Source organism: Lytechinus variegatus, chromosome 17 (genome assembly GCF_018143015.1).
Source record: "Lytechinus variegatus isolate NC3 chromosome 17, Lvar_3.0, whole genome shotgun sequence".
In the NCBI taxonomy this organism is placed as follows: domain Eukaryota; kingdom Metazoa; phylum Echinodermata; class Echinoidea; order Temnopleuroida; family Toxopneustidae; genus Lytechinus; species Lytechinus variegatus.
The window spans coordinates 4,633,440-4,919,580 of NC_054756.1; the positions used below are offsets into that span (position 1 = coordinate 4,633,440).

Genomic DNA, 286,141 nt, shown 5'->3' on the forward strand with positions numbered 1-286,141 from the left:
GAAGAAAAAGATTTAAGTCAACTGCCTAATCGTATGTAAGGTAAGGGGTCACAATTTGATGGAAAAATGAAATCCCAAGAGCACAACCTGGGGACCGTTTCATTGAAGTTGTCAGTACTGACAAGTTGTCTTTCTCCGACAGTTACCATAGTAACAGTCAGAGCCAGTACCTTTCGACTAATCAAAACCAAAGATTTCACTGAAATTGTCCGCACTTACAATTTAGTCAGTGCTGACAACTTTCATGAAACACCCACCAGGAAAGGATGGTAGCATCCAGCCATCAATACAATGGTAAGGGGAGTAACACCCCACATCTAAAGGGACCCTTTAAAGGACGTTCCACTGTAAAGTGAAATCTATGTCATTTTCACCAAATTTTTCATTAAATACTTTGCTTTTTTCAGTCGAACAGCACTAGCAGTTCTTAAAAATAGTGTGAAAGCTAACAAAAAATCACCCTGTAAATGTAAAATTTCAATAATAAACTTGAGAAGTAAAGTGAATGCTGCACTTTAGTTAAAACCCATGCCATTTTCACCAAAATTTGCAAAGTTGTTATGAAGGTACCAACCAACATGTTTTATAGCGCATATCACTGCCAAATGTGACATACCTAAGAGGTGCACCAAAAAATAGGGGTTTGTGCGCTTGTTTTCATTCTATCAGCACTTTTATTAGAGCAAATGGGCTTTTTAATATACCAAAAGCGCCAAATGCTTTGTATCTATGTGAGAAAAAAAATATTTATCTAGAAATGCTACAGTTCTCACAAAACAATTCTGCTCATTATGCAGACCAGTTATTGAGTATGGTATTCCAACATGGCTCCCCCATCAGAAAAAAACATATCAGAGTCATTGAAAGTGTACAAATTTTGTTTCCCGTACGAAGTACCATTTTTGTACAGCCTCATGCAGTATCAAAATTGTCTTCCCATGCCTTGGATTTTGTTTTTAAATTTCTTTCTACATTTAATGTCACACTCTTGTGTGGATCTTAATTATTTGGTTTTCTAATAATTTGCAGTACGTATTTCAATCGACTTAAATTCTCTATTACACCTTCATACAATTAATTACCATTCCCCATTTCATGTAAAGCTCTTTACTTAGTTCATGTCAGACCATTTCTTTGAACGCGTGTGTGATTCATGATTATTTGATTTTCTAATGCTTTGCCATATATTCCCATTCTTTATATTGCTGAATTTTTCTGTTACACAAAAATTTAAATACTTTCTTTAATGGTAGCTAAAATTCAGTTGATATCTAAGAAGCTGTTTCCTTGAATATACTTTGGGCATGAATCTTGATTTTTTTATAATTTGTTTAATACTCACTTCGCTGTTTTTGTTTTGTTAAACCCTCACATAATCGTGACAAATGTCATGTACATGTACAATTATTAATTTAATTCTCTTAAAGTTCAACCAAATGACCACCATCACTAATTGCTAATTTGATCCAATCGGCATTCTTTCTTTAAGTATTAAATTGATAACCTTTTTTTTTGTTTCTCTCTTCATATTACAATGAATAGAAGTATCGTAATTACCATGTTTAAATTTATTGCTTCTTGAAAAATAAATAAATTCAAACTCCGGGCCATATTCATCATACTTTGCAGCACTGCAGAACAAAGTATTTTGAAATTGTAGAGGTATTTTAAAAATGGTCCATGGAATAATTCCAGCTTTAGCTTCATAAAATAACACATCGAATCTGCAGTTAGAGTGCAGATAATGAGTGTTGCGCATAAACATAGCGATGTAGCGTCCTTAAGAGGACCTGTACTTTACTCTGCAGTGCTCAAATTAATTGATTTTAATCAGTAAAAGCAAAATATGATACATTTTGCATTGGATTTGTACATGAGTTCATGTTTTTGAGCAATTATGGGTCTGTATGCACTAACGAAATGTTGCATAATTTTGGAACTACGTACCTGGGATCACAATTTTGGTCCCTAAAGTTGCAAGAGACTAAAAAGCAAAAGCAGTGGAATAAACACAAAATTAATTGGAGCTCAACATAAGTGCTACTATTTTTAAGGGATTACCATGCCTGCATGGTCACCTTTCATGAAATTGCAGCTTGCATGTCATGTCTCCGATAATGCTCACTACAATATAGGCTTGATATTGAGAGTAAGGTATCCAGTAGTATCACCTTTCAAAATTTAACCTCAGTGTTGATACTGTACATGACCGAGGTTTCCATTTCATCTTCTCAAGGAAAACCAAAACTTCATTCCAGATTTTCATTAACAAGGGAAAATTTGATTTCAGTCAATGTCATGTTATTACTATTAACAAGAGAATCATAGTCTTTTATCACATGAATCTTCTTCTAGTTTTTAGAGATTGAATGTAAACATTGAAAATTTGATTGGTCCCCTCAAGTTTATTGAATGATGAGATAATCATTCTAAAACTTGTTTTGAATAGGGATATCCTTTTTCATGTCAAATATAGAAGATAATTGATGGCATGTACTGTATAGGCTGATCAAACCACTGAGGTTAAACCCTTTAACATTGTGGGATGAAACTTTGTCACATCTTGTTCTGTTGTCTATCAAATAAATGATAATAATCACAGTGACCATGAAAACAAAGGTGACTTTCTTGTAATAATGTGGACAGGAAAAAAGATATATTTCTTAAATCTCTTTACGAGGATAGAAATAATGAATAGCATTTGTGTGACAGACATAATTCTAGCCCTTACTCATTGACAATGACAAAAATGGTGGCATGTTTCTATAACACAGTGGCAAAAATAAGGAATTAAGGAATTAATAAATTCTCCATAAACATTTGTTGCTCACATGGGGAAAAGAAAAACAAACAAACAACACTATGAAATGAAATCCATTATCCACTCGATCCAACCTCCACCAACCACCTCCTCTGGTGCTTCCTCCACTTCGACTGCCTCCTCTAGATCTCCTTCCTCTGCTCCTACCTCTCCTTCCTCCTCCTCCTCTCCTACCTCCTCCAACGCTTCCTGACCTATCTCAATCACAGGCGCCGCCCACCACTCTTCGTCTAGATAAATCTCCTCAACCCCAACTTCCTCCTCTGCCCCCATTACCAAAACCACCTCTACCACCTCCTCCTCTGCCACCTGGCCCATCTCCTCCACCTCCTCCTCCGGGACCTCCCCAACACCTTCCTCCTCCTCCTCCTCCTCCGGCACCTGCCCCACACCTTCTTGCTCCTCATCCTCCTCCTCTTCCGGCTCCTGCCCCACACCTTCCTCCTCTTCCATCCTCCTCATCTCTGCCTCCACCGTCTCCAATCTCTCCACATAGATCTTATCTGGAAGAGAAAAGAATTTCAAGAGTTAGACATCATCATTAAAGCTTTTCTCTCACTATCCTTTTTTTATATGTTAAATTGCTCTAAATCCTTGAGTGGGACCTACATGTACATGACAAAATGTCACATACTGGAGGCTTTCACTCCAAAGTAAAAAGTGAGATTCTAAAATTAATTAGTCTGATCGAAATGTGATTTATGTATAACAAAATTGCTAGTACATGTAGAAATGGTTTTATCTATCCCACAAAGAGGCATATACATATAGAGCCAACAAAATTTAGAAAAAAATACACATTAAAAAAATGGAATTTATACAATAATGCAATTACTTGTAGAGATCTAAAACATCCCTCATCAAAATCTTAAAGTAACTTTCTTAACCCTATTTCGATGCCTAAGAAGACGGGGGGGGGGGGGGCTGCCCCCTTAAGATCTCAGCCATTGAAGGCGCGATTGCGACGAAAATTGGCACGCCCGTTACCTATGGCATTATCTACAAAATTATTATATCAAATTCTGCGAAAAATCTCATTGCTCATTAATTATGCTAATTTATGCGTAAAATCATAAGTTTGCTCTAATTAATAAAATAATGTCCCTAAAATGCTAATTTTTGTTTCGCATACTCATAAGCATCTGATCAAAATTATGTAAAAAAAATTCAACATCACATTCAGTTTCTCATGTATTCTATTGTTTTCTAAATTTCTTATATATTTCTTTGTTTTTTATTGTTTTTTCAATGGAAATTGTCGGGTACTTTATTTTGACCATAAAAAAGATAAAATTGATTGATTTTAAGCAGTAAAAGGAAAAATAATGATAAATTTATAATTTTTTGCTAAGAATCAGCATCACAAACATTGTTGAAATTGATAAATTTCAGAAAAAATACATAAAATTTAAATAGGGCTTGTGAGAATACACGTTGTTTCAACAGAATAATGCTAATAATGAATGTAGAACTCCCCCTTCAAAGAAACGAAAAAAAATTAACTTTGAGCGGCCGATCCGAGAAAAATTTTGGGGAAAAATTCTGTGCCCCCCTCCCATTAGCAATAGATCATGGATCCGTATTAAGTGGTTTTAGTTCTAAATAACTTCAATTCTTCAACATAAACAAAATAGCAACTTCAATGAGAAAACAGTTTAAAAACTTCTCGCAACTTTTTTTTTAAACAGAGCATGGGGGTGCAGATGCTGGGGTCAGGAAAAGGGCCATGCTTTTTTGTGATCCAGTGTTTTTATTAATTCAGTGGTTTAAGTTAAAAATAACTTCAGTTTTTCAAAATGAACATGAAAATAGGAAATCATTCAATAAATGTGAAGGCAATGGCATTGACAACTCATAAAAAATATCTAAAAATTAAAGGAAACCAACACCCAAGAAGAGAAGTAATCTTATCGGAAAGAGTAAAATAAGAGGAACAATTTTAAAAAGTTTCATCAAAAATTGATTATGAAATAAGCAAGTTATGGGAGTTTGAAAACTCTTGTTGTACTTTGGATTTTCCTCATATCTTTCAAATTGCAGCTTGTCTCATTGTACTTTCTATGGGCATCCTCAAATTGGCAAACGTGCTTCAAAATGGCTGATTTTATGGACAACTCTCCATTTGTTTTGTACACAAATTTTTAGATTTTCCTCATTATCTTTCAAATTTCAGCTTGCATCCTTCTGAGCACAACACATGTCATGGGAAAATATACTCTACACCATATGTCAAGGTCATGAGGAGATAATGTGAAACATGTAAAATAAAGGGGAAAATCTGATGTGTACAAAACAAATGGAGAGTTGTCCAAAAAATCAGCCTTTTTGAAGCACGTTTGCCAATTTGAGGATCCACATAGTAAGTACAACAAGACTTTTTAATCGTCCATAACTTCATAACCGATTTTGATGAAACTTTTCTTAAATTATTCCTCTTATAATACACTTTCCATTAAGATTGCTTCTCTTCTTGGCTTTTGGTTTAGTATAAGTAGTTTTTTTCAAGCATTAGAATGATGATATATACTTAGGCTAAAAAGCACTTTTGAAATAGAAAACCAAATAAATGTATTAAAGTTCTAACCTGTTATATATTTTATCCTTTTCTCTGAAGCACCTTGAGCAAATACATTTAAGTTTCAAAAGCGAGCTATACAAATCTAATTCCTTATTATATTCTTATTCATACATGTAGGCGAATCCAGGAGGACCCAAATGCCCCCCCCCCCCACCATTGGCGGAGCAAAAAAAAGGAAAAAGGTGAAAGAGAGGGGGAAAAAGAAGGTTGAAGAGAGAAATGAGGAAAAAGACGAGTAAATGAAATAAGGAAAGGTCAATCATTATTCACACTAAACATCCAACTTCGGTGAATATTTCATGGTTCTAGGTAAACAGATGTAGTGACAGAGGTTAGAGTGAAAATAAACAGACCACAAAATCAAAGATGGCATCCAAAATGGCTGCTAAAGCCTAAAAATCCACAATCCAGGGAATAATTTTGCTGAATACAAATTTGAATAGCATTTTTGGTCATAAGAGACAAGTTCTCAAATAAGTAATGTACAGTCCTACATGTATGTAGAAATATGCTATACAAAGACTTTATGCGCACGTAGCAGTCTTTAAAAAATGTGGAACAAATTGCGATACCAGGAAAATTATTCCAGGCAATTCATCTATTACTTACATTAAAGTCTTTTATATTCTATTCATTGGTTTTAACGGTCAAGTACTACACTAGGACATGGATGGTCAGTGGTCAAGTTTGTCCAAAAATCCAAGATGGCTTCCAAAAATTGAATCTAAAATGGCTGCTTTAACTAGTTCATTTGATATCTGCCTGAGAAGGCCGAGATATATGATTTTTGTGTCTAAACAGTTCTCAGAACTTTATGTTTATTTTGTTTCTTTACATTTATTTTGTTTCTTTAAATGTTATTCTTTCTTCTTTTTCCTTCCTTGGCTCCTATCTTTCTTTCTTCCTTCCTTTGGCTTCTATCTTTCTTTCTTTCTTTCTTTCTTTCTTTACTGCATACGCAGCGTGACGATTCGATCAAACTCTGCGGCCCACCAATGCATGCAATCATTTTTATCTTTTTTACCCGGGGGGCCACTTACATTGACGAGTGGATACCATGCGCGACCAATAAAACACGTAAAAAGGATGTCTTTTTCGCGATAGGGCACGTTACGTACGTAACGTGATAAGGGTGTCAAAATCACAAAAATAATGAAAAAAGGGTATCTATTTCGCTAGGAAAATTACGTGTTTAGGGTCAAATTTGCGGGGATGATAAAACAAAATTAAATGTTTTATAAAGGATGTCCTTTTTGCCCCAACACTTCGTGTTTAGAGTCTGATTTGCGCGAAGTGTAGAAGGTGGTGTCGTACAAAACCAAATATTAAAGGTAAAGCCGACAGCCGAAGGACCCGTAACAATAAAACATTCCTGTACTTGTTTAGGGGTTCATTTCAGGGAATATTTGCCAAGAGTAACGTTTTGTTTCCAATACTTGTTAAGGGTAGGGTTTCACACGCCAATACTTGTTAAGGGGTGCATTTTCAGAATATGGAAATTACATGAATTGAGAGGTTTGCATATTTAATGAGCTTGATGCGGACCAAAACACCTCTTTTCATTAGGTCATTGCTGCTCTAATTGTCAGTGCATCGAATTTCATAAATTTGGTACCATTGTAAAGATGAAGAATCATTCTTTTACATGTAGGTTATGTGTTTGGATATATTCAAATATTTTGTAATATAGATTAAAAGCTTGATCTAAAATATGCTACGAAATAAATATTTTCACCTGACAAAAGCTGCTATTTTCACACTTTATTTTTGTTTGAGCCAAAATTATTTTTATATCATGATAAAGCTGAATATGTATGCTTTAAAATGATATAGGTTTCAAAATAAGAATTGGTTTAATCCGGTCAAGATCACACTTTTCATTTGCCAAGTACATAAAAAGATGTAAAGATGAAGAATCATTCTTTTACATGTAGGTTATGTGTTTGGATATATTCAAATATTTTGTAATATAGATTAAAAGCTTGATCTAAAATATGCTACGAAATAAATATTTTCACCTGACAAAAGCTGCTATTTTCACACTTTATTTTTGTTTGAGCCAAAATTATTTTTATATCATGATAAAGCTGAATATGTATGCTTTAAAATGATATAGGTTTCAAAATAAGAATTGGTTTAATCCGGTCAAGATCACACTTTTCATTTGCCAAGTACATAAAAAAGTTTGAAAACAAGAATACTGCACTCTGATTGGTCAAAGAGACCACACAATGGCAAATTCCAACGGTCCCAGTACCTGGGTTTGTGGGAAGGTCACACTTCCCATGTGGTAATCTACTCAAATACCCCGCACCTGTTGTTCTGTGAACCTTATCCAGCCAATCAGAACTCTGGATTTCATGCAAGTACAAAATTTCAGAAATCTGGTCTTGTACCTTGGTGGGAAAAGTGTGATCTTGACCCGATTAAAAGGTGCCGCATATCAAGAGTGGCATTGTGAGAAAGTACAGAAGCTCAGCTCTATGGTGATATAGATATCATTGAGGCTCAAAATAAAAAGTTTTGCACAATTTGCAAAAGAAAACAGAGGAAGAAAATTCAGTTTTGAGGCAAATTTTTAGGCCAGAAATTTACTTATTTAACAAAATATTGTATACAAAATAAATGACCAATATGAAAGAGTAACTTTTACTCTATCTGATGGAGCAATATTTCACTAAACTTGAAGTTAAAACAGGTAAATTCTTAGAGAAAGAAAATCTCACGAATCACAAGATTTTGCGAGGATTCAGCCACGAGATGATTTGGATGAATCTGGCCTTTTTGCTCATTAGCATAGGGACCTGTGGTCTGACTGTTCAGTTTCCAACAATTACAATTCCTAGACTCTAAGCAGGTCTCTTGATTGCTAAACCAAAATGAAACCTCTGTGAAATTACATGTTTCAAAGTGAAAACATGCAGTTAACTTCTGGTCGGTCAGTCTACTAACTATTGCTCTCCTATATGCCTATATTAGACTTTCCCGACATGCTGACGTCTATTACATAATACCCACAGGCATGCAGCCAAGTGAAAGACCTGAATCCCTTCTCTGTTCTGAGATTATAGCCTTGACTTCCCCATGTTTTGTCAATGAAAGTTCTCTTTAACAGACCATAGTACATACATGTGCATTGACTCAGAATGAAAAATATGATTACTACTTCCAGTTTCACTGAGCTGGGATAGAATGCTCATGTCCCATAAACATGCTATCTGCCCGTCAAACTGCTGGAACAGGCCAGACATATCCTAGACCAAAAGCTTCAGTCTCTGTTATATTGGCTGTTCTGCTGAACTCCGTTGGCTCCACTCACCAATTACAGAGACCGAAGATCTATCAATGGCCATATGTTTATGTATTATTCAGTAAACTAGCTGAAGTAAGTAAGTCACTGATTTTTTTCTTCCTTTTAAATTCATATTTTCCTGTTTTGGTGCATTTCAGGCCAAAACGGACTTTATTTTGGTACTTTAGTTACTTTTATAATATTTTACAAAATAAGAAAAAATTTATGAGCCCCGTGGGGGGGGGGGGATTTTGCATTGTTCACCCCTTAATGGAGGCTGCACAATCGCAAGTCGTCTCTATACGAGGAGAAATAGAAAAAAATCTAAATGTTGAAAACTCCTCGAAACAGACGGCTATCAGCTGTCTAACTTTAGGCCGTTTAGGCACATCCATGCCCGGGGGGGGGGGCACACTCAGTCAGCATACAACGTATAGAGGGTATGTGCTACGGCCACGGAGGGGACCCCATTTTTACACTCAAATTTCCATTCCAAGGCATAGCATTTTTGCCTAAATGAGAAAAACAAAGAAAGCCACTCCAAAGCATATCATTTTTTTCTTATCGTGAAAAAGGAAGAAAGAAATCCACTTCAAAGCTTTGCATATTTTCTGTTACGCCGTTCCGGTCGCACTGATCTGCTACAATGAGCCACAATTTTGGTGAAAAGCGGCCGCAGAGCAGTGCACTCAGCAGAGATGCCAAGTTCAAAGGCCTATGGGTGAGATTTTCTATAAATCTGAGTGAGATCACAGACATTGTCATTGAGTACAAAGTATATGGAGATAGGCTGTGATACTAGTAGTTGCGTGAGACAGAGATTTGAAGGGAGCAAGAGTCCATAATAATGCTTGAGAGTTGAGTCTCACGCATAATGCGTGAGACTTGGTAGCTCCGTTTTTTGTCTCGCCCGCGGCACACCCCCACCACTTTTATGGTCGAGTGCCCCCCCCCCCCCCCCCCGGGTATGCTCATTCCATAGATCTACACACTCACATGCAGGCGACCTGTTTTTTAAGGACCCCCATTTTCACAAACATTTGTAATTGTAGTTCTGTAGACCTAGCCCGTTTCGAGGACCCTCCTTTTTACAATTAACCCGCTCAAAGCCAAGGCCCCCGTTTTTTGTCTCGCCCAGGCCCATGGCACATCCCGACTACTTTTCTGGTCGAGAGGCGAGAGCCCCCCGGATCCATGCACTCCAATCCATACAACAAGCCAACTAATCATGCTAATCACACTGCACTGATCACAATTCGTAATCGTAGCACCATCTCTCTTCTCACGCACGAGGGTTAGGGCCTAGGGAGAAAATGAATTAACTGGCCTGACGTCAAAGTCAACGATTCCTCCATATCAAAGCTCGGTGGGTTGCTCAGCATGATTGCCACTTCAACACCATGCCATGGTTCAAACTTAAAGTGGGGGCAAGTTACAGACTGCAGACAAACGGCATGCGTGCAGCGCAGTCAACAGCATCATCACTGCTGCTGCTAGCACCATACATGTATCGGGGTTCGGGATCGGAGCAAGCAACCAAAGTTTCACTTAGAAGTGGTCACGTGTAATAACATAGTATAGTCTACACTTGCAGACCTACATTAGTTATCACCACAGTTCAAAAAGTTTTGAGCACATGTAGGTTTTCGAACGCCTGGTTCTGAAGCTTATTTCTGGCGCGCTAATGATTGGGTTACTTCGTTTTTTTTTCATTTAAACTTCTTTTAACTTTGAATTTCCCTTCATAAGTAAGAAAAGAAGACTTTTTGTCAACCTAAGCAAGAAGATTTGCATTATTTAATCATTCGGAAAATAAATACCTAAAATACCTAAATCCAATGGGTTATTGATTCCTTGACCAAGTTTAATTACATGCTTGACAGGACAAACAGGAAAGGATTCACGTCTTTCAATTGCAATGGTGTATTGAGTCAATTTTGAAGGAGCAAGATATGGCAGATCGGGTAAAATGTATTAAAAAGTTGTGAAGCTAGCAAGCAGAAATTTCATTTTTTTCATTAAAATGTCAAAAAAAAAATTGAAATCATATTAAGAAAATCTTATCATATGCAACTTTCTATGTTTTCTGTTATTTTTCTTTCCTCTTGTTTTTTTTGTCATGATTTTTATGGGGGGGCCGAGCCCACACCCATCAGTATGCCACCGTTCAAAAGGCACCATTACCTGCTTTGTAGCACACAATGAAAGGATTTGAAAAAAATACACGCTCTCCCATACTTCGGTTGAAAAAACAATTTGTTTTTGCTTGAAGAAGTAATATTCCAAAAGCTAAATGAGAACATAATAAACAACAACAAAACAAAAGCAAATAAATAGGTTTGAAATTGAATTTTGACCGCATAATTTGAAAATTATGGCAAAGATTATGAAAAGGTTGAGAGAAAGTCTGTTTATTGATACGAATTCCGATCATCATATTCATCATTTTATGCCATTTGCCTCCATTTTAACCCCAGACAAATTCCTTCCGTGTTCGCTCAAGCATGAACAAAACTATTTTTTAAATAACATTTGAAAGATAACTACTTCAAAGTACCTATTAACACCAAAATATAGACATCATTATTTGAAAACAAAAATTTTACAGACTTTTCAAATCTGTCTCGTTTTTTTTTTGATACGCACTGTATATTTCAAGCACTTTGTAGGAAAATTGTGAGGTTAATATTGATCGCACTTAAGAAAGAGCTAATATTTTTCATTACTATATAGTACCTTGAGTTTGAAAATATAGGACCGGGATATCCTTAGGACATGCATATGAAAATGACTATCCCTCTTGCTAAGCGTGACGTGAAACAAAAGGGACAAATTAATTTATTAAATGAATATCTGTTTCATTAATGCTAATGAGGATGCGAAATCTGATGACATTATGGCCTGAAAACTGGACATTCCAGGCACTTTTTTAATTATAAATAGGATGCATCAGCCATCAGTTTATGTATATTAATGCGAGCGCAAATTGCGAGCCAAAATATTCGATAAACTGTCATGAAAAGGGGATTTTAAGTAGTATGTTGTATAATCAATATCGAGACATAACTCGCCATTACCTTTTTTTCTATCTTAGTTTTTCTTCTTTTCTTTTTTTCTTTTTTTTTTTGCTTCGCCAATAGGGGGGCCCGGCCCCCTGGATCCGCCAATGGAAAAAAGGTATTAAAGGCATTGTACTTACAGTGTTGTGTGCACAAATCTTGCTCCACCGCCTTTCTCGAGCACCTATGTCCCTTTTTTGTTATCTCCGAGCATCTCAGTGCTCCCGTTACAATTCTCTGTCGAGACCGTACCATTCGCCTGATTCTATACAAGGAGAAAGTAAATAATGATGATAATGGTAAAGGTAATGGTTATGGTTTATTCAAAATTCATCCACAGTCAAAGGCTGAATTGCAGAATATTTTACAAAACAAGCACAAGAATATATGATAATCAATTGCATAATGACACAATGCATAAGAATATAAAATATTTAAAGGTCAAGTCCACCTCAGAAAAATGTTGATTTGAATTAATAGAGAAACATCAGACAAGCACCATGCTGAAAATTTCTTCAAAATTGGATGTAAAATAAGAAAGTTATGACCTTTCAAAGTTTTGCTTATTTATCAAAATAGTTATATGAACGAGCAGGTTACATTAAAAATGAGAGAGTCGATGATGTCACTCACTCACTATTTCTTTTGTGTTTTTTTTTGTTTTGAATTATACAATATTTCAATTTTTACGAATTTGACGATTAGGACCTCCTTGCCTGAAGCACAAAATGTTAAAATAATGGTATTCCACGTCTTCAGGGAGGAATGAAACTGCATTTCACATGACAATGACAAGAAAATAAAAATATTTCATATTTCGTATGATGAAATACAAAGAAATAGTGAGTGATGTCATCAATTCCCTCATTTGAATACTGACCGAAATGTTCATATCACTGTTTTGGGAAATGAAGCGAAACTTTAAAATGTCTTAACTTTCTTATTTTACATCCGATTTTGATTAAATTTTCAGCGTTATGCTTGTTGAATTTTTCTCTTTTTATTAAAATCAAGTTTTTGTTGGGGTGGACTTGTCATTTAAATAAGCTTGTTTTGGAAAATGTAAATTACATCTTGTTGATATTAATTTACACTATATGACTATTACTATGTTTTTATATTATTACCTTTGTGTATTGTATATATTATGTATTTTGTAATTCTGATACTGATGTGAATGCATAAAATAAAATAAAATAAAAAAGTGAACATAAACAGTAAAAAATAACATTTTTTATTAAAAAATGCACAGAGAATTAACATCACTTCTATGGAAAAGGTAATGAAAACCAAAATGCAATATTGTTGGAATTATTGAGGCATAAAACAGACATGACCTAACGATTGTGCCCATCATTGTGCATCTGTTGAATGAACTGTCAAGTTCATTCAATAAGAAATGAAAAATAAAAATTCCGATCAGATCTCGTAATCATGAAAAAGACGTGTATCTAACCAAAGATGCTCCTTTTTTCAAAAGTTTTTTTTCAAAATGAAATGTGCCCTTATTCGAAATTAGATACTCTCTTTGAAGAACAACATACTACATTTCAGGTTAGACAATTACGTTTTCTGCTTGCGTTCATCCCAGTTATTATGTAGTAAGGTACTAACCCTTCTTCTGGTTACAAAAATGTTTATGTCCAGTTTTTCTGCAGGAATGCCACTATTTCAGGTCTCGCATCGTGCTCGCGTTATTTCTTTGGTTTGGATACACAGTTTTTCATGATTACGAGAACTGCTCAGAATTTTTTATTTTTTTTTATTGAAATGTCCACATTTTGAGCTTGCAAATAGCGCTCGCAACATTACGCACTGGATGCCCTTTTAACAGTATGGCCTGCATTAGCTCCATATTTGATCAAAAAGCGAGATTTAGAACTTCAGATTTGAAGGAAAAAAAATCCAAACCGCTTAAAAACCCTAAATAATCAGAAATCACTTTAAAAAGGATTGACTCAACTGAGATACTACAAAATACACAACGACATCACACTGATGATAATTTGACATGAGTGTCCCTTTCTCGCTCTGCCCCCCCCCCCAAGGAAAATACGTACCGCCCCGCACGTATCTTCCCAACCTCATAACATTTGAAATTGAAACGGTGCCCCCCCCCCGGGCCACGCTTGCCCTTAACGTTTTCCCGGCTTCGCTACAGATTATTTCAATTATTTTTATGCAAAAAAAAACCACAGAATTATGGCCTATGACTTTTACCTTGATATTTGCGTCCCGCCAGACGGGCCTACAGGCCTGTCAACCTTAAATATACATATAAGCGAGTGACTGTATTAAGTACCTTTTGAAAATTAAGAAAATTATCTTCGTCAGAAAATCCGACTATAATTCGAGCACCTCGTTTGCGCGGGGGGAGGGGGGCTTTCTTGCCGCATTGACCTTTCTTTAAAACATACATCGTATGATTTATTATTATACCATAAAAAGCGAGTGTTTATGGTGGTAGAAATGTTAGAAATTACACTTAATATCTATATGTTATTGGCCAAATATAGGGTGCTAGGGCCATGCCTGGGCAGCAGGGGGGCGAGCCCCCCCCCCCCCCGGGGGCGTCGATCCATTTTTCAGATTGGGGGGGCAAAATCATGAATCAATTTTCCAAAGGCGCTCGATCACACAAACACACACACACACATATATATATATATATATATATACATATATACATATCTCACCAGCAGATTAATGCGAGCGCGAAGCGCGAGCTGAAAATTTTGATATTTCGATCTGAAAAAAAATTGAGTTTAATGGACGTTTTTAATAAAGAACAAGATATATATATCCAACAAAAGATTATTGCAAATCGAAGTGGGAGTTCTTTTGAGGTTTAGAACTGAAAACGGGACCATATTCACCTATTTAATCATGGAAAGTATGGGTTTTTGTTACAAAAATGATGCGAGCGCGAAGCGCGAGCTGAAATTTTTTGATATTCCAATCTGAAAAGTGGACATTTTGAGCACGATTTTAGACAAAGAACGAGTTGTGTATCTCAATCTCGCTTGCTGATTTCTGTGTAACATTACAATCTTATTTTATTTTTAGCACATGCGGAATTATTGGGGGGGCAAAATGATATGTTTGCCCCCCAATATTTTCATTGGTGGGGCGATCGCCCCCCCCCCCTGCCCCCCATAATCGACGCCTCTGTTCTGCCCCCCCCCTCCCCCTATTGGCAGAGCAAAAAAAGACAGAAAGAAAGAAAAAAACGAATAAAAAGGGGAGGGAAAACAGACGAGGGAAAAGAAAGAAAAGGAGGAAGACGAGTGAATAAAATAAGATGAGGGGAAAACTTGGAAAATAGGAAGAATCTTTCATGTCACATATAAAATTTTCGCGGTCGCATTGCCTTTCAGGTGATTTTTATTTCTTGTTCAATATGGAGTTTAACTATCAAGTTTGGAAGTCAATATACAAAACATATTTTATCGCGGATCGAAATCCAGCTTCCATTATTTTGTGTGATATACACATTGATTTTTAAAAAGTGCTCTGTAAAAAATGTCGGCTTTATGGTCTGAATATTTACATATTCTGCTCGCGCTGCGCGCTTGCAAATTTGGATTTATCAGGTATCTATTATTTTATTCCATAAAGTTTTCAAAATACCCATTTTTGGGGTCTCATTGTTAAAACGTATCAGCTAGCGCTGCATGGTCGCATTTTGATTGGATAGTTATGTATGTCTCAATTGTGATTATAAAACAAACTACTTAAAATACTCCTTTCATGACAGTGTATAACTAAATTTGGCTCGCAATTTTCACCCGCATTAATGGTTAAAAATATATCAACAGGTGCATCCTATTACAGAAGTGCTAGAAATGTTCAGTTATCAGGTCATAACATCATCAGATTTCGCGCCCTCGTTGGGCATTAAGGAATAAGATATTAATTCAATAATAAAATTGTCCCTTTTGTTTCATCTCGTGCTTATAGCAAGAGGAATCGTAATTTAGTCATTATTTTCATATGACATGTGATCATAATGAAAATATCAGCTCTTTATTACGTGCGATCTATGTCCACCTCACCATTTTCCTACAAAGTGCTTAAAAAAGTATAGAGCTGAGAATGACTTTTTAGCTCTCGCTTCACGCTATCTTTGATCATGTTGATTTTCATGATAAAAGATGTATTTAGTATGCCTAGATTCTAGGTTTAAATATGAAACACGCGCGCGCATGTTTATTCAGATACTCAACTTGTTCTCTATTTATATCATTATCCAGTTTCAGATCACAATATAAAAAACGTTCTATTCGCGCTTTGTACTCGCCGCTTGTAGAAGTTCCACTATTACTCATTATTTTTATGATTTACAATACATGAATAGAGTGTACTGTTTTTTTAGATCTAAATCTCGATTTTTTTTCCGCTCGCGCTTTGCGCTCGCATTATTTGATTTTCAAAATATGTAACGTATTCATGGTTTAATGCATGCAGTCTTTAACAGGTACTTTTTTATCAAGTCTGCTCTAGCGTATAGCGGTCGTAGTAATTATTGAGCTGCATACACATCTTTTTTCAGAATAACAGACATTACCTAGAATGTTCAAATTTTAGGGGGAAAATACATAAGATTTCCAAAAAAATAGCTCGCTTTGCATTATACATATAAGGATTATGATATGATATATTTATGTTGATCTACAAGAATAAAGCGAAGAAGTGACTATTAGGACTACCCCTTCAAAGAAACCAAAAATCATCTTCGAGCGGCCGATCGGGGAAAACATGGCTGAACCCCCCCCCCCCCCCTATTGGCGAAGGCTGGATCCGCCCATGTATTTGGCCAAGGAATTCGATAATGAAAAAAAGTGAGTAGACGAAGTTTGATATATATAAGGACAACATGTACAATGAAATTCCTGTGTCCCTCCCCATTGTTTGCATTAATATCGTCATCGGTTTCACGTTCTCACTCGACTTAGCGTTCGCTACACTGTAAAAACTGCGGTGTTAAAAGTGACACCAATTGGTGTTAATAGAGGACCACACCCTGAGGTGTTAAAATTACACCATAGAGATTAAACATAACACCAGAGAGTGTAAATATAAGAACAAAAGGTGTTGTAATAACACCTATAGGTGTAAAACTAAAACAACACCAATTTAACACCGGTGTAAAATAACTGATGTGGTCCTCTATGTACACCGGTTAACACCACAGTTTTTGTTCTGTAGGGATTGTATACGTACGGTACGTCAGCAGATACTCTAGAATTGTACACTGTGACCACCAATGGAGTACAGATGGGGGGGGGACTAAGGGCGCTTGACCGGTTTTGCTTTTTTACGACCAAGGAAAGCGAAAAAAAGAAAAGAGAGAAGGGTGATATTTTTTCTGAATATTATGTCAGCTACAAATTCTATCACAATTTGTTTTTAGAATTAAAAAGACGAATTTTTTGCACGCTCGCAACATTTTATAAATTTTTGCTCATACGCACCCCATTGCCCTGGGAAGCGGGGGCGCTGGGGTGCTGGAGCACCCCTAAGATTTTCATTTGGGGTGCTGCGTGTATTATTAGGCAGCACCCCCTGGAATTCCGAAGGTCTGATGAAATTGATAAAAATAACCCAAATGACCTTCTTGTTTGTAGCGAAACCTTTTTTTTTCAAATTTCTCGGAACCAAAATTACCTCCATGGGGGGGGGGGGGGTTGCAAGTCTACATCAGCACCCCCACTAAAAAAGTCGTTCCCAGGGCCCTGACACGCCCTTTCATAATGTTGGCCCATTAAACCACTGGTGACCGTTCTCCGATCAGCAATTTAAAGATGGATTATCTTAATTCAAAGGGGTACTCTGGGTTGAAAATATCTACATATAGATAAATAGAATTAATAAAATTCACAGAGCAAAATGCTGAAAATTTCATAAAAATCTGATAATGAATAGCGAAGCTAAAAAATTTTAAAACTTCAGCATTATATTGTTAAAATGAGTATATGCACGTCATCATAAATATACATGTACATTAGACATGTTAGATGGGTGATGATGCCACATCCCGGGCCTATTTTCCTTTTCTTATGTTATTATATGAAATCATGATTGTTTCATTTTTCCACACGTGTGAATAATGCGTCTCTTCTGTAATGAAATAAGTTGCAGCAATGAATATAAATCCGTTGCCAATCCAATGGGGGATATGATATCATAAATTTGCTCATTGAATATTCAAGAAGACATGCCTAGCACTGTTTCACCGGAATTAATGCAAATCTTTAAAATATCATAACATAGTAATTCGTTGTCCAATTTTGTTTAAATCTTTTTTTTCATCCCGGAGCATCCATTTAAGGAATTAGAGCTAAGTAATACCTCAGTCACACTACTAAAAGTTGAATCGCTATCAGAATATCGTTTAAAAGTGAGATTATTTTGTCCACGCGCAAAATAAAAAAGATTTCCTAATCGCGACTAATCGATATTCGAATTTCACTTTTTCCTTGTGTGCAAACCCAACGCCCCTAATATCATGTTATATTTCCTCAATCAGGATTCATATTGAAAAGTATATCATGTATGTCAAATTCATTTCGAATGAGGGAATTGTGGATACTTACTCGGCATCATTATAGTTCTTTAAATGAGGACCACAGAGTGCGCTCTTGTGCTTGGTTCGAAGCCTGCACCTCGTACCTATAGGAAAGATATTTACAAAAGTAATTGCTGCTAACAACATGACGCAGTACAAATGAAGTGTGGTAAACTCAGACTTTTTTAAAAGTTTCTTCTCAAAGGTTTTCAAAATGACTTCTGCACAAATTGTTTTGAATGATGATTGGATGTCTATCTATTTCATCAGAAGGATGAAAATTTGTCGGGGGGGGGGGGGGCGCTTCCATTGACCATTGTTGACGAGTGGATGCCATACGTAACCAAAAAAAAAACACGTAAAAAGATCTCTTTTTTAAAATAAGGCGCGTTACGTAACGTAATGAGGGTGTCAAAAACTAAAATAATGAAAAGGGGTATAATTTCGCTAGGAAAACTACGTGCTTACATCGCATACTTTTCTGCCCCAACACTAAGTGTTAGGGAGAATGAAACCATTGGAACAAGATAGCTTGCTTGCGTGCAAACAGAAAAATCAATGAAACAGATCAACGAAAGTTTGAGAAAAATCGGACTAATAATGAGAAAGTTATGAGCATTTGAATATTGCGATCACTAATGCTATGGAGATAGCAAATTGGCAATGCGACAAAGATGTGTGATGTCACTTGTGAACAACTCTCCCATTACTTTAGTATATATTTCTCTTGAATTGCCTCTTTTATCACATCTATCCATAAATCATGTGTTCTTTCTACATGAGGGCATGTAATACATATTTTTTAAGAATACATCATGGATAAAGAGTTTGTATCATCATAAGAAAAAGCAAAAAGAGACATTTTGAGGGTATTTTATAGTCCACCAAAGGGAAAGTTGTTCAGTGACATCACATATCCTTGTCGCATTGCCAATGTGAGGATCTCCATAGCATTAGTGATTGCAATATTCAAATGCTCATAACTTTCTCACTATTTGTCCGATTTTTCTCAAACTTTCTTTATTCTTATTCTTTGATTTTTCTGTTTCTACGCAAGCATATTTGTTCCAAAGGTTTCATTCCCCTTTAAGGGTCCGATTTTAGGGAGGTGTGTTGGGTGGTACTAACATGGAAGCGGAGGGTACTGGGGGTGCTGCGTGTATTATTTTCCATAGGCAGCAATTCCTGGAACATCTTTTGTTGAAACCCTTTTGTTGACATGTCAAATTTCATGGCACCGAAACGACCTTCATTTTATAGTGAAACTTTGTTTTGCTTGTCAAATTTACATAGGCGGAGCAAGAGGGCCCCAGGGGCCCGGGACTCCCTATTAATTGGCGGAGCAGAAAAAAGGGGGAAGGCATTTAAAAAAAAAAAGAAGGGGAACGAGAGGAGAAAATATAACAGGATGAAGAAGAGTGAATAAAATGAGTTGAGGGGATGACTTGAAAAATAAAATGAAAAAAACCTTTCATGTCACTATTTATAGTTTTGCATTGCCTGTTTGATGAGACAAGCCTACATGAGATTCTTCATTAAGAGGCTGATATGTAGCTTAAAATGTCAAGTTTTGAAGTCAATACTGTATACAAAACAGGTTTCATGCTCCGACATCAAGCTTTCATTATTATGTGTGATTTATAAATTGATTTTCAAAAAGTGCTCTTTAAAATGTCCGTTTTATTGTCTCAGTAATTTTGTCTAACAAATTTTTTCAGCTCGCGCTATTAAATTTGTCAGGTACCTTTTCTCCTCGCAGGGGCGGATCCAGCTTTCGCCAATAGGGGGGGGGGGCGAAAATATTTTCATCAACATTTTTTCGATTGGCCGCTATAATTTAATTTTTTTGTTGGTTTTTCAGGGGGTAGTTCTAACTAAAGACTGAAGTTTTAAGTATATGTTAATTTTTATTGTTATAAACAAGATACTGTATCTCATGTGATCTTAATATATCATGCGAGCGCGAAGCGCGAGCTAAAATTCTTTCATATTTTATGTCTTAGAACTGAAGATTCTGAGCAGATTTTATAATCATGAACAAAGATAAGTATCCAACTAAACAACGCGAGCGCGAATCGCGAGCCGAAATTTTATTATAATACCGTGAAAAAGAAAAAAATTAGGACCATTGTTAGTGATTAATGAAGAGGATACAAGTATTACCGATTAAATAATGAGAGTGCGAAGCGCGAGCTGAAAATTTTTGATATTCCGACCTGAAAACTGGACAGTCTATAAGCGAGTTTTTATTTAAATGAAGAACAAGCTGTGTGTCTCAAACAATTAAATGCGAACGTGAAGCACGAGCTTAATTTGTTGATATACTGACATGCTAAAGGAGCATTTGTCAAATTTTGGAAAGAATTTCCAAAGAGGATAGGTATCTCACAAATTCGAGCGCGCAGCGCGAGCAGAAAATTTTGATAGAACAATTTGTGTAAATCAAACAAAATAATGAAAACTTGATGTGCGAGCTAAAATATTGTGTGCAAATTGATTTCAGAATTGGATATATGAAGTGTCATTTAATCCTTTTGAATGGGATTCATTACACAGGCAATGCGAGCGCGAAGCGCGAGCGAAATTTTTTTATATAAATTCTATTTTCGAATTCTCCCCCTCACCTTTCTCTTGTTTCCTTTCGGGGTCGGGCCGGTCGCTACGAGGCTGTAAATTACACATCATAGGTATAATACCTCTTTTTTACTTTTCTTTCTGTTTTTCGTAGTTTCTATCAAGATAAAGAGTACACTTTTTTCTGCAGGTTGTCAAAAAATAGGGGGGCCGGAGCCGACTCGGCCCCCTCCTGGATCCGCGCATGCCTCACGTATTCAATGAAGTTCTCAAAATATCTCTTGATTTTCAGGTTTGATTTTCAAATCCTATCAGCCAGCGCTGTGCGATCGCATTTTGATTAGTGCAATGCATACCTCAATAATTTCCTCTATAATAATAAGCAATTCTAAAACAAACTACTTAAAATCCGCTTTTCATGACATCGCGATTTTCGCTCTTATTAATTTGCTAAAAATATTATTAACCCATGCATCCTATTCATAATTACAAGAGTGCACGAAATATCCAGTTTTCATGAATTAATATCAACAAATTTCGAGTGGTCATTAGGCTTATTAGATTAATAAATACATAAATAACATTTTCATGAGTTTGTAATAATCAAATTTTTTTAACATTATGTGCTTAGGAAGAGGAATGGGAGAAAGTCATTCATTTTCATGATGACAAATGGGTCCTTGGAAAAAAAAATCAGCTTGTGCTTCGCGCTCACATCGTTTATTGATAGCGATCCATAATAGTCACTTCACGATTTTCCTATACACAGTGCTTAGATTAAAGGTTAAGTTCACCCTGACAAAAAGTTATTGTAAGAATAGCAGAAAAAATGTAAAAAAATATTGCTGAAGGTTTGAGAAAAATTCATGAAATAATTAAAAAGTTATTAGAATTCAATTATTTGATTTGTGACGTCATATGCGAGCAGCATTCATACATAGCGAATGGTAAAAAATTAAATAAATGTCATTTTCTCAGAAAATTGAAAATGGTTTTCACTGTACCTTTTGTATATCAATCGACAAATTTTTCAAACGCGATCATGAATAGAAAACAAAATTAAGTCATTAGGAACCATACAAAATACGAAATTCATGCATTTTATATTACATAACATATGGGGCAGCTGCTCGTCTATGACGTCACAAATCCAAAACTTTGAACTCTAATAACTTTCTTACTTTTGAACGGATTTTCCTGAAACCTTCACCAATATTTTTTTTACTAATTTTTCTGCTATTTTTACAACAAAGTTTCCTTCAGAGTGAACTTCCCTTTTAACCATTTTTAAGATAGGAATATCAAATATTTTCGGCTCGCACTTCGTGATCACATTATTGATGTTCATGACAAAAATATATTTAGAATGCACAGATACTACGTATAAATTTTAAACACACGCACGGATCATTATTAAGATACACTAGCTTGTTCTTTATTTAAAACATGCTGAAATTATTCAGTTTCAGACTAAAAATTTCTGTTTGCGCTTCACGCTCACATTCTTGATTTAGGATACCCAATTACACATTTTTAATGATTTACAAAACATGAATAGAGTGACTCGGTTTTAGATCTAGATCTCTTTTTTTTCCTGCTCACGCTTCGCGCTCGCATTGTTTAGTTATATGCCTATCATGCCCATGATTACAAAATATGCTTAGAATTTCCATTTTTTAGGCTGGAATGTCAACAATTTTCAGCTCGTGCTTCGCGCTCGTTTTATTTGATTATTGAATATGTATCGCTTCAAGGCTAATTACATACAGTTCTCAACAGGTCCCTTTTCGATCAGCTATATACGGATTTTTTCAGGATCACAAAAATTGCCCCAAAAGTTCGATTTTCAGGACAAAATATATGAAATCCCCCCCCCCAAAAAAAAAAAAATAGCTCCCACTTCGCACTCGCACTATTTAAATATGGCTTATGAAGTTACTATGTTTTATAAGAATACAGTGACTGTTATGAAGAAACAAAAAAAAATCATCTTTGAGTGGACGATCGGGGAAAGTAAGGGTGATTTTTTTTTTGCTCGTCCCCTCCCTTTATTGCGAAAGCTGGATCCGACCCTGAATTTAAGCCTACTTCAGCAAAAAATTGTTCCCAGGGCCCAAAACCCAATAAGTAAAGATAAAGCCGACGTTTTTGTTTCCAATAACTTGTCAATGGTAGGGTTTCACACGTTAATAGAACGAAAATACTTGTTTAGCTAGGGTGCATTTCGAAGCCCCATGGTCACGCTTGGTGATCACTCGTCAATGGAAGTGCCCACACACCACCCCCCCCCCGGGGGGTGGTGTGTGGGCTATACGGGACAGATTTGAAAAGTCTATACAATTATTGTTTCAAAATATGATCACTATATTTTGGTGTCAATAGGTGCTCTTAAGTCTTATCCTTCAAATGCCATTAAAATAATTTAATTTCGTTCATGCTTGAGCAAACACGGAATGTTTTTGTCTGGGGTTAATAAGGAGGCTTGTGCCAAAATGGCATAAAACGATAAATATGATGATCGGACTTCTTTCTAATCAGCAGACTTCCTCTTAAACTTTCCATTATCTATGCCATGCGGTCAAAATTATTTTCCAGATCTACTTATTTACTTGACTAGTTTTGTTGCTGTTCCTTTTTAATATGTTCTATTTTAGCTTTGAATATTCCTTTAGGCAAGAATATTTTTTAATCATTTCATTGTGTGCTACAATGGTTATGTTGCCTTTGAACAGTGGCACACTGATAGATGGGGCTCGTGGTGCTCCCCCATAAGAAAATCATAACCAAGAAAAAAGTGGAAAATAAATAACAGGAAAATAGAAAGTAAAATATGATATCATTTTCTGAATATTGTGTCAAAATCACAAATTTGATGTTTTAATAAAAAAGTGGATATTTTTGCTAGCTCGCTTCACAACTTTTTAATAAATTTTTCCCGATCTGCAATATCTTGCTCCTTCAAAATTTGACTCAATACACAAGTGCCATTGAAAGACAAGAGTTCTTTTCTGTTTGCCCTGTCAAGAACATAATTAAGCTTTATGAAGGATTCAATATCCCCTTGAAAATAGGATTCATGTCTTTTATAGGTACCATAACGTTATTCGTTTCACATAATAAAAGAATCTGAATAACTTCAAATTCTCCAGATTAATAATGCAAATCTTCTTGCTTGGATTGACAAAAAGTCTTGTTTTCTTCTTGAAGGAAAATCCAAAGGTAAAAGTTTAAATGACAAACAAAACAGTTCAGGTAAATAAATAAATTTGTATATGAAATTTGACAGCATAATTTGAAAATTATGGCAAAGAATATGAAAAAATAGGAGGAAGTCTGCTGATTAGCCAAAAGTCTAATCATCAAAATTCTCATTTCTGCCATTTGGGCGCAAGCCTCTTTTTTAATCCCGAAAAAAACGTCAAGTGTTCGCTCAATTAAGCATGAAGAAAATCTAATTCTTAAAATGGCATTTCAAAGATAAGACTTCAAAGCATTCACTAACATCAAAATACAGATATCATAATTTGAAACTATTTCTATATACTTTTCAAAACTGTCCCGTTTTTTAATACGCACTGTATAAGGGGGCGTCAGTGTACAACAAACTATACCATCCCATGCGATCAATCTTTCTTTGACGACACATTCCATTATTATTGTTGCATTACACATTATTTTGTCCCGATTTTGATAGGTTTACTGCGTTTTTGTCTCTTTACTTATTTTTTGTTCAATTCTAAGCAAATTAATGTTTTGTGTTTTGTGCTTTTTTTAATTGGGATCCCATGGAAGAACAGCGATATTTTGTGAATATCGCTGAAAATGGGATATCCTTCATATTTTCTTGATTGTCATGTATTTCATCTATGATCTTTATATAGAAATTAAAACAAATGTGACAAACCTTCATTAGTAACTTCCGTGCATCGTACACTCACGGTGTCATATTCTCTCTGAGGACGTTGTCTAATTGGAGCCATCTACATAAAAAAAAACAGATAAAGGAGAGCAATCTACGAATTATTTTTAAAGAAAAATTACATCTTTATAATTCATAACCATTGGGTGCCGTTCATTACTCTTTTTTAAAATATACGTTCTGGCCTGATCGAAAAGGGACTTGTTATAAGGACTGTTTGCAGTTAAGTATGAAGAAGAGACAATCAAATAGTGCAAGCGCGAAGAGCGAGCTGAAAATTTTTGACATTCCGACCTAAAAACTGGACACTCTATGCACTTTCTGTAATCATGAACAGGACAGGTATATAACTATACAATTGGTAGTTATTTTTTTAGATTTCAGACCTAAACACGGGAAACTCTATTCATGTTTTGTAAATCAGGAAAAGGATGGGTAATTGGGTATCTTCCTACAATTCAATTCAATTAACTCCAGTTATTTTTATTGTCATGTTCAATTCAAAAAATTGTCATCAGACCCTTGATTAAAAAAAGTGCATAGGAACAAAGCATAATCAATCACAAACTATAAATACAAATAATACATGTAAATATAGATATAATACAATATATATTCCTTAAATGTACACGCGAGAAAAATCTCTTTTACATTCTGATCCGAAACGTTTTAAATAAATGAAAAAAGCTCGGTATCTGAATAAACATGCTTATCTGAATACACTTGTCGATTTTTAGATAGAATCTGGGCATTCTTATTTTTTATCAAGAAAATCAATAATGCGAGCGCGAAGCTCGGGCTGAAAGTATTTGATATTCCGATCTGAAAAAGGACTGTAAGAATTTTTTTCATTACATTTTTTGTTATTTATCATATCTACCATATCATCACATAATTATATATATTTATATATTATAACCTACCATATGTAAGAAACTATAATATCAGGCATTTTATTTGTTTGATTTCATAGGTTTAGGTGCTTCAGCTTTTTGTTTTCAGTGAAGACTACTGCTACTATTATACTAATTCTACTACTACTACTACTACCACCACCACCATTACTACCACTACTACTAATACTTACAATAATGATAACAATACTGCTGTTATAACCATGAATTTTCTTATTCTTCATTCATATTCGTTATACTTCTTATTTGCATCTTATCATGACTGGGACTGATTGGTAAACGTAAGATTGTTGGAGGAAATACACACTGTAAAAACTGTGGTGTTAAAACTGACACCAATTGGTGTTAATAGAGGACCACACCCTGAGGTGTTAAAATAACACCCTACAGATTGAACATAACACCAAAGAGTGTAAATGTAACAACCATAGGTGTTGTTATAACACCTACAGGTGTAAAACTAACACCACCAATTTAACACCGATGTAAAACAACTGGTGTGGTTCTCTATGTACACCGGTTAACACCACAGTTTTTGCTGGGCACGCAGTTTTTCATAGGATTTAAGTAAACAATTCAACTTACTCTGTATTCAAACCGAAAGTTCGCAAACTGGTAAATCAGCATAATTATGAGTAGGTGTTTCAACTTTATTTTCCACTAAATACTCCCGTTTCTACTGCTACCATACTTCTACTTATAATAATGGTAATAAAACTGCTATTTTAACTATGAACTTTTTTATTCTTCGTTTGACTTTCTTTATACTTTTTATTTGTATTTTCTTTTCATGACTGTAAAATTTGTTGGAGAATATAAAAACTTATTTACAACATTCACGTAAATCAATTCAACTTACTCTGTGAATCAATGCCAAAGTTCTCGCAAAACAATCTCAATTCCTGAAATAAAACATAATTATAAAAAAATTACTGAAAGATCTGGTATCAAAATTTAACTTTAGTTGAGAGGATAGGTGGTAAATGCAAATTTATATAGTGACATGAAAGATTCCCCCCCCCCCCAAGTCTTCCCCTCATCTTATTTTATCCATTCGTCTTCCTCCTCTCCTTTTTTTGCACGCACTTTTCATAGGATTTAAGTAAACAATTCAACTTACTCTGTATTCAAACCGAAAGTTCGCAAACTGGTAAATCAAAATAATTATGAGTAGGTGTTTCAACTTTATTTTCCACTAAATACTCCCGTTTCTACTGCTACCATACTTCTACTTATAATAATGGTAATAAAACTGCTATTTTAACTATGAACTTTTTTATTCTTCGTTTGACTTTCTTTATACTTTTTATTTGTATTTTCTTTTCATGACTGTAAAATTTGTTGGAGAATATAAAAACTTATTTACAACATTCACGTAAATCAATTCAACTTACTCTGTGAATCAATGCCAAAGTTCTCGCAAAACAATCTCAATTCCTGAAATAAAACATAATTATAAAAAAATTACTGAAAGATCTGGTATCAAAATTTAACTTTAGTTGAGAGGATAGGTGGTAAATGCAAATTTATAAAGTGACATGAAAGATTCCCCCCCCCCAAGTCTTCCCCTCATCTTATTTTGTCCATTCGTCTTCCTCCTCTCCTTTTTTTGCACGCACTTTTCATAGGATTTAAGTAAACAATTCAGCTTACTCTGTATTCAAACCGAAAGTTCGCAAACTGGTAAATCAGCATAATTATGAGTAGGTGTTTCAACTTTATTTTCCACTAAATACTCCTGTTTCTACTGCTACCATACTTCTACTTATAATAATGGTAATAAAACTGCTATTTTGACTATGAACTTTTTTATTCTTCGTTTGACTTTCTTTATACTTTTTATTTGTATTTTCTTTTCATGACTGTAAAATTTGTTGGAGAATATAAAAACTTTTTAGCAATCAATTCAACTTACTCTGTGAATCAAAGCCAAAGTTCTCGCAAAACAATCTCAATTTCTGAAATAAAACATAATTATAAAAAAAATTACTGAAAGATCTGGAATCAAAATTTAACTTTAGTTGAGAGGATAGGTGGTAAATGCAAATTTATATAGTGACATGAAAGATTTTTTCCCCCAAGTCTTCCCCTCATCTTATTTTATCCATTCGTCTTCCTCCTCTTCTTTTTTTCCTCCTCTTTTTTTCTTTCTTTTCTTTTTTTCTTTTTTTTGCTCCGCCAATGGGGGGGGGGGCGGGCCCCTCGGCCCCCACCCTGATCCGCCTATGTGTTGAAAACAAAAAATACGATTTTCAAATATCATATGCAAGTATTGTTTCATTTTGGTAACTGAAAATGATCTTTTATCAACTTGTTCGTTATGTTCATGACCAACTACATGCTTCAATGGTTCGAATGCGTTTAATTAAACATTCACGCTTGAATGAACATGTGGAATGTGATTAGCTCCTTTTTTACGTTATTGGAAAAAATGCAATTTGTAACTATGGATATCTGTCACAAACCTACTTCCATAGTTCATTTTATTGGATTTTTATGAAAATTCCGATGTTTAATGTATCAGTGAGCACACAATATTCGAAAATTGTGCAAATGAGAGGAAAGTTCAAGGCCTTAGCCCCACTCAGTGCCGTATCGAATGGCAATTTGGTGTACAGGCTTTTTGGATACTGTTACTCTGACGTCATGTGCGAAGATTCATGAAATAACTGTTTCCAAAAGTAACAAAAGCCGTCCATGAAACAAACCCTCATTTCATATTTGTTAAAATTTTCACTTCCTCTCTCATAGACTTGTGTACATTATGTGTGCATATGTTTAAGAATAATTAACCCCTTATTCAATAGGTTGGAACTTTTTTTTCAAGTCTGTCTTTAGCAATGTCATTTGGCAATAATGTTTATTAACCTATGTTCAGAATTTTATGCAAAATTGAAATCGATTTGTTCATTTATGGATGAGTGAGCACGCATCCAAGTGGGAAAATTGGTATTTTCAATGTCACAGACTCATCTTTCCTTCCTGTTGTTTTTAACATCCATCATTTCTATCACCACACACTTTCCGAACTTTAAACATTTTCATGGTTGAGCGAGCACATTCGAAAACTTAGGAATGAATACAGCATAAATGTATTCTTTTCCTAACAATTTCTCATGATCAGTTTAATTTATGGACAAATCAGTGGTGGATCCAGAATTTTAATATGGGGGAGGGGCCTATAATCGGGGGAGACGCCAACATTTTCAAATTGTATCATGATCTAACAGAAACGTCACAATAAGGGGCCGCAGAACGGTTTTCTAAGTGGGGGGGGGGGGCTGACCATGCCAAAAAAAATCACAATCGTATACATCGTATTACATTTTTGTACATGCTTCTGGAATTTTTTTTTTTTTGGGGGGGGGGCTTCAGCCCCCCGCTTCTGCGGCCCTTGCAATACATTGTGCTCACTCAACCATGAACATACGATATCAAAATTGTGTGTGGAGTGGCTAAATGATGGATAGTAAATCAGCATAACACCATAAAATTCACATAAAAACAACTTTTGCCCAACTTTGTATTTGCACAGTCTAAAAAAACGACTCTTGTGACTTTCAAAAATTGTCATTTTCAATTCAATCTTTAATTTCTCATGCATGATTCACCCGATCGATCTCATGTTATACCAGAAGTTGCCTAATGAGTGTAGAAAACCACCTACGAAATATCATATCTCAAAATAATTCCGTTCAAAAGTTACAGCATTTGAATTAGGGGGCGGACTTACTCTTTTGTTGTGTTTATAATTGTAAAAGTATCTTGAAGGTACGTGGTCCAGACATTTTCCTGAGTTACCTATTTTTAGTTTGGGTATATCAAGATGCGCAGATCTTTGTAGGTTCTTATATAAGATTTTGAGAGCCAAATTTTTGGTATAGTTTGCCTCAATTTTGAATAATAAAAAATGACAGATCTTTTACTATTTTTAAATTTCAACATCTATGAAATTTCGGATACATCTTTAAAGCCTCCATCAACATTCAAAATGTCTTCCAAGTATATTATTCCGCTATTGTACCATTCCTTGAAAAATAGTGGTGATTTATTAAAACAATATAATGATTAAACCATAAAATATTTTCAACCTCATGTTCTTTCTTCCTTTGTTGATCAATTTCAATTTTATTTGCTTTATATGATAGCTCGAGGTGGTGATACAATATTTCAACACAGACTTTTGAAATTCATTAAATATGCTAATTTATATTTTCAAAACTTACAAAAATTACTGATTTATTTGTTGATTGATTTCTATTATTTTTTTCCATCTCAGAGCTACATGAGGTTCTCTAAGGTTCTTCACAGTTAAGAAATTTTGACTAGAAAGTTATTTATGCTTAATTTATATGAAATTTATTCATAGATCACAAAAAAATGCTTCTATGTTAGTTCTTCATCGATTTCAATTCTATATCCTCAATTTATGTCACCAATATAATTCACTACAGTGTCAACTGGGCTGAAATTAAAATTGTGTTAAAATCTGTTGCGAGATGCCGGATGAGCTCCACATCATTGATCCGCTAGTTATTAATTCAATCTTTAATTACTCATGCATGGCTCAACTGATCAATCTCGTTTTCCCCCATGACTTGCTTAATGAGTGTAAAAAACCACCTACGAAATATCATATCTCAAAATTATTTCGTTAAAAAGTTACAGCAATTTGATTTAGGGGGACTTACTTTTTTTTTGTTGTGTATACTTTTTTTATACGCAGCGCATTTCCGTATAGTTAGGCCAAGGGACGAATCCAGGAATTTCCCAAAGGGGGGGGCACATTTTCCCGAGGTATATTTGACAAGCAAAAAAAAGAATGTCACCTATAAATTAAGGTCATTTCGTCCACGAACAAAATTGATAAGCCAAGAAAAAAAAGAGGGGAAACACGTTGTTTTACAGAATATTTACATTATTCATATTACATATTTTGATTGTGCCTCTCAAAGGGATGGGCAAGGGCCGGGTGTTTTGTCATTTAATTTCGTTAAGAGCAATCAAATTAGCACAATGTGCATTATAATTTGCCTTTATGCGTTTTTTGCAGTGCTCATTGATTCCTTTTCTTTAATTTTTATTCTCTCTTTATCTTAATAAGAGTATTTTTTCTTAAGCTTTACTTTATTTTATTTTTACTTTTTGGGATATGAATTATTGACAATGCTCGGTTTTTCAATTAAAATGCTCAACCTAAGAATTTATTTATTGTTATTTAATCCATCAGCATATAAAATTAAAGAAAAACATAATGTACAATTCTTTTATATATTTGTGATTCATCTTACTTATATTCATCATAATTCAGTCGTGGGTCATGGGTAAAAAAGGGGTTACATAATGTAACTGTGGCTTGTTCAGAGAAGGGGCAGTTGAGGTTAGCACATGCAGATGTGACCCTATTTTCTTAATATGCTATAGACATGCCTGTGCAGAATGTGCATCGATTCCTTTCTTTCTTCGCTAAAATTTTGAATTAACCCATATACCTTTTTTCTTGAAAACGAATAAATGAAATAAAATAGTAGATCACAGCGTCAAAAATGATTTTTTCGGCACATTCTTAGATTTGTAAGAACTTGTATTATTCATTCATCTGCATTCTTAACTTGAATGTTCCCTTCCAAAAAGAAAAAAAAGGATTCCAATAACTAAAAGCTAGAAATGACGCTTCGATAATCACTGACTACTTTGAATGCTAACTGGCTAATTTTTTTAATTCACTGAAAAGAACACACAAACCTTCGACAAATATCCTGAATCTCATAAAAATAAAAATATTTTCACGGCAAATGCGATCTACGCTAATTTAAATGCCCAAAATACTGCTTCAAGAGAAAATCGCGTGAATTTCGCCGGGAAATCCTCAAGCAACGCAACGGTTTCACACACTTTTTTGTAGTAACGTGTCGGATGAAAACAGAATCAAGATTATATCAAAACGGAAGAAATATAGATAAAAACTACAAATCCTATCATATATTCATTGGATATACCACTGAACTGAAAGTATTAATTCAATTCGTATAACTATACGAAATTGAAATTGGATGAAACAATAAGTATAGATTAAAACATCGTCATTTCCCGCGTGAAGGCTTTGACGACTCAAGTATTACACACACATACACACACTCCCTTACATGCGTATAAAACAAGTTCAAAATGGCGCCATATGTATTCACTGATAAAAAACACTAAACTGAAAGTAACGATTCAGTTAGGGTAACTATACTAAATAGCCATTGGATGGAACAATAATTATAATGTTATATAGGCCTACATCGTCATGTATAGCGTGAAGGCTTTCACTATTCAATTAAAGGGGAATCCTACCCAAATAAAAACTTGCTTTTATAAGAAAAAGAAAAATCAGACAAGTCGATAGGTGAAAGTTTGATCAATCTTGGACAAACAACAAAAAAGTAATGAATTTTTAAATGTTGTAAATATTGGTAATCACTATACCCATGGAGACTTCAAATTGGCCGCATATGATATGTCATAGTAATGTAAGGCAAGGACTACTCTTCCATGAACTCCAATACATATTATGGCTAAAATGTCATTTTTCCAAAAAGTTTTATTTTGAATTGTATTTTTTCGTTCATGAGGACATAAAACAATATACTATACCTGGATTATATTTAGATTACTGCCCCAGGGGAATGGGTACTTAGGAGAAAACCACAAATCCCTGATAATAAAGTACATGGCCTATGGGAAAGTTGTCCTTGCCCCTTGTCATAATTTACTTACCCAGTTGCCAATTTGAAATCTACATTCTATTAGTGATCTCAATTTTAAAGCAGCTATAACTTTCTTATTGCTTGTCCGATTTCTTTCAAACTTTCGCCATTCTATTTAATTTATTTTTCGCCTTCCCAACACAACATTTTATGGCCAAGGCTGGATTCCCCTTTAACACACACACATACATCCACCGTCATACACACATGCATATAGAAGTTCAAAATGGCGCCACATGTATTCACTGATAAAAAAACACTAAACTGAAAGTAACGATTCAGTTAGGGGAACTATACTAAATAGCCATTGGATGAAACAATAATTATAAAGTTATATAGGCCTACATCGTCATGTCCAGCGTGAAGGCTTTTACTACTCAATTAACACACACATCCATCGTCATACACACATCCATATAGAAGAAGTTTTAAAATGGCGCCACATGTATTCACTGGTAAAAAACACTAAACTGAAAGTAACGATTCAGTTAGAGCCATTGGATGAAACAATAATTATAAAGTTATATAGGCCTACATCGTCATGTCCAGCGTAAGCCTTTCACTACACACACACACACACACACACACACACACACATCCACCGTCATACACACATGCATATAGAAGAAGTTTAAAATGGCGCCACATGTATTCACTGATAAAAAAAACACTAAACTGAAAGTAACGATTCAGTTACGGGAACTATACTAAATAGCCATTGGATGAAACAATAATTATAAAGTTATATAGGCCTACATCGTCATGTCCAGCGTGAAGGCTTTTACTACTCAATTAACACACACATCCATCGTCATACACACATCCATATAGAAGAAGTTTTAAAATGGCGCCACATGTATTCACTGATAAAAAACACTAAACTGAAAGTAACGATTCAGTTACGGGAACTATACTAAATAGCCATTGGATGAAACAATAATTATAAAGTTATATAGGCCTACATCGTCATGTCCAGCATGAAGGCTTTTACTACTCAATTAACACACACATCCACCGTCATACACACATGCATATAGAAGAAGTTTAAAATGGCGCCACATGTATTCACTGATAAAAAAAACACTAAACTGAAAGTAACGATTCAGTTAGGGGAACTATACTAAATAGCCATTGGATGAAACAATAATTATAAAGTTATATAGGCCTACATCGTCATGTCCAGCGTGAAGGCTTTTACTACTCAATTAACACACACATCCATCGTCATACACACATCCATATAGAAGAAGTTTTAAAATGGCGCCACATGTATTCACTGATAAAAAACACTAAACTGAAAGTAACGATTCAGTTAGGGGAACTATACTAAATAGCCATTGGATGAAACAATAATTATAAAGTTATATAGGCCTACATCGTCATGTCCAGCGTGAAGGCTTTTACTACTCAATTAACACACACATCCATCGTCATACACACATCCATATAGAAGAAGTTTAAAATGGCGCCACATGTATTCACTGATAAAAAAAACACTAAACTGAAAGTAACGATTCAGTTAGGGGAACTATACTAAATAGCCATTGGATGAAACAATAATTATAAAGTTATATAGGCCTACATCGTCATGTCCAGCGTGAAGGCTTTCACTATTCAATTAACACACACACACATCCACCGTCATACACACATGCATATAGAAGAAGTTTAAAATGGCGCCACATGTATTCACTGATAAAAAACACTAAACTGAAAGTAACGATTCAGTTAGGGGAACTATACTAAATAGCCATTGGATGAAACAATAATTATAAAGTTATATAGGCCTACATCGTCATGTCCAGCGTGAAGGCTTTCACTATTCAATTAACACACACACACATCCACCGTCATACACACATGTATATAGAAGAAGTTTAAAATGGCGCCACATGTATTCACTGAAAAAACACTAAACTGAAAGTAACGATTCAGTTAGGGGAACTATACTAAATAGCCATTGGATGAAACAATAAATATAAAAGTTATATAGGCCGACATCGTCATGTCCAGCGTGAAGGCTTTCACTACTCAATTAACACACACATGCATATAGGCCTAGAAGAAGTTTTAAAATGGCGCCACATTGTTGTGTCAAGAAGTAAAATCTAAGTTCGGTGTGACGGAAAGGGAATGATGAAATAAACTATGGACATAGGAATAGTTCAGGGCCTTGGAATTTATATCTAAATGATAGGCCTGCCTATAATATTATTATTTCTAATCTAACTACAAAATCAAAACAACGAAATCTAACTACGAAATAAATCAAGCGGCCACTTACCGATAAGGTGACATAAATGTGAAGTTTTTTGTTTAGTGAGTCGTATTTATACGAAATCGTGACCGGTCCCCCTACTATTGAACGTGACCACTAGACTTTAGAAATTCAATTGATTTAAGGGCAATCTTATTAAGTAGCTTAAACTCCTTTTATAACATTGCTTGTCCTCCTATATATCACGGGAAGACTGCTTTCCACCATTGTCCACTTTTGACGGTCTAGTCTTATCCAGATGTGTTTAAGACACCTTTGACACATTTCTTTTTAGAATACAGAAATTTCTATGATTACTGTTATTATTCATTAATGTCATTGTTGTTACTTATATGAATATACTAAGTAAAGATTGCAATGACATAAATTTATGACAGAATTTTGGAATTCCAATAAATATAATCATCATCGTGCAATTTTCTGAGTTGCCTATACCCTCTACTATCTATGTGAGATTGAACATTTACATTTTTTAAACAGGGTGACGTCGGTATATATTTAGTGGGGGTATCATTGGCGTGTCCGGGGGTAAAGGTAGAACAAGACAACTTAAAAGAACCTATTGAAAAAAAAATGTTTCAGGCCTACATAACCAAGACCTCTGGGGTCTCGATTCAAATCTGCTTCCTTCCTCCACCTTTCTCTTTTAAAAAAAAAATTTAAATCATTTTGCTACTAAATAAAAATGGGCGGGGGGATACCACCCCATGCACCCTAGCTGTAGTGCCATCCGTCTCTGCGCGGGAGTTTTCATTCTTTGCAGAATTGAATTGTCTTCCCATGATAGGAAAGAATAGCCAAAAGTCTTGTAAAGGCCTATTTACCACACTTTACAGTGAAGGCATTCCATATGGAGCGATGGCGGGACCGGAATTTTAAAATGGTAGGGCCGGTGGCAAGCAAATATGATTTCTTTGGGGCAGTGAACCACTTGTTTATATTTCGACCTAGTAACTGGATATTCTTAGCATTTTTGTAATAATGAAAACGATAAGTCTCTAACATAAGGAGTACGCGAAGCGCTGGCTGAAACTTTTTTGAAATTCCGACTCAAAAAGCATCGCAGTTTACGCTCATTTTTTATGCAAGAGATTATTATGTCACACATTTATTATTGTTATGCGTGAGCTGACCTCTTTTATTTAGACCTAAAGTGGGCATTTTATTTACATTTTGTAATGAAAAGGATGGGTATCATCCTAAATAAGTAATGCAAGCGCGAAGCGCGAGATGATAATTGTTGATACTCTGAGGTCATGGACATTCTGAGCATGTTTCGTATTCATGAACAGAAAAGGTTTCTAACTAACTTATTGATACGAGGGCGATGCGTGAGCTGAAAACTTTTATATTTCGACCAAATAAAATGGACAGCTTAAGCAAGTTTTAACAAAGTAGAAAGATCAGTATCTCAATGAAAAAAAAAATCATTTTTTCTATTACACTTAAAAACGAACTTTCTATCCACATTTTCTAATCAATAAAATGACGGGTACCTCCCTGCATACTATTTCGAAGCACACATTTATAATTTTTAATATTTTGACCTGTTTGTATTTATGAAAAGAATAGGTATCAATCTTAATAATTTAAGCGAGTTATTTTTTATGTTCCCATCTGATGAAAAACAAAATTAATGAGATTGCAAAGTTCGACTATTTAAAATACCGACCCCCTTCACTTAAAGGACTCTTTGTTGGAGAGGATACCTTTTAATAATCACTTACAGCGGGAATTATATTTGGCACTTTTTTGAAATAGAAACAGGATCATTTTTTCATTGGCAAAAAAGTGCACACCAAGTTACCAATATTACCTATAGCATTTCCATTTATAAGTATTTGAAAGCAGGATAAAAGAGCATTACACATTAATTGCGTTTCTCACAGGCACTAGCGTACCTAAAAGGGGGAAAGGGTGCAGACTGCCCCACTCCCAGTGGCGTAGCTAGGATTTTTTTCCTGGGGGGCACTGGGGGTCCTTGCTTTTTCAGGGGGCACCATTTTTTTCGGTGTGTGTGTTTGTATCACAAGGGCGGATCCGACTTTCGCCAATAGGGGACTGGGCCCAAAATCATTTTTACCTATAGTTTCCCCGATCACAAGCCTTATAAAAAGTGAGCGATTTTTTTTTTTACTTTCATGTAGTTTGTCCTGAAAATCTTATATTCTGGGCAATATGTTTTGTGTGATCCTGAACAAGATTCGTATGTAACTAGATGGTTACTGCGAACGCCAAGCGAATTTGTTTATTATCTGTTCTAGCATTTACGAAAAGGGACCTGTTAAGGACTGCTTACAGTTACCAACGGTATATATTTCATTAATGTGAGCGCGAAGCGCGAGCAAATTTGTTTGACGTTCCTACCTAAAAAATGTCATTCTAAGCACTTTTTGTATTAATAAATGGGATAGGTATGTAACTAAACAATTGATTCGAGCGCGAAGCGCGAGAGGAAGAAAACCGAGATTTTACACCTAAAAGCGGGACTGTCTATTCATCATTAATAATGCGATCGTGAAGCGTGAGCAGATAATTATTGATATTCTGATGTGAAACTGGATCATTTAAGTACATTTCAAATAAAGAACATGCAGGTTTTTGCGCATGTTTTAGATTTAGACCTATGGAATCTGTGCATTCTGAATACATTTGTTTAATGGAACATTATGGAATACACGTAGACAATAGGACCTTGGCAAATCAAAAAATGTGACCACGCAGCGCGAGCTTAAAAATGCATATATAAATAGGTACGCTAGTGTTCTCCTCACATTTTTTTTCATTCGTCTTCCTCCTCATATTTTCCTCTTCTTTCATGTCTTTTTCTTCTGTATTTCTTCTTCTATTACTTTTTTTTCTTTTCTTCTTTCTCCCTTCTTTCTTTTTTTTTTGTTTTTGCTCTGCCATTTTTCAAGGGGAGGGCACCTGGCGGTCACACCAAATCTCAGGGGGGCACGTGCCCCCCCCCTGACGAGTCACAAGCAAAAAAAGGAAGCGAGAAAAGGGGAAAGAGAAAAGAGAGGAAAGGGGAGGGGAACAGAAGAAAGAGTTTAAGAGAAAGAGGAAATAAACAAAAAATGGACTGCAGACTGATATGACTGAAAAAAAATGATAAACTGTCGGGCACACGGGGCTGTTCCAACTGATTCGTTTTTTTAGTTTCACCATCTTTGTCGGTAAATGACAATTAAACTGTAAACTTTTATCGGTAAATTGTGATTTAATGCGGCTTTTAGAGCTCTCCGTACCGATAGTAAGGCCGGGCTTACCAGGGACTGGAAAAGGGTAGAAAAATATCAAAATATCAGTGGGGGGCAAAATATAAATGCCACAACAACAATTTGTCCATGGTTCATGTTATCATGTTTAAAGTCAAATAAAACGACTTAAGCAATTTTATACTTAAAGCTGGTTGTCGACAGAGATTTTTTTATGTAATCCGGAATTTCGTTCCATATTTTGGGGCCAGTATGACGAACGTTGTGTTGGAAGATTATTTTTCTATGTTTGGGAATGAATATTTGATTATTTGAACGGGTATCAAAATGATGCATGTTGGAAACATCATGTAAATGAATGACGAAATTTTTGTGGAATTTGAGAATTTAAACACCTGTAGAGAAAATGACATTGTTCAAGTTTGTTGATGTCTTCTATTTTCAACAATGGGGGAATGAAACAAATTTGTGGTATTTGCTAGTGGTATCTTGTCGTCTGGAGAAATAATACGTACAGTTTTATTTTGAAGGGAACATATTTTTTTAAGATGGGTTTGATTTGTGTTAGCCCAGACTAAATTAGAAATATGGCAGGATTAAAGAGCAATACAATGTACGCAATACAGTTTTAGGAAAGTAAAAACGATATATTATTCCAATATTTTTTGCAACTTTGTTCTCAATTTCATTTATGTGATGTATCCATGTTAAATTACTATCAATTATAACGCCAAGAAACCTAGCATTTCCAACTCTGGGAATAATTTGGTTGATAAGCTTCACCACTATATAATTAAGATCAATACGCCTTGTGGAGTTACGGAATGTACTTGCATTTCTTATATATTTAATGGTAAGCTTGTTCGCACAAAATCATTTACAAACTTTTGTTAGTTCATTTTTAACCTGGGCCTAGGTTATTTATTGTTTTAAGTGCCCTTTCCAAAAGAGAAAGTTATCTTTTCCCCTTTGCCCCCAGCATATTTAGCATATTGAAATAAGGTACAAAGAGAATTCATCGACAGTACGTTTGTAATACTTTTGGAGTTTTTCCATGATCCATTTTCTGTTAAATGGCGTACTTTCACTATTCCTTTACCGTACCATTTTCTGAAATACAATAACCCGTTTTCATGTTTTACATTTGAATTATTCCTTATGGTTTCATTTTCGAATTGAGCAACTTCGAATATATCAAGATAGTAAAGTTCGGCCCATGAAGTGAGTATAAGTCTGTATACGGTAATGAATTTTTGTTTTACATAATATAATCATGTCTACTTGAGAACAGTTGAATTGAATGGGCAATGATATACCGCCTTATTTATGCAACCAAAACAAACAAATTTCCATGGTGGTTCATCACCTCTTACAATTTTGTTAACCAGGAAATTGTGAGTGATTTAAATCTGGAATTTATGTCAATTATGCCTATAAACCCCCAAATTGGGGTGAATTAATGATGTAAGCTCCGTTCACCTTTTCTCTTTTAAAATTCCATAAAAATAAATTATGAATAATTTTATTTAGTTCTTTGATATAATTCTGGGGCATGGTGTAACATGTACTTAAATATATCAATTGTGGTATTAGCAACATTTTGATGATAATTATTCTCCCATAGTACGTCAGAGGCTTCCAAAAAGGACATTAAAGCCCTTTAAATTCTTGCATAATATAACCCCAAAATATTTAATTACTTCATCAGACCATTCCAAGTTGCATATACCATTTGTTTCATTATAATTAATATTAAGTGGCATAACTTTGGTTTTGTCTGAATCAATTTTTAAGCCAGAATAATCCCCGAACTTAATAACATCTTGAATTTCCTGCCTGAACGAAAATTAACAAAAAAAAGCAGGGGCCGCGGAAGAGGGGGGGGGGGCACTTTGAAACCGTTCCGCGGCCCCTGAAGAGCGGTGTCATCTGCTAACTGTGAGGTTATCGTTTAAAAAATGGCTCTTTGTAGAAAGGAATGTTAATACCACTGACTTTGTTGTTTGACCTTATCTGTGACGCCATTATAGACCGGGGGTGGAGACTATTCAGCTGATTGGTATACACCATGGTTTGATGGTCCAATCATGTCGGCATGAGTGGTCAAGAAATGTGTTCATAGGCGGATCCAGGGGGGCCCGAGGGGACCGGGCCCTCCCTATTGGCGGAGCAAAAAAAAAGAAAAAAGGGGGAAACAAAAAAAGGAAAAGAAGGGACAAGAGAGGAGAAAAAAGCTGGAGAAACATAAGAGGAGGAAGACGATTGAATAAAATAAGATGAGGAGAAGACTTTGGAAATAATAAAAACAATCTTTCATGTCGGGATATAAAATTTTTGCTCGCGCTCTCTTTGCTTTTTAGGTGATTTACATATTTTGCTTAGTATGGAGCTTAATATATCAAATTTTGAAGACAATATATCAGCTCGGAAATTTAATATTTTTGTTTCATTTACAATTCAATTTTTAAAAAGTGCTTTGTAAAAATTTCTGTTTTATGGTCTGAATATCAACATTTTCTGTTTGAGCTGCGCTTGCAAAATTTGATTTGTCAGGTACCTATTATTTTCCTGTATTCCATAAAGTTATCAAAATATCCTTATTCAGGTCAGATTGTCAAAACAGCTTGCCGTTAACGGATCCTTTTGTTATCAGATCAAAACGTAAATAAAAAAAATTCTGCTCACGCTTTGCGCTCGCATTATCAATATAGGAAGATTTACAATTACTCTTCCTTTTCATGATTTTATACAAAATATGAAGAATGTCCCATTTTTAGGTTTAAATCTTGAATTTTTCAGTTTTCGCTTCGCTCGCATCAATTATTTAGTTATATACTTATCGTCTTCCATTCTTCAGGTAAAAAGTCAACAATTTCTGCACGCGCTTCGCGCTCGCAATTTTTAAATAAGGAATGTGATATTATATGAATATATATATAAATATATACATATATATATATATATATATATATATATATATATATATGTATTTCTTTCTTTCACTTATATATATATTTATATATATATATATATATATATATATATATATATATATATATATATAAATATATATATAAGTGACTATCAGGACTACGCCGGCCTTCAAAGAAACAAAAAATAATCTTCAAGCTGCTGATCGGGGAAAATATGGCTGAAAAAATTCAGCCCCTCTCCCTAGTGGCGAAGGCCGGCGCCCATATCAGATCTGCCAGTCCCACCCCCTCTACACTATTTCTATCTCTCATTCAAACTCTCACCCTCTCTTCATAATTGCTTTCACCATTTCTCCTTTTTCACTTTTATCCCGCTTTTGCTTTCTTTCCTCTTGTTTTCTCATTTCTTCCGCTCCTTTTTCTTTCTTTCTTTCTTTCTTTCTTTCCTTCCTTTATTTTTTTAAAGTTCTTTCTTTCCTTTTAAAACTGCACGGTGACCGTGCTTTCTGTGTGTGTGCCCCCAAGCTTTGGAACGATCTCCCAGTGATAATCCGTGATTCTCCTTCTGTAGACACCTTCAAGATCAGACTCAAAACATATCTATTCAATGGACTGTAGTTCGATTCACTAATTCCATGTCACCCATCTGTTTTCTTTGTTTATTATAATTTCTTGCAATGTAATTTAACGTTAATGTAATTTAATGTAATATTATGCAACGTAATGTGATATAATTCATTTATAATCCTTATACTTGTATTGCTTTAAGATATAAATGTTAAGCGCTTAGAAACTATTGTAATAAGCGCTATATAAATGTACATTATTATTATTGTTATCATTATTAGCAAATTATGCCTTCAAATGTCATTTCTATTTGTTATTTGAACTGTATTTTAATGTTAGTGTTCTTTTTAGCACCAGCTTAATTATGAGGATCGAGAGTCTTTTAACAGAATCTTGATACTTTTGGCAGGCATTAACTGGTGTTCTTTCCCTTTTTTTAGTGCTTTTTATTTGATATTTTATATTGGATGTTGTATGATGATTATTTTCAATGTAATGTAACTCTATTGTTAAGAGTATGTGTACCTGGAAATGAAATAAACCCGGAAATAAAATAAATAAATAAACAAAATCCCGAGGTGATTCCTCGAGTGACTCCTCATTACTCCCTCGTCTAGCTCAACCGGCCGTGCATATTCGTTTAGCAGGGCGATTTCGCTCGCTTCATATATTCTCGATATACAACAAGCCCTCTGATTGGTCAATACCAAGATTCTGGCGCGCCGTCTCCAAATATTGTGTGAACGGGTTCTGTGAATGTAAATTGCACTGTTTCCAAGTAAAGACTTTCTGGACAAGAAGAGTTCCTTCTCTGTAAATAATTATCAATATTTGGATCAAGAATTCTGTTCGAATATGTTCAACAACCAAGGAGGTAATTACAATGTCGGCCTTGATTCATAATTATCGTGAAATATATCATCTCTTCTCGTGATCGTGTCTGTCATGTGTGTGTGTGTGTATACGGTACTACCCAGGGAGCACCAGACCGCATAGCGGTCCGGCGCCCAGGAGCTTACCGTGTATTTAACCATACTCACGGACAAGGGTAGATTATGGTCAAAATATCTAGCAAGATAAATTCAGAGATGCCAAGTTAAAAAAAATGTTATGCGTGAGATTTTCATGACTCGACGTCTCTGTGCGCGTGCGGCCAGTATTTACACTCGTACGTTGCGAAAAGTCGAGCGCGCAACGCGCGCGCTCATGAGATATGGGCTTCAAAACCATGCGATGCACGCACGCAATTCATCGTATCACGTACTAGCTGTGCGCTGACTGCACTCTCGATTCGTCTCGCGTGCCGGGCTAGACGCGAAGGTGGTTGGCCAGTCGTATAATCTGGTGAATAATGCTATTTTTTCTCTTTTTTTTCTGTCGGGTCCCAAAGCGTGAGAAAAATGGGTGCCATGCGTGAGATCGTGAGACGGACCCTGAATGCGTGAGTCTCACGCACAATGCGTGAGACTTGGTAGCTCTGTAAATTGTGAAAACAGAAATTATGCACTAACATCGATTATATGGATGAAGGTCTAACGTCACGAGTGGTAGAATCCTGACGTCGAGGCACAGACTGAAACCTAAAAAACTGAAAAGTTCTCTCCCCAGTCTCGATCGGCCGTTTTTGTTGTGAATCATAACATTAACAAAATGGCTGATCGAGACTAGGGTAGAAGGAGAGAACTTTTCGTTTTTTTGAGGTTCCAGTCTGTGCATCGATGTCAGGATTCTACCACTCGTTAGTCCTTCATCCATATAATCGATGTTGGTGCATAATTTCTGTTTTCACAATTTATCTTGCTAGATATTTTGACCATAATCTACCCTTGTCCCGTGAGTATGGGTAAATACACGGTAAGCTCCCTGGGTTAGAGATATCATAACCTTGTTCACTGAAATTTGAATGAGTGAGTGTTACTGTTGTTAGGATTAACCAAGTACCCGCAATATGTGTGATTGTGAGTGCTGTAGTGTAGAGTAGCACTCAATTCAAGGAGTCATTCAAAGTGATCGTAATGATGCATTTTCCTGACTTTTTTGCGAAGGCAACATCACAGATTTATGAACGATTGGCCGAAAATGATTTTAAAATGACTTGAGGGGATATTGATTTAAACTCATCTTCATAATTTTTTAAGAGTGCTTTTTTGGGTAATGCAACGAGATCACGATTCCTCCGCAATTAACACGATGTTGTAAAGACTAAAGGACAATCATCATGAATGACGTCCAGGAGTAATGCGACATCTACATGTAAGCGTTCACGATGGCCCCTTACCACGAGGTTGTAGAGAAGAGGAGTATTATTTACGATAATTCTATTACGACATCGTAGTGATTCTGGAAGCATTCGTGAACCCTTCAAGGGCGCATTACTTGTAGAAATAGATGCACATCAATCTGAAGTTATTTCCGATAATTTTCCTCTTCTTTACGACATTGTAGTGATTCCATAAGGATTTGTTAACTATTCAAGCGGGCTTGCTGAAAAACACGCAATACTGTTTGAAGTTATTTACGATGATCTTCTCTACAACCTCGTAATCACTGTATTGTCAGAGAGAAGAGGACAATAATTATTAAAAGATTGAAAAAATTATTTAAAGATTAATTGAAAAAAAGATGGAGTGACAATAAACAGCGAATTAATTCATGTAGCTTCCATTTTGTAATTGTTAAAGAGTATAAAACTAATCCAGAAATGGAGATTTAAGTTGTAAGATATTCTATGATTATTAATTTTTGTAACTGAAGAATATCTTAATATGCCTTCTGAAGATGAAATTTTGATTTTTTCCCTCTGGTATTACATTCTTGCCTTTACTATACATGGACTAAAGGGGATTAGGAATACTTGGAAGAGAGAAAATGACTGCTTTTACTACATGTTTATCACTTGTAATCTGTTGATAAGCTGTACTTTTTCTTATATAAACTAATAATGTGTTTGCTGCGTTTTCATTTTTGTTTTCAAATTACTTTTATAAAAATCATGAATACCCAATCAAAACTAAGAAAAAAAGAACATAGAACTACAGTAGTCTAGGCCTAACTAATAATTTGCTTTTATTGTTTTGCCATGCCATCTTTTTTGTCTTAATTTACCTCAATTATTAAAATTAAAATGAAAGACATGGGTGTAACTTTAACTTATACTGAAAAATTAAAAATCTGCTGTTGCCGAGGAATTTTTACATTTTCTGACTTTGCTCAGTCCTTCTGCAATTCTGCTACACAGATGGAAGACTCCTCCATCTCCAGCAGCCAGGAGTCTCCTGGAGATTAATATCATATCACTGACATGCTTAAATCTCCATGGAGCCAAGGATGAGATGCCATTGCTCAACACACACGTACATGTATTTTGGCAACAATGATTTTGGCAACAAAACACTTATTTTCTTGGGGGATTTGAGACTGAGTCCAAACTTATGTAAATGGGCTACAATACTAATTGGACCCTTTTGGCGCTTAAGCCAAGGGCCATATTTTTGAACAATATTAAACATAAGAAAATGGAAAATATTAAAATAGAGGAGCGTTTACTCACAGTCTGTTATTGTAGCCATCTTGCTGTCTTTGTTATCATAGCCTAACTACACTACGCGTATCGAGGGCGACTATATCATGAGCAGTGCTAATTTAGAATAAAAAAATACTTGCATCGGCCGATAAATATCATGGGATTCATGGTATTTATCAGGCGATGCCAGTATTACCTCATGGCTGGTATTGGAACCCATGACCCTCTTTTCCATAGTCTGAAGACTAATCCCCCAAAAAGTTCCGCAGTTTGTAATTATTTTGTCTTTTTCTTTTTTGGGGTCAGGTTTTGATGGATATGGTAATGACCATGGTGGAATGGGTGGAGGTGGATTTAATTCCCCAGGAGGATTCAACTCACCAGGAGGATTTAACTCACCAGGAGTGGGAACGTCGCAGACTAAGGTAGGAATAATTATATAATATGACTGGCTTTGAGAGGAATATCAAATATGCAAAGAATATTGACCCGAGGTTTCAGATGAGGGTAACATGATTTTTTAATTGCAATGTATTTAATGTTCTCCAAAAGAATCAATATTTTTATTATCCAAATCAGACATCAAGAGCAAAAATCATGAAAATGGAGAAATTTCTTTGAAGAGTATGGTTCTTGTAACTTTTGTAAGACGGGCCCCAGGAATCTTAATGATTTTACCATGACATTGTGACTGTTATTTGATTTAATATTTGTTGATTTTATTAGTATTTCACATGTTTAAAGTGACATCACAAAAATTGAAATTTGTAAAGTTCTCTTATTCTTTAATGGATTTTAATATAACTTTTATCCAATGTTTTTCTTTGTTTTTTCTGTTTTTGTTAAATCAACTTATCTTCAGGGTGAAATTGGTCTTGAAGATGATAGATTTCTTTAGACTCATGAAGAGATCAGACTGTGTTACAGGGCATTGATTAATTCATATTCAAATTTTAAAATAAATAGCTATTCAACTGTTCAAGTTGTTGGAGTTTGGGATGGTGGTTACAGAGAGTAATGTTTACATGTCACTGCTACTTTATTTTGAAATTAACCTCTGTATTCTAGTATTCATTCACATTTTCTCTTTATCCCTTGATATTATCACAGGCAAAGAGAGCACAGAAGATAATACCTTGTAATATTGCACAGATCATGCAAGCAACGCAGAATGAAAATGACTTCAAAATTGGAGATGTCGAAATCCATCAGGTATTGACTGTTTGAAACAAGTACATTGATGACAAAGAGAATATTTAGCTCTGTAGATACCCATATGTGTAGTTGAAAAATGCATGTATTTAAAAACATGGGAGTAGCTAGCAGTTCATTTCTAGTGTATTGTTGTTCATTGTTCATTTCTAGTGCATTCCATGATATCAATAGGAGGTATGAATTCCCTTTCAAAAGGAATTGAAAGCTCTGTTTAATTAGGAGCCACCTCTTTTATGTTTTTAATGACTGAGTGCACTAAAAGACTCTGTGCGTTAAAATGCTGATATTTCGTACTGTATTGGAATGAAAAGTCAGCCTTTTCTGTTTTGTCAATTTGTCATACATGTTATGATTAGCATTTACAATCAAAAGATTATGTATACTGTTAACGGAGATGCTAACCCTTGGTAAAAGATATAATTGTTGCTCAGTTTGGTTGAACGTGAAGCATTCTAAATTTTTATGGAGGGAAGAAGAAAATATTTACATTTTTCTATATTGCTTTTTAAAGCCCAAATTATGTATTCTGGCCTGTTATGAAGAACATTTCCCTGCGATTTAATGTTGCTTTTTTCCGTGATGGTCGATTTTCATTTGTAAAATATATTTCAATGTTCAAACACTTGCCAGAAATTTTCTCTCAGGGAATAGATTTTCAGATATGGCATCACAATTTTTTTATGCCTTTTATGTGAAAATTACTTGATTTTCATGTGAATACTATAGCAGGGTGGTTTTTTTTCACACCTGCGAAGCAAAGTGAGACTATAGGCGCCGCTTTTCCGACGGCGACGGCGACGGCGGCGGCGACGGCGGCGGCGACGGCGGCGGCGGCGGCGGCGTCAACATCAAATCTTAACCTGAGGTTAAGTTTTTGAAATGACGCCATAACTTAGAAAGTATATGGACCTAGTTAATAAAACTTGGCCATAAGGTTAATCAAGTATTACTGAACATCCTATTAGAGTTTCATGTCACATGACCAAGGTCAAAGGTCATTTAGGGTCAATGAACTTAGACCATGTTGGAGGAATCAACATCGAAATCTTAACCTGAGGTTAAGTTTTTGAAATGTCATCATAACTTAGAAAATATATGGACCTAGTTCATGAAACTTGGACATAAGCTTAATCAAGTATCACTAAACATCCTGCATGAGTTTCACGTCACATGACCAAGGTCAAAGGTCATTTAGGGTCAATGAACTTTGGCCGAATTGGGGATATCTGTTGAATTCCCATCATAACTTTGAAAGTTTATGGATCTGATTCATGAAACTTGGACATAATAGTAATCATGCATCACTGAAAATTTTGTGCAAGTTTCAGGTCTCATGATTAAGGTCAAAGGTCATTTAGGGTCAATGAACTTTGGCCGAATCGGGGGTTTCTGTTGAATTACCATCATAACTTTGAAAGTTTATTTGTCTAGTTCATTAAACTTGGACATTAGAGTAATCAAGTATCACTGAACATCCTGTGCGCGTTTCAGGTCACATGACCAAGGTCAAAGGTCAATGAACTTTGGCCGAATAGGGTGTATCTGTTGAATTACCATCATAACTTTGAAAGTTTATGGATCTGATTCATGAAACTTGTACATAAGAGTAATCAAGTATCACTGAACATCCTGTTCGAGTTTCAGGTCACATGATCAAGGTCAAAGGTCATGTAAGGTCAATGAACTTTGGCCATGTTGGGTTTTTTTGTTGAATAACCATCATATCTCTGTAAGTTTATTGGTCTAGTTCATAAAAAGTGGACATAAGAGTAACCATGTATCACTGAACATCTTGTGCGAGTTAGAGTAGTGTTCAAAGTCAGCACTGCTGCTATATTGAACCGCGTGATGCAGGTGAGACGGCCAGAGGCATTCCACTTGTTTTAACAAGACAGCAAAACATTGTTACAAGTATTTGATTTTAAAGTAATAAATTTGAGAAACAAAATTATTACTCTTATGATTTATGTCATTTATTTATAGGTGTGCATTGTAGCAGTTATTAGGAAGGCAGAGATGTCCGCCACAAACATTGTATATGAAGTTGATGATATGTCAGGACCTATCATGGAGATCAGGCAGTGGATTGATTCAGACGTAAGTTGTATCTGGTTGTGTTTCAAATAGAGTACAGAGCAAATAAAGTCTGTTTAAATGCTGGTGAGTGCATACAGTATCTAATGCATTGCATTTTTACGTGATAGGCTGATGGGAATAAAATGATATAGAATCTGACAAAGCTGCATTTCAGTAGGGGTAGTTTGCATTGCGATAAATTAATATCTGCTTTGTGAATTGGCCCTCGGGGGCCATTTCATAGAGCTGATTGAGAGGTTAAGAGCAACTTTAAGAACGACTGGTGAACCCTTCTTGCGCGCTAAACCATTGCCAATGAACATATCGGTGTATACCATAAGAAATAGTCATCAGTTACCCTTAACTCTTTATATCAAACTGGGGGGGTCAATTTGACCCCCCCTTGTCAAATTTCATCACTACGTCGTCGCGCAAAGTTTTTTTATCGCACCGCTAATTGCGACGCCCGGGGATGCATTTCTGAAATTACACAACATTTTTTAAGTGCATGTCGGACCCGAAATTGCTCAAAAACGAGATTCCATGTGCAACGTCAATGCAAATTGTGTTTTTCAACCCAAAATCATAGATATATGATTATTTTTACTTTGGTTGGTTGAAATGGATTTATTTCATGTTATTTATGATCGCAGAAGGGTCCCCGACAAATTTCATTGGAAAAGGTTTGAAAAAACAAAGAAATACATAAGAATTAAAAAACAATAAAATACATAAGAAATTGATTATATTTTTGCATTTTTTTGTAGATATTTGTTAGAATGTAATGATTGATACTCCAACCAAAAATTTGCATTATACTAGCTATATAAATTGAGTTAAAGGCAAAAACATACACAAAAAACAAAATTTAGGGCAAATTTCATACGTTTATTTGCATAATTAATTAAAAATATAAAGAATTAGTTTTAAAAAAATTTACCATACAGTCTGGTAGTTTACATTCGGCTATAGGCGCGTGCAAATTTTCGCGGCGATCGCGTGATCAGCGGCCGAGATCTGGGGGGGGGGATCTAATTGGCATACTGGTCTGAAATAGCCCAGTGAAGATAGGGTTAAAGTCAATCTTAAATTTATACTAACAGCTTTATGAACCTCCCACCAGGGGCACGTTACATATATAATCGCACTTGACCATATAGTTGATATGTTTGGTTGACCAATTTAATCAAGTGTAAAATAAGCCCCATTTGGTGCTGCATTAGACAGTACCAATATTTAGCTTTCACAAATGACTTTTGATAACCATTCATTGACTCTCATTGATTGATTATTTGGTGTGTGAAGCGATTTAAACGACAATTATTAAGCATTTCTAATTCGTCTCTTCAATCTTAAAGATAAATTCCAGTTTGGTAACAATCTCAAAATGACTTTTGACAGCATCTGACATAATGACCACCCAAGTGTCTGTTTGTATGAATAAAAAATATGTGCCAAAAGATTCTGGAAGAAATTGTGTAATTGCTGAGAAATAAGCAAAATAAGCGCAGATTCGGTCACTACCGTCTGGTCTTTATTCCAGCAATATTAATACACCGTCTAATACACCGTCCCACGTGTGCCTATCTGTGTTGGCGATCTTCAGTGTGAACATTTTTCAGCATAGATTTCAAGATTTCACAAAGTTTAGTTTATGTAACTATACCAGATCTAGATCCTCGATCATATTGTGACAATTAAGCCTGGTTTTACAGACTTTCTCATGATATCAGTGTTAACTGCAACTACTGGCATTTCTCTTTAATCAGGAATCGAGTATGGATCAGCAACCCACAGTTTATGAAGAAAACACATACATCAAGGTGTCTGGTAATGTCAGGGCATTTGGTGGAAAACGAAGCATCGGTCCTTTCAGAATTGCACCCATCACAGATCTCAACCAAATCACGATGCACATGGCGGAGGTTGTACAAGCGCATATGTTGCTCAGCAAATTGGCAAACGCAGTGAGTATTATATGCCCTTGATTTGATAAAAATGAGATGAAAGTCTTGATTCATAAAATACCGCCGTCTTGTTGGTCCGATGCTATCCACAGCCAATAATTATTATTATATCCAACAGATAAGCTTTTACTTGATTCAATTGGCCCAATATATTCTCTGTTTTCCCGAATTTCCCCCCATTTTGGGTTTGTACAAACATTACTCTTTATAGTATCCACTCTTGTGTGTACTTTTAAGATAATAGTTTCATATGTTTGCAGAAAATTTCCTTTTCATTTGATAACATTTTTGAAGTCCCTTCACCATAAACAGGAGAAGGAACTTCTAATCATAGAAAAACATGTTAGAATATCATCTTGCCTTGATGAGATTTGAAACCAGGGGCCTTGTTCTCACGACCAGTGCTCTATTAACAGGGCCCTGGGATCAAATCCTGGTTGGGGCAAGGTAATTTTCTCACATTATTGTCTCACCTGCATAGCAGAGTGAGACTATAGGCGCCGCTTTTCCGACGGCGGCGGCAGTGGCGGCGGCGGCGTCAACATCAAATCTTAACCTGAGGTTAAGTTTTTGAAATGACATCATAACTTAGAAAGTATATGGACCTAGTTCATGAAACTTGGCCATAAGGTTAATCAAGTATTGCTGAACATCCTATTAGAGTTTCATGTCACATGACCAAGGTCAAAGGTCATTTAGGGTCAATGAACTTAGACCATGTTGGAGGAATCAACATCGAAATCTTAACCTGAGGTTAAGTTTTTGAAATGTCATCATAACTTAGAAAATATATGGACCTAGTTCATGAAACTTGGACATAAGGTTAATCAAGTATCACTGAACATCCTGCATGAGTTTCACGTCACATGACCAAGGTCAAAGGTCATTTAGGGTCATTGAACTTTGGCAGAATTGGGGATATCTGTTGAATTCCCATCATAACTTTGAAAGTTTATGGATCTGATTCATGAAACTTGGACATAATAGTAACCAAGCATCACTGAACATTTTGTGCAAGTTTCAGGTCTCATGATTAAGGTCAAAGGTCATTTAGGGTCAATGAACTTTGGCCGAATCGGGGGTATCTGTTGAATAACCATCATAACTTTGAAAGTTTATTGATCTAGTTCATTAAACTTGGACATTAAAGTAATCAAGTATCACTGAACATCCTGTGCGCGTTTCAGGTCACATGACCAAGGTCAAAGGTCAATGAACTTTGGCCGAATTGGGTTATCTGTTGAATTACCATCATAACTTTGAAAGTTTATGGATCTGATTCATGAAACTTGTACATAAGAGTAATCAAGTATCACTGAACATCCTGTGCGAGTTTCAGGTCACATGATCAGGGTCAAAGGTCATGTAAGGTCAATGAACTTTGGCCATGTTGGCTTTTTTGTTGAATAACCATCATATCTCTGTAAGTTTATTGGTCTAGTTCATAAAAAGTGGACATAAGAGTAACCATGTATCACTAAACATCTTGTGCGAGTTAGAGTAGTTTTCAAAGTCAGCACTGCTGCTATATTGAACTGCGTGATGCAGGTGAGACGGCCAGAGGCATTCCACTTGTTTTTGTATTATCAATCCTCCATTTAATGCTTTTAGTAAAAAAATCTATATATTGTCAATAATGCTATTAGTATTAATATTTTTTATCAATGTAGCAAAATGGAAACATCAGCGGGGGAAGCATGATGAACCAGAACCACTACAGAACACCGGTGAAAGGAGGGATGATGGGAGGGGATATGATGGGAGGAGGAATGATGGCACCTAATAATGGTCTCAATAATGTACAAACACAGGTATGTAGAGATGATTGTGGAGGTAGGTGGTGATGGTGATGATGATGAGGATGATGATGATGGTGATGATGGTGGTGGTGGTGGTGATGATGATGATGGTGGTGGTGGTGGTGATGATGATGATGGTGGTGGTGGTGGTGATGATGATGATTGTGGTGGTGGTGGTGGTGATGGTGGTGGTGGTGGTGATGATGATGATTGTGGTGGTGGTGGTGGTGATGGTGATGGTGGTGGTGATGATGGTGGTGGTGGTAGTGGTGATGATGATGATGGTGGTGGTGATGATGATGATGGTGGTGGTGGTGGTGATGATGATGATTGTGGTGGTGGTGGTGGTGGTGATGGTGGTGTTGATGTTGATGGTGGTGGCGGTGTTGGTGGTGGTGATGATTATGATTAGGATGATGATGATGATGGTGGTGGTGGTGATGGTGGTGGTGATGATGATGGTGGTGGTGGTGGTGTTGGTGTTGGTGGTGGTTGTGATGGTGATGGTGGTGGTGATGATGATGGTTGTGATGGTGATGGTGGTGGTGATGATGGTGGTGTTGCTGGTGGTGGTTTTGATGGTGATGGTGGTGGTGATGGTGAAGGTGGTGATGATGGCGATGAGTGTGATGATGTTGATGGTAGTGGTGGTCTTATGACAACTTTCTTGTTAAAGATGGAAATTGCGATTATATTAGGTACTTTTAAATGGAGATCATAAAATTGATAAATTAGTACACTATTCATGTAAATATCTGAAATGTCAATTTGATTGGAACCATGCTTACATACAGCGTTCATGTGTGTGTTTGCTTATATCCTTACAGATTCACCAGTTGATAACGAGTTGTCATGACGAAGAAGGGATCAGTATGGATTATCTTTCCACGCAGCTCAAAGGAATATCAAGAGATTCTATCAGGTAAAAACTTTGAAATAACTCGATATGATAATAATCACTGGATTTATATAGCTCTTTTCAAGAGCATACCAAGAGCAACTAGTATTACCCAGGCTCTAGCTTGGACCTTCAGCGAATGTGTGTAAATTTTACATTTCTCCTCCTTTTCATCAATTACCACAAGTACCACGCTATAGCACCATACTTTGGAGAAGAAAGAATTTACATTCTTTTGACAACTTAATACGAAAATGTCTTTAGAAGAATGAATGAATGTATGAATTACAATTTACACTATTTTCCCCTATTATTTCCAGGAAAGCTGTTGAATTTCTGAGCAGCGAGGGACACATCTATTCCACCATTGACGACGATCATTTCAAGTCAACAGAGAGCTGAACTCCTTCCTATTCCTGACCCCACCCCACACATTCCCCACCCCTTCCCCACCCTTTACTCACCCATCACCTACCCCTTCTAAACCCTTTCAACCCAAAATGGAGATGTAACACTGGAGGGTTGAAGCCACTGTACAGTAACGTGCGTATGACAAGCCATCTTTCCATCTGGATATCAAGAATTAAACTTTTTTGTATAGAGAAGTAGGATTGAGTATTAAAACGGCTTGCCATACAAAGTCGGTGTATGCTGGCTAGAACGTGCAGGGTTCTATAACACAAAGGCTATTAACTAATCGTACGCTTGATTTTTACGATAAATTGTACATTGTAGTCAATGCAATCAATCGTGAACAAGGTGTTCTATGATGATTGCTAATCTTTGTGTTACTGCCCCATAACCATTTACAAAGCTCTGCCATCAAGATATAGTTTGTTCTTCCTTCGTTGACTCCCAGGTTCTGTAATTCCTGTAGGCTTTGTACATGGAACACTTAGTTCCAGTAGGAAATGGGTTAACCTGACATCTAAATTCTGTAATTCCTATAGACTTTGTACATGGAACACCCGGGGCCGTTTCGTAAAGCTGTTCGTAAGTTAAGAGCGACCGTTGATCAATTCTTACGCGCTAAACCTTCGCGAAAGCATACACCATTGACCACAAGAAAGGATAACCAGTCGTTCTTAAAGTCGCTCTTAACTCCGAACAGCTTTATGAAACACCCACCTGGGTCCAGTGGGAAATGGGTTAACCTGATGATTTCTAAATTCCATAATTCCTATAGACTTTGTACCAGGATCACCTGGTTCCAATAGGCAATGGGTTATTCTGTTAAATACTCAGTTCTGTAAATGTAGTTCACTTTGGCTATGTACTGGAACCAACTGGTTCAAGTACAGTAATCAGTGGGTTAACCTGTTGACTAGTGATTTCTGTAGTACTCACAGACTTTGTTAATGGACCATGAGGGTTCAAGTAGGTAACAGAAGAATTGCAGCTTTTTAGAGAACTCAAGTTGAACTTTTTTCCCTCACAGATTATTATATCTGTGATTGTGGATATGTGTTCCAAGTATACAGAATCTCTGTTTTCAGAAAAAAAACCCCTAAAAATCTGTTCCTGTACATGTGCACTTTATCTAATCTTTTTATAGTCTTTGTTGAGAATATTGTTTTAAAATATTTGGGACTGCTGTTACATTTTTCTTTTTTTTTTGCGAATCTCATGGTACAAGTATTTCTTATCATTGTGAACATTGACAGAGATTATTGCAGAATGTTATATAATGATATTCATTATATAATGTCATGACTATTGTGCCGTGAATTTCATTATTATTTTTTTATTTATTCATATAATTTTTCTTAGAGGGCCAAGGTTTTTAACGGGCACCTTTCTATGTAATAACAAATACAATAAATTGAAAAGGGCACAAAAACTAAGGCCAATGAGAGGGGCTTTGAGAGCAGTCAATATATTTTTCTAAGCAATGGGTGGGGCTTCATAAAGGTATGAAAATCCGAATAACATTTTGTTCTTCCAATCATTACTTTTTATTTTTATTTCTATATAATGTGTGATTTAATCATCCAAAAGGTAGTTTTCATAGTTTTCATATGCTTTAAAGATGTTTTTAAAGATTTTCATTATTCTGTAATTTATGTCACCCCTTTCATCATAAAGAGCCCAACTATCTATGCTAAATGAGTCTCCAACTTTAATTTACCGATACATATGCCTTGTTTGAGGATTTCTTGTTGGTTACCGTCGCTGTACTGTATTAGACTGAGACATCACTTCGATATCCTCTGTGAGGGAGAAGACTACAATTTTTTAATCAAAATATGTCTTCCGATTCATGTATAAATGACCCTTTATGCTAGTTTGTTTTGTATCATCCATATTTAAAAAAAAAAATTCATATAAATCCTCAGTATTTCATAAGGTTAATTATCCACCTGTGGAACTAATGCTCACAATGCGTGTGTAGCATTTTGATTGAATGGAAATTTGGCATTGACTTGTAAAATAGTTTTGCCTTTATTTTACAATTATTGAGAACTTAGAAGTATAAGTTGCCTTTTTCTCCAAACAAGCACACAAATGTTTATAACAGCTTTAGATTTTGGATACTCCACAATTCAATATGGAATACGTCCTTGAAATGGACTCGACACTGACCAATTCTTGCTTGATTCCTGGTCATTAGGGGTCAGTGCTTGGTCAATATTATTCTCAAAAAAGGAAAGTACTCACATGATTTCAGCTTTACTTTGTAAATATATAAAAAAAGCTTACAAACCAATAAAGGTTCCATTCCAATAATGATATGGTCAATAAAGTTTGTACATACATGTATATCAAGTAAAATATGATTGAATGTTTTTTGTTTAATTTGTTTGTGTCAAAAATATATGTGGGGAGGGCACTAAGGGCCTCTCTGTCGCGGAGTGCAGGATCAGTTTGCGATGGAAGGAAAGGATGTTATCTAAAATTATGCGGTTGCATAGCTGAAATTCACTCAACGGGTGTTGCAAGAAAGTTATGTTGTAATTGATTGCAAATCAACTGCAAATTTGCACCCGATACTGATTGACTGCAACTAGCAATCAGTCGCTAACCTGTGTTGCTAGAAACGGTCTCGCAGTACAACACAAGTTTCTTTCGTCTGTCCATTAATCTGTATATTTTATTGTATGATTATGCTAGTTTTTGTGTGAAATTAGAACTTTGCTGTAAGTCCATCGCCAAGGCTCTTGAACTGCAAATTTTTGGTTAGAGATTTCATCATAAAACTGATCAAACACACATAAAAATTGATGCTTATTTCGTTTTTTAAGTATATTGTGTACTAGTATTTCATTAGGTCCTCTGAATTTTTTTCTTCTCTTATTCTTTTTCGATGGAAATTTTTGGCAATACTTTTCCAGTAATATGGATTTTATCAATTTTCTTATCAGTAAAATTAAGAATGATAGTTCTTAATTTCAGCTAGAAAAATCATTTTCAGTGGATTTATACACGAAATCACCGTACATACGCTTTACATAATGTTGCATAATCTTTTAACCATACAGGGAATTTGGTCTCAGTTGTGCAAGAGAAACGACCATGAAACGACAACCAGCAGACCTCTCAATTTACAGATCTTTAGGGGACAAATTTTGAGGATTAGGTTGGATCAGAGTTGAGAATATGTACCTATACAATTGAAGATGGGAGCAAATGTCACATTAGCAGATTGGGTGATTTCAAGTACGGTGTTGACCTTTTGGTGTTGGTGTTAGATCAATTTTTACACGATAATAAAGCCAAACTTAAAATGAAGATGGTCCTGAAAAGTTACTTACTAGTCATTTAGGTGTTAATAATGTGATCTGGATCAATTTTGTAAACTCTGAATAAGTTTTGAAGCCAGGGGAAGCAATCCAAATTTCAACACCAGCACCAAGGCCAACACTGGACTTGAAATCACCCACTGTCTATCACTATATACATCTACTCTACAATACACACACCAAAAAAATGTTCACATGATACAGGCATTGAATGGATTGATTTTTATTGCAATTACAGAAGGATCCTGAATTACTACCGGTATACAGATGTAGACATTTAGTAACAAACATTAGTTACTCTGTAATAATCCATTATTTACAAATTGAAATAACATGGAAGAGTGATACCATCCATCTACACTCAAGCCATAATTGGGATTACAAGTAAAAGAAGTGGAGCTCATTCAAAAGATTGGTTTAGAAGGGGGAGGGGGGGGTTCACAAACGTGTAAAGGGGAAGTTTACCATGAAGAAAAGTTTGTTGCAAAAAACAGAAAAAATAATAATATTGGTGAAGGAAATTCCATTAAAGATTAAGTCATTCGAATTTTAAGATTTGGATTTGTGATGTCATGAACAAGCAGCTGCCCCATGTTATGTAATATAAAATTGATAAATTACCATTTTTAAATGGTTCGTGAAGACTACCGGTAATTATTGTATTGTTTTTAGGAACAGGTGTGAAATTATTTTTCTATTGACATACTGAAGATAAAAAACATCAATTTCCTGAGAAAATGACATATACTACACAATATATAAGAAAGCTGCTCGCATATGACATCACAAATCAATCAAAATTCTAATAACTTTTTTATTCTTTGTAGGGTTTTCTCAAACCTTCATCAATATATTTTGATCATATTTTCTGCTATTAATTTTTGTCAGGGTGAACTGAAAATATCTTTAACTGTAACTAAAATTCACATCTGATTTTCAACGAACCTGTGGTATATGAAGTATCGTTGAATTTGCATGAGAGTCCCGTTAACAACAACAATGTATTGGTAAGATTGTTCATAGAATGTGTGCTTCTGCTTATTAATCAATGACAAGGTGTTGCATATAGTGTGTGCATTGGCACTCCAGCAAGACTGAAAGTCGTACTGAACACTTAGTGAAATATCCAAAGGTATTCAATTCCCAAACATGCAATATTACATACTATGACCAATCATGAGATGATGCAGATAACACAAATTATGCATTATAGCCAGGGCATTAGTGAGAATCATTAACACAAGGTACCTAACAGTAAACCTATCCCTTTAAATCTAAATAACTGCCTGCTCATACATGTATGTTTGTGCGTAAGCAATTATTTGATTACGTTCCATTTCATCATCTTACCATGATCCAATAACAAGGATCCACATCATTTCATAAAACAAATAATTCTCATAATTTTGTTATAGGACATTAGTATTATTACCCACAGTTGGTAATACTGAAACAGGCACAACATTTGCACAATCACTTCAGGAATATTAGAACTGTTATCCAGTTGGAGTCTGCATGCAGGATGCAGTGTACGGAAAGCATGCAATAGCAAAATCCTTCAGTCTCTAATTGACTACACAAGTGTGAGATATTCTTACTAATGCCCTCACTAATGTGCATTATTTGAGTACTATTGCCCTCTGAGCTCTGGACAAGTGAATTAGTATACATATTCTTCTGAAGAGAACTATATTAATAACATGCATCCATCATCAAAAATCTTTGAAGGCTTGGTATGATAGTGTATCCCCTGAGAAATTCTGATCATCATTGAAAAAATTTGAAATATACATGCAACAAAAAAGCTTTTTACCAAGATTTGACTGTGCGTACATAGCGGGGGCGTGCTTCATAAAGGGCTTCTGATTAAAGAAAGCTCCCCTCTATGCTACATGTAACTACCATTGTAACAGAGCAAAGAAACCAAACAAAATCAAGGTTTCCATGCTAGTCTACCATAATTATATGTCATGAAACGGGCCCACATGCTAATGATAGGTCTGCATATTTGTAAATCATATGTAAATTAAGTCACAATATACAAATCCAGCAAATCTATTTGATAAACCATACAACTGTAAAAGACAAGTTCACTGAATGCTTTTTCTGGAGAGCATTTCATAATTTTTCATTTATCCAACAAGTTATAAGATCTAACAACTTCCTTGAATTTGATTAGCCAGAAAGCACCGTTACTATGGCAACTGACACAGGACTTGCCAGAGAAAAACATCTGACAAGTCCTTTCCTGAAACGCTCCCCTGATATCACACATGTATATAATTCTGGCAACCTCAAGATGGGATGTTTCTATAACCCTGTTATCAATAAAGGCTATATATATATATATATACATATATATAAAATGCTTGCCATCAAGGCTGTATGTCAAATACTCCATTCTCATAAACATCTTAAAACTAGTTTTTACTGGACACTAGTTTAAGTAATGAGAATACTTGGAAGCGATCTTCAAAACTGGTTCAGAAAATCTCCATGCAATGTCGTTTTCAAAATTGCTTTGCCACGTTAAACTGGTTTTAGCCTAAGTGAGGCCACAACCATTTTTCAGGAAGCGATCTTCATACAGTTCTTTTTTGCAACAGTTGTATCAAATTACAAGTAAAATGTGTCAACATTTTCTTTCTTTTTGAGACAGTTTACCATGCCATACTAATAGTCTTTCAGAGTGTTTCATAACAATTTTTTCAGTTTAAAAAAAACATGGGCGTCGGCACAGAGGGTTATCTTCTCTTTTTTTTGGGGGGAGGGGAGGGCATCTATTTTCGCATCCCCCCCTGAAAAAGAGAGAGAGAAGATAATCCTCTGCGCTGACATCTATGCACAGAACAAGCTTACTTCGATATATATATCCGATGTATCTATGACTTCTTCAAGAAGTTTCAATCATAAAAGTTGTAAATGTCACAAGAATATCATTTTGTGAATCAAAAATATCTACCACCCTTCGAAGTATGATTACTGCAATTTCTTACACATTTTGTTCTTTTAGTTCAATCCAATAAACAACTTTTCCATTTTAACATACATATATAAGGCTGGACCCGCTCACCTCTAATTTGTTCATGCACTTATTTACAATGATTGCATATTGAATGTTAAAGAAGCAGATATTTTATTTCAAGTATATCTGGCACCTTAAAAATATCAATATATCAATTCAATATAAAGCATAAAGTAAATAGAAACATTTTAATCTTTTGATTCAAACTTGTATAACGATCCATTTTTTGTTCCTCTTTCTATGCCATACTGTATAATCTTGCTCATTTTTAATCATGAATACAGATGAAAATTACAACTACACATGGAGGATTGTCAAAAGTTTCATGTCCGACAATTTGACTATATGTATACTTCAGGGGCATATTACCAATCGTTGTGTCGGTGCAAGAATGCCCTTAACACCACACTTTTGCACATCACATGAGCACAAAAACACTCTTAGCAGCATGCATAAAGGCATTGCATTACTATGGGCATTCTTGCACCAACACAACAAAATGTAAAGTAATATTAAATTTTCTTGTATCCCACTTTGACATGAAAATCCCGAAGGTTGATTCCTGACATAGCAGTCAGCACTCCTTTGGCAAAGCATTAATCTCATAATTGCTATCAGAGTCTCATAAAATGAAGACACCTTTTGTGTCAACATTGCACTTACATACTTCCCAGGGAGTGGAGCTGCCACACACGGGTATCATCAGTGAATCTAAATGATGTTGAAAAGTTGTTTTCATCACAGTACGCCTGCTATAAATCCGAACTATACGAAACAAATCAATGCTAAAAACAATGTTTACATTTTTTAATCCATTACATGGATATGAAAAATAAACATGTAGAGATATTGAAAAAAAATACAATTTGTTTGCCATTTATTTGAGATATGAGTTCCTTTTAGAAAGATGTGATGTAGATATGATATACTGAGATGGATATGAATGATCATAGCATGTTTAACATGACATAACAGAAAATAAGTAAATTAATCTTACTTGGGTGGAATGATACACAATAGTGAATGTTAAAATGCAATAGGGTACATTAATAACAAAAATGAGTTAAAATTCACTGAATAAACAAAAGTAAATAATTTTTACACCACAAATCAATTTTCATCAAAATCTATTTCTAAGTCATTAGTCATGAATGATCCTTTCCACAAATTTACAGACATGTTTTCAAATTCCCTTATTCAGCTTATATGTAACAAAGTAACAAAGACGGTTTTCTGTATAAAAACAAACAACTATGGAAACATATTCTGAATGTGATTATTAGAAGGGATTTAAGAGCGATCTTAAGCCTATTTGGCTATCCGCAAATTAAGTTTCCACTTCTGAAAGACTCAATAATCTATGATCCACAAAGGGTCCTTTGGCATACAGTTATATCAGCTGAATAAATGTTAATAACAAGAGTGGTTTGTACAAGTAAAAGGGCAAGGGTCAAAAAGTGGTGGGATAAAGTAAAAGAGAAACAACTGGGCCAGTTTGATAGTGCTTGTCATTCACTAACAATTGCCACAATAGTATCACATCAGCCAATCAAAATATATATTTCATTGAAGTTATTTAATGATTTAAATCTGAAAACCTCTTTAAAATGGGCCTAGCATACTAATTCTAACAAGGACACCACTAACTGAGAAGAATTAAACATGTACAGATCTGATTGTACACAAACTATGTGTTTTCTATGGCCAAAAATACGATGGAAAGTATAAATTCCCACTATAAGAAGTGGTATTTACGTGCTAATAATAATAACATCCAATGGTAAAATATATCAGTTATTCCAGATAATAAACATAATTTTGAATACGTAGGACATTAATTGATGGTGTTTGGCAGAGATCATTAATGATAAGAGCAGCTATGCGGTGTATTAATAGTCATCATTGCTTTTTTCTTGTGGAATGTTGATCAGTCCAGAGAAGGGAGCTAGCTACATATAGTGACAGTGATCACAATGGGTACTGCTTCCAGCCGAGTACTAAAAATTATCTTTTGTACTATGCACACTTTTCTACATCATGATATCAGACCTGGAATAATTTTTGATCTTCTTTTACAAAATATATATTTTTCTATATTAAGAGAGAACGGCATGTATCAAGATGAAAGATGAGACAAAGAAGAAAGAAGATGTTGATAATATGAGAATACAAAACAGAAATTAGTCTGGGCCCAGCAACATAAGGTTTGCCATGAATTGCAAAAATGTAAGAACCACTCTGATTGGTCCCTGGTCAGTTGTTTGAACAAATTGCTCATGCAACAATGATCTTGATTGGTAATTGGCGTTTTGATGAAGCGATTGATTGCAAATCTCTTATGTTACGGATCCCAGAAAGATAAAAATGAACATTGCAAGACTTTGTTTCAGCCTTATTGAGTTGTGTAAGATTTAACCTAGAAGTTCTTGAGGACGGTTCTTGAAGAGGATGTCAACGACCGTAGAGTCTGCCATGGTTGAGACGTCCCCGAGGTCGTGGTCGTTGACGGCGATCTTACGAAGGATTCGTCGCATGATTTTACCTGAGCGTGTCTTGGGAAGGCCGGGAGCATTGTGCACTACTTCGGGAGCTGCAAAAGGACCTATCTTGGTTCGAACTGTGGATATAAGAATGAGATTTGAAATTACTAAAAACTTATTAGAAATTTATGGTTGGAGGTTAAAAAATCCCATTTTTTAATCTTTATGGTGGTCCATAAGACATACCCACCATCTGTGTTATCCAACTGCACCATTGATTCAGCCAATCCTGGTTTCGCAACTTCCTCTCCATAATATCACAAGTTTGGTTTCCTTGAAAGGTGAACAGTATTTCCTACTGAAACATGTATTACAGGAACCTCTTTATAAAGACTACCTTATCATACAGACCATTTTTCATGTCACCTTTGATCATGAGTGGTCATAAAAATACATGGGTGGTATTCTGGAACACTGTCATACCTTTTGTCATAAATTTTGTCATTTTTCTCAGAGATGTGACACCGCTATGATTGTCACAAATCGGTATTCTGAACGTTGTCTTTTCCCTGTCATATCCCTATAAGTTCCCGCCTATCTTATCGGAAGCAAACCATTCTAAATCATCATTAGTTCCTAGTGGGAGCACTTCTAGCCAATAGGAAGGCCCCTTGACAGGTAGGGCGTATCCCCAATACAGTTGTTGGCATCGCGCAACTACGCAAATATCGATGCGCTTAATTACAAAGAGAGACAGGGAGCTGTGAAGGATTTTAGAGAAGTAGAAAAAGAAGGAAAACAGAGAAAAAAGGAGGAATTTATATGTAGGGCCTAATTTTAGAATGAAAATAAAATAATGAAAATTGTCATGGATGATGAGTGAAACTAATACCACAATCTAATCTAAATAATATAATTATATGCTTGTTATTCAGTCGGCAGGGTATCAAGATATTTGGTTCTAAAATAGCAGTCATAAATTTTGTCATATCTTTTGCTTGTATAAAAGGATTACGCGCATTTGAAGCCATATTTTTGGTGCGCGCTAAAGAGAAGAGACAAAATTTATGACATCCACCAGAATACAGATTTTGTCATATCTCTGAGAAAAGATAAAATATGGAGAAAAGACAATGTTCAGAATACCGTCCCAGGTTCACAGATTCCCTCCGGAGAATAGTTGCATTAACGTCACTTGGGGCAGTCTAGTTCTCATCAGACTGTTTTTCAGGTGTGCATAACTGTTCACTACCTGGAGTTGAATTTTAAAAAATCAATCATACCCCCATATCGAAGCAGATCTTTATAGAACAATATATCTCACCTAGCTTTTTGAGTTCCAGTATAAGAGCATTATCAAATTCTGCACCCTGTCAGAGATAAAATGAAAAGAATAGGTAAATGATGGAAATGAATCTTCAATAAAAAAACACCCCCATATTTTACATTACAAAGCATTGCTGTTTATCATTTCCAAGACTCATTATTCTTTTTTTATTTCTATTTATTTGTGAAGGACATCTGATTTTTGCTCTAAGTCACTACATAACCATTCAAAGGGGATGCTATTCAGGGGGTGGGGGTCTAAATACTCTGTATTATTTTTTACTTACTATCCATATAAAAGCTAGAGAAATAATTATCCCGTCAATTTAAAGTGATTAGTGCTATTGGGAATGGTACATACAAATTTATACAGTAGACTCTGTATAACTCCACTCCTTGAGTGAAAAAGTTGTCTAATTCTAAGCACTTTCAGACCAGAATATGCAACTATGTGATATATTGATCTTTTTAGACAAATTTTTGCCAAGGTCAAACGTATTCCTGTGGTCCAAAGAGAGTGAGTTGGGCAGATTCCCCTATATTCTTATGGCTATTATCACTATAATCAATCTGTCTGAAACAGCGTTCTACTTCTAATACTTACTTCAACAAGAGTAACAAAGCAGTAGCAAGCCTCTCCTTTGGTTGGGTGTGGGTAAGCTACCGCGGCTGCTTCCGCTACTTTCGAATGCTCTATTATCGCAGATTCTATCTCAGCAGTACTTAATAAGTGTCCCGATACATTGAACATGTCATCTATACGACCGGTGATCCAGAAATATCCATCCTCATCTCGTTTGCAACCTGATGATGACAGAAGAATAACAAGTTATATTACATAGGTTATGTAGATTCGAATCAGTGATAGGTCAATACGCCATCACGTGACCATAGCTGCGAGGATCCCATTTGTTATATTCTAGGTTTTGACGTCACCTCAGGGAATATACTGCGTTATATTGTCAATTGCGGCGTTATATTCACTAAGGTGACGTCACTCGCTGCATACAAGTTGCGTAACAAGGTAATTTATTTGCTGTACATGCTAATGTTAACGCGTCGATTGCAACGTGCTTGATGTATTTTCAACAAAAAATCTATTATGACGTAGATGGATCAGAGCTGTAGCAAGAATTTTGGTAGGCAATATCTGTGTAATCCCACCCGTGGCAAGGAATGACTTTATACTTCAAATTCATGCATTTCATAATGCATGCATGGAAGTTGCACTCTTATTGTGACATCACACTGTCGTGTCAATCCAGAGAGATAAAGTTGACCACAGAGTTGACCATGCACCAATCACTGCGTTTTCTCTTTCAAAGTTATTTAAACCACATTTAAACCTATTACAGTTCGCATGGGATTGAATTTGTAAGAATACTAATTGATCCTTATTCTTCCCTATGCTTGAAATTCCTCATTTCATTATATTTCTCTAATTTTAAAATCATACTCACAATGCATGTTATACGCTTATAGAAAAAGTATAAAAGTTTGATAAAATCAAAGGCATCGCATGATAACGAACTTCGGTGGGACATGCACAGGGAAAAATTTTGCTTTACAAATTTGAAAAGCATTTTTGTCATAGGAGAAAGGCTCTCAACTAAGTAATGTACAGTCCTATGTAAAAATATGCTATACAAAAGACTTTATGCATAGCAGTCTTTAAAAAATGTGGAGCAAATTGCGATGCGATACTAGAAAAATTATTCCCTAATGCATGTCAATCACAAAATACATTTTAATGTTGAAATGTTACTATTTTTTTGTACTACAAATGAATTTCAAGAAAGATCATGTATTTGGGAATGAGTCTTACCATCGCCAGTCTTGTAGTAACCAGGGAACTGCCTGAAGTACGTCCTCTCATAGCGTTCATGATCACCATACACAGTACGCATAACGCCAGGCCAAGGTTGCTTGAATACCTAGAATAAAGGGAGTACCACAGGGAAACAATTATTGACCTTAATGTTTTAACCCACATGCATAATATCCATTATATAACATCCCATCCCAACCTATCTCTTACCTAGAAAGGAAAATATAAAGACAGAAATTTCACAGTAAGCTCATCATGACTGTTGGGAAGTATGATGGTACATGCAGTCACGATCACTACAGTCGCTATCTGAATCTGGCTATCTTTTAAATAAGGCGATGAGGAAATATTGTGCTTTAGTTCTGAGCATTGAAGAAGTGAGAGTGTATATCTTGTCCACTGAAATCTCAAGATTATTATACTGTTTATTTCCAAAATCTCAAATGATCTAACTACAGAGGAATATATATCTCTCTTATAAAACAAAATCGTCAATGACAATATTTAAAGGAAAAGTCCAGCCCAACAAAAAGTTGATTTTAATAAAAAAGAGAAAAATCCAATCAACATAACACTGAAAATTTCATCAAAATCGGATGTAAAATAAGAAAGTTATGACATGTTAAAGTTTCGTTTAATTTCACAAAACTGTTATATACACATTTAGGTCGGTATGCAAATGAGACTGATGATGTCATCTACTCACTATTTCTTTTGTATTTTATTATATGAAATATTCTTATTTTCTCCTCATTGTCAAGTGAAACAACGATTAATTCCACTCTGAACATGTAGAATTAGCATTGTTTAATACTATATGGTTCATTACATTTATCCTTATTGTCAAATCTGTAAAAAATGAAATATTGTATAATTCAAACAATAAAAAACCAAGAGGAATAGTGAGTGATGGACATCATCGACTGACTCATTTGCATGTCACTAAGTTATGCATAGCACTGTTCTGTGAAAAATAAGCAAAATTTTTAAATGCCATAACTTTTTTATTTTACATCCGATTTTGAGGAAATTTTCAGGGAAATGCTAGTTTGATATTTCTATATTTATTCAAATCCACACTTTTTCTGGGGTGGACTTGACCTTTAATATAAAATTTAATTTACTTACGAGGTATCCTTCACATACTCCTTCTAGCTCTTCACCCTGCTCATTCACTACAGCAGGGGCGATACCAAAGAATGGGAATGTCTGGTACCATGGAGACAATAAATAAAAAATTTGAACAATTTAAAACATGATTAGAGCAGACAAGTGCCATGTTTTCATTGAGATACTATCGCTTTAATACTAAATATTAAAAATCTGACCTGTATTCAACTGAAAGAGTGTGAATTGAAGCAGAATGTGTCACTTCATTGACTTGTTTTAATCACTACGATCTTGCAATCTCTAATACAGAAAAGAATACTCTTCTTACTGGGGAGCGTTTCATGAAAGGACTTGTCGGATGTTTTATCCGACAAGTTCTGTTTCATCCGACAGTTACCATAGTAACAGTACCTCTCAGCCAATCAGATTCAAGGAAAGTTGTCAGATCTGACAACTTGTTGGACAAAACTTGTTTGAAACGCTCCCCTGATGTCCACTTTCTCGCCTCTCCATTGCACTCCTCACCTCTTTCCCAGGACCTAACACATGGTGTACCATAAACCACATTTACCAACACTTGATTTAATTATCACTGGATCTAACTAGTCTAATGCCAAAATCGTCTTATTCACGTAAATTTATTTTTCAATTTATCAAATGAAAATTTGGTTCATTAACAGTTTATCTAAAAATATAGATTAAGTGGTGTCCAACCAAGGGGATACTGAGATAAAATATACCAGTGGCGGATCCAGGGGGGGGCACAACCGGCCCATACCCCCCTCCCCCTTTGAGAGGTACAATTAAAATTTGAAATGTAAAAATGCCATAAAACAGAGGTGTGCCCCCCCCCCTTTTTGGAAGTGAACATTTCCTCGGGGGCAAATGTGCTCCCCCCCCTTTCGAAAAATCCTGGATCCACCCCTGAAATATGAAACATACTGAAAATAAAGCAAAATGGTAAATGGGCTAAATGAAATAAAGACCAAAGGGTTGGTCAATAAACTGGTTGAAGAAAAACTAGACCATGTGAGAGACCAAACAGACAGTACACGTAGATAGAGTGGCTGTGGACCATAGGCATTTGACCAAAGAAATGTACTTACTGCTGAACCTGGTTTCATTGGGGTAGCTCCTGGGAGAGGGGTTAATGTGTGACCTCCCTAAAAATGCAAGTCAAAACAAGATAAATCATGGAATTAATGTAAAAGACAAACGCAAGAAATACAGAGCAATTTGATTGAGATCTTTACAAATGTTCCACTACGAAATATAAACATTGAATAATGGTCCTCATTTATTACCTCCATCATCGTCATAGACAAGATCAGAAAGATCACCGTTTTCACCAATATAGAGATGACTGTAGTTGTGATGATGACAATGATAATGACAGTGATAATGATGATGGAGATAAAGAAGGTGAGGATAATGATATTGATAATTATGATGATGACATTAAAATGATGATGGTGATAATGATGATGATGGTAATGATGACGATGATGATTGTGATGATGGTGACGATGATTATGATACTGATGATGGTGGTGACGATGGTGATGATACTGATGAAGATGATGAGGATGACAGTGATGTTGCTGCTGTTGATGACAATGAGTATGATCCACAGAACATGGATGGCAAAAAAAACCCTTCACAGGTGCTCATTCAAAATTTAGCTTTCAAATATTCAGTGGAAAAACTGAATTTTTAGCAAAGTTGTATAAGCATATTCTACCACCACCATCACAGGTACCACCATCAACAACACCATCATAAACATCATCACAGCCTTTACGCACCACCAACAATCACTATTATTATCACCACCACCATCAAAACCATTATTGCATCGAACATCACCACCAACACAACCATCAGTAATGAGCACTTTTAGAAATGCACGTCGACATAGTCAACTGGTACGAGATGACGTCATTTTTTAGCGTTCCATATGCCTCAGGTCCTCACACACGTCCACTATCAGAATCGAGAACCTCGCCACATCCATTTTGCGGTTCTCCTAAATCATAGTCGACGTGCACGTGAGTGACGTCATTTAACCGCTCAAGCTCAGCATGAAGTTCAAACTTTCCCTTTTAAAACACAGTTTTCAGTGACTTTTTCACAAAATTAATGTAAGTTGTACGATGCATTATGTTTATCATATTTGAAATTGCTTTCTGATCTCCAAAATTTATATCGATACATATCCTAACTCGCGTAAAAAGGAATCAAAGCAAGTGAAAGGGCAAGTGTGCACAAGTTGCACCTTCGCATCACCCGACCGGGTCGCCAGGCGATGGTACGCCCAGATCTTCCGGGTCGGGCAGCGTGTCATGACCCGCTGGTTATCGCGCTGTTTCAAGTGGACGTACGTACACGTACAAGTCGAGTGAAATCTAAAGTCATCCGATCTGTAGTGAACGAGGGCAGACGACGACGTTGACTCGAGCGATCAGAGGACTGCTACGACGTTCTCGTTCACTACTCCTAAAAGTCTCTAATATCACCACCATCACAGCAGCTACCACAACAACCATCAACACTACCACCATCCTTTCAATCAGCCATTTCCCTTCCTCACCGTTTCTGTCTGCCAGAATGTATCTGATATAGAGCACCTCCCGTCCCCTATGACGTTGTAATAGAAGAGCCAAGCCTCTGGATTAATGGGTTCGCCTACCGTTGCAAGGACACGTAGTGACTTACGACTGTACCTACACATGATCAAGAACCATTGGCAAAGATGCATCAGCATTGGGTGAATGGATGATAAAAGTTATTATATGACACCTTGATAGATCCTGGTCATTTGATTGTTTGTTTGATATCGATCATTCAGCCCATTATACAATGACGTCATCAACCATGCAATTTTGGATCCATTCATCATGCAATTTTGGATCCATACGATTTTGTCCATTGCACGCGCGCATGTTGTATGTATGCGACAATCAACAGACCGAGCATATTTTGCATCAAAATTCATAAATTTCATATGAAAAAGAATTTATTTTAGGTGTCATATAAACCAAATAATGAATGTTACTATCATTTTGTGCAATGGACAGAATACTTCATTCAGTGAAAGATGAAAGGAATGATCCATTCAACTCGGCTACACCTCGTTGAATGGATCATTTCATATTTCACCTCGTGAAGTATTCTGTCCATTGCACTCATAAACATTCATTATTGTATTCCATTATAACTTTGTCATCCAATGGTTACTACCATGATAACTATGCTCATAGTCAATCTAAATCGAGAACATCGCCATACCCTGGCAAAGTTACAACAGTAACTTTGATGCAAATGGGTCTGAAGTCACAATTACAGACATACCTGTCAATTCGGACAATCTTGAAATACATGTAGTAACGAGAATTAAATTATTCTGTTTCATAAAGAAAGTAAGCTCACACACTTTATACATCTAAATTCTGTGTTATTTTAGTAAATGCAATGTTTTTCCAAAATAAGGTACAGTACATTGGATTTTCACATTTTATTTAATTGATATACTAAACAGTGGCTTTGCAGGAAGTTATACTCTGAAGAAGTTGTCCAATAATTTTGGTTGAGAGAACTTGGGTTACACTTTTTAACAGGTGCCTCGCCATATTTCACAAGTGTTCGTATGAGCGTAGGTGCTGTGTATAGGACGGTCACGTTTTATTTATCTAGCATACTCTGCAGCAGCTTTTCAGCAAATTGTCTTCTGGAGGAGTTATCCTAAACTTCTACCCAATGGCAGTTTGTTTTTCATGGACAAGTCTTTATATTCTTATCTGAAAATTGAATGAGTGTTTGGGTTATACTTACTTTTTAACAGGTGCTTCGCCATATTTCATGAGAGTTCGTATGAGTGTAGGTGCTGTGTATAAGATTGTCACGTTGTATTTATCTACGATCTGCCAACACCGGGACTCATCCGGGTAAAGAGGTGCTCCTTCATACTACAATACAAGGTATTACAAAGATGATTGTGATGATGATAGCAATGACAGGGGTACACAGGTTTTATATGGTCAAAATTATTATCATTATTGGTATGGTGTCACCTGTGCGTCGGAGGCAAAAAGCGAAATGAATCACTATGACCCGCAGGTCTCTCCTCGCGATTTAAGTGATTAGGGGATGCAGGTGGACCACGACACCGGGATTCCCCCTACTCTTATATGAATAGTGCAGAGGGTTCTTTTTTTTTCTTTATTAAAAGAACAAGTGGAATGCCTCTGGCCGTCTCACCTGCATCACGCGGTTCAATATAGCAGCAGTGCTCACTTTGAATACTACTCTAACTCGCACAAGATGTTCAGTGATACATGGTTACTCTTATTTCCCTTTTTTATGAACTAGACCAATAAACTTACAGAGATATGATGGTTATTCAACAAAAAACCCCAACATGGCCAAAGTTCATTGACCTTACATGACCTTTGACCTTGATCATGTGACCTGAAACTCAAACAGGATGTTCAGTGATACTTGATTACTCTTATGTACAAGTTTCATGAATCAGATCCATAAACTTTCAAAGTTATGATGGTAATTCAACAGATTCGGCCAAAGTTCATTGACCTTTGACCTTGGTCATGTGACCTGAAACGCGCACAGGATGTTCAGTGATACTTGATTACTCTAATGTCCAAGTTTAATGAACTAGACCAATAAACTTTCAAAGTTATGATGGTAATTCAAATGACCTTTGACCTTAATCATGAGACCTGAAACTTGCACAAAATTTTCAGTGATGCTTGATTACTATTATGTCCAAGTTTCATGAATCAGATCCATAAACTTTCAAAGTTATGATGGGAATTCAACAGATATCCCCAATTCGGCCAAAGTTCATTGACCCTAAATGACCTTTGACCTTGGTCATGTGACGTGAAACTCAAGCAGGATGTTCAGTGATACTTGATCAACCTTATGTCCAAGTTTCATGAACTAGGTCCATATATTTTCTAAGTTATGATGACATTTCAAAAACTTAACCTCAGGTTAAGATTTCGATGATGATTCCTCCAACATGGTCTAAGTTCATTGACCCTAAATGACCTTTGACCTTGGTCATGTGACATGAAACTCTAATAGGATGTTCAGTAATACTTGATTAACCTTATGGCCAAGTTTTATCAACTAGGTCCATATACTTTCTAAGTTATGACATCATTTCAAAAACTTAACCTCAGGTTAAGATTTGATGTTGACGCCGCCGCCGCCGTCGGAAAAGCGGCGCCTATAGTCTCACTTTGCTTCGCAGGTGAGACAAAAACAGGTGCATACCTAGTTACCAAGAATGCATATAGCATTTCAATATATTTGAATACAGGATAAAAGAACACTGTTAATCAAATGCCTTGCTCACTGACATAGGTGCAGTGGCCTAGGATTGAAACCCAGACTTTTAAATGTCTACTAGTCAGGCACTTTAGACCAATCGGCCATGACACCTTCTCTGCAATGTGTTCTTGACGTGCAAAGGAGGTGACTCTCCTCTACCTGGGCCTCCATTTAATGTCCTATCCAAGGGATGGAGTGTTTTCCACTGTAACATAGTCTGCATCTATGGAACAGGGGAGGTACTTGTTTCCATACAACACAGGCTTCAGTCATCCACCTCGGGTGGTTTCAAACCCACCTTTTGTTTGACAGGCCAAGCCAACTCACCCCCTAAATATGGATCGAAAATAAGTCATCTGTATGAGTAGATCTCACAAGGGGTCACATAAACACACTTTTAATGTACCTAATGGCAAATTAGTTACAGCTTTTAAAGCAACAATAGCTAGTTCAAATGGTTCCCATTGAGAAAGAATATTGACATCCTACACACCATCACGCTGGTAGCTGCATTGGCCATGGGTCCGTAGCATACGTAGGAATGACCCGTTATCCAACCGATATCAGCAGTGCACCAATAGATGTCTTCCTTGTGGTGATCAAATGAATACTTGAAGGTTGTAGCAGCATAGAGTAGGTAGCCGATCTGGGTATGGACCACTCCTTTAGGGGTACCGGTGGAACCGCTGAAAGAAAGAATATATGGAGTTATTATGAGGATGATGTTTGTTGGTATGAACTTATCAACTTGATGTGGTGAGAATTGATGGTTGTGAAAGTGGATGATAATGAGGAGGATGACGATGTTGGTGGAGATGATAGTGATGATTATGTTGTTGACGATGATAACGACATTGTTGATGAAGATTAAGATAATGCTGATGATGAAGATTGAGTTAACAGTGATGATGATGATGATGACGATGAAGAAGACGACATTGACAGTGATGATGATGATGATGAGGATGATGATGACAATGATGACGATGATGAGGATGATGATGAAGAAGAAGACATTGACAGTGATGATGATGATGATGATGATGAAGAAGAATAAGACATTGACGGTGATGGAGATGATGAAGAAAATGATGTACAGCTCGAAATCGGGAACACTAAAGATCACCAACACGGATAGGGACATATGATACATTGTATTACTGCTTGGGAAAGACCCGTCATCCAGCATAACTGTCATGATTGTTTTGCTAGTTTTTCATCAATTTAGAATTCTCTTCCCAAACCACTTGGCATACATTTTTTCAACACAAGCAAACACTTGGAAGGTCATTTCATTGGATTCTGTTAGATCTCATTTTGCTATCGTTACAACAACTTAATTTACATTTGATGCAAGCTCACCTTGTGTATAACATGAACAGTGGTTCCTCTACCTCCAGCCAAACTGGTTCACATTTATCACTGGCTCCTTCCATCACATCATGCCACCATAAATCACGTCCTTCATGGTACTCAGTCTGTCGTATGAAACAAAGAAGGTTAAATATTAATAATAATATTCCGCATTTATATAACATTTAATACATCGAAACGACGTCTCTAAGCGATTTACAGATATATTATTACCCCGGTCATCGGATCCTTGCATGCCCGCTTACAATGTATGCACCTTCTCCACTCCCTGGGGAGCATTCCAACAAGAGTTCCAAGACTCAATTGCTAGGCATACTACATATAGGCTTTCACATCCTACTGGGTACCCATTTAACACCTGGGTCGAGAGTGGCAAAGTGTGGATTAACGCCTTGCCAAAGGACGCTAGGCCATGGTGGGATTCGAACACATGACCCTCTGATTACAAGGCGAGAGTCAGAACAGCTACACCACGGCGCTTCCACACATTAAATTAAAATAGCATTCTTTGGACAGAGTAATTTTCCTGTGCGGTATCACAGTATATTGCATGGTGTGTAAAAATGGTAAATATTTCACATAGGCTTATGTACAAAGTTTGCTGTGCAATATCATGCCCTATTGCATGATCAAATTAATAATGATCATTACACATAATTATATTAGCTGACTTTAAAGGATAATAGGAACATACAACTCATTGGGGCAAAGTTTGCATTCTTGTACGATTCATGTAATACTGGCCCTAAATCATGGAATAAGAAAGCCTGTTCCTCGGGTTGGGGGACCAATCGGTCAATGATTTGATACATAAAAGAAAACGGACAACGCTGTGAACACATCTAATACAGTAAAGTATGAAAACTAACCGTGAGTGAGTAGCATGGACGTTTAGCTACCGGTGATGACCTATCACCATTATTTGAAATATCAGCTGATCCTAGATGACGCACTACAAAGACTTTCTCTACGACAAAATCCCTGAAAAGGAAGTACAAATATTAGATGAATCTCAGACACTCTTATATACATGTACATCCAAATGCCATTTTGTAAAATTATTTATGACAACTTTATTCTCTATTGTACTGCTCTGTAAAAGAAACTTATTGGATTATCATTCTATCAAAGGAACATTACAATAACATTTTTTCCTCTTAATCTGAATTTCCAAGTACTTCCGAGATGATATCTATAATGATGTGCATGTAAACATTATTGTTTAGTACATATACCGGTCAGAAATGAGAAAAGATGATCATCAAAGTCCAATGGTTTTTATGGACAATGAGAAACTTTGTCAGGAATAATGTATGAGAAACAGAAAGTTAAATTTTCATAGAAAGATACATGATGATGATAATGATGTTTTATTTACAAAACAAAAACGATTCAAATTGCAAGCTATGTGCTAAAATGAGAAATATTTTTCAAAATAACTATAATTACATTTTATAGTGCCTTCTGGTTAAAGAGCATACTTACTGTTTCTTGCAGATTTTGACTGCATCATCTGATATCTGCTTCAGATTGACTAGTTTGGTTCCTCTGTATACACCATCTAACAATGATAATAATGATTATAATAATAATAATAATTATAACAATAATAACAATACTACTACTACTGATACTGCTACTACTGATACTACTACTACTACTACAACTACTACTGGGTCATTCCATGTCAAATCACCCCAAAAAAAAGAAAATTTTAACCCGACCATTTTTTATTTTGATAAAAATTGGTATACTGGTTTAGTGTGATCCTACAGTACCAAATTTCAAATTTTAGGTCAATCGGGTCAGGGGTTCGCGAGATATGGCCCGTCAAATTTTGAGATTTTCGGCAAAAATGGGTGTGGCCGCCTACATTTGAACGCTTGTATCTCATAAACCACTGGGCCAATCTTCACATAATGGGTATTGTTGGAAAGGGAATTGAATAAGGATTCTAAATCTGCAATCACTTTTAAGATTGGAACATGTTGAGGTGTTTTGACCTTTTGACCCAAGTTTTGACCTTGAAATTGACCTTGTGGATCACGTGACCTTGACATTATTTTTCATGAAATATAAGCCCCGACATGTTCTTTACAATATAAAAAAGTTTCAGAGACGCAATATTTTTTGTTAAGGAGCAATTAAGATTGAAAATATGCATACCACCAGATATTTATAGTGTACAGTATTAACGTGTACAATACACACTTGTACATCTTGAGCTCCTCACTTTTGATTTTGTGTACAAAGTCAATACAAAATGTGTTTTCAGCTAAAATTCATAAATGAGTGATTATTTTTGCTTCAATGGTCAACAGTCATTTAACTTGATGCTATTTATGACCAAAATAAAGTTGCCGACAAATTTTGTAAAATAAAAAAACAATAGAAATAAAAAGAACAAAAAACAAAGAAATACATAAGAAATTCAACTTAAACAATAAAATACATAAGAAATTGATTTTGGTACCGGAATTTTTTTCAAGTTCAATAGTTCGGAATGCTATAAGGAATATTTACATCAAAAATTACCATTCTACACTGTAGGATCTTTATTAAGTGAATTAGAGCAAAAAGTATAATTTCATGAATAAATTAGCATAATTAATTCATATAAAATAAAATATATGAATTTTTAGTGAATGCAAATGCATAGATTACGTAATTTTCTACCATCTTGTAAATTTTTGTTGCGATCCGTGGCCGAGATCTCAAGAGGGGGAGGGGGGGGGGGCATACCGGGACTGACAAGAATCAAATACCCCAGGACGAATACGGTTAAATTATTTATCTACATGTACTACATGTATGTGCTCACAGCAAATGGCCCAGAGTACCTTGGGATATATATCCAAGTAATGTTAATAGGCAAACAATCATGTTGACCATTCAGGCCTGTATCTTTCCAAGTACTGCTAACATTTAGGATGAATGGATGTAAAACAAAATAGGATGTGGCAAATGCATGTACAATGTAAGTTGACATGTACATGTATACAGTGCATATTGCATGTATTTTTATACACATTACATATGACATACATGTTTTAATATGGTTCATTATGAATTTCTGGTGGTATGCATATTTTCAATCTTAATTACTTCTTAACAAAAAATATTGCGTCTCTGAAATTTTAATATATTGTAAAGAACATGCTGGAGCTTACATTTCATGAAAAATGATTTCAAGGTCACGTGATCCACAAGGTCAATTTCAAGGTCAAAACTTGGGTCAAAAGGTCAAAGTATGTCAACATGTTCCAATCTTAAAAGTGATTGCAGATTTGGAATCCTTATTTAATTCCCTTTCCAACAATACCCATTTTGTGAAGATTGGCCCAGTGGTTTATGAGATACAAGCGTTCAAATGTAGGCGGCCACGCCCATTTTTGCCGAAAATCTCAAAATTCGACGGGCCGTATCTCGTGAACCCCTGACCCGATTGACCTAAAATTTGAAATTTGGTACTGTGGGATCACACTAAACAAGTATACCAATTTTTATCAAAATAAAAAATGGTCGGGTTAAACCCATTGGGTGATTTGACATGGAATGACCCTACTACTACTACTACTACTACTACTATTACTACTACTACTACTAATAATAATAATAATGACATCAATAATGATACAAAGTAAATTGACAAATGAAAAAATATTTCAGTTACTTACATGTAAAAAAAACCTGGGGAGCATTTCATGAAAGAGTTATTGGATGTTTTATCATACAAGTTCTGTTTTATCCGACAGCAACAATAGTAGCATTGCTTCTCAGCCAATCAAATTCAAGGAAAGTTGTCAGATCTGACAACTTGTCGGATGACGATTGTTGATGAAATGTTCCCCTGGACATCGAACCCAAATTTTGTCTCGTTTGTGGTTAATACATTTTGTAATAATCAAATTTACATTATCAGCAGACAATGATACAATGAACCGTCTCAAGTGCTTAGTAAATAATAGATATTTGAGCTTGTATAATAGGAATGATCTTCATTGCAATCAAGGTTACATATACTGACCCATATTCTAAACTTGGGTTTAATTTAAAACTCTGGGCTGTATTCTGAAAATTGTCTTTAGAGAAATGTTCTTGTATCTTTAGAGTTACAATTAAATCTGTATTCTGAAAATTCTTGTATCTTTTCTTGTAACTTTTGCTGGGCGCGTATGATGTCAGAGTTATAATGATGCGTAAGTAAAAAACGGCGCCTAAATATCTGTGCACAAGATAACATACCGAGATAAAAGGTATTCTGAAAATTCTCCGATCTTTGCATTTTGTTGACTTCCTTGCAAAAATACAAGAAAATTTACAAGAGGTAGGGTGCTATTGTAACTTAATGTTGCATGCAATATTTGACCATCAAAAATAATAATTTCTTGCTGCATCCCGCAAGAACATCATGTTTTACTGCATGAGACATTCCAAAGACATTACACAGACAGATTGCTAGACTTTTCAGCAATTAAAAATTGGTAATCAACGTGATGAATCTTTTCAAAGTAAATATTACTCTGAGATAGGCCATGTGTATTTTTAGCATACGGTAGCGCACATGCATAAGCGTCAGGGGCGCAAGGGAAATACACTTCATGTCAACAATGCGCTTTAATATAATAGTATTCAAAAGAGACAATTTTATTGGTTGGCCTAAGCATATACATGTAATAACTTTAATGAATGGTTGATGACAGAAAATTGGGCGTGTCAGAGATAAAATAGGGGACGTCCTTACAGAGATAAGACAATTTTCAGAATAACGATTTAAGACAATTTTAGCGAGCTGTTATCCTGCTGAGTTACAAGAAAAGTTAAGAAAATTTTCAGAATACTACCCCTGGTCTAAAGTTGTGATTTATCTGTAATGGAATTAAAGGGGAAGTTTACCCTGAACAAAAGTTTGTTGTAAAAAAAGCAGAAAAAAAATAATATTGGTGAAGGAAAATCCGTAAGAAAGTTATTTGCATTTTAAGTTTTGGATGTATAACATCAAAAACAGGCAGCTGCCCCATACGTTATGTAATATATATAGATTTTTAATGGTTTGCGATGTCTAATTTTAATTGTATTTTTCAGAACAAGTGTGAAATGATTTGTATTGATATGCTAAACGTACAGTAATAACTATTAAAATTTTTGAGAAAGTGACATTTCATTGATTTTTTTAAACCATAATATGTGTAGTAAAGCTGCTTGCATATGACGTCACAAATCAAATAATTAAAATTCTAAAAACTTTTCTATTCTTTGATGGATTTTTCTCAAACCTTCTGCAATTTTTTTAATTATTTTTTTCTGCTATTTTTGCAATCAACTTTTTGTCAGGGCGAACTTCCCCTTTAATAACCAATTGTGGCAGAAATCTCCAACAGAACAGTTTTGATATCAGTTTATCTGTTACTCAGATCATTTAGAACTTCTGGGATTAACAAATGAATAAGTTTACCTCACCATTATAGCATGATGTAGAGAACAGTGGACTTACAATTTTCACAAAATTTTGACTATTCTGACTTGCCATTATTTTAGCATGTTTCGATCATGGCCTATGTTAAACCACACATCAGAATACAGACCACTATGTCCACATGCGCTCATTTAGGACCACAAAAACCTGTTTAACTTTTTGATTTGGTTTTTTATTTGAAAGTACACCCGAGTTCTGTTGGTCCCTGACCACGGTCGATCTAGAATGATAAACCTGGATCGATACAGTTTGGAACTGATAGATATTATTGCATTAAATGGTGATGTGCCTTCTTCTCCTGCTCTAGCTCTCTGCCATGTTCTTTTTACATCAATTCATTCTTACCTTCTATCTTTCTTTCCCCTATTGCTTTCTACTTTTAGCTCTGGGTAAAGTTATTGTTCTCAATTTCATACACAATTTTCCATTATAGATTTATAACTGAATTTTCCATCTGTTTATGTTCAGGATTTCATCATAATATGGAAGGTTGACTAGTGAAGAAGAATAGTAGGAATGGAATAGCAATGGCAACAACGAAACACATGGGCCCTGTGTTACAAAGAGTCCCAATCAGCCAGCAACAACATCTAAAATGCAAAGTTGTTCAAAAGAATTTTCATATATGATGTGTATTCATACATTATCATTGTCTAGAAGATTCAGTTTGATTCTCTTTGTTTACAAGGGATATTGCGCAAATTTCTTGTAGAAAAAAATATAGTATGGTTGGATTTCCATAGAGTTGAGATTGATTGGATCAATTGTAACTCTTTGTAAGACGGGGCCCTGAACTTGAAAACTGACTGGAAAAACTCAACTGTACCTTCTTTGATTGAGTTTAATACTTAGAATTAAGACCTAAATTTACCATTGAGCCCAAATAGAAATCTTGTCTCACAACCAAGCTATAGGTCGGCTATGGTCTTCCTGGGGGTGAAAGGTCAAATTAGATCTAATTTATTTTTCAATCAGAACTACATTGACCTTTGATCCCCAAATATCAATATAGTATCAATTTCTCAAAAGGATTTTATAGTCTTACCTGCAGTGACAAGAACAGATGATTTAGCATCCAACATTCGACCAGCAAGAGAGTCCGATGAAAAACCTCCAAACTGTAAATTAAAAGATAAAGAGAATTTCAAGCACATCGTTCAATATCTCATTACCTCATACATGTATTGTCATCTTTTTCACTCTTTCATTACATGGGGATGAATCAAATTTTCTCAAGCCCTTTTAGGACAGCCGTGGTCAGATCTGAAGGGTTTTTGGAAAGTATTCCGCTCATCAATTCCATTTTATTAAACATCCTTGTTCAATGTTCTTGTTCTATTATGCTTCCTACTTCCTAGTACATGAACATACTGTATACATCAGCAGAGGTGATGCATGAGAGCGACGGGTGATATTGCCCTCTAGACAACCCAAGTCGGCGCTAAAATCCATCCAAAATTCATGCTGTGGGGCAACCATTCTTTCTAGAGTCACCCCAAGATCTTTCACAACCAATATTCATGTTTATTTATAAAATCATTATTCTAACTATGGCAGAATAACGATATTGGCCAATTACTGCATATTCTGCTTGTTACCTTTAAAAAGTAAAGAAATAGCCCCCTCCCCCTCCATTTCTATATCTCCCAATGTGGAAACAAAGATAGCCCCAGGAAAATTAAATCCTTTCCTACCCTGGTATTCATCATAACAATGTAGTTTTCTACATCCATATTTTGGTTGCTATGAATTCATGTACATGTATACATGCATATTTACCATTTCATAACGTTTTATTGCTAAAGTCATACATTTGTTTTTATCAGGACAGAAAATACACTGTAGATTAATCAATGGAATTGAACTGGATTAAAGCCAACAATGGCACAGGGGTATACATTTATAAAAAGAAAGTTGCCGATTTATCAATCAGTCTAATTTAAAGGATATTTAGAATATAGATCTACATGTACAATTATTACATCAAGGACACTAAAATGCAAAATGAAAATATTACTGCCATTCATATGCACACATAATCACCTTCATTCAAATGACTTACCACGATAGAATGCATTGCTCCAATACGAGCACAAGCCAACATGGCAACCACTAGCTCAAATATCATCGGCATGTAGATTGCTACACGATCTCCTTTCTTTACACCTGTGAAACAAGAACTTTTCGCATTAGAAAACAATATTACAAACAGAATGTAATAAGCATAAACATATACTGTGTGCTTTTTTACTCGACTTGAAAAAAAAAATACTTCACCCTTTCACACGGTAAAAAAAATCGTAATTTGAATGATTCTTCAAGTGAAAAATAAGGCTTATGACGAATATTTAGCATGTGTGTAACCAAATTACATGTAGAACATGATTAGAATCACGAACGCTAAATCAGTCAAGACTACAATAGCAATCATCGTTATAACATTGATGATTTAAGATTCATGTGTGATAAGGCCCACTATCACCTTCAATAAAGATGGAGTCATAACAAAGGGTCAATGAACTTTTGCTTTACCAATAATACCCTATGAATCCATTGAAAAAATTATCTCTCAGAGTGAAGAAAGAAAGGAATATTCTTCATTCTTTGACAGTTTCCAAATATTAAAATAATAATATAAAAAGAAAACACAGAAAATAGGGAGCATTTCATGAATTAAATATAAGATTTCAGCAACTTTTATGGAAAAATTTTGTTGTTGTAGTTGATTTTTGTACCCTTGCTGGTAAAAGCCTATATTTAGTTTTGGTAAATCCCCCAAAAGTGCATGTCACTAAATTCACTTTCATTACTACATCATAATGCATACATGTACGCCCAAAAAACATTTGTTGTGTGGAGCCTGGAGGATGAAACTAAAAATGTATTAGATAAATTTACCGATTCTACATCACAATCTAATTTGATCAGGTGTCCAAACAAAATATCTGTTTATTTCATAAAGACCCTCTCAATTATGGAATGGAATTGACAGGAAATTTCAGGATATGATTTCTTTGTGTAGTTTTTGATATCCAATCAATAAACATACCGGTATATAAAGGGGAGAAGTAAAACCAACTGAATGCACTTTCAGACGCAATGAAAGGTACATGTAGTTCTGTAGACATGAAAAAAAAATAAAATTGTCAGAGAATCAACTATCACAGCAAAAACTGTGGTTTTAACTGGTGTACATACATGTAGAGGACCACACCAGTTCTTTTACACTGGTGTTAAATTGGTGGTGTTAGTTTTACACCTACAGGTGTTATTACAACACCTTTGGTTTTTACATTTGCACTCTTTGGTGTTATATTCAATCTCTAGGGTGTAATTTTAACACCTCAGGGTGTGGTCCTCTATTTACACCAGTTGGTGTCAGTTTTAACACCACAAGAGATTTAATGGCCACTAGACTTTGGCAGGAATGGTATGTTGGACAGTACTTGAGTATTATTCACAGTGAGCCTTTACTGAAGCTTTAGACAGGTAGCTCACCATGTTGTTTGAGGACATTGGCAAACTTGCAGACATCTTTAAGGAGTTGACCATAGGTGATCTTTGAACTGTCATCGGGATCATTGCCTTCCCTGATAAACATAAAATATTCACAAAATAATATTTAATTCAACTTTCCGGTGTTGTTATGATAATTATTATCCAAATACCAGCAGAGTTACATGATCACTCATCTTGAACTTACATTGTTATCATCACCATCATCATCATAATAGTTGATGATGGTACATTAATGATGTAATGATGATGGTGATGTTCATGATGACAACACTGATTACGATTAATGGTAATATGATAAGATTGTGATGATGATGGTGTTAAATGATTGTGATGGAGATGATCAATGGTGATAATGATGATTATGATGATGTTAATGACAATTTCAGATGGATGTATTATGATGTAGATGAACAAAGGTAATGATCATGATGATTAGGATGATAACATGGCCATAAACAGCCATGGGGGGCGGGGCAGTCTCCCCCCCCCACCATAAATTTTGAAAACCTACATTTCTAATGAAAATTTTCACACATTCACTAAAACTGCACAAAATCCTTTAAGTTCACTTTAGCGTCCCCATGACCAGCTCCGTCGCTTTGCTCCCTCACTTTCAAGTCTTCAAAATTTTTTGAGTGTACGGCCATGGATGATGGTGATTTGGATGATGATGATGGTGGTAAGGATGATGGTGATGATGGTGATGATGATGATGATGGTGGTGATGATGATGATGGTGGTGGTGGTGGTGATGAAGATGATGATAATGATGATGATGATGGTGGTGATGATGATGATGATGATGGAGATGATGATGATGGTGATGATGGGGATGATGATGATGGGGATGATGATGGTGGTGGTGGTGATGATGATGTTGATCCTGTAAATCCAGCAATTCACATTCACAGGGACAAGTCCAAATTCACATTTCAGATCTTAATCTACATGTAAGTACTGCAAATTTCTCTACTCTTCCTATTCTGGTATTGACAAACAATATAAAATCATACATTGTCAACTTCCAAATGGAGAATGATAACTTGTTAACTATAAATATAAAACAAATCATCTCAGTCAATATTTGATAACTATATATACATGTACATCTCTTTTGAAGTGCAAGAGACTATCATTCACACAACGTGCTGAATACGGCATAATGACATTTTCAGTATCACAATACAAATACTGATGACTGATTATGAAAAGATTAAAAGAATGTCCTAAATTATCTGATGTCAGCACTTAGTGCTGTTCATTAGCATATATTTGTACAATGCCTACAGTTACTATATTATATGCATGGACCATACTACAGAGCTCCACGTTGTATGCAAGCAAAAAGGAGCTAATATTTAGTAGCTATAAAGTTAAAGAGAAATACCAGTAGTTGCAGTAAACACTGATTTCATGAGAAAGTCTGTAAAACCAGGCTTAATTGTCAGTATTATCATCGAGAATCTAGATCTGGTAAAGTTACATTAACTCATCTTTGTGAAAACTTGAAATCAACGCTGAAAAATGTTCACACTGAAGATCACCAACACAAATAGGCACACGTGGGACAGCGTATTATTATTGCTGGAATAAAGACCCGACGGAAGTGACCGAATCCGCGCTTATTTTGCTTATTTCTCAGCAATTACACAGTTTCTTCCAGAATCCTTTGGCACATATTTTTTATTCATACAAACAGACACTTGGGTGGTCATTACATTCGATTCTGTAAAAAGTCATTTTGAGATCGTTACCAATACTGGAATTTATCTTTAAACATTTGTACCACGGGGCTACATACATGTATGTGTCATCCAAAATGTACACCACCTTCGCATAATTACATGAATTGTGTATGTTATTGGAACGGTAAACATTCCAAGTTGACATATTTAATCCAAGTCCTACATGTAGTAGTAGTAGTAGTATTAATTTCCGTATTAAAAGCACAATTATATACAATAAAATACGGTGGATAGCCCACATTCAGCGTGACTGGCACAGTGACGCTGGTCTTCCATGTACATGTAGAGTTACCTGTTTTGAAATAGGCCTATATATGTCTAATTTTTTTTTTGGGGGGGGGTTATAGTAAATTTTGACTTGAAAACTACAAATGCATACAAGCATGTATGAGAATTTAACTTGCACACTTCCTGTGGAGTAATTTCAGGCATTTTTTTCCAATCCTATGAAACTACTGTAGGGTAAAGGATATACCGGGGGAGGGGCACTCACATTGATGAGTGGATACCATCCGCGACCAAAAAAACACGTAAAAAGGATGTATTTTTCAAGTAGGTAACGAGATAAGGGTGTGAAAAACACAAAAATAAAGGTACCTATTTTGCTAGGAAAGCTACGTGTTTAGGTCAAATTTTCGGGGATGATAAAAGAAAATAAAAATGTTTTATATAGGATGTCCTTTTTGCCCCAACACTACGTGATTAGAGTCCGATTTGCGCAATGACGAGGTGTTGAAGGTGGGACCATACTAAACCAAATGGTGTCTAAAACCGAAGACCGACGGACCAGCCGTGAAATAACAATAAAACATTGCTGTACTTGTTTAGGGGTTCATTTCAGGGAATACTTGCCAAGAGTATCGTTTTGTTTCCAATACTTGTTAAGGGATTCATTTTCAGAATATGGAAAACATGTGTCTAGAGTGCTTTTCGAGACCCCATGGTCGCACATGGTATCCACTCGTCAATGGAAGTGACCCCCCCCCCCCCCCCCGAGGATATATTGTCCTGATTTTTTTTAAATACAAATTTCTCAAGCTTTTTTTTTACATAGTACAAAACAAATAAAAGCAATATTCTTATTCATGAAATGGTGCCAAATTTTGGTCAATTCAATCTTGTATGATACATGTACATGAATCTGTGTTTAGTATCCCACCTGAGAAAAGAGTGTATGAATAAGGCTGGAGACAGAGAAAAAGGAAAGGTGCTATATAAAGAAAAAAAACGTCTGGGATGGGTGGCTGAGGGGGGGGGGGTGGTCTGCAGAAAATTTTGCAATTTCAGACTGATATTTATATAATGCATTTTATAATAACATTCTGAGTCCTAATAATTAGTTACTCCTGGATTAACTGGATTTTTTTGGGGGGGAGACTTATTCTTGAATTTCTGAAAATCGTCCACTATCCCCATCACAGACATTAGTTCTGGAAAGTGAGCAGCATTCAGATGGTCAAATTAAAAAAAAATACATCAGCTGATTTTCACACGTGTTTCAACATTCTCTTCTCTTCAAATTTATAAAGAAACATGATTAACTTCCCCTTTAAATGTCATCAATATCAAGACCTTTGTTTAAAGGTCAAGTCCACCCCAGAAAATTGTTGATTTGAATTGATAGAGAAAAATGAAACAAACATACGCTGCAAAATTAATCGAAATCCGATGTAAAATAAGACAGTTATGACCTCTTTAAGTTTCGCTTATTTTTCAAAAAACAGTTCAATGTGCAACTCAGCGATATGCAAATGAGAGAGTCAATGATGTCCATCACTCACTATTTCTTTTGTTTTTTATTGTTTGAATAACACAACATTTCAATTTTTACAGATTTGACAATAAGAACCAACTTACATGTAACTTAACCACAAACTGTTAAAATAATGGTAATTGCACATGTTCAGGGAAAAATAAAACTTTGTTTCACTTGACAAGTACATGTATGTAGGAGAAGATCATATTTCATGTAATAAAATACACTAGATTTTAATTCGTCATGCGGACGAATTAGGTGGTCTGTCTTTATTCTCGCCATCATGATTACTATTACCATGTTCATGCATATCAATATGATCTTCATGATGACAACGGAATGCTCATTATTGATGGAATACTTGCGAAAGTCGGGAGATGATAAAGCACTGTGAAAAGGGTCTCTTAGATGTATGACAAAACATGTGATATGAAAAAAAGTAATTAAAATCTTTTTTATCTTGCTAAATTTTAACTTTTATACCATTAAATTATCATAAAGGATCATGTACGAGGTGGTAAAAAGAAAAAAATGGAAAAAAAAAATCTTCTTTACCCCAGGGGGGCGTTTCATGAAAGGACTTGTCGGACGTTTCATCCGACAAGTCCCATTTTATCCGACAGTTACCATAGAAACAGTACACTGTACCTCTCAGCCAATCAACATCAGAGAAAGATGTCAGATCTGACAACTTGTCGGATGAAAATGTTGATGAAACACTCCCCGGGACTTGAACCTGCGCCCTTTAGAAAGCAAGTCAAATGCGTTATCCATTGAGCCACGATATTCCCCATAGAGAATACACATAAGCAATTTTGAGAATTACAAGTCCAATTTTGCAAGTGAAAAACGGGCATGATCCCGCATCTGATCAAAAAATGGAGGGCACACTTTCGAAAGCTTAGGATCTCAGCTACAACATATTAAAAGCTCAGGGAAAACTGACAAGAAACAATGGAGATATGGCTCACGAAATAGAGGAATGTCGAATCTAGTTTTGACAAAAAGTCATTTCCCATAGACATTACACAGAAAATAAGGAAATATGACATGCCTCTTTTCATCGCTGTTTTACGCAATGATGCATTACTCAAAACGAAAATTCATGAAACTATTAAAGGAGAAATAGTACATTCTACTACATATCAAAATCTGGGCAAAAAACGATCTATATCCGAGAAGTTACAACCAAATTTGCATAAATTTGATGACGTCATTTTTGAAAAATGAAATTTTTAGTTTAGGCGCCATTTTGATGACGTCATGATATAATTTAGGGACATTGATGACATGAAATCAAATATACAACTCATACTCTATCGATATTTGGAAAAAAATTGGGGGTCAATGGACTATTTAAAGAGCTACAGTGAATTTTCAATAGGCATGTTTTTGCCCATATATACAGTGAGAGCTCACGCGCACACGTACTGCAAACTTTAACGGGTGTTAATTTCGTTATTAATGGTCGTAGAAGGTTGATCAAGGTATCAAATTGTTCAGAATTTTATTATCAATGCAATGATGTAAAAAAAACGGTGTTTCTGCTTTGCGTTATTAGGAGTTACGGGTGGAAACGCGCGTGCATACGTGCGCGCAAATTTTTGAAATGCTCAAAATGACCTGAAACGTACCCAAAAAATTTTATAGGCTATTTGGAGAATTTTTTTACCTTTTATTTTTTTTACCATACGCGCGCGTCATGACCTTTACATGACCTTTGATGACATTGACAGTTGACCCTTGACGTGAAGTTAATGTCATGTAAATATTGTTAATTTTTGATAATTGATAATGAAGATATGATCAAATGAAGAATTTTACAAAATGGCGCGTAGATGACGTCATCATGACCATATCATCTTGAAAAGTTTAGTATGCCGTCTCTATGATAGACTCTATATATGCCGAAAAAATCAGTACAATTGATTGAGCCAATTCCGAGAAAAGTTGGCGACAAACATACATGTAGGTGCGAAAAATAAATAATAAAGAAATAAATAAAGAAAATTTTGACGAAATTAAGAGGTGATCTGTCATAGACAGACCACCTAAAAAGAAATAGTGAGTGGGTGACAGCATCAGTCTGCCAATTTGCACACCAACCAGGATGTACATGTACAAACATGTACATTAACTGTTTTGTGAAATTAAGCAAAACTTTAAAATGTCATAACTTTCTTATTTTACATCCGATTTTGATGAAATTTTCAGTGTTTTGCTTGTTGGATTTTTCTCCTCTTTTCAAATCAAAGTTTGTTGGGGTGGACTTGTCCTTTAAGATCCATATATCCCTAGATTTCATAATGCTGTTGACTATGTCGGTAAAAAGACATACATGTACAATAACGGATAAGGTTTAAAGTTGATTATGTCTTTATACTGTGCACTTCATGTACATACATGTACACAGTGCAATGTTGGTCTGTGTAACATGATTTTCTAATGAGGACCTCACAAAACAGCAACGCTATGGTGGGGGATCAGACTCTGGAAAATCAATTTTTATTTTAGCCTCATAGAAAATTGATTTTACAGCTTTAATACAGAGCTGTCAAGCTGTTAGACAACTTGCTTCATTACACGTACTCTATAGCTAATAATATAGCTTACCAGGTACATGTAAAAGTAAGAGAGTAGTTACAGCAATTATTTTATATTATCATACATACACATCTAGATCTCTGGAACATTAATGTCAAATTATCTTTGTAAAATTGTGACTAATCTTTATAGCTAAAAATGATAATTCTGATGATCACTAAACACAGAAAACCATGTGGGACACAGGTACATGTACAGTGTGTATATACTCGCTTAAAAAAATACTTGACATTTGATATAGAATTCCCTGCTTATTCTGCTCATTTCTCAGCTTTTACACATTTTCTTACACAGCTGTTTGGAGTTTGGCGCATACAAACACTTTTGTGGTGATTCAATTGGATTCTGTTTGAACGAATTTTGAGATCGTTACCACAACTGGTATTTATCATTAAATGCATTAAAATTGATTTGACTTTTAAAAGGTTCCACTTGTCACCTTTGTCTGTGATAATGAAGCCCAGAAAAAAAATTGCACCCGAAAATAATCATTTACTGAGCATTCAAATAAGTTAATAAAAGTGGCTGCACAACACCAAATTAATTTCATCCCATACACCAGCATCCATGTTTAAAACATGTAAACATCAATTTCTTCATATTAGAATTTTAAGTAAAAAAATCATTGTTTTCCTAAGCAAACAGACAAATTCCTCACTTTATTCTAGCACAAAACAATTTAAAGGGAAGTGTTTGATTATTCATTTATGACATTTTACATGTATTGCTCATATACTATTAATTAATGGTAAAAATGTGGCAATGATGATATAATGTTGCCAATTTAAGACTCAAAGCTGTTCAAACAAAAATCCACAGACCGGTACATGTAATTTTTATTAGCACTGATGGCAAGGATTAGTAAGGATTTCCTTGACCGGACTAGTAGTAGGATTAATGTAGTCATGGCATTGTCATAATGACTAACTTCTACTGAAGCTGCTTGCAAGGCAAAGAAAAAAAATCACACAGGAGCTTTGGGTGAATTTGCCCCCGAGTGAATAATGTTCAAATGTGGAAAATGATATTAAAAAAGCTCTGAAAACTCTGTTTATTGCAGTGTTAACGCTTATGAAACATATCATACACTGTAAGTAGTAAGTTAGGAAAAGTAGCCCCCACAAAAAAAGAAACAAAACAAAACAAAACAAACACAAAAAACAACATTTTCTTTTTTAAGTCCCCTTCCATCATATCTCAGAAAAATAACAGCATGCTATAAGGATATCCCTTATCTTGACATTTCCATTCATCTGGAACAACTTCTGCTGCTCTGCATTCCCCAAATCCCCTTGCTCTACAGTGTATCTGATCTCCCCCCCCATCAAGATGAAATGTACATATTGCAGGAACAGAAAATTTCATGAAGGTCCCACAGACATGTATATGGGGTCGAACGGAAAAACTTTATGGAATTGCCCATATGCATAGTAATGATTGTACGACATCAGCCCGCCCCCCCCCCTCCAAGGTTGGAGGGACCGCATGCATGTTCCTAAAATATCCGGTAAAGGGGTACTTGTTCGCGGGACAAGTCTTGCCCGCGAATTGTAAAAAAGGGGGTGTATTTGACTTATCACCCGGAGATTTCTAGGGGGTGTTTTTTTTCCTCTCTCTCTTAATTTTATGACTACTGAGAAATTTAAAAAGGGGATTATAAAATATCTTGAATATTATAGAAAAACTGAACAAATCCCAGGATCAAATTCCTGGAATTCCTGCCAGTTTTGAAAGCATGTCCTCCATCATGACATCAGAGTTAACCTCTATGGTAACGACAGCTTACCCGAGATAAGGGGGGAGCTCTAGGTTGTTTGTCCCCGATGTTCATCCTGAGATGGGGGGGGGGTTAGAATGAGACGTACTTTAGGTGGTTTCAGACCGCCTCGAAGTTCGCCAGTTCCAGGTATTCTCTGATCGGGAAATTTACCCCGATCAGAAAATACCAGGTATTTTGGTAATGTGAAAGCAAACTACGCGTAATCTCCCCGAAAGAAAATACCCGCTAAATAGTAGGTACTTGGCGAAATTACGAGAACTTTCGTGGGGATTTTTCCAAGGTCGCAGGTATTTTGGCGATGTGAAAGCAAATTACGGGAACTTTTACCCCAGCGTGTCGTTGGGCGCGGCGGCGTGGGTGGCTGCTGGGCTAGAGATTTTGAATCTCCCGCCTTGCCTGCTTATCAGACCACACTGCGCATGCTCGTAACTTCGGGAACTTATCCCGAAGGATGTGTTTCGGGGCGGTGTGAATGCAGGAATAATTAACGGGTATTTTTTAGCCTTAAAAAGTTCTCGTAATTTAACGGGGATTCTTGTGATCGAGGCGGTTTGAAACCGCCTATTGATTCATTGAGAAGTGTTCTGGATTTAGGAGGGTCTCCAAAGTAGGAAAATCCCACCAAACGGGGGGTTCAGAAATTTTGGAAGACATGAGATGGGGGTGCTTTCAAAGGGAGCGAACAAGCATAGGCAAATAACACTCATTTTTAAGATGCATCTTCCCACCAGCCCAATCTTCCATTAAAAAATTATTACGTTCACACATTAGCACTTCCTCAACAGCAAAAATATACCAGGACTTGTTGGTGTTAAAATTTTATAACATCCTGGTAACTTGTTCCTCCTGGTAGATGACATTTACTTAAAATGGAAACCAACTATGTTACTGTTCACTGCTTTTGTCTGGTATGATAAATAATGAGTGATTAAGTGAATGATTAATTGAATGAATGAATGAATAAATACATAAAGAAATAGACAAATAAAGTAAATAAGTGGCATTAATGGCAGTAGACTTTAAGGGGAAGAAAAGGGTGGGTTGGGAAAACTTCCAAAACATTGTACACAAAAATTTTGAATAAAAATAAGAATCCAATTTTATGATAGGTTTGGATACGACCTGTACTTTATCTCACCCTCTCTCCTTTCCTACAATGTACATGTACTTCCTTCCCTTTCTTTGTTTTTGAACATGCGTGCATCAGAGTGCTATTCTCGTAATAATAAAAAAAATCAGTGGAAAGTCACCAAATAAACATAGATCTAGACTTGTACATTTGGCTCTATACACAAAATCAAGTTTAACTTTGTTTTAGATTGTTCTTAGAGTCTGGCAATGCCAATTTAATTACGCTACATATTAGTGAATACATGTAGGTCACAAATTCAGGAAAATCCAGGAGGAAACTCGTGAAGCCATTATCACAAAGCCTTCAATAGGATAAAAACATGACAACAACAACAACCTTAGAAGGGTATAAAACCCTTGTGATCGAAGAATGGTTGCCTGCCTAACGTTAGACCTGTAATTTGTAGGTGTATTGTTGACCGTTGAGGCTCCATAACTTAAAGGAGTTTGAAACCATTGGAACAAGATAGCTTGTGTGAAAACAGAAAAATCAAAGAAACAGATCAACAAAAGTTTGAGAAAAATCAGACAATAAATGAGAAAGTTATGAGCATTTAAATATTGTAATCACTAATGCTATGGAGATCCTCCCATTGGCAATGCAACAAGGATGTGTGATGTCACTGATGAACAACTCTCCCCATTACTTTAGTATAAATTTCACTTGAATTGCCTCTTTTATCACATCTATCCAGAGATCATGTGTTCTTTCTACATAATACATATTTTTTAAAAATACATCATGGATAAAGAGTTTGTATCATCATATGAAAAAGCAAACAGAGACATTTTGAGGGTATTTTATAGTCCACCAAAAGGAAAGTTGTTCATCAGTGACATCCCACATCCTTGTCGCATTGCCAATGGGAGGATCTCCATAGCATTAGTAGGGACAGTGATTTTCCGCGATCGCGGAAAACGGACGGAATTCACGGAATCGGCTGTTTGAAACGGAAAGTGGCTTTTCAAACGCAAAATCCCGGAAAACATGTTTTTTCTCAAAATGCACAAAAAAGCAACAGAAATTCATCCCAAATCCTCAACAAAATACAAATATCAACTGAAAAAACACGATCTCACTTTGCAACAACAATCATGACAATCAACACATCGTAACTACACTCGAGCCTCTCCATCACTCGATCGTATCCAAATTAGTTTACACTTACGTCCGCATAGAAGGCAGAATCCGGCCGTGTGTTGCTGCCCTCTACGTTCGGTCATAATATAATGATCACGGTGATTCATCAAATCTAAAATGGCGGATATTCGGAAGTCGTCGACTGCACAAAACGATGTCCGAAAAGTCCCCAAATCAGCGATAAAATCCCATTTAACAATAAAATAATGCTAATAATATGAAAGGTGAGAATATATTCATGTTGATTATGTTTCCCTAAATATTTTGTGAGCTCGAACCTCTTCGATTAATATGGATTTTACAGCGATGTTAGTACATTGGTAGATGCAAATTTTGAGCAGCGCTAGCATTTTGACATCGCTACTCATTGCGTATTGGTTTTCTATATGTAAACGGAATTATCAATTTTTCTTGTATACAAAGTCTATGGGGAAACGGAATTTCCGTTTTCAGATATGCTGAAACAGAATTTGAAATTTTCTGAAACGGAAAAGGCAATTTTTAGAAATGGAAAATCACTGTCCCTACATTAGTGATTGCAATATTCAAATGCTCATAACTTTCTCATTTATTGTCCGATTTTTCTCAAACTTTCTTTATTCTTAGATTTTTCTTTTTCTACACAAGCCTATTTGTTCCAAAGGTTTCATTCCCCTTTAAGTCCATGTAAATGTAACCCAGGGGGCTCCCGGCCGCGTAGCGGTCGGGAGCCCAGGATCGTACGTGCAATTTGGCATACTCACCTGACAAGCGTGAAGTATGGTCAAAATAATTCTCTGAATAAATAGTTAAAACAGAAATCAAGCACTTACCACGATTATATGGATGATGGTCTAACGAGTGGCAGTTTTTCTGACATCTGGGCACAGACTGGAACCTCAAAAAACGAAAAGTTCTCTCCTTCTACCCCCGTCTCGATCGGCCATTTTGTTACAATTCATAACAAAAATGGCCGATCGAGACGGGGGTAGGAGAGAACTTTTCGTTTTTTGAGGTTCCAGTCTGTGCCCAGATGTCAGAAAAACTGCCACTCGTTAGACCATCATCCATATAATCGTGGTAAGTGCTTGATTTCTGTTTTAACTATTTATTCGGAGAATTATTTTGACCATACTTCACGCTTGTCAGGTGAGTATGCCAAATTGCACGTACGATCCTGGGCTCCCGACCGCTACGCGGCCGGGAGCCCCCTGGGTTAATGTACATGTAGACCAACAATACAGTTCGAGTAGACCTATGTTTCACGAGAAGGGGTATTTTATGCCACTTTTTGCTATCTTTCATATCTTACCAATAGAACGCAATGCGATCACCAAGGCCATTCTCCACATGTCGATCAAGAACATTGTAGCAGACATTAGTAGTTGCACCCTGGAACCACTTGATGTACACCGGCCCGTTGTTCACGTTGAAATTATACTCCAAAAGCTTGCCTTCGGTCGGCGGAGTTTTGAAGTAAAATTGCTCAGCTATCTTACTCCAAAACACCTCAGGTTCATTTATGGATTGGTTATAGAGTTTCTTGTACTCTTCGATCGACTTCACGTGTGCATTTTTCTGCAGTTCTTGGTTTGGATAGTAAAGCCTCGTCGCTTGGTCCCCGCTAGCATCCGCCATGATTGCATCGAAGTGTATGAATGGACTGAATTTTGCTCGAGCGATCGAGAGCTGGCATGGCTCGGCGCGGCGGCTAGCTTGGCCCTTGCAGCTCGGGAGCTTGACGCGGCGTGGCTTGTATTGGCAGAACCGGGTTGGCCGCGTCATCGAACGATCGGCTCATGCCAGTGGCGAGGAAAAGGGGGACAAAGGTGGGCGTGGTCGCTCTTCAAGAGTTAAACTCTTGAATGTTAATAGGGTTTGATATCAACCGGTTGGAAAACAAGATCATCTCAAATGGAATCAGAGCCATGTTGGGCGTTGTGGCTCTTCTTTTCTCTATTTTTTTTGTTACCGCTAAAGTGGAGTGGGTAGATTTAAATGCAAAAGTTTCTGAAACAAATGGATCAGGCAGGTGCATGCGGTGGAAGATTGCTAATTTGTTTTCAAAAATGCCCGAGATCATGTCTGAGTCCGACCGATAAAAAAATGGTCAATATATCAACAAAAATCATGGCAGATTCTATAATGGTTGGTTTTGACAATTTTTGTCGGTTGGACACAAAATTATTTATCCATCAACACATTAATTATTTTGACATTGTTTTAAGAGTACCGACATACACTGAGAATCTCTCTAATTTTCAAATAGTGAAAAAGTGAAAATTTTGTTCTGATTCGCCAATGCAATTTACCGTTTATTCTCATTTCGAACATAGACGGTGCAAATGAATATAAAATCGTAAAAAATGTACTGTCACACTACATTACTGGATTGCTTTCATTGTTACATGTTTTTCTTAATAGAAGGTGCGACAATAGAAATGATATGATGATAAATAATAATAGGACTATAATGAACCACTGAAATAAGTTTGCCACTGACCCATGATGATCCAGCCAACGTAAAGAGGAGGTCATCAGGACCCTGGGAAAGATTTTTTTGAAAACTGTAAAAGCAAAAAAAAAAAGGGGGGGGGGGTCACCACACTATAAGTCATATTATTGGTCTCGAGAAATTGTAAAAAAGGGGGAAAATTATCAGTACAAAGTCATATTGGTCCCTACAAATTTGAAAATGACAAAAAAAGGGGGGTACATTATACCAAATGAAGGTCGCTCTGGGTATATTTATCCATATTTTTTCATTGCTTCCAGAGTTTCAGGGGTGCTGTTTCACTGGAAAATAATACATGCATCACCCCAAGCAGGTGCGGCGGACGTATTTTCGTAAGGGGGTGGGGGCAAAGCAAAAAAAGCACTTATGGATCGAAATGGACACTTTGATGCAAAAAACGGATATTTTCACCATGAGATTATTATCTGCGTTAAGAAGTTTTATGTTTTGTATTGATTCCAGCAAAGCCTTTTTGAAGTGACTTCTTATTGATGAAATGAATTTAGGTTTTGTTTTTTCCACGAGCGAGCGGTTTGGAAATAAATCTGAAGCTGTGAAGCTCGCTTTTGGTCAATTATCGCGCAATAAGCTCTTAAAAGTGCATCCTTGCGAGTTGTTGCGAGCGCGAATCGTATGCTTAAACTTTTTGACATTTTTATGCACTGAAAATTAATCATTCCGAACAGTTCTTGTTATCATGACAAAGATGTGTATCTAACTATATAGAGAATTCGCGCGGGCTGAATTTTTTTTATAACGTCGCCAGAAAAAAAACCTGATACTAGGAATGCATTATAGTGATTAATGAAGATGATTTTTATGTCTCACCAATCAAATGATGTGAGCGCGAAGCACTAGCTGTAAATTTGTGACATTCCCTATCTGAAAACTGGAAAAGCACTTTTTGTAACCAATAGGCATGAGTATACCTTACTGATGATTGATGCGATCGAGAAGTGCGAGCTGAAAATTTGTGACGTTCCAACCTACAAACTGGACATAAAGCACTTTTGCAACCAAGAACAGAATAAAACAATAGTTAATGCGAGCGTGAAGCGCGAGCCAAACAAATTTTCTAAGCTAAAATTCATTGTTTTACTTCAAAGAAATGGCAGAGATCATTAAGAAAAGGGTATACTCTTCATATTGAAAAAATAGAACTTTTTCCTTTTGGGAATTTTTGGGGCAAATGCCTCCCTGCCCTCGCCGCCCCTGTCCCAAGGGAAATCTTGGGGTGCTTCAGCACCCCCATTCCCATGGCCGTGGAGGAGACAGAATGTGAGGCTAATTAAGTTTTTGTTCAAAAGCATTATTTCGTTATACATTCTTACACAAATTCCAAAATACGGCGGGGTGCTGCCTATGGAGAATATACAAATAGCATCCACTTGTTCACTGCAACCATCCTGCCTGTGCGGAATCTAGGACTGTATGCCAATGCTGTACATAGCACACACTTTAAAAAATCACTAAAATATCACTTTTGGGACCAAAATTATACTAATTGCCATAAATTTGCAATTTATTTTGCATTGGTAAAATGGGAATAATTTATGATTCACCAGAGCGTTCAAAAACTTGATTTTTTGGGCACATTTTTGAGTACGCCCTCTATTCGTGGAAAGTAATATAGCAAGAAAATTTTCATATTTCAATCTCTATTTTTAATTAAGAAAAATAATTTAAAGAATCAAATCTAAATAAGAGCCAAGTCATATGATGAATAGCTGTATTGCCCAGGACCAAAATCCAGTTGAAACCAATTAGAGCAAAACCAATTGAAACCAGTTGGCCAACTGGTTTCAATAGGGAAATTGGAACAACTGGTTCCAATTGAAAACCAGTTGCCAACTGGTTCCAGTTAAAACCAATTGGGCAACTGGAACCAGTTGGCTATTGGTTTCAATTGGTTTTCAATTGGTTCCAGTTGTTCCAATTTCCCTATTAAAACCAGTTGAATCCAATTGGTTTCAATTGGTTCCAGTTGAAACCAATTGGAGGCAACTGGTTTTCAACTGGAACCAGTTGAAACCAATTGGTTTCCAACTGGATCCAATTGGAACTTCCAGTTGGAATGAACTTAATTAGTTACAAATTAATTAGCATTTGCACTAACTATTGCTCATGCCAACACAGAAGCAGTGTTATTTGTCTATTAATACCAATGTAAAGGGCATTGATAAAATACAGACTTTCATAGGTATATATTCATATTGGAGTTCTTCAAATATATGTATTATTATTTGATGTAATTTGGTAACAGTTAGTGGTGTACTAATTATCTTTGAATCTGTTTTAATTATAATCTATAATATTTATGAACATGGTTTTCACTGCTAAGTATTGGAAACACTTATCTGAAAAAAGTGTGGAACTTCAAATTGAAAAAAATTAAATAGATACATTGTAAATTGTGATGAATCTCATAAAACATTAATCTGTGCACACTGGCAGAAAATATGCAAATTAACTGGTTTCAATTGGATCCAGTTGGGTAACTGGAAAATTTCCAATTGGAAACCAATTGGAAATCATTTCCAGTTACCCAACTGGATCCAGTTAGGATTTCCAGTTACCCAACTGGTTCCAATTAGAATTCAGTTACCCATTTTTCCAGTTAGAAGTCATCTCCAGTTACCCAACTGGTTCCAGTTAGAAATCATTTCCAGTTGGAAGTCATTTCCAGTTACCCAACTGGTTCCAGTTAGGATTTCCAGTTACCCAACTGGTTCCAGTTAGAAATCATTTCCAGTTAGAAGTCATCTCCAGTTACCCAACTGGTTCCAGTTAGAAATCATTTCCAGTTGGAAGTCATTTCCAGTTACCCAACTGGTTCCAGTTAGGATTTCCAGTTACCCAACTGGTTCCAGTTAGAAATCATTTCCAGTTGGAAGTCATTTCCAGTTACCCAACTGGTTCCAGTTAGGATTTCCAGTTGCCCAACTGGTTCCAGTTAGGATTTCCAGTTACCTATACTGGTTCCAGTTAGAAATCATTTCCAGTTGGAAGTCATTTCCAGTTACCCAACTGGTTCCAGTTAGGATTTCCAGTTGCCCAACTGGTTCCAGTTAGGATTTCCAGTTACCCAACTGGTTCCAGTTAGAAATCATTTCCAGTTGGAAGTCATATCCATTTACCCAACTGGTTCCAGTTAGGATTTCCAGTTGCCCAACTGGTTCCAGTTAGGATTTCCAGTTGCCCAACTGGTTTCAATTGGTTTCAACTGGAAATTGTTAAATTCCAGTTAAAACCAATTGAAACCAGTTGAAACCAATTGAAACCAGTTGGAAATCCAACTGGTTTCAATTGGATTTTGGTCCTGGGTGGAAACTGACAGTGTAAAGAAATCAAGCATTTGTCCCATAGAAAAAGAGAAAATAAGCCAAAATTGCCACCCTTATTTTGCCACACATGGAGATGTAACTGAGAACAAGGTTATGACATAACCTTAATATTGTTCATTGCATGAGCACCCTGATTCCCAGGACTAACTCCCTTTCATTTTTTTTCTGTTGCGGTTCCCAATGCATCCTTCTCTTTCACCATTCTCTTCGACCCTGGCCCTAGTGTTATGTAGTACGAATATAACTTCCTGTTATCCTTTCAGTCATTCACCCTCACTTGTTTACAAACTCCCCCAATGTCATCTTAGAATCCCAAAACAACCAATATCATTTAACTGCTGAGCCTTGACCATAAAAAGACCAACCCTCAGTGACGTCAGCTAACTTCATGGAAGAAGTATGACTCACACTCCAGCCCCAGTCACTTGCACAGAGCATCACCACACCCCTTGATACCAGAGAAAGTTTGATAGACAGTGAGCTGTAGACCAATCAGATCAAGTTTAGATCACTCCCACCTTTAATAGTTACACCCCAAAACCAATGATATAAATAAGACTTCTTGATTATTAGAATAGAGAACACCAACGATAGAATACTAGACCCACACTCATCCAGATAGACTGACTGACTTCAAGACTTAGACGTCCATCGAATATTTTTAACTTCACTCCGAATCACAATATGATACTTGTGAATTGTCAACTGCAACTGATGATTAAATACCTAGTGATTTGAACAGTACAACTTTCTCCAAAGTTTCTTCATTACGCTTCCCTAATTACTGATCCCAACACGACATGGTGGAGAACCCGGTTCTCTAATTGAGAAACGCTTAATTTTCATCATGGATATGTGCTTCGAGAAAAGACTGAGAATTGCTCTCATAAAAAGACAGTTAAGATATCATTCATCCTACGAGTGTTAGCACCAGCATGATCCAATGTTAGAACCTGAGCTACATCGGATGACAAAAAAAAATCAACGACTACAATTACCACACTACAGAAACACACAGACGGAAGACAAAGACGGATGAACAGACGGATGAACAGACGGAAGATACAGACGGAAGAGCAGACGGACGATACAGACGGAGGAACAATAGGACAAGGACATCGATGACAACACAGATGACAATGAATCTAACTGGAAACATGACAAGATGCCATCGTCAACGCCACGACGCCGACCACTACGACCAACTCCATGCTACGACAACAACATAAATCCTGAACTATAGAATGAATGACTTTGACTCTTCCCCCGAATATATCAAACACCGGACATTACTTTAATTGTGCTAAGACTACATTTTAATCATTCTTTTGAGTTATCTTCTTCATCTCTGATCGGTAAGTGAAACCATTTTCTTTATTGTTCCACTGGCAAATGAGAGAGTGCGAGAGGCTATATTTAGTATCCATTATAATGTGTATAATTGTATTTTCATTGTACACAGTTACATTAATTTGTTATGATAACATCATCTTTATCCTTTGATTTGACATTGGAAATAGCAATATTTGACAAACACTGACTCTAACCAGTCTCATTTAAAATTGACCACGATGAAAATTAAACCACCTTTAAAACTTAAGACGAAGTCATTGACATTGACAATTCCAAATACTGAGCTAGATAAGGATTAACTAAGTTTATGTAACATGTGATATTTCATTATTTCTCAAACAACATTTGGATGTGATGTGATCAAGGAAGATGATATTATGAAGCAAGAATATTTTATATTTCAATCAAAATCATGATGATGTTGTATTTGGTTAACATTAACATGTAAAGCAAAGCATTTTCCAGTGATGAATGATACTGGACTACACATAGGCCTAATGTGTCAAGAAATACAATTTTATTTTGGTTTTTATTATTTTCTTTTAGTATTTCGCCGCTTTGTGTATAGCATGAAACTTGTCAAGTTTGAATGTACTTGAAAATGACCATTAAGACATTATCAGAGCAAGTTAGGAGTGAAACTCATATAGAAGATTTGGTGCGTAATCCTATGACATAAATATACTTCGGAATTTGAAGTGAAAATAGAAGCACATTTCCCTATGATGAGGACGCCCACCGCTCACAAATTGATCGATTTATATAATATTGTTGTGGAGTGTATAGAAACTACTTTGGTAACATCACTATTTTCTGGAATCTTACAAGTGTGAATATGCCCTTATTCTCAACACAAGGCAAGCTGTACCCCAATCCACCTGTTCTATTACACTATCCAGACTAGTTGACAGGTACAATGACATTAATGACATAAATGACCATTACAGAGAATTGCCCTATGACCTTTAAATTCCATCGAGACCACTAAAGTTTACTGTGACCTACTGACCAACTTTTCAGACAGATTTTTCAGACAATTGTATTTGATGTAAATAGTAATTTCTTAATGTTTAATGTTGTATGTGATTGAATAATATTGTTGACAATGTGTTTACTCAAGTTTAGAACAGTAGGCCTATATATTTTATTGAACAAATATTTATCATCGCAAGGTTGATTACCAAGATAAGTTTGAATATATACTTGTCATATTGATGATATCTATCAAGTTTGAAAGTACATGTACGTGTTTATTTTGTTCTTTTATAACATGAATAAGGAAAGATATTCTCCAACAGGATAGGAGTGATAGTAATAATTGAATTCTATGTTGATTGCTTCATTTGAAGTACATATTGGCCTTCCTAACATAGAGAAACTGTCATTTCTAGAGCGCACCTGTTAACTTTCCGCTAATTATCATGTTGATCAGATGCTAAGATTTATATAGCATACAATTTTTTTCTTGTTATTACTGTTTTCGCTTGAACGAATGTAGTATTGTAGTTAGAGTGAAATTGATCTTTATTCTTCATTAGATTGAAGGAGTTTGTACTATGTAATTAATGAATATTGATTTAATAATAATTGCTGATTGTTTCAAAGTGCATTTATAAGTCTGCACGAGTTAATGTGTAGGCCTATAGTATCATCATTGGTTGATCAGTTGATTTACTTGTGTGTTACTTTATTTCAATATTATTTAGTGAATGTATTCGATGTGTTAGTTATATCTTTAGTTTAAGTTGAAATTAGTTAAGATGTAGAATAAGTTTAATCCTCTTAGTATAAATAGTATGTGTGAGAGAGAGAGAGTGAAAGTACAGTGGACAATCGAGATACACTATTCTGGTTTCACTCACTTTTCAAAATATCCTTTGTAATCTATTTGTATACATTTCGTTTCCCAAATGAGGAGAGGAGCCTCATTTTCCAAAGAAAGGGGATGTTATGTAGTACGAATATAACTTCCTGTTATCCTTTCAGTCATTCACCCTCACTTGTTTACAAACTCCCCCAATGTCATCTTAGAATCCCAAAACAACCAATATCATTTAACTGCTGAGCCTTGACCATAAAAAGACCAACCCTCAGTGACGTCAGCTAACTTCATGGAAGAAGTATGACTCACACTCCAGCCCCAGTCACTTGCACAGAGCATCACCACACCCCTTGATACCAGAGAAAGTTTGATAGACAGTGAGCTGTAGACCAATCAGATCAAGTTTAGATCACTCCCACCTTTAATAGTTACACCCCAAAACCAATGATATAAATAAGACTTCTTGATTATTAGAATAGAGAACACCAACGATAGAATACTAGACCCACACTCATCCAGATAGACTGACTGACTTCAAGACTTAGACGTCCATCGAATATTTTTAACTTCACTCCGAATCACAATCTGATACTTGTGAATTGTCAACTGCAACTGATGATTAAATACCTAGTGATTTGAACAGTACAACTTTCTACAAAGTTTCTTCATTATGCTTCCCTAATTACCGATCCCAACACGTCACTAGCCCCCCTTTCCAAGGCTCTCTTCCCCTCCTTCCTAATATTTTCCCTTCCCCCTCTTTCTCTTTTCCCCCTTTTAAAAATTCCCTTTAACCTTTCTTTCCTCCCATTTTCCCTCCTTTCACTTCCCTCTCCCTTCATTTTTCTTTATCTCTTCCCTTCCCTCAGTCCCTTAATGTCCTCTCTAGCTCCCCCTCCCCCTTCTTTTTTTTTGAAGATTTCAAGGGAGGGGGGCATATAGGCCGTACGTGTACTCGATCAGAGATTTGCCACGTACATACCGTTACTTTTTGCTTATTAGCTCAGCTGAGAGTGCAACTCATAATACGTAGATCCTGACAACGATTATCTAAGATGGGGTACTGGCTTGCTTAACAAAAAATTGACAAGCCCACCCCCACACAAAAATAGTTTTCACTTCCAAAACAATGCAGATGATTAAAAAAAAATCATACATGTAAGGCCCCCAAAATAACCCCCCCCCAAAAAAAATAAGCAAAGAAACAAAATAATAGCAAAGTCCTTCATTCCAGATAAAAAAAAATACTGGCAAGCAGGAAAAAAAATATAAAGCTGAAATTATTATTTTTTTTTGTCAAACCATGCACTCCCCTAATATAATGCTACCCGGGTATGCGAATATCCCACATGTATTAATTTGGTAAACAAAGCCGAATGATTTAAATGATAGATTACCAACCAAAAAATTGGGGAGGGTGCTTCAGCCCTCCTCTCTCCACCTTCCCTCCGGTCCCCTCCGCACCCGCTTCCCATGCCGGTTTCCATGCCACACGATGTTGGAAACCCCTTATATATCATCGAAAATTGACAACGTCTGATCGTAGACTAGTCTAGATCCCGCGCATGTGTTGCGAAATTCTACCGGCTGGTATCATAATTTCGTGAAAGATTGCACTGATTCTCTAATTTAGCACTGATATTATTTTTCAAAATGGTAAAGTATGAATGTTTATTGTAACGTAGTATCGTATGTATGATTTGTTGAGAAAAATATTAAACTTAACTATGAATTAAAGGACTGTTAAAAAGTAGTAATAAAGCGCATGACACAGAAATAGATACGTGGGAACGCACGTCAATTAATGCATTGTGACTGAGCTTTGAATGGGAGATTTCTAGTTCGGTGTAATGATCCTGTGTATGTGTTTGTGTTGGTGTTGAGATGAGAGTGGAAAAAGGCCACCAAGCTGGGTTGAAAAAAACGATGGCATTATCGTGAAGGCAGTGTATACAGCCACACGCGTGTGTCTTTACCATCCAGCCACACGCGTGTGGTTATATCCAGAACACATATCTGTGGATACCGCCACACGCCGCCAGTAATATTACAGTAAAACACGTATGTCTGACCGTCTATATCACGATCAAAATAACCTCATTTCTTCATTAAATTCTTACATTCTAAACCCCTTTGATATCCTTAGATCGTTTCAATTTCATTCTCACCGTCTTCTCTCCTTGCTTTTCTTGTCTTGTTACAAACGGTCATCTGTTTAACAGCAAATTCTCTTTTTCTACTTGTGTCGATTCTGGCTTCCTTCGCGGTGGCAAGACCCATACAGCATTAGCGCAGCGCTAGTATATAGTAGACATACACAGTTTGGGTTTCGTACGTATATATGCGCACATAGCCTAGATTCAGTAGAGAATCGACACAAGTAGAAAAAGTGTGAAAATTTCCTATTTAACAGGCGGCCTTTTGTAACAAGACAAGAAAAGCAAGGAAAGAAGACGGTGAGAATGAAATTGAAACGATTTAAAGAAATCAAAGGGGTTTAGAATGTAAGAATTTAATGAAGAAATGAGGTTATTTTGATCGTGATATAGACGGTCAGACCTACATACCGCGGTACGTGTTTTACTTTTACTGTTATTACTGGCGGCGTGTGGCGGTATCCACAGATAGGTGTTCTGGATATAACCACACGCGTGTGGCTGGATGGTAAAGACACACGCGTGTGGCTGTATACACTGCCTTATATGAAATAGGTAACCACCATTCACTTCATACAGCAGTCAGCAGCGCTTTATTCAGTCGCACGCACGGTTCCCTATTTCCACCTCCATTTACTTTGTACACAAATGCGCGTACACAAATCTATGAGTGGTTTCCAAAACCACGATTTGGCCAAAACGATACCAGTTGCATTATCTAAAGCTCATATCATGAAGATTGATGTCGTGCGTCTGCGGGAATAGCCTGGGGCGTTTTGGGGAGTGAAAGTCATACTGTACGTATGTATGGTCACTCCCCACTAACGCACAACGAACAATTGTTTACAACGGATAGCGGAGCGTGAACGTAGCGGTCGTGTACTATTTTGCTTATTACATGACGTCATCCAGCCCCTGCCGAGAACCAATTTATGAATGAAAATATAGTAAGCATGCGCAGTGCAAGCCTTTTATTTCCCCACACAGAATTCCACCAAAACAAGTGTGCAATTCTCTATCACCTCGTACCAAAATCGACCTAGAATTTCACTTTCCCGTATTTTATATGAATTATGAAAGGTATTCTCGGAGGATCTATTTTCTCACCGATACTGCACAGGTAAGCAAATTTCGATTACTTCTTGCTTTTCCGTCAAAATCTTACGAATTAGCGTCTATATGCCATCGTGTTCGTTGGAATTTGTAGAGTCTATCGCAACGTGCACAAAGTCAATTGGCTTCCGGGTTTCGGAGCGTCGCTTGAATATGCATGAAATTGCAGAGTTTCGATAATTTTCGATCGATACCGGAGCGATCCGATCACGAACCAAAACTATTAACGGCGTACACAACGCGACCGGATATCGTTATCGCTATCGATACTTCCGCACGCAGTCCGAAGGAATTATTTTTGGGACCACGTGGTCATGACGTGATCTGCGCGATTGACCAATCAGCGGTCTTCGAATCGCTGTGCGGAGACGATCTATCCGTTGTACACAGTCTATGGACAATTGTTCGTTGTGTAACGCCTGGGACCCCTACCTATATTTCCCCACATACGAGTACAAAACCAGAAACTTTCGCCCCCGAGAATGCTACTTTCCCTCTAAAAGATCTAGCCCTAAAACGTACATGGGGTCCAACTTCATTTCCAACATTTCTGTGATATTGATTTCATTTTTAAAGAAGAATTCATTAAAAAACAAGAGATTTGTTATGAAAAGATGGGAAGAGCTTACGGCCGTGTTTACGTCGCCATCTTGATTTCTTTGTCTTCTGCTTGGCGACAGCATGCAAATCGCGCGATTTGCGTGCTGTCGCCAAGCGGAAGACAAAGAAATATCGATAGCGTTTCTCTTGTTGTCGATAATACCCGCTATTATGTAGGGACATGGTGATCTTCCGCGATTTCACAGAATTCAAGGAAATGGCCTATTAAAAGTGGCTTTTCCAAAGGAAAATAGTGGAAAACATATTTTTCCTCAAACTGCACAGGCCAGCAACAGAAATTACTCCAAAATCTCAACACAATATGAATACTTACAAGCCACAAAACATGATCTCACCCCCACTTCGCTATAATCATGACAATCCAATGATCGTGACTGCACTCAACTCTATTTTGATCGAATCGAAAACATCACAAGCGCAAGCTCAATTTTTAGTAAAGGACCAACTAACGTAACCGTAGAAGGCAGCACATGGCTGTGTGTTACTGCCCTCTACGTCCGAAGATGTACAGCATGATATCAAAATGGGGGATAGGGGAAAGACGTTGACTGCTCAGATATTCAAAAAGCCCCCAAATTATTGACAGAACTTCATCCAACCCTAAAATCATGCTAATAATGTGAAAGGTGGGGATGTATAATTTAAATGCTAAATATGTTTGTTTAAATATGTTATGTAATTGTTTACATCCGATGAACGTGGGTTATAAAGCATTCTTGGTACAGTGGCAGATACAAATGTTGACCATGCAAGTATTGTGTCATTGCTATTATGCATAAAAAAATGAATATTGATTATGTTTTTTGTCGATGGTTATCGTTATCGATAAGATATGTTAGCAATACATCGACAGAGAATTTTCTTAACGATAACAGCCCTTTTGGACATACTCTGAACTCTTTACTTTCTCTTTCTTCCAGAAACCCATTGCTCTCTTTGGACACGAGAGGTCCATCACACAGATCAAATACAACCGTGAAGGTGACCTTCTATTCTCCACCGCCAAAGACACCTCACCTAATATCTGGTACTCCATCAACGGCGAGAGGTTAGGAACGTTTAATGGTCATGCAGGAGCTGTATGGTGTATTGACGTTGACTGTATCCTTTTAATACTAAATACCAAGGCCACAACACCCATGATTGTGGATGTGTGTGTTTGGGTATAACTGAGATTTTTCAGATGAGGGCCCAGTCTTTACATAGAGTTGCAATTGATCTGATCAATCTCAAGTACCTGTATGTGGAAATCCATCAATGTCAATTTTTTTTCTTTAGGAAATTTACCCAATGCCCTTTGAAAACAAAGAGAAGCACACCAAATTTTTAAGAAAACAGTGAATGTATGAATAAACCTCATTTCTAGAAAATATTTTGAACAAACATTAATTTTAGATGTTGATGTTGCTGGCTTTCCATAGTTACGATTGATTGGATCAAGCGTAACTCTTTGTAAGTTGGGCTCTGATATGATTATGCCTATGATCGAATTTTAGCGTCACCATGTGAAAGACACATATACAGGGCTCGAACCTGGAACCTGTGTATGAATTGGTAACTACCACATGTTGCTTGTATTACAGGTGCATGCCACAATGCCCAGATGGTTGGCCTTGCATTGCGCCTCTCATTGGTCTTGGACATTGTTTGTGCTTTTTTAATTTCTACCAGTTACATGTGCCCTATAGTAAAGTTGAATTGCCATGGGAACATTATAAGAAATAAGGCTTACAAAAAGTACATTGTTAAAGGCATTGTTTAGATTTTATGGCTGATAAATGCAGAATTTAAGAATTTAATTTAATTTAAGAAACCCCTACAAACACTCATTACATCAATTGACAAGTACATGTAAGATAGGTGCCCATCTTGTGGTGAGATTTTGAAAACAAAAATTGTAAGAAAATACTGATCGATAAGAAAAATAAAACGAAAGGAAGATGCTTGCAGGTGATAGTCATGTTTATTGCTTTTTTTTCCAGTTTTAGGAGAGCTCAGAACCTCCTTTTTATGGCTACATGGAAAGAACCAGCCAAAAAAATAATTTGTTGGGGGCTACTTTAACAACTTGATACTGCCTCATAAACACTATCCATGTCTTTCATTTCCACCTTACTACATGTAATTTGAGCAAAAGATTTCATCTCTCGTGGTATTTATACACCTTAACTACCCATTTCACAAGGGGATTCACACAAAGCAATTACAGGAAGTGCAGACAACACTATGAGAATGTGGGACGTCAAAACTGGTAAGAAAGATTTATTATAACACCAAATCATCCCCCTCAATTTTTTTCATGTATCGTCCCAAAGCTTATCCATGGGAAAGATGGTGCCTACGTCTTTTTTGCTGAGGGAGTGATAGCTTGTCTTATCTGCTGGATCGTAAAGGACAAGTCCACCCCAACAAAAACTTGATTTGAATAGAGAAAAATTCAGCAAGCATAACACTGAAATTTTTTTATCAAAATCGGATGTAAAATAAGAAAGTTATGACATTTTAAAGAGATGGTGCTTGAGTGAACATAAAATACATAGGGATTCTAACCAATATGTTCTGTGCAATATGTCTGATCTATACTCATTAAAACGTGTACATTGTGCTAATATGTCACCATGACACTGCCCTTTTTTCCTCTGCACAGCATATCACATATCTTTTGAGGCCAGATTCATGATATGTGAATATGTAGTTTTGAATCCATTGTAGACATACATGCACAGGATGATACCGGTAATTGACACCTAAACAGTAGCATTATGAATACTGTGACAAATAATTTCTATAGTGCAGTATACACCAGTAAAGACATGTTTTGAACTCACCAACCCATTTTTGCTATAATGATAATAATAATAATAATAAAAATAATTTCAGATTTGTATAGTGCACAAATCTGTCAATGACACTCAAGGTGCACAATCAACTACTTATACAATTCAGAAAATGAAATTGATAAATACACAAAACTTGAACAAATTGACAGGAAAAAAATACACAATCAGTTAAAGTTGGTTGTCAAAATAAAGTAGGTCAGATCCCACAACAATTAATGAAATGCTTCCTTAATGAGGAAAGTTTTCAATTTGTTGTGGAATAGCTCTCTCGACTGGCAAGACTTCCGATGGGAGTGAATTCCATAAACGGGGACCGGCAACAGAAAAACATAATTTACAGTTTATATTTTATATCCTATGTAGGAATATCAGGACCTCTTCATTTGTTTTCCATAGCTCTGTATTATGTATGTGTAATGTGTGGATGAAAACAGGGTCTGAAAAATCTAACTTAAAGGTAAATGCTAGTTTTGGTAACGATATCAAAATGAGTTCGTACAGAATCCAATGAAATGACCACCAAAGTGTCTGTTTGTATAAATAAAACGCATGTGCCAAAGGATTCTGGAAGAAATTATGTAATTGCTGAGAAATCAGCAAATAATCACAGCCCAACGCTCTAAGCAATAATTATACATTGTCCCACGTGCGCTTATCTGTGTTGGGGATTTTCGGTGTGAACATTTTTCAGCGTAGATTTCAAGATTTCACAAAGTTCAGTTAATGTAACTGTACCAGATCTAGATCCTCGATGATATACTGACAATTAAGCCTTGTTAATACAGACTTTCTCATGAAGTCAGTGTTTACTGCAACTACTGGAATTTCTCTTTAAAGGTAAAAGACAGTAGTTGCAGTAAACAATTTCATGAGAAAGTCTTTTAAATGTCAAAATATTATCATACATCACGATTTGGTACATTAATGTAAACTTATTTTTGTAAAATCATGAAATCTTAGCTCAAAATCGATAATTCTAATGATCACCAACACAGAAAAGCATATTTGGGACAGTGTATTAATATTGCTTCGAAAAATACCTGACATTTGATGGAATTCTGTGCTTATTTTGCTCATTTCTCAGCATTACGCATTTTCTTTCAGAGCTATTTGGCATATAATTTTTAATTTACATACACCACTTTGGTGGTAATTTTATTAGCTGCTGTTCGAACTGATTTTTCAAATCATTGCCACAACTGGTATTTATCTTTAAGAGCATGCATGTCTTTTATTCGCCCCTTACAGGTAAATGTACAGTAGAGCTGGAATACAAGTCAGCTGTGAGGACGTGTGGGTTCAGTTACAGCAGTAATTACTTCTTCACTACCACAGATCGTACTATGGGTCAGACTAGTGATTTATGTGTGTATGATGAGAGAGATCCCGATCAAATAGGTAAACCTCGTGATGAATAGCTTCATGCAACCTGGGCCCATCTAACTTGTACAAAGAGTGTTGATTGATCTGGGCCCCGTCTTATTAAGAGTTGCTTGATCCGATGGATCGCAACTATGGACGGCCAGCAATGTCAACATATATTAGGCATGTTTGTTCAAAATATTTTCCAGCTACATGTATGATGTATATTCATGCATTCATCGTTGTCTTGAAAAGTCAGTGTGCTTCTCTTTGTTTACAAAGGACATTGTGCACAATTCCTGTAGGAAACATTATGACACTGATGGCTTTCCATAGAGTTACGAATGATTGGATCAATCGTAACTCTTTGTAAGACGGGGCCCTGATCAACCTCAAGTACAATAACTTTTTTCCTCATGACTTTTGTACATAGTTATTTGTAAACGAAGATAACCACGCTGAATTTTCAACAAAACTAAATTCATGAATGGACATCATGGCCCCCTCTTACAAAGATTTATGATTGATCCTATCAATCTTAACTGTGGAAATCCATGGTGTCATGATTTCTTCTATAGGAAATTTGCAAAATTTTCTTTGTAAACAAAGGAAGACCCACCAAATTTTCAAGAAATCAACGAATTTATGGATATACATTCATATTTAGAATTCTTTTTTAAAAAACAAGCATTTTATATGTTGACTTTGCTGGCTTTCCGTAGTGATTAAACGCACAAGCGAAATGTTCGTTGTATGCATATGCTTTTTAGCAATGGCTTAATCATCAAGGAAATGCTAGCAGTCAGTTAGCGATTGCTTGAACTTACTAGCAAAAGCATTTGCTCTCTCATTTTTATGCATACGGAATTGAGCAAAAGTCAAGCAAAAGACTAGAAAAAACACTTGCTACTTTGCATGCATCTGACCCATTGGCACTGATTACTATATATTTTATTGTATATGTGCCAATATTTTTTTGGCAATTCGTGAAAGCCATAAAAATATAAGCTTATACAGTAGCCCATTTTGGAGTAGTAATAGTGTGTGGTATGGTGCTCTATATCGTTATCTCTTTTGTTCATATTTACCCTTCAAAATATATATTTATGATAATAAATCATGTTTGGGAAATAGTGTTGAACCATGCCTTTCCAAGCTTTCAATATTAGATGTTTAATTAGTGTCATTGGATTTGACCTGAAAAAGGTCGACTGTGTTATAAAAAAATGAAATCATTACTGGGGCCCGTTTCATAAGGGACTTGCACTGTTGTAACTTTGCCATTATGGCAACTACCATGCATGGCAACAGGGCTCAGCTGCAGCCAATGAAAATCAAGGTTACCCTGGTGGTTGTCATGATGGCAAAGTTACAACAATTGTAACTTTTTATGAAACAGGATCCTTTAGGTTCATACCAGAAATGTTGTTTCATTACTAGTAACTTTTTTGATAAAAATAGTATGTTGGACTTATATCCAGCTGAATCCACTCTGTAGAGTGCTCAAGGTGATTTTCAAGAATTAAAAGGAATTGAAAAGAAATGTTTTGATGATTTTTTTCTATTTGATTAGAAAATAACAACCCATTCATGAGGATACCGATGGATACAGCCAAGATCACATCAGCAATATGGACCTTTCAAGATACTGCTATATTAACTGGTCATGAGAATGGGGAACTAACGCTTTGGGATATACAGGTATTTATGAGCTACTACGCATAGGGGGTGTTGCAAGAAAATATTCACAATCGATCGAAAATATTCTGTTGAAATTTTACAATTAATAGATCAGTCTTACTTAGCTGTAGCAAGTCATATTACAGTCCTTGTTTCAAGGAGCAGATAAGCAATCAATCACAAATTTACAATGAATTACAAGAAATATGATTGATTCAGGCACCGAAAATAGACTTGCAATTGATCGCAAGTTAGTCCTGGAAAACGGGGGTGGGGGTGGACGAAAATCAACTTGTAAATTACTTGTCTCTCTTTTTTTTTCTGACCAAAGTCACCTTAACTCAGTACCCCCTCTTTAAAAATCATTTTCAGGGCCCAGCTGTCATAAATGATTTGATGTAAAGTAATTATAAATGATTCCCCCATCTGACAGATTTGTGAGTTTAATTCATGCTTACAAATAGTGCCTTTAATAGAGCTAGCATGAAAGATGCACATACATGTGAAATATCAGTTGTGTTAAGGATCTCAGCATGAGTTCGAATAGAATCCAAAGAAATGTTTACCCATGTGTTTGTATGTATAAATAAAAATATTGTGCCAAATGACTCTGGAAGGAAGTGTGTCATTGCTGAAAAAAAATGAGCAAAATGCATATAAGCATGGATTTCCAGCAAATTTTACCAAGCAATTATCCCATGTGTGCTTTTCTGCATTAGTGAACATCAGAGTTATCGGGTCTAGCTAAGATTTCATGATTTCACACAGATAAGCTTACATTAATTTACCAGATCTAGATCTTTGATAATACGGTGACAAGTAACCTTGATTTTAAAGACTTTCTCATGAAATATTTATTTTCTGCAACTACTTACTTTTACCTCAAATTATTTCTGAGATATTGTTTGATTACAGTTCAACACCACCCAATAATTGACCTTATTGCAAACCCCATTTAACCCTAAAAAATAGAATGGGCTATTTCAACGCCTAAGTTTACTTACTTTAAAAGTTTACTCTAATTAACTAAATAATGCCCCTAACATGCTAACTTTTGGTTCACAGACTCTTTACAGGAGTCTCATCAAATGTATAGTACTCATAAAATATTTCAACTTAACATTTATTTTCTTATGTTATTTCTCATGTATTTCTTTGTTTTTTTTATTTTTTTTAATTGAAATTGTCTGGGACTTTGTTTTTACCATAAACCAGATGAAATTCAATTGATTTTAATCAGTAAAAGGAAAAATAATGATACATTCATGAATTTTGGCTAAAAAGACTATTTGCATCGGACACAAATTCACGTTTTTGAGGAATTTGGGGTCTGCATGCACTTATGAAATGTTGTGTAACTTTGGAACCGCGTGCCCTGTGGGTCATATGTTGCACAAGACTTGAAATTAAAGTCAGTGAGTGGCACAGTCAAAAAAGTTTGTGCAGCAGAATTATCGCAAAGGGGTGGGCTAATTCAGTCTTATTATGGTTAAATTACAAACCTCTTTGAATTAACACTACAGTTACCATGGGATCACACATGGAGTTCAATTGATTAATCTTTTTACTTGCCTGCACTTGATATTTGTCATATATTTAGAAATTTCCCTGATTTTCCAATGCTCATTTGCAACCTTTGCTATTGAGCATGCCAGAGGAAAAAAGTAATGGAACCACTCTCTGTACATGTACATAATGTATGATTGTGGCACTTGTATTATGAAATGTGCAAATTCTGCTCTCATGCTTTGAAGTTTTGTTACTGGACATGATGTGCCTATATTCTATATTGATGTTGATTTATGGAATGTATAGGTACATGTAAATGATGTGTCAAAGGCCTGTATATAAGACAAATTTCCTTATAGTGGAGGATATGACAAATGAGAATGACAGTAACAGAAACCAAATGCATAATATGTAAGGCTCAATCTGATCCTCATGCTTTAACAGAGATGCCAAGTAGTACTGATTTTCCGTATTTAGTACAGAAAATAGAGAAGAATACTGATGGTTTCATGCAAAATACTGATTTATTAAGTTTCAGTTTATGTGTTGTCCTATGGTATTCCTGTGAAAATACGAATTTCCTCACCAAAATACTGATTTTCAGCCTTGAAAATACTGAAATGTTCTTGTTCAGGTTGGCAGCTCTGTAATAAGGTCATATTTGGTGGGGGATACAGCTCAATTATCGCATTTGTGCGATTTGTCTTCATGCCATTAAATTAAAAGGGAGGAGGGAGGGAAATGATGAATTGACTAATCAATTGAAATATATATGCAAGATACCCTCAGAGTTCTCCCTTTTCTAATCCCCAGATGCGAGATTCCATAGGATCAACAATTGATATTCACCAGAAACAAATCAATGACATTCAGAAACACAGCAAGTACGACATGGTTATCACAGCATCTAAGGATTGCACATCTAAGGTGAGATAGATGTAGTTTTGTTTTGACTACCAGTATTTTCTTTGAGAGATTTGGGAGATTGTGCTTGAGTGAACATAAAATACATAGGGATTCTAACCAATATGTTCTGTGCAATATGTCTGTTCTATACTCATTAAAACGTGTACATAGTGCTAATATGTCACCATGACACTGCCTTTTTTTCCTCTGCACAGCATATCACATATCTTTTGTGGCCAGATTCATGATATGTGAATATGTAGTTCTGAATCCATTGTACACATACATGCACGAAATGATGCTGTATAGCTTCTGGATGGTTTGCCCATACAATTAACTGATATCATAAGTAGGCCTATTGATAAGTATCAATCACATTTTGTATAGTCCGTCACTCAAATTGTCTTATTTTGTAATAGAGCAATGTCCACTTGGACTTTAAAACAATAATTTTACTTATGTACTTTAGTAATCTGAAAATTTCCTTTTTTAAAAATATTTTTTGTTATGTCTTGTTTCTGTATTGATAAGATCTATTGAATTACCTGCTCTTGGAAATAAATATCTGACAATTTTGATGGTATTGTTCTCATGATATGTTTGTTGTTTGTCACAATTTGATCAACCAGTTTGTTGAGTAAACTGAACAGGCCTGATGTTATCCCGACTAAAATTGGAATTCCGATTTTTTAAAATATTTTTTTCCAGATTTGTTTTAAACGGGAAATCCTTTCCCAAGAACATTCTCATGCTGTTTTTTACTGCTTTTTTATAAATTCAAATGATAAGAATATAATGCAGACAAATCTTGTAACAACTCTTTCGATTTTTTTACTATTCAAGAGCTTGTAACCCCTACTGGGGCACCTCGGACTTCGGGGATGTCTTCACGACTCTTCACTATTTTTCTGATTTTTTTTCAGAGGGGAATGTCATGCCTGACTGAATGATTTGAAATAGAATCTTGCTCTCTATTTTTGATATTTTATTATAGTATTCATGCTAAATGAATAATTCATTATGTCTCATTTTTTTGTTGTTCCTTGTTCAGCTAATTGAGTTACCTGATCTCACCCTTCTGAAGACGTATAAGACAGAAAGACCTGTGAATTCAGCTGCTTTATCCCCTATTAAAGATCATGTAAGTATTATCATCGCATCTAAACCCAACCTATTCAGGAAAAAAAGTTTGGTGTTATCTTTTATTAATATGTTATCTTTTAACTTATATGAATGTGTTATCTCTTATTAATATATTATCTTATAACTTTAATATATGAATGTGTTATCTTATATTAATGTGTTATCTTTCATCAATGTGTTATCTTATATTAATGTGTTATCTCATAGTAATTTGTTACATGTATCTTATACTACTGTGTTATATTATAGTAATGTGTTATGTAATATTAAAGGTCAAGTCCACCTCAGAAAAATGTTGACTTGAATCAATAGAGAAAAATCAGACTAGCACAATGCTGAAAATTTCATCAAAATCGGATGTAAAATAAGAAAGTTATGGCATTTCAAAGTTTCACTTATTTTTTAACAAAATAGTTATATGAACGAGCCAGTTTCATCCAAATGAGAGAGTCGATGATGTCACTCACTCACTCACTATTTCTTTTGTTTTTTATTGTTTGAATTCTACAATATTTCAATTTTTATGAATTTGATGATAATTAGGACCTCCTTGCCTGAAGCAGAAAATGTTAAAATAATGGAATTCCACTTGTTCAGGGAGGAATGAAACTTCATTTCACATGACAATGACGAGAAAATCAAAATATTTCATATAACGAAATACAAAAGAAATAGTGAGTGAGTGATGTCATCAGTTCCCTCATTTGCATACCGATCGAGATATGCATATAAATGTTTTGTGAAATTAAGCGAAACTTTAAAATGTCATAACTTTCTTTTTTTACATCCGATTTTGATGAAATTTTCAGTGTTATACTTGTTTAATTTTTCTCTTTTTATTCAAATCAAGTTTTTGTTGGGTTGGACTTGTCCCTTAATGTGTTCTCTTTACATTGTGTTATCTAATATTAATGTGTTATCTTTACAATGTGTTATCTTATATCAATGTGTTATCTTATGTTAATGCGCTATCTAATATTAATGTGTTATCTCATAATAATGCATTATTGTGTTGTTTCTATGTCAGGTATTGGTAGGAGGCGGTCAGGAAGCCATGGACGTTACAACTACTTCAGGGAGGGTTGGTAAATTTGATGCTCGTTTCTACCATGCCATCTTTGAGGAGGAGTTTGGCAAGGTCAAAGGTCATTTTGGTCCAATCAACAGTGTAGCTTTTCATCCTGATGGAATGGGGTAAGTTGTTGGAATAGAGAATGTCATAAATGAAAGTCGGTCAGTCAATATTCTGACAGGATCTATGTTTCAAATTGTAAAATGTAATTGAGAAATTTTTAGTTTTGAGAATGACCTATGGCCTGTTTTGTAATAAATTGTGAAAATTTTACCTGGGCAATATGGAGTATTGTGTATTATGATTATTGCTTTTTATATGTGTGTGTTTACAAATATTAGGGGTTTTCTTCACTGTTTAATGTATTCTGAATGGAAAGCATACATCTTTGACCTCCCAACTATTCTGAAGTTTGAGAGAATAATCTGAATTCTATTCATTCTTGATTTCACAACACAATTTCTATAGGGATCGCTGTCCTTCTTTAGAGCAAAATCATTCCTGATTTTAGTTCAAATGCCTGTAAGGTTTGAATAGGTGCATAATTTATGTGTTGTGCAAGTAATTCAATCCAGTTCAAATTTATTTTCGCAGATTGAGACAACTACAAGCATCAAATGCAAACCAAATGCTTTCAAAAATAGCTACAATACATGAATACATAGGAGAATTGTAAATTGTGTAAAAGAATATTAAAATTATCTTAAAAAAATAGCCTTTTTATTTCCTCAGAATAATTTAAAATGTTCATCCAAATTGAAGTGTGCATTTAATCACAATTTAAAAACATGTTCAAAAATCAATTTGTTTCAACCTTCACCAGTGTCCTCTTAATTCCCCTCTCTCCTTCATAGTAGTTTTCTTATAATGTAATTTTTTTATTAATTGTTGCTATTTCCGATTTTTTTTGTTTCTCACCAACAGATTCAGCACCGGCGGAGAAGATGGCTACGTCAGAGTCCATTCATTTGACCCGAACTACTTTGAGTTTGAATTTGAATATTAGCCTTCCCTGTACATTTTATTTCATTGTATTTCCATGTATACATTCGTAATTCCGAAGCTTCGTTATTCCGAAGGTTCGGATATTCCGAAGGTTCGTTAATCTGAAAGCGAAATAAGGTTCGTTGTGCCGAAGGTTCAACAATCTGAAAAAAGAATGAGGTTCGTTGTTCTGAAGGTTCGTTAATCCGAAAACGAAATAAGGTTTGTTCCGTGGGTTCGTTTATCCGAAAACGAAATGAGGTTCGTTGTTCATTTCATTTTCAAACAAACGAACCTTCGGAATTACGAACTTCATTTTGTTTTCAGATTAACGAACCTTCGGAATTACGAACCTCATTTTGTTTTCGGACTAACAAACCTTCGGAATTATGACTCTCATTTCCTTTTCGGATTAACGAACCATCAGAATTACGCCACAAATGTTCGGATTATCGAACATCGAGGTATAGGCAATTTACGTGTTTCGGAATTACGAAGTGTAACCGTATTTCCATGTATGTACAGACTTTCCTTCCACTCATCATAATGAGTACAAACAGAAATCGCAGGATGAATTCTTAACCTGTTGGAGACTGGACACGCACATATATGGGCTGGAGTCTACTGCCCGTATTCTGAACACTGGTTTAAATCAAACCCTGGTTTAAAGTTGTTGTTTAACTGTTTAGAGCCAATTGGAGCACAATCCTTAACAGTACACATCCAATTTACTTGCTCATTCGACACTCAAATCATTAATAGTTATCTGGGAATGACGATTCCGAAGTATTTTTCTTTATTACGAAAGTGAAAGGAAACAAAATAGTAAACAACAAATATGCAATATAAACAAAATCTTTGAATTTTTGGCTCCCCATAATTTTAGCACAGACTTTGACCGTGGTCTAAGTTAAACCCGACTTCAGAATGTGGGTCTATGGAAACAAGTGTTATAGCAAACTCATTCAGTATCAAATGGGTTAAAGACATCACACATAAGGTGCTGTACCGAAAGTCGATGCTGCATCTCTTTTGCAGGAATGCTGCAAGCATCTTATCACTTAATAAGACCACACTAATCGTAGTCGAAACAATGGGAAGTGCCGAGAAAGCTGTTGCGAAAAGACGCATAGTTCCTTAACAGTGGAATTCAAAGGCACGATGTATCTTTCGCAGGGTTCCTCATCATTGTGGCTAGGATGAACGTGAGGGTCAGTGTTTAAAGGTCAAGTCCACCCCAGAAAATGTTTGATTTGAGTCGATAGAGAAAAATCCAACGAGCATAACGCTGAAAATTTTAATGTAATCGGATGTAAAATAAGAAAGTTATGTCATTTCAAAGTTTCGCTTATTTTCATAAAAAGTGTTATGCACAACCCAGTGATATGCAAATGATAGAGTTAGTGATGTCCCTCACTCACTATTTCTTTTGTGTTTGTTGTTAGAATTATACAATATTTCAATTTTTACAGATTTGACAAAAAGGACCAACTTGACTGAACCATAAACTGTTAGATAATAGTAATTCCACATGTTCAGGGAGCAATCAAATTTTGTTTCACATGACAATGAGGAGAAAATTAGATTTTTTCACTTTTCATATTATAAAATACAAAATAAATAGTGAGTGGGTGTATCATCAGTCTGCTCATTGGCATTTCGACCAGGATGTGCATATAACTGTTTTATGAAATCAAGTGAAAGTTTAAAATGTCATAACTGTTTTATTTTACATCCGATGTGGATGAAATTTTCAGTGTTATGCTTGTTTGATCTTTCTCTTTTTATTCAAATCAACTTCTTGTTAGGGTAGACTTGTCCTTTGAAAGACGCTTATAGGATCCCAGCAAGAAAGATGTGGCATTCTCTTTTGGTAGGGTGCCTTAGGGTAAAACTCCCTCATTGGGTATTTGTGCTCATTCCTGACTTCTTTTTCTCTCGCCTAAATCAAGCTTGTCCCTATAACCCATAGTTTTAAATCCACTTGGTTCACAAGCAGTTGGTATACTTCTCAGATTGTCTAATACCACATGTGGGCTAAACCCATTTGGTCTTAGTCTTATTACCATTTAGTCTAATCATCGTATGGACTAGCTGTCATTTTAGTCCGATGCCCAGATGAACTAATAGACTAGTTCGGAGTTGCCTCATGGGTGATTTGGTCAAATGGACCTTTCATTTCGTTCATTATGGTAGGCAGATTTCAATACAAGCTAATAGGCATATGTAAGCATGCCTAACATAGCAGGATGCAGAAATTGCATAGACCAGGTGACTAAAATAGCCACAATAAATTTGTTGCATTTCTGCTATGAATGCATTAGCATGTTGTTTTATCAATGTACTTGGCCAACTGTGAAATACCAGTCGCTAATGGATGCATTGTTGTTTTTTGTGGATCTAATGAAAAACCCAACTCAAAAGAATATATGAATAATAAAGACATCAACGTTGTTGCTGTATCTCTATTACATATTAAACCGCGATGTGACTCTAGTACAAATGACCTTCTTCTGAACATGCGCAGAATGGAACTCCGAACTGGCTTATTGTACTCTGCCTACTTCTTTGCTCTTTTTCAAATAATGACTTTGTTCATAAAAGTTTCCTCTAATCATTAGCACCATGTGGTTGGTTGTAGACCAAATTGGTATATAGGACAAAATGGTAAAATTGTCTAAGCTACAACGAGACAAAATTGTTGGAAGACAAACTGGTTTTGTTACAAGACAATACAGAATGTAGACCAAGTGGGTGTAGACCAAGTGGCAATTAATACATGTACATGTTTATTTCAAATTGGTCTAATGCCAATTCGTCCAATTGCCAACTCGTCTACTATTATTTGGTGTAATTGTCAATTCGTCAATTCACCTTTTTGTCTAATAACCAGTTGGTCCAATAGCCATTTAGTCCATATACCATTTGGTCCAATTAAACTTAAGTGTTAATTGTGCAAAATGAATGAAAATGAAATGGATATTAGACCAACTGGTTATGAGATGATTTATTAGTCTTTGGGCACTGTCACCATTGTAGTTACTGTTTGATAGCTACGGTTTGATATCAAATGTATCATAGTTCAAATTTTATGCAATCGGAAAGTCAAAGTGGCCATTACATTGTCACACCATATAAAGACAAGCATGAACTAAGTTCAATTTTGAGAAAAATGTGCATTTATTATTGGACCTCTTTATAAGTAGATTGTTGAAAGAATTCAAAGAAACATATACATGAAATGTACTTGTATGTAAATTGTGGTTTTACAAACCACCTCTGTGATATCAAACTTTTTCTTGAGCATGCCCAGTAATTCATATGAACATCGGGCAAGCGTTAAAGAGAAATACCAGTAGTTGCAGTAAACACTGATTTCATGAGAAAGTCTATAAAACTAGGCTTAATTGTCAGTATATCATCAAGGATCTAGATCTGGTACAGTTAAATAAACTGAACTTTGTGAAATCTTGAAATCTACGCTGAAAAATGTTCACACACTGAACATCACCAACACAGATAGGCACACGTGGGACAGTGTATTATTATTGCTGGAATAAAGACCCGACGGAAGTGACCGAATCCGCGCTTATTTTGCTTATTTCTCAACAATTACACAATTTCTTTCAGAATCCTTTGGCACATATTTTTTATTCATACAAACAGACACTTGGGTGGTCATTATATTAGATTCTGTAAAAAGTCATTTGAGATCGTTACCAAAACTAGAATTTATCTTTAATCCTTATGATTAACTGAAATTTTACTGACCAGAGTCTGATAATCTTCTTAGGAAATTAAGATAAGATTAGAAATTATATTTTCTATGAAGGCAAGCCATTTTGCAGTAACGGCCAAAGTCAATAGAGTCAAAAGTCAAGGAATTATGATGGACCAATTATATTGCCACTGCTGGTTTCTGAAACCGCTTTTGTGCATTCGTGGTTGATAGTGCAGATTATGTTTCAGCGATTTCTTGTTATCTTGTTTTATTTTCACAAAGAAGCATTCAAACTTTGGGATTAAAGTTATACAACAGCATTTTTTTTCACGAAAAACAAATATGGGCACCTGAATTGATTTATGATAACTGGTATTCTAAAAACATAACATTTTTGTCGCAGTCCATCTTCTTAAATTAATAAAGCCAGCATTAGGGGAGCTTTCCATGAAGTGTTTTGGCTGATATTTACAATGATAGATGTTATAAGCTACTGAATTTCTTTGCAACAGATTGACTGTGGGAAAATTAGTCATTGGAATTCACTGATAAAGCTCTCAATGAAAATGTTCCTCGGATTCCTTCCATTTTGTCAGATACAATTTAAGATCACTTTGTTTATCTTGTATTTTATTTAAAACATATGTCTGGTTAGTAAGTTATTTTGTACGTATGTCAGTCTCTGAGCTCTATTTTCAGTCTGTTCCCCATAATGTAATAAAGAAATTATACTGTAGTATATGTGAGAGTGTTTTCATGTGTTTTGTCAATTTGTTTTCAACCAATTTACTAGTCATGAGGTGGGAATAGGCTCTAGGTGAGGATTCTTGCTTACTTTTCTATTATGGAACTAAATAAAATGACTGTCAACGAGTACGGCTGCCATGGAGACTATCAGTGCGAGTTAACTTGCAACAGTGCGACCTCTAAAAATAATACGATAATGTTCATCCTTTGCTTGCAAAGATGAAAACTTCTTGTATCACAAATTTAGATGGAATTCTAATTTATATCATGTGATGTATGGAAGACAAGCAGCAGAATGGTTTTGAAAGGGGGGGGGGGGAGGAGTGGGGCTGAACATGCTAGAAAATCATGGTCAGATCATTCAGATGGTATTTTCATGTTTTTGGAAGAGCTGCTCGCATAATGATTATGATGTCACAATATTAAAAAAAGTTTAATAATAGATAAATCTTATTCTTTTTTTAGATTTTCATCAAACCTTCAATTTTACTGTGCTGCAAAATTTTGATATAGGGAAGTCTAAAATGTATTCATTTTGTTTTGTATTAAATCATTCCAATCCTTTTAATGGGGGAGGGGGGGGGGGGGTTGCGTGACTTGATCGACTAGATTTCAGAGCCTGCTGCCCCGATTCATATTAGGAATTGGAACTGCTGTAACTTTGCCATTATGGCAACCACCATGGAAACCTTGATTATGATTGGCTGCTGAGCCCTAGTTACCATGGTATTTGCCATAATTGGATTTGGGGTGGCACGTTAGGGTCAGACAGCTAGGGATCTTTAAGGAGGGGAAGGGAAGTAAAGAAATACAGATAGATAGGAGAGTGTGAGAAACAGGAAGAAAGTAAGAATTAAGGAGGGGGGAGAGAGAGAGACAATGGTTTTCAAAATGGGGGGGGGGCTGAGCCAAAAGTGGGGGGCTGACCATGCAAAAAATAAATCCTATGGTCATTTTTAAGCTTTTGTATACGGTTTTAGAAAAAAGAAATTATTTTCATGCGTTCTGGTAGGTGTGATTCTAATAATTCCCATTTTGGGATTTGGGACTATATTACGATTGTGCCAAAAAAGTGGGGGGATGAAGCCCCCCCCCGTTTTAGCTGCCCCTGAGAGAGAGAGAGGGGATCGGGATGATCTTGCTAGCGCTAGCTAGCTAACTAGCTAGAGAGAGGTCATGACGTAATACAAAAATTAGCAGTAACGGATTGTGCAATGGCCGCTCCGCCGAAACCATGGGAGAAAAGAGGCTCAATAAATCCTTCTTTAGGATACCCAGCCGACCAAGCAATGCTGTAAGTGGTTCTTTATTTTATATCACTTTTATAGTATTAATAACAAGGTCTATTTCATGGTTGTAATTGTTCAGAGATGGATTTATGTGGCACCGAAGTGAGTCCTCGCTGCAAAGCTCTGTGTAGTCCGATGCGTAGTGATTTATGTAAGTGGTGATCAAGGACACCTTGACTTGACTGAGCTGAGCTTAGTCAGACCAACAGCTTCGGTCTCTGTTTTGTTGGTTGTTCAGCTGAACTCCGTTGGCTTCACTCACCAAATACAGAGACCGAAGTTCTAGCGCGATCTGTACAGGCCCTGGGGACTCAATGGCCATATGTTTATGTACTTAAGATCAGATAAAACGGGGAAGTGAATTTGCGTGACAGCCGAGGTAAGTCACTGTTTTTGTTCCTTTTAACTTCATTTTTCTCCTTTTTGGGGCAATTAATGCCAAGAGGGAATATAAATTTGCATTTTGGTCGCGTTAATTTTCAAAATTTTTATTCATTAAAGACAAAAATTGAAGAGCCCCGATGGGGGGATTTTGCATTGCAAGTCCCCTAATGGTGGCTGCACGATAGCGAGCCGTCTGTGTACGAGGAGAAATAAAAAAATAGAAATATTAAAATGTTAAGAAACTCCTCGAAACAGACGGCTGCCAGCTGTCTAAGTCTGCATGACTCCGCCCATATAACGAGCTAACCCAGGACATTACGTGTAAAGTAATACGGTACTCACCTGACAAGCGTGAAATATGGTCAAAATAATTCTCTGAATAAATAGTTAAAACAGAAATAAAGCACCATGATTATATGGATGAAGGTCTAACGAGTGGCAGTTTCCTGACATCTGGGCACAAACTGGAACCTCAAAAAAATGAAAAGTTCTCTCCCTCTACCCCAGTCTCGATCGGCCATTTTGTTACGATTCATAACAAAAATGGCCGATCGAGACGGGGGTAGGAGAGAACTTTTTGTTTTTTTTGAGGTTCCAGTTTGTGCCCAGATGTCAGGAAACTGCCACTCGTTAGACCTTCATCCATATAATCGTGGTAAGTGCTTGATATCTGTTTTAACTATTCGGATAATTATTTTGACCATACTTCACGCTTGTCAGGTGAGTATGCTAAATTACACGTAAGGTCCTGGGCTCCCGCCCGCGTAGCAGGTGGGATGGAAGTTCCCTGGGTTAAAGGTATTCTTTAACTTTGTGAGCAGCCGATTTAAAAAATTCTCAAACCAGGATGAAACATGTGTACAAGTGCATGTATTAGAACTAATAAACCCTGAAAACAACCATTATTGAAAATGAAAAGCTAAAACTACAAGGCAAACCCCAATTTTGTAAATAGGCATCTTACAGACACCTAAATAGTACACATAAGTGTATGGGATGAAATTAAGATGGTGTTTCCGGTCACTTTATTTTTCAATTTTTGAAGCACTAAATAAACATTTTCGAACGCAAATTTTTCTGGGCTTCATTTTTGGAACATATCGCAGACACAGGTAACAAGTGTGACCTTCTAGCTCAGGTTTTTTAAAAGTCAAACCAATGTTAACCAATCACTTTAATAACGAGCATCGATTCATTGAGATTGACCCATTCCCGTACGTATTCTGAACTCGGGTTTAAAGTAAACCCAGGGTTTTTAAGTTGTGGTGTAGCTAAGGAGAGCCAGCTGGGGCACAAATCCCTAAGACGTTAAGACTACACTAGCCTGACTAGGCCTACTGACGTAGGTTTACTCTCAATGTAACCCAGGGAACTCCCGCCCGCGTAGCGGTCGGGAGCCCAGGACCTTACGTGTTGACCATACTCACCTGACTAGCGTGAGCCTGGTCAAAATAATTCTCCGAATAAATAGTTAAAACAGAAATCAAGCATTTACCACGATTATATGGATGAAGGTCTAACGAGTGGCAGTTTCCTGACATCTGGGCATAAACTGGAACCTTAAAAAATGAAAAGTTCTCTCTTTCTACCCCAGTCTCAATCGGCCATTTTGTTACGTGGGCGGGAGTTCCCTGGGTTACTCTCAATGAAGCCAGGACGTGTTCCTTCCCATTCATGTGCGTGTACTGCCAAAAAACCTGAAAGTCTGAAACCTTTTTCCCCCGAGATTTCTACTTTCCTTCTAAAAGATCTAGCCCTACATGGGATACCATTTCATTTCCAACATTTCTGCGCCATCGATTTTATTTCCTATTGTTCTTCACCAATGTTACAGATGCGTGCGTCGTGTAACAATAGGAAACAAGAAGGCGGCGTAAACATGGGGCAAGTCTCTTTGGTCTTTTCATAATATTTTTCTCATTTTTTGATGAATTCTTATTTAAAAATAAAATTGATGGCACAAAAAAGTCGGAAATGAAGTTGTATCCCATGTTCATGTACATGATTTAGGGCTAGATCTTTTAGAAGGAAAGTAGAAATCTCGGGGGGCGAAAGTTTCTGGTTTTTTGCGGTACACGCACATGAATGGGAAGGAACACCAGGCTTCATTGAGAGTAAGCCTACATCAGTAAATGATTTGTACTCTCAAGAAACCGCCTGGCTAAGTACACATCCAAATTGTTCATAATTATTGTCTGGGAATGATTACCGAAGTATTTCAAAGTATTTTTCCACATTAAAAGCAAAGCCTTAAATACCTCACTCGAGGGAAGTTCGTGCAGGCTCCACTCCTCTTCACTACTGCTACACACTCATTCTATTGACAAGGTTATGATATAACCTTGTTCTCTGTTACTCCTCCTTTTGTGGTGAAATAAGGTTGTCAATGTTTGGCTTATTTTCTCTTTTTGGTGACTCAAATGCCTGATTTTTGACACTGTCAAGTTCCATTACAGCTATATATAATATAATTTGGCTCTTAAGTAAATTTGATTCTTTATTTTATTTTTCCTTAATAAAAAAAAAAGATTGAAAAACTACAATTGTTGTGCCATATTTACTTTCCAACAATAGAGGGCATACACAAATATATGCCCCAAATTCAAGTTTTCGAGTGCCCTGGTGACTAATGAAAAATAAATTGAAACTGTATGGAAATTAGTATTTTTGGTCGCAAAAGTGATATTTTAATGATTTTTTAAATTGTGTGCTGTGTTCAGCATTGGCATACCATAGTCCTACCTGTAGATTCCCCACAGGCATGATGTAATTAACCCTTGGCCTGGGTGACCGCTACACTACTCTCCACCTACCCGAACTTTGGGATGGTGAACTCGATCTCAATCAGATATTCAGAGTGACAAAGTTGGGATGGAAGTGTTATTTATTGTAAAAATTATAGAATAAAATATAACGAGAAAGAAAAATAGCTTAATTTCTTACTCAATCCGTATTTCACTCCGTGTCCATTCTCCAGTTATCCTAAAAAATGGTGATTTTGGGCCAGTATTTGCATTTCCTCACATGTAATATTCACTGCCGATTTCAAAACATCACATGCGATTGGACAAACGACTGATCGCATGCGTTGTTTTGAAATCGACCGTGAATAATAAGTGTGAGGAAATTAAATCTGATATGGGAAACTTTTTCCGGTATTGGCTGTGTGCCTCAACTGGTAGACTTCAAGTACATGTGGGAAAAGAGTTATTTCCTTGACAACTGAACCTCTATTTTTGTTGCAATTCATTTTAAAATAGCCATCGTACATGTGAGTCAGAATAAAGGATACTGAAAGTATTATTAAGCATTAATACTCTCTTATGGCACTATTGACCTTTGAACAAAAATCTCTTTGTTTTTAGCAACCAGCATGTCAACCAAAGGTCAACCACAGGCTTACCAAATACCCAGAGGAACTACCACTCTTCAGCGTCTGTGCAGCGAACACCCCCACCGCTTCCCACCAGACCTAGCCAACAAAGCTCTCTCATGTCAGGGAGTATGGTGAATCGCTATGGATATGGAGGCTCATATGGAGGGATGGGGATGGGGTCCTATGGGGGAGGAATGTATGGAGGATATGGCGGGATGTATGGTGGATCTGTAGGAGGCATGTATGGTGGTATGGGGTATGGCCGAGGGATGGGCGCAGGTAACGAGCCATACAGTCGATTTGTTCAGCAAGCAGAAGAAAGCAGCAGACCTGCCTTCCAGTCGATAGAGAGCATCGTCCAAGCGTTTGCATCCGTCAGCATGATGCTCGAGTCTACCTTCCACACGGTATACAACAGCTTCAGAGCTGTCCTAGGTGTTGCTGAACACTTCTCCCGTCTGAAGATTCATCTTGCGAAGATCTTCTCCGCAATAGCCCTCTTCAGGTTCCTGCGGTACATCTACAGGAAGTTACTGGTTCTGTTAGGGTTAAGGACTCATGAGTTTGCAGAGGAAATTTGGTTGGAAGCAGAAAGCCAAGCAGCAGAAGGAGCAGTGTCATTGATGCCTTCCGGAGGGAAGCAGAAGAGAGCGCCCTCATGGCCCATCTTCATGTTTTTTGCTGTAGTTGTTGGAGGTCCTTACATCATCTGGAAACTACTGTCTTCAAGTGAAGAAGAACCAGATAGTAAGTCATTGCTTTGTCTATCTTCAAGTCTATCTTCAAATTCTTTTAATACCAAAAAGCTTTTGGGGTGTCAAATTTAATTTTAATGTTTTTTTAATTTAAAACCAAAACAAAATTTGACTAACATAACAATGTCCATGTTGATCATCTTCCCTTTGAAAAGCATGAGAGTGGATTTATTTTTGTTGGGGATACAAAGGATTCGGACTGGACATCACTTGATAAATCATCTAGTCATTAGAAAATGAGAGCAGAGTATGGTTGTATTATGTTACCTTGACCCCAATGATTCGACTTTGCTGTTTTGACTTTGGCCTTGATTTGACGTTCCTGATTTGATACAGGTTGTCCTGACTGGCTACAGGTGAAGAGGATCATGAAGTTGGAAGAGCAGAGTATGATTTTAATGATTTAATCTTGATGCTGTGACCTTGATGCTTTGACCTTGAGGATTTTAACCTTGATGATTTGACTTTCATGTTGTATTTGCTATAGGTTGTCCTGAATGGGCTGCAGGTGAAGAGGATCATGTAGTTGAAAGAGCAGAGTATTGTTCTTTGTGATTTGACCTTGATGCTGTGACCTTGACATTTTGACCTTGATGATTTGACTTTCATGTTGTATTTGCTATGTAGGTTGTCCTGAATGGGCTGCAGGTGAAGAGGATCATGTAGTTGAAAGAGCAGAGTATTGTTCTTTGTGATTTGACCTTGATGCTGTGACCTTGACATTTTGACCTTGATGATTTGACTTTCATGTTGTATTTGCTATAGGTTGTCCTGAATGGGCTGCAGGTGAAGAGGATCATGTAGTTGGAAGAGCAGAGTTTGATTTTGATGGTGATTCAGAGAAAGAGCTCTCATTTCACAGTGGCGATGTTCTCAATTTGGCACCTAAAGGTATGCTCTTTACTTTTTTCACCATTCACAAATCAAACCCCAATTGTCCGGGAAGGGGAGGGAGGCATTATGACCCACTCAACATTTCTTGTGGTAAACCTGTAGCATGAGTAAAGATCTTGTGCAACTTTTGAAACTCCCAGGTACGTGTACAGTATGCTATTTATATAAAATAGGGCAACTGTTTTAACCTGTGCAAGAATCTATGTACCTGGGACTATTAGGGTTAACCCAACCCAGCTGCTGTTTTGATGGAGGAGTGGGGACGGGGGTTCCATGAAGTTTGCATTTCCAACATGGCACACTTATTTATTTTTTAAACTCTACTTTACACGTAAACACCTTTGTAAGGAGCAATTATACCAAGTACAATGTAACTGTACAAACTAAAATGGAAAGCCATGCACTGACAATTTATTTCATATTGATTGTTGCCTTTTTGATGTACCCTCAGTTTTCGCCAATTTTATATTAACTCAATTATCAAGGAATAATTCTTTTGTTTCACTGTTTCACTTCGCAAATTGTTCCACATTTCACAAAAAGTCTTTTTTTTTTAATACAGATTTTTTCTTAATTTTTTTTATATAAGACTGTTCAGAATGTAGTTGAGGGCTTGTATTAACAAAAATGCTGATCAAATTTGGGAATCAATATCATTTCAGGACACAGCAAAGAAGTCATATGAACTTCTGCTATGAATTCAATTAATTTGCTTGCCAGAAATGTCAACAATATTAGAAAGCCTCATTGTTACTAGTGTACATTTGCAGGATAATCATATGGTGTATGGTTTCTTTGTCTACAATTACCCTTCTATTTGGCCAGTTTTCATAAATATTCATTTCATTTTAAAATTATACGAGGTTGCAATATCATTTCTACCATGAACCCCGATATGTTTTTCACCCCTAAAATTGCATCAGAATATAGAGTGCCATTGTGCACTCTGGTACTGTACGTGATAATCATATGCATACAGGTACATGTATGTACCCTCATGTTTGGCAACTTTTCATGAATATTCACTGTATTATACATTATAAATAATCAAAGCAATAAAATCTCTGCCAAAAACACCAGTATCAAAGCGGAGAGCGGAAAAATTGCACCATAATGTGGAGCCCTATTTTGCAAGTGTACGTTGGGTGAGTTCAAGTTCAGTGTTGACCTTTTGGTGTTGGGTCAATTTTTACACGATTATAACATGAAACATAAAATGAAGATGGTCCCAAAAAGTCACTCACTAGTTGTTGAGATGACAATCAGTTTTAAAAACTCTGAATAAGTTTTGGAGCTAGGTGAAACAATCGAAATTTCAACACTAACACCAACACCAAGGCCAACACCGAACTTGAAATCACCCGTTCGGCACAATAATCATGAAAGGGAGAGGGGATGTAAAATTGTAAATGTACTACATGTATGTTTGATTATCCTGCATGTTCAGTGTGATCATGTTGGCTTACATGTATGTATCAAAGGTCCAAGTACACTCAGATAAAATGGATTATCAGACCCTTATATATAATTTGTTTTCAGATTTTGTATAATGATAGTTGGGTTTTGTTTATTTCTTTCAGTAAGCTACATGTATAAACTATTGAGACCCAGCTTTGGAATATCTTGATTTTGTTTAGAGTTGCAAAAGAGCTGCAGGAGGGTGCATACATTTTATTATTACCTGCTGTATAAACCACAATCATCAATGGATAAAGGTCAAACATTAAAATGTTCACATACATGTACTACTTTTTTTTTAGCTTTAATTGTGATTAAAATATTTGTTTTGGATGACATTTCAAAACCATATTTCTTTGGAATAATATCTGTATTTTATTGCATTTCATTCTAGATTTTATATTGTCCTCTACATCAAACCATTTTTTTAATGGTTAAAAAAAAATTGCAGCATTCATAGAATCCTCTCTGCTTGGATTAAGGTCAGACAATTAAATGATGTTTGACCCAAAATAATTTCTGCAAATAATCGTTTAGTGATATGAAAAGTTACCATTTTTTAAGTATAGGAAGTTGTAATTGGTATTCATTTTGTTCTGTTTGTGACCAAGGAACGAAGAGGGCGTCAGCAATTTGCAGGGTAAATGTGACCCCCCCAAAAAAAGAGAGAACAAAATGGCTGTGCACGCGCATTGGGATAATAAATGTTTTGGCCCATGATTTCAAGCGAGAAATCTTGATTCATACTATTATTTTAATAACCCTACCTGGTCGATCAAGGTTTGGCAAGGATAGTATCATATTGATAAATTTTATGTAAATCTATATAAGGAAATATAGGCCTACTGTAGGCCTAAAGTGAATGAATTCATTATGTATTTTTTATTTTAGCAGTCCACTGGTCCTGACAGATTTGCACCTGTGACCGCCATCATCGGGCGAGCACCGATGGACTGCCCTGTGCAACTCAAGCTTAACCACATGTGAACATATTAATGAACATTGCAATCTGATATGTTGACGTAATGATTTTTTTATATCCAGATCAACAACCCAAGGTCCGTGGCTGGTTACTAGCCAGCAAAGGTGGTGAGAAGATCGGCCTTGTGCCTGCCAACTATGTCAAGATCTTGGGAAAACGCAGAGGTCGCAAGTACGCACCGACCACACAGGAAGGGAATCCTTTAAACTCTAGTCAGTCGATGCCTCACTTACCAGTAAACCAACCATCCATCTCAGCCTCAGGTTCACCGGGTAAAGCGATGACTGCAAGTAATCTTCAAAGCAGCCAAAGTTCTACCGACTTTGGACATGCCTTCACTGCCTCCTCAACCCCTGGTGACATGGAGAGTAGTTTCCTAGCAGGACAGAGCTCTAATGAGCTTGGGGAGGATTTTGTTTTCAGATCGGACAATGTGAACAATTCAAACTCTTCGTCTGCCGACCTTCAGCAAGATTTTGTCGGCTTTGATAAAACATTCTCTTCAGGTTCGGAGCGGAAAGAACCAGGAGCAGTAGAAAAACACTGACATATATTGATATAAGATGATTGAATATGAGAAAAATATCGACATTCATGAAATTATAGTGATGTTGCAGTTGTCATATTTCTATTGAGGAATTTGTTTAGGTCATTAACGTTAATACTCATCACTTGATGTGAACAACTTAGAAGACTAGAATCTATGTTGTCTGGCCCCATCAGTGTGCAGACACCTCTAACCAGAGTCAAGGAAATCATGTGCAGTGGATGGTCATACTACTTCTTGTTTCAGGAATTTTTTTTAACGTTCATATGGCCTCCTGCAGTGTTTAACTTCGTATAGTACCACTCATGTTTTTTTGTGAACAACCATGTGGAATCCATAATATAAGGCTTAATGATTGATCATGGACCTGATTGACATTATTCACGCACAATAATCAGTACATTCATTAGTAATAATATTCCACTTAGATTATATAACGCTTATGACATTGGAATGTCTGAAGGCACTTTACAGATACATTATTACCCCGGTCATCGGATCCTGGCAAGCCAGCATACGATGTATGCATCTTCTCCACACTGACTCCCTGGGGAGCATCCCGTCAAGGAGTTCCAAGGCTCAACGGCTAGGCATACTACATAGGCTTTTACATCCATTCCTACTGGGTACCCATTTACATGTAACACCTGGGTGGAGAGTAGCACATTGTAGAATGATGCCTTGCAAAAGGTTGCTGGTCCATGGTGGGATTCGAACACACGACCCTGTGATTACAAGGCGAGAGTCGGAACCGAATTTTAGAATCCAGCCCTATGGTTGGTCACTATAAGCTTTACATGTACGGTACGTTATGGGTTCCTGACCCATAAACATGTTATCAATAATTGATAAAAATGTTATTATACTCGCGCAACAAAACTCTTATTCAAGATTATGTTGAACCCATGAAAAGGTCTTCACCCTTCTTGGCCCTGTAATGACGGGGATGATTTATGATCGATTGCAGTGGTTATTGCATATGATAAATGCTCCACACTCTATCGCAAAGATTTGTGTTACCGGGCCCCTGGTGGAAGTGACCAACCATACCAAACACAGTGCTATTGATCATGGTTTATACACAAAATCTAAATATTTTTTGTAAACATACTTCTGACTAGAGGAGGTTTGAATCCTGATTTTATTGTTTACGTACATGTACATGTAAGATCTTTTCTTTGTACTGGACTATACATGTACACTGTAGTTTGCTCTTGTGTAATGTGTCTCAAGACACAATCTTTAATACTGGTTCAATGTTGAAAGTTGTTTATGTGTACAAAGTACTACAAAGGGAGCTCAGAATTATACAGAAGCCCCTTCTCATTAAAATGATAACTTCAGCATCAATGGTATAAACTTTAATGTCTGTATAGCAACCCCTTTTCTCATTTATACCTATTTTTTTTATATAAAGTATTAAAAGCAAAACTTGATATTGGATAAAATGGTTTTCCACACGTATAACAACATACATGTATGCCATGATAGCGTTTTATTTGTATCAAGTTACCATTTATTATTTTTAATCTTCTTTGCATGGATAAATTGAAAAGTATTTGGCAAAAAATGAAAAACAAGGATTTTACTCTTACTAGGCAGTGCTGCACCAGCCCGAGTTTACTCTATCTCAAGATTCAAGAAACGTCTCGAACAGCGCAAGAAGAGCATTTCGTGCTCGAGTGAGGCTTTGATGCATTATGGTCCAAACCCATGAATAAATAATCCGGAGTCGAATCTCGAGTGCGTTTGCACCTGCGAATTGGCGGAACAATTCGAAAATAGTGCGCTATTTTGCAAATAATTCTAAGACGACTTAGGATTGCAATCTCAAGATTAATCAGCGAACCATCACTGTGCTTGCGTCTCCATTAGAAATAATCTCAAGAATATTCAGATTTTTTCAAAACAGGAAAATTTGGTGGATCTGAAAGAGTGTGATTAGTTGAAAACTTGAGCTGATGCAGATGGCCCTTCTGAAAATGTCAGAGTTTTAGTTGATGATTGTGATATCTTATTCTGATAACAAGTTGCCTTTTTTCTTGGACTGTATTTAAGTAAATCTTTGTGGCAAGACATATGATATCTTTTAAGTATATTTTAATATTAAAAATCCTTTAAAGGAAAATGAAACCCCAAATCTAATGCCACATAATATCATTTATACAGACACGATAAACAAAATGAATCCACTGACAAATGAATACACCAATCCAAGTTAAGCTTCTTCGGGTTCAAAGTCTCTAAGCTCTGGGTGGTGTTCGCTATTTTCGTGGGGCTATTTCAAAATTGTTTCGTCAGCGACAAACTACATCTCTTAGTAGATATCTACATTTTAGATTCCATTTCACCAATAATAAATCAAATATACACTTAAAGAATGTTAAAGATAGGTTTAATATTATAGAACTTTTAAAATACTGGTACAATTTGATGGATTTTAATGAAATATTTTACTCCCTTATAATTCCCAATTTGGCAAATTAGCTATAGTGATTTATTATTGCTAGCTAATTTGCCAGTTTGGAAATGGCAGATATGGGTATTGAAATAAATTTATTATTAAAACTCATGATAGGAACTCTAATATAATATGAAACAATGAAACAAATTATTTATGAGTTTACATGTACATGTTTGATTTAGTATTGCTAAGATACATGTAGAATATATAATAGACAAATGTAGATATCTACTATTAGGAGATGTAGTTTGTTATTATGAACAAACCCCGCAAAAATGCGGACTTCTCTCCAGAGACTTCAAACCTGAAGAAGCCCAACTTAGAAGTGGTACTCCATACCGTGAAATTGGATTGTGTATATATTTGTGGATTCATTTTCCCATAAAGGATTTTAATTTTTCCTCAAAATATTAATTTGGATATCTAGACATTGAAATGAACCATGAAAACACCATAATTCTTTTTTTGCATCTCTTGTATGTTTATTGATACAACTTGTAGTACAATAACATTTATTTACATGATTTCATTCCTGGAATGCCTATACAGTAATGCAAGACAAGATAGAGTAAGAATTCAGACAACAGGGGTCTGTTTCACAAATACGGTAACTTTGCCATTACTGTATGGAAACCTTAATTGTGATTGGCTGCTGAGCCATGTTACATTTTTATGAAAACGGATAGAACCAAAATGATGCTGTGATAAATACCTCCTTTCTAGCAGTAATAGTTTTTTGAATACTTAAGAAAAAGCAAGCACTTATACAGATAGGAACACAATATGACGATACTTCTCAAAAATGCATTATATGCGCATCTTTGCAATTTACAGAAAACGTTTTATACAGTTTACACTTATCAAATATTATCTGGACTAATGGGATCTATAATCATTCGATGCTTTTATAAACTGATGTACATTTTGATTTATCCAGGAAGAAAGAGAAATAACAATTAGAAATAAATCTAATCATCTGGACTTACTGTTTGAAACGGAGAACAGTTTCACATCGCGATCCAGGATGCTTCTCCAGCTCGTATGAACTGGCGGGGAATCATTGTTGCCGCTTGGCGACGACGCACAATAGATCTTACTGTCTTGTATAGAGGTCATGTGATGTTTAATTATTCTACATGGTATGGAAATGAATTTGCTGTAGAACTACAATTAAGCTTGCACAAGTGGATTAGCCAATCAGGGGCCTGTAACACAAAGCTTAGCTATCATTTAAAATAAATTGATTGATTTATAACTACAATGTACAATCAAGCATAAAATCAAGTGTGCAATTAACTACTAACCTGTGTGTTACGGGACCCTGAAGTTGTGTAAATCCGTTTATTTTTCTTGACTAATTGTACTACCGAGAACTCCATCCAACTTGCATATGGTATTATTGGGTGAAATGCAAATTTTTAACCTCATTTTCTCTCTAATCTTCGAAGCTTCGAAGCTATCACTGAAATTCTACATTTAATCAAGAGAGGTTATTGCTAATTAATTTGAAATGTTATCAGTTCAAATCTTATTTTTGTTTTTAAAACTTGAAAATCATCTCAGAATTCATGTTCTTTGACTTTGGGGTTTTGAGGATTGTTTTAAATTCATCCTTGCGTAAGGAAATTTATTCTAGAAGATTTGTGGGGATTTTTTCTTTGAGTTGTCTTTGCTACTGTATAGATACAATGACTTTCTGTACATAAATTGATACTATAATTATACATATATGACAATAAATTATGAATTACAAATTATTAAAGTGTTCTTTCACTTTCATTCCCTTTTTCAACTTAAAGTGATTGGTTAACATTGGTTTGAGTTTAAAAAATCTGAGCTAGAAGGTCACACTTGTCACCTGTGTCTGTGATATGTTACAAAAATGAAGCCCAGAAAAAATTGCATTCGAAAATAATTATTTAGTGCTTCAAAAATTGAAATATAAAGTGACCGGAAACACCATCTTAATTTCATCCCATACACTTATGTGTACAAAAATTTTTAGGTGTCTATAAGACACCTATTTACAAAATCGGGGTTTGCCTTGTAGTTTTAGCTTTTCATTCTCAATAATGGTTGTTTTCAGGGTTTATTAGTTCTAATACATGCACTTGTACACATGTTTCATCTTGGTTTGAGATTTTTTTAAATTGGCTGCTCACAAAGTTAAACAATACCTTTAAGACTCCTTTTTAACGTTATTAACCATCACATTCATGCTCCTTGGCTAAACACATGTAATAAATGCACATAACAATGAAAATATCGTCTATGGGTACATGAAATTACATGCATTAATTACAGGCCATCTATTGATGAGTAGATACCAGGCGCGACCATGGGGTCTCGAAAAGCACCCTAAACACGTATTTTCCATATTCTGAAAATACACCTCTAAACAAGTATTGGCTTGTGAAACCCTACCCATAACAAGTACTGGAAACAAAACAATTCCCTAGGAAAGTATTCCCTGAATTGAACCCCTAAACAAGTACAGCGATATTTTTATATTTCATGGAGGTCGGTTTTACCTTTACCTACATCATTGGGTTAGTACGGCCCACCTCCCCAACTCGCGCAAATCATACTCTAAACACGTAACGTTGACTGTTGGGGCAAAAAGTAGATCCTTTATTAGTCTTTTTAAACCCTTGCAAATTTGATCATAAACATGTACCGTAGCTTTCCTAGCGAAATAGATACCCTTTTAAATTTATTCCAATTTTAGAGTTTTTTACACCCTTATTATTTTATGTACGTAACATGCCCTATTTTGAAAAAGGCGTCCTTTTTACTTGTTTGGTCACGCATGGTATCCACTCGTCAATGTAAAGTGCCCCCCCCCCCCCTGGGACCTGAATGGGGCAAAAAAAGAGACAAGATATTAACACATATTTTGTCTGCCTTACTGAGTAACTCAACACAAAATACATCACAATGGCCTAGCCACAGCTCACCTTTAAGACTGATAACCATGATATTCATACACCCATCTGCAGTATTTGTAATTTTCCTACTAAATTATCAATCCATGACTATGATATCCATATCCCCCTGCCGATCAAGCCCAAGTGCAATATTATGTACGTGTTAGTGTATCTGCATGGCACTGAGTGGTAACGATTCACGTCTTAATTACTTCTCAAGGATTACTTCATGAAAAACCTAAACCTCAGAAGTACCAACAGACAAACATGCATAAAAATTGTTCTTAATAAAAGCTTGAATCACACATATAAAGTTGAAGTTTATATTATACTGACTGGTGTTGAATTTTGGCAGATACCATACAGATTTCCCTTGAACCCAGTCAATATTATATTGCACTCTTCATTAAAAATTCAGTCATGTTCAGACAAAGCTCGGCAACATTTATTGTGTTAAACACGATGAGTGGCGACCAAAATTGTTTCACTAGCAAGAGCCTCTTTTTATTGAAATTCAAACTGCATTGAGTTATGCAAGCAAACTCATGACATCATTCAACATTGATCAAAATATAATACTAAAACCTTGCACATTTACAAGGGTCAAAGTGGTGCATTTTGTGGTGCACCCACTATACGACCCATCTGTGAACCAATTTTTCAACAAATACATATTTCACTAAATATGACAGTTCAATTATAATCATCTTATTTGAAGATCACAATGAATGTTAAGAATACTAGGACCTAAATTCTACTTTACTGCAAAGTCTTGTGGTAGAAATAAAGTCCATATTTATTGGCTCCCAATGTAGCCCATTTCAAAGATGACTAATTAAGCTATTAGTCTTTCAGGGTGCACGGCAAGAGAATTGTATTTTTATTTTGGTAGTCATACTACTATTCAGAACTTTTATTGCAAATATTTTAACAGTTTGGAATCTTCATATCAAAATGCTATTACGATATTTCCCCCTAAAACTGAATTGCCAATGGATCGTATTGTATATCCTTTATTTGATCGGTCACTTCCTATCTGGACAAAGATTGAGTGATTTTAATCAATACTAATCCTTCAGGTCATTTATCAATTGCTTGAGTGAATAATACCAACTTGGAGCAAGGATATGAGAAAGAATAAGCACAGAGCGTATATAGCATGGCCAATGTAAAACTAGACCTTAGAATACTGGCCGATGCCTCTGACAATCTCTATCCATCAAGCAGACTTCATACACAAGTTTTACTTTACACCAGGGACCAGCTATGGCATTTTAAGACAACTGACATTAAACCCATCCCCCTTATGCTTACTAACAAGACTTAGAAGGTTCTGTTTTTTGACGATGCTCTTTGACGACTCCAATTCATAAAGCGTGCAGAGATTGAAGATGAGAGACTCGTCTAAGAATTCGCTGCTATCTTTGTTCACCAGGTTCTCAAGAAGTGAGAGTGCCTCCTTTAGTTTGCCGAGGTACAGGCAGCATACCGAGACATTGTTAATGGCCTACAGAAGATAAATGGCAAGGAGAAGAGAAAGAATAACAAGTGTTAAAAACCTCCAAAAAACTCTGAAAAGCAGTTGCAAAATTGTCATTTTTTGACTGGTTGCCGCCAAATTACAGAAGAATAAGAAGAGAAGTAAAATCCAACTGTAAATGTTCAACTTCCAATGTAAAATTTGTAATTGAAGCCTGTTTATAGCTTTGGTAAAGGGCAAGTAATGTGAAGAACTAATACTCAAGTAACATAGAACACAACAATACTACAATTGTGCAGTAGTCATTGAATGCATTTTTTACCCATTAAAATTTAAATATTGCATTTTTCTGACCGTTACGATTTAAATTACAATATAGTGCCCTCTCTTGGTAATCTTTTATTTATTAAAATGCTATTTGTGCACTTAATTTACATACTCAGTAACTGGATATTAAATTGTTACCAATGAAGATCATATCCTGAAATTTTCAGCCCATTCCTTGTTTGAAAAGGTTTTTAATAAACAAGAAAAAAATATGCAGATATCCTATTTTGACTAGGCACTCGATTGTATTACATTCTGATGTAAAATCTGTGAATTTATCCAATAATAAAACACATTATCAGTTTATATCCCTCACACCACAACTTTTTTGGCACACTTATTAAAGGGGTGGTCCAGGCTGAAAGTATTTATAGCTTAGTGAATAGAGTAGAATTCACTGAGCAAAATGCTGAAAATTTCGTCAAAATCGGACAACAAATAGCAAAGTTATTGAATTTTAAAGTTTAGTAATATTTTGTAAAAACAGTCGTCATGAATATTCATTAGGTGGGCTGATGATGTCACATCTCCACTTGTTCTTTTGTATTTTATTATATGAAATTAGGTTTATTCAAATTTTTTCCTCCACGAACTAGAAAAATTGGATTGACAACTGATTTAGTGCATTAGATATTTATTGCTGCAACTTATTTCATTATAAGGGAGACATCGTTCACACAAGTATGAAATAATGAAAAAAATATGATTTTATGTAATAACATATTAAAGAAAACGGAAAGTGGAGATGTGACATCATCAGCTCGCCTAATGAATATTCATGAGGATTGTTTTCACAGAATATTGCTAAACTTTAAACTTCAATAACTTTATTATTTGTTATCCGATTTTGATTAAATTTTCAGCATTTTGGTCAGTTAAGTCTATACTGTGTATTAAGATATAAATATTTTCAGCCTGGACCAACCCTTTAATATAATCTAGTTAAGAAAATGGAATACCCTGGTAGTGACATGCACATTTGGAAGGATTACCCAAACTAAAGATAGGCTTTAAGAATGAGATTCTAAGTGTGAACAGAGGAGTCACATGTATCAGAGTGATTACAATCTCTCACTATGAAATATTGTACAACGCCTACTTAACTTGTTGTACGCGATCAAATGGGAGGCTGAATGTCACACATTCGTACCGTTGCACACAAGATGTACCATCCAAAATGTACCGTCCAAAATGTACCATTGCACGGCTTTAGGAGGTGACGTCACAATGCGATTTCATTGAATAAGGTAACAATGCGCGTACAGCCCGCTGGCTAAATGCGCAATGTTGTCCAAGATCATGTGCGCTTGTGGGATTTTGCTTTTTGCTTTCAATATTTTTGCTCCCTTTTCATAGATTACTGGAGGGAAAAACTTGTGTTTTTTCATATTTTCGCTAGATTCCGAGGCGTTGTACAACACAAATAGCGAATATTCTTATTCGTGCAATGGTGCGAGATTTTGCATTCGGTGAAAGAAACGCTCTATTCAACTCGGCTAACGCCTCATTGAATAGAGCATCTTTCTTTCACCTCATGCGAAATCTCGCACCATCGCACTCATGCCTGTTCGCTATTTGTATAATGTCTTGACCACCTAATTTGCATAAACAAAATGGCTGCCAAATTGCACCATTTAAAATCTTATTTATCTACAATATTCTTTTATAATACTCGCTTTCATCAACATGGATACTGCAAAATCCTGCATACATAACATGTACCTTTTGGGAAAATTTGTTATTTCTGTTTTCGGCTAATTAATTATGCAATGCATATTTTGCAATATTAGGCTATAATTTGATAATTACACCTAAAAAGTTTATAATTTTTGGTACAAATAGCATTTGTATAATCATGATAATTGTTTACCGATTTATTCATTTATTTGGCAACGATACATTTCCCCAAGTCAACCATCAAAGTGATAACTGAAAACCACAGCTTCTATGCAATTCTTGATAGGGCACTTTGAGAATTGAGAGAGGCATCCTCATCTCAGAAACAATGCCAGGGTTCCCAAGGATATTTGAAAACAGAATTCCATGACCTTTCCACGACTGAATTGCTGGTTTACATGAACACCCATTATAATAGCAGAGTATGCTCATAGAGTATGAGAGTTGCGAGACACAACAGACCAGAAAGCTCCCATAGCCAAGAGTTAAATGCAATTCAATGACTTTTCACAAATTTTCCAAATTCCTTGACTTTTCCCTGACTTTCCATGACCACAAATTTTTTCCAGGATTTTCCGTGACTGTGGGAACTGTGAATGCAGACTGACATGACAGGTGTGTGAGTTAAAGGAAACCAAAACCCAAGAAGAGAAGCAATCTTCATGGAGATAGTAAAATGAGAGGTACAAAAAAGAAAGTTTCATTAAAATTGGTTAAGTAATAAGCAAGCTATGGACATTTAAGTTAACAAGTCTCGCTGTACTTTCTATGGGATCCTCAAATTGCAAACGTGCTTCAAAAAGGCTGATTTTGTGGACAATTCTCCATTTGGTTTGTACACATATTTTCAGATTTCCCCCTTTATTTTACATATTTTACATCATCTCCTCCTGACCTTGACATATGTGGTGTGAATTTTTTTCCCATGACATATGTTATGCTCAGGAGGCAAGATGCAATTTGAAAGGAGGAAAATCTGAAAATTTGTGTACAAAACAAATAGTTGTCCACAAAATCAGCCATTTTGAAGCACGTCTGCCAATTTGAGGATCCCCAAAGAAAGTACATGTATAACAAGACTTATTAAATGTCCATAACTTGCTTATTTCACAACCGATTTCGATGAAACTTTATTTAAAATGTTCCTCTCATTCCACTCTTTCAAATAAGATTGCTTCTCTTCCTGGGTTTTGGGTTCCCTTTAATACAAATAATGAAAATGTATACTAAAAGCACCTTTCAAACAGTAGATACAAAGTGAATCGACCAACAAGCTAAGCAACGGTTAAAAATTCATGACTTTCCACCCATCGAGATTTTGCCCATTTCTACAGTCATGCCGTTGTACATTTGACATGTGGTTAGCTGCTTATTGCTCAAATACAGACATACATAGTGGCGGATCTGAGGGTGGGGGGAAGCACAGCCGGCCCGTGCCCCTCTTTTGACAGCCATAATCAAAATTTTGAATGTAAATATACAGTGTTTACCCAAGTGTGCCATTCCCCTTTGAAAGTGAGGACCCTTTATTTGCTTGCCAAATTGTCCGCAGACAAAATGACCCTCAATCTTAGATGAAAATGCTTTTTTTTCTGGATCCGTCCCTGCATACACAGTGACACTCAATATGGTACAGAAAAATATACCAAGTAAGAGATTACATAGACCAACGCTTGTGGCTCACGAGTTCTCTATTGTTTGGAAATCTTGTTAACAAAGTTCAATGGCCTTTTTCTAGTGCATTCTTTACTTTATTTTTGCATATTATTTCCTTTGCACGAGCTCATTCTAGTAAATAAAGAGGCTGTAATAGGAGGAAATTATAATTTATAAACAAATTTTCGCCATTACTCCTATGTGTAAATGGCAGATTCGAATCCCACTGGTTCTAATTTTTTTCTGACTTATGATTTTCGTTACAGGTCGAGCATGCGGTCGTAAACACGTAGGAGTCATGCCGAAAATTTGTTTACAAATTGAAGCTCATTCTAGTTTGTCTGTTATGTCTGTGTGCATTGCAACTGTGAGACCTGCTGCGTCTGCAATTCACTACATCACCAGTCCAGTTCACACATTACTTGTTTTATATTGAGCTAATTACTAGTACCTAGATAACCAATAGTAAGACTGCTACTCTGAAAATAGGATGTGCATTCGTGGGTCCAGCTGCGGATATTGAGCACAGCCCCACATGCAAACATATGTCCCTAGCATTAAAGGTCAAGTCCAGCTCAGAAAAATGTTGAGTTGAATCAATAGAGAAAAATCAGACAAGCACAATGCTGAAAATTTCATCAAAATCGGATGTAAAATAAGAAAGTTATGACATTTCAAACTTTCGCTTATTTTCAAAAAAATAGTTATATGAATGAGCCAGTTACATCCAAATGAGAGAGTCGATGATGTCACTCACTCACTATTTCTTTTGTTTTTTATTGTTTGAATTATACAATATTTCAATTTTTACGAATTTGACAATTAGGACCTCCTTGCCTGAAGCACAAAATGTTAAAATAATGGAATTCCACGTGTTTAGGGAGGAATGAAACTTCATTTTACATGGCAATGAAGAGAAAATCAAAATATTTCATATTTCATATAATAAAATACAAAAGAAATAGTGAGTGATGTCATCAACTCTCTCATTTTGATGCAACTGGCTCGTTCATATAACTATTTTGTTGAAAATAAGCGAAACTTTAAAATGCCATAACTTTCTTATTTTAGATCCGATTTTGCTGAAATTTTCAGTGTTGTGCTTGTTGAATTTTTCTCTTTTTATTCAAATCAAGTTTTTGTTGGGGTGGACTTGTCCTTTAATTAGTGGAAGGAGATTGTACAAACCATGAAGTTTGTAGGGTCTATCTTGAGTGCTTCATTGAAATGCTTGTAGCCGTCTGCATACTGATTCTGGGCTACTTTCAGAAAACCTCTGCAAGAAAGAACAAAACTTACATGTAAACTCTTTCATTCGTTCAGTCCAAAAGAAAAAAAAATCTGAAAACATGCTTATTCATTTAGTAATTCCATGAGACCAAGAGCAAATTTTAAAATCACTCACTCATTCATTTGAAAGCAAGCTCCTGAATATTTAACCGACTGCCGGCTTTTAAGGGAAGGGGATTTTGCATGTTATTAGCTGATCCCAGAGTTCACATTCAAATGAGAAGAACGAGCCAATACCTTCAATTGCCATGGGGAAATGAATCTTAATTGCTCACCACAGAATTGTGATAAGATCTGAAAACTATATAACTGTAATAAAATCAAATCAGTGGAACCAGCTACAGGTAACTACAACAAAAGATGTCTCCTTAAATGTAAGATAAAAAAACAAAAATCAAACATGAAATTAAAATAATAAAAAAATAAAGTCGATACAAGTACTTCATTATAACAACTGATATGTTTTACGGATAGAGGAAGTGGATTCATGTAACGGGACTACATGTATGCTGACCTGTTGATATGTATTCTAGCATTTTTGACCGAAGACCCAGCAGCGGTAATCTTCTTCTCAATCTCACTGTACACATCTTGGGCAGACTTTAAGTCTCCAAGCTACAGAAGGGGTAAGACAGAGAATAAGGTATTTTTAGCATAATAGCAATACTATAGCAACAGAGCCGAGACAGAATTGTTGATACAAATCATCATATGTATCATCATAAAATTTTATCACCATGGTCTTCCGAATCCTCATTATCAAAATCATTGTTAATATCATCATAATCATGATCATCACCACCATTATCATCACCATCATTACTATAATAAACATCACCATTACCACCGTCGTCATCATCATCATCATCATCACCATCTCCATCATCATCCTCCTCCTCCTCATCATCAACATCATCATCATAATTATCATCATCATCATCATCTTCATCAACATCATAATCATCATCATCTTCATCATCATCATAATCATCACACCATTTCCATCATAACCCTTATCACAAGCATCAAAACACTATCACCATTTCCATTACTCATTATCATCCCCCTCCTCATCATCATCATCATCACATCATCATCATCATCTCCATCATCATCATCATGATCATCATCAAATCATCATCATCACATTCATAAACACTATCACACCATTTCCATCATCACCCTTATCACAATCATCAATACACTATCACCATTTTTATAACTCATTATCATCCTCCTCATCATCAACATCAACATCATCTCCATCATCATCTCCATCATCATCATCATCATCAAATCATCATCATCATCTCCATCATCATCATCATCATCATCATCATCATCATCATCATCAAATCATCATCATCACATTAATAAACACTATCACACCATTTCCATCATCACCCTTATCACAAGCATCAATACACTATCACCAATTTCATTACTCATTATCATCCTCCTCCTTCTCATCAACATCATCATCATCATCATCATCATCATCATAGTCATCGTCATCATCATCATCATAGTCATCATCATCATCATCATCATCATCATCATCATCATCATCATCATCATCATCATCATCATCATCATCGCCATCATCATCATCATCATCATCATCATCATCATCATCGCCATCATCATCATCATCATCATCATCATCATCATTGCCATCATCATCATCATCATCATCATCATCATCATCATCATCATCATCATCATCATCATCATCATCATCATCATCATCATCGCCATCATCATCATCATCATCATCATCATCATCATCATCATCATCATCATCATCATCATTGCCATCATCATCATCAGCAGCATCACCAATTATGACAATCACCATCAGTACCTTTAGCCACATAAGGCCTCTTCTGCCCGCAGCACATCATCTTTAAAAATCGACATGTGAATATCATCCATTTTGTGTAATTATCAACATCGCTAACCCTTGCATTGTGTTGTTTAGAAATGTTTGCTAAGAATCTATTTTGCATGAATAAAAATTTAGAAAAGAAATGTAGATCAAGAGGTACATTGCCACTTGGTCTACACCCACTTTGTCCAAATTCAATTCGGTCTTATCCTACATGGTCTGATCTTATTACATCTACAACCACTTCATCTATTAAGCATTTGTTCTATTTGCCATATGGCCATTTCACAATTATTTCTTCTAATTTTCAGCAAGGCTACACTGTACATCCATTTTGTCCTCCATCTGTTCGGTCTAACACCATCTAATCTATATGATTACATGAACAGTTATATGGACTGAATTTTCATTTTGACAAAATCTTGAATAAACAAGAAGTGAAATTATAGAGCAATAGAGCATCTAGATCAGGGGTGAGTATTAGACCATGTAACGATTGGACCAAACTGCAATTAGACCATCTGCTAGTAGACCAAGTGGACACAAACCAACAAGATGTACATGTATAAGAATCACCTGAAGATAGACCCTGGCAATACCGCTCATGATGTTGATTTCATTCTCTGGTTCTTTCTTTACCAATGACTTAAACACATTCACTGCTTGCATGTACTCCTGGGGGAAAAATGAGAGAGTGAGAATATCAATCCATAAAGATTAAATCAACAAAGTATGTAAAGCCAATCCCTGTACACAGAAACATCCTGAAATAATTTGTCTCCCATTGAGCTTTATATGATAAAAAAAGATAAATCCATAATTTATTGTTCGAACTAGACATGAAAATGAAATACTCCGAAAATTTGCTTTTGCCCAATTGATCGTGGGCCCGGCAGCCGCTGTGCAGCGCCAGATCGACGAGGCTCTATCCCTTTATTCGTTGAACACCAAACCTTTTCAAATATGAAAAGGTTTTTGCTCTCAAAGTATAATTGCTTGAGTAGATCATAAATTATAGTAATATTTGGAATGGAAGGGATGGAAGCTGTTTGGAAAAACATCAATATTTCATGGAATTACTCTAAAGTAGAAGTAATCCCCATGGAAGACACAATGGATCAAATGTATTAAAACAACAGTTGATTGAAAGCCATTGCTTCAGTAAAAGAATAGGCAAGTATGCAAGGAATAAAAATGAATAAATGAAAATTTTTAAAAGAATAATTGACATAAGAGCAACATAGAACTGAAGTAACTGCTTAAAGATCTAGTATTTGCTTAAAGATATCAGGGTTTATTTATTTTTATTTATTTATTTATTTCACATATTTAAAAAGGGTGGCCCAATCAGTACAAACACTGGTTTTCGTTGGGGCCCTTTAATTACATAGTAGATACACATAATATATACAGATATAACAAAATTATAAATACGAACTTATGTATACTAAGAACTAACTCAAAATGTTACACGATTAAAGAATAAGGTACAAATTTAACAGTTAAAAGTTAGAAAGGTGATCGTAAACAAAGCAAATAACAATGCAGCTACAGATTACAATACTTATCTCTACACATTTGAACTACTCATGCATACACCCTCAATACATACCCACGGGTCACCTACAGCCAAAGACATTCGTACACACATTCCACCCCCACCCCCCCCCCACACACACACACTCACACATATTTGTATGCACTGTAAAAAATAAAATGCTAATTTAGCACAAACAGTGCTGTACAGCGACTGCACCACGAGTGCCGGTTTTCTAATTTAAACCAGAAAATGAGCACCCGCAGCACAGCCACTACACTTGCACTGCAAGCGCCAATCAGCACCCCATTCCACACAGTGTACACATACCCATACACACCCTCACCTCTTCACTTGAACACACAAATAAATTGTATACATTATAGCATAAATTATAGCTTAAAACATAATACAATTTAAAAAAAAAATTCCCTGATTTTTCCCTGATGAAGTTTAAATGTTCTCTGATAATTATTCAACCCCATTCCCAGTTTTGCATGTTTTCTATAAAAGGTGTTGAAGTGAATTACATGTATTTTCAGTATAAAAACAATGATGTAAAACTGATTACCACCATAACCAGTCATTCAATGGATGTTGTTTTGATATGCAACACAATATACCAGAGTCTGACTGACTACCAAGCTTTCGTCTCTTAGGCTGATCAAAATTCCCTGACTTTTCCCTCATTTGCGGCATTTTCCCTGATTTGAGATATTTTAAAATCTATTTCCCTGATTTTTCTGACTGGATAAAAGTAAAATAATTTTCCCTGATGGGCTGCCAACCATGGATATGCACAAAACTTGCATATTAAGTTAACCTGGGGCCCGTTGCAGAAAGAGATGCAATCAAACGCAAATCTAAAAATCATGTGCAACTTGATATTCAACCAATCAACAACGCGCATTTTGGACTTGCAATTGATTTTTTGACTTGCGTTTAAACGCAACTCTTTCTGCAACGGACCCCTGGACTTTAAATATCATGAAAAAAGGGAGAAATTTGAGAAAACCTATCCATTTGAATATCACAAAGACTTTGACTAACATGTTAAGTGACATGGTCTAAACCATAAAATGGTGACATTTATCCTAATCTTGGCTGAAATGCATGATGAGAAAAGTCAATCATTTTAGCTCACAGGAAAGTTTGCCAATACATGTAACTGGTACTAATGATTAGTTCAAATGACTGGTCATGGTTTTTAGATGAGGATAGTTTTATCAAAATAACAAAGATCCACATAAAAAAATAATATATTGCACATACATGTACCATTTTGCTCCAGCATTAGAATAATTCAACACTTGTTTATTGAAACATTCCAAATGCCCTTGGCTATACCTCGTGCATGTTAGAACTATTCCTTGTGCATTATATTCTTACCAATGCCCCCGACAATGTGCATTTTTGCATACTTTTTTACCAAAAAGGTAGTTTCTCATTAGTGATATGACTCAAGAAGAAAACCATACCTTCATACTGACTAGGCAGTTTCCTACTGAATGAAGCACTCGAATTTGTCTACTTTCCCACAAAATCAAAGATGCTGCAAATGAAAAAAAAGAAGAAAAAATAAAGACAATTATCACTTCATATCAAGTTGTATTTATCCAATGTCATATGCTAAAGGCATTATAAACTGTTTGCAACATTTTTGAAACCTAGTTGCTGTTTTATAGGGATCCATAAAGATGCCATCCTGACTGAAGATTATCAGAGTCAATGGCTTTAAAACATTCTTGTTAGAACAATTCTTTTTCGTTTCAGATTTCCTACCATCAAAAGAGTTTGAATTACAATATAACGGTGTGATTATCTGCAGTGGAATATGCGTTTGAAGTCATGTACATGTATATGCTTGATATTGACAAGTCTATGACGTAACACACAGGCCCGTAATCTGAAGTCACTTTAACTTAGACCACAGTGTAAGTACATGCTAAAATTATGGGAAGCAAAACGTCAAATTTTGCTAATACATTGTATGCTACTTCTGTTTACTACAGTACTCCTTTTCTTTACTATCTAATGGTGAAGGCAACAATCTTCTTCAGGCGCGGGTTCAAGATATCCAAATTCAATGCATTTCTCTGACCCAATTGTCTGGGGACAGAAGCGACTCTATTATATTTCTGCATGGGCTGGATACTTTCATTGTATGACGTGGGTCTGCGTCCGCCACTGATCTTATTTATATTTGCGAGAGAGGCAAGTCCACCCCAGGAAAAACTTGATTTGAATCAATAGAGAAAAATCAAACAAGAATAACGTTGAAAATTTCATCTAAATCAGATGTAAAATAAGACATTTCTAACTTTTGCTATTTTTCAAAAAAACAGCTACCAGTATATATTTACAACTCAGTGATATGCAAATGTGAGAGTTGGTGATGTCACTCACAATTGTTTTTTATTGCTTGAATTATACAATATTTTAATTTTTAAGACCCTCTTGGTTGAGCCACAAAATGTTGGTAGTTCCTAATGTTCAGGAAGAAATAAAACTTTGTTTCTTATGACAATGAAGAGAAAATTGAATTATTCCATATTTGATATATAACAAAATACAAAAGAAATAGTGAGTGGCCTACATCATCGGTTGCCTAATATGCATACATGTACCTACCAGGAAAATTTAAAATATAACTTCCTTATTTAACATCCGATTTTGATGAGACTTTCAGAGTTATGCTTGTTTTTTTTACCCCTTTTATTCCAATCAACTTTTTGTTGGAGTGGACTTGTCCTTTCAGAATATTCACAATAAATTCGCCTCGCGAAATTTTTCAACCACGCCGCTTGCTGACTTTTTATTTTCAGATCTTGCGCAACTTTTGAGACCAAATTTGTGATGCCTGAGTATGCGGTTATGAAATTACGCAACACTATGTAAGTGAATGTCAGACCCAAAACTGCTCAAAAACGTGAATTCATGTACAAATCAAAGGAAATTGTGTATTTAGACAAAATTCATAAATGTATTATTTAAGGTTACTAATTTTCTCTATCTTGAAATACATGTACATGTACAAATCTAATATAATGTAAAACAACGATACATCTTTGAGATTTCTCACTTGATATGAAATGACATTATGATACATGAAAATGGCGCTTAGTTTTTCGTAATTCAGATTTCAGGCATAATTCATGTTTATACCACTGTTTTCAATACCTTTAGAGGGACTGAAATCTTATCAAATTAATGAAAATTCAACTCAAAAGAGGTACATATGTTTTTGTACAAAAACTTATTTATATTGGGCGGTTATTGTACTCATGGAAAGGAAAAACTCTGAACATCATCTAACATTCATTAAGTAAACAGCGCCATCTTTTGGTCACATTGCTCATAATGTACATGTAATAGGTTTTTACCTTTTCTATTCTCTTCCGAGAGCTCTATAGATCGTCCATATTCTGACTTCCCATCTCTGAGATTCTGAAGAATCTATCAAAAACAAAACAATTTTATATAATGATATTAATCATCAAGCGATCACATGCAATGTGGGCGTTTCCAAGAGTAATGTTCTCTGTGTTACTGGGTATCAGACTTGAAGGCCTATTAAAATCATTCACTTATTCCTAAGAAATTTATCAAAATATTGATTTTAATATTCAAAGCTGGTTTGTGCCCCAATTGACAATTCCAGGGAATGATCTGTCAAAGTCTTTGTGAGGTTTGAAACATTTTTGGTAATTGTTCCAAAACGAGTAAATAATGAGTCGTCAGACTATTGGCGATTTTTGTCATCACGTTCGGCAGTGACTTATTTTTTCTTACAGCTCCAAAGGTAGTTTGAGTGAAGCTACTACATGTAGCGAAACTGAGTAAAAATTTAATAGCAGATCCAGGTCTATTATGGCAATATAAGAACCTACATGTATGTTATGACATTGCTGAAAATAGACTTATAGACATATGTAAGTTTCCTACATGATTTTCATTTGTTGTTATTTCTCATGACCTTTGAAATTAAGCGTAGTACCATCATAAAATAATAATCAAGAGCAAAGCAGGTCGGGGGGGGGGGGGGGGGGGCGCTTCGGTACCCCATTTTTTCCCAAACCATGTACAAAAATGTTAAACTTACCATACGATTGTAATTTTTTGCGTGGTCAGCACCCACTTTTGGCTCAGACCCCCCCATTTGAAAACCGTTCCGCTGCCCCTGCATTCAACCTCCCATTTGCTTGCATACAACAAGCTAAGTACATGTAATTAATGTAGGTGTTGTACCATATGAGTTTGAGATAAAGACAAAAATAATGAACTTGAAGATTTAAGAATCTTACCTTTTGACAAACAGATAAAATGGCAGAGAGTCTATCCAAACACAATTGGTGCTTGCCCACATGCATAGCCAACTCGGCATGGATCAAACGAAATGAAAAAGGCACCATAGAACCTGTGGAGAAGAGATATAGATAACACAAGATAACACAAAATCTTTGATTGCTTTGCAACTAATCGGAGTTCCATATAAAATGCTCATAATTTACATGTATGACTGACTTTTTAATAACGCATGAGTGGTGAAACTTTCTTGCCCCAACGGAGCCCTCTGTAGCTGACTATCACCCGAGATCATGTTCCAGTTGTGCATAGAGTCATTCGTAACCTACCAACAGATTTGTGAAACAGGCATCAGGAAAGCCTAAGGCTGTGTTTAAGCGACCTCAAGCCAGAACGATTTGAATCATGATTCAAAACACGGACATAAATCATAATACAACAAAATCAGCGTTAAGACGGCCTTCATTCTAATGCTGTTTCTCCCAGGATTCGGGCTGATCCAGTGCCCAATTTGACAGAGGAAGGTCAACTTTTTGCATGTGTATCAGCTCTCGAAAAATCAGTCTTTTGCTTCCAGAATTCAGTCTATTATACCTCATTTTCTTTACTTCTATTCATCTTGTCGGTTTATCAAAAATGGTGTTCGGAAGTGAACTTCAGCGTATTGACACTGACAAAAATAGAGATCATTGCCTGTCAAGATCATTACTAGAACTTGAAGTTAAAGACATGATAAAAAAAAAAGAAGTGGACGATGTGATGACCAACGCAGAACATGAAGTTACCTGCATGTGACAAGAAATGCATGCATACATGTAGCACATGCGCAAACACTGAGTACAGCCCGTGCCTTGAGCTTGGCAAGAGTCAAACGAGAAGTAGCCCAATGCAGTGACGTCATCGAATCATGATTCAGATCACATTGCGTTTATACACAACCTTTTTTGTTTGATTCTACAGATCCGTCTTTCCAAACGCCCCTTTTCTGTGTTTCATGTTTGAGATCTGAAAGGCGTTTATTTTCACTTTGACTATTAAAACACAATAATGATTTGAATCATGATTCTTGGGTGGCGCATAAACGCACCCTCAAAGAGCTTTGGAAAGCTACTTTTAAACAATGCTTGAAGGGTGCGACTAAAGGGGATAGCTAACTGGCTCAAAGACTTGTTTGTGAATAGTGGCTATCGGGGGGGGGGGGGGGTCACAAAGTCACACTTAAATTCCCAGCCTCTGACGGTATAAAGACATCACCGCATTGGTCAAATCATGCTACATGTAAAGAGGACAGGTGATCCTCAAGGCCCTGTCTGCAGAGGTTTGTTCTATTGTTACTGAAGGTGCTGAGCATGGTCACAACACCCTCAGTAACAATAGATAATCCTCTGTGGCTCGGTCCATGGCGCTACTGTGTATTTATCGATGTTAGAAATCATGTGTGCATGGCATTTGAGCGTGCCTTAACACTTCGTGAGTCTTAGTCCATCTACTAAGCAAGTTTGATTGAAAAGTGACTATCGGTTGCGGAGTTAGGAGTCATAAGAGTCTTGCATGTAAACTTAAACGTTGACTTGCATGTAAACTTTAACGTTGACCTGAAAATGACCTTTGACCTTACCATGTGACCTCCGACTGCAGCATAACATGCAGGTCCCCCAAGTCCATCTACTAAGCAAGTTTGATTGAAAAGTGACTTACGGTTGTGGAGTTATGTGTCATAAGGTTTGTGACGGACGACGACATTTGGATCCCTGAATGTGCACTTTTGATTGGTTACAATTCAGTTTGATTTGGGAATTTGCATTTGATTGCAACTATAAATGGGTGAGAAATATCTCATGTAGTTACAGAAATGTTATATCCCAACTTATTATTTTGTCTTATTATACTAAAAAAAATTGTTTACCAAAATCCTCAAGAACGTAACAAAATGATTTGCTACTGATTTACCTCATAATATCAATTATTGATGCATCATCATAATACAAGGGGAACATTTTTACACACTTGTATGAAACCATAGATTATGATTTCATTTAGTGAAATAAAAAGGGAAAGTGGAGATATGATATGATCAGCACACCTAAATAATGCACATGATAACATGCATTCATGACACTATCTCGCAAAATATTGCCAAAATTTAAAATTCAACGACTTTGTTGATCTGATTTCGATGGAATTTTCCAGTGTTACATTAATTACTTTATAGTATTTTTAAAGACTGGAGTACCCTTCAATGGGCCTCAATCAACGCTTTATGAAAGTCACCTTGTCTGCCAGGGTAGAGGTCTGGGTAGTAGCCATAGAATAGATCAGGCTTATCCATTGTACCAAACGCATCTAATTCTTGCTCTGCTGCGGTGAACTGCTGTAGCTTTATCAACACTGAAATCCTGGTAAACCATACCTATGGATGGGAGGAGAAAGAGAGAGGGCGGGGGGGGGGGTGGGGAGGGAGCGGGCGAAAGAAAAGGAAGGAGGGAGTAGAAGGGAGAAAAAAAAATGAGGAAGGAAGAGAGAGTAGAAAGAAAAGGAGAAAGAGAGGAGAGAGAGTAAAAAGGAGGGGAGGTGAGAGAGGGAGAAAGAAAAGGAGGGGGAGGGTGGGGGGGAGGGGGTCAGAGAGTGATAAAAGGAGAGACAGACAGGATTGGAGAAAAGGGGGAGGGGAAAGAGACAGAGAGTGAGGGGTCGGTACAAGATGTTAAAAGGACAATCATCTAATTGTCAACAGAATCGCATACATGTATAACCCTTTGCCAATCGGAATCGCCATTTTCACATTGAACAAATAAAAAAAAAACAAATTACTTGATTTCCAATTACAAAAACTGTGTAGTTTCATGGGGAAAAATATGTACGTATGTACAACATCCCTTACATTGAAGGCCCATTTTATTATACTTGTACATGTATGTACACCGTACAATGTGAATTTGTGAAAGTGAAACATTTTCAATTGAGAAATATTATCTGTGTTGGTGATTTTCAAGGGACTGGGGTTTGAATTCATTCAATTTTTCACAGCTTTTGGTTTATATATTGTGTCAGACCAATCTCTATCATGGAAATGATTACAGTCATTTTCTCATTTAATTTATATGATATCATTGGGACACAACATCATGGAACCCGGATATTGTATACTAAGAAAAAAGTATATTTGTAAGAATTTTGTTTCAGAAAAGAGTCCATCTGTTCATCTGGTGAAAAGGAGTTTGACATTTTAATATAATGAAACATTCATTTTTTTAATAAATATTCCCATGGCTGCAGTATACATGTAATTTTTTTCTATTTCCTCTCAATATTCACAAACTATCAAAATAGAAGAAAACTTTAACTAGCACATCAATGATGTGGAGCTCATCCGGCATGTCGCAACAAAATTTAACACAATTTTAATTTCGGCCCAGTTGACACTGTAGTGAATTATCTTGGTGACATAAATTGAGGATAAAGAATTTAAATTGATGAAGAAATGACATAGAAGCATTTTTTTGTGATCTACGAATTAATTTCATATGAAAGTATTAATAATTATCTAGTCAAAGTTTCTTAACTCTGCATAGAACGTTGGTGAACCTAATGTAGCTCTCAGATGGAACAAAAATAACCAAAGTCAATCAACAAATAAGTAATTTTTGTGAGTTTTAAAATATATGAATAAATTAGCATATTTAATGAGTTTCAAAAATTCTATGTTGAAATTTTGTGTCACCACCTCGAGCTATCATATAAAGCAAACAAAATTGAAATTGATCAACAAATGAAGAACAATTTTTGTGATTTATGAATAAATTTTGCATAAATTATGATAAATAATTTTCCAGACAAAATTTTCAAAAATTGTGTACAAGTTTGGTGAACCTCATGCAGCTCTACCAGATGGAAGAAAAAAAAAAAATCTGTCAAAAAATAAAGAAGAGGCGTTTTCTGTGATTTATGAATACATTTTGCATAAATTAGCATAATAATTTTCTCCTGAAAATGTCAAAATTCTGTGTATAAGTTTGGTGGGCCTCATGAAGTTCTACCAGATGGAAGAAAAAATATCAAAATCTGTCAACAAATGAAGAAGAGGCATTTTCTATGATTTCTTAATAAATTTTGCATAAATTAGCAGTAATTTTCTACTTAAAAAAATTTCAAAATTCTGTGTAGAAGTTTGGTGAACCTCATAAAAATCTACAAGATGGAAGAAAAAAGTAAAATTGGTCAACAATTAAAGAAGAAAAAGCATTTTACGTGAATTTTTAAAAACATGAATAAATTAATTTCGCGTAAAAAGGGAAAAAAATTGTTCAAGTCAAAATGTCTAAATTCTGTGTAGAAGATTGGTGAATCTCATGAAGCTCTACAGATGAAAGAAACAAAAAATCAAAATCGGTCAACAAATAAAGAAGAAAAAGCATTTTTTGTGAATTTTGAAAAATGCACATAAATTAGCATATTTAATGAATTTCGAAATTCTGTGTAGAAGTTTTGAATCCCCCACCTATTGCTATCATATAAAGCAAACAGAATTGTAATCGGACTTGAAATGGCTAAGTAGTAGCATTTTTATATTGTGGAGGGACAACAGACGTTATGGCACAAGCCCATCTTGCCCTTCAATTCAATTTAATTTCAATTCAAAAATGGTCTTTATTGATAATCAAACATGTTAACAATCATACATGAAAAAAACAGCAAAAGCTGGAAAAATCATGCTTACAAGTTGGTTTTGGCACATTATTACATAGTAAAATGCATTAAAAATGGTTATACATTTAAAATTTATACAATTTAAATAAGGCATAAAAGGCAACGAACATGATGAATGAGTGAATGTAATATGATAATGGCAGACTTGAAGGAGAGGAGACTGACACTTATTTAAATGACAAAAATAATTGTATAATGGGGTGGGAATGACCACTTGCATTGCCTTTAATAGTCTACACAGTACACACTCATCTTTTGTTGGCCGGATGAGCTAACAACAATGGACCTTTCATTTTTTATTGATTATATATACCAATTGACATAGACATTATATGGCTGCTATATAATTGACATATTCACATCTTTCTTTAATATTGTTTCCATGATGTTAAATTCTACTAAGGGGAATGAAACATCAGGAACAAGTAGGCTTATGTCGAAAGAGAAAAATCAAAGAAGAACAAAGAAAGTTTGAGAAAAATCTGACAAATAATGGAAAGTTATGAGCATTTGAACATTTCGATCACTAATGCTGTGGAGATCCTCCTATTGGCAATGCGACAAGGATGTGTGATGTCACATGTGAACAACTTTCCCTTTGATGGACTATAAAATACCCCCAAATGCCTGTTTTTGCTTTTTTTTAATATGATGATACAAACTCTTTATCCATGATGTATTCTTGAAAAATCTGTATTACATGCCCTCCTGTAGAAAGATTATATGCTCTACTGATAGATGTGAAAAAGAGGCAGTTTAAAGTGAAATCAAAGTAATGGAGAGAGTTGTTCACAAGTGACATCATCTTTCTCGCATTTCCAATGTGAGGATCTACATAGCATCAGTGATCAAAATATTCAATTGCTCATAACTTTCTCATCATTTGTCTGATTTTTCTCAAACTTTCGTTGATCTGTTTCTTTGATTTTTCTATTTTCACACAAGCTACATGTATCTTGTTCCAAAGACTTCAATCTCCTTAAAAGAAAACTTTAAAAAGTTTGTATTGTTTGTGTTATTAAGAGGAATTAGACAAAAAATAATATTTCTATTTTATATCAATGTACAGGGAATATTTTTGGGATATTACATTGCATTTTTTCTCCACAAAAATCTTCTTTGTAGCAAAATCCTTCATTTACATGAAAATATTAAGACAGTAAAGTATTCAATAGTTGAGAGCTTTTCCCTTATTACCAAATATAATGGTAAACCTATTGACTGGCACAATTATTCCCTGATACACATACCGTAGCTGATATGATAAAATTGTTCACGCCCATCTGTTGATTTTGTTCCCACGATGATGAAACAAACAAGTTTACCTTGAACTTGACAAACTCTCTTGATTATTGGAATTAATATCAAACCTCTTGATATTTCCATACATGTTCAAATTATGAGAGATTGTATTTTTGTAAACAAAAAAAATCCTTCTGTTCATCTTTGCCTATTTAGTGATATTTGTGTGAAGAGGAATTTTACAACAACGGATCTTTCATTTTTTGTCAATATACCCCTATTGACATAGACAATACATGACTGTTATATAATTGACATATTCACACATCTCTCACGATATCTTTTTACCGTGAGCTCGAAAAGTAACCCTTGACCTTTGTAATTAGATTTCCTCTCAATATTCACATAATGTCTAAATTAAAGTAAACTCTGAGAATTTTGTATGTTAGCATGAAGAGAAATTAGACAATAATGATATTTTCATTTTTATCAACATACAGTGCATAGAGGAAATAATTTTTTGACATTACGTCACTATTTGCTCCACAAAGAGTCTTTTGTGTAGCAAAATCCTACATAGGACTGAAGAGAATTTAGAAGTTGAAAGATTTTCTCTTATGATCAAATAAGTATGGTATTAATCTACTTTCGTAGGAAAAATTATTCCCTGATATACATAGCTGATATATGAGTAAATTGTTCACGCCCATCTTATGACATTATTCTCACAATGAGAATGAAACAATCCCGTTTGGAGCTCATAGAGTAACCCTGGATGACTGGATCATTGTGTCATTTTTTCCCATTCCTTCTCAATATCCACATAATGTCTATATTAAGGAAAACTTTGAAAATTTTGTATGTTTGTGTAAAGAGGAATTAAACAATGACATTCTAATTTTTGCCAATATACAGGGAATAATTTTCTTGGTATTACGTCACAATTTCCTCAAAAAGTCTTTGGTGTAGCAAAATCCTACATGTACATAGGAAAGTATAGAATTTAATAATTGAGAGTTTTTCTCTTATGACCAAATTTATTTATCTTAAATTTGATTGGTACAATTATTCCCTGATACACATACCGTAGCTGATATAATAAAATTGTTCACGCCCATCTTTTGATTTTGTTCCCACGATGATGAAACAAACAAGTTTACCTTGAACTTGACAAACTCTCTTGATTATTGGAATTAATATCAAACCTCTTGATATTTCCATACATGTTCAAATTATGAGAGATTGTATTTTTGTAAACAAAAAAAATCCTTCTGTTCATCTTTGCCTATTTAGTGATATTTTTATGAAGAGGAATTTTACAACAATGGATCTTTCATTTTTTGTCAATATACCGCTATTGACATAGACAATACATGACTGTTATATAATTGACATATTCACACATCTCTCACGATATCTTTTTACCTTGAGCTCGAAAAGTAACCCTTCATCTTTGTAATTAGATTTCCTCTCAATATTCACATAATGTCTAAATTAAAGTAAACTCTGAGAATTTTGTATGTTAGCATGAAGAGAAATTAGACAATAATGATATTTTCATTTTTATCAACATACAGTGTACAGGAAGTAATTTTTTGGTATTACGTCACTATTTGCTCTACAAAAGAGTCTTTTGTGTAGCAAAATCCTACATAGGACTGAAGAGAATTTAGAAGTTGAAAGATTTTCTCTTTATAACCGAATACGTATGGTATTAATCTACTTTCGTAAGAAAAATTATTCCCTGATATACATAGCTGATATATGATTAAATTGTTCATGCCCATCTTATGACATTATTCTCACAATGAGAATGAAACAATCACGTTTGGAGCTCAAAAAGCAACCCTGGATGTCTAGACCATTGCATTTTTTTTTATACTTTCCTCTCAATATTCATACAATGTCTTAAAAGTAAACTTTGAGAATTTTGTATGTTTGTGTGAAAAGGAATTAGGCAAGAATGATACGTGTTTTGCATTTTTATCAACATACATGTACAGTATAGTGGAAATAATTTTTTGGCATTACGTCATTATTTGCTCCACAAAAAAGTCTTTTGTGTAGCAAAATCCTACATAGGACTGAAGAGAATTTAGAAGAAAGATTTTTTCTTTATGACCAAATAAGTATGGTATTAATCTACTTTCGTAATAAAAATTATTCCCTGATATACATAGCTGATATATGATTAAATTGTTCACGCCCATCTTATGACATTATTCTCACAATGAGAATGAAACAATCACGTTTTAATACCTGGAGCTCAAAAAGTAACCTTGGATGACTGGATTATAGCGTCGTTTCTTGTTCCCATTCCTTCTTAATATTTACATAATGTCTACATTAAGGAAAACTTTGAAAATTTTGTATGTTTGTGTAAGAGGAATTAAACAATGACATTCTAATTTTTACCAATATACAGGGAATAATTTTCTTGGTATTACGTCACAATTTGCTCAAAAAGTCTTTGGTGTAGCAAAATCCTACATGTACATAGGAAAGTAGAGAATTTAATAATTGAGAGTTGTTCTCTTATGACCAAATTTGGTAATCTAAAATTTGATTGGTACAATTATTCCCTGATACACATACCGTGACTGATATGATAAAATTGTTCACGCCCATCTTTTGATTTTGTTCCCACGATGATGAAACAAACAAGTTTACCTTGAACTTGACAAACTCTCTTGATTATTGGAATTAATATCAAACCTCTTGATATTTCCATACATGTTCAAATTATGAGAGATTGTATTTTTGTAAACAAAAAAAATCCTTCTGTTCATCTTTGCCTATTTAGTGATATTTTTGTGAGGAGGAATTTTACAACAATGGATCTTTCATTTTTTTTGTCAATATACCCCTATTGACATAGACAATACATGACTGTATATAATTGACATATTCACACATCTCTCACGATATCTTTTTACCTTGAGCTCGAAAAGTAACCCTTCATCTTTGTAATTAGATTTCTTCTCAATATTCACATAATGTCTAAATTAAAGTAAACTCTGAGAATTTTGTATATTAGCATGAAGAGAAATTAATATGCAGTAATGATATTTTCATTTTTATCAACATACAGTATAGCGGAAATAATTTTTTGGCATTAAGTCACTGTTTGCTCCACAAAAAATCTTACATAGCAAAATCCTACATAGGACTGAAGAGAATTTAGATTTTGAAAGATTTTCTCTTATGATCAAATTAGTATGGTATTAATCTACTTGCGTAAGAAAAATTATTCCTTGATATACATGTACATAGCTGATATATGATTAAATTGTTCATGCCAATCTTATGACATTATTCTCACAATGAAAATGAAACAATCACGTTTGGAGCTCAAAAAGCAACCCTGGATGTCTAGACCATTGCATTTTTTTTTATACTTTCCTCTCAATATTCACATAATGTCTTAAAAGTAAACTTTGAGAATTTTGTATGTTTGTGTGAAAAGGAATTAGGCAAGAATGATACGTGTATTTGCATTTTTATCAACATACATGTACAGTATAGTGGAAATAATTTTTTGGCATTACGTCACTATTTGCTCTACAAGTTGCCATATTTATGTATTCTTATTTCAAAGGTATACTGCCTATGAGTTTTAATGATCTTTTTACTAAGAACAGTGCAATACACTCATATAGTACTAGGGCACAAGGGGATTTACGTTTACCTTTCTTCAAACTTAATTTCTCAAAAACTACCATTGCTTTCATTGGTTCTAGATGCTGGAATAACATTCCAGATGAACTTAAATTATGTCCGACTTTGTTAACATTCAAACGTAAATACAAGGCATATATACTGCGTGTAGATTTTTGATATACTTAGCATGTATATTTCATTTTCTTCGTAATCTTCTTCTTTTTAATGTCAATTCTCTATACTCATTTTTTCCCTATCTCTCTCCCTTTTCTTTCCAACCCCCCTCTCTCTAATTTCTGCCTGTCTGTCTGTCTCGCACTTTCTGTTTTTTATGATATGAATGTATCTTTTTACTCTTATTCTGGGATTGCCCTCGATAAGCGTCTTTGGCTTTTTGGCAATTCCTCCATATTCAGATTACTTTATGTTCTGCTTCTTTGGTTGTTTTTTGTATTTTTGTTGTTGTATTTTTGTCATTCTTAATTGATTCTTGTTTGTATTTTATCATGTTTTTTATATTGTACAATTTGAATATGGAAATAAATGAATTGAATTGAAAAAAAAGTCTTTTGTGTAGCAAAATCCTACATAGGACTGAAGAGAATTTAGAAGTTGAAAGATTTTCTCTTATGACCAAATTAGTAATGTATTAATCTACTTTCGTAAGAAAAATTATTCCCTGATATATGATCAAATTGTTCACGCCCATCTTATGACATTATTCTCACAATGAGAATGAAACAATCACGTTTTAATACCTGGAGCTCAAAAAGTAACCTTGGATGACTGGATCATTGTGTCGTTTCTTGTTCCATTCCTTGTCAATATCCACATAGTGTCTACATTAAGGAAAACTTTGTATGTTTGTGTAAAGAGGAATTCAAGTGACATTCTAGTTTTTATCAATATACAGGGAATAATTTTCTTGGTATTACGTCACAATTTGCTCAAAAAGTCTTTGGTGTAGCAAAATCCTACATGTACATAGAAAGTAGAGAATAAATAATTGAAAGTTTTTCTCTTAAATAACCATATTTGGTAATCTTAAATTTGATTGGTACAATTATTCCCTGATACACATACCGTAGCTGATATGATAAAATTGTTCACGCCCATCTTTTGATTTTGTTCCCACGATGATGAAACAAACAAGTTTACCTTGAACTTGATAAACTCTCTTGATTATTGGAATTAATATCAAACCTCTTGATATTTTCATACATGTTCAAATTATGAGAGATTGTATTTTTGTAAACAAAAAAAATCCTTCTGTTCATCTTTGCCTATTTAGTGTAATTTGTGTGAAGAGGAATTGTACAACAATGGATCTATAATTTTTTTGTCAATATACCGCTATTGACATAGACAATACATGACTGTTATATAATTGACATATTCACACATCTCTCACGATATCTTTTTACCGTGAGCTCGAAAAGTAACCCTTGACCTTTGTAATTAGATTTCCTCTCAATATTCACATAATGTCTAAATCAAAGTAAACTCTGAGAATTTTGTATGTTAGCATGAAGAGAAATTAGACAATGATACTTTCATTTTTATCAACATACAGTGTACAGGAAATAATTTTTTGGCATTACGTCACAATTTGCTCCACAAAAGAGTCTTTTGTGTAGCAAATTCCTACATAGGACTGAAGAGAATTTACAAGTTGAAAGATTTTCTCTTTATGACCAAATAAATATGGTATTAATCTACTTTCGTATTTTATTATTCCTTGATATACATAGCTGATATATGATTAAATTGTTCACGCCCATCTTATGACATTATTCTCACAATGAGAATGAAACAATCACGTCTTAATACCTGGAGCTCAAAAAGTAACCTTGGATGACTGGATTATAGCGTCGTTTCTTGTTCCCATTCCTTCTTAATATTTACATTTAATGTCTACATTAAGGAAAACTTTGAAAATTTTGTATGTTTGTGTAAGAGGAATTAAACAATGACATTCTAATTTTTACCAATATACAGGGAATAATTTTCTTGGTATTATGTCACGATTTGCTCAAAAAGTCTTTGGTGTAGCAAAATCCTACATGTACATAGGAAAGTAGAGAATTCAATAATTGAGAGTTGTTCTCTTATGACCAAATTTGGTAATCTAAAATTTGATTGGTACAATTATTCCCTGATACACATACCGTAGCTGATATGATAAAATTGTTCACGCCCATCTTTTGATTTTGTTCCCACGATGATGAAACAAACAAGTTTACCTTGAACTTGACAAACTCTCTTGATTATTGGAATTAATATCAAACCTCTTGATATTTTCATACATGTTCAAATTATGAGAGATTGTATTTTTGTAAACAAAAAAAATCCTTCTGTTCATCTTTGCCTATTTAGTGATATTTTTGTGAGGAGGAATTTTACAACAATGGATCTTTCATTTTTTTGTCAATATACCCCTATTGACATAGACAATACATGACTGTTATATAATTGACATATTCACACATCTCTCACAATATCTTTTTACCTTGAGCTTGAAAAGTAACCCTTCATCTTTGTAATTAGATTTCCTCTCAATATTCGCATAATGTCCGAATTAAAGTAAACTTTGAGAATTTTGTATGTTAGCATGAAGAGAAATTAATATGCAATAATGATATTTTCATTTTTATCAACATACAGTTGATGGAGGTGCCGTGGCCGAGTGGTCTAAGGCGACTGGCTATACAGTATAGCGGAAATAATTTTTTGGCATTACGTCACTATTTGCTCCACAAAAAATCTTATATAGTAAAATCCTACATAGGACTGACGAGAATTTAGAAGTTGAAAGATTTTCTCTTTATGACCAAATTAGTATGATATTAATCTACTTTCGTAGGAAAAATTATTCCCTGATATACATAGCTGATATATGATTAAATTGTTCATGCCTATCTTATGACATTATTCTCACAATGAGAATAAAACAATCACGTTTTAATACCTGGAGCTCAAAAAGTAACCTTGGATGACTGGATTATAGCGTCGTTTCTTGTTCCCATTCCTTCTTAATATTTACATAATGTCTACATTAAGGAAAACTTTGAAAATTTTGTATGTTTTATGTAAAGAGGAATTAAACAATGACATTCTAACTTTTACCAATATACAGGGAATAATTTTCTTGGTATTACGTCACAATTCCCTCAAAAAGTCTTCATGGTGTAGCAAAATCCTACATGTAATAGGAAAGTAGAGAATTTAATAATTGAGAGTTTTTCTCTTATGACCAAAATTAGTAATCTTAAATATGATTGGTACAATTATTCCCTGATACACAAACCGTGACTGATATGATAAAATTGTTCACGCCCATCTTTTGATTTCGTTCCCACGATGATGAAACAAACAAGTTTACCTTGAACTTGACAAACTCTCTTGATTATTGGAATTAATATCAAACCTCTTGATATTTTCATACATGTTCAAATTATGAGAGATTGTATTTTTGTAAACAAAAAAAATCCTTCTGTTCATCTTTGCCTATTTAGTGTAATTTGTGTGAAGAGGAATTGTACAACAATGGATCTATAATTTTTTTGTCAATATAGCGCTATCGACATAGACAATACATGACTGTTATATAATAGACATATTCACACATCTCTCACGATATCTTTTTACCGTGAGCTCGAAAAGTAACCCTTGACCTTTGTAATTAGATTTCCTCTCAATATTCACATAATGTCTAAATCAAAGTAAACTCTGAGAATTTTGTATGTTAGCATGAAGAGAAATTAGACAATGATACTTTCATTTTTATCAACATACAGTGTACAGGAAATAATTTTTTGGCATTACGTCACAATTTGCTCCACAAAAGAGTCTTTTGTGTAGCAAATTCCTACATAGGACTGAAGAGAATTTACAAGTTGAAAGATTTTCTCCTTATGACCAAATAAATATGGCATTAATCTACTTTCGTATTATTTTATATTCCTTGATATACATAGCTGATATATGATTAAATTGTTCACGCCCATCTTATGACATTATTCTCACAATGAGAATGAAACAATCACGTTTTAATACTTGGAGCTCAAAAAGTAACCTTGGATGACTGGATTATAGCGTCGTTTCTTGTTCCCATTCCTTCTTAATATTTACATAATGTCTACATTAAGGAAAACTTTGAAAATTTTGTATGTTTGTGTAAGAGGAATTAAACAATGACATTCTAATTTTTACCAATATACAGGGAATAATTTTCTTGGTATTATGTCACAATTTGCTCAAAAAGTCTTTGGTGTAGCAAAATCCTACATGTACATAGGAAAGTAGAGAATTTAATAATTGAGAGTTGTTCTCTTATGACCAAATTTGGTAATCTAAAATTTGATTGGTACAATTATTCCCTGATACACATACCGTAGCTGATATGATAAAATTGTTCACGCCCATCTTTTGATATTGTTCCCACGATGATGAAACAAACAAGTTTACCTTGAACTTAACAAACTCTCTTGATTATTGGAATTAATATCAAACCTCTTGATATTTTCATACATGTTCAAATTATGAAAGATTATATTTTCGTAAACAAAAAAAATTCTTCTGTTCATCTTTGCCTATTTAGTGATATTTTTGTGAGGAGGAATTTTACAACAATGGATCTTCCATTTTTTGTCAATATACCCCTATTGACATAGACAATACATGACTGTATATAATTGACATATTCACACATCTCTCACGATATCTTTTTACCGTGAGCTCGAAAAGTAACCCTTCATCTTTGTAATTAGATTTCCTCTCAATATTCACATAATGTCAAAATTAAAGTAAACTCTGAGAATTTTGTATGTTAGCATGAAGAGAAATTAGACAATTAATGATATTTTCATTTTTTAATCAACATACAGTGTACAAGAAATAATTTTTTGGCATTATGTCACAATTTGCTCCACAAAAGAGTCTTTTGTGTAGCAAATTCCTACATAGGACTGAAGAGAATTAAGAAGTTGAAAGATTTTCTCTTTATGACCAAATAAGTATGGTATTAATCTACTTTCGTAAGAAAAATTATTCCCTGACATCCATAGCTGATATATGATTAAATTGTTCACGCCCATCTTATGACATTATTCTCACAATGATGATTATGATTGTTTTATTCTCATTGTGAGAATAAAACAATCACGTTTTAATACCTGGAGCTCAAAAAGTAACCTTGGATGACTGGATTATAGCGTCGTTTCTTGTTCCCATTCCTTCTTAATATTTACATAATGTCTACATTAAGGAAAATTTTGTATGTTTGTGTAAGAGGAATTAAACAATGACATTCTAATTTTTACCAATATACAGGGAATAATTTTCTTGGTATTATGTCACAATTTGCTCAAAAAGTCTTTGGTGTAGCAAAATCCTACATGTACATAGGAAAGTAGAGAATTTAATAATTGAGAGTTGTTCTCTTATGACCAAATTTGGTAATCTAAAATTTGATTGGTACAATTATTCCCTGATACACATACCGTAGCTGATATGATAAAATTGTTCACGCCCATCTTTTGATTTTGTTCCCACGATGATGAAACAAACAAGTTTACCTTGAACTTGACAAACTCTCTTGATTATTGGAATTAATATCAAACCTCTTGATATTTTCATACATGTTCAAATTATGAGAGATTGTATTTTTGTAAACAAAAAAAATTCTTCTGTTCATCTTTGCCTATTTAGTGATATTTTTGTGAGGAGGAATTTTACAACAATGGATCTTCCATTTTTTTGTCAATATACCCCTATTGACATAGACAATACATGACTGTATATAATTGACATATTCACACATCTCTCACGATATCTTTTTACCGTGAGCTCGAAAAGTAACCCTTGACCTTTGTAATTAGATTTCCTCTCAATATTCACATAATGTCTAAATCAAAGTAAACTCTGAGAATTTTGTATGTTAGCATGAAGAGAAATTAGACAATGATACTTTCATTTTTATCAACATACAGTGTACAGGAAATAATTTTTTGGCATTACGTCACAATTTGCTCCACAAAAGAGTCTTTTGTGTAGCAAATTCCTACATAGGACTGAAGAGAATTTACAAGTTGAAAGATTTTCTCCTTATGACCAAATAAATATGGCATTAATCTACTTTCGTATTATTTTATATTCCTTGATATACATAGCTGATATATGATTAAATTGTTCACGCCCATCTTATGACATTATTCTCACAATGAGAATGAAACAATCACGTTTTAATACTTGGAGCTCAAAAAGTAACCTTGGATGACTGGATTATAGCGTCGTTTCTTGTTCCCATTCCTTCTTAATATTTACATAATGTCTACATTAAGGAAAACTTTGAAAATTTTGTATGTTTGTGTAAGAGGAATTAAACAATGACATTCTAATTTTTACCAATATACAGGGAATAATTTTCTTGGTATTATGTCACAATTTGCTCAAAAAGTCTTTGGTGTAGCAAAATCCTACATGTACATAGGAAAGTAGAGAATTTAATAATTGAGAGTTGTTCTCTTATGACCAAATTTGGTAATCTAAAATTTGATTGGTACAATTATTCCCTGATACACATACCGTAGCTGATATGATAAAATTGTTCACGCCCATCTTTTGATTTTGTTCCCACGATGATGAAACAAACAAGTTTACCTTGAACTTGACAAACTCTCTTGATTATTGGAATTAATATCAAACCTCTTGATATTTCCATACATGTTCAAATTATGAGAGATTGTATTTTTGTAAACAAAAAAAATTCTTCTGTTCATCTTTGCCTATTTAGTGATATTTTTGTGAGGAGGAATTTTACAATGGATCTGCCATTTTTTTGTCAATATACCCCTATTGACATAGACAATACATGACTGTATATAATTGACATATTCACACATCTCTCACGATATCCTTTTACCGTGAGCTCGAAAAGTAATCCTTCATCTTTGTAATTAGATTTCCTCTCAATATTCACATAATGTCAAAATTAAAGTAAACTCTGAGAATTTTGTATGTTAGCATGAAGAGAAATTAGACAATAATGATATTTTCATTTTTATCAACATACAGTGTACAAGAAATAATTTTTTGGCATTATGTCACAATTTGCTCCACAAAAGAGTCTTTTGTGTAGCAAATTCCTACATAGGACTGAAGAGAATTAAGAAGTTGAAAGATTTTCTCTTTATGACCAATAAGTATGGTATTAATCTACTTTCATAAGAAAAATTATTCCCTGACATCCATAGCTGATATATGATTAAATTGTTCACGCCCATCTTATGACATTATTCTCACAATGATGATTATGATTGTTTTATTCTCATTGTGAGAATAAAACAATCACGTTTTAATACCTGGAGCTCAAAAAGTAACCTTGGATGACTGGATTATAGCGTCGTTTCTTGTTCCCATTCCTTCTTAATATTTACATAATGTCTACATTAAGGAAAATTTTGTATGTTTGTGTAAGAGGAATTAAACAATGACATTCTAATTTTTACCAATATACAGGGAATAATTTTCTTGGTATTTTGTCACAATTTGCTCAAAAAGTCTTTGGTGTAGCAAAATCCTACATGTACATAGGAAAGTAGAGAATTTAATAATTGAGAGTTGTTCTCTTATGACCAAATTTGGTAATCTAAAATTTGATTGGTACAATTATTCCCTGATACACATACCGTAGCTGATATGATAAAATTGTTCACGCCCATCTTTTGATTTTGTTCCCACGATGATGAAACAAACAAGTTTACCTTGAACTTGACAAACTCTCTTGATTATTGGAATTAATATCAAACCTCTTGATATTTTCATACATGTTCAAATTATGAGAGATTGTATTTTTGTAAACAAAAAAAATTCTTCTGTTCATCTTTGCCTATTTAGTGATATTTTTGTGAGGAGGAATTTTACAACAATGGATCTTCCATTTTTTGTCAATATACCCCTATTGACATAGACAATACATGACTGTATATAATTGACATATTCACACATCTCTCACGATATCTTTTTACCGTGAGCTCGAAAAGTAACCCTTCATCTTTGTAATTAGATTTCCTCTCAATATTCACATAATGTCTAAATTAAAGTAAACTCTGAGAATTTTGTATGTTAGCATGAAGAGAAATTAGACAATAATGATATTTTCATTTTTATCAACATACAGTGTACAGGAAATAATTTTTTGGCATTATGTCACAATTTGCTCCACAAAAGAGTCTTTTGTGTAGCAAATTCCTACATAGGACTGAAGAGAATTAAGAAGTTGAAAGATTTTCTCTTTATGACCAAATAAGTATGGTATTAATCTACTTTCGTAAGAAAAATTATTCCCTGACATCCATAGCTGATATATGATTAAATTGTTCACGCCCATCTTATGACATTATTCTCACAATGATGATTATGATTGTTTTATTCTCATTGTGAGAATAAAACAATCACGTTTTAATACCTGGAGCTCAAAAAGTAACCTTGGATGACTGGATTATAGCGTCGTTTCTTGTTCCCATTCCTTCTTAATATTTACATAATGTCTACATTAAGGAAAATTTTGTATGTTTGTGTAAGAGGAATTAAACAATGACATTCTAATTTTTACCAATATACAGGGAATAATTTTCTTGGTATTATGTCACAATTTGCTCAAAAAGTCTTTGGTGTAGCAAAATCCTACATGTACATAGGAAAGTAGAGAATTTAATAATTGAGAGTTGTTCTCTTATGACCAAATTTGGTAATCTAAAATTTGATTGGTACAATTATTCCCTGATACACATACCGTAGCTGATATGATAAAATTGTTCACGCCCATCTTTTGATATTGTTCCCACGATGATGAAACAAACAAGTTTACCTTGAACTTAACAAACTCTCTTGATTATTGGAATTAATATCAAACCTCTTGATATTTTCATACATGTTCAAATTATGAAAGATTGTATTTTTGTAAACAAAAAAAATTCTTCTGTTCATCTTTGCCTATTTAGTGATATTTTTGTGAGGAGGAATTTTACAACAATGGATCTTCCATTTTTTTGTCAATATACCCCTATTGACATAGACAATACATGACTGTATATAATTGACATATTCACACATCTCTCACGATATCTTTTTACCGTGAGCTCGAAAAGTAACCCTTCATCTTTGTAATTAGATTTCCTCTCAATATTCACATAATGTCTAAATTAAAGTAAACTCTGAGAATTTTGTATGTTAGCATGAAGAGAAATTAGACAATAATGATATTTTCATTTTTATCAACATACAGTGTACAGGAAATAATTTTTTGGCATTATGTCACAATTTGCTCCACAAAAGAGTCTTTTGTGTAGCAAATTCCTACATAGGACTGAAGAGAATTAAGAAGTTGAAAGATTTTCTCTTTATGACCAATAAGTATGGTATTAATCTACTTTCGTAAGAAAAATTATTCCCTGACATCCATAGCTGATATATGATTAAATTGTTCACGCCCATCTTATGACATTATTCTCACAATGATGATTATGATTGTTTTATTCTCATTGTGAGAATAAAACAATCACGTTTTAATACCTGGAGCTCAAAAAGTAACCTTGGATGACTGGATTATAGCGTCGTTTCTTGTTCCCATTCCTTCTTAATATTTACATAATGTCTACATTAAGGAAAACTTTGAAAATTTTGTATGTTTGTGTAAGAGGAATTAAACAATGACATTCTAATTTTTACCAATATACAGGGAATAATTTTCTTGGTATTACGTCACAATTTGCTCAAAAAGTCTTTGGTGTAGCAAAATCCTACATGTACATAGGAAAGTAGAGAATTTAATAATTGAGAGTTGTTCTCTTATGACCAAATTTGGTAATCTAAAATTTGATTGGTACAATTATTCCCTGATACACATACCGTAGCTGATATGATAAAATTGTTCACGCCCATCTTTTGATTTTGTTCCCACGATGATGAAACAAACAAGTTTACCTTGAACTTGACAAACTCTCTTGATTATTGGAATTAATATCAAACCTCTTGATATTTTCATACATGTTCAAATTATGAGAGATTGTATTTTTGTAAACAAAAAAATCCTTCTGTTCATCTTTTCCCTATTTAGTGATATTTGTGCGAAGAGGAATTTTACAACAATGGAACTTTCATATTTTTGTCAATATACCCCTATCGACATAGACAATACATGACTGCTATATAATTGACATATTCACACTTTCTAAAGATATCGTTCCCACGATCATCTATGAGAAGCATTTCATCAACAATATGCCATCTGACAAGTTCTCAGATCTGCTTTACTTTCAATGGTTTTTGATTGGCTAGGAAACACAAGTTTCTGACTGTGACTGACACTGGTAACCAACTCATGATGAAAACCCTTTTTAGTGCTGATAACTTTCACAAGACCCCCCCCCTGATAATGAAATGTGTGAATTCAAACAATTTAATTTTTTTCAAATAATATATCAGGCTTTGAGATAGTATGGCAGGAATTATTTATCCAAGATTGGACTGGCAATTACTATAGTTACATTTATAATTCCCACTATGCTTTCTAAAGAAACGCCCGATATTTGTTTTATATTCCTCTGTATTGGACCTAGTTCTTGCTAATGTTTAACCAATATAGACCAAATTTAACGAAACTAGTCCTACTCTAGGCCTGTTGAGCTAATGCTACACAGTCCCTGGGTAGGCTACTACCCGACTGCACTTAATGAGAGGTCCGCTGCACTGCGTTGGTCATTGCTGCAGTTGTTGCACTCTATCAAACTGTAGATAAATACGCGCAGGTTAATTATATGCTCTAAAAATTAGTATGGGATCTTGACTCACCTTGTTAGGTACAATGTATGTTTATTCCAAATTCAAAGATCCTGTATGAATTACCGTCAGAATTATATTTTCTGCATCGTAGTCTAGACCCAATTCCACAGTTCTTTAAATTGATGGTACTGTAATTTGAGTGGGCCGCGCTGAGAGCTTTTATTTTACTTTATTAAGTTTTTGCCAATGATCAATTTTGGTCAAGTCAGGGAGCATGCACAAATCAAAGTTGAGAGAAAATATGAGCTTGCGCAGTTCTGCCCATCGAAGTATATCAAAAAATATACGGAGCTGTAAGAAAAACATACTGAGCTAATTGCAGCAATGTGTTTTCCTATTGAAATTTCACATGGTCACATGATCACAAATTGACCAATTATTCATCTAGAATACTCATGAATATTCATAAGAGGGATATAATTATATAATATTGACTGGCCTTGATATTGCCAGCAAAAGAACCATCTTGGTCCGAGTCTTTAGACGAGGGCAATATGGGTCCTTTAAGGGCAATATGTTTGATGTTCCCAGAAAGAAGAGCCAGTCAATATTTCTATCATCATCCAAATCAGATATCTAGAGCAAAAACAATGATAATTGGGATATTTCTTTTAAGATGAGAGTTCTATTGTGTCATGTTTATATCAGGGTCTAGGCTCTGCACTATACCATTATCACATACTTGGAAGTGCACTGATCCAGCGTTGTCTTTATTATGACATGTATTGCTGGTGCACGGACCATTATGAAGCGTATCTCTTCATACGCATCCTCAAAGGCCCGGATGTGACACCAGGGAAAATGCAAAGGTATATTTTGCGTTGTCTCTGCATGCAAAGTCAACGCGTGCATTGAGACCGAGGAAAATACAAAGAATATACCTATTTTTCCCCAAATTCATATTAAATGTAGGGCAATTTACGATTTTGTAAATGACTAGCTCAGATGTCTGATTCGGGTGATAATAGCTTTTTTGCACTTCTCTTCATCTTTCCATTTGATGTTGTCAGGGAGATGAATTTGATAACAAAGAAACTTAAAAACAATGTTGCCAATTGAATGATTTGTAAGTGGTTGACCTACAAGCCTGGGCGTGTCATGGTCCAGTGTTTCTGACTCTCGCCTTTCAAACAGAGGGCCGTGGGTTCGAATCCTAGCTGTGGCGTGTTTTCCTCCAGCAAGAAATCTATTGCACATAACACATGTTGTGATGTAGCGTTACCGCTCCTCGCCTACTGTCAAGTGTTCGAATCCCACCATGGCATAGTGTCATTAGGCAAGGCATTAATCCCCATTCTACAACGCCTACTTAGCTTGTTGTACGCGATCAAATGGGAGGCTGAATGTCACACATTCGTACCGTTGCACACAAGACGTACCATCCAAAATGTACCATTGCACGGCTTTAGGAGGTGACGTCACAATGCGATTTCATTGAATAAGGTAACAATGCGAGTACAGCCCGCTGGCTAAATGCGCAATGTTGTCCAAGATCATGTGCGCTTGTGTGGGATTTTGCTTTTCGCTTTCAATATTTTTGCTCCCTTTTCATAGATTACTGGAGGGAAAAACTCTTGTTTTTTCATATTTTCGCTAGATTCCGAGGCGTTGTACAACACAAATAGCGAATATTCTTATTCGTGCAATGGTGCGAGATTTCGCATTCGGTGAAAGAAAGAAATGCTCTATTCAACTCGGCTAACGCCTCGTTGAATAGAGCATCTTTCTTTCACCTCATGCGAAATCTCGCACCATCGCACTTATGCCTATTCGCTATTTGTACACTCATACCCACTCCCCATCCAGGAAATAAATGGGTACATGAAAGCCTTAACTATGAGTCTTTGAACTTTTGTTGGAATGGAGAAAGTTATAATGTACATTAAGTGTGGGCACGGAGAATCCGATGACCAGGGCAATAATAAAGCACTCAGAAATAAAGTCTGAAGCGCTATATTTATAATTATTATTACCATCATCATAATAATAATACCAACATGCTTGTATAGCGTATATCACTGCCAAATATGTCCCTATTAAAGCGCTTTATAATTGGATATTATTACCCTGGCTTTAGCCCCAAAGCCTTTTACAGTGCAGTGGCATTTTAAGGAATAAATTCCCACCAGGTACACATTTACCTCACCTGAGTGGAGTGCAGCACAATGTGGATAAATTTTTTGCCAAAATTACGCCATGGCTTGGATTAAAAGACCAATCCACTTGGCCACAACGCTCCACATATATAATTACCATTATCATTAAAACGATTATTAATATTATTATTAATCACACCTCACACTTGGGGATGATCTCACCTGCATTAGATGAGGGGTGTGTCTCGAAGGCATCCCAGCTTGACCTTTTCCCTGACCTCCAGAGGTTAATAGTAGACCTGTTAGTTCAACTGCAGCACGTAGACACCCTGCATCCTGGTCATAATCAAAACAGTGTCAACATTCTCCATTATATTCATAATGCATTTTTTTTATGTCATTGATTGGATCAATTGCAACTCTAAAATCTGTCCAAACTTTTACTGATTATTTTGTTAAATTCCACAATAATGATAAAATCATAATTTACAATTCATGCAAAAACTTGAATGATTGTTCTGAAGCCTACAGTATTCGGCTTGGCAAAAAGTTTCAAATAAATCACAGTGTATGTCAAATGACAGTGCATAATTATAGAGTTGCAAAATAAAATTATTTGTCCGAGGTTGGACTATTTCTATTTTTCTCGAGGGGTGAATCATCCGAGGGAAAAATATTCATTTTGCTAGAACCGAGGATGAATAATTCCCACTATATTTTCAAAATAAATGCCTAGTATATTTGTTTTATATCCTAAATCTAATATAAAGATAGAACAGATCTTGATAATCTAGTTTATGCACTTGCTGTTCATTTTCTTTTTAAAATCTGGAACAAAATATAGATAACGCAATGCACTGACTGACCTACATTTCCTGAAGCCATGTGCTCAGCGCAGCGCGAGTTTGTGCCTGCACCGTCCCTTCATGGGACATGTCTGGTAGAGTCACCTCGCTGACCGGTGCGCCCGAGAGAGTGCATGATCTATATCAATGATGGAATAGTGCACTATTCCATCCTTGACGTCACGGAATAGCAAATTTTCTTCAGTGGGCGTTTCATTTTCAACATCGCAAAATAGTGAGAATATGTTTGGTCACATGATGCTATTTAAACCTATCAGCATACAGGATTTAATTCATGAAGATATAACATGTTTAATAGTACACTTACAAAAGCAGCATTTGGTACATTACAAATATCATAATGGGCAACGAATAGACACCTTTCTGATTCCTTAGTCTTGCTTTTATCTCCAGTTGGCAAAACACAAAGGAATGTTTTAAGGCGACCGCACACCTTACGATTGGTCTGCGTCTATTTGTGGAATAAAACGTAGTAGAATTTGATGATAATATTAAGACTTGGATATCTTATTGTGTAATGTTCGAAATCATCGTACGAATACCTAGGTTCTAATCTGTGACTATGCTATCAGCCTTCTTAGAATAAAAGCAAATTTAATCTCTAGTCGTAATGACGTCATAGCAGTCGTATGATTGACTACGATTTGAAACTAATTTGTCCTTTACTCAAAAATAAAGGATTGCAATCTTTCAAAATTGTTATATTAGTATTCTTTCAATTAATTTTAACCTCAAATAAAATGGTATGTTCCACTCACATTTTCAGAAAATGAGCAAAATGCAATTTGTTCCAAAATTGGATCGCGAGTAGTCGTAAGGTGGGGGGTGGCCTTTTTAGACATTAATACTCACCAATAACCTCTTCAGACTATGTTCATCTGTGTAGAAGTGTTCAGGGTATAATACTCACCAATAACCTCTCAAGACTGTTCATCTGTGTAGAAGTGTTTAGGGTATAAGACTTAACTCTTAACCCTGAAAATGGGCCATTTTGACACCTAAGAAGAAGGGGGGGGGGGACTGATTCAGCCCTCTTAAAGATGTCCGACGTCAATTGCGCGATCACAATGAAAATTGACACATGTATTACCCATGGCATAATCTACAAACCTGTATTAAAAATCACATTCTGTGAAAAATTTCATTGCTAATTATGCTAATTTATGCGTAAAATCAAAAGTTTGCTCTGATTAACTAAATAATGCCCTTAGAATGCTAATTTTATATCTATAGACTCTTTACAGGATTCATATCAAAAGAACTTAAAAAAATCTATTTCACAATTATTTTCTTATCTATTGTTTTTCTTCAAAATTTCTTCTGCATTTCTGTATTTTTTTTTAGTTTTTGTTTTTACATGGAAATCGCCAGGGGCCTTATTCTGACCATAAACAAGATGAACTCAATGAGTTTAATCATGAAAAGGACAAATAATCAAACATGTACATTTATGAAATTTTGCTTAATACACAATTTGCATTTGATTTGTACACAAATTCACGCTTTTGAGCAAGTTAGGGTCTGAATTCACTTTCAAAGTGTTACATGATTTCAGAACCACGTACCCGGGGGTCACAAAAAGTGTGCAAGTCTTGACAGAAAAAAGTCAGAGAGCTGTGCAGCAAAAAAAATTAATTAAAATATCGGAAGGGGGGGGGTGGATGAATCAGCCTCCAAGTCTTTTTTGTGTTGGTCTACAGATATGTTAATTGTGTAGAAGTGTTCAGAATATAATACTCACCAATAACCTCTTTAGTCCATGTTCATCTCTCGTGACTTGATTCACAGTGAGCACGGATCTCTTTGATGATTCCTGTTCACCCATGTATCTCTGAACAAGCTCTTTGATTGGATCACCCTGTTCAAGCAAATTTTAAACTTAGTGTTAATATTTGGACAGTGTATCCAATATCTTACCTTTCGGGGGGGGGGGGGGGGGCACTCACGCTAGCGCTGTGCAGGTAATATGAATTTTAATTCAGATGAATTTTGAATATGAAAATACATTCCACTGAGTTTTTGATAAGTACGGTAATAAGGGGGAGCATTTCATGAATTATGTTATTAAAGTAAATATTTGCAATTGCTGCAATCTTCACATCTTATTGACTGAGAACGTTGGTCAGGGAGTATCACTGACAAAACTTTTCATGAAATGCTTCAGTTCTTACCTGTGGCTCTTCAACAATTATACCAGGCATGGTAAGCTGATCCCTGATCACGTATTCTGATCCTTGCTGAGCGATACTACGATTCTCCAAGATCCTTTGAGTGGCTTCTGATGGTATCCATGCATCGTGCCGACGATCGCTCTCACTGGTTCGGAGTGCTTCCACAAATGGATCATCATCTTCTTGGGATGCGGTGGACTGAAACGGCACGTGTGGCCTGACATGGTTGGGATTGACAAGACCAGAAGGAGCACTGAAGGATGAGACAAGGGGTGGAGGAACGCCAAGTGAATCTGTTGAGTCAGTGACAGTATCTTCTTGGGAAGTGTGTGATAGTGGTGGTGTAGTTGACAGATGTGATTCTGTAGTGCTGGATTCATAAGGAGATCCCACCTGAGCATCAGGAATGGTATTATCATCTTCGACACCAAAGCTTGTGCCAGCATCAATTGTGACCTGATCAGAAACAGTCTCTAAAGGTTTTCCTCCAGCAGCAGGAGCTGCTACATCCTTGACACCTTGGTCTGACATGGCTGCAGCACTGTGTGTACCTTCTTCAATCACCCTTGCCTCGGTCTCGGGACTCTCAAGGGAGATCGTCGTCGTCTCAAGTCTTCCCTTCACAGATTCTACTTCTCCATCCCCCATCAGGTCATTCTTTGATTCAAAGCTCTCATTCCCTTGATCAATGCTTTGATCATCTTTGTCCTCCTCTGACAAAAGGTTCGTTGAATCCATGCTCATTGTGTCCATATTACTCCCACTCCCCATCTTAGCATCTTCTTCAGTGAGCAGATTTGTGGAGTCAATGCTCACTGTCTCGCTGTTATTTCCAGCTATATCTACCATATTCGTTGGGACAACATCCGATAAGCCTAGAGGATCCTTCATAAACTCCCCACCTTCCGGTGACACCGGTGTCGCTCCAATGGATGAGGGTGGTGTTGAAAACAAGTCGTTCTCATCTCCGCGCGCACTGGCAAATGAATCAAAGAAGCTTCCAGAACTCTGAGTCAAGTCCTGGTCTTTAGCAAAGAAGCTTGCTACTGATGGCTGCGTGTCCTTTACAACTGGTTCCTGCAGACCAGGTTTGTTCTGACCCATCCCTTCCTCTTCATTTCCTCTTGTCTTATCATTAGATTGTTCCATATTGATTTGAGGTGTACCAGTAGGATGCTCCATGAAGGGACTCTCTACAGGAAAACTTGGTGAGGAGGGCTTGTTTGCTTCACTTTGAAAGAAAAGGCTTGCATCAAAGGGCTTGGGATCTGACAACAAATTAAAAAAAATATGTATGACTATTAAAACTTAGATTTTCAGAATCATTACCCTTTGCGCGCTAATGTTGGAATCTTCCACATTCATATAATTAAATTAAAAAATCGCAATAATCAGTTTTTTCCCCCCTACCTTCAAATTAGATAAGCTACATGTAATAAAAGGCAATAATTCTTGGATAACTAATAATTAGTACCAATGGTAAAATATGGAAATCTTGAATTAAAGAAAATAAAATGGAAACAATTGTTATCATTTTCTCCCAAAAATGTATCCAGCATGCAAAGACTTAAAAGGAAATTATGAAATACACTATCAACACAAAAAGCAGTAGATAGTAGTTCAAATTCCATATTCAACAAAGCACCCTGACAAAGACCTATATCAGACTGCTCAACATGTACATTTCTTTGATTAAAGTTTCTGACTATTATTATTAAATATCGAACAATATTTCACTTTTCTCAACTTCACTTTCCAAAATGTTTGATTGATCATCTAAGCGCCATGCTGAATTATTTCATGTTTTCACACACATGATTACTTCTTTGTTCAATTGCATTAAAATACAATTTTGCTCTGTTAAGTAACAACTTTTTCAGAATAGACAAGTACTGTACATGATTTCTGGAATGGGGTCTTAGCTGCTGAGCACCATGACACTCATTATCAATTTTTGTAGGATTTTTAATATCAATCATACTTCATACTAATTATGAATTGAAATTAATAACATTGCCCTTATTCAAAGAGCTCCTAGAATTATGTTTGTAAGTATTCTTTGCAGCACTTACATATATACATGAAGCAATCACATTTGAAAAAAATATCAATCTACATGTATAAATTCAAAATCAATTTCCTATACATTTTAAACTCGAAATTAGATGCATTATGTATATTTTTGCATTTTGACATTTTGCCTTACTTGACCTTTTTGGCGAAATTTCTTACACAATCTTTTTGAAGAGTTATCATTGTAAACAGAATCCAGATCTTTATTGAGTCATCATCAGTCTAACAGGCGTCCAGAAATAGGTGCAAAGCCTGGTAACAGTACATGTATGCCTGACTTTTCGGAAAAATGGTTTTGAAGTATTAAGGCCACCGCACACCTTACGACCCGACTGGTCACCGACTGGCTTGCGACTGATTGAGGGGAGATGTGACATCACAGCTCATGTCAGCTTGAGCGTCGCAGACCGGTCAGAGACAAGTCGCAAGGAAAAACGGAAGGATTTGACATGTCGAATCCTTGACTGGATCGCAAGCTCAATCCAACTTCCAGCCAATTAGACAGCAAGGTTGCACGAAGCGTACATGTATATGATAAACAACGCGCATACGCAGCGGTCAGCGCACTTTCTCAGTTGCTATGCCGAAAAGCAAAAGGCGCATGTGTGAGTCGCAGATTGGATCGCAAGGTGTGCGGTGTTGAGGCTTATGACTGCCTTGCGATTCATCTCCCCTCACTCTGTCACAAGCCAGTCGCAGACCAGACGGGTCGTAAGGTGTGCGGTGGCCTTAAGAGACCGTGAGCAGTACAGTCACAAGATTACGCGTGGATGAAATAATTGAAGGGGGTGGGTTACTATCCCCCTCCTCCACCAGCCATTCTAGGGTTAAATCGGTTCTCCTCCTGTTGTAATCTTTGAAGATTCTGCATTAAAGCAAAATCTGACTGTAAAGCATCTGAGCCATACCTGTTTTGGAAACATCATCGTCTTGTGCAGTTTTCTCAGTCCCAGCCATCTTATTATCCAAGTTTGCTCAATCATCAACTGTAGTCTAGCTGCATCTGCTCTATTTTAGGAAGAAATTAATGTTAAAGCAATGTCGGTTTAAGGTATCCTAGATTTGTAAAAGTTCAAGTCCACCCCAACAAAAAATTGATTTGAATAAAAAGAGAAAAATTCAACAAGCATAACACTGAAAATTTCATCAAAATCGGATGTAAAATAAGAAAGTTATGGCATTTTGAAGTTTCGCTTCATTTCACAAAACAGTTATATGCACATCTCGGTCCGTATGCAAATGAGGAACTGATGACATCACTCACTCACTATTTCTTTTGTATTTTATTATATGAAATATAAAATATTTTGATTTTCTCTTCATTGTCATGTGAAATTAGGTTTCATTCCTCCCTGAACACGTGGAATTCCATTATTTTAACATTTTGTGCTTCAGGCAAGGAGGTCCTAATCGTCAAATTCGTAAAAATTGAAATATTGTATCATTCAAACAATAAAAAACAAAAGAAATAGTGAGTGACATCATCGACTCTCTCATTTGGAGGTAACTGGCTCGTTCATTTGAAACTTTGAAATGTCATAACTTTCTTATTTTACATCCGATTTTGATGAAATTTTCAGCAATGTGCTTGTCTGGTTTTTCTCTATAGATTCAAATCAACATTTTTCTGAGGTGGACTTGACCTTTAAATAATTTTGATCTTTAAATTGTTCTTCAAAAAGGCATTGTAACATCGCTAATTGGATGTACGTGATCACGAAGCGGTTCAAGGGTCAGACCAATTGTATTTGCTTTTGTTGACAAACAGATCGAGGGATCTAAACGAGATTGGTATGGTAAGAAACCTGAAATTTTTTAAATTTTTATTAACCAATTTTTTAAACCTTCCTACACATTAGTCGTAGCTGTAGGAAGGTGTAAAAATAAATAAAATCACGACCATTTATGTGATTTTTATCGTAAAAGATGGATTTCCTAGGGCCATCTTTGTTTGGCAGTCTCTTATTATGATTATAGCCCAGGTATAATATATGGCCGGCGGTTCAAGGCTCCAAAGCTAAAGAAGTATTTTTCAAAATATTAAAAAATATCAGACATAGAGTCCTCACTTGAGGCTAACACCAAACCCCAGCCACGCACAGATGCAGTTATTCTAGATCTAAAAAAATTAGATCTAAAAAAATTAAAACAATAACATCTCCTTTTTTTAGGGTCACCAGCATGTGTCATCAGGAGTTAGCAAGGGATACCAACTCCTCGCCATAATGAAAACAACCTTCACAAGGAAAACCCTGCCTCTGCTCTTCAAAACCCTAATAAGACCCCACTTTGAATATAATTTGTTTAACAAATTTTCGGCATTACTCCTATTTGTTTAAGATCAGTATGCTCGATCTGTAATGAAAATCATAAGATCAGTATGCTCGATCTGTATGAAAATCATAAATCATAAGTCAGAAAAAAAAATTGGAACCAGTGGGATTCGAACCTGCCATCTACTGCTTTCCGGGCAGCGACTCAACCACCAGGCTATTCTGGTTCACGGCTAAGCCACGATGAACTGGAATTCAAATACCCTCGATCCTCTTCTTTCTGACTCATTACTATTCAAATGCCGTCCGTCGTGGACAATAGATAGTAAATTAAGAGGCTTTTATAGGAGGAAATTATAATTTGTTTAACAAATTTTCGGCATTACTCCTATTTGTTTAAGATCAGTATGCTCGATCTGTAATGAAAATCATAAGATCAGTATGCTCGATCTGTATGAAAATCATAAATCATAAGTCAGAAAAAATTGGAACCAGTGGGATTCGAACCTGCCATCTACTGCTTTCCGGGCAGCGACTCAACCACCAGGCTATTCTGGTTCACGGCTAAGCCACGATGAACTGGAATTCAAATACCCTCGATCCTCTTCTTTCTGACTCATTACTATTCAAATGCCGTCCGCCGTGGACAATAGATAGTAAATTAAGAGGCTTTTATAGGAGGAAATTATAATTTGTTTAACAAATTTTCGGCATTACTCCTATTTGTTTAAGATCAGTATGCTCGATCTGTAATGAAAATCATAAGATCAGTATGCTCGATCTGTATGAAAATCATAAGTCAGAAAAAATTGGAACCAGTGGGATTCGAACCTGCCATCTACTGCTTTCCGGGCAGCGACTCAACCACCAGGCTATTCTGGTTCACGGCTAAGCCACGATGAACTAGAATTCAAACTTTGAATATGGGAGTGTCAACTGGGAAAACAGATACAAAGAAGATGCAAGGAGGATCGAAAGGGTCCAAAGGGCATCCAAGCTGGTTAGGTAGCTGAAGAACGTCCCATATAAAGACAGACGTACAGAATTGAACTTGTGCTCCCTGCTGTACAGAAGGGGAAACAGATAGAGATATATACTTAATAATGCTAGAGGGCGTACTTCGTCAAATCGCTGTGATTACGCGGAGACCGGCCGCCATTACTCGATAGGTCTTCGCAGCCTGCCATGCGCGTACAGTACCTATGGGGCATGTACATGGATGAGCATAGAACCGGAACAAAATGATGACATATGAGAGCGAAAGCAAATTGAAAAGCAAAATTGTAAATTATATTGCACTAGATTAAAGTTCAAATGAACAAAAAAATCGAACAAAACTGAAGACAGGCATGCCTACATAGGCCCATCTATAGCACATACCCTACATTAGTATGCCAAAGATCAATAGGCTACATCCCCAATAATTTTTTACTTGGGTCATAACATTTCGATATAATGATATGACTTCTATTTTCTAATGATTTGGAAGTGATGAATTTTGAAAATAACATGTAGGCCTAGGCATATCGTTCTAGCTCCTCAAAGAAATTAAGTATGTTTTAATATAATTTGGTATTCAAGTACGTCAAAAATTTCATAGGGCCTATCACAGTGACTGATGCATCTGAGACGCGAAAAAATACGACTGTATTTTTTCAAGTATAATTTCCTAATTACTATGATGCTGATTGCTGATAATTTATTTCTTCACTTGATAATTGTTGTTTTATCTACACAATATATAGAAATCAAATATAGAAATTTAGAATAGGGCCGAACTCCCTTTGAACCCCGTTGGCTTAAACGTCGTTGTAACCAACATCACAATAACTCGTGAGTATCATAAAATTACTTTTTATTGATATTTAAAAATGATCTACGCATTGGTCCAGTTAATTGATGATTAAGATTTCCAATGTAGACAACCATCGATCATATTGATTACTAGTACTTTCTTACATGCGATAAATGTAGAAAAGTTCGTTGACAGCAAAATTTGCATATCAAATGCGCGCATTCAGTCGTACAATTTTGCAATGTACAGGAGGCCTAAATGGGGGGGTAGGATGTTTACAGTGTACTATTGACTTGCAAACATTTCCAAATTTCGGAGAGTAAACAAATTACAATGTGCAACATAAAACAATTCACTTTGATTTTCTGGAAAGTCGGACTTGATTCAACCCGGCTGAAATACTATGCTGATATAGCAAACCAGCTGAAATATTCTGTTGATATATAGCTGGTGTTTGTGATCCTATAATGATTCCAATGGACCAATATTATATGAACAAATCAAGGACAGAATACTAGTGTAGAGTGGCCGAATGTTCACAGATACACACCTCACAAAATCAGTCGTAAAACAAGCAAACTCAAATCATATCAAACAGCCAGAAGCACCAAACAAGAAGAACCTAAAATATAATTGAAGCTGAACTAAACTCAAAATAAAGATGTCGACTAAATGAAGTCAAGTGATGCTCTGATTTATTGGTCTGTAATCTAGACCTCACAAGGCATTGCCTTTACAAATTATACATTCAAATATATTAAAAATGTCACATGATAAATTCAACCAATAGAGAAACAGAGAATGGAAGAACCCAGAAAAGTGGAAGAACCAAGGGTGAAAGGTGAACCAATGAGGATGAGATAGGATGATATGAATGAAGAAGAATGCTATGAATGTAAATGAGAAAAGGACAATAGAAACATGTGGAGATGCATGGAGTTGGAATGGCAATGGAATGATGTGATGTAGAAACTAAGGAATGAGAGAAACAGGTGTGTGACAGTGGTATAGAAATGGGAGGTAAAGAAAAGTATGGAAAGCAAAGTGTGAAATAAATAATAAGATTAAATAAGGCAAAATTCAACCCTTACATAAGCTTCCTTCTTCACTAAAAATGTCCTCATTTTTATAAGTTTTCAATTCATACATTTTATTTAAAATATTGTCAAAAGTAAATTTTCTGAAAACTTTTGGATTTACAAAATGAGGATGAGTATTTTCTTTGATGAAGGAAACCTATATATTATTTTTGTAAGTATAAATATCTGCATTTTTTGTTGCATCTGTCAGTAGAACAGTTAAAACTTTTTATCAATGATGATTTACTAAAATCAGATTATCTAGAATCAAACATTGAACTCTGTGACTTTTATGGCTTCTTTTACAAATAAAAAACAATATTCTTATCAATTCGAAGCAAAAGAAAAACTAACAATGAAAGATGTTGTTCTTCTGCCAGTTGCAATATAAGTACATGAACATTCAAATCTGTTTGTCTTTCATGTCGATAAATATATACATGGCATCAAATTTGTTTAGTCACTTTTCAATATACATGTTGCTGACAGCGAGAAATGTAACACTTTAAAAATGGATTTTGATACAAATTTAAATTTGTGTCCATTTGAGCTGGCACATGAAAATACCAGAAATAATTTTTTTTTTGTCTTCTTTCGGTTGTTAAAATAAATTTTGTAACAAATTTGGAATTAAGTGCATTTCAGCACACACACAAAAAAAATTATTCCATGTAAATAAGGGAAAATATATGTACTTCTCTAAGTGCAAACAAACACTGTTTGACGAAAATAGATTGCTTTTGCAACAAATGTTTTCTGTTCTTTTCTGAATAAATTTCTTTTTCATCTTATTTTCAAGGTATAACAAAATTTAGTTCCTATTTCTATAAAAGATTTTCCGTTTTGATTTTCAGCAATGTAAACAGCATTGCTCTTAAACAGCAAATACCAAATACAGAAAAATTATAAATATTTTGAGCAAATTGTCCCTAATTAAAATTAGAATAAGGGACCGGGAGAAAACATGATTTCTTGTTTGCAAAAACAACCTTTACAATTTTTCCCTGATATGTCAATTTTTTTTGTATTGGACAAAACATCACATATTAAACGCTGATGGTAGCTTACTTACTTACTTACTTACTTCCAGGATACTGCCCAACTCCCCTAAAAGGGGTCAAACGGGCAGGGTTAGGGTGCGCTGATGGTTATTACGCGGAGGTGAGAGGCGATGCTTAGTATTAATTTTGGTTTAGGTACTTCTGGATTGTTACTTTGAATTTGTCTTTGTCGAGAATTGATTTGATTGAGTTTGGCAAGTTGTTCCAGTCAACAACAGAACGTGGTATAAAAGAAAACTTATAGCAGTTTTTGTTAGTTGCAATCGGAATAAAGCTATTTGTGGTTGAGGTATTACGCAGGTTCCTTTGGGCCGGGCGCAGGGTGGATCGCAGCAGCACGGCGAGCTGGCCCGACAATGCCTGCTGGAAGATTGACATTCGGTTTGCTTTCCGTCTCTGTTGAAGAGACTCTATTTTGAGTGTCTTCTTCATATCAGTTACACTACATTTTCTTTCATACTTTCCGGTGATGAAACGAACTGCCCTATTCTGGATTTGCTCTAATTTATTGATGAGTGTTTGAGTATGCGGATCCCATACTGATGAACAATAGTCAAGTATTGGTCTGACCATTGTCTTGTACGACATTTCCTTGACATGTGATGGACAAGAATGCAAGTTCCTTCTCAGGAAACCAAGTATTCTGTTTGCCTTGGAGCAGACTCTGTCTACATGAAAATTCCATGAAAGATCGTTACTTATATCTACACCCAGGTATTTATGGGTTTTGGTTTCTTCCAGTACGGTGTTATTCAAGGTGTAATTATACTTCAGGGGGGTTCTAGCATGAGAGATTCGCATGACATAGCATTTTTGAGCATTAAAGTCCATCTGCCATTTGTTCTGCCAAGATGTTAGTTTATCAAGGTCACTCTGTAACCTCTCGGAATCTTTTGGGCAGGTTACTGTTTTGTATAATATGCAATCATCTGCGAACAGACGACAGCGAGATTCTAAGCCTTCAGGGAGGTCGTTGATATAAAGCAGAAAGTCTAACGGGCCTGATACTGTACCCTGTGGCACACTAGAATCTACCCTGACCCATTCAGAATGTTCACCCTCTACTACTACACGTTGTTTACGTTTGGTGAGAAATTCTTCAATCCATTTGTGAGTCTTACCTACTAGCATTTCAACATGAAAGTTTTTCTTTAGATTTGGAAGAAATATTAATTTCCTTTGGGTTTTTTTTTAACTAAACTGGTTTTTTTTTGTAACAGTCCATTTTGGTTTGAATTACAAGATGCCATCAATCAAAATACATCTTGCATAATAATCTTCTTTTTTTTGGGGGGGGGGGGTGGGTTGTTCAAAAATAATCTGATCATAGAAAGTTTTTGTTTGAAGCAACTATTAAACTAACAATTTTTACTATAAAACATAATTCCTTTTAAATTTGGAATACTTGTACATCTATTTTCCATATTTCTTTTAGATATAAAAAAAAATCCAGTTAAAGCATACCTTTTGGAAAAGAATCTGGAAGGTTAAACATGTTAAAAAAATAGATACAGTATCAAATACTAGTACTTGAAAATGTGAAACCTTTCAGTCAAAACTTTTTCTTGTTTTAAATCGTTCACATCTTATTTTTATTTGCTATTGTTTAAAACCAGTATTATGTAAAATTGTTGGTTTTCCTGTTTTCACTTTGGATTTGTTTAGTCTGCCAAAAGTTACTAAAATAGTATTTTATCACACAAGAAAATAATTTGGACTATTTTCTTTCTTTTCACAAAAGAAAAATCATTCTGACTTTTGGTCTTAAAATGTGAGACTGAAAAGTTACTGTATTTTCTTACAAAGCATTGTCTTTTTCTTTTCTTCTGCCTAGTCTTCTGCCCATCGTTTGCTGTTAGATTGTTTGGTAGTTGACATCTGTGGACACGCATCAGATCTAGTAAGTGGTCCATGTAGGATGTTGTGACTGTCAGCTTGGGTTGGTATCAAGTCTGTAGGAGGAAGACGTACAGGTTTGGAGGCGAGCGCCAGGGTTGATGGTACCCTGACCTCCCTTCCAAGAAGAAGGATGATACTCTGCTTTGGAGATCTCAGAGAGAATGAAAGAATCAGAGTTAAAGGTACTCTGATCATTCATCCATGAAGGAGGGTGAATGCTAGAATGGGGAGAAAAATGTGGAGTCTTGAAGTTAGGGTGATTACTGTAGGTGTAAGGAGACTGGTGAAGGGTGAAGTTGGAGGCGTCATCTTCTGTAGGAGACCCAACGATGCTGAAGTCATCTTCCGAGGTAGACTTGAAATGGCTTGAGTCATCTACTGTGGAAGTCATGCAGACGTTCGAGTAGATATCTTTTGATTTAGACCTGGATTTCTTTTGGTATTTGGATGGTTTCTTCCCAGTCCTGGACTTTTTCTTGCTTGTTCCGTCTTTGAATTTCTTCCTTGGTAGGTAAGATGTTGGGTGTAATGACTTTGTTCGACAGTCTTTGAAGTCTTCCTGTGGTTCGTGTGATGCATGGCTCATCCGGGAAGAAGGCTGGTTACGACTGCTTGCGGATTGGTTGGGATGACAAAGATTGCAAGTCTTGCAAAAGTTCAAGATGTCTTGATGCATAAATGGCCAGAATAGCTCTGACTTTGCTTTCTCCAGGGTCTGGTTAATGTCAAGGTGCTCTGCTGAATGATGATCATGGAGAAGTGGTAACACCTCTGGAATGAGAGTCCTTGGGATGACCGCTTGGAAGATCCTGTTTACTTTCTTCCTGTCCATCTTGGTTCGATAGAGGATGTCATCTTTAATGCAGAAGCGAGGTAGTTGCCATAAGTAACGTCTGACTCGCGGGTGGTATTCACGAATCTCTTTTGGCGAAAATCTTAGTCCATCAGTTACAGTCTCTTTCAGTTTCCTTATTTCTCCGTCTTTCTTCTGATGTTCGAGAATCTTCAATTCAAGGCTGGTGAAGGACTTGGCCAAATGAGGACTTCGTTCATTGAGTGAGGAGGGTTTGACGTGAGTTGTTTTCTCCAGATTGGTTTGGGTACCTGCAGAGACTGATGAAGGAAGCATGGGTGTGATGACTGAAACAATTGCTGGAGGCTGAAAATTGGTAGATGTATGTTGCCCGAGTTGGTGTACTTGTCTGTCAGAGGGGGCATTCCTCTTGGCTTGGTGTCTTGGGGGGCTCGATGGACTGAGCTGAGGTTGTTGTGAGTGCTGGAGTCTCTCTACTTTTTCTTCTAGCTTCTCTAGACGAAGGAGGAATTGCTGGAGCACTTCACCTTCATTCCTTAAAGCAGCAACATGAGGCTCTTCATCTAGTGGCGATTGCGATGAAAGAGAGTGGTCTGGTTCGAGGAAGGTTGATTCACGCTTGGAATGCGCATCAAAATGTTTCTGGCTGGTAGAGTTGCTGGATATCTGGAAGTTGTTTGGGTTGCCTCTTCCAAAAATCGCAGATAGGATAGTCTTAGCTTCATGGAAGTCTTTCTGTCTTGATTCTGAAAAGCTCTCCCAAACTTGCAAGGCGGAGCCCGCTAGACATGAGGGAAGGAGGACGTGTATACGGCTAGGCGCATCAGGTGCCATCTCCACGGCGACTTCAAACCGTCTGACCCATTGTCAAAAATCTTGTCCCTCATCTCCTGTGAACACCTCTGGTAATTCAATGTCACACATGGTTAAACCTATGTCATCAAATAACATGACACTGCTGAAGAGGATACATGTAGGCAATTAAGACTAGAAAATCCCAGAGTATTTTCAGAGTGCTGTAGAGGGTTGAGCATATACACATGAAGGAGGATGTGACGTAGTTCTAACAGCTACAAACATTTCAAAAAGGACTTCAAAATTATGGTAGCACAGCTCATAAATGGAAGCAAGGCTGAAAATGACTGTTTCATCAAGCAGCAGTTTACAAAACCAACATGAAGAAGGGTGACTAGAGTAAAGGCTAACTATGATGAGAATAACAGGATTATACAGGCAAAAGGCTTACCACAGCTGGAACTAGCTGAATAGATTGAGTATTGAACTTGACGAAGGATGCTAGGGTGTAAAAATCTTGAAGAAAGGGCGTGGCAGGCTCAGAGTTTCCTGGGTAAGACAACAGGACCACCGCTGCTACCAGTTTGTAGAGTGGCCAAATGTTCACAGATACACCTCACAAAATCAGTCGTAAAACAAGCAAACTCAAATCATATCAAACAGCCAGAAGCACCAAATAAGAAGAACCTAAAATATAATTGAAGCTGAACTAAACTCAAAATAAAGATGTCGACTAAATGAAGTCAAGTGATGCTCTGATTTATTGGTCTGTAATGTAGACCCACGTACGTGAATCCCTCCAACTCAGTGTAAAAAGTGAGCGGAGCTAAATCGGATTTTCGCGCCTAGCAACCCCGTTAGCAACGCCTGTAAGCATCGTTCTGCTCACTCTCCATAATGTCTGCGATATTAAAATCCTAAAAACCAATAGAATCGTTAAAATTTAGTAAGGCTATGAATGTTTATCATTTACATTGACTATCGGTGTACAAACTCATACCGAATTTACCAGCAAGTGACGGTTATATTACGAATTATCAGCAATTTTAATGAGTGATACAAAGTGCCAAAATTTATGAGAATATAGTGTAAATTTTGTATAGCATTTCAAAATCCTTAATTTAAATATTTTCATAATTTTTCATTGCTTTAAAAAACATCTTATCACATTTAGTATAATTTTCCCGAACTGATAACGTTGATAGATTACTGTTTCTCGGCTTTATGAGGAAATGGCAGGCCTTCAAAATCAGGTTAATTTTTGTTATATTTCTAAAAGAAAATTGTTAGATTCGAACTACTATACCAACTGTTTGCCAGAAGGAGGGTTATCATCTCATAATGTTGTTTAAATGATACATTACAATATATTTTAGGAATGTAGTAATCCATGATAGATAACATTTTTTAGGATGAGTTTCGTAATGAAGAGAAAAATCAAGTTCATTCTTAGCACGCGAGCCGCAGAATGATAATTTTTAGTGCGCGCAGACATGGCTGATCCCCTGGTGTGTCGCGCGGGATTATCTAGTCCCATACTGGTGTCGGGTGGTATATTCCACGTACCTTGTCCCCTTGCAGTGACCACTGTAGAGTTATATAGTGCTTCATTTTGATACTCAATCTGTGAAATACCGATATCGAAAAAAATGCTCGGAATATACCTGACACATATTAATGATTTCATTTTCGAGAATTATTATTTCTTTCTTGCATGAATTACAAAACGTCAATCTTATAGGTCAAGAATCATGATAGAAATTGTCAAGATTTGGAAAATATCATGTTAAGTTTGCCCAATGTCATCAGTATCTCACTGTATGTTAAACAGAAAATATAGAACAACTGTATTTTTTGTAAATTCCACGGCCGCCTCACGAACTTAAAGAGATGGTATATACAGAAGAGGAAGGGCCGGGAGCCGGGTTGAGGTGTCTCAAGCGGATCGGGAGAAAAGGGAGGGGTTGGGGTCCTTTTCCCACTCTCTTTCAAATAACCTTATTTTCTAATATTAATTCCTGTTGTTCATCGTGGAATTTTACCTTTTATCATACATGTAATTATAAATTCTATACAATATGAGGATCCTACTATAAGTTTTCAAGCTGTCCTGTTCAAGATTACTGATTTTTTCTGCGGGTCCCATTAGCCCCTTTTTCATCAATCATCTTCTCGGTGTCTCTGCTACCAAGATTGACTAGGGAGTGGAGGGAGGGGGGGGGGCGGGCATAAGTTATCATCACTCACTTTCACCCCAGACAAGTGCCTGTTTGATATATTTTATTGCAAGGGCTTCTCTTTTCCTCCTATCTCCCTGTTCTCTCTTTCTTTGTGTTTGTGACATTTTATATCTCAAAGATCAGCTCTCCCAATCTAAATTTCAACCGTCTCATATTATTCCTTCCCTTCTGTTATGGTCAAGCTCTCCTCCAATAAAACTAACCTATTAATATTTGCCCCTCTTATTTCTACCGGCCTGCAATCTCATTTTGGTCCTTTTCAGTATCCCTCATCGACCCCTCCCCATTGCAACTCACCATGATTTTAAGTCATTATCACGAGAGCATGGATAGGAATATTGCAGATCTATAAAATTGCTATTACTTTGATTTTAAAATAATTTGAGTACCCCCCCCCGGCGGCCATGCACGTCGGTTTCATATGTCGCATGATGGTATAGGTGGCCGTGGAATTTACAAAATATACACTTGTTCTATATTTTCTGTTTAACATATACCTTGAGATACTGATGACATTGGGCAAACTTAACAAGATATTTCCCAAACCTTGATAATGTTGTAATTTTATACAGTCAATGTTACACATTCTTGACACTAGGCAGTTTGACTTTTTTGTAATTCAGGAAAGAAATAATTGACACGACCGAAAATGAAATAATTTATGTGTCAGGTATATTCCAAGCATTTTTAGATATCGGTAAACTATTAATTTCACAGATTGAGTATCAAAATTAAACACTAAAACTGCACAGTGGTCATCGCAAGGGGGAAAAAAGGGGAAAAATATACAACCCGACGCGGTATCGGACTGGAAAATCCGAACGGACAGCCAGGGCGATCAGCCCTGTCTGCACACGCTAAAATTTATTATTCTGCGGCTCGCGTGCTAAGAATGAACCTAATTTTTCTCTTCATTACGAAACTCATACTGAAAAATGTTATCCAACATGGATTGCTACACTTGTAAGTTAGGCCCGTTTCGGGTACACGTGTACACGCACGGTCAAGTCAGTGCACGTGTACTAAATTCCATCACCGTGTACACGGTAGCATCTACATAAAGCTTGCATGGGACTACAAAGTCAGTGAACAAGCTCACAGCCTCACATTAAATCTTAGTTCTCAGAGACTGCACATATTTTAATTACTAATATGTCAATATATTTCAATTAATCTAGAGTGAGCTCACTTCAAAAATCGCCGATTTTATCCACATTCATTCTGGAGACTCAAGTTTTTGTACCACGAAATGGCCCGAAAGCGCTGCTCAATCACACTCAGAGCCAATTTGAGAATCACCAATTGCGACAGCGATCATTGCTACAACTTACGTGTTATACGCTCGTACACTTGTGCTATAAGCCTACAAACAAACGCTCCTCAAATTGGCAACAAAATAATGAAAATCAATCGATAACTTCAGTTACACTTAATTCTGCAGCGATCTGTGCATGCATGTACAGTACAGTATACAAAATGCGCATCCAACGAGCGTCGGCGCTAGCTATAGGGCCCTGCACTGATTTTCTTTTGCATTCTTTATTAATTTAATGCGCTGCTAAGCTGAGTAAACTTTTAATTTGCGCCAATTTTTGTGGATTGATACTTCAAACTTCTAAGGTAAGCTTTAGAACCTTGACTTAGGTTATATAGACCCCCTTTTATGACATGTTGATGCGGGTCCATGTCGACATGAAAACATAACTCGCTCTCACCGTGTTTACAACGTGTACACGACCGAAAAACATGCCGTGTACACGTGCATCAAAAATGGACTTTCAAAACGGGCCTACTTGTAAGTTTTATTGAACATCATTTACACAACATTATGAGATGATAACCCTTCTTCGGGAGAACAATGGTATAGTAGCTCGAATCTAACAATTTTCTTTTAGAAATATAACAAAAATTAACCTGATTTCGAAAGCCTGACATTCCATTTTAAGCGATGGAGAAAATAGCCTACCAACGTTATCAGTTCGGGAAAATTATAGTTAAAGTAATAAGATGTTTTTTAAAACAATGAAAAATTGTGAAGATATTGAAAATAACGATTTTGAAATGCTATATGAAATTTACGCTATATTTTCATAAATTTTGGCATATTGTATCACTCATCAAAATTACTGGTAATTCGAAATCTTATCCACACTTGCTTGTAAATCTGATATAGGTTGATACACTGATAGTCAATGTAAATGATAAGTATTCATAGCCTTACTAAATTTTAACGATTCCATTAGTTTTTAGGATTTTAATATCGCATACATTTTGGAGAGTGAGCAAGACGGTGCTCACATGCGTCGCTAACAAGATTGCTAGGCGACCTACCTCGAGAGGGCTTTTATAATGGCGGGCTCCACTGAGTTGATACATAGCCTATAGGTGGTTCACGTACGTGGACCTCACAAGGCATTGCCTTTACAAATTATACATTCAAATATATTCAAAAATAATGTCACATGATAAATTCAACCAATAGATAAACAGAGAATGGAAGAACCCAGAAAAGTGGAAGAACCAAGAGTGAAAGGTGAACCAATGAGGACGAGATAGGATGGTATGAATGAAGAAGAATGTTATGAATGTAAATGAGAAAAGGACAATAGAAACATGTGGAGATGCATGGAGTTGGAATGGCAATGGAATGATGTGATGTAGAAACTAAGGAATGAGAGAAACAGGTGTGTGACAGTGGTATAGAAATGGGAGGTAAAGAAAAGTATGGAAAGCAAAGTGTGAAATAAATAATAAGATTAAATAAGGCAAAATTCAACCCTTACACTAGTAATATAAGGAGAGGAAGAAGGAAAAGGAGAAATATAGGGGAAGAAAAGGGGCGGTTCAGGAGGATATTATAATTCGTATTTTTACCACAATATTAATATTATTACTAGAACTGAGTGTATAAAACCAATTGATAACAATGTCAGACATGAAAGATATAGTTGCAAACTTAATAATCTTTATCATATAAAAGCGGTTGCAAAATTGTGAATACAAAACCATACCTATAATTGACAATAAAACTTACAAATACTTGGAATACGATTTTACAAATTCCGCTGTTGAGTGATCATCCTAATTTATAATCTCAGCTGTATATTCCTTTCTTGAAATTATTGTGTTAATTAACTGTGTCTGTGTCGATTGAATATTAACTTTATGGCAAAGATTTCCAAAACGTACACTAAACAGATAAATACGCATTTTGCATATTCAGTTTTATTTGTCATTTTAAAAGTATATACTGAATTTGATTTTCTAGTTTTCTTCTTTTGATTTCAATAGCTAGTCTATGGACCTGAGTTTGAATATTCAGGTTTGTTATTTCCATGGATGAACAAAATTATAATATCATTTTATGGGCGTGGAATGGTTTTGGAATTGGTGGGACAGTACATGTTCATTTTCACTTCAGGGAGGTGTCCGAATGCGCCCCCTCTATACTCTTTTTGATCAGTATTGTTAAAGTGAATTTGCTTGGGTGCTTATGTCACTTTAATTACACCATGCACCCCTTAAACAGCGAATTTGAAAAAAAAAATAGTAACTTAAAGTGAAGCAACTGTTAAAAAGCAAAAAGTTGGAACAGTAAAAAGTCATTCACAATATTTTAAATTTCATTTTCAGTGCCATATAGGCCGACAGGTTTTGGAATTTATTAGTTCCTATGGGAAAATTCATCACGTATATAGGCCTACACGTCGCACCAATAGCACAAGTTTCAACACTCATGCTTACCAAGTACAATAATGAAATGCCCTGCATCCAGTAATCAAAGATCGAAACCGCTAAGTTATATAAATCAGTGTACATTAAAAAATGATATATTTCAAAGAAAATTAAAGCAAGGTACATACAGGCCTACGTGGACATTACAAAACATATCCAATTTAAACAAATTGGTCAAGAGAACATGGAATCAAAGAACGTGAATGGAGGAAATGTGACTGAAAAGGACGATGCAGTTCAAGGTCGGGAAATCCACAGAAGATGGGCTACTTCACTGTCTTTTGAATTAATTTTCAATCTTTCCATTAATGTGTATATATTTTTATTTTTTCATATATAAATGGGTCATTCCATGGGGTTGGGGCAAAAATTGTGACATCAGGGTCAAAAAATAGAAATGTAATAAATGAAATGTTTTATTTCTTATATGTTTCATGGGACAATCCTTCAACTAAATCCACTTACAGGCATTTCATACCACCCTGCATATTGGAGTAAACTGAGAAATAAGATTTGACAAAATACCACCGTTACATGGACATCATTTATCATCCTTACTAAGACTATGCTCTCCCACTGTCAAAATAAAGGGGTTGATCTCCATTACTCTTGATAAATATTTTGCTAACAACATTGTTAGTCATTTTATTCCACACTTTTCAACATGGCATATATATTTTGAAAGATTTAGCATCAATAAATGGAACTTGATGCTCTGTGTGTATACCAGTGCCATGTTCTGTGTCGTTCTTTTTTCTCACCAGTCTAGAAAATTGAATTTATGATGGCATGTAGAACTAAATAGTTGAGAGAAGTCATGCCTCAACAGAATGGAATATTCTCTTTGGAAAAAATAAACTACTCTTTCTGGCATAACCTTCTATTTTTGGTGTTACCACCGTTACATGGACATCATGTCTCAGTAACAGAGGTATACTTAGAAGCAATGTTAAGTTAATGTCCATTAATGGCCATTACACACCAAATTCCACTTCATGCCTTAGAATATTTGCACAAGATCAATTGATTACACTAAAGAAAAACATTTTGCATGTCAAATTCTTTGCAAATAAAAGCAAATTAAATTAGAGTTTAAACAAGGAAAAATGTACAAAATTATTGACAAATTATATTTAAAATCATACTACGATAATCCTCAAGTTTCCACTTCCGTCTACCTCTGGAAACATTTACGTTTCTGCCTAAATGGAAAAAACAAAACAGTGCTATCTTATGATCTCCAATTCTTTTTACTTTAAAATAACTCCTTCAAGATATTACTTTCAAATGTACATACCACCGTTACATGGACATCATGTCTCAGTAACAGAGGTATACTTTGAAGCATTGCTAAGTTAAGGTCCATTAATGGCCATTAAACACCAAATTCCACTTCATGCCTTAGAATATTTGCACAAGATCAATTGATTATACTAAAAAACATTTTTCATGTCAAATTCTTTGCAAATAAAAGCAATTTAAATTAGAGTTTAAACAAGGAAAAATGTACAAAATTATTGATAAATTTATATTTAAAATAATACTAAGGTAATCCTCAAGGTTCCACTTCCGTCTATCTCTGGAAACAAATGTTTCTGTCTAAAGCGGAAAAAAAACAAGAGTGCTAGCTTATGATCTCCAAATCTTTATTACTTTAAAATATCTCCTTCACGGTATTACTTTCAAATGTACATACCTCCGTTACATGGACATCATGTCCTTGTAATGATCATATTGAATAGTATTACATGTACTTGCCATTCTTTTAGTATCAACACACTAATGCGAGTTAACTCATCTTACTCAAGTGTAGAAATACAACATCTACAGGCAAGCTTCTAAAATGCATCAATGAACAGGTAAAATGTTTTTTTTTTATTCATACATGTACACGATTATAATTTTGACCTGTGATACAATACTCGGGTGAAAAAGATGTAGGGAAAAGGTACTAGTTTAGTTCTTCTAAGCTACATGTATGGTTTTTCAAGACAAAACAACACAAAGTTGGCATGCAATTCATGGACAATGCATTAATACCTTACACATATAACTTGTTCAATTTGTTTACTCTACATGTAACTTATTTTACCTCAGTTACATGGTAATGTAGTTCTAAGTGACATTAATTAAAATATAATCATGTCTTCACTGGAATAAATGCATTGGATAAAACAGTAAGTTCCAGCATGCCAAAAGGACAATTGTAAAGTACTTAGTGGACAAATTGAATAAAAAACTTACACCTGTTGTTTGAACATAGAGTTGTGAACAAGAAAGTAAAATGTATTATTTCTACTAAGCTATTCTAATAAATGTTCAAGAATAACACTGCAAACTACAATCTTTTCCTTTGGTTAAAAACTCTATGGTAAACTTCTTACTGGCAAATGCAAAAAAAAGTATTACACTGTACACTAAACCTGACAATAAGAAATAACATGCAATATTTCTCTCTGCATTCAGGTTACAAGTTTATGAACTTCAAGATGATCGGTGACCCAATGACAACTGTGTGGAAGAGGACTCTGTCAATGTCACAAAATAGATAGAGGTAGAATTGTGCCTCGCCATCAGGCCAGGAGTACAGGTCACCAGATTGACACTTCATGTACTGAAGATATACATTTTTACCTTCGAAAGAGGCTACCTGTAGTTATTTGAGAAAAATAGTATTTGGAAGTTTGACTATTTTTTTACACAATTCAAATTATTACATTTTAATCAACAAAACTTGCTGGATTGTTTCCACGATATTTTATATTATTATATGAAATCATTTACTCATGTACATGTCTTGACATTTTCTCATTAAAGTAAGGGGGGTGGATTACTAGGGCAATGACAAGGAATCTGATCTGTTCTTGCAAAATACACCCTCACTTTGTATTTTTTTCATAGCAATTAGAATTCATCATTTCCTAGTTCATAAATTAAATATAAAGTTGTTTTATACAAGGTTTTTGTATTTGCTTTCTTGTGTTCTACTTTGTTTTCACAATACAATTACTTGCCCATTACCGGTACCTTTTCATGCTTCCCGCCATTAGACGTAATTATCTTTACTTTAATTTCGTTTCTCAATGGATGAATTTAATCTAATTTTATTCTGCATTATAATCAAGGGTGGTTATCTCGACAATTCCATTTAGTTTTGTATGACCATCCTATTTAATTTTCAACTATGAAGTTTAATTGTTCAAGCAATTACATAATATATTTATGTTTTATTGGAATTAAATGAATTAATGGAATTCAAATCTGCAATTTACCTTCTGATACAGCAAATAAACTCTTGTTAAACAAACTCGATTGTGTCACTTTTTCTTTTCTTCGCTTGTACATGTTTTTAAAATGTCGTTATATTGCAATAAAAAAAATCACATTGAAAACAATCACAAAGGCTTTTGCTTTCTGATAAAACAAATACCCACCCCCTCTCCTAACAATTGAATAAATATAAATTAAAATACGGTTGAAAAAAAATCCTTAACAACTGAATATATAGAAATAAAAAAATACAATTGAAAAAACGGAGAAAGAACTGAGGGAAAAAGAATGAGTGCTGAAAAGTATACCAACATTCAACAAGATGAAAAGTTTTGGGAAGGTTAAGCCTATAGCTAAGAATTACTAGTAATTGAATTATTCCCATGCTTCATCATACACAAAGCCCATCTACTATGTGTAGGGGGGGGTAGTAACAGAAAAATTATTTTGCCCCTCCCCCCTCCTTTCGGGCTGGGATCAGCTGACGAGCAAAAAAAAAAAAAAAAATCTTTAATACCCATATTACCTAGAATCAGTAGGAGCCAATTTAAACAAGGAGAAAATTTGTACCAAATTTGAGATGTCACCGTCATGATCATCAGTGAAAGAGCTGTTTCTGAGTATCCATTGGCCTATTGAATCAACATATTTTTGTGTAAAAAAAATCAACTAAATTACGATTGAATCATGTCAGCTACCATTCAAAACATGTTTGCACGGAATCACAGTAATAAAAGCATTATTTTCTTTGGAACCATTCAGCAAATCTGGAACAAACACGGCAATGTCTCAATCACATATTTCACTTACACGAGAAGCTACATGTGGGACCGAAGTGAAAGATGATGGAAAATTAGCGAGATTTTTCAAACTTAAAAACACTTTCTGCATGGTAATACAGTTCCATATTTTAAAGATATGGTTTAACTAGTTTCAAAATACGAGTATCGGGATAAATCTCCGTACTTACGTCGCTTTGAAAGGGAAAACATCGTGGATATCCAATCCACCGTTACACAGCTCACAGACATTGCAGGAATATTCCCAATTGCAATGCTTCAAAACACCCGCTATCATAGCTGTTCATGTGCATGGTGATTTCGGCTAACAACCCGTCCGTCTGATACAACGACGGTCTCTTCTCCGGTGTCTCCTTCTTACATACGCGATGAAATGTGATCCACCGTTACAAATTTGGCCCGGACATCGCCCAAAACATCGGCGACTCTCGATTAATTTAGATGACATTACCATAGGTTTTCAAAGCTAATCTTTTGATTAACAGTTGCTTACTTCCTGCCCTTTATTTCTGACACATAATTTTGGAAAAAATGATTTCTGATTTTTAGATATAAACCACATTACCGCCGTTACAGAAAAAATAAACGAGGACATCGCATGTAACGGTGGTATGCCGATTTGTAGGAATGATTTATGATATGAAGTCTCTTTTCATTTGCTATCCCATTACTGTTTTGTTATTAAACAAATGTTGCTTTATCAATTATGGCCATTTGAATTTGACTAAGTCTATCTTTTGATTAGATATCTTCAACTGAAAATGACCATTTTGGATGTCACACTTGGTACCCAAAAAAAGAGTCTGGACATCATCATTTAAAGTCTCACCATCAATAATACTTGCAGTTCAACATTTTTATTTCTGCATCAAGTAATTGCTTACATAACTGCCTTCCAACAAAACCACATTGCAACATCAAAACACCAAACACATTTTCAGGATAAAGCTAACAATTCATAAGGAACACAAAAAAGTGCTGTTGCCCCAACCCCGTGGAATGACCCAAATACACATTGTCATCTATCATTATCTAAAATAGGCCCCGGGAAATAGGCATATAAACAGAGAGGTAAACGCAAAAAATCATAATAGAGAATTTCATCCAGAGAAGTCAGGTATAAATGCCAAATTCACAGCCTAATCCACATGTAATCACACTAATAGTTAATTGAGATGCAATTTGTCATCAATATTTTCAATTGTAATGAGGTTGGATTCAAGAAAAAAGGCCGGAGATGGGATTCCTTTTTCAGCGTTACAACGTACGAGCTATGTGTACATCCGGGTACTTTTGCTAATCTAGACCTATCGAGCAATGGTCGACCCCGCTCCACGCGATCACAGACGTTAAGTGCGCGCGCCTAGATAATCTATACATCTCTATGGGGAAACATGATCTTCATGCACCAGCAGTAGAGGCAAACAGCCAATATGGGAGACTGTCTCCCATGAGAGAGATTATCTCCAATATCACACTTTTGTAAAGAATTTGGGTATCCAATTTCAGAGACAGTCTCCAGTTTGGGAGACCAATTTCCTTTGTTTGTATTTGCTGCAAAGGATTACCTTGGCGGCAAATAAAAATGTGCTAAGCACTAGCAGATTCCTCATGAAAATAACCCCTTTTCACCATCTACAGTGTAGAGCTGCCAACTTGGATTAAAAAATACTTGCATCTGCCGATAGATATCAGGAATCGCAAAAAATTTGTTTTAATCAATAAATATCATATGATATAAACCAAACAAATATTTTACGAATCGTGATATTAATCGGCAAATGCAAATGTTTTAAAAATCTTAGTTGCAGCTCTACACGCATGTGGTATCTAGTAAAAGAAAGAAAAATGGCGACGTAAACAGACGGGGTAAGTGAACGCTCTTGCTCTTAATTTTTTTCCATTTTACTACTATTTATTTAATGAAAATTAGGAAAGAGTTCCATATGCACCCCCCACTAACAATAACAAAAGATTGTTGAGACTTCCGGTTTGTTCACTTCAGATTTTTTTATCACTTTTTTACTGTTGCTTACCTTGCTTGGGACTCACCTCAATTTATCTGCAGTCAAGACCTTTCCCGCTATACTAGTGAGAAGCGCTGATATCGGAAAGGGTATTTTATTAAACGATTATCAGCCGATAGTTGACTAGTCTTGACTCACAGACCCTTTACTGACTAAATAAAGCGATGTCTATGGACATTTACACGCATTAGATCCTGGGGCCCGTTTCTCAACACCTGGACAAGTTAGTCATATCTTTATCCACAAACCACGGAGTTAGTTCCAATCTTACCAAACCTGTTTCACGAAAGGCTTCCTAACTAAAATACCTTGATATCGATACTATCGGTAAAAAGAGCAGACGAGACGTAGCCTTAGTCACAAAATAGCATAATTTTCAAAAAGAAAAATTATGACAAAATTGCAAATATTGTGATGAATTGGGAATTACATCTTTTAAAAATAATAGCACAGGTAAATTATGCATCATACATACTTAGACCATGAAGACTGGGGCATTCGATTGCTGAAAAATTGAATTATGAATAATATATTTCATGACTAAAAAAATTTCATGTGGACGTTGAGATGGGTACCCCCGGGATATCCAATTTTAATAGTTTACGAAAGTAAACCATAACGATTTTATTTGTAAAATTATGATAATCATACAATGTTTTACGATTCCAACCATCATCGAAATATAGTTTAACATTTTTTTAAAATAAATCTTTGATACCGATCTTACGATTTGACAAATTCTATGCATAAAGTAGAGATTAGAATTTATCCAAATGTCAATAGGGTCTGAAAACAACAAATACAAGTCCAGTTATGGATGGCCTGACGTGGTAGAATTTTTATCGATTAAATTATTTTACTATTTCAAAATGAATGGTTTTGTGGCGTTGTACCAACAGTTTTCATAGTTACTTTGTATTACAATGATTATTGAATGCATTATCCCACTTGTTTTGGGATTTAATTTCAACCTCTATGGTTGATTACGTAAGATTATAATTTTCTAATTTCTCGGCACTTTTGCATGTCATAGTCTATCCATGTGATGCCATACGTCATTAAGAAAGAAGTTATGACAGGATCGAAGGTGTCATAAATATTTAGTGAGGTTGTTGTACCCGATCTTGGTAAAGAGGGCTTCGTGAAACAGCGGACAAGTAGCTCACTATCTCCGATTTAGTCAAGAAGTTAGACTTATGACGGTGTTGAGAAACGGGCCCCTGCTCGAAATGTGACGGAATAAAGCCATATTTGGTATTTCCACTTCCCCATCATATATGTTCTATATTAGGGCTAGATATATTATTCTGAACCTTCTCCATGTTTTCATTTTCAATTTTAGTGGGGGGTGCATATGGAACTCATACCGAAAATTATCAAACTTGATAACAAATGGAGGTAAACATAAACTTGCCCATGTACATTACATTTGGTTTGAGCGAAAAACAAACATTAAATTGGTGATTTAGGTCTAGGTTCACCATGAGTAATCCTGGCCTCTACAGTCAGGCATATATAGCCAAGCCAGGCGTTAAGGGAGTAAGCCTACGTAAAGGTCAAGCCTATTGACTAGAGTGTTTACAATATGGATACATGACATCGGTCTGGTAAGAAATGTCAAATTTTTCTTATTTTAGGGGGGAAACTATCATACCTTTATACGCAGGTGTATAAAGCTATGCAAATTAATAAAATGTTGGTCTATGTATGGACCACTAGTTCTAATGTTAAATATGAAGGGAATTCCCATATGGACTACGATCTTCTCCATACTGGCATAGCCTGCCTTGTCTAGGCTCAGTTATCAAATGACAATATCAAAATCATAAAAATATGATCACCGAGTCCTCTAGGCTACACAGAGCTAGGTCTACATGTACCAAGTCTCAAGCATTATGTGTGAGACTCAAGCCCGGGGGGGCACTCAACCAAAAAAGTGGTGGGGGTGTGCCGCGGGAGAGACAAAAAACGGGGGCCTTGGAGCAGGCTTATTGTAAAAAGGAGGGTCCTCGGAACGGGCTTTGAAACTACAATTTTGTGAAACCGGGGGTCCTTGGAACGGATAGCCAGCGTGTTAGAACGTGCGTATGCATCCCTATGGAACGGGAATCCGTGAATGATGCTGCTAGGGCGGCCTCCGCCAGGTGCCCTCGCTCAGAGACAATGGTCGGACAGCGCTCTGCGGCCGCTTTTCACCAAAATTGCAGCAGATCAATGCGACCAGAACGGCGTAACGAAAAATATGCGAAGCTTCTTTTCTTTTTTCTAGATAAGAACAAAATACTATGCCTTGGAGCGGCTTTTTTTTTTCTCAATTAGACAAAAATGCTATGCCTTGGAACGGAAATTTGGGTGTAAAAATGGGGGTCCCCTCCTCGGCACATACCCACTATGCATTACCGAGTGCCCCCCCAGGACTCAAGCATTTTGAACTCATGTTCATCCCCTCAAATCTCTGTCTCACGCAACTATCACAGCCTATCCCCATATACATTGTAAACAATGTCTGTGATCTCACTCAGATTCACAGGAAATCTCACACATAGCTGGTCTTTGAACTTGGCATCTCTGGTATAGCCTAGGACTCTGTGTCATTTCGATAAACCTAGGCCTAGTTAGTTTGTCCTTGGCTTCATCGAGCAGGTGTTGAGGTACCGTAAGGCCACTAGTAGGCCTAGTAGTATTCAACCCGGCATCCATAATTCAAAGATTTTGACATATTCCCCAAAATGGTTAGAAATATGGAATCTATCTTAATTTCATACCTTTGTTATTTCCAGGGTAATCTGTTGTTAGTAATAGTATTTCCTTTATATCATTCTGTCGACTGTATGCGCTGAGGAACAAATTATGCGGCGATGGCCTTTAGCACTGAATGGCACTAGTATTCAACCTAGTGAGCAAATCTCAAAAGGTTTAGATTGCTAAATTAGATAAGTAAGTCATAGTAAGTCTCTTGCTTTGATTAATTTCGTTTGGTCGCATCTCAAATGGCCATATCCTACTATGGCATAGTCGGATGGGACAAGGGCAGATTGAGAGACAGGTCCATCTTTCATCGCTAGGTTGAATACTAATCAATGCCGACGGATAGAATACTAGTGCCAAAATCCGTCGCCGTATAATTCTATCACCCGAGCGGCCGCGCATAGTCGACTGCACTTGTTCACTGCTACCATCTGGCCTGTGGAGAATCTACAGGTAGGACTATTGTATGCCAATGCTGTATAGAGCACACACTTTAAAAAATCATTAAAATATCACTTTTGTGACCAAAATTACTCATTTCTACATAGTTTTAATTTATTTATCATTAGTAATGTGGGAATAATTTTTGTATTCACCAGAGCGCTCAAAAACTTGAATTTTGGGCATATTTTTGTGTACGCCCTCTATTGGTGGAAAGTAATATGGCAAGAAAATTTTCATTTTTTGATCTCTATTTTTAATTAAGAAAAAATGATATAAAGAATCAAATTTAAATAAGAGCCAAGCGGTATGAATTAACAAGTCTAATGGAAACTGTCAGTGTAAAAAAATCAAGCATTTGCCCCAAAGAAAAAGAGAAAATAAGCCAAACATTGCCACCTTTATTTTGTCACACATGGAGATATAACTGAGAACAAGGTTATATTATAACCTTGTTCATTGAATGAGTGGTCGACTGGTTGAAGAAAAAAATAATGGAAAAAGAATAACAAGCATTTGCTCTTGGAAATAAGACGGGTCTGATAATATTCATGACATGTAAATTCTATATCTCTAGATAGAGCCTAGGCTATATATTTTAGGAAAATCTCCAAACGGTACTCTTCGAAATGGCTTAAAAATAAAATGGGGTCTCAATAGACAATAGTCAATAGCACTCAAATAAAAGGGGAAAGATAAATTGTGCACTGACAGTACCCTGTAAGTGCACAATTTATCTTTCCCCTTTTATAGCACTATTGAGTAAGCCTGAGTCGAATCGATTTTAAAATCGGTGTTCGATCGATGTCATCGAACACCGGTGCAGATTTTGCAAAATCGGTGCATCGAAAAAAAAAAAACGTCGGCCGGCCGATTCATTTGGTTTATACAATCAATCATCAAAATATCAGTAATGTCTAATGTCCAACTTTACTACTACTTACTTGATTTCTATTGCCCCCAAAATGAAACCGAATAAGTGATTATGATGCTACGTATTCACCATTAATTTGAAGTTTATTTCGATCATAGTTCGAGTCTCACTCGTCTGCTCGTGCCGAGATAATTTATGCACGCACAATGAATTCATGAATGGAAGTCATGGCCATCGATCGTGCATGCGCAGTACTGTTCTTTAATCAAACCAGAAAATGGCCGTAAATTGACGCGATCAACGTAAAATAAATCTTGCTTTCATGAACAATATTAAAATCATGACCATAGAACATTATTTAATCGTAATATTTAACAATAATTTGCATATGATAATCATATGAATTTAGAGCTTGATGTGAAACGTTTGAATTTCGTTTCAATTTTCAATGGCGGACATCTCATGACGATCGACTTGACTTCTTGAGTCGAGCTAGTGCACTTGTCTAAAAAATAATCATCACGTCAGGATTGATTCTCGAACATTGTCTACATGCAAAAACTCTGTTCAAGGTCGTAATATCACCATATAATAACATTTTACATGACAAAACAGAAAAAATTGCGTTTGATATTTTTTTCCCATCAATTTGAAGCTAGTTTGTGCCCAACTTTGGGCTCTGATTTCATGAATGGGAAAATATGTCATACGTCATCAAACACGCATGCGCATTGTGCTTATTTTCTCGGAGCTTGGAGGAGACGTCCAGAGATGGAATAACAATAGAAATAATCCCAGTATTATTTCTTCCATATGAACATAACATACTTTGCTGACATCGTCAATATTCTTAGTATGACCATAAAATCTTGTTAAATCATAATAATTTAGATGAATTTAGGGCTCGATTCGAAACATTCGTATTTATTTTGATCGAATGCTCAATTGCGTCTAAAAAACTGGATTGTCATTATCAGGATTAATTCTCGAACAACTCATATTCCACAATCTTTCCTCACAATCGTTATATCAGCATTGAATAGCAATTCAAATGACCATCCAGAGAAAATTACATAAATTTATTTGGAGCTCATTATGGATCCAACTACACAATCTCAGGCAAGTTACAGCGCTCTCCGTTGATTGCACTTGTTTGCTGGCGCTGACGTCAAGCACGCCTGTCGTTTCGGGAGAGTGAGTGTACGGAGCTGCGGACGGGGCTGGTGAATGGACTGCGAATGGCTAGTCAACCGAAAATCATTCGGATCAACTCTGCGTGATTCATGTCTTTATTATTGTTTCATTTTAAACTTATATGTTTTCATCTGCAAATATCATTGTTGAAGATATTTTGGGAGAATTCTGCTTTGGTCCCCGGCCTTTTTTTGTGTGTTTTGTGATGGAAAATACAAACGAACTTTGCTCTGTCATCTGCTTGTGCAACGCTCACCCGGCCAACGCCAGCGCATACCGTCAGTGCGTATATGCAAAGCGCATCGCATCGACGCAAAAACAAGACTAAATTTTCCCCGCCTTCAATATTCGATGCATCGATGTTCGATCGAATTAGAGCTGTCGAACACCGGTTTTCAAAATAATCGATATGACTCAGGCTTACTATTGAGACCCCATTTTAAGCCATTTCGCACAACGAACAATTGTGTACAACGGATAGCGGAGCGTGAACGTAGCGGTCGTGTACAGTTTTGCTTATTACATGACGTCATCCAGCGCCCCTGCCGAGAACCAATTTATGAATGAAAATATAGTAAGCATGCGCAGTGCAAGCCTTTTATTTCCCCACACAGAATTCCACCAAAACAAGTGTGCAATTCTCTATCACCTCGTACCAAAATCGACCTAGAATTTCACTTTCCCGTATTTTATATGAATTATGAAAGGTATTCTCGGAGGATCTATTTTCTCACCGATACTGCACAGGTAAGCAAATTTCGATTACTTCTTGCTTTTCCGTCAAAATCTTACGAATTAGCGTCTATATGCCATCGTGTTCGTTGGAATTTGTAGAGTCTATCGCAACGTGCACAAAGTCAATTGGCTTCCGGGTTTCGGAGCGTCGCCTGAATATGCATAAAATTGCAGAGTTTCGATAATTTTCGATCGATACCGGAGCGATCCGATCACGAACCAAAACTATTTACGGCGTACACAACGTGACCGGATATCGTTATCGCTATCGATACTTCCGCACGCAGTCCGAAGGAATTATTTTTGGGACCACGTGGTCATGACGTGATCTGCGCGATTGACCAATCAGCGATTCGAAGATCGCTGTGCGGAGACGATCTATCCGTTGTACACAGTCTATGGACAATTGTTCGTTGTGTTTCGAGGAGTACCCTTGTCTGCCTAGTTACACGGACGACTCCATGGGATTGGGCTCCGGCCGGCCGGTGGCCCGGGAGCGAGCTCCCTGGGCCGGGTTACCGGTACCGTAGGTGCCGCGGAGTGAGGTACCGCCTACCGGTACCGTACTAATGTAGGCCTAGTATTAGTATTACCCCTTCAGTTCCATCCTTTTTGGGGAGTCATAAGTTACATGAGAGTGGATCTAACTGTTATCATATTTAATTTGACTTACCAGCTCGTTTACATGGGTAATTTCAGTCTTCTAACATTATTTTCTTACCGATTTAATTAGAATTTGGACCAAACCTCCCTGGTCTGCGTTGAGAGAGCGTTCATGATATGGCATGCTGCCCTCTATACCGTACCGTACCTACAGTAAATAAGGTTAGTAAAAAATTCTACCAAGAACTAAAACAACGGGATTGACTGATTATAAGTGCATTATTTTGCCGCAACTTATTTCATCTTCATGCATTTACACATGAAAAAGTGAATTTGTGACGATTTCATGTACACTGAAGATAAAGGAACAAGTGGGGATACGTGACATCAGCCCACGAACCTAATAATATGAAAATTCATGACGATGTGCGCATCAGTATACTGTTTTCACAAAACATTGATAAACTTTGAAATTCAATAACTTTGTTTAATATATTTTTTTCTCTTTAAAAAGCTTACATTTGATTCATTTATTGATTCCACTTTTAAAACAAATATCATAATATACGTAACAAATGTGGTCATAAACATAGTGTATCAATGATAAAATTAAGTATCTAACATAAGTTTTTTAAGCATAAGGTACACTACAAATGTAAAAAAAAGTGAGGAAACCTAAATAAAAAGCAGAGCTTGTAGAAAATTAGGCTCCCAATGGGGAAAAAATATAAGTTGTTACTTTGAGCGAACAAATGTGGAAACGGAATACATATTTATTACGTAGATTGTTTTACACAAATGATATCGAAAGGCATCAGGTTACCAGAAAATGATGAAATAGAAAAAAAAAAAAACGAATAGAAATAAAAAATAGCAAAATAAAAAGAAATTGGAAAACGACCAAAAAGACGGGGGGGGGGGGGGTCAAGGGATATAAAGAGAAAGAATAGACAAAATAAATTAATTGCAGTCATCAGTACGATCCAGCATTGTACCTCTCCAAGAGGTATAACTTAAGCTTGCGTTTGAAACAATTGAGAGATGGGCTTTCAACCAGTTCGTTATTAAGGCTGTTCCAGAATTTGGGTCCTGTTGTAGTAAAGGTGCTATTAGCAAAAACGGTTCGGGCTTGTGGGAGATGGTAATGATTAGCTTGTCTAGTTGAATGGGAATGTACAATGAAATTGCGTTGAAATAATGGCGCAAAGGCATCTGGTAAATTGTCATTCTTGAGTTCAAACATAAATATGCCAAGGTTGTACAAATATAAATCAGATATTTTTAAGATTTTGCAATTATAAAAAAGGTTGTTTGTATGGGCCCGAAATCCAGCGTTATTGATTATTCTTATAACACGCTTTTGGACAATGTTGATTTTATCCAAGAGGGTTTTGGAGCTATTACCCCATGTTAAAATACAGTAATTGAAGTAGGGCAAGATTAGAGCAGAATAAAGTATACGTAACACATGAAAGGGTACAAAGTGTTTCAGTTTGTTTATCACACCAGTGTTACGAGATAATATTTTACATAAGGAATCAATCTGTATCTGTACCCGCCACGTTAGCTTACTGTCGATGTATATACCTAAAAATTTGGTAGAGTCAACCTGAGAGATGTTTTTGTTATTTATAAGTATACTACCGGGTAAAGTGGAAACTGAGTTGCTGAATAGCATAAAATTAGTTTTATCAACGTTAAGGGACAATTTATTGGCCTGTATCCAATCAAAAACAGCTGTTAGTTCAGCATTAATGATATCTAAAAGAGTATTGGGGTTATGATGGGAGCAAAAAATATTGGAGTCATCAGCAAAAAGAATAAAAGATAACATCGAAGAGGAATTTTGTAAATCATTGATATATAAAATAAAAAGGAGCGGGCCTAATAACGAACCTTGTGGGACTCCACATCTAATGGTTTGAGAAGTTGATTCAACAACTTTAATATAAACATATTGTTGTCTATCGTAAAGATAGTCCCTGAACCACTCCAAGGCCTTTCCTCGAATTCCATAGTGAGACAACTTGTGTAGCAATATATCATGGTTAATGGTATCGAAGGCCTTGGAGAGGTCCAGAAAAATACCCGCAGTATGTAACTTGCTGTCAAAAGCTCTAGCAATTTTATTGATAAATAACAAGAGTGCATGTGTTGTTGAATGTTGTTTGCGGAAACCAAACTGAGAACCTGAAAGCACATTATTGCTATTTAAAAAATCAATGAGGCGAGAGTAAACAATTTTTTCTAGTATCTTGGAAAAGCTGGTTAAAAGAGATATAGGGCGATAATTTCCTATGTCATGTTTATTGCCTTTCTTAAAGATAGGTATGACCTTGGAAATCTTCATTTTCTTTGGAACCGAGCCAGTTGTTAAAGATAAATTAAATATATGTGTTAACGGACAGACTATTTGGCAAATGCCTTTTTAAATAAGGTCATTTGCCAAATCGTCATATCCGGGGCTTTTCTTAAGCTTCAAGTTGCTTACAATGTCGATAACCTCAGTTTCTTGAACAGGAAGGAAAAATAAACTATGAACAATTTTATTACGTAGGAAAGAATGAAAAGGGGTTTTGGGAGTAGGTATGTTCTCTGCAAGATTGGGTCCTATATATGTTAATAAAAAATGAATTGAATGCATTGGCAATGCTAGTCTGATCGTCAATGCATTTGACTTCAAACTGGATGTCGTTAATATCATGATTATCATTATTTGTTTTATTTAAAACCTTATTAATTATTTTCCACGTACCACCAATGTTAGATCTAAATAAGGAGAATTGATTCGAAAAGTATTGTTCTTTTGCCATACGTAGAGTAGAAGTTAACATATTCCTGTAAAGTTTGTATCTCATTTTGTTAGTTTCGCTAGGATTTGCTTTGTATTTATAGAATAATCTGTTTTTCTTATTTATAGACCTGAGTAAACCTTTGGAAATCCAGGGTGATCTGGGTATCTTCTTATAATTTCGACGATCAGAGCATTGAAGGGGTATGGTGGTATCAAGTGATTCAAAGAATATATCAATAAACTTATCAAAAGCTAGGTTGGAATCTTCGAGATTAAGTATCGGTTGGGTATTCCATACCAGCCAAAATATCCAGTTCTACATCAGTATGGAAAGTAAGGCACTGTCCATATCGGGAAAAGATAAAGTACCATGGTCAATATCATTTTTTCCCCTGATATGAAATAAATAAAATTTTACTTCGCTTAGCAGCAAAATGCTATTAATCCATGCAGTTTTGTCTGTACAAAAGAACCCATGTCCTCACAAATTAGAACACAAGTCAGTAGGCATGTGTATTATGACTTTTCAGGTAATATTTAGTAATAATTTGAATGCAGCCTATGATAAGTTGAGACCCCAATGAGAGGAAAAAAAATGGTCAACCATGGTGCTAAAGAGATCAGGTATTCCATACTAATAAGATACTGAATACATTTCATTTAAAGCATGCATGAAGTAATGTTGAAATATTGGAAAGATCAATTTTGTGCATACTGTATGTAGAATTACACAGTAAAAATGCTGTTTAAGATTTTATACAACGCCGTTTACCATACGAACCCCACGCCACCTGCCCAATCGTTCGAACAATCATGTTTTATTTATTGAAAATTAGATATTGGAAATTAAACTATGTTGCTTAAGATTTAAGCAGAGGATCTGCTCAAATCGCCTAAACAACCACTGCAAGGCCCATATAGTAAACAGCGCTGCACAATATATTTTTTACTGTGTAGTTATATTTTTATTAACAATGATAAAGTTAGTCATGTTAGTGTTGATTGGTAGTTACTAAATTACTAAAAATGCTAAATGCACAAACCAATACTTCCCACAGAAAGTTTGTTTGTGTATGTATGGTATTAAAAACAAACATTCTGTGAAAAAAATGCCAAAGCAAAGTTATAGCAACAACAACAGTGCTTTTCAAAAGTTGAAGAGAGCTGATATTCCATGTTAAAAAATATCCAGTCATACATTAGTATGGAAAGTATGCCACGATCCATGTCAATAAACAAGGTGTTAAGATCATATCTGTATCATACAAAATTTGTGGGATTAGATGTCAGCTTACATAAGATGACATTCCATGTGGTTTTGTCAGTATACATGAACCCACACTTGTCACAGCAGTTTGCAGCCTTTTAGACAAAATCATATGGAAAAAACAGTAAATATCAACTATAGTGACTTTCAAAAGTTATCAGCAGATTGGGTATTCCATACCAGCCAAAATATCCAGTTCTACATCAGTATGGAAAGTAAGGCACTGTCCATATCGGGAAAAGATAAAGTACCATGGTCAAGATCATTTTTTTCCCCTGATATGAAATTGATAAAATTTTACTTCGCTTAGCAGCAAAATGTTATTAATCCATGCAGTTTTGTCTGTACAAAAGAACCCATGTCCTCACAATTTAGAACACAAGTCAGTAGGCATGTGGATTATGACTTTTCAGGTAATATTTAGTAATAATTTGAATGCAGCCTATGATAAGTTGAGACCACAATGAGAGGAAAAAAAATGGTCAACCATGGTGCTAAAGAGATCAGGTATTCCATACTAATAAGATACTGAATACATTTCATTTAAAGCATGCATGAAGTAATGTTGAAATATTGAAAAGATCAATTTTGTGCATACTGTATATACACAGTAAAAATGCTGTTTAAGATTTTATACAACGCCGTTCACCACACGAACCCCACACCACCTGCCCAACCGTTCAAACAATCATGTTTAATTTATTGAAAATTAGATATTGGAAATTAAACTATGTAATATATCCTCCTACACACAAAAATTGATTTTAAAAAAGGCATTAACATTCCGAATTAAAACCTTTCTTTAAATATATATAGCTATAGGGAACTACACTTTATGTCATCATATCAAACTATATAAAACAACTTAAAATACAGCTGATATATCCCAGAAGGAAAAACCAGTTCCATTGTACCAGTTAGACCAGTATAATTTTAACTGGTAACTAACTCTGGAAATTGGAACATCGGTTTACTGGTCTAACTGGTCATACTGGTCCAGTTAAAAATTAAACTGGTCTTTAATTAAACTGGTCTGGCGGTTGTTACTGGTCTCACTGGTCTTCATACTAGTCTAATTGGTCCTCAAACTGGTCGAACTGGTCCTCGTACTGGTCTTACTGGATCAGGTTATTACATGCATTTGGTTTGTTATATACCATGGCCAGTGAAATGTGATGGAAAAGATGGTTAGTAAATTAATCTTTCTGCTGTTATTTTAAATGTGATGTATAAAATTACACATTTTCATTGTGAATTAGTTCACACAATTATTTTGAAGGTTTTCAAACAACAATGAGTGCTATTGCAAAGATATTTCATTATAAATCCTGATTTTCTTTAAAAAAACAGGAAATATGCAAATGAGGCATCATCAGAATTACTGGTATTACTGGTCTTGACCAGTTTAATTTCAAACATTGAATTACTTTAGACCAGTTGACTATATATCATGAGAGGAATGCATCTTGCTTTGATCTCAATCATAATTAGAGGAAATAATTATTTTAATGATAATATCAATAATTGATAATTATGATAATATTAATAATAATTACAATATCAATAACAATAACAGTAATAAGAATGATTACAAGAATGATCATAATAACAATAATTGTGATAATCATAAGAGCAATGATGATAACAAAGATAAATGATAACGATAATAACTTTCTCTGAATTGCAAGATTAATTTTTCATAATTTGTTAAATGATCTGACTTGAAAGCCATTATTTATTGGACCAGTAACCAGAATGTGCACAATGTTTGAACTGGTCTCCAGTTCATTTTTACTGGTCCAGTTAAAAATCAACTGGTCCAGTAAACATATACTGGAAACCAGTAAAAATCTACTGGAAACCATTTATTGGACCAGTAACACCAGTTTAATGAAAAACAATTTAACTGGTATTACTAATTGCTTTAACCATGTTAACTGGAATGCAATTGTTGGAACTGGTCTCAAGTTAATTTTTACTGGTCCAGTTAAAAATCAACTGGCCCAGTAAAAATATACTGGAAACCAGTAAAATTATACTGGAAACCAGGGATATTCTCAGCATTTTTGGTACCAATGATTAAGATGGGTAATATGCGAGCGCAAAGCGCGAGCATTTTGATATTTCCATCTGGAAAAAAAGACAGTTTAATGGACGCTTTTAATAAAGAACAAGATATATATATATCCAACAAAAGATTATTGCAAATCGAAGCGGGAGTTCTTTTGAGGTTTAGAACTGAAAACGGGACATTATATACACCGATTTAATCATGAAATGTATGGGGTTTTGGTAAAGAAATGATGCGAGCGCGAAGCGGGAGCTGGAAATTTGTATATTCCAATCAGAAAAGCAGACATTTTGAGCACGATTTTAAATCAAAATCGAGTTGATATCTCAATCTCGCTTGCTGATTTTAGTGTAGCATTACAATCTTATTTTAATTTTTAGTTGCACATGCAGAATTATTGGGAGGGGGCAAAACGATATGTTTGCCCCCCAATATTTTCATCGGTGGGGCGATCGCCCTCCTGCCCCCCAGGATCGACGTCTCTGTGTATACAACTTCTCTTAAATCTAACCCGACTGGCAATATTTTTCTTTTTTCTTAATGCAGGATGATAAAATGCAGATTCGGACCAATTAAGACTAGCACAAATTACAAACTGTGTGGCTTCTTGTGCGCCATCGGGTTTACCGTCATTCCTTAGACAATTTATCTTTCCACCATTTTACTCCCGTTTATTTTTCCACCCTTTTGAATTAATTAATTTATTCACCACTGGTAGGATGGAACACTCTATCAACAAACGTTGTTTTTCGCTGGGGTCCTATTATGTCATGTTTTAAAAATATCATATACATAAACATTTCATTCTTTTTCATCTTGAACCTCCACCCATCTGTTTAATAGTCCTGAAAAGGAATGTTTTTATTTGATAACAATATACACAAATTGCGAGAGAAACAAACTGATTGATGGCATACTATAATCATCACTATAATCATCATGATCAAACTTTCATTTTTTTTCATCATCATTTTAATTTTTTACCCTAAATTATTGGGGGGATGATAATACAGGCCATCCCCCACTTGAAATATTGGGGGGGGGGGATATATCCCCCCATCCCCCCATGATCGACACCCATGCTCCAGTGGGTGCTGTTGACTGGCAACAAAAAATGGCTGGGGTTGTACTTCCTGATTGTGTTGAGAAAGGAGTGGCTCAGATATCGTCAGAAGCAGATGATGAAGATAAAGACTTTTGTGTCTGGAAATAAGAACATTCTCCCATATGCACACTTTGTTTATTTTCAATATAAGTTTGAAATAATTTTTGTATTATGTGTACTTGTGAAGATGTTATTATTATTATTGATGCTATTGTTGTTGTTATGTATTTCATCCGCTTGTAAAAATATGAATACAGACTTTATTGATTTTTTACCCGTGAAAAGTCAGATAATACTACTTTTGTAAATCAGGAGTAAATATTTAAAGGAATCAAATTGCAGAATTTGAAAGTTAGATATTTGCGATAAAAGATCTTTAAAATACGCAATTTTTGCCTCACCTGCATAGCAGAGTGAGACTGTAGGCGCCGCTTTTCCGACGGTGGCGGCGTCAACATCAAATCTTAACCTAAGGTTAAGTTTGTACAACATCATAACTTAGAAAGTATATGGACCTAGTTCATGAAACTTGGCCATAAGGTTAATCAAGTATTACTGAACATCCTATTAGAGTTTCATGTCACATGACCAAGGTCAAAGATCATTTAGGGTCAATGAACTTAGACCATGTTGGGGGAATCAACATAAAAATCTTAACCTGAGGTTAAGTTTTTGAAATGTCATCATAACTTAGAAAATATATGGACCTATAGTTCATTAAACTTTGACATAAGGTTAATCAAGTATCACCAAACATCGTGCATGAGTTTCACGCCACATGACCAAGGTCAAAGGTCATTTAGGGTCAATGAACTTTGGCCGATTCGGGGGTATCTGTTGAATTACAATCAAAACTTTAAAAGTTTTTTGATCTGATTCATGAAACTTGGACATTGATAGTAATCAAGTATCACTGAACATCCTATGCAAGTTTCAGGTCACATGATCAAGGTCAAAGGTCATGTAGGGTCAATGAACTTTGGCCGAATTAGGGGTATTTGTTGAATTACCATCATAACTTTGAAAGTATATTGGTCTAGTTCATAAAACTTGGACATAAGAGTAATCAAGTATCACTGAACATCTTGTGCGAGTATAGTAGTTTTGAAAGTCAGCACTGCTGCTATGTTGAATCGCGTGATGCAGGTGAGACGGCCAGAGGCATTCCACTTGTTGGTTAAATTGATTATTACACATTATTACAAATTGATTTTCTTACTAATTAAAGAAATGAAATCAATTTCATTTGTGAGATAAATAACCCTTGTTGTAACAGAGAAGATAAAACAAGGGACATAAAATATAAAACATTACAAAATTAAAAAAGAAATATAATATTGAAAAATAGAAAAATCTTTGTGGAAAACTCAAAGTTTTCAACAGAGTTTTTCTATTTATTTTGTTTATTCTATTGTAAGTGGGGTCACCGCTTTTTAAGCTTTCCTACGACTTTGTTCAGCTTTGTGACACTTTGATAAGATATGTACACCCTCCCGCTTTATGCAATCCGTGACAGATCGCTTCAAAATTTTAAACAGTTTAAAAAAATTCGGCGCTCTTGTCGAATGTCCGGAATTGCTCAAAGCTTTCTCATGCTCTATTACGGTCTTTACGCTTTAATTAAGCTTTGTTACGCATTGCCGCCGCTTTGCACGCCGCTTGAAAGCACCAAAGCGCCGTTGGTGTGAACTCAGCTTAAATAAAAATGACGCAGAATTGATCGCCGATTTAAAGCTCAGCATTCACCGTTGTGTGAACTTATCATTAACATATCATTTGGTTTATTACGACCCCGGCCATTTTTCACAATTCGAGCAAATCGGTAGTATTGGGACAAAAAGAAAACTTCTGAAATATTTTAATTTTGTTTTATTATCCCCACAATTTTGACCCTAAACACGTTTAACATTCCCAGCGAAATATATACCCTTTTTTCATTATGTTTGTGTTCTTGACACCCTTATCACCTTACGTATACGTAACGTGCCCTATTTTGAAAAAGACATCCTTTTTACGTTTTTTTTTGGTCGCGCGTGGTATCCACTCGCCAATTGTAAGTGGCTCCCCCCTCCCCCGGACCTCGACCGGCTCATTTTGAAAATAAATCAGCATTTATGAAGACTATATACGTGCACCTGACGGATCTACAACTACAACTGGGTGTTGTGGCGTGCGCCTGTAATCCAAGCTGTGGGGAAGTTACAAGTTGATGCAGAGGTTCGAGTCCTGGTCACGCCTTTCGGATGGGACGTTAAAGGTCGGTCCCAGACGTAAATAATCATTTCTGATTGAAACACGTCTGACAAAACTCAACCACACACACACACATCGAATCCACCGACGGGACAACCGTAACCCTGTAATTCTAGTACGGGTGTGGGAGGGGGCTCTTCTTTCTTCGCCTGATTCTCTCTTTCATTCATATCAAATAAGTTTTTTTATCTTATCACTTCTTGATCACATATACAAATCTCTCTCGCTGTTAACGGGTCAATATAACCACAGAAAATATATCGTAGGCCACTGAGATATTGGAATTGTATAACTTATTAAAAAAATGCAGATTTTTTTTTCACAAATGGTGCTTGGTACACTAGCTGAGAATTCAAAGTAACTTGTTAAAACGTTAACCCTCTTGTATGTTTTTATTTTATATATCTCATAGATCGTCGATCAACAATCTTGTTGTTTTCGGGAAGTAATCCCCCTATTGTCTGTTGATATCTTATTCCTCAGTTATTTTTTTTGTTTCGCGTGTATTTATTTTTTTTTGATAGAAAAACAGGAATGACTATAAAAGAAATTAAAAAAATATAATGATACTAAATAAATTGTTACCCTACTTTCATACAGTGGGTGGCATAAATAGTCAATATCAATTTATCATGACATATTACTCATAAAAACAAGCAAAGGATTAAATGGAATCATAAAGATATACAACTACTCTATAATCTCTATGGATCAAAGTCATCATCTCCTTAACGGCAGTGCCGGAGATGACGGTCACGGAGCTTGCTTCTTTCTTACCAAATGACAAGAGAATGAATGTGACTTTAGTTAATCATAATGCTCTATAATATCTGGTACTTGTTCATCATATAAAAGATCTAATCTTAATAAAATCATGGTTACATTTGATTACAAAATGTCATCTCCGTCACGAAAGACGCGACGGAGATATGGCATATTTACTTTTTTCTATTGCTACTAGCACTGAAAATTAATTGTTAATACACTCTTAAAAATATTGGGTAAAAATGTTCCATGAGGGTAATTATGTATCCAACCAACATTGGGCATTTCTTTTAGGCATTGTTATTTATCCAATTTGATGGAAATTTTGCTCATTCTAAAGTAATTTCTGCTTATATTTTAACCTTACTGGACAATATGCTTCCCGCATTGGGTAAAATACTGCCCAAAATTGGTTGGATATATAATTACCCTCGTGCTGGTTAAAATTTTGCCCAATATTTTTTACAGTGTAAATTTGAATAAAACCTACCGGATCCCGTTCATTACGTATAAAAGGCGGCATGATTTTCCACTCAACGAAAGATTGTCCATTTCTGAAGAACTTTTTGTCACAAGTTGCAAGAGGAGGCACTTCTCGGAGAATCGCCCAGGCTTAAAATTTGTTCAAGGACGTTTCATGGTTAAAATGAAATCTATGTCACTTTCACCCAATTTTGCACAAAGACACTTTTGCACCTAAATAAATAAAATAATTTTTCATTTTTAGACACCGCGAGATCACAAAGTGGGAGTTTTAACCTATAATATACAGTCAAAATCCATCTAAAGATATAAAATTTGTATAAGAAGTTAAAGAAGCCGAAACCTGCACTTAAAACTCATGTCAGTTTCACCAAAATTTTGCAGGATTGTATAGAAGAATTACCAAAGAGATGTGAACATTAATTGGATATTGTGGGTTTATGTGCAGCTCTTTCAAGATATCAGCACTTGGGTGGAGCAAATTATAAAAAAAATACCTACACACGCAAAAAGAAAAACGCGTAAAAATCTAGAGTAAATTTGAATCAGGGACAACTCGGACCGCGTTGTCCCACCAGTTTCGTGATCCCCCCTAAATTTGTATTTCGGGGGGGGGGGGGCTTTATGGGCCTGGTCTCCCAGGGTATATAGCAGTGTTGTAGTGCCTTGATGCTCGGCCTTGGCCTTAAGGCGCCTTAAGGCCTATTTTTTCAAAGCCTTGGCCTTGAACATTCAAGCCTTGGCCTTGAGAGGGCCTTGGCCTTGGCCTTGAGGATTTTGAGCCTTGAAATTTCAAGGCATTTTCAAGGCATTTTCAAGGCTTTTTCAAGGCATTTTATATTTTGTACTTTCATTTGTTTTATAAAAGTAATTATAAATGTTTCAATTGTTCTGTATACCTAGTGACACTAAATACTACCAGTCAGTAGCAGCAGAAGCAGTAAGTGTACTTAGCAGTGCCATCAATTGCAATTATCATCAAATAATTATGTAACAAAGAGAAGTGATGAAAATTAATATTATTTATTGGTAATATGATGTAATCATGACTAATAAGGATAATGACAATATCAATAATAATGATAATAATTATGATTAGGATTATAGTCAGTGGCGTAACTACAGGGGGGCATGGGGGCACGTGCCCCTCCCCCCTTCCCCCATCAGCTGACTAAAAAAAGGAGGAAAAGAGGGAGAAACAAAGAGAAACGTAGTGGGAAAGAAGACATTAATGTTCATTATAATGTTATAATTATGTTATGTTACATTACATATAAATGAAACATAATTGGCTCAGGGCATACATGTCTTCATTGTTCCTGGTGCTCCCATTGTCTGTTTACCGAGATATATAATCCTGTTATACTAAAACCTCCCGTTTTCAAGTCAATATACACCAAACTACCAAATATATTTCCTCGCACTTCGAGTTATTATTTTACATGTACAAAAGTATGCTTCTTTTTCATGAATACTTTAAGTGATTGTCCCATTTTAAGGTCTTAATATAAAACATTTCCTGTCCGTGCATATGTCCGCAGTAGTGGATTGGTGAAAGATGTCTGCTCTCCATCAATTCCTAGAATGAGTCCTTAAAATGTCCCTTTTTTCTGTTTTCTGATCTGAATATCAAAAAATTTTCAGCTCGCGCTTCGCGCTCGCATCATTTGGTTAGTGAACTACTTAAGGTCTTCTTGAATTCCTACAAAAAACAAGCCTTAAAATGCCCCTCTTGAGGTCTGAATTTCCTAAATTTTCAGCTCGCGCTTGCGCTTGCAAGATTTGATTAGTGAGATGGGTATGTTAATCATGATTACAAGTGCTTTATGTCCATGTTTAGATGTAATTCTAACAAAATCAGCAAGCGTTTATTGGCACTCCCATTAAATAACTGTGGTGAGATGTGTATAATCTTAATAGATAAAAGATTCCTAAAATATAGTCCTTAAAATCTTCCTGTTTGGGGTCAATATTTACAAAAATTCATTAGTTCGCGATTCGCGCTCGCATTATTTAGCGAGACAGGTACGTATCATGATAACAAAAGATTGATTGTAATGTCCCTTTTCAGGTTTGAATATCAAAAATTTTAAGCTCGCTCTTCGCGCTCGCATTATTTGACTAGTGAGATACATGTCCGTTTATTGGCAGTGTCCTTATAAAAATATCTCTATTAGTTCAGTATACCTGGCAACTGGGCGCGCTTCGCGAGCTCACTAGGCAGTTCCAAGTTTTTGCTGGTGCCCCCCAATGCCATGACCCACGGTGCGCCACTGATTATAGTGATTTTATGACAGGAATAATTCTGACAGATCTGACTGCAATTTTGACAAAAATTGTCATACTTTAAAAATAGCTTACTCTTAAGAATGATAACAAGGTTGATTTCTATTCCATTAGGTTTTCCTTGTGTTATTTTCTTTGACCAACAAGAATGTTTTAAGTCTTAATGATATTCTAACCCTAACCCTATGGCATCAATGGCATGATGAGCCAAAAATTTTGAGGGGCCAAGCATGGCATACAGAGCAAAATTTTAGGTTTCAAAATCAACAACTTTTGGATTGTGCTTGCATAAATTATTGTTAAGTAAGGTTCGCATTCAATTTACACCCCAAAAATGCTTAGAATGTCTAGTTTTTAGGTCGGAATATTACAAATTTTTGAGCTCGCGCTTTGCTCTCGCATTATTTGATTGGTGAGTTATGTATCCTATTTATGAGTCACTAAATGCAGTCCAGAACAGCTTCCTTTTCTGGTCAGTAAAAATTTCAGCTTGTGTTTTGTGCTCGCGTTAATTTGTTTAGTAAGATGCACACCTTTTTCATGATTACAAAAACAGCTCGAAATATTTAAATTTCATTTCTTATTACATCTTATTACAACATCTCGCAAGGATGCCCTTTTAACAGTGATTAGCACCATAATTGACCCAAAATCGAGTTTTACAACTTCAAAATTGTTTTTTTTTCAAAACCACTTGCTCACTAGGCTTTCTATTAAAACCTAAATCAAAATATCTGTCTTATCAATTAGAAATCATTTAAAAAAGCTTTGCTGAACTGCACCGAAATTCTCATTTTGACTTGTATTGTAAGTGCATTTTTGGCTTTGACCTCCCCCCCAAAAAAAAATACATTCTGCCTCCCCTGTACCAGGTAGAGGAGAAAGACATATGTTGAGAATGGGCATGCCAGGATCAGATCACCTTGGTAATAATAATTATTGCAATGTGAATCGCCTAGAACAATAATTAAATGTTTTTATGTCTAAATCTACATGATCTATCATGAAATTATTTTCATTTTAAATGTACAAGGGTAAAAAAATTTGCTCGCTCACACCTTTTATACATTTGGTCCTGTGTGTCATGTATGCCGCCTAAGCATTGTTGTCTATTCTTTTTTTCCATATATTGTACAATTGAAATGCCTTGGCCTTGGCCTTGAGGTTTTCAGGCCTTGGCCTTGGCCTTGGGTTTCCATGCCTTGGCCTCAGCCTTGGTTATTGAAGCCTTGGCCTTGGGTATTAAAGCCTTGGCCTTGGCCTTGGAGGTTTGAGCCTTGACTACAACACTGGTATATAGGCGAAAAGGGGGCACCAAAAAGAGGAAGAGAAGAGAGGGAAAGAAAAAGGGAGAAAAAAGGGAAAAGAAAAAAAGAGGGAAAAAAAAGGACAAAAGAAGAAAAGGAAGGGGGGGGGGGCGAGTTGAAGTTCGACCTAGGGGCGCTGAATTATTGTTATACCTAGGGGCGACGAATTGATGTTCCAATTGTGGGCGCCGAATTGAAATTCTACATAGGGGAGCCAAATCTTGGGGGCAGCGAATATGTTTGACTAGTTTCGCCGAATTGAAATTCGATTTAAGCGGCGCAGAATTGATGTTCGACATAGGGGCGCAGAATTGATGTTCGACATGGGGGGCGCCGAATGATGTTCAACCTAGGGGGGGGGGGGCGCCGAATTTATGTTTTACCTAGGGGCGCCCAATTAATGTTCGACGCAGGGGGCGCCAAATTGTTGTCAACTTAGGGGCACCGAATTTATGTTCGACAGAGGGCAAGGAGCAATTTCATGTTTGTCCAGGGTCGCCAAATTCACGTTCAACCTCGGGAAGGGGCGCCAAATTCATATTCGACCTTTTGGGCTCAAATTTTCTACCGGGGGGGGGGGGGTAAATTTATGTTTCACATGGAGGGCGCCAAACTCTTGTTTACTCGCATAAAATGCTTATAGATATTAGCCCATCCTGTTAATGATTACAAAAAGTGCTTGGAAAGTCAAAATTTTAGGTCATAATATTAACAATTTTCATCTCGCTCTCCGCGCTCGCATCAATAAATTGTTTAGTAATGTGACGATCCTGTACATGGTAAGATAAAGTGCTTGGAATGTCCATCTTTGGATCGAAAGATAACAAATTTTCAGCGTGCACTTCGCGCTCGCAAAAATGTTTTGTTAGATACTCATCCTGTTCATGATTACTGAAAAAGCTTACTGGCTTGATTGTCAAAATTTTGAATCAGAATATAAACATTTTCAGCTCGCGCTTCTTGCTCGCATCAATATTGTTTAGCTAGATACGCATCCCGTTCATGGTCACAAAATGACAAGTTTTCGGGTCGAAATATCAAACATTTTGAGTTCGCGCTTCGTGTTCGCATCGATTAATCAGATACCCATCCTGCTCGTGATTAAAGAAAGTGCTTATCTAAAAAATGTTCAGCTCGCGATTCGCGCTCGCATCAATTGCTAAGTTAGATGACTATCTTATCCATGATAACAAAAAGTGCTTAGAATGTCTAAATTTTAGGTCAGAATATCATTTTATTTAGCTCGAGCCTCATCCAATTGTTTGAATATACCCATCCTGTTCATGATTACAAAATAATCTTAGAATGTCCAGTTTTGGGTCGAAATATCTAAAATGTTAACCGAAGTACTTATAGATTTTCAAAATTTGAGGTCAGGATATCAAAGATTTTCAGCATGCGTTTCGCGCTCGCATAAATATTGTTGGATATACGTATTCCCAGGGGCGGATCCAGGATTTTCCAAGGGGGGGGGGCACATTTTTCAGAGGAAAATTTGACAAGCAAAAAAAAAAGGATTTTCACTTTATTCATTTTCATTTCATTTATTGGTTTCTGCAACCATTTTCATTTTCATCAAACAAAATGCAATTATAATATACGTATAACTGACAAGCAAGACATTGAACATTACTATGTATCGATTGTTAGAAGGTTGCCACTATAAGCTAAGCTTGACTGCGTGGCAGCGAAAAAATACACAGGGGCGCCTGGTGATTTCGCCCTCGAAATCACCTAAAATCATGCAGCTGCTTTCGGGGGCGACATAAAATCTTAGTGCCGCCCCCGAAATTATTGCCGAGCGAGAACACCCCAGCGGCCCACTAGCGCCATATGCTCGAGCTCCGCTTACCATTTTAAAAATAATTAATCAAAAATCTGCACTCAGAATCATGAACAAGCCTTGGAAATAGCGAGGAGCACTGTTTCCAAGTCCGAAGTTGCGTCTTTTTTCCTGTACCACGTCTTTCCATACACATAATATGAAAAAAAAAATCAACGCAACGGTCGGGAAACGGTTGCATGTATATGGGTCCATTATGACTACCACCATGTGCAATTTCTAATGCACATTTTCGCCTATAGACATCACAATTTTGTGATAAAATATTTCGAATTACACAGGAAATAAATCCAAGTCTAGCAACCTCGCATAATTGGTGTGTTGTTTTTCGGCTTTGCTTTTCAAAACGGCCTAGTAACATCCAAAATAACTTGTCTTTTTTGTAATTTATAACTTTAAAAAAACAGTTCTTTTATTTTTTAGGGAATGAGGTAAATATCAGACAATAAATCAAACAAAGCTCCATCTATTTTAAAAGGCCGGCGGCAGGCTCACGCGCGAACTCATTGGCTAGCCAGTCTGATCTCTGGTTCTCTGCCAGAGCTCCGGGTGGAAAATTCGCTCAGTAAAGGCCTCAATGATGGCGATTTTCTGTTTCAGACAGAGTTTATATTTCGGGTATATTATTCAAAACTGCCAATAAAGTTTGATGATTTCTTCAATGTCATGTATATTTAAGTTATTAATGAGTTTATTCTCACCAAATTTAGATATCCAATAGAGAAATGCAATTTTCATGGAGATCTGCGTTTTCAAAGAACTAGGAAAAGTCAGGGTATGTGGGCCTTTTTTACATGTACATGGCCGAGTACAGGTTATTGTACTGGAATAGATGGAGTAGAAATGAGATATTGAATACATTCAAGTTCAACTCACAGTCACACCCACACAAACACACCCACATCCAAGATTCTAAGCATGAAAAAAAAACTTTAAAAAATCATACAATATTAAACAATAACTAATAATTCATCAATAAGTGAACAGGTATTCCTCATAAATACATAAACGTAGCATTCGAAAAGAGTCCCCGAAATGCAAAAAGTAGCCCCCGAAATTTTACAAAAAAAACTGAAAACGGAGCCCCGAAAAAATATTTGTTTCCCTGCTGTGTGGCAATCCCAGAAAACAATTATTCATCCAACATATCTTAAAGTAAGGGTGCAGGTGCATAATGACGGTCCTCACAATGTATATGTTTTATACAGATTCTTGTTTTGTTTCTTTTTTCTTGTTTTGGAAATTATTTGTTTCATTAGATAAAGAGAAATTCAAGGGAGCACACTTCTGTTTTAACGGCATTTTTACATTACAAATTTTAACTGCGCCCGGGGAGGGGGGGGGGGGGCAGGGGCCGGCTGTCCCCTGGATCCGCCAATGCGTATACCCATGATGTTCACGGTTGCAAAAAGTGCTTAAAATGTCACATCGGGAAACATATAGTAGATGTCATGACCCCCCCTATTTTTTTGCAGGAGTTTCTGCATTTTATTCAGAAATCAATAATAAATCAACATGTTCACATAATATTGGATGAATACAAATTAAATGTGACAATTTAAAAAATACATTGTAAATAATACAAACAAGACTGATAATTAAATCATACCTAAGCATGTGATATAGTTCGGTAAAATACAGGGGCCAGCTATATTTGCGGAAGCTGAATTCGCCCCTGGTAAAGAATTACAGGTTGCGCATTCGTAATTGTAGTAGGGACTACCACTCTGATGAGAAGTTAAACTAAATTGAAAACCCCATAGTGCTTACAATTCTATGCTTCCTGGTCGTACTTATCTTTTCAAAAAGTTGTGTTAAAATATATTAAATTTTTTTTTTTCATGAACACACTAACAAAAAGTGGCATTCCGTATTCGATTGCCCATTTTCACGTGATAATGAAATAAGATAATTCAACATGCATTTGAGGCAACTATGGTTGCCTGGCGGGGGGGGGGGGGTGTAATTTCACGGAAGGTGCACCAAAATTAGGTCGGGACCCCCGGGTACAAATCCTGCATTCGCGCCTGAATTTGTCTTTAATTTTACTTTATATAACAGTTTTCTAGGGATATGGTATGAATGTGTGATGGTAGTATTCTTCACTTTTTATAACTTTGTTTTCGTTGAAATATGATATAAAAAAGTGACCAAGGCGACTGAGGTATACAGTGTGTCTACCTCAAAATAGTTATATTTAATCCACATGTAGACTATTCCTCTCTTTCTCTTTATCCTTCTCCTCTCATTTTGTTTGAAAATTGTGTTTTCCATTTCTTATGTGGTCACTTCTGATGGCCATTGTTTTTTTATTGATGACAAAGAAATAAGCCTTGTTTTCTGAAGATTTTGTATTCAAAATGTCACCCCTCGAATCTCAGCCGCATTTCATATTTTATTTCAAAATTCAAACTGAATACCCAATGAAACCCATGCATAATTACGATAGGGAGGTGATAGAAGCAGCATAAGAGGGAAGAAAATCAATGATAATTATATACATGTAGAATGGGCAATATGGTTTCGGAAATCCCTTGCAATCACCCACTTAATTATATTGCATTTTTTTATGATGCAAAGATTAGGAAGGTGAAACTTTTGAAGGCAAAAACCCATGCACCCATTTGCTCCCCGTTTTATTTTTGTAAACTGGGACTTCCAGTGTTGTATATTTTGTGAAAACACATAAAAAACTTGAAATTTCTATCACTTTTTTAAAATACCAATGAATACCATACTTTATTATGCAAAATGCCAGTGCAACTTCTACTACGCATATGTTTTATCATAATCAATTCCCGTGTCTGAATGAAAGCAATGACGTAAAAAAAATCATTAAATTCAATAATCCTGTAACCTCGACATTAAGATAAATGTGTCAATCATCTACTAGTGTTGTAAACAAGTTTTATTCCCACCAACAAACAGGGTGGATCTAGAATTTCATAAATAGCAGGGGATTATCATGGGACGCTGGGAAATTTTACATATACATTTTTAAGGCGCTCTTTCTTGGAAAAATAATTATTAATGCCGTAAAATAAAAGAAATTAGGAATAATTCCCAATTTGTTACAGAGGCCTACCATTAATCGAGCCAAAACAAACAAAGATTTCAGGGGAGGCGGGGCGAAGCTGAAAGGGGCCGGGGGTGGGGCACAGGGAAAAGGGGCACATTTTCCATCGAAAAGGGCGCTATGATCTTAAAACAAAGAAAAACAACTTATTTACAGTGGTGTGATGAGCTCAAGATTTGTGGGGGCTAGATATGTCGTATCACATAAAATTTATAAGAAGCTGCGAGATAGTGGAGCGAGCGAGCAAAACTTTTGACATTTAAAAAAATAATATATTCCTTTTTCACTTTCCTTTTCGTTTCTTTTCTCTTTTTTTTCTTGGTCTTGATTATAATTAATATTTTTATTATTATTTTTTTTTTTTGGGGGGAACACGAGCCCCCAATCTGTACGCCACTGCTTATCTACCCCATTCATATGACTCATGAAACTTATCATAGTATTATTCTTACAAGTTTTTTTCCTTCATAAATAGTAACATCTAAAAATGAAAACATTGTTTTCTTATTTCAAAGGGGTACTCGTTAACACATGAAACCGGTCCTTCTTAGGTATGAAAGGGACACAGAACACGACATACGTTAGTAAGGAGCACCCTTCTTGGGTAGAAAGAATCCCTCGTGAGGGGTACTTTTCTTTGGTAAAAAGGGGCACTGATACGAGAAAAAGAGAGCAGGGGGGCACTTCCTCACACATAAAACGGGTCCTTCTCAAGTGAAAGGGGCACATAACACATTCGTGAGGGGCCTTTTTCTTGCATATAGAGGGAACTTTTTCAGTGCTTTATTTTTTTTATTGTTTTATTTTTTTATGGGGGGGGGCACTGTTCCTCCTCGGCCTCCAGGAAACAGTCACACGAAATTTATAGGCGATCTGCAATTCGACAGTCAAGACATACAAAAATAACAACAACAACAACAATAATAATAATGATAATAATAATGATAATTATGATAATAATAATTCATTTACCATGGGTAGCCACTCCAGTTCCGAAAACTAGTCTCACAGCGGGCCCCGCTATCATTACCCCAGCTTTAGCTCGGCTACCTAGGCACTCAAGCATTCGATGAATCACTCCCTGGGTTGAAAGTGCAACACGATGTGGGTAACTGGCTAGTGGAAGAAAAAGGCAATGGCTGGGAATCGAACCCACCCCTCTCAGATTGAAAAAAAAACCGAGTTAAAACCACAAGACCATGATGCCCCAACAATTACTCTTCGTATTTTTTGCTGCAAACTGTAAAAATGTCCTTATTTATTAACAATGTAAACCATTATTCCACAGCCTGCCCCCACTTTTAATGGGCGGCATGGACGTACTTTTACTGGCCTAGGGAGGAGGGGAAGGGGAGGGAATGACGACCAGAAGATAACGTAAAAAAGGTTTGTTTTTTTTCTCAAAAAGATATCAATTTACAGGATCAAAAACATGCGTCATTTATTATTATTATACTTTGTGTTTGTCATCTGTATTTAGTTCACCAATTGGACTCCAGTCATTTACAATCTTTTTAAAAAGCTTTCTACTGTCATTCTTTTCCCCCATTTATTTTTAAAGCAATGATCTTTATTGCTCTATGTATTTGATTTTTTTGTCGTATATGCATGAATGTTTGAGCTGTTTATATAATATATTAATACTTTATAAAAAATAATAAAGGATCGAATTGAAAAAAAATCCAATCATTCTCCTAAACTGAATATTGAATGGGTATCAAAGAGTATCATACGACTAGGGCATTTCTCTCTGCCTCTCCTAAAACAAACCCTTCTTCCCGGTATTCTTCCTTCATTTTGCCCCCCCCCCCTTCATAAGGGGCGGGCCAACGAACGTAGAGGGCCAGAGGACGTGGCACCGCCCCCACTGCAATATTGCCTTTGATAAATTATTGATTTTTCTTCCAGGGGAAAAGTAATAATACCAATCTGCCACACCTGATTTTCATCATTTAGATTGTTGGTTGTTGCATAGATCAGACGTACTCTTCTTTTCAAGATGACATCGTATTTGTGCATTATTTTGCTGTTCTCTTTCACCGTTAGTGTGATCGCTCAAGGCAAGTAATACGTCTTTTCATGTCTGTCAGCAGCTAGCCATGTATATCATGGATTTTCATTTCATATATTATTTATAAAAATAATGGTATTTTCGCTGAGTGAAATAGTATTATCAATCAAAATAAAGGAAATCAAAATTAAAAGGGCTGAAACGCAAAGGTCCTTGAATATTACAATTTACATTTATAACATAATAATGACTTAATCTTTTTAGCAATTCATACTTTATTCATACTGCCGACTTGACATGACATTTGGGAGTCAAACAGTACAAAATAGAATCCTTGTCTCCAAGTTTTGGTAAGATTAGTTGGGTATATTGAAACAGATCAGTCAGTGAAAAAATAACAAAATTTAAAAATTTTGTCTTCAAACTGATCTTGGCATTGGCAACGAAATCACTCGGCCGTTTAGGCATTACTGAAAATTTAATCTCATCCCCAACATTTGTAAAAAAGTAATTCTCACCGAGAAATTAACATTAGTTGAGTTATGAGTGGTATAGAAGGGGCAAGTACGGAATTAGTAAAAAGCTCAGAAGTTTTATTTTGGTAAATTTGAAATATAAGATTTCACAATATTTCAATATGACTCCTCGAAAATTTGATTACCGTTTTTACGCGGACTACATAGTGTTCATTCCACTGTTTATTTTATTCGGGTTTGTGATATTAAATGAAACCGCTCTTTCTCAGTATTTGCTCTTAAATATTTTTTTGTGTGTAACCCAAAATGAAAATGCTATAGAAAGATTAAAACATTTAAACTGTAAGGACACTTTCACCCATATACCGAAAATTGGCTTTCTGTTAGGTATATAATTTTCAGACGAGGTCAATTCCTCTCCATCAGTGAAATTCGGAAAAGTTCAAAAATAAATTCGCCTACAAGATTCAAAAAGTTTATTGTAAAATTAGCAGAAAAAGAAAAAAAAAACAGAGATTATAGAAAATCGATCAAAGAATAAAAAAAGTTACTAGAATTTTAATTATTTGCTTTGTGACGTCATATATCGTAAAGTAAAGAAAAATCAATGAAATTTCATTTTATCAGAAATTTGAAAACGGTTTTACAGTCCCTTTAATTAAACAATAGACAAGTCATTTCACAACCGTTCCTGAAAAACAAACATAAACAGCATGAATCATTAAAAATGAAATTTATGCAAGATACGGGGCAGCCGCTCGTTTATGACGTCAAAATCCAACAGTTAAAATTTTTTATATATTTCTTCATCTATAATTAAAATTTTCCTCAAATGTTCCCCATTATTTTTCATTAGGTATTATATCTTATTATCTATATCCAAGTTTGCTGGCAAAGATTCCTTAGATCAAAGTCCACAATGGTGGCGATGATGAAATTGATGTTTTAAACATTTTTGTGTACTTTTTTTTTTTTAGTGTACATTTTTTTTTAAAACTCGGTGGCCCCTTTTTATTAGCTCTGCTTTCTCCGGGGTCACCAAACCATCATGTTATTGTTATTCATATTTGTATGTATTTATGTAATTGTATGTGATGATGGTTTAATAAATAAATAGGCCTAAATAAAAAATAAACGCGATGGATAATTAGAGTAAACATCCCTTGTAAAAAAGGTACCATAGTTACCATAGTATAACCATGGTAATACCAAAGTAAATGGTACTTTTTTACAAGGGATAGAAGTGAACAATGCTCTGACATGAAGACTGGTGTGAAACTCTGAGTTCTGATCTGACGTAACGATTATTGAATAAACTACCAGCTTATATATATATATATATATATACATATATATATACATACAGTGCGTATAAAAAAAACGGGACAGATTTGAAAAGTCTATAAAATTTTCGTTTCAAATTATGATCTCTATATTTTGGTGTCAATACGTGCTTTGGAGTCTTATCTTTCAAATACCGTTAACATATTTTAGTTTCGTTCATGCTTGAGCGAACACGGAATGTTTTTGTCTGGGGTAAAAAAGGAGGCTTGCGCCAAAATGGCATAAAATGATAAATATGATGGTCGGACTTCTTGCTAATCAACAGACTTCCTCTTACCCTTTTCATTATCTTTGCCATAATTTTCGAATTATGCGGTCAAAATTCATTTCCAAATCTACTTATTTGCTTGAATAGTTCTGTTGTTCTTTCTTTTTAATATGTTCTCTTTTAGCTTTGAATATTCCTTCTTATTTAGGCAAGAAATTTTTTTTAAACCAAAGTATGGGAGAGCGTGTTTTTTTTTCAAATCCTTTCATTGTGTGCTTCAAAGGTTATGGTGCCTTTGAACCGTGGCATACTGAGGGTGGGGGCTCGGGGTGCTCCCCCCAAAAAAAATTATGACCAAGGAAAAAATAGTGGAAAGGAAAATAACAGAAAACATAGAAAGTGAAATATGATATCATTTTCTGAATACTATGTCAAAATCACAAGATTTGATATTTTAATAAAAAAGTGGAAATTTTTGCTTGCTCGCTTCACAACTTTTTAATACATTTTACCCGATCTGCCAAATCTTGCTCCTTCAAAATTGACTCAATACACCATTGCCATTTGAAAGACATGAATCCTTTCCTGTTTGTCCTGTCAAGCACATAATTAAACTTGGTGAAGGATTCGATAACCCCTTGAAAATAGGATTCATGTCTTTTATAGGTACCATAGCATAATTTGTTTCACCTAATAATTATTAAAGGTACCATTACATAATTTGTTTCACATAATAAAAGGATTTGAATAATTAAAAATTCTCCCAATAAATAATGCAAATCTTCTTACTTGGGTTGACAAAAAGTCTCTCCTTTTCTTACTTATGAAGGAAAATTCAAAGGTAAAAGAAGTTTCAATGAAAAACAATAGAATTCAGGTAAATAAATAAGTTTGTAAATGAAATTTGACAGCATAATTCGAAAATTATGGCAAAAATAATGAAAACATTAAGAGGGAGTCTGCTGATTAGGCAAGAGTCTATTCATCAAATTTCTCATTTCTGCCATTTTGGCGCAAGCCTCTTTTTGAACCCCCGACATAAACGTCCCGTGTTCACTCAAGCATGAACAAAATTTATTTTTTTAAATAGCATTTCAAAGATAAGATCTTAGAGCATCTATTAACATCAAAATATAGATATAATAATTTGAAACAAATTTTTCATAGACTTTTCAAAACTGTCCCGTTTTTTTTTTATACGCACTGTATATGATATACAGTGCGTATCAAAAATAAGTTTACACTTTGAAAAAGCCCTGTGAATAAAAAAAATACAACATGTGGGTAATTTTTTCACATATAATCTTGGGTTTGGGTCTCATCTATCTAATGAAAGTAAAAGTTTTGACATAATGTTACTCTTGAGTGAGCACTGTCCATTTTTGTAAAGCTCGCAGAAATCTGCGCAGAAATGCTCGTTTTCACGCTGTGTCAAGGAGAAAGGGCGAAATCAAACTTACCCTGCGAAACATTTCTCACACATTTCCCTTGAACTATTAGTCGATTGAAATAAAACGGATACATTCCAGCATTTTGTAACAATTTTGCCACCGAAATTGAAATTTTCAACACTTAGTAAGCACAACCTTTACCCTTTTGTGTGCTAGCTGGATCTGAGGTCATAACTGAATCTGAACAAAAGTTTATATCAGACATGTGGAGCGTTGTGGCCCAGTGGATTAGTCTCCGGACTTTGAAACAGAGGGTCGTGGGTTCGAATCCCAGCCATGGCGTAATTTCCTTCAGCAAGAAATTTATCCACATTGTGCTGCACTCGACCCAGGTGAGGTGAATGGGTACCCGGTAGGATTTTTCCTTGAACACTTTAGCGCCTATTAATATGGCGGCTCAGCTACAGCCGGGGTAATAATATGATACCAAGTATCAAAGCGCAGTTGAGTATATGCACATAGTAACTGCGCTATATAAATGGACATATTATTATTATTACATCTCCAGCATTTTTCACTAAGCATGCTAAGTTTGTGTCATTAAAGTGGGTTTACAGTTCATTTTTAATTTGATACTTGTTTCCTCCACACTCTTCCCAAGCTTGACAATGATTAATAAAATGAAAATGAAGCCTTAGGCATTTAATGTAAATCACACCTCAGTGTAAAGCAAATATCGTCAAGATGGCCTCGGTGTGTGCACGGGGAGTGGGGTGGTGCGCAATGAACTTTTCGAAGTGTTTTGGGCAAGGAAACAAGTTTAAAATGGTAAAAGATATCATCAAATCAATTTACTAGCTAAATTTACGTATTCGTCATGATTAAGGTCTACTTTTATTCGCATAACTATTTCCAAGTTCTGCGCAAATCATTTTTCACTAACTTTTCAAAAGTAAGTGGTGCTCACTCAAGCGGTAATATTTTTCGACAGTAATATCGTCATTTGCTTAAATGGATCTGTACCAATGTTAAAATGTGGAAAAAATCTTTAGGATATTACAAATATATAATTTTACAGGATTTTTTCTAAGTGTAAACTTTTTTTGATACGCACTGTATATATATATATGTGTGTGTGTGTGTATGTACATAAAATCTAATGTGTGTGCGTGTGTGTGTGAAATTATACATGTACAACAGCTTTACTCTTTTATTTAAATTTTTTGTGAAAGAAATGGATGAAGAGAACAATGGTAGGCAATGGTGTATATATATATATATATATATATATATATATATATATATATATATATATATATATATATATATAACAAATATGCTGAAGATAATGCTTTCAATGCCAATATAGTTTTTATTCTTTAATCGAATTTTCGACGGACCTCCGTCTTCTTCAGGAGTATATGTGTATATACATATAATAATATATATATACACATTGTATTTAAATATTTATCAAATATACACATATTTAAATATTGTTTCTATATAATAAAAATAATAATATATACAATGTATATATATATATATATATATATATATATATATATATATATATATATATATATATACATATAAACCAGAGTTGGATGAGGTCTGAATTGAAAAGCTGCAAAACGAGCAGAAATAGCAAGAAGGGTCAATACAGAACATGATTCTTTTGTCTGTGTCAATAGAGATGAAAATACATTCAAATCAAGCCCCTGCTTCATTTTGTATGTTTTGTTGTGGTTTTTGTAGTGATTGTTCTGTGAGATAACATGGTTTGAAATACCCATGCATGTTTGTTTGTTTGTGTTTGCTATTATGTAGAGGTGTGTTTGATTCTTTGTTAATGTTGATGTTAAGGTGCATGAAAACAAAAATAAACCACTGAAAAACTCACTCATCACCACGGAAAAAAGAACAGTGAATTTCAATATCGTGTCATTTTGCACCTTGCGCCACAAGGCACTGCACCTCCATGCGAACCATAATCACATATCATATAGGGTATCATTTTAAAGAAAATTAAATGATATATTTATTAATATCAATTACACATCGATATTGAACATTTAAGAAGTACCAGACATTACTCAGCCTCATTTTACAAAGCTTAATTGAGGCAATCTGGAATATTATACGCGTTTAACCTCCTCAGAGAAAAAAATAACTACATGGATGAATGTAATTTCTCTTCATCTTATGTAGGCTATAACAGAGATTATAAAAATTTAGATATAATTTCCTTGGAAGATTGAACAACAGAAAAACACATATTTTTCAGAATGTACAAATTCATGGAGTATGATATAACTCTGTTTTTTTCCAGCAATCCCTTGTCCGCTCGTAAAACGCTTACAACCGCTCCACCTAAGTTTGCGCAACGTTTCATCACCGCCCGGGCAAAGCTGGACAACCAGCGGTGGGTCAGCGTTAAAGATTTCTGCGTTGACCTAGCGGACCCAAGCGTCCACAAACTTACGTCGAGTGGTGCCAAACTTTGACTTGGCGTTGTTGGAACGGTGGTGAGCTCGCCGCTCGCAATATTTGGTGCAGCTCAATACCTTCGGAGCGATAGGAGCGACCATTGGCGGTGGCCGAGTGTATGCAGCGTTGCCTCAACGGGGGCCTTTTGTTAAAAGGTGTTGAACCGTAACAAACGGTGATGATTATTTTTCACCGCTCCAGCAATTTTTTTATTGCGGTGTGACTAGGCCTTAAGCATAACACATTAAAAAATACGAGACAATCCCAGACACGATCTTGTTGTTCCAAGGTGTCGGTCTGGATATTTCAAACATTGTTTTATTTTAGCTCCGAAACTGTGGAATAACTTGTCGGTCACCATACAGGAATCGCCATCTTTAAATCCAATTAAATTTAATCTTAAAAAAAACATCTCAGGTGGATTGAAAATTACGATTAACGCAAGCACTTGCTATATACTTTGTTCAAGTTATGTATTTGAATGTTTTAATACTGTAGAAATACTGAGCGCTCTACTTTTTCAATTTTGCAATTCGCTGTTCAGCTTTTTTGCATTTTTTTCTCATTCTGTTACTGAATTCTTGTGTATAGGGGCCCCATGGGATATCAATTGTTGTTGAATGGGCTACCCCTTATTAAACAATAAACAGTGAACATCAATTTATCGCTCCCTTGTTCGAACATAAATTCGGCGCCCCCGTTCAAACATCACTTTGGCACCTCTAGATTGAACATCGATTTGGCGCCCCTTGTTCGAACGTTAATTCGGCACCCTCTAGTTCGAACATCAATCTGGTGCCCCCTAGTTCAAACATCGATTCGGCGCCCCCTAGTTCAAACATAATTTCGGCGCCCTCTAGTTTAAACATCAATCTGGCGCCCCTACTTAAAACATCAATCCGGCGCCTTTCCCTAGTTCGAACATAATTTCGGCGGCCCCTAGTTTAAAAATGAATTGGCATCCCCCTAGTTCAAACATCGATTCGGCGCCCCCGTTTGAACATAAATTTGGCGCCCTCTAGTTCGAACATCAATTTGGCGCCACCTAGTTCAAACAGCAATTCGGCGCCCCTCCTTAATTCGAATATTATTCCGGCGCCCCGTTTACACTCAACGGAAATTTGAGTGTAAAAATGGAGGTCCCCTCCGCGGCACGTACCCACTATGCATATACGGAGTGCTCCCCCGGGAGATGGCACATCATTGTAAAGAGGAATAATGAAGATTTTCAATCATACCAGTTTCACCCTTTCTACCTCAATTATCAAGAAATATTTCCTCAAAATGAAGATGCAGAACCTTTTTGAAGGGTTTATATATAAACGCAACTTATTGTAGATTCCGTTTTTACACAACGTCCCTATCGCAGGAGGTGGTCAGAGGCGAATCAAGGGGAGAAATACGGCTACCGCCTATTGGCGACGCAAAAAAGGAGACAGAGTGGGGGGGGGGGGGGGGGGGAGAAAGATAAGAGCTAAGGACAGGTGCAGCGGTAAACCCGGATTTGAATTCTCATTAAAGATCCTTCTTCCAACTTTAATTTTTAACAGATTTTTACGGGCGATCGAAATCTTAGCCAATGAAAGTCAAAATTCCATGAGGTAAAACTTGACATTTCTATGTTTTCAAACGAGACCAGGCTGCCTATATTTTGTTAATACAATCCTCACGCAAGTGCTCGACTTGTGAAAAGTATAAATATATAAATGTTTATGATAAGTCAGGTTCAATATGTTCATTTTTTTTAGCTTTCGCTGGATTTTTTTTGAGAAATTGAAAACTATACACAACAAAAAAGTAAGTCCCCCCTTAATCAAATTGCTGTTACTTTTGAACCAAATTAGTTTTCGATGTGATATTTCATAGGTGGTTTTCTACACTCATGAAGCAACTCCTTGGGAAAAATGAGATTGATCGGTTGAGTCATGCATGAGTGATTAAAAATTGAATTAAAAATGACAATTTTTAGAAGTCGCAAGTTAGAGTCGTTTTTCAGTTTCTTTAAATACAAAGTTTGGCAAAAGTTGTTTTTAGGTGAACTTAATGGTGTTATGCTGCCATCATTCAACCACTTCATAGCAGATTTTGATATCTTATGTTCATGGTTGTGTGAGCCCAATGTATTGCAGGGACTGCTGAAGCGGGGGGGGGGGGGTGAACTTCAGCCCACCTCTTTTTTCCAAAAGCATGTACAAAAAAAGTAAAAAAAAGACCATACAATTTTGATTTTTTGCATGGTCAGCCCCCCCCCCCCTCACTTTTGGCTCATTCCACCCCACCCCCACTTTGAAAACCGTTCCGCGGCCCCTGAATTGTGACGTATCATCATAGGGGTTTATAGTAGTATCCTCTACAGCTTAGATCATGTTAAAATTTGAAAATGTAGGTGGCTCCCCCGATTATAGGCCCCTCCCCCATTTTGAAATTCTGGATCCACCACTGATTTGTCCATAAATTCAACTGATCCTGAGAAATTGTTTTCGAAAGTTTTCGAATGTGCTCGCTCACCCATGAATTTTTTTTTAGTTCGGAAAGTGTGTGGTGATAAAAATGATGGATGATAAAAACAACAGCAATTAAAGTCACATTTGAAGCCGAATTTGCCCCCAATATTCACTTTATTACCCTTTAAAATGCGTCTTTGGCATTGAAAATACAAATTTTCCCACTTTGATGCGTGCTCACTCATCCATAAATAAACAAATCGATTTCATTTTTGCACAGAATTTTGCCCATAGGTTGATAAACATTACTGCCAAACGACATTGCTAAAGACAGCCTTGAAAAAAGTTCCACCATATTGAATAAGGGGATACTTATTCTTAAACATATGCACCCATAATGTACACAAGTCTATGAGAGAGGAGGTCAAAATTTTAACAAATATGAAATGAGGGTTTGTTTCATGGACGGTTTTTGTTACTTCTGCCAACAGTTATTTCATGAAACTTCGCACATGGCTTCAGAGTAACACTATCCAAAAGGCGCGCACACCAGAATAACCATTCGATACGGCACAAAGTGGGGCCAAGGCCTTGAACTTTCTTCTCATTTGCATAATTTTCGAGTATTGTGTGCTCACTGATGCATTAAACATCGGGATTTTCAAAAAAATCAAATCAAATGAACTATGCAAGGAGGTTTGTGACAGATATCCATAGTTACAAATTGCATTTTTCCAAGAACGTAAAAAAGAGCTAATGACATTCCACATGTTCATTCAAGCGTTTATGTTTAATTAAACGCCTTTGAATCATTGAAACATGTTAATTGGTCATGAACACAACGAAAAAGTTGAGAAAATATCATTCTCAGTTACCAAAATAAAACAATACTTGCCTATTATATTTGAAAATCGTATTTTTTGTTTTTAATACATGTTCATTGAACCGTGAAACGATAAATACTGTTAAAGAAACTCTTCCCCAAAATAACTGTCATCCTATTCTATCATTTTTATTGATAGAAATGTGTAAAAAATCCGATTATAGCAAATTTGGACTAATGTTTATTGAACCGTGAAATTTAGCCAAAAAATTGTATCGTCTTTTAGAAAGTACCTTTTACAAGCCTTCTGACTACTTTTGATGATGAGAATGTGGAATTAGTTCCAATAAAATGGAATCAAAGTCATGATATTTGGCTTGTGACTTTTAAAAAGTGACATTTTTTCCTTCTGACGGTGCTCACTGAAGCATGAAGTAAAATACATTCATGATATTTACTCAGAGATTAGCTTATAAAATTACCTACACGCTCATGTAAAAATATACTAAAAACTCGTTCTGGTTCGGAAATTATTGATGTTTTTTAAGGGGGGACTTACTCTTTTTCTTTTGTGTATATATATATTTTTGGAAAGGTTATTGTATGAGCTATCAGAAAAACAATGCTTTCATTTGCAACGACCCCTATATGGCCAACATCTTGGATTGTATAACCTTTGATAATAATCTTTGCAACTAAACCACCATTTATGAGGACAAGGAATCTAGTAGTAAAAAAGTAATTAACCTTTGTTGAGAAAAAAAATATGATTTTAATTCAGTGGCGTAGCTAGGATTTTTTTCCCGGGGTCACTGGGGGTCCTCGCTTTTTCAGGGGGGGGGGGCACCGGCCATTTTTCCGGTGTGTGTGTATGTGTCACAAGGGCGGATCCGACTTTCGCCAATAGGGGACGGGGCCCGAAATTATCTTCACCTATATTTTCCCCGATCTGTCACTTCTTAATTTTATTCTTATAAAACAACATAAACATGAAATAATCTCATAAGCCTTATGAAAAGTGCGAGCGCGAAGCACGAGCGTTTTTTTTTTTACTTTCATGTATTTTTTCCTGAAAATTTAATTTTCTGGGCAATGTTATGTGTGATCCTGAACAAGATTCGTATGTAACTAGATGGTTACTGCGAACGCCAATATATTTTTTTTTGGCATTCCGACCGAAAAATTGGACATTCTAATTCTTGTATTAATAAATGGGATAAGTATGTAACTAAACAATTGATGCGAGCGCGAAGCGCGAGAGGAAGAAAATTGAGATTTTAGACCTAAAAGCGGGACACTCTATTCATATTTTGTAAATCATAAATAGGATATAATCAATTGGGTATCATTAATAATGCGATCGTGAAGCATGAGCAGACAATTATTGATATTTTGATGTGAAACTGGATAATTTAAGTACATTTTAAATAAAGAACATGCAGGGTATCGCGCATGTTTTAGATTTAGACCAAGAATCAATCTGGGCATTCTGAATACATTTGTTTAATGGAACATTATGAAATACACGTAGACAATATGAACTTGGCAAATCAAACAATATGACCACTCAGCGTGAGCTTAAAATGCTGATATGCAGACCATAAAACGGACATTTTACAGACCACTTAAAATTGTAAATGAAAAAAAATATGATAGCTCGATGTTTGAGCTAAAATATGTTTTGTATATTGACTTCAAAATTTGCTCCATATCAGCCTATTGAACAAGATATGAATCTCATCGAACAGGCAATTCTGGCGCGAAGCGCAAGCAAAAATTTTATATAGTAACAATGAAAGATTTGTTTTTTTAATTGCAAGTCTTCTTCCTCTTATTTTCCTCTTCTTTTTTTCTTCTTTCTTCTTCTTTTCCTTTTTTCTTTTCTTCTTTTTTTTTTGCTCTGCCAATTTTTTCTGGGGGGGGGGGGGCACACCAAATCTCGGGGGGGGGGGGCACGTGCCCCCAGCCCCCCCCGTAGCTACGCCACTGTTTTAATTGCATTTTCTGTTTTTTTTTAACCAATTACCAGACCTTGAACTTACATAAATGTCAAATTATGTGTTGCAAATGATGCCACTTTCAATAAGATTAATGTTAAACCAGAATGTCGTATACGATTAAGAGTGTTTCCCGTTCAAAATTATGATCAAGTTCAAAAGTCAGTTAAGGGTCAATGACCTATGACCATGTCGGGGTATTACATTTCAGCTAGATTACTATTTTTAATGTCATCTGAACTTCAAAAGTATATGGTTCTATTTATTCATTTATTTATTCATCTATTTATTTATCTATTTTTTATTTATTTCGTTTAGCCCAATCAGTAGTCTTGTACGGTTTTCCAGGGGGTCCTGTAAACAAATATTTACAATATAACAGAAAAGCAAATTACATAAGGAAAAATCAAACAGAACATGCAAAATAATCAGAAGTGAATACATGGAAAAAGATGATGGTACATGAGTATAATGTAGGGAAGTAACGTTTATTCATCAAGATTTCAACCAGCATTCCAATACAGGAAAAACACCTCCCTACATTTCAATTATTTAAATTCTGGTAAATCAATGTGATTACTACTAATTATGAATAGTATATACCAAAATTTACTTGTGGAAACGAACATATGCAAATCATCAATTATTTTCTGTAAAATTAACAGAGAAACTCATAATTATTTCATAATTGACAATCTTTAACATAAATTATGTTCGGCTTGCATAAAACTTTAAGTATCATGACCAAGGTAAAAAAATCATTTAGGATCAGTAAAATTTTACCACGTTGGGGGCATCAACATTAAAATCTTATAATGAAGGTTAAGTTTGTAAATTGTCATTATAGGTTTAGAATTGATAGAAGTAAACGGACATATATCATGAAACCTTAAAATAAGGATATTCAAGTGTCATTGACCAACAATTTCATTTGAATGAACATGAGCATTGACATACTCAATGTGTTTCGAAAATATTCACTATGTTCATCAAGAAAACAGACTACAATTTTATTAAAATCTGGACTAATTACTGAATTTGTGCCTTATTTTGGCACCGGTTAACAGCATATAATAACTCCTGCTTACTCAAGTGTAGACATATATCACAATGAAGACACAGTTCATAGGATAATTATACGCATTCATGAGTATTCTTCTTTAAAATCAAATGGACAATTTAAAATGTATATACGCTTGTATTGTCTCAGCAGGTGTATTGATAACATAATGTATGATCATAATAATTATATAATATTGACTGGCCTTGAGGGGAACATCAAATATATTGCCAGCAAATGAATCATATTGGCCCGAGTCTTTAGACGAGGGCAATATGGGTCATTTAAGGGCAATATATTTGATGTTCCCCGAAAGAAGAGCCAGTCAATATTTTTATTATCATCCAAATCAGATATCTAGAGCAAAAATCATGATAATGGGGATATTTCTTTTAAAAATAGAGTTCTATTGTGTCATGTTAATATCGGTCTAGGCTCTGCACTTAACCATTATGACGTACTTGCAAGCGCTCGGATTCAGCGTTGTCTTTATTATGACGTATATTGTTGGTGGGCGGATCCTTATGAAGCGTATCTCTTTATACGCATCCACAAATGCCCGGATGTGAGACCAGGGAAAATACAAAGGTATATTTTGCTTCGTCTCTGCATGCAAAGTAAATACGCGCATTGAGACCGAGGAAAATACAAACAATATACCTACCCTTCCCGATATTCAGAAAATGTAGGGCAATACGGTTTTGTAAATGACCAGCTCAGATGTCTGATACGGGTGATAATGACATATAACACTTATTACAATGTTTCTAAGCACTTTGACGGCTACGGCCTGGTCGGATGCTCGAGCATTCAGGGAAACAAGACCTTTGACCTTGACTGAGAAACTTGTTTTTCATTCCATATCATTTGCTATATCAAATAACAATATATAAAGTTTCAATTAATTTTATAGAATATTTTGAAATGATCAACAAAAAACAGATTCTTAACCAATTAAGCTAATTAATCTAAAATGACCTTTTACCTTGGCCCATGCATAACCCCACCCCAATAGTCATCTAAACATGCTTAATGTAATTTCCAATATTACAACCAAGTTTAACATAATTCGAAATTAAAATGTTAAAATCATCTTGAAGATTTTTAATATTTTATTTTATTTAAGCTCTTGTCAGTGGATATCAGCAATTATTAACTCATAAATGATCTTTGACATTTTCCTAGAGACCAGAAATGTTATTAATCAGTTTGCTGGTACTAAATAGCAATTATCGTAATAGGACTTAATATTCAATTTTATCTTGAAACTTAGACATCATTCGATGTTGATGTCACAAAGCGGTCATACACTGTTAGAACTGTGGTGTTAAAACTGACACCAATTGGTGTTAATAGAGGACCACACCCTGAGGTGTTAAAATAACACCCTAGAGATTGAACATAACACCAAAGAGTGTAATATAACAACCAAAGGTGTTGTAATAACACCTATAGGTGTAAAAAACTAACACCACCAATTTAACACCGGTGTAAAATAACTGGTGTGGTCCTCTATGTAACTAAACAGTTAACACCAGTTAACACCACAGTTCTTGCTGTGTAGTCCACTGACCTTAAATGACTTTTGACATTGATCATCTGACCTGAAACTCAGAACAGATGATAAGTGATACTTGATTGTAATCTTTCCAAGCTTAATAATGAAATAGGTTCAATACTTCAGAGTTTTTGCAAAAAACCTATCAATGGTTAAGTTTTAAATGTTAATACCACAGCATTGGTCAAAGCTCATTGACAATTTACCTTTAATCTTGATTATGTGATCTGAAACAAAACAAATTACTGATCAATGATACCCGATTACTAATATTTCCATTTTTTTTACACCTGGTTGGTGATTAAGTTGTGCTGATATTTAAAAAAAATTACCTTTGATAGGATTTTTCAATGTTGATACCACAACACGGATCAAAGTTCATGTGCCCTTAGTGACCTTTGACCTTGAGCCTGTTAACTGAAACTCATGCCAAATGACCAGTGATACCTGATTACCTAATGTCTAACCTTCATGAAATAGGTTCTATTACTTTTAAGTGTTTATGTTTAAGTCTCTAGGCGAGGGCCAAAGATCATTTGTGGGTCAATAAGCTGATGTCAAGTGACGAGAACCTAACCAACGTTTCACAAGATTTGAAATAATAAACAAGTTTCAGTAATTACATGAATGTTGTGGGTAGTGCATGGGCCAATGTCAAAGGTAATTTCAGAGCATATTGCTTGGTTGAGAATTGATATTTTGTTCATATTTAAAAACATACTTAATGAAATCAAATAAACTTAAGATAGTTTAATTGATATGGCAAAATGATATGAAATTAATAACAAGTTTTCAGCCAAGGTCAAAGGTCACATGAGGTGTACCAATTTAACATATCGTCGCACGCACCACGAACGGTCCTCTCTGCGCACTTCAATGCGAAAGTTAGTTTGGCAGAAAACGCATTTAAAGAAAAGTTTTTTTTAAACCAGCAATAAGTGCACCTACAAGGAGAGCAAATTATTTACCAGTGTTTTCGTTCGATAGTTCATATTCCAAAGTTTTATCCCGTATCTTTATATTTTCTTGAAGTTAATTATTTACGCTACAGTGGGCATCGTAACAGAGCGGACGGTCTGTGGTGAAATCGCGAGGCGCGATAGCGCACTCTATCTATTCCACGATTGACCACGAACCGTCCTCTCTGTTACGATGCCCACTGTAACATTGTACTTTCTGATAGCTCATACCATAACGTTTCAATAATTAACAGTCACGTACCTTGGTACGGCATGGGGGGGGCACCAGCAAAAAATTTGAATCACTTAGGTATAGAGACATTTAAGGATTGTGCAATTAAACATATACGTATCTCACTGAACAAATAATGCGAGCGCGATCTGAAAATGTTTGCTATTCAGACCTCAAAAGGGACAATATAAGCAAATCTTTGTAATCATAATACGTACCTGTCACGCTAAACAAACAATTTTTTTTTACATTGACCCCAAACAGTGACATTTTAAGGACTATTTTTAGGGATCCATTAAGACTATACATATCCCACCATAGTCATCTAATGCGAGTGCCAGGCCTTTGCGGATTTTGTTAGAATTACATTTGACACATGAAGCACTTTTTTTAGTTATTGTAATCATGATAAATAAACTCATCAAATATTATTAGGAAATTCAGACCTGAAGAGGGTTACTCCCCGTAGATACGCTACTGGTCTTCACTTTCTCTCAATAAATATCCAGCGAATGTTGAACATGATCACAGTGAAACAGACTATAATCGATATCTTCAGAGTCATTAAAACCAGATGACTAAAAATTATTTTCTTATACTACTACTACTACTACTACTACTACTACTACTACTACTACTACTACTACTACTACTACTACTACTACTACTACTACTATTAGTACTATTACTACTACTCAAACTACTACTACTACAAGTGACTCCAGTACCATCATGACTATACTGCTATAAAATGTTAACAGCAGTTGCTACATTTATATCATCAATCACAGGAATCACATGGAGAAGGAAGGATGGTCTACTCTATGGACTAGTGGATGCCCCTGATAAAAAAAATTTCGATGATGCGAAGGCTGATTGTCAAGGACTAGGTGGAAATCTGGCAAAAGTTGATTCGGAAGTGATCCAGGTATGTTGAAAGATTATGCACTATATTTCAAGGGCTGACCAAGTGTTTTTTATAAGAGAAGGGGGGGGGGGCAGAATATTGTAAAATTGTAATTGTAAATCACATGATTTTTTTAACGACATTGAATGTTAAAAAAATCCTATTGTGTTGCCTAATAGAAAAGGCAAATAAGAATGATTATCATTCCAAGGTTTGCCCTAAAAAAGTTATCTAAATCAATTTGTTATTGTTATATAGAAATTATAATAATCCAGTAGCAATTGGTGATGACTTCAATATTAAAGACGTGAGATAAAATTATTTTGGATAATTTTCAAAATAGGAACCAAAATTCAGTAAAAAAAATGCAAGAGTTCTTTAGTTCTTGGACACTTTCTTATATATGAAGAAAGGAAAATAAAGATAAAGACAATATACGTATAAACAACGGAATCCATGTATGAAGAGTCCCTTAGATTCGAAGAACTTACAGATAACATCCAATTCTGCTATTGTTCCCTACATAGCACCAGACCATGCTCAAGTTGATTTACATTTCCATGAAGTATTATAAAAAAAAATCCTTACAAAAATTAAAATAAACGATATATTGGACGTTTAATAATCGTCCCTTAAGCGATAATTTAAGAAGATGATAATTTTCTTTGTTGGAATTAAAGATAAGAGTACTTTGGGACTAAAAGAAAATGGAAATAAAGAAGTTTACAATTAAAATATCAAGGGAAAGGGTGGAGGAAAGAAAGGAAAAATCGAAAAAAATAGAAAGAAATAAAGGACTTAGAAAGGAATCTATTGTCGATTAATATTGGAGACCACAAACTTATTTTTGAAAGCATAAGAACTAAGAAACAACAGCTGAGCTTACTTTATGATCATTTTAATGAAAGTTTGAAAGTCCGGTCAAAGTAATCATGGTATGACTGCTGAAAAAAAAATACAACATTCATCAAACCGTTAACACAGTCTAATAGGAAAAACAATATAATACAACAAATAATTACCATTGGAAGCATCGCTACTAACGAAAAAGATATCATGGAAGGAATCAAATCGTCCTACAGGCAATAGGAAACTGATTCTAAAGAAGATGACACTTTTTTTCTCATAACAAGATTCACGATAGAAAAAAGTTTAGTTTGTCTTTTCAAACATGATGATCACAAAGAAATCTGCTTTCCACTGGTATAATGATAGTAATATATGAGACATGCATGAAAAAAAAACGAAACAAAGAAACATATGAAAACTAAGGTACGTACCAAAATTAATGGGTTTTATGTTTCTTCAATTTATTGGAAGGAAAAATAGCTGAACTAAAATGTTAAGAGATACTGAAAGGTATGAAGCTCAACAAATCGCACGATAATGATGGTTTAAGTGTAAAATTTCATCCGAAATTTTGGCCACTACTTCAGGGTGGTCTAGTACTTGCATCCTTTAATGGGGCCCTGCATTTGGGAAAATTGCCAGCCTCTCAAATACAAGCAGTTATTACTTAAAGACGGTAACGATCCAAAACTTAGCGAAATCTACAGACCGATTTCGTTATTAAACGTAGATTATGAAAACAATCTAAGGTACTTGAAAAGATAATTCAAGAAGTTTTACCTGGATATTGTATGCTATGATCAGCTGGGTTTTGTTAAAGAAAGAAACGTTGAAGAAGCAGATACGAATCATTGATGATATGATCTTTCATATTTCCTGCTATGGAGAACCGGTATTTTTTTTAGAAGCCATTGATTTCGAAAAAGCATTCGACTCTGTGTCACATCTGTTCTTACATAAGGTATTAAAACAATGCAATTTTGGACAAAGGTTTCCTAAATGGGTTAACCTTTTACTTTTATATTAAAATACGTAAATATGTGTTATTAATGGATTCACACCACCATTTTCAGTTTGGAAGAAAAATAAGGCAGGGAGATCCCTTTCTTCATATTTATTCGTTTGAAATTTAAGCTCACACGATTAGGAATAATTATAAGGTGAGAGGGATCAGATTTGGGAATACAGAAATAAAACAAGTTCTGTATGTAAATGATATAATGCTTTTTATTAAAGATTCACTGTCATTTCAGGGAATCGAACCCATTTTTGAAGCTTTTCATAGAATAGGCCTATAAGGATTTTATGACAAGACTGCCTTTAAGTCCAAAGTTATCAATTCATATATTACTTTTGGGAAGCAAGTAGATATTGTTAAGATATTAGGAATGTATTTTTGATAAACACGAATATCAAGGAAAAAGTGATCTACAAAGAAAATGCTGAGCAAGATTAAAACATTAAAACCTAGAGAACATAACACCAAAGAGGGTAAATGTAACAACAAAAGCTGTTGTAATAACACCTATAGGTGTAAAACTAATACCACCAATTTAACACCGGCGTAAATTACTTTTTGCTGTGTTCTACGTTCAATTACTGTGGTGGAAATGGGTGGAAGATCTCCATCACTTTCATATTTTGTTTTGCGATCTCTCCAACTAATATTTTGTACCCTCATTGAAAGTCGAGTATATGTGCCATTAGTCTATCTTATAATGACTTCTTGATTGTCCATGTTTCTATAAACCATACACAAGGATACCTTTACACATGCCATAAACAGGGAGCAAATTTTTTTTGACAGTGAAATCAAATGTAGCTTATTACATCCATTGCACACAAGAGCTTTCCTAGATTTCCAGTATAGGTACATGATCATGAGATTCGTTAAATATCATGTATTCGGTCTTTTCGGAATTCAAATAGAGGTCAAACTTTGCAGTTCCATCCTCTACGACGAGAAGTGTAGTTTTTATATAATATAATTAAAGATTTGTTTTGAAGGTTTGCTGATTAATATTGAAGTAAATGGGACAAACATGAAAACAGTACAATTATTATACATTATTAAAATTTTTTATTAAATCTTTTTTTTATCTTCAATGGCAGGGAAAGGGGGTACCTCCAAATATAAACAAATTTAAAGATAAATTAATTGAAAGTAGAAAAAAAGAGAACTAGCTTAAATTGGAAGGGGGAACTTTTTTTCTTAGAAACTTTTTTCGTAGGAAAATTTTAACAATTTGAATAATCAGCCTCCCTGCCCTTTACCCAGTAGCAGTCCTTTTTAATGCCGTGTTTATGCTTCCACTTTTCAGGCCAGAATCAGCGTTTCCAAACGTGATTAGTCCAAAACACGGTTACTTTCATTTATGCATTGTTCACACAGAGCCGAGTTGGATGTACGAGTTTGTGCGAGTTGATTTTTGGGGCTACTCGCGGTAACTCTTCATTCAACTCTTGATAACTCTCCGTTACTCGCAGCAACTCAGCAAAGCTCTTTACAACTCTTGGCAGCTCGACACAACTCGAGTGATGTCGCAGTAAGCTCGTTTAATTTTTTAAAAATTTCAAAATTTTGCCAAGCTCTCGCGAACTCTTGAAAGACTCGATCAAACTCGGAACAACTCAAAGTAGACTCGCTAAACTCGTGAGAAACTCTTCGTAAACTCTTTGTAACTCGTGAAAAATCGAAACAAAATTTACATAAATTACCATATATTTCCACAAACGAGTTCCCGCGATTCTACTACGACCAGCTACGAGTTCTGCACGAGCTTGCCGAGTCACTTGGGAGCTAACCACGAGGTTTACAAGAGTATAGCGAGTTGTGAAGAGTTTGAATATTTTTGGTTTCTATCAAGATGGTCCCTGAACATTTAGGGTCAGCGAACTTTGATAGTGTTGGGTGTATGTGACTAATTTTCATCATAACTTTAAAAGTTTGTGGATCTAGTTCATGAAACTTGGACATGAGATCAACAATATATCCCTCAATATCCTGTGCTCGTTTCAGGTCACATGACCAAGATCAGATGTCATTTAAAATCAAAGAACTTTGTCCGTGTTGGGGGTATTTGTCTAATTGGCATCATAACTTTAAAAGTTTATCGATCTAGTTCATGAAATATCTACACATAAGGTATTCAAGTATGAATGATTGTTTTGCACACGTCTTAAGTCCCATGATCATGGTCATTTGGGGTCAATGAATATAGTATTTTATTATGTCTTTTTTTTAATATTTATAAAAGTATATACATAACAACTCAACTATGTTGAATATCACGACACTGGTTTTAATTTCAGGTATATCGTTAATCATATAGCAAACGGCAGTTCATATTTTTATGTTACCTTTGATTGTATTGTTCTTTATAGAACTCTGAATTCAATTATTTACTTCAATAACGGCCTTGGTTTCAATTATAAATTGCTGCAAACTTAGTCACAGACTTATCAAGCTATAAAGTGTAAAAGTACGTGTTTTTATTCAAACGAATTGACCAATATAAAAGAGTAACATTTACTCTTTTTTCTATGGTACAAAAATAATCAATTTTACTTGATAATAAAGTGGTTTTAAAAAGTCTTTGAGAAAGAAAGTCTCACAATTCAGAAGTTTCTGCAGGGAGATGAATTTAGCTACGAGAGTATTTGGATCAATCTAGTCCAGGTCTATTTGCCCTAGAGCAAATAGACTATGCCTTGTTTTTTATACAATATCTTATGATGGTTTCTTGTCACTATTCGAGGGTGCTGATTACGAATCTGAATGATGCAACTCGTGTAACCTTTATCATTTTCCGCACATAGGCCTATGGCCGCCAAAATATGCAAATTACCCATGAAAATCATAAAATTGCCAGCACATGGGCTATAAAATCAATGTAATTGTGTTGCAGGAGTAAAATACTCATTGAAAAGTGATTTTTGACGAAAATTTTATTTTGTTTAATATTCAAAATGGCCGATACAAACCCTAACTGACTTATGTAACATGTTCTAGGGAAACTAATTTTCACAAGAATGAGCGGAACCATAAAATGCATATAACTGTGATGTATAAGTAAAATATTGTCTTAAACACGATTTATAACTAAATATATCGCATATGGGCAAAGGGCGGCCATTTGAATTTTGAAATATAAAATTTATCACCTAAATGATATATTTCATTAGAAATCATGTTTTCAGACAATAGTTTACTCATACAACACCATTTACCCAAGAAAAGAAAAATTTTATTTTTATTTGTCCCCATTCAATACTGTTGGGCCTGTAGCGGCAATTTTGAATTTCAAAATACAGTATTTATCACCATCCTAGCAGAAGAAATGACTTATCCTGTTAGAAATTGTTTTTAGATAATGTTTTACTCATAGATCACAATTATGTACATCTATGGTGCTTTCTCCTATGAAAATTGGTTTCCCAATTCGCATTGTACGTACATGTAATACAGTCGATGTCTATGGTGGCCATTTTGAAAGTCAAAATACAGTATTTTAACAAAAATATGAAATCTGAATGATATATTTGGTTCTATTATGTTTTTTTTTAGACCAGTATCCCATTTGTTTATCACTAATTCATGCATTTTAGTGCACTCTTGTCATTTTTGGGGGTCCTCATTTCCATTGTAGGCCTACATAATACTGTTAGGTCAAATGGCGGCTAGTTTTAATATCAAAATACAGCATTTATCCCATACATCATAAATGATATATCTCGTTAGTAATAATGATTTTCATACATAACCTCGTTCCCCGGGCCTCGTTCATAAATCATAACTACTCGCAGTAAGTGCTTATTTTTGTGAAAATTAGTTTTCGCCATTCATATTGTACATAATAAGAGTATACAGGGGTTTATGGTAGCCATTTTGAATGTCAATATTTTTTTTGTAAAAAAACCCCACAAATTTATTTAGAGAGTACTTTACTCCTGCCACACAATTACATGGATTTTTTTAGCCATTGTGAAGCAAATCTTCTGATTTTCACGGGTAATTTGCATATTTTGACGGCCACATTCGATTTTGCCAATTTGCCAAAAACATTGCTCAAGATTTACACGAGTGGCATCATTCAGATTCCTAATCAGCACCCTCAAATTGATTTGAAAAAACAGAGAAAATATTGTATATATGAAAAAAAAGGTTATGCCTCTTCTAGCCTAGACTAGAAAGTCCATCTGGTCATCCATCTCGAAAAAAGCAAAATGCACGAAAATGCCCACCTATCAAAGGCTGAATTACTCGTATGAAGATCTTAAAAGACTCTCAGTATACTCTCCCAAACTCGAGAAATGATCGCAATCACCCGAGCAGTACTCGGTACTACTCGTTGATAATTCTTCGTGACTCGTACTGCGCTCTGGTTAATCTTTAAAAACATTCCTGAAAATGTACCATTTTCCCCTCGAGTTTCCGCGAGTTGGAACTCACGGAAGCTTGCAGGAACTCGTATACCCAACTGTGTGAACAATGCATTAAACGCTGTTTCAAAACGCCGATCGTAAACTCACAAAAAGGTGCGTTTGTAAACGTCGTTTGACCAGAATCAGGCTTTCTGGGGAAGTATAAACAGAACCACGATCGTAAACGTGTTTAAATGACGTCATTTGGTACATGCTTCCGGTGAGATGAAAATCCGCGGGCAAATACAGTCGTATTGCTCCATGTTATCTCCACGTAACAACAACACTCGGAAAAAAACTTTCGAAAAAGGCGCGCCCAATTTGACCTCGCTTTCCTGTGAAGCCAGCTGGAGATCGATCGTGATTTCGCCTCTGAAAAGCCAGCATGAACAGCACTCCCAGAACCACGTTTACGATCGGCGTTTTGAATCGACGTTTGAAAACGCTGATTCTGTCCTCGCAATGGAAGCATAAACACACCCTATGTGAGGTTAGCGTTTTGACAGGGCCACGCAACTTGGCTCCATTCCTCGCCAAGCAGTGGCTGAGGCGAGATTAGTGGCATACGACGAGAATCTGCGACTTGAGCGCAAGAGTGAGCAAGTTAGTAGCGAGCAAGGAAATATAAGAAAGTGGAAGGCTTATACCCGTCCGCAATGTACTCACCGGTTTGTCGCCAATTCAATAGCCCTATAATCTTCGCTTGAGTGCACTGAGCGCCATCTTGCTAGTCCCTCAGTTTGTCGGATCATACGGTGCATGCACACAGCTCGGAATTCAGCGCAGAATCAACAGTCTCGAGCGAAGATTTTTTCTTTCATACATTTTTTAAAGTTAAAATATTTTATTTATCACTGAAAATTTCCAAATAAGATCCCTGACTTTGTTCATGTTGTTTGTTTTAAAGTATGAGCTAATTAGAAATTGAAGGCAACATGCATGCATCACTAAAAACAAAGGTAAACTAAAACTTTCTGCTCATTTTTGTAGGTGGAGCTTTGGTTTTGGAACATTGGACATTATCTGTTTATACTATTTACACAATTTTAACATGTTCATTACTATGTTTGGTCGTAATTATTTTAATTCGATTATGTGATTTATTTTCAATATATACAGTAATATTAATAAAAAACTAACAGTCGCTCGAGCACAGTGCAAGATACTGCCAATGAATATATCAAGCTAGTATTTCCGCTGAAAGAAATGATTTTTTAACACTGTTCGTCACCATGCCTATGCCTTTTCTGTTTCGTTTTTTTTTCAGTTCATTTATTTAAGTCTGATTTATAGTGTACATCCCTGAACAACTGATATTACAATTTTAAATAAATTATTTAAATTTTACTTGGGGTGGGCTAAAGTTGGCATGTACGTCTTATTGTGGACATAAGTGGCATCGATTCCTATGTTTTGGATGGGACAATTTTTTTTTAATTTAAATTTTTTGGCGCATGCACAAACTTTTTCTCGCGACGTCCGCCATAAAAATTGATTTTTTTTTGTATGATGATACTTTTCATATCCGCCCAAACATAAGTACATTTGCATAGCATATAGGGCTATCATAAATTGATAAAATGTGGGAATCACTTTTTTTGGGGGGTGGGGGTGGAAATCGATGTTTGCCTCCAATATTTTTAGGTGGGCATCACCCCCTGCATGCCCCCAGGTTGATTCCTCTAATTGTAATGAAATAATATAAGGCTTATCACTGCATAGAAATGGGTCATGTTACTAACATAGTAATAAGGCTTAACGCCGTATGGCTTATTTGTCAAGTTACATCATATTTCCATAAAATATGTATTCATATCCCTGGATTATATTTTTACATCTTTGGATTTATCTTATTTTAGTTTAAGTTTTATTTAATTTCTAGCATTTGTAAATTAAGGAGCGGATCGATCGATCAGTTGGTAATGAAAACAATAATAATCATAAGTTTCTCAAAACAAACGATTTCAGCAGTGTGTCCAAAGATCTGCCGAAAAATAAATGTATCAATATATCGGGTATGAGATTTTATTTAGGCCTACCCTTCATATTTCCTGCTGCAAAACAAACATTTTCTCAAATACTTTTAATACTAGGCCTACCAGTTCGCACTGAGATTAATAGAGAAATAATTTTCCTTTTGATTCGTGAAATTGTATTGAACAATGCGTTTACTGTTGGTTGACGATAATTTTGGAATGATTTCCAGATTAATCTGACCTTTAAAAAATCAGTTACATTTACACATATTAAACGCAAATTGAAAATTTCTATCCTTAAAAAGGGGACACATTTTTCCCGGAGAAAATTTGACAAGCAAAAGAAAAGGGGAGGGGGTCACCTAAAATGGATGGAAATTTCGTCCACGTAAAATTTGAAAAGCAAAAAAAAAAGGTCTTAACTAATTGTGTATGAAAGACATATTACTATTATTATTAAAAGATATAGTTTGCCCCCCCCCCTTTCAAAAGGGGGCACGCTCGTGCAAAAATGACACATTTAAAATAAATATTTTCATTGTGGCTCTCAAAAGGGGAAGGGGACGGGGCACGCGCCGGATCGATCCGCCAGTGCTCTTAACATACCTAAAAAATAATAACAGGGCTCTTCATGCTGAATATCATCTAATCGCCAGTCCACCCTCGGCCTTTTCTTCTCTGTCCCTGCATGTTTTTATGTTTTTTACTCTCTCTTTCTAATTGCTTTTATAAAAGGCCTAAACTCTTTTATGCTGAAACAAATTGGCAATACTTATGAGTTGATCATAATAAGGATAGCATCAATTACAAGCTCTGCTTTTATTTTCCCTTCAAATTCTTATCTTTCTTTATGTTTTTCAGTAATTTGCAACTTCAAGTAATGACTTTTATTTTCGATCATTCATTTTATAGTAAAACCTTTTTCTTAAAAAAAATACATATCTGTTTCAAAATGACCTTCATTTGGAACGTACTTATAATCACAGGACTTTTAAATATGTACCTGTTAAACATTGCCAACCCATCCTGTTTTAAAGCATATTATTTTTATTCTCTTTTTTATAATCATAATACAACAAATTGATGATACTTATCCGATTTGATAATAGGCCTATGAGGAAACTATAAGCACTTGCTGCTTTTATTTTCCCTTCATGTGTGCGTCTCTAATCTGCAACTTGAAATATTACCATTTTTAAAATGTATATTGAATTAAATATTGTACTATTATCGTTTATGTTTTCTTACTTGTCGAATATCAAACTGTAGGCTTTTTATATTTTGCATATTACAGGATATGAAAATAAACCAAACTGTAACACGAACAGTCAATTCTCAACACTTTTTGCAGTATTCGGGACGACACCTTTTTTAAGTTTTCTGAATGGCATTCTAAGAAAATCTGTCTTATTTACAGAAAATTTGAGTATAAAAACGCGTGAAGAGTCTTTCCACATCATTTCCGTCGTATATTGGTGCAGTTTAATGCAGAAAATACGACATACATCCGTTTAGGGAAGTAATTTCATGGAGCAAATTACATTCTTCACGCACGATCAGCTTTCCCCTTTCTTTTATTTCCGTGGTCGCGAGGCCTTTTGGATTCTGGTATATAGACGTGAATGTATGAATTAATCATGAGCACGCTGATGTTTATTATTACAACATATTGTATAATGAGGAAGAAATAAAATATGATTTGATAAATATACCATGAAAATCTAGCCAAGTTGACTCGGAACAAGTCAGGGTATGTTTAAAGAATATGCGAGTGATCAGGGGCGGACCCAGTACTTTTATTAAGGAGTAATTAATTGTAATTGTAAAGCACATAAAAAAAGCAAAAGCCCTTGCTGATAAAAGCATTCTATTGTGTGCCTAATAAAAGAGGCAAATAAAACATTATTCCATGACACTCACGGTGTCCCCTCAAAGAAAAGATAATAAAGCAAATAACAAAAAGCATCAAAAAGTGAAAATACTGATTCATATATTTGAGATGGGTACTTCGCATTAAAGGTACATATCATGTAGGGGTGGGTGCCCCATTGGCCCTTCCCTGGCTCAGTATATACTTAAGATTTAACTTATACGATCCGTTTTAGGGACTTATTTTGGGTTAACTATTAAGGATTAATGGATGATTGTTAATGTAAAGTTATTAACATTCTGTCAATTCTAGGGGTTCTTGATAGATTTAATCTCCCCTGCGGAAGGAGAGCCTCAAGGGACGTCATGTTCTTGGATTGGAGCAGATGACAGAGAGGACGAAGCAACGTTTAAATGGTTAGATGGGACACCTTTGACGTAAGCAACACCTTCGCAATATCGCAAATAATTATTTTACATTTAGTTTCATTTCTGTTATGGTATCTTCAGTAGGGTACAGTTGGTATAGCTCCAAGCTGGTGTAAAACCAATTACATTGTATGGCTGATCAGTTTTGTTTGTCATCTATTTGCTTTAATGGATCACACAGGAATTTGACCTAAAGCAAGGTTTCCACTTTGGCGAGTTGGAGTTGCGAGTCATACGCGAGCTGCGCGAGCTCTAACTCGCATTAACTCGCACAAGCTCGCGTGAAATTTACATTTGTTTCTGGAATTTGCTCGAGTGACAAAAGACTCAACATCGAGTTCACTACGTTCGCTGTACGAGTGAACCGAGCGCGAAACGACTTAAAGCGAGCTTTAAACGAGTTATCAAGATTTTGTTACGAGTGTTAAGCGTTTCATACGACCAAGGGGCGGGACATGCACATTTTTGGCACTCAAAGATGGATGCCGGTGGCGGCGTCAACACCAAATCTTAACCGAAGGTTAAGCTTTTGAAATGACATCATAACTTAGAAAATATATAGACCTAGTTCACGAAACTTTGTCATAGGTTAATCAAGCATTACTAAATATCCTGACCGAGTTTCAGGTCACAAGGCTAAGGTCAGAGGTCATTTGGGGTCAATGAACTTAGACCATGTTGGGGGAATCAACATCAAAATCTTAACCTACGGTGACGTTTTTAAAATGTCATCATAACTTAGAAAATATATAGACCTAGTTCACGAAACTTTGTCATAAGGTTATTAAAGTATTACTAAACACCCTGCTTGAGTTTCAAGTCACATGACTAAGGTCAAATGTAATTTAGGGTCAATGAACTTTGGCCAATTTGGGGGTATTTGTTAAATTACCATTATAACTTTGAAAGTTTTTTAATCTGATTCATGAAACTTGAACATAAGAGTAAACAAGTCTCACTGAACATCCTGTGCGAATTTCAGGTCACATAGTCAAAGGTAAGTGAACTTTGATGATGTTCAGGTGATCTGTTGAATTATCATCATAACTTTGAATGTTTATAGATCTGATTCATGAAAGAGTAAGAGTAATCAAGTATTACTGAACATCCTATGCGAGTTTCAGGTCACATGATTAAGGTCAAAGGTCATTGAACTTTGGCCAATTGGGGTATTTGTTGAATTACCATCATAACTTTGAAAGTTTATGGATATGATTTTATCAACTTGGATATAAGAGTAATCAAGTATCACTGAACATCCTGTGCGAGTTTCAGGCCACATGACTAAGGTCATCATGGTCATATGGCCATTGGACTTTGGCAATATGTTGGGGGTATTCGTTAAATTACCATCATAACTCTGAAAGTGTATGGATCTAGTTCATAAAACTTGGACATAAGAGTAATCAAGTATCACTGACAAGTCTTAGGTCGCATGATCAAGGTCAAATGTCATTTATTGTCAATGAACGTAGTATTGTATCATTAATGAATTATGTTTTGAGAATGATTATTTTATAATAGTTTTCAAAGTCAGCACTGCTGCTATATTGAATCGCGTGATGTAGGTGAGACTGCCAGAGGCGCTCCACTTTGACCTGGTCTACTTTGGTGTCTTGTTCTTTTACCTGGCTCTGCTCGTCATTGGCCTCCTCTTCCGTTTCAATTGTCTCTTCTACTTCCACCCTTGTTTGAATGACATCTTCTTTCGGAGTTTCCCGACCTGAATGGCCACAAATCTTGAATCTTTTGGGTCGAGGCATATTTCTCTCCTTATTTGTTGGTATTTGTAATAATGGAGTGACAACAGCCTTTTTAAAAGTACGTGTACATGCGTGGGTCAGTTAAAATGTGCTCTCACTTTAAAATAAACTCCTTAAAAAAAGTTTGGAAATCTGAATTTGATCGATAATCCCTCCTCGGTTTTTAGTAAATATCAATGTGTAATCAATATCAATGAATAGATCATTCATTTCTTTTAAAATTGATACCCTACATGATATGATTATGGTTCACTTGGAGGTGCAGTGCCTTGAAATGTGAGGCAAGGTAAAAATTCAAAAGTTGCAAAATGACACAATATTGAAAGTCACTGTTCTTTTCTTCCATGGTGATGAGTGAGTTTCCCAGCGGTTTCTTTTGTTTTCATGCACCTTAACATCAACATTCAAATGGAATCAAACACACCTCTGCACAAGCAAACACATAACAAACAAACCAACATAAACCACAACAAAACGTAAGAAATGAAGAAGCAGGAGCTTGATTTGAATGGATTTTCATCTCTATTGACACAGACAAAAGAATCACGTTCTGTATTGACCCTTCATGACTATTTCTGCTCATTTTGCAACTTTTAAATTCAGACCTCATCCAAAACTTTTTAATTTTGCTCTTTTTTGATGACATGATCATAACAAGCATGTTATCATTTTAAAGAGAATCAACTGATCTTTTGAAAGATATGAAATATGCATTGTGTAAAATTTCGAATTGGGAGAAATTAATGGTCAAACTCAGATGTCCAAACTTGTTTTGCTCGTTTTGTAGCTTTTCAATTCAGACTTCATCTAACACTTTTGAATCCTACTCTTTTCGTAATGGCATGATCATAACAAGCATGGTATCATTGTAAAGAGAATTAAATGATCTTTTAAATGATGTCAAATATTTGTTGTGTAAAATTGGGAGTTGGGAGAAATGAATATTCAAACTCAGATTTCCAAAAAAAATTTAGGGGTTTATATGTAGCAAAATGGATATTTGTCATTTAGCTGGCATGTAAATGAGCACTCGCAACGCACTCTGAATAAACTCATACGAAACTCGCTGTAACTCGGGGTGATCGAGCTAAAGTCGCGCTAATCTCGTGGGCACCTCCACTTGACTCGTAAAACGATCGCAATGCTCGTATCTCGCTCTTGAGAACTCGGAACGCACTCGCGTATACTCAGATGTGGCGAGTTATTACGAGTTATTACGAGTTTATCTCGAGTTTTTTACGAGTAATTGCGAGTACTGCGAGTATATAACGAGTTTAGGTGAGTTCAGCACGAGTTTCAGCGAGTTAGCAAAAATTTTGAACATGTTCAAAAATTTTGAAACTGCTCACGACTTCAAGGAGAGTCGTCCCGAGCTTGAACGAGCTCCGCCGAGCCATGCCGAGTTGTCGCGAGTTATCCCGAGTTTCATGGTGAGCTTTATGCGAGTTATCGCGAGTGCCTCATTTTGGCAACTCGCTATAACTCGCCATAACTCGCGATGTTAACTCGCCAAAGTGGAAACCTTGCTTTACTTTTTTAGTTTTAGTGTATAGTTAAATATCTAATATATATATTATATTTCACAATATATATATATATATATATGTATATAATATATATATTGTGAAAGAAGGTTAATTGGTATAGTGTCGAAAATCTGACGGTCAATCGGATCGGAGTTGCCCTAGCCACTAACCCGTCCCTGTGGTCCAGTGGTTAAGGCACCGGCCAAAGAATTGCCAAAGCTGTTGTACATGTATAACTTCACACACACACACACACACTCACACACACACACACACACACACACACACACAACATATATATATATATATATATATATATATATATACATGTATATATATATAAATATCTCAACGACTTTTGCGACGGCGTCATGTTAGCCATCTTTCGGAAACCTCTACAACACGAGATTATACTTTCTCCCATACGTGTACTGCATCAAAGCAATAGCTGAGGCATGGAGGCTTGTCATTATTCAAAACCCACCTTCACCCGACAAAGGAAATTACAATTGGTATAGTGTCGAAAATCTGTCTTTCTGACGGTCAATCGGTTTGGGGTCGCCCTAGCCACTAACCCGTCTCTGTGGTCTAGTGGTTAAGGCACCGGCGTTCAAAGCTGGGGGCCTGGGTTCGATTCCCGGCAGAGACATTTTTCGGCATCACCAATTTTTCCAAAGGGTAGATAGCTCTGGAGAACCTTGATTTAAGCTACGCCTACCATTTTTGCCATTTCTTCCACAACATATTCAAATACAAGAGTTGCCAAAGCTGTTGTACATGTATAACTTCACACACACCCACACACACACGCACACCCACCCACCCACACACACACACACATATATATATATATATATAAGCATCTTGGTTTTCCACGTATTGGCAATATTAAGACATCAGGAATGCGAAACAAATTCAAGAGTAATGCAGTTTTTGTAATGCCAACAATTAAGTATATATATCTTAAAGTTTCACGTATTGGCTTCTGTAATCATGGTAATGGTAACAAAATATGCTGAAGATAATGCTTTCGTTGCCAATATAGTTTTTATTCTTTACTCGAATTTTTCGACGGTCCTCCGTCTTCTTCAGGAGTATATACAATGTGTGGTATCAATCAGAGAGCGCATCCTCAGACAGATATTGTTATGATGACTGGCTGAGGATGCGCGTCCTACACAGAAACATACATAGTAACGCTTTTTTGTAATTATCTAATTGTTACGTAACAGTAAATATTGCGCAATAACATTTCTTGTTACGTAACAATAAGAAATTTAAGAGATGAGATGATAGAACGAAGATCAAATTGGTTAAGAGAAAATGGTTCTTCCGAAAAGTATTAAGTACGAATAGGTATTATTGAGCAATAAGATATATATAAATAAATCAAAGACTTCTGCGTCAGCGTCATGGTAGCCAACTTTCGGAAACCTTTACAACGCGAGATTAGAGTCGGGTAACTCAAAAGTTAACGATCAATCATAGACTGGATTACAGTTAATACAATCAAACGTAGAAAAATGTTCTACAATCATTGCCAAGCTTTGTGTTACAGGCCCTATAGATCTTGCTTTTCGTGTGCAAAGCTCTTTCATACGATACCAGCATGCCATTTGCCTGCCTGAGCTCGTGGCGGGAGTGTACCTGTATCATGGCTATGACTCCAGCTGGCTGGAGACATGCGAAATGTAAATTATGACATGGATAAGAAAGTGGTTTTTCAAACAGATCGAGTACATATTGAGTAAGGAAAAACTTACCGAATTAAGGCTTCGATATACATGTAGATCATTACAGTCCATCGAATCGATAATGCATTAAATGCATTGATGGATCACTGGCAATCGATTCCATGGGTCAGATCACCTCTCCAGCCGAAACCAATTCGCATGAGTTGATATGTACACGGCATGCAATAGGCCATAAACCGTCTGAATAAGATCCAAATTTGCGGGGGGGGGGGTTGCCTGCTCCTTCTACACAAATGTTAAGCCTCTAGCACACAATGTAATGGGCAGTATGTTTTATTTTCCGCAGAAATGGGGCATTTCCCGGGGTACACTTCCATCGATGAGGGGATACCAGGCACGACCATTGGGTTTCGAAAAGCACCCTAAAAAAGGGAAGCAAGACTTTTCCAGATTATGAAAATGCATCTCTTAACAAGTATTTGGGTTGTGACACCCTACAAGTATTGGAAATATACCTTTTTTCAGTATTTTAATCATCGTTTTTGACACCCTATTTACGCTACGTAGGCCTATACGTATATAACGTACTTACCAACTCTTTCCCTTTTTACGTGTGGTCGCGCCTGGTATCCACTATTCAATGGATAGTGGCCCCCAAGGACGGCCTCTCGAGCTCTGGAGGAACCAAATATGTATTTGGAAATTCGTCCTAAATCGGATAAATCGCTGTTACCATAGTAGCAACCAGAATTTTGCACACGAAACGCAAATTGAATGTTTCCGTTCCAGATGCGAACATGTCACACAATTTGCATTACAGGACAGTTTTACGACCATGACGACGGGCCTAAAAGTCTCTCCCAAAATCAACTTGCGTCGTAAATAAGCGTTCGCGTTCTTCCAACGAAAGGTCGGGAATGTAGAAACAAAAGAAGACTTAATTGAAACGCCGCGCCGTGAGGAGACATAATCTTCCAAATTTTTCGGTCATAGACCTTCTTCAGGGATGATTTTATAATCCAAAACAGGTTCCATCATTTCGTGATGACACCAACGCGCAATAAATACAATGCGCAACAACAGAAGAGGGGAAACCAAAAAGTCACTTGGCGGGCTGTATCTGGGTTTCACAGCGGAAGCCACATTTCCAACAAATTCAACATTTTGCTCTTTAATTTGATACCTCAATTACAAAAAATGGTCAAGAAATAACAAAGTTCTGGATATTTGAAATAAGGCTTGAATTTCAATAATCTTCTAAAATGAAGAAGCTTTGCAGGCTAGTGTCCAGACTCACTCAACACTCCGTTTTGTCGACGATCAGCCATGCATTAAGTCTCTTGTTAACCGTGCGATAGCTTCCGTGCGAAACCGATGAAAACACGTTTATTTAATGAACTTATGGAAACACAAGCATTGGTTCGAGGGAACAAAACTTTTTTACTTTTTGACCATTTTCTGCAATTAAGGTATGAAATAAAGAGCGGATATTTAACTTTTTAGGAATGCAATTTTTCTTTTTGAAATTCAGATACCCCCGCCAAATGAGTTTTTGGTTTTTTGGTATGATAAATCATAGCTTAATCTCGTTTTTTTTTTTGGGGGGGGGGGAGACGCACTGTAGGCCTATATAAACACAACATCAAAAGTAAGCCCCTCCCCCTAAAAAAGCCCCAATGAAATCGTCCGGTAGAAGAAATCATTCAAGTTAAATACAAGTCTGGGATGTAGCTATGGTTGTTAGGTAGTGTTTTTTTGAAAATTAGCGACATCCGTGACTTAACGTGTGAATGAGCACAACATGAAAAAAATGACATCATTCTGTTTTAGGTCCAGTTCAAATCTACTCGACTTTTCTCATTCTTTATATTTTGATTTGTTATGAATATCAACTTTTTTTGTTTTAACCTTTTTTTATTCTAGGTCTCTTTTTTACCATGACTAACCATCTATCTTTATATCACCAGTTCAGGAAGATGAAGCTGAAGGCCCTCAGTACCTCTTTTCAGCAGGATAATTACAGGCCTCCAACTTCATTGCACTCCAGGTCTCGGTACGCTCACACCTGAACTTCGCAAACACTGGAACCAGACCTTACATGGAGCTTCAGTTCGACTTATTAATATCCTCTCTGAACAGTGTGTTGCTTCTCTCGATTCTTTTTTCAGCTGTCATCAGTAGCCTGGAAGACGAACTACGTTCTTGTTCTACCCACACCCAGCGGCTCAGTATAATGATGAAATTGAATCTGATCTCTCTAAACACATGTCTCTCCTCACTGAACGCAGGAACAGGAAAATACTAGTAGGCAACCTCACAAAGAAGCGACAACGGTCAAACAGATTTAGACGACATACGAACAACAATGATTCATCCCCCCATTTGGTTGTAAATCTCTCATCCCCCCCTCTCTCCCAAGCAGAAACATCTCTTCTCTCTAAAGGGCTAACGTTTTGCCCAACGCCACCAGTAGTTGAACAAATAGCTCTCAGCCAAGACCTCTCTACATTCTATGGCATGATATGTCTCAAAGAGTTCTTTTTAGATGAACCCCCTTCTGATCCCGAGCCCTTCTGCCAGAAAAGCACATGGACTCTACCCAAGAATAGAGTTCCTTCCCTTGAAACTTACATTCAAGCTGTCTCATCTCAGGTTTGCTCCACAAATACCCTCGACACCAGAGCACATGAATACCTTTCTCGAGAAGAACGCCAGGCCCTCTCATCACTCAAAAACAGGTCCGACATCATCATCAAGTCTGCAGACAAAGGACCAGCCGTCGTCGTTATGGACCGCCAGCAGTACATCGATGAAGCCATGAAACATTTCAATAATCTATCTCACTAAGCACTCCTCGATTCTGACCCTACTTGTAATTTCTCCCAACAGATCCAATGGACACTGGATGACATGAAAGACCACAAGCATCTCTCTGAGAAGGCCCAAAAATTTCTTTCCCCTACTAATGCTAAACCTGCCCAATCTCCTCCCCAAGATCCATAAACCTTGCAACCCCGGTCGACCCATCCTCTTAGGAAATGGTTCCCCAACAGAACATCTCCCTTTTTGTTGATTCCCACATTAAGCCCCTTGTCTCACGTGCACCCTCTTACATCCACGTCACTCCAGACTTTCTCAGGAAACTAAATGACATCAAGGAAAGATACCCGAGACTGCTATCATCGGCACTTCCGATGTTTCTTCACAGTATTCCTCACGATGAAGGTATCCAAGCATCATTTGAAGCCTTGGTCGCCAGTGGCCATTCCAGTCCCCATATCCGACATCAAATCTCTGATGTCTCATATTCTAGCGAAAAACAACTTCACATTCATGGGCATGCACTACCTACAGATATTCGGTACAGCAATGGGCACCCGGATGGCTCCTTCATTCGCCTGTCTCTTCATGACCAAGCTGGAACAGCAGATGTTAGATTCCCCCTGTCGCCCATGGATTTGGTGGCGTTACATAGACGATATTTTCTTCATCTAGACCAGGGAGGAAGATAGCCTCCATACATTCATTGACCACATCAATTCCTTCCACAGGACCATCAAATTCACTTCTGATTTCTCTCAACAGGAAACCCTCTCCCTTGGTGTCACAGTCCAGAAAAAGCCTAACGGTATCACCACCACCCTGTACACTAAACCCACATATACCCATCAGCACCTCCACTCATCCAGCTGCCAACCCCGTCACTGCAAAACCGGCATCGCTTACAGTCAAGCCCTCCAACTTCGCCGTATATGCTCCGAGGACCCTGATTTTTCCCTCCATGCCAGGAATTTGCAGAGACATATCTGTACCAGGGGCCACGGTGCCAGGGCAGTCCAACTGGCAATTAACAAAGTTCGTTCTCCCCCCAGATCTGAAGTTCTCAAACCCAAAAGTGACAAGGAGACTACCGACAGAATACCCCCTCTCCGCAAAATCGTGTGTGATAACCACACACTTCTGATCGTCTCCGACAGGCCGTTTCCGATACTCCCCTCTTTGCATACCGACGCCCACCGAATCTCAGGAACCTCATTGTTCGTGCTGAAGTGCCCTCCCTCACTAACCATTCTTCTCCCATACTTCATGGTACCTTCAAATACACTAGCAACAGGTGCATCATATGTGAAATTCTACCAGCCTTTCTCACCAAACCAAGGGCAACATCACATGCACTACCACTAATGTTGTATATCTCATCACTTGTAGAGTTTTTAGGGTACAATACATAGGGGAAACCAAGACCACACTCAAGAAACGATTCTACGGGCACAGATCCACCGTCAACACAGCAAAGCTGGACACTCTAGTTGGCCGCCATTTTAACCTTCCCAACCACTCAGTGTCGGACCGTGACCCCGAGGAGACAAAGCATGCAGTGGGGGGGGGGGCACGGCATTGTTCACAAACAATGTCGTGCCCCCCAATGCTTTGTCTCCTCGGGTTCACGGTCCGCTACTGCAACCACTCCATCACTGACATGATGCTACAGGGCATCGAATCTTTAGGTACCCGTCCTGACTCAGTCCGTACTAGCAGAGAAAAGTTCTGGATGAAACGAATTCGCACCACCTAACCTCATGGCCTGAACATCCAAGAGGGGAGCGACTGATTAATCTTTCCTATCCACTGTCAATATATATACATATAATTTTATTTTATAGTTTCTTCCTCTACATTCCTCCCATATCTCATACAAACTCAGCTCCAATTTTTCCTTCCTTATTCAGGCCATCATTATTATTATTATTCTTTATTCTACACTCACCTCCTTTAGATTTACCACATATTTATTTTGCTTATTTACATGTACACTATAGTTTCTACATATACACCCCCTTTCTCATACAACTTCAGCTTCTATATATGCTTTACCTTTTTAGGCAATATGCTATATATATATATATATATATATATATATATATATATATATATATATATATATATATATATATATATATATTTGTCATATACATTCCTTTTTGGATATATTTATGTACATATATACTTATACATATACATTTACACTTAAATTCATCTCTTTGTTTGTTTAATGCGTTATCATATATACCTACATGTATGTCATTTGCACATTATCAGTTGTTCCCCCCAGTCTTATGCACTAGTTTATTATGCCTTTCTTTGTAGCCTGTGTAACCCACCTCTTACTAATTCTCTTGTTATTCATCTTTTCCTCATACTCTCTATCATTGTTTTGTTCCAGATCCTGTTTGATGTTCCCTGCCTCATTATCTTAATCCTCTTAGCTTGAGGTCTTTCATTGGCCTTACGTACACTAGCTTCCCTTTCATGCCTTTGTGTCTGTCTGTCTGCCTTCTCCTCTCTTTCATCCCCTTCTCTAACCTGAATGGTCATCACTACTCACTAATTGTCTCCTCGTTTCTAGTGTTGCTGTTGCATGTCTGTGGTCAATATTATGGTTGGTCCACTTTATATGTTTGTCATTTTGCCTCCAACGAAGATTATGCTAGGATCGAAAGCTTAATCCCTTTTTGACTTCGTTTTAATGACTTGTTTTGCAAAAGTACAGTAATGCTTGCTTTCATGGTTTAAGAATCACAAATTAAAGACAATATGAGTAACTTTCAAATTTGCAAGAGTGATTTGAATTCATTTCAGTTCATTTTCAGTGTGATCAAACAAGTCAATAAAGCAGAGATTTTTCTATTTTTTTTTGTTTGTTTTGTGCTCATTCAGCCATTAAGTCACGGATATCTCTAATTTTCGAGAATATGATTCCGAACAACCCTAGCCATATCCCATGCCTGGTTTCAACTTGAATAATTTGTTACACTGGCAGATCTGAAGGGGTCTTTATGGGGAACTTACTTTTGATGTTGTGTTTACATAGGCCTGAGAAATTTTACATGTCCAGCAGCTTTGGTACCCCTTGTAGAGAACAAGGGTAGACGTAGCTTAAACCAAGGTTCCCCATAGCCATCTGTCCTTTGCCATGTTTGCAATATATATATTATACAGATATTGCCTACCTAGACTTTAAATATAACATTTCCACTCCCCGAAGGAGTTATATTTTTCCCAAGGGATGATATTTTGCCCGGAGAGCGCAGCGCTGAGGGAAAATATTCTCCCGAGGTGAAAAATATGGCTTCGTAGGAGAGTTGAAATGTTATTTATTAAAACGATAGACCAGGCAATATCTGTTATACTTACAGTTCTCGTATAGTGATTACGCTACGAGTGCTGGTTTTCTAGTGCGTCCCCCAAAAACTATACACTTTTGAAATGGCTGCCAAATAAAAAATGTATCATTTTGGGGGAAAAGAATTAGATATATGGAAATCCAATAAAGTCAACATTCAAATGAAACCAAAAAGATGAAAAACTATTCATGCTTGAGCGAGCACTGCCAACTGAAACAAAGGGTATGAAAACTAGGGTGGGCCAGAATTAGCCTTCCAATTTCTTTCAGGTTTTTTTGTTTGGTACTTGCAAAGTTGAGGGTTATTAGGTGATCAGTTGTGATCAGTCTGTTGTTTGTGAAAATTTCATGCGTTATTAAATTAAAAGTTAATGCATGAGTGCCTGATCATGAATTGCAATTTTTAGTGCAGCATTTTGACTTTATCATGTGGATCTCAGCAATGTGTTCATGAGAATCAGGAGGGGAATAAGGGGTAAGTTAGGACTTAAGTAGGTGAAGTATACGTTCATGGGATAAAGGTCAACAGAACATTCCCAGCAGCCACTCCCTCCATCTCCACCCCCTTCTCCCTCCCCCTCTCACCCTGAGAGGCTACTCAGGTAGGCCGGGCAGGAATTAGTCTTACAGTTTTTTTTTAGTGGTTAGCTATCCTTTGGAACTGGCAAAGCTAAGGGTGTTAAGCTAAATCAATGAGTGAGATAAGTTTCGGCTTCTTGGGCAAATTTCATGAGTTATTAATTGAAATTTAATGCATGAGTAAACATGAATTGTAATTTTAGTGTAGCATATTCATCTTGTGGACCTCAGAAGTGTGTCCGTGAGAGTCAGGGTAGTGTGATGGTACCTGTTACAAGCAAGAGGGCGAGAAATGCCAATACTTGGTTAAAGGGGCATTCCTCTTCTTTTTGTCCTTTTACAAATTTATTATGTACCCTCCCCCTCCACCTCCATTTCCCAGCCCCCCCCCCTCTCTCTCACGGTCTCACTTCCTGGATTGTAGGCTATTCAAAACTTAACTGCCAAGTGACCGGTGGCTGATGGTCGGATTTTTATTGAATGATTACCAAGAAATTTACTGATTATGATGATTAATAAAATAATTTATTGACAAAAACTGAATGTTTGATTGATCACATTGCACATTAAATGAGTTGATTTACTGATAGATTGTTGATTAAATGATTGATATGAAAAAGTTGATGCCCAAATTTAGAGTTTATCATTAAATCAACATTCTGCTCTGGACTTCACACGTACATGAGGGCGGGAAATATTGAGGGGGCGGGTGCAGAATGCTCTGTTGACCTTTATTCCATCAACCTACTTCTCCCACTTACAGTCAGGGAAACTCCCGGTTTTCCGAGATCGTTTGAAAAGTCTCTTTTTCGAGATAGTTGCGTTCACCGAAGCGTGAATCACCGCTGAAAACCTTCGCCCTGTGTAGTCTTTCTCTGCTGTTTTCAGACCCTTATGTATGTGCGCGAAACACTCGGTAAGAGCGGTGAAAATGTGTACGCGTGTATACAACCGTGCATTGTTATCTGTAAAACATGTGCCTCTCCCCCACCCTCTCTCATTTATTGTCAAGCATTCAGTTTGATTTTCGTTCATCACTTACCCTTAATCCGGACGTTAAATGTGCCGTAATTGGACCATATTTTTGGATCCACCGTCATGCAGCAACATGTATATCCGTAATATCCAACTTTCATGTTAATTCCTGAGCATTCATCTTCAGCTTATGATCTGCTGCACAATCCATGATCAATACATTATAATATTATTTCCACTAGTGCCGGCGGAAGTCATGGAAATTATTAAGTCGATATGCGATTTCAAAACATGCCAAATACCGTCTGTCCTAAAACAATCATTGGCTGGTTGACGAAGCCAAAGAATTGGTAAAAAGAATATTGTATTCACCTTCAAAACAAACATACTGCAAAGTATTTGGGCTAGCGGTCACCAAATCAAGTGCAATATGAAAGTCTGCCTGTCAGCTCGATCCATGTCCAAACTTCCCCCAAACGTCCAGCACAGATGAGAATACAAGCAATATCATGATGTCATGTCATTATGATAATGACCATTCTCCATTCGACATGATCCATGCTAGCAGTGAACAGGTGTGAGATCAATGGTTTAGATTATGAACATTATGAAGATCGAGAACTGCATGTCCATTTTCCATTTAGCCCATGATAGCACTAACCGCCGGAGAGCTGGTTAGAGGTTATTACCATGGGAACGAATATATTTTCCAAGTCTTTCTTATCAGATATTACGTAATGCCGTACCCAAAATAACTTTCAGCATAATCATGGAAGGTCCATGGTAGTACCATGGAGCTAATAGCTCTATGGTAGTACCATAGGGACCATAGCTCTATGCACACTTTGTACACGCAGTACACACACCACACGTTCGGCTACAACATGCAGCGGAGTATCGCGGCACAAAGGCTGAACGCAGAGACTAACGTCCTCTTACGAGAACTTTTGCTTGCATTTTTTCATCATAAATGTGTCTTCTTTCTTCAATAGCATCTAAGCACCACGGTGGCGAATTCTCTTTTTTCGAATATAGATGAGAAATTTAGTTTTCTTTAACATATTTGAAAATAATAATTCGCCACCGTGGTGCTTTTTTATATGAATTTTTTAGTGAGGGTATGTCAGAAAACCCCAGGAAAGCTATTCGGTGAGATCCTAAAAGATTACATCATGCGTCCACAAATCCCTGTTATTCGAGATTCTGTCGCTCTCGCAAAAGCGGGAGTTTCCTTGACTGACTTAAGCCCTATCTCACCCCCTATTCTCTCGACTCCCATGAACACATTGCTGAGAAAGCCTGAGATCTACATGATAAAGTTGAAATGCTGCCCAAAAAGATATCCAAATGATAAAGTTGAAATGCTGCCCAAAAAGTGTAATTTGTGTTCACTCATGCATTAAAGTTCAATTTAATAATTTATGAAATCTGTTGTAAACAACCAGAATCGGTTACGGTTGATAATTAATTTATCACAAAGCCCTTAACTTTGCAAGTTCCAAAGGATTTGGCTCTCAAAAACTGACATTAATTGGAAGGCTAAATTCAGCCCACCCTAATTTTCATACCCTTTGTTTCAGTGGGCAGTGCTCACTTAAGCATAAATAGTTTTCCAACTTTTTGGTGTCATTTGTAAGTTAACTCAATCGGCTTTTATATTATGTAAGTTTTTTTTCGCGAAAGTGCTATATTTTTTTTTATTTGGCAGCCATTTCAAAAGCGTATAGTTTTTTTGGGATGCACTGTATATATAAACTCCGAGGACAATAATATTTTAACGAACTTTCGCCCATAGGGTCTTGTCATGTTACGACAAATTTATTAGATTGGGTCAAAATAATTCATCATAAAGATGCACATATCTAAAAGAGTGAGCAAAAGCGCGTAAAAGATGGCAACGAAAGGGATACGTCATAAATGGGAAACGAAAAAAGACAGTAGGAGAGGTAGAAAGAGAGAGAGACAAAAATGTGAAAGGGAGTAAGAGAGAGGGGGAGAGAGCGCTTGAGAGAAAGAGAGAGAGGTTGAGAAGGAAGGAGGGAGAGGGAATAAGGATGAAGAAGGAAAGGAAAGTAAAAGAAAAGACATATTTTTCTCTCAAGCGCTCTCCATCTTCCGCCCTTTCTAATATGTATATTGTGAAAGGAGTGGATGAAGAGAACAATGGTAGGCGTAGCTTAAATCAAGGTTCCCCAGAGCTATCTACCCTTTGGAAAAAAATGATGCTGAAAAAATGTCTCTGCAAATGTTTTGGCATCGCCAATTTTCCAAAGGGTAGATACTTCTTGCGCTAGCGTACCTACGGTCTGCCCCCCCCCCTGACGAGTCACAAGACTTTTTTTGTCTTGCTTGTCAAATGTATTTTTTTTGCTTGTCAAATTTTTTCCTGGTACGAAATCCTCTGTATTTGTGGTTGGAGACATTTACTTTTGGCTTGTCAATTTTTTTGGCGGGTGATTTTGCCCCCCCCCCCCTGTGGAAAATCCTAGGTACGCTACTGGCCTTTGGGGAACCTTGATTTAAGCTATGCGGCATATAGGGGGAGAAGAAACGAGAAAGAGAAAAAATGCACAAGAGCTGACTGGAGACAAAAGCAATAAAATTAATAAAAACCCAATCACAAGGGGGAAAACAGTCCAAAAGGTGAAGATGAATCTACGGTAATGGGAATTTTAAAATCCGAATAAGCGATTTTGTTTTTTAAACTTAATCAGAATAATTTGTTCCGTACATTAGAATTCAAGCCTGGGCTCCTAATCGACCACATAACGATAATGATGGAAGGAGCAAAGACTGTGTTTGTATCTGGTATGACAACGGCGATAGGCATGGACTGTTTGATGATTTTCCTTGTTCAAGTAGCAAGTCCTACATTTGCCAGAGAGAACTTTGTGAGTGAAAATTATCTTTATCAATAGGCTTTCATGTATTTTAGTTCATAATAAACGTTGGGATAATACTACTTACGTCTTGGTACAGAAATTTAATGTTAAGTTTATAGGCCACCGTCATAAAGATCTAATTCCTAGTTCTCTGGGTTAATGTTCGATATAACAGGCTCACGCCACATTCATTAGTAATGATTGCAAATGGGCCTTACTAAAATTGATTTTTCGTTTTAAATAGAAATATATGAATCTTAGTTTCAAAGGTAAAAGATATCTTCAAATCAATTTTACTTGCTAAATTCCACGTGTTCTCCATGATTAAAGTCTACTTTTATTCGCATAACTATTTTAAAGTTCTGCGCAAGTCATTTTTCACTAATTTTTCAAAAGTAAGTGGTGCTCACTCAAGCGGAAATATTCTTCGACAGTTATATCGTCAATTGCTTAAATGAATCTTTGCCAATTTTAAAATGTAGAAAAATCTTCAGGATATTACAAAAATTTTAATTTCACAGGATTTTTTCTAAGTGTAATTTTTTCTTGATACGCACTGTATAAGATTACTTATTTTTAATATGGTACATAAAATTATGCATTCAATTTTAAGGCACATGTTGTGGATACAAGTTAACATCTTCAGTGATTTTTTCATGAGAATAACAAAATTTCAAAGTTTTTATGAATATTTTTTTATTTAGTTTCGTTTGGAACTAGATATAGAAAAGTCACCGTCCGTAGAAAAAAAGACTAAGTATTTTTTTTTATTTTTGTAACACCAGACAAAATGTAGAATGTACTTCACTAGCCACATTTATGAGTTTCGTGTTCAATTTTCAAAATCTAAAATGATTTAATTGGAGAAAATTGACATTGTACTTAGGTTTTGCTAAAAGGAGCTAAATCCTGAAAGATGAAATTAAAAAAATCTGTAAAAATTGGTAATATGCTATATTTTTGAAAACATGATTTATTTAATCTAAGATGATAGTACTTTCATGTATATAAAAACAAAGTCAGCAGTGGCTAATTGAAAGTAGTGAATTAAAAAACCTTGATTTACAGAAAAATATAAAAAGTGGTTTTAGTACCTCTTGGAACTTGATTGAGCTTCCTTGCAAAAGGGGTAAGATCCATTCTTCATCAAAAGCTATTTTCGTTTGTCTTACTCTGTAGACTTTTAGTAGCTCTATCAAATGATACCAAAGAATAGTGGAATTTCCCATTAAAACAAAGCGATTAGAACAAATTACAAAGAAAAATCACTTTTTTTCAAAAGGGGTCCGGTCCATTCCAGTTTCGTTCAAAAAGTGTTAGATCGACAAAGTATATTTTTGGAAAAGAATATTGAAAAAAATATGAAGACAGAAAGATTTCTTTTATACCCGATGTCATTTTCACGTGGAAGGGTATCACGAAAATTTTGTTTTGCATACGAATATTGCAATATGGGATAATGTAAAGAGTGATTTTCTTGGGGTGGATATGACCCATTTTGCAAACAAACTCTTCTGAAGAGCGCATTTGTCATAATTGGGTTAGATTTTATATTTCATGAAATTGCATTGTTTTTGTTTTCTCGACGTCTATATATATTTAGTGTCTCTGATGATACCAACGACAATTTGATTTTTTTTTAAACGTGAATAAAAGTGGCAAAGTAAAATAACATTTTTTTTCAAAAGGGATTGGATCCATTTCAGTATGCTAGCAAAAGGAGTTATGTCCACAATGCTAATTTTTTGGGAAAAAATATTTAAAAATTGAAGACAGGTAGATTTCTTTTATGCCCAGGTTTATGGTTACATGGCAGGGCATGCAGTACACTATGACAATTTAGTGTCTCTTAAGAATATTGCAATATGGGAGAATAAAAAAAAAATCAGAATGGTCCAAAAGGGGGATCTAGCCCCTTTTGCAACCAAAGTTTTCATATACATACGCTATTTTTGTCTGTTCAACAGCCTGTGACCCCTCGAATAGCCCTTGTCTTAACGGAGGAACATGTTTGCTCGCTGGTTCTTGTTCATGCCCTCAATTTTTAGAAGGAGTATTCTGTGAATCAGGTAAGAAAGAGAAACAGATAATGCTTGTCATTATTACCTGTATAAGACATCTGAGCAAGGAAATTGAAAAAAAATATAACCCTAGGTTTCATGAATATCGGGAAGGGACGGGTATATTTTTTTGGGATTTTCTCGGCCTCTCTGCGCTTACGACTTGGCATGCAGAGACAGAAATGTGAAATATACCTTTGTATCAACGAACGTAGAGGGCAGCAACACACGGCAGTGTTTAGGAAGGGCCACTTCGCTCAGATTTTGCGATCATTTTCTCCCAGAGCACCTTTTTTGAATTTTAGAGTTGATTTTTTCGTTCAATTTTACTATTTTTTGATGGATAGTGAAACCTGTCGGAGGCCGCGCGGGAGGATGCGTGCTAGTGCGTGGCAGTGCGCGTCATGCCACGACTGCCACGAATAGTTCACGAACAGCTGCACGTCGTGTTCACGAATAGTTCAGCACGACACCGTCCGAATTGCGCAAACTCGTCGTGCCAATGCGGGAAGTGTGTAAACTATGCGTGAACTCGTCGTGCCAGTTCGTGTCAATGTGGACACTGACGAGCACGCATTCGTGAACTATTCGTGAACTCGTTGTGAACTTGTCGTGAACAAGTCGTAAACAGTGCGAGAACCTCCCAGTTCGTGCCCCAAAATGGCACGACTTGCCACGACAAAATCGTGGCCAAAATTCGTGCAAGTGTCAGCCTGGCTTTTGTTAGTTTTTTTTCTTCCGCCTTCAAATTTAATTGCTGCGTCGTTTTTTTTAATCTTCTGTCCCTTTTCTCCCCACTCTTGGTATTCTGCCTATATTTTTCTCCTTATCCTTCATCTCTTGTGTATTCATATATCTAATTTAATCCTTAATTGTACATGATCTGTGCTGCGATGGAAGATTTTATCTGTATAAACCATTTTGAATTGAATTAAATTGAATTGAAAAAAGTGCTGAGAGGATTTCGGTGGTTACAAAATGAGCTTGGCTAAATGCGGGTGAAATTAGCAGACTGGTTTATTTATGATAGAATGTTATCCTGTTTTACTGAAGATTAAAAAAATTACACAAGTCTTCGGCCACTTGATCAAGGTCAAATGTCATGTAGCGTCAAGAACATAGTATTTTGTCATCATATGATAGGTGTTTTTGTGAACGATTGTTTTATAGTCGTTTTCAAAGTCAACACTGCTGCTATACTGCCAGAGGCGCTCCTCTTGCATGTATTGTTTTAATTGTGGCACAAATCGTAGCCGTTGGAACTAAGCCATGCTTTTCACACTGTTTTTCCCCCTTAACCCCAGGAAATTGGTGGGGGCTAAGGGGGGGGGGGATCTTAGCCCCACCAATTTCCTGGGGTTAAGCTTAGCCCACTTCGTTTTCACACTACGTTTTAGCAAAGTGGACTAGCACGGTAAATAGTACGGTATATCTGGCCCTGCAAAAAAGCAGGGTTAGCCGGCTAATTGTGATGCTAGCATCACAATTGCGGTGCTTAGAGATGCAGTGTGAAAATGAAACACGGCTAAGAAAAGTAGGGCTAAGCATTAGCCAATCACAGAAGTCGAATTGCACGTTAATCCCGCTCTGTATGGTATAATCATCAATATTCATGAGCTGATTGAGGGATAGTTCGGGGTTAAGGCATCAACCCCGGCTGAGCAGATAGTATGGGGTTAAGAAAGACAGTGTGAATCGAAAAAAAGATAGTATTAAGGATAGGGTTAAGGATAGTCCTGGGTTAAGGATAGTATGGGGTTAAGAAAATGCAGTGTGAAAAGCATATAAGCGATCTGTTGTAATCCCTTTGCCAAACAAACTGTAATTTCGTTTGATAAGAATATCCCAAGCTAGAAAATCATCCCGACCAAAGTTCGGAAAAGAAGCTTGAATACTGTAATCGAAATTGAAAACTTTTTGATTCCCCTGTAGGAATCATTGCAAACTGAATTCCAAATCGTAATGACGCCATCATAGGCTGCGATCTGAATCCGAACACAAATCGATTTCTGATTTTAGCATGTCTAGCATTGTGCCGAATGCAAAATAAAATTATTTTGCTTCTTTAAACTTTTGGATTTAATGAAAATGTGCTAATTAAAAAAAAATCACGACGTAGATGATCGCATAGTGAGTACTGTGCTTTGCAGACATGAAACGAACTTCGTATACCAACCCCGAGAATGATGGCAGTGATCGTAGAGAAGATGTTCATAATACCTTAATAATATGTACTTGCCTTATATATGTTGTTCCTTTACAGTTGAATGTGCTTCCAACCCCTGTGAGAACGGTGGGACCTGTGAGGACGGTGCTTGTTCATGTGAACCTGGGTTTTCAGGCATTTTCTGTCAAGATGAGAGTTCGTATTTTTATTGTTTGTTTGCTACTTTATCGATTTATTCCCACTTTTCAAATAAAAAAATACATTACAATAACCGTAGGAATGAAGGCAATTTTGTAGGGGGGGGGGGGGAGTGAAATCCTGTATTTTAAATACACATTAAAAAAACGCATTATTATTTTTTAATCCTTCTGTTCTGTACCTTTTGTTACCATTTATTTACTTTGTTGTTATTACGATTTTATTTGTATAGTTTTGTTCTATTTTGTTTCTTTTGCTTCAATACATATAATCCTGATGAAGGCCCTACTGGCCGAAAGCTCGCATTAAACAGTGTTAAATGAGATACCTTGAAAGCTACGTCTATCGTCAATGCCTTGATTGTTTTACGCCTATACATAGAACATGACGTGCTGCAAAGTTTTATGTATATATATATATAGATATAGGAAACTCAATATCAGAGTTGTATCTTGAGTATCATACATTGTCTTTTGCTTCTACCGTGACCAAAGGTGATCCGAAGTTAAGGCATGCAGAAGATTCGAAAATAGAAAGAGAAAGTCAATGATCAAGTAAGAACAATAAGTTTGGAGTTAAAGTATCAATGAAAATGATGGAAACAGCAAGGGATACGAATAATGATTCACAACATTGGAAATCAATGAAATGGCAATTAAAGATGTAATCGTAAAATATAAAAACGATAACTGGTCAGAGCGTATACAAAGGCTCGCAAAACAGGCAGGCGCGCCGGAACACTTTCAGTTTTTTTTTTTTGGGGGGGGGGCAAAATCCCGAAGGAGGCACAATATTTTTGACAGCGTGAGATACCGAAGCGATCGAGCGGGAGAGGGCGTGGGACCCCCCCACACGGTAAGGACTTTGTGTAAAAATGGAGTTTAAAAGTTACGTTTCTAAGAGAATTCAAAAATAAATTTCTTGAAAATTAAACATAGAATTCACTACGAAAGACTATACTCAGTGTTTATGAGAACCTATGAAATCTACGCGCAAAACGATCGCTTAATTCGGAATGTGGTTTTCGTGTCTGATTACGTAAATTACGTAATACGCTGATATTGACTCAAAATAACAGAAATTACATTTTTCATACAATATCCTTTCAGAAATATTTATTTATGTACATTCACATACACGGACGACGCGAGAGAGCACAATTATCATAAGTTTCAAGGAGTGTATTAAGCAGAAGAAGCGTAACAACAGAAACAAAATACATTCTAATGAATGTCTTTTAAAATTCAAAATGTCATACTGTTCTGACGTGGCAGACGACGATAAGCGCTTAAATCCCCATTCTATTTAAATCATTTCTGACCTCAGCATTGGAGAGAGTCCCTGATTATCCATGCATAGGCAAAACGTTTCATAATTTGTAACTGGAGGAAAAAGAAATATGACCTGCTTAATTATTGTCTAACAATTTAAAACTTTTCTGAAAATTTAAACTTTTCTCGATTTATTTGTTTCCTTTGGCATGTTTTGTATGGCTGGGAAGCACTTTTGGATGACCCCTTCAAAATCTTCTTTTTCCTTTACATATTTTCTGGGGAAAATGTGACCATAACTAGGAAATGATGAATATCAAATTCCAGGAAATATTAATTTGTAAATAATCATGAACTAACAAACTACGGCAGTTCATAATGTACATTATGTAACATTATTTAGAAGAAAACAATTACATTCCAAGAGCGGATGTGGTTGACGGTACACCATGTGGAGTTTTCGAAAAAATGGATAGAGGAAGAAGTGAAATTGAAAGGAGGAAGTAGACAGTTGATAGTCGAGTAATTTTTTGTTCAAACGAGCGTAGTCCTGATAAAGAAAGTAAACCAGAAAAGGTTGAAGAAGAGGCTTGATTAGTTGATAGATGAGTACTTCTGCTCTGCACTCCATTCGCCGACTCAAGCTAGCATCTTCTCATTTATCCAATAAGCAACTACTCAATATCCTCTATAACTCTTTAAACTTTTCGGTTTTACAGCTATTTTCAGATTCCATATGTTGCTCGAGTAACTAGCGTTCACGCGCGTTGGTGATATCGGGTCCGGGGAGCGTTTCATGAAAGGACTTGTAGGACGTTTTATCCGACAGTTACTATGGTAACACTGCTTCTCAACCAATCAGAATAGAGGATAGTTGTCAGATCTTACAACTTGTCGGACGAAAATATTGATGAAACACCACCCCGGTCTGAGCGTTTCTGGGCGACCGCGCGTTTGTTAGCCGACACAGCCAGCATGCAAATTTTTTAGTCTGAAATGTATTCACTAATAGGCCCCCATTCCACAGAACGGAGACCATTGAAAGACCACTGAAAGACTTGAAATTGGTGAGGTCTTACAGCGGTTTTCAAGATCAATGAAATTTGTAATCTCTGTGGAATGGCTCAGAAAGACCCCTCAAAGAACTCTGAAAGACTGATGGATATTTCTTCTCGTACTGGTCTTAGACTAGTCCTCTCGAATTCTTTCAATGGTCTTTCAGAGATCTTTTATGCAAAAAGTGATCTTTCAGAATTCTTTCCATGGACTTTGCCTGGTCTTTCAATGGTCTTTCAATGATCTTTCAATAATCTCTCATAAGTCTTACAGTGATCTCCGCAAAAATCTTGAGAGACTGCCGAAAGATCAATGAAAGACTATGAAGACCTTTGAAAGTTCATCGAAAGACCGCTGAAAGACTGCTGAAAGACCACTGAAAGACAATTTTCCTGTAAGACCGTTGTAAGACTGTTTTGAACCGTTTCAAAAAGTTTTGGAGCCCATGAAGACCACGAAGACCACTGAAAGATTGGTCAGGACTCGTGTAAGACCTCAAAGACCATTGTAGGTTCTTTGAGAGACCTCTGAAAGATCAACCAAAATTCATGGTCTTTCAAAGGTCTTCCAGCGGTCTTGTTCTCTGTGGAATGGGGGTTGAAAAGGTGAAACGTTATCACACTATTAAAAGATGGAAAGGGGCTTATCAAAGGTATGTTTCACAGAGGGACATGTTCGTCAAAAGACGCAAGGCTTGTGTAATTGCCCCGTCAGGGGCGAATTTTTTTCATTTTTGACAAAAGAAATGACAATTCTTAGGCAGAAAAGTGCCTTCATCGTTACTTTTGTCCTTAAATTATATAATTTTTCTACTTTTAGGGGGCACATTGGGGGGGGGGGGGCAAAATCTCGTTTTGCCCCCCAAAAAAAATTTCTTTTATTTTCAATTATGTATGGTCTACCCAGAGATGTCCTAAATTTTGCCTCGAGAGCTGCAATCGATAGCCTTCCTACTCCCCAAAACCTCAAGTTATGGGGTAAAAAGATGAATAAAAAATGTCTATATGCAATTGTACCGGCTCTTTGATCCATATTTTTTAACATGTGCACTGTTGCCCTTACTCAAGGCAGATTTACATACCGACACAATAGCGTGTTAGGTTACCTTGCAAATGAATTGAAAAGTTGTGCTGAAAGCAACAGTATAAGATTTGATTTGTATGCTGACCTCCGAGGGATGAAAATTAATGGTGGTACAATCCCTTCTAATGTCATAGCCACCACAAAAAAACCCAGATATAACTCTCTATTTCCCAGGATCTACCCCTCCGAAGATTGTTCTCATTGAGTTGACAGTTCCTTTTGAACCTGATATTCGTAAGGCGAGAGAACGTAAGGAGGTGAGGTACGTTCAACTGAATAGGGACATCATATCTAAGAATTATGAGTCGCATCTGATGTTTTGAAGTCGGAAGTAGAGGGATGGTTAATAAACAGCAAATTAAGACAATTCTACACCACGTCGGTTCAAGGAAATACAAAGATGTTATCCTTACAATGAGTAAATTAGCACTAATTGGATCATACGTCATCTACAATGCAAAGACTGAAACACAGTGGACCAACATGACACTTCTTTGTTAATTCTCATTCTGAATTTCCCCAGTATGATTGTTGGACATCGAGAAATAATTATTTGCTAATTTTCCTGTCATTATTATGCTGTTCAGATTATCATGGCGCAAGGACTGATTCCTCCTTTTCTTTATACTCCACCCCCTCTATACCTCTTTATCTACTTCTTTATCTATATTCCCTTCTCCCCTTTTCCTATTTCTTCTCTTTTTCCCAACTTATTCCACACCATGTCTTTTCCATCAGCCCTTGCTTCCTCATTCTTCCCATCGTAATCTATTTTCATTCCAACCATTCTTGTTCCATTTATGTATGCCAGACTGTAATATATCATATAATTTGCGGAACAAAATCACACCTTTTATATATATATAATATAAACTCAAGACTAGGCCTACTAATGAGTAATGTAAATTTACACTTTTTCTGTTCATATATTTGTAATTGCATAATTTATATATTTTTGTAATACCATATGTTAGTACAATGAACTCATTTTAAAATCAGAACAACTTAAGTTAAACCACGGGATAGCATATCCCCTCCTTCCCCCTTCTCACCACTTTAAGTATGACTTTTGTTATGAAATGAATTGACGCGTTTGATATTTAAATGATTATCTCCTGTTTTCTGTTTGTTTATGTTTGTTTAAGTATACCTATACTGTATTCAATTTATGTTGCCCTGTATCACGCTCGTTTAGAACTGATAACCTGGGCCCATTATTGTAATTGATTCCCTTTTTATGAATATCAAATGTTTTATATATATATATATATATATATATATATATATATATATATATATATATATATATATTATATATATATATATATATATTATATATATATATATATTATATATATATATATATATATATATATATATATATATATATATGCGTAAATAAATCAAGCATTGACGCTAGACGTAGCCTCCAAGTATTTCTTTTATTGCTAGCTTTCGGTCAGTAGAGCTCTCATGAGGCCTATAATGCATTGAAACAAACAAAATAGAACAAAACCATACAAATAACAACAAAGTAACTTTTGGGTAACAAAAGGGTACAGAACAGAAGGGTTATACTAAGATAACAAAAAATAACAACAGATGGGGTTTAGTACAGAACAGAATGATTACAGTAAGATAACAAAAAAATAACAACAGAGGGGGTAATGGCTCAAACGAGATGATGGAATACAATAGAAACGATTGGGAAACTTAAGTGTGTGGAAAGACAAGCTATTTATCGGCATTGAATTGAAATTAACTTTGGTTTCTGTTCATCTGCAGGAGTAGTAAGTCTTGTGCAGGTAATACGGTGAAAAAAGGAGGATATTGTTTCAAGTAAAATGACATCTCGTTTCAATACTATTCTATATCTTGTTTTTGAGTAAATAACTATATTGATTGATCCGTTTACGTAGTATTGAAGTAACTGGTGATAATTGTATATACACGTTGTGCAAAGGACCCCCTTCCTCTGTTTATATATATATATATATATAATATATAATCATAAATGGTATAGTAAATGCCGTAGAAATAAAATCATAGATTTTAAAAGGAGCATAGCTCTCAAAATCCTTTTAAAATCTATGATTTTATTTCTACGGCATTTACTATTTTATATATATATATATATATATATATATATATATATATATATATCCATTCAGTGTGGGATTGGTTGAGGTTTCTAACAGTGCTCAATGCCAGGGTAGAGCAATAGGATATCAATATATAAACAGTGCGTCCCCCAAAAAACTATACACTTTTGAAATGGCTGCCAATTAAAAAGTATATCACTGTGTGGGGAAAGATCTATGTATCAAAGGCAAATTCCATTAATTAGTGGGCGTGAATTACAGCCTTTAGTGCAGCATTTTAACTTTACAATGTGGGTCTCAGCAGTGTGTTCATTGGAGTCAGGAGAATAGGTGAAGTTAGCTGATGGTAAAATAGTCAATAGAACGTTTAGCCTCCCTCCTACAGGTCAGTCCCTCCTGTTGAGATTGAGACTGATTGCTATTACATAATATGCATTAAGTGCAGAGCGGACTGTTAATTTGATAATCTGATAATAAATTCTGAAAATTAGGTCATCAACTTTTACCTATCAATCATTCAATCAATAATCTGTAAGTCGACTCAATCAATGTGATCAATAAAATATTCACCTTTTCAATAAATTATCATTATTGAAACTATATGGATATAGTTCATGAAAATTGGATATAAGAGTAATCAAGCATTAGAGAACAACCTGCGTCAGTTGCAGGTCACATGAAAAAGGTCAATGAACTTTGGCCGTGCTGAAGAATTTTGAATAGCTATCATTTTAGGTTTATGGATCTCGTTCATGAACTGAGGACATAAGCGTAATCAAGTATCACTTGTCATCATGTGAATGGTGTTTTGTGAATGATTGTTCAATAGTCGCTTTCAAAGTCTACATTGTACTATTGAATCGCGTAATGCAGGGAAACTGCCAGAGGCGCTCCACTTATTTTAATTGTGGCACAAATCGGAGCAGTTGGAACTAAGCCCATCGCACACTAAACGATCTCTCGTAAATTTATCTCCAAAGAAACTGTAATTTCATTTAATAAGAATATCCAAAGCTATAGAATCATCCCGACCAAAGTTCGGAATATAAGCATGAATACTGTAAACGAAATTGATTTTTTTTATCTCCCGTAGGAATAAATGCAAACTGAATACCAAATCGTAATGACACCATCGGAGGCTGCGATTTGAATCCGAACACAAGTTGATTTCTGATTTTAGCATCTCTAGAATTGTGCCGAACGTAAAATGAAATTATTTTCCTTCTTAAAACTTTTAGATTTAATGGAAAAGTGCCATTTATTATAAAAAAAATCACGACGTAGTTGATCGTATAGTGAGTACTTTGCTTTATAGACATGGAACGAACTTCGTACTCCAACCCCGAGAATGATGGCAGTGATCGTAGAGAAGATGTTCATCACACCTTAATAATATGTACTGGCTTATATTTTGTTTGTCTTCAGTTAATTGTGATTCCAACCCCTGTGAGAACGGAGGGACCTGTGTGAGCGATGCTTGTTCATGTGAACCTGGGTTTTCCGGCAATCTCTGTCAAGATAAGCGTTCGTATTTTCATTGTTTGTTTGCTCCCTTATTGATTTATTCCCATTCTTCAAATAAAAAATACATTACATTAACCGTAGGAATGCAGGCAATCCTGTGGGGGATATCTTGTATTTCAAATACATTTTTTTTTCAATTAAATAATTATATCCCTTGACTTTCAGTCCTAAAAAGCGAAATTTTCAGTTTTAAATAGGGAAATTTGTCAAAAACTAAATTGAATTCAGGAAGTCTTGTGCTACAAGTCGGTATTTATAGGCTATGATAAGATGATAAAAGAAAATTGTGATGAAGAACTAATATTGCTTTTTGAATCTAGGTTATCATAAATTGTCGCTTCGGTAACCGACACTCATCGATGGTGAAAGGTTTTCTCAGTCTTGGAATTTCAAAACCTTCTCCAGCGACCGCTGTCTCCTCCCAGTTCAGTTTGGTTTATTCTCATATCTCACAAAATAGTAAATACAATGTAAAATGCATCCCAAAACCATCAATCGTTAATGATAGAATAGTACAATACATCGCAATATTTCAATATAAATGAGAGAATCGTTATGATATTTGAACTTTCCAGATTGGAAACAGATATATCAATAAGATGAGGATATGAACATGATGAAGGGTACACTATGAAAAATCAGAGCTTGTAATTCATAGGTACCCTTTTATTTTATTTTCATTTCTCTCCCTCAATTCGTAGTTTTCCTGGTTTCTAAGTATGAAATATCACTATACAGATTTCAAATTGTGTAAGATTCAAGTTCAACTTCGTAGATAAGAAAGGCTAGATCTAGTCGCTGTGGTGAATTTATTTGTCAATCAGAAACCCTTAAAAATCTATTGTGTCTTATCCGGATTAATAAGCATCTAATAGCTATGCCATATTTCAAATCATTTCTCTGAGTCGTTTTTCTATAATGAAACAATTTAATCATAATCAACATTAAGTTCGTGTAAGGTATTGACATACAAATTTCGTCAAAAACCCTGAAAAAGAAACGTTCATAATATCAAATGATATGGAAATAATTTAGACTAACTTTTATGTTTAAATAGTGTATTCTCAATTCAGGATGTTGAATTTTATACATGTCGAAATATGGCTAGAAGAGTTACGCAACCGAATCCGCCATTTGGTCTACATATCATCTAAATTCCTAAACATCTAAATATCATTCGCAGCTCAATATCTGATTAATCAAAATAGAGCATTCGGGATTGCGCTGGAATTTGTTTTAATTGCGTATAAAGACTAGTTCTTAACTCTTGTCTCTTCATATCTTAGTGACATATGTTGAGTGTGATAGCGGTTCAATGACTGTCACCATTGATAAACGTCTAATCTCTGGTGATGCTGATGAAGTTCATTTCATTGAAAAATCCTGTGTTGGAATCGAATCAGCCACAGATCATGTGATAACTCTGACTACAGACTATGATCAATGCAGCACCACTACCGAGGTATGACCCTTAAAGGGGTATTTCAGGTCAAGTATAGTATATGAACAGATAAATGACTATTGAAATGGCTGAAAATTTCGTCGAAATCTGATAAGGAATAACAAACTTCTGACATATAAAAATGTTGAATTATTTCCGTAAAATAATTTTATGCATGTCGTTATGAATATACAAAGAGCAAGCTGATGATTTTGTCTATCCCTTCTACTCATTAGATTTTTTTTTATCATACAACGTTTATTTATTCGAATGTTGTCCTCGAAGAATGAAAAAAAGGGATTGATACTGATTAAAACCCTTATCGGTTGTGAACATTGACCACGAAAAACAGGATTTAAACTTCGTGGATTATATGATTAATAAATCCAGTCTTCAGTAAGATTGAGTCTAACTCCATGAATGGAGGATCCGACTTGCATTTTATTGTGAGCAATCGCAAAGTATTATTTGAACCTTGAAACTATTGTGTAGACAACAAAAATAATATATCTTGGGCGAATATAAAATGAACTATGTTATTTCATAATTAACAGCAGCCATTTTAGATTCAATTCTTAGATTTCGTCTTCCATTTTGGGACAAACGGCCTTTTTATCTTGTCCTAATGTATCATTTGACCCTTTAAATCATAGTCCCCACAATAATGTTTCCGAGGCGTAGAATATATCAAACGAACTGTCAGTTTTTAAGTGTCAGCAGCCATTCATATAGAGTTCATTTTTGAGGGCCATGACTTTTGATTTGTTGGGGACATAAACCTGACAAAATGGTTGTCCTTGTACCTTGTCCGAATGTACTACTAAACATTAAAACCATTGAAAAGAAACGAAACTAAAGACACTTTATAAATAAGTTTATTTTTCTAATGCTTTAATTGCCAGCCAGTTTGGACGAGCCGTCTTGGATTGCGGAAAATTCTCATTGAGGATCTACGAGGACTTTTAGTGTGTTATTCTAGACACATTCCTGGGCCTATCCTGAAAAAATAAGCTTGTTACGATAAGTTTCCTTGTTAAAACTGTTTCCTTGTTACTTTCGCTCCCAGCCTATTAGTTATGAATGAAGAATTCTAACATTTCACTCGCCCGTTCTGCCTTCTTCTACAGAAGACATGCAGTTACAAAAACTGTTGAACATTTTTTTCATTACAGGACAGAAGCTCTACAGTGGTTTTCTCCAATGTTATCACTTATGAAAAACCCGAAGCTGAAGAAGATACAGAAATCACTCGCGAATATCAAATGCAACTTGAGGTGGAATGTTGTTTAGACAAATCAGAAACAGTTGATGGGTCCTTCAAACCACGCCTTGGTAAGGTTGTATTCAGCGACAAGAGCACTGGTAACTTCGATCTAACAATGAAAAGATTCGAGTCAGAGAGTTTTGAAGTTGAAGAATCCAGCACCGTCTTGCTGATAACGGACCTCTTCTTTGGAGTCGCTCTCAATTCTGTGCAAAGCGTTGGGATGTTCATTGATGAAGCCTGGGCTACAGCTGGCCCCGATGCGGGTAGTACACCACGACACGATCTGATAAGTGACGGGTAAGTGCATGTTATATGGAACCCTCTGGAAATCGCATACCGAATCATGAATGGAGCAAGTCTTCAGAGTAAAATCTATTGATTCAATCATAGATGTATTGAATATTACAGTCATATTTAATTTCTATTAATACCATATGAACAAAAATTCACGGCAAAAATCTGCCGAAATTGCTATTTGCTATATATTCCACTATACTATGACTATAAGCATGATAAGTGTATTAGCAATGAGAGACCGGTCTAGTATCGGCAAAAGGTTCCAGTTTTCGTATTTGATTCATTATTTTGGTTTTATTGATCTATCAATTGCTTCATAAACAGCTTAATTATCATTTAATCTAGTATTCACTTGTCAATGCGGCATCATTTGTAATATTCAAATCAAAACCCTGTCATCTTTATTCGGAATATGCTTTAGTTATTGGTTTATTTATTTAAAAATGACAGACCATTCACGTAAAAGCCAAATTGCAATATATATATTTACATTATACCGCCTGATGCAGCCTGCGCGTATTTTCGGATTTCAAAATGTTTGACATTCAATCGTGGCTGGTTGATAATAAATTGCATTTAAATTCTAGTAAAACAGAGCTCTTTGTACAAGATCTTGGAAGACTTCAACGCCTTCAGAACAATGTGCACGATTGATCTGTCAAAAACCATAATGGTGTCATACTACCACTCTTCTAAATGAACTTCATTTGCTAAATGTTTCTGATAGAATACTTTATTCAATACTTGTTCAAACCTATAAATCTCTGTCAACCACACTACCTTCTTAAACTTCTTCATTATTTCAGCAACAAAGATCTACGTAAAACTGTGGTGTTAAAAGTGACACAAATAAGGTGTTAGAGGCCGGGAATAGAGGACCACAGCCTGAGGTGTAAAAATAACACCCTAGAGATTGAACATAACACCAAAGAGTGTGAATGTAACAACCATAGGTGTTGTAATAACACCTATTGGTGTAAAACTTGCACCACCAATTTATCCCCGGTGTAAAATAACTGGTGTGGTCCTTCTATGTACACCGGTTAAAACCACAATTTTTGCTGTGTACTCTCTTCATTCTGCAGCTGCTCCTTCCCATGTCATTCCAAAATCCAGAAAACAGGCCGGTTTCAACTCCTTTCAATCGCTTGCCCACGTCTTTGGAACAAACTCCCTCCATCTCTTCGAAACCTCTCTTCTCTTGACCTCTCCTAAAAACATCTCAAAACACACTTATATAACCATAAACCTCAAGTTGTCTTATGCAATCAATAGCGCTTTGCATCCTCTGGAAAAAGCGCTATATAAATGCAATTATTATTACTATTAATATTATTTTTATTATTATCATTTTTTTTATTATTACTATCGTTACTATTATTATTATCATTATTATTAATATTATTATACATGGTTTTATAGATAAAGAATGGAATAATGAAATAAAAATAGAAAAATGGAGAAAAAAAACAACAGTTTTACAAAACGTACAGGTAACTTGCATTGCAACATGATGTTGTCTATTTACAGAAAAGAGAAGGGAAATCCCCAGGATCTTTTACAAGATGATGGTAGTTTTGTTGTCAAAAGAAAACTTTCCATTTCCCTGGCATTATTTTATAGCAATCTAACAATTCAAAATACTCAGTAAATTTTAACCCCCTTTCCTTCGCTTCCCTCCAGCGTGGTGGGCGTCCAAATTCATCTAAAATATCAGTGATTTTGGTGAATCCCTTTTCTTTTAAGTTTGGTCTATAGATAGATTTTCCTTTAAATGTATTGAATATATTGATTGTTTCCTTTATAAACATCATTGGTAATATTAATTTTCTTTCAATAAAATTACATGTTTGTTAAATGTCCCATCAACCAATTTAACACTTCAATA

General features: G+C 35.8%; 6 protein-coding genes and 2 long non-coding RNA genes across 12 annotated transcripts; 5 read left to right on the top strand and 3 right to left on the bottom strand.

The window, feature by feature from the left end:
* Positions 1-961: 961 nt before the first annotated feature.
* On the bottom strand, positions 962-3,122 carry LOC121431325. Its single transcript, XR_005972110.1, has 2 exons — positions 2,538-3,122; positions 962-2,186 (listed from the first exon to the last, which is right to left on the bottom strand). It is a non-coding gene; the product is annotated as an uncharacterized LOC121431325 (long non-coding RNA).
* Positions 3,123-42,194: 39,072 nt separating this feature from the next.
* LOC121430859 (replication protein A 32 kDa subunit-B-like) lies at positions 42,195-55,731 on the top strand. The gene is made up of 8 exons (XM_041628283.1): positions 42,195-42,350; positions 45,306-45,424; positions 46,110-46,211; positions 48,198-48,311; positions 50,060-50,257; positions 51,928-52,068; positions 52,884-52,978; positions 53,275-55,731. Exons 1-8 carry the CDS (start codon positions 42,332-42,334, stop codon positions 53,354-53,356), a joined length of 870 nt encoding a protein of 289 aa, XP_041484217.1. The 5' UTR covers positions 42,195-42,331; the 3' UTR covers positions 53,357-55,731.
* A 3,991-nt stretch (positions 55,732-59,722) lies between these two features.
* On the bottom strand, positions 59,723-94,112 carry LOC121430860 (acetyl-coenzyme A synthetase, cytoplasmic-like). The gene is made up of 16 exons (XM_041628284.1): positions 93,636-94,112; positions 82,167-82,258; positions 80,731-80,834; positions 79,714-79,786; positions 74,678-74,753; positions 74,062-74,173; positions 73,181-73,296; positions 72,312-72,504; positions 70,295-70,428; positions 69,054-69,186; positions 67,570-67,626; positions 66,482-66,562; positions 65,351-65,459; positions 64,130-64,329; positions 63,524-63,569; positions 59,723-62,336 (listed from the first exon to the last, which is right to left on the bottom strand). Exons 1-16 carry the CDS (start codon positions 94,106-94,108, stop codon positions 62,131-62,133), a joined length of 2,205 nt encoding a protein of 734 aa, XP_041484218.1. The 5' UTR covers positions 94,109-94,112; the 3' UTR covers positions 59,723-62,130.
* Positions 94,113-102,894: 8,782 nt separating this feature from the next.
* LOC121430864 (eukaryotic translation initiation factor 3 subunit I-like) lies at positions 102,895-116,988 on the top strand. The gene is made up of 9 exons (XM_041628287.1): positions 102,895-103,013; positions 106,168-106,348; positions 107,433-107,498; positions 109,336-109,485; positions 111,023-111,150; positions 113,452-113,565; positions 114,596-114,685; positions 115,715-115,881; positions 116,684-116,988. The coding sequence occupies exons 1-9, from the start codon at positions 103,011-103,013 to the stop codon at positions 116,763-116,765; spliced, it is 981 nt and encodes a 326-aa protein (XP_041484221.1). The 5' UTR covers positions 102,895-103,010; the 3' UTR covers positions 116,766-116,988.
* Positions 116,989-122,367: 5,379 nt separating this feature from the next.
* On the top strand, positions 122,368-132,946 carry LOC121430718 (peroxisomal membrane protein PEX13-like). 2 transcript variants are annotated; one of them, XM_041628084.1, is made up of 4 exons: positions 122,370-122,505; positions 126,250-127,007; positions 127,781-127,906; positions 130,412-132,946. In XM_041628084.1, exons 1-4 carry the CDS (start codon positions 122,426-122,428, stop codon positions 130,894-130,896), a joined length of 1,449 nt encoding a protein of 482 aa, XP_041484018.1. In that variant the 5' UTR covers positions 122,370-122,425; the 3' UTR covers positions 130,897-132,946. The 2 variants fall into 2 exon arrangements, with proteins under 2 accessions (XP_041484019.1, XP_041484018.1); XM_041628085.1 differs by lacking the exon at positions 127,781-127,906 and having other exon boundaries at positions 122,368-122,505.
* Positions 132,947-135,836: 2,890 nt separating this feature from the next.
* On the bottom strand, positions 135,837-206,675 carry LOC121430824 (trafficking protein particle complex subunit 12-like). Of its 4 annotated transcripts, none has more exons than XM_041628237.1 (13): positions 206,606-206,675; positions 179,013-179,112; positions 176,032-177,299; positions 175,602-175,718; positions 173,217-173,330; positions 152,719-152,857; positions 150,447-150,559; positions 149,526-149,598; positions 147,621-147,694; positions 145,182-145,280; positions 143,232-143,332; positions 142,616-142,703; positions 135,837-137,794 (listed from the first exon to the last, which is right to left on the bottom strand). In XM_041628237.1, the coding sequence occupies exons 2-13, from the start codon at positions 179,059-179,061 to the stop codon at positions 137,552-137,554; spliced, it is 2,478 nt and encodes an 825-aa protein (XP_041484171.1). In that variant the 5' UTR covers positions 179,062-179,112; positions 206,606-206,675; the 3' UTR covers positions 135,837-137,551. The 4 variants fall into 4 exon arrangements, with proteins under 4 accessions (XP_041484171.1, XP_041484173.1, XP_041484172.1 ...); XM_041628239.1 differs by having other exon boundaries at positions 179,013-179,107; positions 206,558-206,660; XM_041628238.1 differs by having other exon boundaries at positions 206,558-206,660.
* LOC121430825 lies at positions 194,147-196,634 on the top strand. Its single transcript, XR_005972074.1, has 2 exons — positions 194,147-195,654; positions 196,262-196,634. It is a non-coding gene; the product is annotated as an uncharacterized LOC121430825 (long non-coding RNA).
* Positions 206,676-281,155: 74,480 nt separating the features above from the next.
* On the top strand, positions 281,156-284,257 carry LOC121431175. Its single transcript, XM_041628685.1, has 3 exons — positions 281,156-281,248; positions 282,535-282,710; positions 283,862-284,257. The coding sequence occupies exons 2-3, from the start codon at positions 282,564-282,566 to the stop codon at positions 284,255-284,257; spliced, it is 543 nt and encodes a 180-aa protein (XP_041484619.1). The 5' UTR covers positions 281,156-281,248; positions 282,535-282,563.
* Positions 284,258-286,141: the final 1,884 nt, after the last annotated feature.

What these genes read in the sequence shown, in the direction of transcription:
- LOC121430859 (XM_041628283.1), top strand. An exon ending in TCAGCAAATTGGCAAACGCA is followed by an intron (nt 50,258 to 51,927) that starts GTGAGTATTATA and finishes TTATCAATGTAG; the next exon opens with CAAAATGGAAACATCAGCGG. An exon ending in TCAATAATGTACAAACACAG is followed by an intron (nt 52,069 to 52,883) that starts GTATGTAGAGAT and finishes ATATCCTTACAG; the next exon opens with ATTCACCAGTTGATAACGAG.
- LOC121430860 (XM_041628284.1), bottom strand. Translation starts at nt 94,108, where the DNA reads ATGACGCGGCCAACCCGGTTCTGCCAATACAAGCCACGCCGCGTCAAG. An exon ending in GATCGCATTGCGTTCTATTG is followed by an intron (nt 82,259 to 93,635) that starts GTAAGATATGAA and finishes TATGTTTATCAG; the next exon opens with GGAAGGCAATGATCCCGATG. An exon ending in CTGTTCATGTTATACACAAG is followed by an intron (nt 72,505 to 73,180) that starts GTGAGCTTGCAT and finishes TCTTTCTTTCAG; the next exon opens with CGGTTCCACCGGTACCCCTA.
- LOC121430864 (XM_041628287.1), top strand. An exon ending in TAACGCTTTGGGATATACAG is followed by an intron (nt 111,151 to 113,451) that starts GTATTTATGAGC and finishes TCTAATCCCCAG; the next exon opens with ATGCGAGATTCCATAGGATC. An exon ending in TTTCATCCTGATGGAATGGG is followed by an intron (nt 115,882 to 116,683) that starts GTAAGTTGTTGG and finishes TCTCACCAACAG; the next exon opens with ATTCAGCACCGGCGGAGAAG.
- LOC121430718 (XM_041628084.1), top strand. Translation starts at nt 122,426, where the DNA reads ATGGCCGCTCCGCCGAAACCATGGGAGAAAAGAGGCTCAATAAATCCT. An exon ending in CCAGCCGACCAAGCAATGCT is followed by an intron (nt 122,506 to 126,249) that starts GTAAGTGGTTCT and finishes CTTTGTTTTTAG; the next exon opens with CAACCAGCATGTCAACCAAA. An exon ending in TCTCAATTTGGCACCTAAAG is followed by an intron (nt 127,907 to 130,411) that starts GTATGCTCTTTA and finishes TTTTATATCCAG; the next exon opens with ATCAACAACCCAAGGTCCGT.
- LOC121430824 (XM_041628237.1), bottom strand. Translation starts at nt 179,061, where the DNA reads ATGGCTGGGACTGAGAAAACTGCACAAGACGATGATGTTTCCAAAACA. An exon ending in CTCGGAAGAGAATAGAAAAG is followed by an intron (nt 147,695 to 149,525) that starts GTAAAAACCTAT and finishes TTTCATTTGCAG; the next exon opens with CATCTTTGATTTTGTGGGAA. An exon ending in ACTGCCTAGTCAGTATGAAG is followed by an intron (nt 145,281 to 147,620) that starts GTATGGTTTTCT and finishes TTTTTCCCCCAG; the next exon opens with GAGTACATGCAAGCAGTGAA.
- LOC121431175 (XM_041628685.1), top strand. Translation starts at nt 282,564, where the DNA reads ATGACTGTCACCATTGATAAACGTCTAATCTCTGGTGATGCTGATGAA. An exon ending in AATGCAGCACCACTACCGAG is followed by an intron (nt 282,711 to 283,861) that starts GTATGACCCTTA and finishes TTTTCATTACAG; the next exon opens with GACAGAAGCTCTACAGTGGT.